The following is a 246472-nucleotide window of genomic DNA, read 5'->3' as shown; positions in this document are numbered from 1 at the left end:
TGACTTTGTGGATGGAATGCATTCTTCACTCAGGCAATAACATAAATTCACCTAATTTAAGTATTTTTCATTTAAATAAACACTGTAGAACAAGCGCAAAGAAGTGGCTTTCTTCTGTGCAGTCGTAAGCACCCACACATGCAAGTGGCAGGGTCTTAGATGAGCCCCAAAGTCTCACATGGAAATTGTCACACTGGGTAGCACAGGAATAAAGCTTGGGATAAAGCAAGGAGGTGTTTTACAAAAGATGCAGGACTGCAGATGCAGGTCGGTGCCTGTGGCCGTCACACGTTTCACAAATGCATTCACAGTCACTCCAGGGGCAGCACTGTCCACATGGATATAGAAGCCATTAGGTGCAGAATGGCAAAAAGAGTAGACACAATGAGCTGAAAGACTTTGTCAGAAAATGGTTTTTCTAAACTTTAAAGCAACTATTTTCTGCAGCTATCCATACTTGTAAGCAGACTCAGCATAGAAAAAACCCCAACTTTTAATGCTGTGATTATTGGTGCTTGATTGAGCAAGGAATTCAGTTTCTTTGCTATGCAGCACACAGGTGAGTGTGGGTGTTCAGGTCATGTCCTTTTCTCCGTGGAACACAGATGGAGAAGTTATATCACTTATTTTGTTTTGTGAAAATATCCTGTTGGAGATGTTTCTATCTTCTAGCTGAATCAGTATCATTAAAAAACCTTGTTATTAGACACAGATTAGATTTGAGTACAGCATGGAATGTAGATGTGGATATTAAATATAGCCACTCTCAAGGTTTTTAATCAGGAAAATCTGTTCTCTTTACAGAATGATTTTAAATTAGAAATATACTGTGAGTTCCAGTCATCCAGATCCATGTTCTGCAACCAGTTATTGCCTGAAATGGTTTACCCTTACAACTTAGCACACAACTTTAGCTATTATTTTTTTGCATTCAGCTTGTCCACAGACAGGAAATTAAAAAAAAAATTCTCAACACTATTTGTGCACAATCCATAGAAACAATGTTTTGCCTGCCACGTTAATAAAGTAGAACTGTTCCTGGAACAGTGGTGAGACAGCTGACATTGATCTGACCTTTTGCAAATACCCAACAAATTAAATTATGGGATTTAATTCATAACAATGAAATGAAAATTTTACTTCACTTAAGGATGCAAGTTGAGCCCCTCTACAAACCTGTCCTGTGTTGAAACTGAAAGGACAAACTTAGCTGCTTTGGGATTTATGTGGAACAGTAACTGCAGAAAACATATTTTTGAAGTATCTTATGCCATTTGAAAGTTTGAATCTATTACAGGTCATAGTTTAAAAATTGTTGTTTAAGTAAAAAACCTTCACAATTTAATAATATACTGGATGTGACTGTTACTGGTTATGTGCTGTATAGCAAGACAACTGCCTTCACAGCTTTGTGTGCACTTTCAAAAGCAAATTCCTTTTTGTAGATGGAGTTTCTTTGATACCTTTAGAGTGACGTAACAGGACATGCATCGTTCACCTGCTCCCACTGGTTTAACCCAAGGATAGTGGTTTCAGTGAAAGGCAATAGCTATTTTCAACAATGCCTTAATCAGATCTCAGCCCCCTGTGGCCTCCAGTACCTGGGGCTGAAAGGAGCAGACTTTCTGATTGATTCCCCACTTCTAACTATCAGGGAGCACAATTTGGAGGTGATGAAATGAGGGAGGCAGGAGAAGATCCTGATGGAGTGGTGGTTGGGAGACAATTAGGGAAGGGATGAAATGTGTCAGAGCAGACACGTTTCTTTTTGTCCAAGGCCTGTCTGTGTGTGAGTCACTTTTCCCCTCCATTGCCCCCTATGTACCTATTTTCTTTTTAAACCACCAAAATAACTCTTCTGATCAAGCTCCCAAAGCCATAAGCTTTAGGCCAAAGTCCAGCAAGAAGTGGGAATTAAGATTTTAAAAAGCAATATTGCAATCCAGTCATTTTGTCTTCTTCTGCCCTGGTCTCCTACCACAGGAAATTTCAGTCTTTCTGCATCCTAATGCCATTTTCCCTGATCTGTGCATTGCAGAAGTCATTCCTGGGTCCAAATGTTGCCCTTTCATTGCTAAAGAGGCATGTCATCCTCCCAACACCTTTAATTAAGATGCTGATGTCAGTGAAAATGTATCTTCAGCAACAAGTGTGGGTGGAATAAACATATCAAAATAAAATGAGACCACGAAATCTCCTTATTTTAACAGTAGTTTACAGGGGATGTGGGGGAAAATCCTATCCTGAAAGTTTAATTCTACAATGAGCAGTTCCTAAAAGCAAACTGTTTCCCAGATGTAGCAGAACCAATAAATTTCAGGTGTACACTGCCCATAAATCTCTGAAGCTTTTATCTTCTTTCCCTTTCTCCTGACTCCCACTTTTTTTCCTCCCTTTGTCTTTCTCTTATCTCTTTCAGCTGCATGACACCATCTGTTTTTTCTCCTGTATGCTTCCCAGTCTCTAGGTTACTAGATGACTTTTTCCTCTTTGACAGGTTTATTTTCCTTCACAAATTTACTTTCCCAGAAAGCACTCTTGTCTTCATTTCTCCCTATCATCTCTGGCTGACAGACTCCTGAAATACATTGCTCCAAGCAATATATCCTGCCCACAACACAACAGTTCTGCAATTGCTCCTTACAACCCTGAGTTCACACGTCATCCCTTTTGAACACCAGCTCCTGGCACGCTTGGGCAGGAAATATGCACTAGTTCAGAAAACAAAAACATAGCATTAAATAGCATCCAAACCCTCCTTTGCTGCTTCTGTCACTATTACTTACAACCTCTATTTTTAGGGCATGCTTTAAGACTAATGCCTTAAAATACTGCTAAATACAAGACTTAGTGATGGGTCAAAGTAAAGATATTTCACTGTTGTCAAGGCAAAATACCAGTGCCCTTGAAGAAAAGCTGCATGTGGACTTGGAACTAGAGTCACTAAAGGTTTGCACCTTCTTACATGATCCATGGCCTCTTTTCTGATGCTACCCAGCCCTTCTTGGTAAGGTGGTGAGGCTGTCCAGGGTCCTACCTGCTCCTCCATCCCCTTCTGCTCCTCCTGCCTCCGAGCCCAGGGATGGTGCAACCTCCCTGCACACATCATGGCTAATCAGGATGCTTTCCTGGCTTGGAATAGATGATTTTAGGATCAGTCAATACTGAAATAGTACAATAAATTACAGAAATATTGCAGCCAAACCATAGCAAATAAACACACACACACCCCACACACCTTTTTTAACAGCATTTAGCAGGATTTCCCTTAAAAGCAGGCACTTGCTCAGAGCACGTGCACAGCCATAGGGCAGAAGGTAGATCTGGAGGGAGCTGCCTTTTGTGGGACCTCATGGATAGAGGCTGCCATCAAAATCTGGAAGAAGAGTCATGTTAGCACATGGTATAACCTTGATAGTGTTTCTGAATCAAAGCTAATCTATGGTCAGATAAACAGACACTATGTCCAGGCCAGAATGTGGGATGCATTTACTGTCTGCAGTCGAACCACCTTGCAACCTTACAATCACTGTGGTGAATGCAGTTTATAAAATGTTCTTTTCCTCATGAAGCAGTAATCTTGGAAGTATTCAGTTAGATGCTAAGAGGATTTGAACAGTTACTCATCTTTAGTTTTTCAGATACCCATTTTTCCACAACTGATGCTTTTTTATACAAATCAAAACACACAAACATAAAATGGTTTCAGATTCAAGGACTACACTTCTGTTTATCAGGACTTTGGTAAACATGCCTCTTTTTTTTGCTCAGTCTAAATTGAATGGGTATTGAGCTAAACTGAAAGTTTCTAGTGGCAAAAGATGCCTATTCACAGAAGGAAAGTGAAGAAAGATAAAACAATGGTTTTGATTTTGAGTAAGGATTATGTGAAAGCAGAGGCTGTAGTCTTTTTATTACAGCATCAGAGACAGAATGGTAGAGTACGAAATGAAAGTTGAGATTTCTGGGTTTTGTTTGTTTTTTGTTTGGTTGGGTTTTGTTTGGTTTTTGTTTGGTGATTTTTTGTGGGGTTTTTTGTGTTTTGTTTTTTTTGGTTGTTTAATAAAATATCTTGCTCTTTCACTTCAAATATAACATGGATCAACCAAATCACACTTCACTCAGGTGTGCATGTAGATCAGCAGTTTGCTTCCTGTCTGACCAGTTTTCCTGTTCACTTTTCTATATGAATTATTAATTTTCAGTTAAACAGCTTCAGCTTTTTATTCACAATCCATCCCTGGCTCTTCTCTCATAGGTTACATCCAGCATAGTAATGTATACCTTTAACATGCCAGATTTTCTAAGTGGTGTATAAAATCTCCCATTTCTAGCATCACATTTTTATTTTTTCCTTCTGCAGTGCTTGTTAGGCTGCCTTGGGCACCTCCCAAGGGAAAAAAAAAATGCAAAGGAAATGTTCATGAATTGAAAGTCTCCTGCTTTGCTTGCCTAATGACAAATCATCCCTGCTAGGAACTATTTTTCTGCATCTTCACAGATAACCATGTCATCAAGAGTTTTCTTGGCTTCCACTCCCCGTTGTGTCCAAAAAGCACTGATTTTGAGATAGTGAGATGTCAGTTGTCCCACTGTATGGTGAGATGGGAACAAAACATACTCATTAGCATGAGCTGGTAGTAAACATCAAGCAGGAATCATTTCCTATGTGGTAAACACCAGTTAACCAATGTCCTGCTATTTCGACAGTTATTAAAATTTAAAAAAAAATTTCCTAATAGAATTTAAAAAAATATTTCCTGATAGAATGAAGAAATGCAACTTATATACCAAGTTTGATTTAAAACAATGGACAAATCACTGCATAGCTCCCATGAAAGTCATACAAATACCAGTGTTAAAAAACAGGGATGAAGAAGAAAAGTCACACATACAGAACCTAAATCCATAGGAAAGATGCTCATGCTCTTTGCTTGCTGTCAGAGACAATTTTTTTATTACTATTATTAAAAGGACATTGGCTAAGGGCCTTGATCTGACAATATTTAGCAACTGCTAAGAGGCCTCACTCATGGCCAAGTGAGGAATGACACACAAAGGTGAAACCGCTAAACAGATGACAATACCCAAGAGAGAACTGCCCAGCCAGCTGGGAACTCTGCATTGACTCCTACAAACCTGCTATGGGTTTTCTATCACTTGAGATCTTCAGGACTTCATAGCTAAACTGCAGGTAGATGTGGAGCAACCAGAGCTGCTCCTTGCTCTGAAACTGCTTCACATTCTCATGGGGACATCTGGCAGCGTTGCTGTGACTGGCTTGCTATTATTGTAAAGGAATGTAAGGACAGTAGTGTCATCTAAGACACTCTGTCTTTGGAGTTGCTTTTTCTGTTGGCATCCCAAAAGATGTTCCTGCCACAGTCCATGCGCAAATAGTAAAAAGAACACTACAGTTATGGCACTGAAATTAATTCATCATATCAGAGAGGGCACAGCTCTTGCTTCTTTGGAAAACCCAGCATGATGTCCCTTCTAGCTTCCCAGAGTGCTATGATTGATTTAAAGTAGCTCTGACCATCTCAGGGGGAAGGACAGATGTTGTTTTAGGATAAGGAGTCTGCTGCATCTTGAAGACAAAGAGTTTTTTGTTTGCTGTCCAGTCAGTGCTCATGAGAGTTACAAGAAAATCAGCAGTGACTAAAGCAAATTTTCAGCTATAAGACAGGTTCTCACAGTGCATTTTTAACAAGAAGAAAGTTTTCCTAATATCAAAGCACTTACTTCACTGAGATTGCAGATCTAGGAGAAGGATCCAGAAAACATATCTCAGGGCCCTTGTGTTTCTTAAATAGGAAACCTGTTTAAATACTGTCAACTGACTGAAGCAAAACAATACAGTCCAGAAGAGCCTGTCAGGCATAGCTCTGCGTTCCCTGATATTTTTCAAGCTTTTTTTTTCCTTTTGCATTTATTTACTTCCTTTTCATGCAGGGAAAAGTAAAAGCTGGTGGAAATTCAAAGAATGTTTATTGAAAGGCAGGGTTTTCCACAAGACATCAAATGTTTGTCAACATTCAACATGACTGCTCTACTGTGCTTTGTCCAATATTTATTAAAGCCAGGATAGATTTTCTTTGCTACACAGCGAAGCCAAGACTGAGAAGCCTCCAAGGACAGAGGCTGCGTAGAGATGGAAAGGAAGAGAGAGCAAGCTGCAGGTGAACAGCTTTGTCCAATGCTGCTTCTGTGGGATCTGTAAGAGATTGATAACTGGCAGAAGAGAGAATATCTAGGAAGATGGCAATTGAAGACAAAGTTGACTCTGATGAACTTGCAGCTGGAAACATGGTTCTGCAGAGCCCAAACATAGGGCTGGGGTAGGAATGGAAAGGAAGGTGAACAGGAAGCATTTTGGCCTTGTAGAGTGGGGCAGGGCTGGGGAAGTTATAGTGAGGAGGAAGGGACACTGTGATCTTGGTCTGTGGAGGGTGAAAATCATTGCAAATGCTTTTTAAGACTGGATTGGGCTCTTGATCCTCTCAGGAGTAAAGAAAAGGCAGATGTGCCATGTATGGGAAAGAGGCACATAGTGGGGAAAGGGTAGAGAAAAGTTTCTTCAGGCAGTAAGATAGAAGGCAAAAGCAAACCTCATTTTGGGTAGAAAAGCACTCCTTTTAGGAAAGGTGGAAAGTGAAGATTTGCAGAGAAAGCAACTGTTCTGGAATTAATTTCTTTTCTACAGGCTTTGCGAAGGATTTTGCTGCTGAAGGGATTCTGGCAGCAGGACAGGCCAGGCAAGCAGAGCTGGGTGTCTCTGCAGTGTGCCCCAAGCAGAGGAGCCAGATGGAGAAGAGCTCTCAGGGCCATGGAGAACCTGCAGCGTGCACAGCACTGCTGGCAGCAGAGGTGCTGCATTACACCTGTACAAGCTGGGCAGCTCTCACGTGTGGAGTTCAAACCACACTGCCATGGGAACATTATGTTCTAGTGTAGTTGACGGGCTAAGACAATATAACCTGTGTTCCTCTGTCCCAAAGCCTAATACCCAGAACACTGCACATCCATGGGACCTGCTGAGAGCTGAACCTCCACGTCTTGTCCACCAGCCAACACAAATCTTACCTCTAGTACCACCGGCATGGTGGGAGGCAGCCTAAATGGACCAGACAGAGTTAGAAGTGACAAAGGTTTCAGAAAACGTAAACCCCAGCTGCAGTCAGGTAAGTAGAAAAACAACTACCTAATGAAACAAGGGATTATTTAAAAGAGAAACCAAAAAACCCTCACTACCAACCCCCTTTCCAAACTGGTATTTGCATTTAATAGTTACCAGTAACTGAAACAACTACTCTGCACTAGCACCCTATAAATGAAGTTAAAAAGTAATCTCTGCTATGAGGAAACAGGTATTGCCTCTCCTGCCCCACCTTTTCTAAAGCTGCTTCACCACAGAGCTCCTGTCCTCACTCTGACAACTGACAGCAGCAGCCTGCTCTGCATCTTGGTGCTACCAGTTGGCTTCACTAGATAATAATTTTCAAACCTATGTGTCTGCTTAGGGTACAATGCCTTGTGGGTTCAATCATTCTCCTACCTCTACCAAGAGCAAAATGTTTCTAAATTAATATAAACTTACCAAAATATAATTTTAGAACTGATTCATATTGTGTCTGCACTTCCTCCAAATTTAGTTTGAATAATGTTTTCTAATCTACTATTGCATGCAACAAACTGAAGAACTTTGATATTATTTCTCTGTGCCTGTGGGCTCAAAAGTAGCCATCTGTACAACTTCAGGCTCTGCTTCTGTGCCAAGAATTGTTATTTACTTATATTTGTCCTTGGTCCTCTCTAGAGGAACATATTTGTGCAAGTGCTTTTAAGTACTTTGTTGTGTCTGTGAGACTCTCTCCACCTGTGTGATCAGTTATCACAGATAGCAGGGGGGAGGGCTTTTGAAAGAGGGACACTTGGAAACACCTGCTTTTTAGTTACACAATCAAGTAACTTTACATCCACTTTTTTTTTTCTTTTATTAATAATGCAAAATTTCACATCTGGCTTCAGTTCCATCTACGTCATTTCATAGCTTTAATATGAATCTTCCTCTTTCACCTCCTGTGACTGATGTCTAATTCTGCCAATCGCCCTTTTCCTTGGGGAGTATCTCACACACAGGTCACCAACAACACAACTGGTTTTTTGTATCTAGGAAACTAAAGCAATTTTTGATTGCTTCTCCTGATGAATTGTGTTTGGCTTCATCAAATTTAAAAGGTTAATTTTATTAATATTTCAGGATTTTCATGTCTGCACTGACAAACCACCCTTCCAAATTGTTGGACCATCTTGTGCATTTTGGTTTCTTGCATTTGGGCCCTTCAGCTCTTTCCACGGAGTGAAGCGAGATGTGACGACTAATTACGTGTTATGGAGTGGCCCAGCAGGGGTACTGAAAATAAGGGGAGACACAGATGTATTTTCTATATTTCATTCTCTGCAATACATTTTAAGGAGTGACAGCACATACACACACCCTGTTAAGGAGGGCAGAGGTTTGGGCAGCAAGGCAAAAGTAGATTAAAGTTTTTGGCACCTGGTGAAGCAGGAGAGCATTTTCAGGCTACTGAGTGAGTACATAGATTGTGTCTGTATTGGAGAGGAAATTATTTTAAAAAGCAGACATTTAAGGTCTTTAGGCATGGGTGAATGGATGAGGTAGTTTACACCTGCAACAGAAATATTCAAAAAGGAACAGACAGATCTTGGAAGAAATGGTGTATATAAAGATGCAGAATACCTGAGGTGCTGCGATGATGACCCAGAAACCTTGTATACCTTATTAGCTACTTAGCTAGTTCTGCTTCAAACGCAGTCTGGGTCAGTCCCATCCAATTCTTGTTTGTTCCCAAACAGTAGCTGCTGCAAACAGCTTTGGGCTTACATTTGCAGATTCTGTTGCAGGTTTAAACTACTCCATTCATAAAGCACAACCTCACTTTTCTCTGGGTATGGAAGAGGAAACTGTATGTTTGTCCACACTGATCCCAAATACCGCTGCCCAAAATCCTACTCTGGGTGGGCCCATCAGGCCCATTCTGACCCCAAACATACATCTAAGGACGATGGTATGAGGCTGGGGCTCGGGAGGCCACAGAAGCCGAGAGTCCATCAGACCAGTCGAAGTGCAGGCTTCATTTATTATTTTTCATATTATTTAGAGCAGAACAGTTTTAGTGCTGTTATGGTGCTGGAGGGTTTGTATCATTTACAAGAAAACAGTTCTTCCTTCATCTTCCTAATGAACTGAAATTTTAGCTCTGCCTCTGAGATTCCTGCATCTCTCCATTCAAAAGCTCAGCTGATTACAAGGCTGACTTATTTAGGTGGCTTAGCAAGTAGAAACCCAGCATATTATTGGCATATTCCACATCAAGCAACTGCCAGAGCAGAGGTTTTCTGGGCAGCAGCTGCAGCTTCAAGTCCAGTAGCCCCCAGTTTTCTTTATAAACAAATCCATTCTTATTCCTTGTGTTTTTGCTTAAGGTCTGCCATGTCCAGATCCTTATCGAGGACCTGAAAGTATTGAAGGCGATGGTTTTTCAGCATCCTCAGTTAACAAGACTTTGATTTGATGTGCACAAATGAATTCACATTTCTCCATCTCAGGAATATAATTCACTCCTTGAAGAACTTTACAGTTCAACTTTAGCTGGGAAGTTTGGTGAAGTGAGAGTTTGTCAGGAGCTTTCCTATTAACTATATAAAAGTTTTAGGGAGATAAGCCAGTCAGACTTAATATTTTTCTTTTTGACAGGGAGAAACCCCATGTTATCCAAGAGAGTAATTCTGATTTGAGAGAGTTAGGATTTAGTTCTTCCTGCTTCAGAAAAGGGATTTAAACCGCAGTTTGCTCCATTTGCTCCAGGCAAGATGGACTCTCTAAATGGTTATGTGGAAGACACACTTTAGAGCCTCTCTGGTCTGGGGTTTATCAATGCCAATGCACTAGTCGTTACTGGAAAAACAAGGAAAACATATTATAAATCTCTAGAGAAATTATTATTTTAGTGAGATGCAAGAGAGCTACTCACACCCCAACTTTGCATCCAAGTTATCTTGACCAGACTTGTTCCTTTACCATTTTCTCTTTTTTTTTTTTTAAAAAAACTTGCTCTCTGTGACTCTGGCAAAGTACATCAAATTGGTTAAGATTAGGTAAATTCAAGATGATTTCAACTTGGATGGCACACATGCCTGAGCTTTTCTAGTAGAAATCTTGTATATAGTTTGGGATTTTTTATCTGAGTTCTTGACTATTTACCAATGACAACTGGTAAATAAAAATTGTTAAATAAAAAAAAAAAATCACTAGACAACAACAGGTTTTAACTCAGTTCTCGTAGAGTCCAACAGCTTATTGAATTGTAATTATCATTCATCTGTTATTTAATTTTTCCCATTTTACATCACCAGGTTTTAGAACAAAATGACTCATAAATTCTGGCCATCAAGGCAACATCTGGTACTCAACAGAGGAGTTTCATGTGTGATTTTCTCCACTAACAGCATATTCTCTTGTCCTATATGACTATTATATTATATATGTATATATGACTACATGATTGGAAAGTTTTCATAGGTACATAAATACTGAATTAACTGAAAAGCAAGATAATTATCAACATTGTTAGTATTTAGTTTAATATGACCAGCTGCAAAGAATGTACTTGTTAAAACAGGATGAAAGTACAGGTGAAAGATGTTAGATTGTAATATAATGTGCAACTGGTTAATAAAGGTTTTTCAGATCCCAGCAGATGAATGGCAAAACTCTACTGTATTTCATAATTGTATCCCTCAAGGTGGCTGACATAACAGGCTACTGAGATCTACGTATGATTTTTAAAAGCTATGACTGCATGACATAATTAAATTTTGTCCTTGCTGTGAAGACAATTCCCTGTAGGTAGTAAGCCTAGTTTAGTGTTTCACCATCCTAACATCCAGTGAGAGGAGATGGATTTTTTTGTTTTCTAATTTAACACATTTACATTGGTAGCCAATATCTATTTTCTACAAATTCACCTGTAAGCTGACAGTAAAAAGTTGTGCAAAAGGAGAATTTTATAAAAATTTATCACTTCAAGCTCTGGATTTTGAAGATGTCCAGGATATAAAGACACTCAGATCATAAGTTTTAGGAAGAAACACATTTGGCTCATGACAGCTCAAGAGCCAAGGTATTTGAAGGTAGAAATACAAAACAACAATAAAAATCACATTATATTTTTTCTTTGAATAATAGCATAAAATTGTCATTAACTTGAAAAATGAACCACTTGGCCAAAACTGCAGTTGTATTTAGAAGTCTAAACACTCACCAATCACATTTATCCTCTGAAAATAGGTAATTTTCCTTATCAACATTATTTCTAAATTAAATGAAGAATAAACCATTTTTTCAGACCGTCATTTGATTTGTGTGTCTATTAAATCTCCAAGGTAAAAAACTGTTTACCAAAAATTGATTTAGAAGTCCAAGGCTTTCTGAATGCGTGAGACTGGGAAGATGACATAAACATCAGTCTCACACCTGAGGTCACCACATCAAGCACAGCCCAAAACCCAGATGACTCCTTAAGCCCTGGCATGCTGTAAAAAGCAGTATGGGGCAGCACAAGGATTTTCAAAACAGATACAAAAGCCCACACAAAGACTAATCCACATCAGGCCCTTCAGAAATAATTTAATTTGCTTGGAACTCTCTTCTGAAATTTGTAGTAACTGATCAGTAACATGCAGAGCACTGTCACAAGACATTTTCATTTGGAACAAAACTAAACCAAACTCCTCCTTTATTGAGGATGTTGTGTTAGTTGTCTACTTGGTCAATACAAGATTTAACACCTTTTTATTTTTTATGGTTTTGTATGGCATTCTGCTTTGTATTCCTGCAGACTGCCAGACTGTGCCACCTTAACAAGGATATCTAATCACAATGCTTGAATGACTTTAAGAAATCAGGCTGCAACTCCTATAAAAGCTGAGCAGGATAAAGGAACAATGGGACCACTCTCTTTCTTTCCTCAGAAGAAGTAACCAGATGCTGTGTTCGAAGCTGCATTGACATCAAGACTCAAATCTGCAGTTGCCTTGTCTGGATGCTGAGGCGCTTGTTTTCTCAATTTCGCAAACACGGAATTCCACAGAACTATGTTAAAAAATGTGAGAAATTTGAAATTCTTGCCTTCAAAGGCGAAGTACAGAAACACCATTAAGACCAACATACAAGCACATTAAAAATCAGACATACCATTTCCTAACCTAATGATTTCTTTCATGTTAAAAATCTAAAAACGTCGCTGAATCTCTCACATTTTGGGGGAATTTCCAATTATATTTTTTAAGGCAGTAAATTCAATCACCATGAATCCTCTGCTGCCCTTTCCCAATTTCCACAAAGTAGAATTGTTGGCAGTGAGAGAACTAAAACAGAATTTGAAGCATATCCAACAGAGAACAACAAGCAGAAAAAAGTACAAGAATAGGAAAAGGACATAATTTTAGTAATAGATTGGTTGAGACAAAAGGGAACAATGGAAGCTAACAAGATACAAACCAACTATTTGTGTTCTTTGGTTTTGTTTTGTATGTATGGATATCTAAGCAGTGCTGCACAAGACATGCTTATGCAGGTAAAGAAGTATTTATAATTAGCACCAAACTAAACTCTGCAACTATATTGCATGTGCAGAAATATCATGCCAAGTTGTCTTGGACAGAAATCAAGTTTGAAGGCACTGGTGTCACGTTTGCCACGTGCGATGAACACTCCAACGCGGATCTGAGGATCACAACCCATTTAACAGCACAGATACCTTGGCTGGATTAGCTCTAAACAAACCAGGTACAATTTTATTAGAATTATCAAAATCAAAAAGAAACACTAGAACAAACTGTCTCAAGGAAAAAAAAAAAAGGCACTGGTCTCAGATCAGAATTAAACTCACTTGGAGATTTAAGAACTAATTCTACTTTTGTGACCAGTTGACAATTAAAACAGACAATTTCAAGATAGAAAACACAGTATGTAGAGATCTGTGCTTCTGTTATACAACTGTTGAAGTTATTCTTCAAACAGAACTAGGGAGCTCTTAGACGGATTCTGATGATACGCTCCACAAGGCTGCAGCTTCTGTAACAAAATCCTTCTGTAAAAGATGGCCAATGAATAGCAATTTATTTAAATGTCAAAGGTATAGCAACCAACAAATGAATGCAGTTGCTACTGGTTATTTGTATGTCAAAGGCCTCAAAGTCAAGTCTCTCAGGAGAAGCTAGAGCAGCAAGATGAGATGGAGGAAGAGCATGAAGAAGGAGGGCCCCATCTTGCCTGTGAACACACCCATGGGGATTCACAGAGGCGGAAACAGACAAATTTCCCAGTGAACAAATCAGCAAATAGAGCAAAAAAGACTTGACGGTTTCAATGAACATAGATGATGGAGCAACACAACAGGAAATATAATTAAAAGATAAATAATAAGCAAAGAATTTCTAAATTCAGACAGATTCCCAGGCAGCTTTACGTTGTTCTAAATTACATGCATCATCCTCAAAGACAGACCTGCAGATCATTAAGGCTAGGTCTGTAGAACCTTCCATTCCATGTACCTACAAGCAGCTTAAAAAACTATCAACTAACATTGCTTTCTCCCCACTCCACAGCACAACAGCACCGATGGCAGCACGCAGTCTCAAAAGTTAGAATTCACCTTACTTAACACTCCTTGCCTAAATTATGCAGCAAAATTTACACATTCTGAGAAAAACTGCAAACTAATTAGGATCTTGAGAAGTACATATGAAAGTAAGGGAACTGAGACTAGAATACAAAGGCAATAGCACACAGAAAAGACAACATCAAACTTCTAACCCATCCATTTCCATACTTGAAGGAGATGCAGAACCTGAAAGATGTCAAATTCAAAAGACTTTATCAGATCTCCTCAGACAGCAGTTAGCAAGCTTGCTTCTACAGAGAATCAAGATTGCCTGAACTTCTCTTTAGCATACATAATTAATGTTGATATTCAATACAAAAGTATTTTGAAACAATATGGGCTAAAACTCCTCATGCTTTTGGCCTTACACTAAGCTTGTGCTACTGGATATCAGAAATATATATCCTTTACAGAGACATGAACTGAGCACACACAGTTTTTTCTATCCTGTTCAGAAGCAACTCCAGTCTAAACAGGGCACTGTGAAAGGTAAACAACTTCACCCCGTTCTGTAGTTCCGAATGTTCTGAAATGGCATGTATTAAATGTAAACACCAAATGAATCCTTTCCTCTAGCTCAGTTATTTCCCACCATTCTTCTTTTAATTTTCTACTCTGGATCTTAACAGGACTTACTATTGAGACTATCAATGTAGCTAATTGCCAAGGTTTAGATGAAACAATTTTATTAATATCTGTAGTTCTTTGTCTAAGACCAGTGCCATCCCATGTTTATTCCAGTGATACCAATGCTGAAGTTCAGCAAGTGACCGTTCTCTTTGCCAAAACCTCAGATCTAATTTCTATTCTATTCCAGAAGAATCAGTTTATCATTCCAGAAAACAACTGTGAGAGTCCTTAAAATAATTTTGCGATGTAATCTGTCTATACTGTCCCTGTTTCAAACAGCAGAAGCACAACTGTTGAGTTTCTGACTATTTTAAGGGTTTAGTAACACTGGCAATCACCTTTGCAGATGTTTAAAAAAAAATATAAAAATCTGTAATCCTTCCTTAAAGTCAAATGATTTATTTTTCTCTTGCTCTTGCCACTCCTTTTTAACAACCCCTTTTGGACCCTTCACAGTCTTATGGATAAACTAGAAGTTCTTGTATTAATTTAATACAAAACCAGTACTAGTAGGTTTCTACTATTCTATATTCTCTCTCTGCCATGTTGGCTCCGACCTCAGAAACTTTTTTCAAGTGATTGTGTCATTTGTGCTTGCAAACTGAGAGTACATAATTTCTAGCTGTTCCTTACAGCCCTACAATTCCGCCAAAACAAGAAATAAACTTATTTGCTAAACTTCTGGCTCTAGTTATCAACCAACTGAAAGAAATGTCAGACAGTCTGCAATTAAGAATAGGATGAAAAGAAGTCAGGTATACTAGATGCAATAATAAAGTTGCTAAAGTTAAACAACTAAACACAGTTCATTTTTTCTTATTTAATAAATTATATAAAAAAGTGAAACTTTTTTTTTTACACATTATTAAAAAACAGTTTCTTATCTAACTTCAGCAATAATACAAGCAATAATGAAACCAATTTAAATTTTTGGGTGGACATTCCATATCCCGTTTAAGTGGAGTCCAGTGCACACAGCCTCACAACTACTGATGACGTTTCATTCCCAGGGTTGGTCTTCTTTTCTGTTGTTCTGGTTCCACAGATGACCTCACTGTTCATTTGGGGGGAAAAAAAAAATCAAACCAAGCAAACAAAACCCAAAACCATACTCCTTGGTTAACATTGAAAAAAATCCACAAAAACATGGCAAGTTTCAACACCTGCTCAAATTGTAAGTACTTTTGTATCATCATACAGATGTTCAATTATGGTTGTCACATCAAAAGTAACATGACATTTTATCTTTAGCCTTGTAGGAAAAAAATCCGATAGCATATGCACATGCACACACAGAGTACACTTGACAAGAACACTTTTACGTGGTTTACATTTCACTTTTATTTAATCCTCAAAACTGCCCATATTGCAGGGTTTTTCTTGATGAAATATGGAACTGAGCAATTAATTCTACAAAATTATGGTAAAAACTTGCTCATTTTTCTACCTTTATTGCTAAGAAACTTTACAGGTGCACAGTTTGTAAAAATAACCCTTTTAAGACTGAATGTATACACATGCTACAGGATTTAAAAAAACCCGACATTAGCATAGCACCTCCAGATGGGGCAAATGCAGTGCTGAACACAGACAGAATGTTCACGAAGTTAGAACTAATCATTTATTTTACAGCTTCTAAAGGGAAGAAATTGTTCAGTCCTAAAAGGGTTAAGTAGAAACCCTAATATACTTCTTTTTCTAACAAAGCTGCCACTCAATCCCACAGTACAGTGCTTGAAAACAAAGTCAAAAGTCTGGCACAGGAAAGTATACACATTTGTTCAGTACTCATAAACACAGCTGCTTTTGAAAGAAAGTAAATAATATGGTTAATAATTGAAGAGCATCTTAGTTTCAAGATGGACACCTCTATGGAGTCATTTAATCTACAAGTGGGTAGCTTACTTCCAATAGGTAATTTGTTTCACTTGGCATTAATATTTTGTATGTGGGGAATCCACCAATTTACGTCTTGAGTTCATGTCTTTTCAGGAAACCATTCTGATCTTTTAAGTCTGTGCAATGAAAAGAAGTACAGAATACCATTATTAATACAGTTGTGGGATGCCCTCAAGGCAAATAATTAGGGAAAACATCAGCAGCAGATTATTAAAGACTATGCTAGTGTTGAATTCTGAAATGCAGTTCCAAACAACAGAAAATAAGAAAAGGCATAGCTAAATTAGAGCACTCACTTTGCTTTGTCTCCCTAAAGTTGGAACTATAACAACATTCTGAACACAATTTCTATGTATACAGAATTAACAGCAGACTTAACAGCTAGATTTGAACAATTATAAGAGTTTCATACTGAAACATTCTATAAGTAGTTTTATCAAAATCTTGAGATATCGTTAATATAATGAAAATTGATTAACAGCTCACAAGGCCAATATATGTAACAATATCACCCCACAGAAAAAGGTTCAGGAAGATAATATATCTGAACAACTGGACGTATTAACAACAGTAAGGACCTGGAAGACGATTTCTGTACTACAGGATAACTACTGGCAACAACAGAGCCACAAGCCCAACAGAAAAATGGGGTTTAAAATGGTCTTGTAAGCAGAACTTAATAGGCTCTTTTTTGACCCACTTGGCTGTAGTGTGTAGAACAGCAAAAATTAGGCTAAGTCTTTACAAGTCAAGGAATATTATATCTATTGGGCAAAATTACTGCACGTAAAGAAACTGAATATAAAAAGTATTGCATTTATATGTAAAAAATTTAAAATAATGAGTATAAAAGCACGTGTCAAGTTCTGAAAAGATATTTTAAATAGTCTTTGAAGGTTAAAAGGCTTGTTACGGTTTGCCTGCTGTGTGTGTATCACGGTGTCTTCAATACCCTCTAAATCTGATATATATATCTTGTCTAATTCTCAGTCTAATTAGTGATGAAAATCTGTGGCTCTTGAACTAAGCCATATTGTAAATACTTATGTCCTTCTAACAAAAACACTGTGAAATGATTCCTTTCACAACACAATAAAACAAAATTTTATAGCACATACAAAGGTAAACAGATTTGCAAGTAAATGCCAGTAAACAGTTTAAAACAGAGATAAGGCCACAATGAATTCTGCCCTTGGTCACTGGAACGGAGATGAGGTGAGGCAGCATTCACTAGTGCTCGGAACCAGCATCACGACTGTCACGGGAACAAGTTTGTAATACAGAATAGCAAACATGAAGGCCTGTGGTAGAATACAAGCACATTTTAGGAGGACAGTGGCACTGATTTTACTATTTGCTAAATATGCTTTATAACTGATCTCTTCCTTTGAACACATCCTTCTCATACACAACGGAGCACCAAAGCAAGCAAGTAGAATGGAGCGTCAGAGTATGCAAATATGGTGCAGAGTCGATGCCTTAAACGGTGGTGGGTGTTGAAACTGGAATAAGTGGTCAGAAATAAAAACCCTATGAAAATGGTCAACAGGTAAGCTGGTAAGCAATGAACTGCTGTAGGAAGCCACAGGTTCACATTTACACAGCAGTGGTGACTTGCTTCAGAGTACAGAAAAGGCTGAACATGTAATGAAATTTGTATTTTGGTTTTTAAAGAGATCACACTATCAGAACTTGCCCTACAAGTCTATGCCTAGCTCTGTGACTACAAATGAACTACTGGGGTATACTTTCAAATACAAATGAAGCAGGCAGGTCTACAAAGAGGGACAAAACATGGCAAAGTCAAAAAGAAAAAAAATGCAACAACCAACAAAGTCAAAGTGCAAATGAGCCTTGAATTGATGATGGAGAGAAGACTTGAATGTTGCACAAGCTGTTGGCAGGGAAAGGGAAACCCACAGGAAACAAAGATGGGAGGAGTTGACATTTTCATAGTGCTTTTATGATTTTCTATTTGCCCATTCTAAGTAATAAAATTTACTTCTAGTTATTATGGTATGATCACTTCACAATGAAAGCACGTTCTCAATACAAGTGTTACATGAAAGTCTGGCCTAATTTACTGAACAGTATGAAGAAAAACATGCTTGTTGTGATTCTCAAGTGATGGAGGGCATCACCTACCAATCCCATTTGTAGCACATACTTCTCGTGGTACTTTAGTTACATGCCAACAAGACAGAAGACATGCTGCCAAATGAAGTTATTGGGAACATTCCACTTTTGAAATAAAACATTTAACTTACATTTAATACAAATTATATACAAGATTAGAAAAACCTGAACAGATCCTGAAACATTTTCAGATGTAATATGACTGAGCAAGGAAGAGGGGGAGTAACCCAGTAACAACCCTTCAAAAACACCAACATATGCCTGTGACATGAACAATCATTAATATGACTGCTTGAGATGCCACTTTAGGAAAAAAACTCATGTAATGTTAGAACCTCATGAATTATCACTATAAATACGTATTTAAAAAAAGAAAAACAGAAATAACTATTAACAATGACTGAAAACAGAGCACTAAAGTTAACATACATTGCATGTATTGCAGGCAAGGCAGAGGCATTTTTTAAAGCTTTTGCACAGACTTCATATAATCTTAAAAAAAATATGCTGGCCTTTACAAGGTTCTACTTGCTGAAATAAAAACAATTTCAGTCCATAAAAAGTCACAAGACTTCAGTTTAAAAAAAGGAACAGTTCCAGCCACAGACCAAAAATATATATTTTTTTTTTTAAAACTGGAAGAGTATGGTAATTAGATTATACAAGCATGGTCAGGCTTTGGAACCTGAATATACTTCAGAGCAAAAGCTCAGAGAAAAAAAAATATAAACTATTTGGTAACAAAAGTGTACTATATGTTGTGATACAAAAAAGGTATGGTGAAAATGTACCTTTTATACTAAAGCTTATACAAGTTCCTTGGTCCATAAAAACTATGTTGTGTTCATGTTTTCTAGTTTGCTCAACATGTATCCCAGCCACATTTTTGTTTCTTGCCCACTAAAAAAACCAGCTGAAAAATAGATTTTCAATAAAGTTCTTATGTTTCGGCTGTTGGTTTGTTTTGTTTGTTTTTTTTTTTTTATCGTGGCTTCTGTTTTTAAGATCTCACTTGCAGGTAACAAGGTTCAACTCATATCACCTAAAATGGAAAGGTGTTTTCCCATGAAACCACAAAAATTGTTCAGTTCTCTTGAATGTAGCACATGACAGTCAGTTAAAGTCCAGACAAACAACAGTAGTTAGGAAACTACAGTTGCTGTAGATGATGTGACGTTGGTTGGGTTTGTGCTGACACTTGTGTAACTCCCCTCGCTGTTTGTGTTTGTTTCACTGGAAGCCATGAGGCTCGAGTTGGCTCGGAGGATTGCTCCAGCAGCACTGCAGTGTGGCCGTGGCCCTGGTTCCGGTGTGTATGTAAAGGTAAGGCTGGTGGAGTAAATTATGCCATCGTTACGGACCAAAGTTACTGGAACCTGGACTGGCTGTCGGACCCATCTCCAACCCTCTCGAAACGCAGAAATGTCTGGAACAACACACAGCATGCTCTCCGCGCATCTGGAAAACAGGAGAGTCCAATGAGCACAATATACTTAAGTTTAAAGAACAGAACAGAGTAGCTCAACAATCATCTAGTCCACACTGTGACCACTGCAGGGCTGACCAAAAATTAAAGCATATTATTAAGGTCCAATAACCTTAATCTGCCTAAATACTGACAGGCCTGGGGCACTGACTACCTCTCTAGGAAGTCTGTTCCAGTCTGATCACCCTTTTGGTAAAGAAATGTTGCTTCATGTCCCATCTAAGTCTTCCCTGGTGCAGCTTTGAACCATTCTCATGCATCCTGGCACATGACAGCAGGAAGCAGAGCACAGCACCTCCCTCTCTCCTTTCCCTCTTTAGGAAGCTGCAGAGAGCAATGGGGCCCCCCTCAGCCTCCTTTTCTCCAAACTGGACAAGCCCAAAGTCCTCACCCATAACACGTAGGACATGCCTTCCATCCCTTCACCAACTTTGCTGCTCTTCTCTGGACACATTCCAGTATCTGGACATCCTTAAACCGTCAGGCCCACAACTGCACACAGTGCTCATGGTGAGGCTGCACCAATGCTGAATACAGCGGGACAATCACCTCTTTTGACCAGTTATAGATGTGGTTTGCCCACCCTTCCCTCTGTTGGGGCACACTGCTAACTCATACTGAGCCTGCTGGCAACCAGATCTCTTTCTGCAGGATGGAAAATATACACTTAAGTGTGTACACATGAGTATACACTCTTCACAGCACCCAGGAGAATGTAATCACCATGAAAGTAAGAGAAAATACTGTACCTGTACATGGTTTCAGCTTCCACATCCCCAAACCAGACACGTAAATTTGGAGTGAAGTTCTGTCCTGTAAGTTCCAACATTGCTACATCCCCACCACCATTCAACTGGAAAAAAAAAAAAAAGAAGAAAATTCCCCCCGAAATATATATTAATAAAAATAAACACTCCTCCATTAGGAAAAAAAGACCCAAAACAAACAAAAAACTCCACAACCCACCAAACCAAACCAAACAAAAACCCCCAAACAAACCAACCAAACAAAAACCCCCAAACAAACCAACCAACCAAAAACCCCCAAACAAACCAACCAAACAAAAACCCCCAAACAAACCAAACAAACAAAAACCCCCAAACAAACCAACCAAACAAAAACCCCCAAAAAAACCCAAACAAACAAAAACCCTCAAACAAACCAAACAAACAAAAACCCCCAAACAAAACAAACTAACAAAACCCCCCAAAACAAAACAAATGAACAAAAACCCCCAAAACAAAACAAACAACTCCTCCCCCCCAAAACAACAAAGAAATCCCAAAATCTTCATATGCAAACAAGAACTGTAATCAGTGCTGTTTCTATTCAGTTGGACAAAACCGAAACACACACAACCTACACAACTGAACTGTAAAGAAGTAACACATCCAAAAGGTACTGCCAATTAACCTGATAACATGAGGGAATTTCCAAGTTTTGATAGTGGCCACTTAAGAAACAGATGTCAACAACGCTTTGAAAACAGAGAACAAAATCTTCCAGAGAACATGTTAGGAGAGCTTCAAGTTTTTCTGGGATGAATGCTGATTGTTTTTTAATAAGCTCTCTTTGATTTGTAATTGTCTAAGAGTCAAAAACAATTTCTAAATAATCAAAACAGAAGTAGAAGTCCTAAGGATATCACTACCACAGTATTTTAAGAAACAAAAGTTTTATTGTATAGAGCAATATTAATATATCCTGTGATGGATAGGCTCATGTATTCTGAAATGTAGGTAAGAAAAATTATTACAACATAAAGTAATTTTACTACTTATAAAGCAATTAAGACTGTTTTTCTACAGTATTCCAAAAAGGTACCATGATGGATAAAACAGTATGACAAAAACAATCTAACATAAAAGAGCTGATTAAAACCAACAACAAACTTACTTGAAGACTTTCTACAACAGGCACAGGCGTCACTGGAGCATGGACCGGTCCCATCCCCTCATAAAACGTATACTCGGCTTTGTCTGTGCTAATGATTGTCCAAGAGGCTCCATCATTAATCATTTCTTTATTTGGTTCTTTTGGGCATGGAGTGGCCTTAGAAAGAAAGAAAAGTTTTAGATCTGATCTGTAGACACGTCTATCAAATCACAGACCCAAAAACCAACTCAGCCAGTAATAATGCCTATTATTGCAAAAACATGTTTCCTTATGTTTTCCTCTAACAAAGTGACTGAGAGAAACAGTTACATACATTTCAGAAAAACTAACAGAAAACTAATATTTGTGAGAACACCATAACTATCACTTATGACACTGTCACCTCGCCTTATATCTGAGTTTTATTTTAGTTCAACCTTTTAGGTTTTAATGTTATTCAATAGCCATTATCTAAAAAACTATGGTAATGAGAAGTAGCTGCTTTAAAATTGATTCTATTAATGCAAAGTGACTAAAACAGCTACAGACTGAAGTGGAATACTTTCCATTAGTTATGATTTACACCTGGTCAAGATTCTTTTTTTTTCAGAGATCTTCACCATCCACAAAATGATGAAAACACAAGTTTATATTTCAGTGTTTGCTCAAAGACACAGGAGAGAAGCTGAAACAACAACCTTGCAAATTAGAATAAAAGAATCATAAAATGGCTTGGGTTGGAAGACCCCTTAAAGATCATCTACTGTCTCCCTCTAAGTACTACTAAATTAGTACACATATATATATCTATCTACATAGATAGAAAATACACTGAACTTTTTTTTTATGGCAACAGAAGCCTCTCTGAACAATAGCAACAACACCGAGCAATCAATAAGGAAATTGTGTATAGGTTAAACACTGGCACAGAAAAAAAGTGGGACTCAAAAATTCTAATACCTAAATTCTGTTTTCCTCCATTACACTTTAAGAATGTCCAAGTATGTAACCGTAACCTTCACTCTTCAAAATATCAGATAAACTTCAATTACTGTGAATTGACCAGTTCAGATGTTAAAATCTAAGCCTAATTTTCACGTGGAGTCTTCACTCTGGTATGATCATGTAAAAAAGCATTGAAAACAGCTTGCAAGGGAAGTGTGCAACATGGATAGTAACTACAGATCTTTCCAAGCTCAAGACCGAAATGATACTTCCATTAGAAACATATGGAGCTTCTAAATTACTAGTCCAACATCAAAAGAGGAGCTGTTGTATATGTTGTATAGGAACTGTTGTGTACTATTTTGAAGCATGACATTTTTCCTACAGGTTGATCACAATTCCTCTTGGCATGGACTGATGCACTTCGAGCCATGACAAATAAAACTATGGATATAAAAAAATGAATGAACCTGTAAAAGACCCCTTGAGTGACTTTTTTCAGACCTCCTAAACCCACAAAATGGAAGGCAAATGCCACAGAATTTGTTCTCAAAGTCCTGCTACATCAAGAATCATTTCAAGAACACATTAATTACTTCTTCTGTCACAGAACTCCTTGAAAGATTATGAGTCCTATTCTAGAGAAACATTCCTCCTTACCACTTCCAAATACAGCAGTTTACCTCCAGGGACACTTCCTTCCCTTTCTTTCCTTTCATAACTAAAGTTTCTCAATAGATGGCTCTGGAAGATTGAAATGCCTTAACATCATGGTCTGGCTCCACATGGAGACAGAAGTTACAACTCCTAATGTTGCCACTGACAGTTTTCTGAAAAGGCCACCTCAATGTGCAGTGGCAGCAGTGAGTGACAACACAATGTTGCACACTATCAGAAAAAAATACTGAGAACAAGCTATCAGGTGTTATTTTGCCAGTATAGATGCTTTGTTCACCTAACTCTGGAATATTGTGTGCAGTTACAGCCTCCTTGTCTAAGAAAGCCATGGAGAAAAAAAGAGAAGGGACAGAAAGGGTAACTGAAGTCACCAACGAGTACTGACCTTATGAGAAGAAAGTGAGAAGACTGACTGTACAACTAGGAGAGAAGAAACTAAGATGTTGACGGCTAAAGTGAATGCAGAACTGCTGCTCACTAAATCCTGCAACACTGGAAGTAGGAATCACTCACAGAAATTGTTACATCATTCAAAACAAATACAGCAAAAGTTTACTACACAAAGGACAGGAAACCTCTTGAACTTTCTGCCACAGCTCACTGCAGAAAAAGAACATCAGCACATTCAAAAGTAATCAAACTGATGTACACATCTACAAAATGATACTAAAAGATAGAATCAGGGAGGCAGCCTCTAACAACACTTAGTACAAGCAGTGTGGATGCTGGTAGAGTATAACTGCACTGGAGTGCATAAAGCAACCACATCCACCTGCTTCCCATGAGCACCAACTCCTATTGCTGCTGTTAGACAGAGACACGGAATGTGCTCTGATCCTGTAAGGCATTATTTATATTCTTTCTCTATGCTCCAGAACACATGGGTGTCTTGAAAGAGAGATCTGGCTGGTACTTCAGCTACTGAATTTCAAGGTTCATGCTCACTCGTTAACTTTTTACAGCCTCTCTGCTTTAAGCCTCTAAGGTCTCTATATAGTGCTATTTCCATTCACCCAAGGGAGATTTGTCACCCTAAAGAAAAGTTCAGGGGTTTTGTAGGTTTTTGTTCTGTTTTGTTTTTCGGGGGTTTTTTGGTTTTTTTACAGTGACCATAGTTGCCTAGATTCCTACTACAGCAACAGTATTCAAAAACAAATGCTTAAGAGCAGGCAGGTGGAAGATACTAAACGTGCTGTTTCCCTGGTCTTTGTCTTCTAATCCAAATAAAACCCAGATAAAATAGGATTTCTCTCCTGACATTGATAGAAAGAGTTTATTGTTCACAGTAATTTCACTTACCAAAGCATGATAACAGCCCAATGTGCAAGACAAAAGATTTTAGCCAGCAAGTAGAAGCAGCAGGTACCAATTCCACTAAAAGAATTCAGAATAGGGGGTTGTCCTTTTATCTAACTCCTACCCACGTGGAAAGTTCAGAGCTCTTATCAGCACTCCATGAGTGCTGCAGAAACTGAAGAGTGGTAGGATGTACTGATAGTCCCACAGACAATTCCAGGATGCTAAACTAAGGCAGCTGTCAGAGAAGCAGGAGTTGCTTCTTCATTCAGCACTTCCCATAAAGTACTCTGAGAAAGATTAAACAGTAAGGCTGATCTCCTGAGTTATTGTAATTTCCATTTCACAGTCTTCTTCTTGATGATGGTCCATTCTCCTATACCATACTATATACTATCATATAGTATATTAATAGATATATCTCTGCTGTGTGCTGTGGGTAGAAACAATAGATCAAATCACCTTCTGAACCACAGGACATGAATATGTCTATTGAAATAAGAACAAAGCTTTTCATATTCTAGTTCCATTGTCTCAATTCAGGACAGAAGTCAAGTGAACCTTTACCAAGCCTTCCACTTTCCTACCTCTACTTTTCTTACCCAAGAAGCTACAGCTGTTCTGAGGAAGTCTTGAGTCTTTCCAATCTTCCTGAAGCACAGCATTATCTCTCAACACCCTTTGCTATTTGAGCTGCCCTAACATATTTAAAGAAAATTGCAATAGTTAGTCCTGAATTTGGACACAGTCTTGTTAGTCTGGCAGGAATTATCATGCTGAAAGTCCGCTAAAAGCATGCTAACATACACATGAGACTAAAACCCAGTATTTTTCCCCATCTGCTGGAGAAAAAAAAAAAAATACTTCTGAGACAGTTATATTCTTTACAGACAAACCAAGTTTCTGTGGCTTTATAAGTTACTGTGGTCAACTGCCACAGTTGTCTACGTTTACACTGTCATCCAAGAGTAAGACATGGCAACTGCTGAGTTCACCATGAAACAAGACTATTGTTGACTGTATCATTTCCTATTTGCTGTAAACTAGAAATGGACACACAAGTAAGTGGTGCAACTCCACTGGCATATGCTGCCAACATGTTAAGCCACAATATCATGATTGCATACACAAGTTCCTACTGTGTTTCCATTTTTTTCTATTGGAGAAACTAGAATTCATTGTCTAGACAGACATGGAAGAAGGTTTTGAGGAAAGACAGACAGATCTGGAAAGGGACAGATGAAGTTTGTAGCTTTCCATCCTCTCTTTTCAATACAAAGTATCAGACTTGCATTTAAAACCTACTGGAAAAATAGTATTCATACATATTTTGGGAATATCTGGGAAAACTTTGCAACCACGTTTCTCATCTATTGAAAGAGTTTTAAAGAACTTACTTGAAACTGAATTATTCTCTCCTGGGAAAGGCACAAATACATTCTCTCAGTGTCTTTAAGGTAAAATGCACATTTATGGAGCTGTGATACTGGATCATCTGCATCCAATAACGCCGTTTGTTTATCTACTTTTCGAATTATCTGTGAATGAAAATAGTACATATATATATTTAGGACAATTTCTGTATTTTATTACATATGTACTGACAATAAAGGAAGTGAAAGGTAATTTTTTTTTACATTTACATGCCTCCTGTTTTAATATCAATATTAGATTCCTAATTCTCAATGCTTTTGAAACAAGAACACAACATTGAAGTAATACTCAGTACTACTTCAATGTGCTACTTCAATGTGCTACTACTTCAATGCATATATATTTTATCTTTGTTATAGGAGTGGGGAAAAAAGTTGAAGCTTCAGTAAAATCTAATTTTGTTCCATTTGCCAGTGCAGAAAAGGAACTATTAATTATCTTACTATTTTTATTATTAATTACAATTTTTAATAATTAATACAGTTCTACAGAAGCTTCCAACACTGACAGGATCAACAACATTCTGTGGCAAACCAGGTGCCAAAGGCGAATAGTTAAAAATAAGGATTAACTTAAGCACATCTCAATACCTTTAGAGTTTTGGAAACACAACAATTATAGTGTATCTTAACAGTAGTTGGTCATAAAATATTACTTAAAGACAACTGCAAGGAATAATTGTTCCTTACATCTGGCAGTTCAGTGAAAAACAAAATCTGCTGACTTAATTCAGATCTGTTTTACCAATTTATTTTTAAAAATCAAAAAAGTTACTCCCTTACAGTCAGGGAAAATCTGTAGCTCATAATTTTAATCAACTTCCAGAAAAAAGTTTAATACTTAATTTTATGCAATATCAGTAGCAGTAGCAGCTATGTGCTTGCAGATTTTTAAGCTGACAATCAGAAAGCCAACTATGTCCTCTAGGATTTCTAATGACAGTAAAAGGTATTATATCGATGATGATGATGATAATAATAATAATTATGTTTCAAGGTTAACTTTTTCCTTCAAAGTTCTTTGCATTACCCTATAAAACATCTGCAATTTACCTTTTAATCACATCACCTCCAATCAGTCCTGTAAGGCATACGACAAATGTTCCCAATGGCAAACAAACAGGAACCTTTAGCCTAATTTGTTTTAATCTATTTCTACCTGCAAATAAGGCTTCTGGAATAATAAATGATGGCATCTCCTTTAAGCAATAAGAAAATATTAACAGGAAGCCCACAAATAAAGTGACATTATGTTAATGAATTTCATTTGCTTGCACCAGATCAGTAGTAACCAGGTCTGGATTTCACTGTCAAACAATGTGATTTAAGAAAAAAAAAAAAATCTATTGAAATTATCATTTTGTCCCATTTACATTGAGCAGGCTATTATCTTCTGTTTTATCTAAGTTTGACATTGAGAGAGAATTTCTCATTACAGTCCTAGTAAAATGTAGGGAAGGCTGGTTTTACATTGGCGCATTCTACAGATTGTTTCTAGCTAAAAATGGAATTGAGAAAGCCTTGTACGTAATTCATAATGGGTTGACAAACCACAATTTCACAGAAGATCTCATAAGAAGCATTATTTATTATCAGTCACATAAAATTCCACTTAGGTTGGCATTAAGCACATAGAAAAGGAGAAAAAAAAAGTGTAATTAACCTAACTTTATTTATAAAAACTGCTACTGTGTATCCAGAAGTAATTCTTTTTTTTTTGGTTCACAAACCTTAACTGGTCATCCCAAAGGTACTTCCCATGTTTCATATTAAAACACATAGTATTAATAAATTTTAAAAAAAAAAAACCACAAACATTTTTGGAAGTTGATATTGGTCTAATGTATCCTCAGAAGCACACAGAATTCCTTTTAGATTCAAATCAGTAGAGCATTTTTGAAGCTGTGCTGAACTCAACACATGGAATAGTCCTACTGGTTGCAAATATTTTACTCATCCATTCAATAACAATATTTAAAGTACTTCGGTACAGGGGATATACTGTTTTTAAAATAGACAGTATATCAACCTACTTTGACAGGTCTGAATTCTGAAAAATATCCTATTTTACAAGTTGATCTTTGTTTACAGAATTAATCTGCAGATATAAAAATATGTTTTCATTAAAGTGAATGCCATTTTCCATATAAAACATGGATTAACAAAGGGAAACATAAAAAGTCAAAAATTGTAAACAATATGAACCCAACTATGGAATTACATTAAGTAGCCATCTATAAAATAATTACAGCATTGGAGAAATTAAACTGTACCAGTCTTGGGAGTGCCATGCCAGTAACTGAGCACACAAGTTTGACAGTCTGCCCATAATGAATGTAGCCATCTCTCACTGTGAATTCTTCTCCTTCTGATTCATCATCATCCACTGCATGAAACAGGAATTTTCAGAATTATTTGTTTTGATAAGAACAACAATTAACATCACACTATTACATCGAATATATATTCAGTAACAAAACAAATCTGCATATTAATATGCAGGATTTTTTTTGTGAGGATGGAGGGAGGGAAGTGAAAAGATATATTGCTTTGTTTTTACTTACAGAGGTGAATGTAAAACGCTCCCCACTGTTGTGAACTGGCATGGAAATTACCACCTTCTACGTGCAAATATCTGGTGCTAACTGTTTGGGATCGAAGTCTGTTAAATAGTGCCACTTTTGTCCCTGATGCAATACATACTGCAAGGAACATATACAGACTTGAGATTATAAAATTACTTCATTATTACATAGAAAAGTAACAGAAAGTCACAAATACTGTAAAATAAACCGAAGCATACGTGAAATCAAGAAATAATTTTCTAATATTGGTACTTTAGGAAATATTTATATTTGTGACAGACCAAAAATACTCAAAATACAAGGGGGATAACAAACATAGTGTCTGTTCTCCAAAGGCATGCTAGCTCATAGGATTTTGCCACTTAGCCAAATGGGCCAGTGCTTGCCAGCTGAAGACTCCTTCTCCAACAACTGATTATTTGAGCAGAAGCTTTAGACTGCCCTTGCGAAGTACTTAGACAACTTTCAGCAATCATTTGAAGTATATTTGAAGTATAAAGAAAAATTATTCTTACAAATCACAAGTAATTGAAAGAAAGACGGATGTAACTATGTCAAATTATAACCATGCAATTTGAAATGTTCTTGGATCTGAACTTACTGATCATTCAAGAGAGGGAAACGCAAAGTTTGCTCCCCTAAAAAAAAAAATCAGCAACTAACATTTTGCCATCAAAATGGGCTTGTTGTTCTACTTGGTTCATATTCACTGTCCATCAAAACTATCTGTCTGAATACAAATTCAACAGTGCATACTCTGAGCCCACGGGTGTGAACTGCACAGCAACAGATTGCCTTTAGTCATGTGCCAAGCTAGCGGCCCCGAGATCCACATTCCATAGGTGAATGGGTTCCAGCCCAACACAGATGGAAGAGCCTTTTAAAGCACTAGTGAAGAGAAAGAGAAAAACAAACAAAAAAAAAAAAGGGTATCTCTTGAGGTGCTCCAGTAGTATGCAGGCAAAAAACGTTGGAGGAGAAGCAAAAATGTTCCAAATCATACATTAGCACCAGAGATACCGTTAGTTGAAAAACACAGTAAGCAAATATCTGGGTGAAACATCACCATACAGATTTCTTAACCAACTTCTTAAAAGGAACCATGCAAAACAAAACCAAAAACATGAAAATGGCATGAAGGAATAAGAAGGTGGCTGTGATGTGACGAAGTGCAGTTTGGGTAACGTGACGCTACTCATTTATCACTATCTCTTTGATACTGATCAAAATATCCTAAGCACCAGATCACAGCAGCTTAACAGATCCAAAAGCTTGGAAAGTTGAGGTAGAACAGTCTTTATACACTTGTCTACAAGGATTCACTTCTCAGAATACAGCCTTTTTGGTGGACCTTCTATATTTACTAAATAATTAGCTGTGACTGCATAAAACTCAAGAGTGTAACCTATCTGTATTGGAATATATTAACATATGCTGATGTGTACAGTTCTGAAATGCAACAAAAAAACGGAAGTTGAAAATTTCCTTGTATTTACTTTGTAATCAGACATCAGAATACAGAAAAATTTAGTAGGAGTCAAAATTAATTGCTACATATAGAAAAAACCAGTAAAATACTTACAGTCTGCATTTTTGAGTGACTGTTTCTTTTTAGATGGTTTGGAGATGACTTTGATCCGTTTACTGAGGAACACACCGATGTCATCACTATTGCCATAGAACATTTTTACTGATAACATGAAGTGCTTTCTCTTGTCTGAGTCTGATATGTATAATGTTTTGGCAGTGCAATAATTCTGTAGGTGAAAACACACTGTTGTTTCTTCTTTCAAGTCAACCCAGTTCCAGAAACTATGTATATTTAATTATGAACAAATAGGAAATATGATGCAATAATTTCTAAAACAGATCAGAAACTGCTTTTTTCATCTCTTCCCTATGGATTTCTTTTATGACTACTGTTTAACTTTGTGAAGTTTAGCACCCAACCTCATTACTTTACAGTTTTCCAGGACTGGAAAACATGATTGGAGACCATAACTGTGTCAAAGCCATCTCTGAGGGGTTAAGACCACTGCTAAAAATTACATTTGAGTATAGCCATACAGACACTACACTGGGCATGCACAAGAGGCTACCTGTGCAGAAAATGTGTTGAGACAAACTTTTATTGAAAGGATGGGAAAGATTGGGTTTTGAAACATGAGAAAGTTACTTTTGGCTAAGTGTTTATGCTAGGTGACAACAGAAGCTCAAAAAATATCAAAAAGAACTTTTATTATTCTTTCCTACTCAGCAATATATGAAGCATTTCTGGTAGACAGTGCTGGAAATACTAGGTGGCTATAAAATACAGCTTAATAAAACAACCAGCTAAAATGAACACTTGTGCTGCTAGTTTCCAACTGTTTAATTCATCACAAACACCTTTAAAAAAAAAATCTTGGAAGCAATTTACACCACTGTAAAAAACGATCTACCAAATTTTTAAGACGGCATTTTAATAGTATTTTTATGCAAAGGGACTTAAAGACCACTTCTAGCAGCAGATGTTCAGACACTTCTATTCATGCAAGTCAAGGAAAGGGACACAGAGTTTGGGCCAGAAACCAGATTTCAGTTAGCCACTGATGCCTACCAAACACCTAACAGTTTATTGACTCTGCATCAAGAACCTACAAATTAAAGGTTACTACCTTGTTATGACCTTATGAACTAAATCCACCTATTCAACCATCCTACATATTTTCAAGGGATTTTTTTTAAATCACTTATGTAGTATCTGCTATAGTGTAAGAAAAGTTACCAAAAATAAGCAAGGGCATTCCTTGAAATATGCACCATGTAACTATAATATCCTTTCAGGAATCTGAGTGGTTTACTACAGTTCTTCTACCTTTCCTTCCAAGTTCAGCTGCTGCATTTCTTGGTCGCTGTTTCCTATCCCAATAAAGGCGCAAGGTTGTGATTCTTGCTCAGTGCAACCATCCCGTTCCATTTGCTCTTTTTTTTTCTTCCATCCACTGCCCATAAGATACACACACGGAGGAGGACAAAAGAACCTGAAAATGAGGAACAAATGATAGCATTACACACAGCTTTCAAGAAAAACAAACTGATGTGTACCCAAAGCTTTCTTAGCCCATTCACACATATGAAGGCTCTAGAATCTTTTTCTTCCAACTGAAAATGCAGGACACAGAGAAACAAGGTGACAAGCAGAAACTCGCCAATTTGCAGAGCAGGTGTTTCCTGATGACCTGTCAAGAAACTATGCAATAAACCAACACAAAAATAACACTTCCACAGTAGCAGCACACGAGAATACTTCCACTAGCCCAGTCACGATTCATAAAGCTAAAATTTGTAGTTATCTAACATTAGAATGGGTTATTGTAATATTACTGCTCTAAGAATAGAGATTCTGGAATTTGAAAATCACCATGAATAGAGTGAGCAGCAGTAAATATTAAACAGCACACACTGTGCATCCCTTTTAGATTGCAATTATGCCTTTTGCTTCTTATCTTCTGCTATCTGACCTCTGTTGCAGCTTCCCTCATCAAGACGTTGAATGATGCGGTAGGGGTATATTTAAGCACACCATGAGTTTCTGTTATATGCTGATTAAATCTTCCCCTTACTACTACAAATTTTTGATTTGAAAACCAGGAATGCATTTTCTACTTTTCAATGGCATTTATTTCAAACACAACAGATGACTTAATTTCCTCAAATGCTTTTCTACCCGAAAGAAAAAATTATCTTAAGATGACTTATGTCTGTCAGGGAGACAGTGCAATTACAATGGTCAAGATCATAAAGTTCATATTAAAAGTACAACACGTATATTTACTTTCTACATATCACCCCACAACTAGATGTAAATACCCTAACTGTTGTTAGAAACCTACTCGGAAGCACACCTACTGGTTGCTGCAACATTCAGTATTTTTTAGGGAAACAGAAAACCAAAGAAAGAAAGAAGTTTTAGCACTACACTGAGAAAATTTCTAGTTAGACAATTGTGGTAACATTAAAAAAAGAACCAAAACATTGGGGGAGGTGTGAGGAAGAAACAGGATAAGCAGGAGTCACATTCTTATTAGATCAAGGGGTCGAGTGAGGGCAATGACCATGCCCAAGTACGGCAGAGAGCAAAGCAGAGGCCTAAACTACTCTGCCATCCCAGATTAGGGAAATGTGACCATGGTCCTCTAAGAACAATACTTTTAGAATGCAGGTTAGGAACTAAGTCCAAGGTTAAGATATGCAATTTGGGGGGGAAGAAGCTTTCAAGTAACACACCACAGAGTTTCTGAATTTTCAAACCAAAATGACAATACAAGACCTTTTCAGTGTTAACAGACATATCCCACTTATTTTCTTCTGACAACCTATTTCTGATGAAGAAGTTATACACAGACTAAAAATTAATACCAACCTTTATTAACATAGCAGTGCTTTGAAAAAAGAAACCCCCTTGTATTCCAAGTATTATAACACCATAAAGCACATGTGACATATTTACCTTTCTTCCTCATGTACTCTTTCATATTTATCTTACTGGTTAGAACACAAGAAAAATAAAACCCCAAACTTTTTTCACATCCTTTCTCATTTCAGCTTTATTCTAAACCAAGTCCTCTGAAAATCTACAGCCACTAGATGGCAATGAAGACCTTTAAGAAACAAGTTGTAACCCACTGAAGAAGAGGAAACAAACCACAATAATTAAAGCACTCTTTTAAAATTAGACCACAGAGAAAACCCCTCAAAAACTATGACTTACTGAACAAAGAAACAAACTTCTGGAGCTGAGAAAATTTTAAATTGGGTTAAAACTACAAAAAAAAAGAGTGTGGACATTCACAATTTGAATGGATTTTCTTATGTAACAGGGTCTTATTCACCTTCAGGCACAGACAAGTACAGTCCAAAGTAAAGTCCCAAGGCCTTTTACTTCATATTTACAGTTCCAGGAAGTAGGAACTGTATAGGAGAGATTAATTAAAAATTTTCTATCCAATATAAGGTGAGTAAACTATCACTTGCTTTATATTTTTAATTTTCACAGAGAATTAAAGAAAGTCTCTTTGATATGTATAAAATAACTGCTGGAAACAGGTTCTCTCATTAATAAAATATTTCCAATGTAAATAGGAATGTAAATGTTCATGTGAGAGGCTGGCTTTCAGATAACTATAAAGAGGAAAAGAGAAAAATCACCTCCCCAAAATAAGTAAGGTAATTTATGTAAAGTAAATTCCAGTACTACTGATGGAAATAAAGTAGGATGATGTTTGGTGGAACAAATGAAAATACTCTTCCTTCAACTTTTGATTTACAAGCCCTACCTCTCTTTAACCACGAAACTAAAGTGAGATCGAGTAGGAGGTAAAAATTCTTCTGAAGTATTAATCTGAGTAAAAAATAATAAAAAAAATTATGTTGCAGGGACAGGTAGCTGTGTCTGGTTCTTCTGAACTTCTTCAGAATTTTCAGTACAAGAAGTAACAGTAGAAAATCATATAGGATATAATTTCTCACTGCATTTGTAGTATGTTCTCGTAATACCTCTTCTCTATGCCATGAGCAGGCTGGCATTTTCTTGCTGAATGTGCAGTAAAACAACACAAGGTATTTCTCTGTGAGGTAAACACCTAACAACTTGATCTAAAAAACACATGATATCTGTTAGGGATTCCTTCTGTGAGCTATTTCATTACTGGAAGTATAACAACCTGGAATGTCATTCCTGAACAAAACCTATTCCACATTTGTTAGAGCCGCATGACAAGATGCAGGTTCAGTGTTTCCTACTTGCTGATATAAAGCAGAGTGACTGAACCAGGGTAACAGTTTGGGATACCAGGTCTCTGCAAATACTTCATGTATTTAACATATCCCTCCAACATTTTGTTATGGACTCCTGGTTCCTCAGAAGAGGCTCTCTGTGATGCTCCTCCTATGCATCTTTAAGTATGTGTGATCAGTGTAATTAAAACCCCGGGCAGTTTTAAATGAAGCTAACATGGGAACTGATACTATCTAGAAAAGGTCAGAGGATCAACCTCCAAAACCTAAAGGGCACCCCCATAGTATCTTCTTACACTATAATTTCATAGGTCGTTCAAGTGAGGAAAGACCAACCTCCTGTTAGACTCCAGGTTTAGTAACTCAGAACAGCAAACAGAAACAAGCTGTTACTCATCTGTTCTGACAGATCTGTTCCATCAGACTAACCGGAAACCAACCATTCTTCCACGGCAAGAAAACCAAGCTGAGATTTGTCTAAGGATGCTCCCCTTTATTCCAAATGAGTTGAAGGGAAGAATAGAATAATTTCTAGTGGTTTCCAAATCTTGACTGCAATAACACAAAGAGAACCAGCTTTGAACTTTGGCAGTGCCTGGAATACTGTGTTAAATCAGACAATCACCAAAAGAGAAAACAATACTCCTTCAGGTCAATTGATACAGAGAAAATATGGTACTTCAACTACAGAAGCTACCCTAACTTGCCAGGAAGCAAGGGGTAGAAAGTCAAATAAAATCAGCTCATGTTACTGCTACCTAGTTGTGATGCACTCGATGCTCTCCTCAAACCACGGGCTTCTGTTCACAAAGGTTTGCTTTCTCAAATCCTCCAAGTCATCCGTGTTCATCTTACAGAAGTATTTGCCTTCAGGAGAATTCAGGTTTCCACCAGCTAGGGTTTTTTTATATTCAGAGTGACACTGGAAGGCAAGTTTTTCCTTTACCTGTCAATTCCAAGTCAGTCAAGCAGGAGATGTGTTTGTCAATTACCCACATTGTTCTGAGACTCCCTTTCCTTAGGAGCTAAAGAGCTAACAACATCCACTAAGGAATTCATTACAACAACAAACAAATGAAAAATCATTAGGTCCAAGAGTGCAAAGGATGAAGCAGCGAAAACCATGGGGTAAGCCCTGGGAAAGGCTATGCTCTCAATAACAAGAGCATTATTCAGAGAGCAGGCACACTTAGTTCAGGGAAGGGAAGTATTTGAACAGAAATTACAGGAGCTCCTTCACTAACAGCCATAAACCAAGATGCAGCCAGAGCATTCTCATGCTAATGAGCAGTGATAACGTTTAAACTCAACAGCATGTAATACAAATACACCAGTTGGGCTCACAGTCTTTAGATGAACTATGTCTTGGAATCCAAAACACTTCAGTTCTTTAAACTGCTATATGATCACACTGTTCAGACTCTGAAGAGAGGTCTCAGTTAATGGTAAATATGGAAAAAAATACAAGCACAGACCAAACACTCACTCATCAGGAGTAAATATCACCTGAGTCTCTATCAGTTGAATGTCTCTGAAAGATGACAGTCATCCAACAGGAAACATGAGGTATGAAGTCTTAAATTCAGCTAAAGCCCATCCCTGAGCTTCTTACCTCCTGGCTTCTTTGTTTAACTAAAAAGCATTAACTTTGGGAAGTGCAAGGCTAATATGAAGAGTCAACTCAAAAAGGAAAAAAAGTCTCCTTTCATTACTGTTACTTACAGACAAGTATGAAGAATTCTCAAGCTAACCTAGAAAGTCTCCATCCACGTGACAACAACCTGGAATTGTGTTTCTGTGATGCCTATTTAAACCAGGCCACACTACGTGACATCTGCGCCGTCTACAGCACAGTGTTTTCAACAGAGTATTTCACCATCTACTAAGCCTCATCAAAACACTGAAAGGTAGTTATTATGCCATGCAAAGTTTATTAATGGTATTTTCCGTGGCCTTGCAACAAATAAGATTTAAAGACTGGAACAAGAGGTGGAAGCTTGTTTAGGTGGTTTTTTTTAGGTTCTATATTTATTTGAAAGAGATGTCAAATTTAAGAAATAATTCCTTTTGTAACTGGAATTCTTAATTACAAAAATACTACAAACTAACTGACTCTTTAAAGATCAAAAGTTAACCAGATTATATACAAGTCATAATGAAGTCCCATGGAAAACACAAAATTTCTCCATTAAAAAAAGCTATGAAATAGGTTTCTTCCCATAAAGAAGATGTATGCAAAACAACTCACTTCAGAAATGGTACTGAATGTAAAAATGGTAAAAACTTTACTGGTCAGTTGCATAAAGCAACGTTAAACCTTTACTAATTTTGCTCAGTCCAGAAATATGAAGAAATAAAGGGCACATTCTGCTATAGATAAAACAGAAGCAATTAAAAAAACCTCAAGAAAAGAAAAAAGGAATACTTTAATTCATCATTAAGTTTCGCTAAGTACCTTAGGGCACACGTGGATCCAAGGATTTAATAATGGGCACTTTTCTTTACGCTGATAACAACAGGACATCATGACTGATCCTGACAGTCTGGGAACTAGCAGAACAGTATGACAGACTGTGTATATGGTATGCTAAAACCTAAGAAAACTTAAAATACTCAAACAGAAAAAATGAAACCCTAGTATGTATGGCAAGAGGCAACGAGCAGAAACTGATGCACTACACCTGAACATTAGGAAGAACTTCTTTACTGTGCAGGTGACTGAGCACTGAACAGACTGCCCTGAGAGGTTGTGGAGTCTCCTTCACTGGAGATATTCAAGAACCATCTGGATTCAATCCTGTGCCATGTGCTCTGGGATGACTCTGCTTGAGCAGGGAGGTTAGACCAGATGACCCACTGTGGCCCCTTCCAACCTGTACCATTCTGTGACTCTGATTTCACACTATCATTTCATACCCACACCAGGACAGCAATCATTTCACCATCGTACTACTTGATAACCAACATCCAAGCATTCTGGTCATCTTTTGCCAAGGTCTGAAATTCTTGTTTGACACGTTTCCATTTTTATAGAGGGAAATCTGAGATACCTTTCTTAAACAAATGCAGTTGTGCCGAGATAGGACACTGAACTGCACCTCAAAAAAAATGGTGAAAGAATGCCTAGTTTCAGTTAGCAGTTGTTTCAAGCAGTGAGAAACCAATGACCAGTTTGCTAAACATTATTAGTACTCAGGTAATGTATGTGCCACAGTGACTTTACAACACCAAGTGAAGTATACACATATATTCATGGCAACAGGGATCTATGCCAACACTATGAAATGCACGTAGGCACTTTCACAAACTGTTACCGAATAACAATTTGAATCTTTGCCCTGGATACTTCAGAACACTTATGTACATTTTCCAAACAGTAATGAAACTTTTAATAATCAAAATTACATACTTTATCTTTTTATTTTCATCCCACTTTTGGTGTAATTTGTTCTCCAGAATAATGACACACAGGACAGCTTTGAAAAATGTTCCTACCCTTATGAACTGCTCTGGTCTCAAGAGAACAAAGTTACAGATACACTGTTTAGAGAATCACTGTCTTATCTGCAAGCACATCCCTCATTTTTGGGGAGTAATATGCTTAACTCATCTGCAGTGATAAGTTAACTATGCAACTCTTGAATGATAATACAATCTGAGAAGATAACCAGAGGTCCCTATACTGTCAGGATAAATCTTTCTGGCTGTTGAGTTTGCTGCTAAGGGTCAAAGTTATCATCTACTGATAGTACAGCCCAGCATTGCAACCCCTTTGCATTTAAGCACGGCAGAGAGCAAGAGGGTTGTACAGCTATACAGCAGGTACACAGCACACTTGTCGGCTTTCGTGCGCTTCCTCCTTTTTCACTGACTTCCTACTTGATTTGCATCAAGAATTTCACAAAGATCCAAAAAGCACTTTGAGCAAACAATTCCATGGAGTTGGTCACTGCTCAAAAGAAAGGACTGCAGACACTGGCTAACAGAAAAGACAGCACATACTGAAGGACAAGTACTCAGGCACAGAATACTGAAGAACAGTTGAAAACACAGTCTGTATCTCTGTGATTCAGAAAGTCATCAGAAAGTGTGACTTAGGTAAGTAGCAATACACTGAGAAATCTGCAGATTTAATTCTAACATTCCTGCTTTCTTAACACTGTCATATATAAATATCTTAAACCTTTAATGTCAGAAATTTGTAAAAACATACTGATGTAACAGGACTTTCACAACAGTGGCAAAAGAAAGGTTAAAACTTCAAAACCATTAGTGTGTTGAATATGTGGTCTTTTGTGTGGTGAACAAATAATAATAATACAAAGTATCTGAAAAATAGCCAAATACTGCACTACTTCAGTGAACTGTAAGGTAGAAAGGCATCAGTCATAATTAAATAATGTTCTATTTCATCAAAAGAGGGCTAGAAACCTGCACATGAAGGACCATCCTATTTGCTTGTACTAGTAATGCAATAAAAACCATCACACAGACTACAAGAGAAGACCGCACAAAAAGCACCTTTGAAATTCTTCAGGAAAACACTCCTCTACAAATAGTCACTGTGGATCACCTTATTTATACCAGACTTAAAATGCAATGTTTAAAATGAAAGCCATTTTACTTCAATGGAAGAAAAGCTTCACCCACAGACAGGGAACCTTTTGGTATAAACAGGTATTGCCCCCTTGAATGCCACAGGTTTGCAGCACTTGTTACATAATTAAATGATTTATGAGAAAGCATTTGGTTTCGTGTGTCTTCAGACTACACTGCATTCTTAGGAATTCTGCAAATTATGCACGAGATTCCAAACTATAGTTTCCCTGGCTGGCAGCTGTAAAGGCAATTCAGGAAAGCATAAAGACTTACCTTTTTTCATTTCCATATGATTTCTGCGCAACTTTTGCATGAAGTATTAGTACTGTTTGGTCACCTCGCTCCTTCAGGTAGTTTCGCATTGCTTCCCTAAAAATTAAAAGACAATATAAGCTTTGAAAGTTCTTCTGGTTTTGTTTATAATTAGAAGAATTGAAAGACTGTTTTAGGAGAAAAACCCCAAACCCAAACACCTGAAAAAACAAGAAGGCAATCATTAACAGGGTCAAGATGTGTTTGCTTACTGTTTAAGACAATTACACAGGAAAAAGAAGCAACTATCTTGCATGAAACTAGCAATAAGGGTCGGTGGTCATTTTCAATTACTACATTTTCCAGATATAAAAGATGCTTGTGTCAAATCGTACCAATGCCAATCACTACACCATGTTCAAAGTCCTACTTCAGAAAGTACGATGCTACAAATATTTGATTAGAGCAGACTTCATTAATTCAATATTTTCTTCATGAACAACTTAATATCTCATGATATTGACAAATTGTTTAAATTTTTTAACTAAATCAGTGCAATGTTTATACACAAGCTTTCTTTTGGTTGTGAAGATACTAAGGAAAAGTTAAATTCTTCGGCTTATTGTTTCATCTAGTTTTCTAGAGAAAACCTCTACTTCCTGCATACAATGAGGTTGAAAAAATTAATTTTTAAAACTTTTCTATTGTTCATCATCCCTGTAATGACAGACATCATCTAAGTGCTGTAATTACCTCAAACACACCAACAGCAATTCCTCGAGAGAACTGAGAGAACAATACACCCTATCATTCTTCTGCATAATATTCTAACTGTTCATTAAGTAGCATGCCAAATTCAACACCCTAGGGATTAGCTGTGTTGGAGTGCTGGCAGGAACACTTTTAAGTTCCTGAAGGAGTTTCTGCGGGTTGAATGCCCACCAACGCACTCATTTTCAAAGTCATCAACTAGAGAAACAAATTATGAATTTATCAGGAAGTTACATGAAGAGATTAAACCCTAAATAAAGCGAATGTTTTGCTTGGTTGGTTAAATTTTTCTATTTTTATTTTTTTTGTGAATGACACCAACTGTTGAATTCCCTTCGGAAAGATCTAGAGAAGCAAACATTTCTAGTGGAAAAAAATGATGGAAGATAAAAGGCAATATTTTATCGACAAGACCTTTTCCAAAAGAAATCTCCTCATATAGTTTCATAGAGCAAAGCAAGTATATTGAGCAGGGGTCGGGTTGGACAATAACAATCCAGCTTTGCTAAGGATGTTTTGCAAATCTTGTGTTTGTCATGGCTGAATGAAACATGATTAACGTCTAGTGGTTAGTGTGCAGATTTTCTGTCTAAACAGCAGGATATAAAAGCAGACAAAAGACTTCAGTTACTGTTTTAAATTTGCACTAACTTGATCTACTTACATTAAAACTGATTTTACATTTGATAAAACTGATGTTTATCCATGAAAGCACAGCTGGAAGAACCGTGTTAAAGCAGACAGACTTACTTATTTACAACTATTGTTTAAGAATATATTTTAAAACACAAAACATAATTCACTGTGAAATTATTATTACACACTTCATTATGATATATATTAGCTGCATTTGTTTAAAAACTTTTAACCTGACAATTTGAAATACTCTATCAATAGTACTGTCATACTAAATTAAGAACATCTGTCATACTAAAAACTTTTGACTTGACTACTACTAAAAAAAAAAAACCAAACACTCAAACCCAGCAACCCATGCAGAAAACCACTAGGTGCTATCTTTATTTAGCATTTTATGAAGAAGAAATTTTGTCTTTTCTGCTGGTCTGTTGCTACAGTGGACTTGAACAATCCAAGCTCCTGGGAGAACTAGGGATGTTCCCTTCCAACCCCTCACACTGATAAAGACTGATAACCACTGCAATTCTTACACATCATTTTTCATTATTAAATCTTAAAACTCTTCATGAAGGTAGTATTTTTACAGCTTACATCTAAAACCAACTAGTACAGTATGAACAAAGTGTTGTTCTAGTGGAGCTTGCACAACAATGAATGGATTATTAGCCAAACCAGACTACCTTTACACAGAAAAACCCACAATAATTTTCCAATAATTGGACTAATGCTCTAAACTAAGGGTTTAGAGACACATTTTACAGCATTACACAAATCAGTCTTAAAAATCTGTGTGACAGTTGTTTCACTTCAGCAAGAAAAAAGTTAGGTTGCTTGTTTCCAGCCTCTATCAGCACAGAAAGGCTTTACAAGCTGCTGCTTTGAAGGATGGTGAGTACTTCCCAGATGCCTACTCTGCACTCACAGGAAAGAGTACCTAGCACACCTAGTACTTAAAATCCTGCACATGGAATTTACAGTAAAAAGTATAGTAAATAGTTAAAAGACCTTTTACTCATTAGTCACTATTTTTGTTGCTTTTTTGAAATCACAGAATATAAACCTATGAGCAACTTCAGGGTGATACTAACAAATGTTACCACTCAAGATAGAAAGCAGTTCATTCCTTAAAACACAGTATCTTCAAATATCCCTGAAGACTGGCAGGCAAACAGGAAACAGCCATGTTTGTTCAATTACCTCTAAGTCAGTCCAGATCAATATTTCATTAAAATGAAGTTTAATGATGACATAAGCTAACCTGAAACTTATCCAGAAATGCAATGAGACAGATATTCGTAAAACAAAATGTAAATGCTCCCTGCCCCAAGTGCTAACATGAGGCAGCATTTCATTCAAAACAGAGGTTAAGTCAGAGTGACAAGGGGCTTCCTCTATTACCACAAAAAACTATAAAACAAACGGTACATCTTTTTTGCTTTCAAGCAAACTGTGGGTTTTAAAGCCTGTAGCTATTTATAATGGGCACAGTTTGTGGCATGAAATAATAAATATTTGCATAGACTGTGTTACAGCAGTTTGAAAAGAAAGGTGACTACTTAACAGCTTCTGGTGTAAATACTTCCAAGGCAGATTAGGAGCAAATCAGGCACTAAGTTCCAGTCACTCTAAGCAGTTTTCAGAATGGATTGACTAGATAGTACTATTTGATACTCTCTCTGACTGTTTGGGTTTCACCAAAAATTGGTTAAGATCACTCCTTGACAGCACTGTGTTCAGTTTTGGAAGCAAGAAGTGTTACTTTACACGACCTCAGAAGGCACTTTTAACCAAGAAACAAAATCAGCTCACTCCTGGTGATTTAAAACTAAGCAGATTCACATGCTACTGAATAATCTACTATAACTGATGTAAAGCCAACGTCATTTCTAAAAATGTCATTTTGAGTTTCATATTAAAAACAAGCCACTCTGAAATTATATTTCTGGTTAATGATTGCATATATAATAGAAAAGCTTTGATATTTACAATTCTAGGATTAGCAAGCCCCAAATTTTTAACTTAGAAATTCTTCTGCGAATGAAAAGGATAACTTCAGAAAATTGTTAAATACAGAGTTTCTTTAACGCTTACCTGGTGAGCCGTTTCGGTTGAGGTCGCTCTCCGAATTTCCTGAAAAAAGAAGAAATTACTAATTTAAAACAAAAAGATTTAGTCATAATTTTACAGTGAGATACAATCCCAATTTTACAATTTTTGAAATTGTATTGGAATTTGGTGTCTTTTCTTTGTAATTTCCTAGATAGATCACTATCAAAATATCAACCACCTCCTCACAACAGCTTTTCCTACAACAGCAGAGGATTTTATTTGGAACAGTACATAATTTTCTTTGTTAATTCACAGTTTCCTTCACAATTGCTTTTGAAAAGTTCAGATACCACAGGAATGAAAAAACCCAGGAGATCTTTGCCATAGAATTGACCAGAAGTGCCAACAACAAGCAGTTATTATCAACAGACAAAAATTAACAGACATATCTCTGAGTTGACAAATCACAGTGAATGCTTCCGATCAGGACAATTTCACAAAAATCTGTTTTTCCTTCATGACTTCTTACAAAAAGGATGACAATGTATTTCATAAATGCCAGTACAGAATTATAGGAAAAATCTATTTCCTACAGAATCCATTCCTATGGAATGCAGCTAAGCTTGATCCATAAATAGCCTGCTATACACTCAATGTTTTTTAGCCGTAAAGTGTTGTGAGATGGCTGTTCTTCCTTCAGTGCTTTAACACCATTCTTGAGAGAGAAAACACTCTTTATAGCAAGGTAAGACTTTCCACAAAAGTCTTTATTTATATAGGACACCAAATTTACACACTGCAGAAACATTTTTATTATCAAAAACATCCTCAGATTAAGCCAAAATGTTTAGGTAAAAGATTGAGAAAAGGAAGACTGTACCCAGCAATGTACATCTGCTCAACCTGGTAAGGAAGTATAACCACAAGCTAAATGATGACAAAGAGAGGAAAAAGAAGAGAATACAAAAACCCACAAAGCAAAACAAAAAGGCAGGCTTATCTTAACACCTTTCTACCTAAAAATAAACTGAGACCTAAGAGGCTGTGCTTTTGGTGCCAGTGTTCATAAATACCTCTATGATTTGCCAAAACGTTTTTTAAGTGGGCATATCTTTCTCTTTGTGCTCCCTGGATAGGGAAAAGAACCATCTCCTACTATTTCCCTACAACAGTGTTGGAGGCTCCGTAGGACAAGAACTTGATCACTAAGTAATGTGAAAGGAAATTCCCCTGTCCGTGCAGTGGATCTGTCCTGGACTCTACAGCAACTGGTGGTGGAATGATTTCATACATTCCAATTTAATTTCAGTAATTCTAGAAACATACAAATGTATAATTACATAACTATTACCACATATAGTTGAGCAAAATAGCACTCTCCTGAAAAGACAGTGGTAACATTCAGAAAATTTTAAAGTTATTTTTCAAGACTTGAGAAATTAGTCTTCTAAAGTACTGGCAGTCCACTCGACACACAGGAATTGAATAAACAACATGAAGTCAATTTATTTTTTTTCAGCTTAAACAATGAAATAAAAATTTATTTTTCCAGCTACAGAAGTTCGTTTCATGTTTTACTTTGTTGTCGTTAGTATACTGTTCACTTCTCTGGCTTTATTTTACCTTTAAATGAAAAAATGAAACCAAAATTCTTGCTGCAAGATTTGTTTTTATGTATTTTAAATTTTGAGGTGTACTGGATACAAACTTCATTTATCTTTTTCTCTGTAGTATGTATCACTGCATTGTCATATTTGTAATGCAGAAAGGTAACTACAAACGCCAAAAAGCTTTGCAGTTTGGCAGTGGGGAAGTTACATCCAAAGCCTTTCTGCTTCTAACACTTATCTTTTCAGGATATGCCTTGCTTCATCTCCTGAGCACACCCTGTGCCTCAGATTTTCCCTGGATAACAGTGTGAGTAGGTGTGTGTATCCCACCTCCCCAGTACCATCTGCGTAGTTGCAGTTTTCCCCTGAAGACCCAGGATCATTCTGTCTGGCAGAGGTTCCACTGTCTGTGACTCACTGACTAGACAACAGATTACCTTTAAGCAATACTCTACAGACAAACAACATCCCTATGGATTAGCTCCCTGCTTTTGAGCAGAACTACAGTCTTTGTTTCAATCCCTCTGTGCACCTCGATTCACCATGAAAAAACATTAAGAGTTACTTATTTTGAAGCAAAGAGGGCACTATGCACACCACACTTCCCTGTACTGTGACCAAACAGATCCAACCCAAGATGAGGACCCAAGTACATCAGAAATTGCATTAACACCAAAAAAACCCTTACAGACGAAAACCTTACACTGCCCTAATGCAACACGTACCTTTGCAGAACTCCTGAGAGCGGGAGATACGTTCCCCTCGCACAAATGCTTATTGTTAAAAAGAGTTTAATTAACAAAGCATCTACACAACACAGTTGCAATTACTTAAAGAAATAAACTTCATCTTCTTCCTTAGTCAAATTCTGAATATACAGCACAGGAGAGAAGTACCAAAATCCCCATTCTTCAGAGACAGAGCTAAAGCACTGAGTCACCCTTGAGATGCACAGGGTAAACTCTGATCTGATGCTCAGTGTAGTACCTTTCTAAATCACACACCAGCTTTCCCTAGCCTCCTCCATCTGAAATAAAGTTAATAATGTCACTGCAATCAACTTGTGAACACATATAACGCTACCCTTAGCAATACGAACCTTCCAAAGAGATGATGTAAAGTAAATTTTGTAGATCTTTCATTATTCTTTCAATATACATTAGAGGGAGAGGTAGAACAGGAGGACACTGCATCTTGATATTCACTTTGTCCTATTTTTAGCTGTTTCTAATTAAATTCAGCTATTTTTCCTCAGTAATGTTATCGCGACAGATGACTGATGGTTACGCATCCTAGCTATGGTGTCAATGATCAGCACTTTCTCTACCATCTCAAAATCATTTCAAAGATCCCATAAATATTCACCTCCCTAGTTAAACAGCAACAGCCAAAGAAGTTAGAAATTAAAAATGATTAGGAATAGAATAGGAAATGGAAACATCACCATGTCATGGCATTATTCTGCCACACCCCCACAATTCAGAAAACTTGAAGCAGTGGAAAAAAGTTATCTCAAGATAAAAAACATACCACAATAGTCAGTATGGATAATCAATAGTTTTCATATGCAATTGGATAAAACCTCAGCCTTCAGTAAGAGTGAGAGCATGAGAGAAAAGTGACAAACTGATGCAATGACATAAGAGACTAATAAAAGGTATGCAAAATGTGAAAAGGAGATGGTTATTCTCTCTGTCTCATAAACACAGGAAATGGGAAATATTTCTACTATCTGAAAATTTAATTTTAGAATTTTTTTTTCTCCTTGCTCTAAAAGTACTGTTAAAACTAAGCTGTGAAACATATTGCTAGAGTATATTGTGGAGGCTGAAAGCAGAAGTGGACTTAAAAGATTAAACAGAAGTCTGCTACAAAACTCCATTAAGTATAATGACCTATTTTACAACCTTGTTCTCAGGAAAACCTAAACCATGTTCTACCAGCAGCAAAAATATATCAGGAGGAAAAAACCCCAAACCAGTCTATATTTACCCTGCCTTGCATATTCTTTCCTTATTCACCCATTACTGATGACTAGCAGGTACAGTCCAGCATGTATACTGCTATGAACCAAAGCAGCAACTGTATCCAGGATGTCAGATTTTCAGTCACACTACAAAACTCAGATATACAAACTAGACACAAAAATTGAAAAAAAAAAAAAAAAAGTATCACATGCATTTTATTTAATGGTTTATCTGGTTCACTCTTCCCATATGTTCATAAACTGATGTAGAGATGTGTACTGACAACACAACCTGAAGGACAGAAACTATCCTCAACTGCTACAGAGAATAAAAGACTAAGAGGTTTTTTAATTTTTCTGATGTTAAGACAGATGAAAGTGCAAGAAACACATTACATGTATGGTTTTGTACTAAATGACAGACATTGCACAAGCTGTGATTGCTGCTATTTCAAACTTTCATATTTGACTGGCATATTGAAAAAAGAGCCAGTTCAGACATCACAAGGTTACCTGTCAGAGATGACACAGACCGCAACACTTTTCTTGCGTAGGTTTTCACTGGCTTTCACTGTTATGGAATTTCTTTTTACACTGAGTATTTCTGTTTCTCCTTTCTTTACATCTTGAAAAATATGCAGATTGATGGATAACAAAAATGTACACGGGAGGAAATTAAAAATGTATCATAGTTCTATTCCTACAGTGGTTATTAGACAAGATAAATATACATCATATGAAATCCTAATTACAAGTTATGTACCATTATACCTGAATGCTCACCAAGTTTCTTTCCTTTCCTGGTTTGCTTTTTTTTTTATTTTTTTTATTTTACTATCCAAGACTAACTGCTGTTTCAGGTGTCCTCTATGGGGATTCTGGACATACAGTCAAGTTGCTGTTTCATTCACATCAGTTCAAACTGTATTCTGTAAGTATTCTCTAAGACCCTGCACTGGAAATACGAGTGCAAGCATTAGTCACACTGTAACCACTTGCTGTTGGAGTAAGTTATACTTGTCCTAATAATTCTTTTCCCAGTCCCATATTTTCTCCAACCACTAGTTAGTATTCTATTATTTCATGTATTTTGTCTTCTGATGCTTTGCATCAATTAATTTCACTTCCACATTTTGCACTGTAGGCATAGCTTTTTTCCCACATCACATTCCAAATAATTCCTCTTTTCAATTCCATACTTTTCATTTAGCAAGTCCCAGTTTGACATTTAAATCTCCTTTCCCCATTCACAGAAATGGAAGTGAACATACTCTTTTTCTTTTTACCTCTTTGTTGTCCTTTCAAGTAACTACAGAAGCGAGTAAGTGCACTAACATTAATCTTGTAAGTACGGCAGCTAGTTTTACTCAAACTTTTAATATTTTCAGGTTGGGTAAACACATGGCAAAATGTAAATTTCAAATGTTTTCGGACAATAACAATGTCAAATCCTATTTGGAATTCCTATCTCAGATACAACATGTACTACAATATAATTTTCTATGGCTGCAGGAGGATGAATTTTCACTGTTTCCATCATCTACAAAGGAGCACAGAGAAATCTAGCAGTAGTTATATGCCTCTACTAAAAATACCAAACTTATTTTCCAGAGATAACTATTTTGGCTGATTTTTTTTGTTGAATAGTTCTATGTGTCAAGTCAGCTTTGAATGGAAAAATGAGTAAATGAAAATTAAGCAAAACAGTTTTGTTATCTGCAAGAAAAAAAAATTATGGAAAAAAAACCCTCTATAAAAATCACATGCTATCCCACCCTCAACTCTGACTGCAGATCTGTGGTCACTGAACAGCTCTAGCATCCTCCTGCCTGGAATATGAACTTTAGATTTTCCAGTACTGGTCTTCAGCCAACAACATCCTTCTTACAGTCCCTGAAAAAAGTCCATTCACCTTTACTTACCGAGCAGAGAAGCCTTGAAAAAATATTTCCACAACATTCAAACAGAGACAAACTTCAGCAATTAGAAATTCTACTTGGCTTACAGACTGACACGTTTTGGCATCTAGTAGGAATAGCATGGATCTTTTTTGTAAATAATGCTCTCCAGAGAAGCAAAAGGCAAAAGGGAGTTGTCAAATTTGACTACAGCGGGAACAACAGCTGAGCAGAAAGTGAGTGTATTGGAGAGGCCAACATGGGGGGAGTAGCAGAAACAGTGAGGACTAAGAATGGGAAGACATAAGTGAAATAAATGGACCTGAGAACTCTACGGGCAACGGGGTACCAGAAAAGCCTGTGGCAAGGCAAAACATTCAGCTTTAACACCAGAATATACAAAGACTGGTAAAAATACACTACAGTTACTGTTTTCTGTGTCGACTTTTTCATGACAGAAGTTTTCCTGGTGTCTTAACATTGAAAAGTAAAGCAAATACTTGCCTTACCCTGAAGAATGCAAAAATATATTATACAAAAACAGGCTGCCCAGAGAGCTGGTAGATGCCCCATCCCTCGAAACATTCAAGGTCCAGTTCGACAGGCCTCTGAGCAACCTGATCTAACTGAAGATGTCCTTGTTCACCACGGGGAATTTGGACTAGATGACCTTTAAAGGTTCCATTCAAAACAAACTATGCTATGATTCTATTTTACAGTTATAGCAGATATCCATGTGTTGAGATCTATTTTCTTTCTACTCATACTTTCATGAGTATGAAGAGATCAAGTGGTGCTTAACTGCCCAGTAGGCAACTAAACACCACTCAGATGCTTATCTCCCCCTGCCATCACAGAAGTGAAGAGAAAAGCATGAATAAAGAACAAGAAAAGTTGTAGGTTGAGATAATAAAATTGTTTAACAAACAGAAGAGAAGTGGAAGAAGAGAGAAACAATAAGCTAAACACTCGCCACGTCCCATGAACAGACTGATAACTAGCCAGTTCCCAAGCAAAAGCTGGGTAACCTCTCTTAAACCTCCCTCCTCTCCAGTTTATTGCTGAGCATGACATTATAAGGCAAGGAATATCTCTTAGTTATTATGGATCATCTGCCTGGTTGTGTCCCCTCCCAATATCTTGTACACCCCTCAGTCACTGTGGGGGGAAGGACACCGGGCGGAATGAGAAAGAGAAAAGGCCTTGACGCTGTGCAAACACATTCAGCAAGAGCTAAAATATCAGTGTGTTATCAACACTGTTCTGGTCACAAAGAACACAGCATCATAACAGCTGCTATGAAGAAAATTAACTCTATCCCAGCCAAACCCAGTAGAATGAGAAAAAAACATGGATGCTTTCTGCATGGGCAGAAAGTTTCCTGTTCATTGGAAAAGTTTCACCCCCAAACATCTGACTGCCAGATCATTTCCAACTGGACATACACACTTGCTGGTGCTTTTAACTATCTACCAAAGGCCTAACATCATTCCCGAACAGCAAAATCAATTCTCTATTAGTCCTGTTATATCATAGCATGCCACAGTATTTGCTGCAGAACATATTAGAAGAACTCTTTAATAAGCTACAAGAGACGACTGTAATACCTCAGTATGGATTTTGGAAACCATCTCCAGACAAGTGTCACAAGGAAACTTCCCTGGAAGGAAGTTACCCCATAGTGCTCAGTTCAATGGTTTCAGTTCCGTCTCCTGTAGCGCAGATGTCTCAACACTGTCACAAATAAGATAGGGCAATCACTAAACTAGGGCAGTATAAGACCCAGAGACTCACTGAGTAGTAAGTCCCACTTGCCTTAAACAAAGCTGTTGAATAAACAGATTTTGAGTCAAACACAGAGTGCTGTGCGCAGGCTTGCCAGGGGCTTGAGATGATTAGGATTAAATTAAATACAGAATAGTGACTAAGGGAAGTTTTTACTTCCCCGGAGGAAATCTGAGGGAAACAATGCTTCAAACAGGAGTTTAATGAAAAGAATTTCAGACTTTTACATAGTTTCTAGAGACATTTCAGAATACACTATGCAATTCAGAAAGAATGATCGTAAGAAAATACGACCTCTGCTCTCCAGCAACATGAAGTGACAATGAAGTTTGGTGGGAGGTTCAAGTTAAGTTCCAACCCTCATTATAACAGGGCCTATTACTTTTTACTGTAAGAAACAAAAATACTTTTCAAAGAATTAATTTCGAGTTGTTTTGTGATCAGTTACCAGAAACCTACTAAACTACAAACTCACCAGTATGAGATCTCAATGTTTACTTGGTCTACTGAAGTTATCTAAGATCTAGGAAAGTGAAATACTGAGATTTTCATTTAAAGTTTGAGGATTAATATACAAGTATTCCTTTTCAGTTGCTAACAGAGATGTCTTCTGAGAAAAGCTGAAAGAGACAGATGCAAGTAGCACTCTGGGACTCTGTTTTCTCTTTTTCTTTTAATTCTCTATCCTCTGCCCATTTCCAGCTTCAGTTTGCTTACCAAAGACAAATCAGTGAAGCACTGAAGAAGCACTGAAGGAAGTTCATACTCATGGACATAAAATACGCTTAAAATTATCCAAGCCAACATATGCAACAGTGCCCATGTACAAGACACACTGAATAGTTCTCAGGAGCAATCCCTTAATTTACCATTTGTTAGGAATGCTTCATTCAGATTAAACAGCACACTACAACTGACATGGTAAGACTCAGCTACCCCACATCAGACTTGATTTAGTTCTGCAGATTTCTACATTTAGGATAACGTGTTACACTAACAAAAGCAAAGCAGCAGATGTACATCTTAAAATACAGGATTTTTCTGTTAATGAAAGTATATTTTCTGGTGCACAGATTTCGGCGAAGACAAAATGCAAATACTGAAAATATTTCTGTGCATTCACCTAAAACCATAGTCTATTACAAACATTTTAGAGCACAACTCCCAAGGGAAAAGATCATCTGTCAGTAGGAAACATTATCCCATGTGGTGGTTTCATGGACCCAAAGAGAATTCCTATATATTCAAAAAATTGACCATATATGATCCAGCATGAGCTGGCACATAAGACCACCATAAAATTTCGTACAGTGGTTTTGATTTACATTGCTTTTAATATGTTTGCTGTTGGAAATAACTGATGCATTTGATTTCTATAAGTGCACCCTATTCCGCAGCAATATCCCTTAGCTTTTAAATGAAGCTGAAAATAGTGCACTGCTATGAATTGCCAATGGTAAAAATGTACAGCTTAAAAAAAATGATGTCCTACAGATTTAACATGATTAAAAAAAAAATCAAAGCACCTAAAGGAAACAATTTCTAAGAGATTAATGCAAAAGACATATAATTGTATATATGAATTCAGTCAACATGGAAGTAAACACAAGCAATTACTTACGCTCAAACAGAACATTTCACATTTATCTTTTCCATGGATGAAGATATTAAATAAATGAACCATACAATGGCTAAAACAAAGCCTTCAGAAGGAAAATTTTATCTTCTCCAAACCAAAAATGCGTTCAATATCCACAAGTCTGATCATTATGGGAAACAGAAGCAGTTTTACTACCAGTAACATTCAGCGCTAAACAAACACCACTCTGGAAACACAAACCAAAAGAACTAAAATAAACAAGTTTATATTGCCAAAAGAAAGGACAGGTGATGAAGTAGTTCTTCTCTCAGCCACTTTATACTCCATAGCCTACAATTCCACACAACCTTCATTCTTCTCAAAGTTCTGAGCACATTTACTTTTCTCAGGCTACCCCCACTCCATATCCCACAAGATTTTGGGGTTTTTTGCCCTCCACTGATTTTTGTAGGTTGTTGTAACTTAATACCATATGTAACGACCCAGTCTACCCTCTGTCCCTAATTACTGTGGCTTTATCTGTGTAGTATCATAGAGTAAGCTGTTTTTAAATCCCTAGACTACTCATATCCTAAACATTTTATGGTCTTGTTCTTTCTACGTGATCACACACCTGAGCTACAGAAACTGCTGAAGAAATGACACCTGTCTCCTCTGTTGTTCCCTGGAGACACAACTGTGTTCATAAGCACGGTCCTTCGATGCTGATGAAGTCACCAAACAGACTGACAGTTTCCAGCTCACCCATCACCCGCAGGCTGGTTCATCCCTCAGGACAAACACAACCACTGAGTCACGTGCAGCCACCAAATCGCTCTCACTTTTGCCTGCCAGCAGCACTTAGGCCCTGATTCTCATTAGGGTGCCTATCGTAATAAATATCGCCATAAAGACTTCATCCTGAAGATTAGGAGTTGAACTAAAAGTTAACTCATTTTTAAAAATAAATACAGTTTTCGTATTCACATACAAAGAACCAACCTCAACCAATCTGCTTTGAAATATACTGACCCAATGTACCCTCTTTCTTATTCATCCTACAAAAGGAGATAAAATTCATTAAAATCTCACCGATCAAGAATGTCTAAGGGATATGAACAATGTTAGCATTTCTCCTACTCCTAAAGTCCCTTCCTCCTCTGTAAAGAGCAAATGATGGGTGGTCCAACTGCACTGTGACTCTTTGGAAGTAGGGGGCACAGCAGCCCCTGAAATCACAAAACCAGAAAGTTTTTGATCAATACACAAAACATTTTCCCTCTTCAACGAAAAGAAACACCAAAAAAGACCCACCTGCTCCAGGGTGAATGCCAGCAACCATGCACTATGATATCTTTGTACTGCATTATCCTGTACTGCTCCCGACTACACCTAAAGAATTTAAGTCCTCCAACACAGGGAACATATTATGTGTTTGAAACAAGTCTTCTGCTCTACAGCACTGTATACAATTTTGGCACTATATCAAAAAATACTGACAAAAATACAACAGAAAAAGCTCTGCTTCATTTAGTCACGCCCTCTCACTGCAAGTCACTGGTTCATTTAGAAACTCCCTCTCCCTTTTCTGATCCGCTTTTATCCTCCCACGTTGCTTTCATTACTGTCCTCTCTCTTTTCCAATCCCCATAAAAATCAGAGAACCATAACTGAAATTTAAATACAGCTTGCTCCATATCAGTAAACAGGCTCACTTCCAAAAAAACTTAGAGAAAGTAAAAAAAATTCACTTCTTCATAGCAGTCTGCCTACATTTGGAAAAAAACTTCATGCAGTCATCACTATGCCTGTATAAGACTCTAAACGTCAAGTCTGGTCCAAACAGGACATAATTTTAATCCAGACAGAATTCACACAGCTCTGCCACACTGAGGCAAGAAAGTCAGTAATGACAGCTTATTTAATGAGGAAGTACCTAAACATACATCTGGAGGCGTGTTTTCCCTGCCTTTGCTTTCAGTTGTAGGCACCTGCAGCAAGATGCTAGTAGTCCTATCAACTCAAAGGATACCATTAAAGTGTTGGAATGGTATAGAATGTGAGAAACAACAACAACAAAAAAGATTACTCCATTTATAAATATTCTTTCATATACACATGCTATTATTTCTTTTTTATTAACTTCCCAATAACATTGGCTCAAATGTTCAGTGGAAACTGCAGATTTACACACACTTACCTTAGCAACTGAAAGAGTTATCAGCTTGAAAAGTCAGCATACCAACAGAATCTCAGTCCCTAAAACACAATATAATTTGGCTCAGCTATTGCAACTACATAGGGAATGCACTCATTAGTTTTACCTTCATCCCCTCCCCCAAAAAATGAGGGGATAATTGGAAAAAGGAAAGCACCTGCACACAGTTCACAAAATTGACTACTAAAGTAATGGTGATACATAAAACCCGCCTCAAGCATGCTGTGCTTGCACTCCCAACATCTCACAGTCACAGCTTTCACTGACAACTACTTTGCTCAGCTTAGGATTATTGGGATTCTTCTTGTCCATCTAATACAGCAAATTTTCCCCTGGATCTCATCTTGCACATCACCTTTGAATACATATTTCTCAAGCAAACGTGACTTTTACTTCCTAAGAAAGTGATTCTATATCCGCTACTAACCCATAATTCCAGCATCAGTGAGCCCTTAAAAAAAAAGCGGCTGCCTTTTAAAATATTAAATATCTAAACATGGTAAGAACAGAGCTATTGAGTACTAAAGCAGTGCTGTTTACAGTTACTATCTGCCCATAATTACAAGTAAGATTTAGTCTGAAGAAATATTTTTTTTAGATGCACGAGGAAACAACTTTAATAAATGTATCAACTATCATCCCTGTTGCCCGATTACTTGAAAAAAGTCACAAATTAGATACAAGAGAAGATTTTTTCAACCACTTTCTTACTGACACAGGAGCCCTGCACTATACTATCGTACCTAAGGATTTGCTCAACCTTCATTTCAATGACTAAATGTCCACAGTGTTCAAAGAACAGTCTCCCCTCTGTATAGTGAATTAACTGAAAAATAAGTATTCATCTTCTGTGCAGAAGGCAACTTAAAAAATGAATAAAAAACAAGCTCAAAATCTTCAGGCTCATGGTTTTCTCTGAATTGCCATCATTCACTGTAATGCCAAAAATACATAACAGAAGGAGAAATTGTGAATGATTTTGCAAGGAAGTGGTGAAGAACCATACCGAACTTGCCAAGGCAGAAGATTCCAAAAAAGCCAGGCTAACCTCACTAACCATAAAGGTAAATATGTATTTCTTTGGAACACCTCTTAAAGTGATAACAGGTTCTTGACAGGGACAGTCTTTGGTCAGCTTCAAGATTTCTAACCACTGCTCTATTAAAGTAATAGGATAATCACTTTTCCATGTGCTTTCTCTTACTCCATACATTCATAAACAAAGGAGGTTCACCACCATAGTATCTGCTTTCTCTGAGCAGAAAAACAAGGAGAATAGACTAATCTGTCTCTAAGGGGCTTACTGTCCCTGCTGCAAGCTCCTCAACCAGCTTCCCCTGCATCACCCGCAGAGCTCAGACCTTCAGAGGGAGCTAATTCAGCCCATCAATCTGTCACACCACTAATAAACTGGGAAGCAGGAGACAGAGTGGTGTTGGTTGCAGAAAGCCGTTTGTTCACCTAAGCAAATTCAACTTTAACAGAAGTCAAAACAGACTACACAGAAAGAGCAGCTAAGCAAGCTGTAATTCTCACAGGAAAATAACTATAATGTAAGACAATATACAGAAGAATTCTGTAAGGAAAATGACTTGCAAAAACCAAGTCTTAGGCATAATTAAGAGATCCAGAAGACTAACATCCTTAGTCAAAGTTTAGCTTAGGAGAGTCATAAGACTCTCACTCCAAACGCAGTCAGAACAATGTAAAATGACAGTTAAATAAACTAACTTCTCTAAGGTTTAAGCAGACCAACTCTGACAAGTCTTGATGCGACACTTTAAGTCCCCACTGTCTCAAATGCCTTTCCCACCTCTTTGCTAGGTCTAGGCAAGCAAGTCGGACTGTGGCTTCACCGGCAACCACCAAGACAGGTCTTGCCTGCCACCCTCCCCCGGCAACACTGACCTACCCTCACACACCAAAATTCAGCACTTATCAGACCTTTCTACAGACAAATTCGAATTGTAAACCCACTGGGGGCCAGCACCACCAGAGTGCAAACAAAAGGCACACTCAGAGGAGATTGTGACCTCCCACTTCAGTAGCAGGGCACTATTAGAAACCTGGTGGACCCATAGCTTCAATTTAGACCCACTTCATTGTATTTTAAATAATGTAAATAAATAAATAAATGTCAACATTCCTTTCACTGGTCTTGTTTTAGGAACTATAAGATCTGTATTCTGAACACTAGTACATGCAGTGCTTAGTCCTCCAAAGCAAAAGTTTCAGGAGCCATTTTTAAGTATCTTTATTTTTACACTTCTAAAAAACACCTTTAAGAAATGGAGACAATTCCCTATCATCTCCTTCCTTCAGCAACTCAGTCATTTTGGTCAACTTTTTTTACAGAATTTTATTTATTTTTTTTTAACACAGTATTATGACAGACTGTACCTCTCCTTTAATTCCCCTTCTTCCTCCAACTTCTATACTGCGAGCCTTCAAAGCACAATATGGAAGCAGCTCCTTATATTCATCAAAAGGAAACTGCCAGAGTTCTATAAGCTTACTTCTATGAACTACTTCTCATCCACTGATTCTAGACTTGTAAAACAACTCAAAAATTGTATCAGTAGATAAGCAGAGAATAGGTTATCAGGTCCCAAGCAGGTTTCCATGCAAACAGTAATTTCCAAACAGGCAAATAAAATTAATCTCTTCAGTAGGTTAAAATGATGACCTAAAACCTGTGCATACATATACTTTTTAACAAAGCTCTGTGTGGCACCAACCTGTTTTACAAAATTATAGGGCTTCCTAGATATCAGATGTTTTCTTACTTCATCACTCAGGAATTATGTGGTTACACCAACATTAACTGGGCATAGTTGCAAAATGAGCTGCCAGTATCCTAGAATTAATCAATCTCAAGTATATTGTTTCGTAATTAAGCTTATGAATACATCATCCCATGAATATAAAAACAGCAGCAATAAACACGTCCCAGAAAAGAAGGAGAATTAGAAGGCTCTTTTTCAGCTTTCTAGGACAGCTAAATCAGTTCGAGGCCATTCTTCACTATTAATCTTTTCCAGTGTGGTTGTGCTGAAGGTCTCTAACTGGGAAGCATTTTATAAAAGCAAATTGTTCTTAAACTTCTACAGTCACATAACTAGACAGCAAAATTAGATGCTATTGGATCTGCAGTTTACAAAACTGTGTTTTAATAAAAACATAATAGTTTTGAAAGATTTAAAAGCTGTGGGGTTTTTGTCATTGTGGTTGAATTAATTCACAGTTCTTTCTATATTTCTAAGATACTAATTTATACTGCAGCTACAGCTCCTGTAATAATTAATAGAGCATTCCAACATAGGAAAGACAAATTCAGGTTCCCATTTAACAAATACTTGAAGGAGAAAGAAAAAAATAGGGTAAGTACAACAAGTATATTTCTGTTTAAATAATATAAGCTAGTAGTTTCTTTTAATTATTGCTATTTTCAATTCCAAAACTTAAATATTTAGAAACAATTTGTTAGAGAAATATAATCTCCACAATGCTTATCATCAAATATGATAATACTTTCAATAACTGTTATGGTAAGTAGGTCAATGATCCCTGAACAAGATAACTAAATGGACACTCCAAAATTAAACTTTTACTCCTCCTTATCACAGTACATTTACAATAACCATATGAAAAGATTAGATTACATGGCTGGAATGTTAGCAGGCTAACACCTTATCATCCTTTCTTCTGGTATTATAATATTACAGTTCTCTTACATAGTTACACATGCTCCTGTTGTGCCCCAACGGCTTTTATGCAGCATTTTTCATAAGAAAAAATCTGAAAAGCACAAATGCAAAGCAGTTATTATTGTCCATTTTTCTAAATGGGAATTGTGTGAATCATACTTAATTCAAGTAGGCTTGCTTTTCAGGTTTGTCAAGTTTGAACTCCACACAGATGCAAATTACTGGTAAAACTTCTCCCTGCATCTTAATGAGGTACACTCTAAACCATGAAGCCAACTTGAAAACAAGAATGTTTTTGAGACAAATTTTACTTGACTTAGGTGTTCTAAGTGTTCAAGGAACTAGCATTTTAAGAGAAAATTTGACCCAACAGCACTTAACTTCTGCACAATCTTGAACCTGTGACTGCTACCACTCCAGCTTCCCAGAATAACGCCTGTGCTGGCACAAATTTTTTGCAAGGATTTTGCAGCACGAGAAGCTGCCTAAGCAGTGCTGCGAAGGCTCCCAACTGCTGAGCTCTGAACCCAACCTCTTTTCAAAACATTGCCTCATCCTTCCAAGAACGGTCAGGCCAGAAGGGAAAGCAAATTGTCAAAACTGTTGTGAAGTATTAAACAACCAAATCTGTCACTTCAGTTAGCAGATACCACCATTTCAAGTGTATCTTTACCGGCTTAAAAATGATTGCCAACACAGGACTACCAAGTATGCTGCAGTATGTGGAACACGCTGATCAGCAGGGAGATTTCTTTCACAGAATTCCTGCCTATTGCTGCTTCAAATAGGGCAGACTGAGCTCTCAAAAAAAAAAAAAAGGGGGGAAAAAATTATTGACAAATGCGATCATTAAGGTTCAACAATCAGATGGATAACCTGAAGTATGGAATGAACATATGCAGATGCCCATGCAGCCAAGATAAATGAACAAAAAAAGTCTCATCCTGAAGAAAATCAGGAGATGACTTATATTAGAAGTTACTGGTTAAAATTCAGCATTTTAGAGAGATGGTATCTTTTCTTCCAAGGCATTAATGCATTCTGGAAAATATGGCACATTAATGTGTCCACAGAGCAGCTTAGTGCTGTAACAACTAATATTCCTTCATTGCTTTAATTTTGCCATTCACTAAAAAATGAAGCTTATACCAGAAGACTGATTAGCCATCCTTGAAAAATCTTTGGAACCCATAAATCAGTTCTAACTAAGTTTAAAAAGAAGAAAAGAGCTTTTAAAGATAATTAAGTTGCTATGAGTTTTATGAAAACTGGAAGCTGGATAAACATTTCCAAAATACCAATGTCATCAAAAAAGACAAGCAGAACTTGGAAATCATATACTGTTTCACAGTTGGTCACTTTGCATATGCCATTTGGATAGACAGTAAGCACATGCCTTAGCTCTACTACAGCTACACTTTGCCCACTAGGGATGAAGGAGCTTGTGGTATTGTCCTGTAAACTCTCCTCCCCATACAAGGCTCAAATGCACAGGAAACACAAGTTCTTTAGTCCTGCTGTTTACAGAACAACGTAGAGGCCAAAAAACCCCAACCCTGTTACATGACAATAACATATATAAAATGCAGTCTAAACAAATGAAGAAAGTTCAGGATGCCAATTTTAAACTGCCTCAATTATCTTATATGGTTATGGGAAAGATTGGTTATTGTCAAGACAGTATTTATATCGAACACAATACCAGCATTTCACCTTACAAGTTTTTGAACTTGTTATTTACATGCTGCTCACCCAGGTATAAGAAATAGAGAAATCAACTGTTTGCTCTACAGTCGGATTGTAAGCAGAGGGGCTCCAGAATCTCTAGTGGCAATAATACATTATGAAATGCAACTTAACTGTTGAGTTATGCACAATTTTAGGGCCCCTGCCTTAAATGGACTTTTAAACAAAAAAAAGCCCATGAGTTGCATACTGAATTTATTTATAACTATAACTCTCTTGGAACAGGTATCAAGTTATATTATATTTACTAGCCTGAAGAAAGCCTAATAAAACATTCTGGCAATTTAAAGATAAATACCAGAAAAGTATAACACTGGGTAAATTTTTTTTAATTTAGTTAGCTACCCTACTTGCTATGATGGTGTCTAGCTTTTTAAAAAGATGGTATTGTTATGGGGCAGAGGAAGAACTGCTAGACCATCTGTATGACAAGAAGGGTAGTGGGAGAAGGGAAATGTGAGCAGTAGGTTTGGAAGCCTGAGGTATTTTTCACTTCTGTTTTGTATTTTTCCATATACACAGGAAACTCCCTTGGGGGGAGAAAGAACAACTTCCCTACAGCTAAATACAAGAACACGTGTAAAACAGAAAAGCCACTCAATGTTTCCATACCTCAACAAATAAGAATGTAAAGAATCAGACAAAAACATCAACACTGAGAGAGTAAAATGTATTTTTCCCATCTCCAAAATTTCTTTCAGACAATGTCTTTGCAGTAGTAGTAAATTCAAGAGAAGAATCCCTCTACACACATATACAGAGACTGTCATGTACCTTCACATTTAGAGAGTCCATTCTGTTCCCTAACCCCAGAGTACCATCCATCCGTTCCTCTCCACTCCCTTTTGCTGTTCCAAAGTGAAGCAAAGATGAAGAAGGAGAGAGTTAAGACAGTCCACCCAGAGGTGCAGGGCCTTCCACTCCCACTGCTACTGGATGCAAGAGTTATTCTTTTTCAGGCCAAGACTCCAGCAATTCATTTCTCCAAGAGCAGCATTAAGAAGAGTAAGAGCTGAAGAAGAGTAAGACCCATACAAGCCTAAATGGTACTTCCCCTGAACATTCTCCTGTCTGTGACTATTTTCAGTTCAAAGGACTTTTGAGCCCAATGTTGATATCAGGAATGAACACAACTTTTATTAATAACTGGACCTCAGATGGTCCAAGCTCACTGTAGACAGTACAGGACACATACTAAGTGCTTTGGGCCCCAGTGGGGCAGAGAAGAGACCAAAGGAGAGCTCTGTTACACAACAGGACAACACCAGATGTGCAAGGAAACCTCAAGGCAACTTGGCATCATCAATCATTATGGCATCATCGATCAGCCTCAAAAGGTCACCCAACCCCAGAACTAAAATTCAGTTTTGACACATCAGCAAACCCAGTTTCATACTGGAGTGGTACTGGAAAAGCCTGCAAATCACAAGGCTCAGGAGTCACAGAGGCTCAGAGCACTGCGAAAGAACACCGCAGCTGTCTGAAAGGATGCACAGAAACCAGCTGTCAAGTGTGACATGATAAAACAAATGCTTATTAATAAAGTTAACCACAAACATTAAGAGAAAGCATAATGAATCTCTACTAGTAATTCTTTTTTTTTGGGGGGGGGAGGAGCAGGAAGAGGGCAGTGCTGTTGAGTTTATCTGGTTCGAGTTTTTTTTTTTTTTAAGAAGGAAAGGATTTTCCAGTTTTCCCCCAGAGACTGGCAACTACAAAGCACAATGTCCTCCAGGAAATAAATCTTTGTTAACTACACAAACAATGCTGTGATAGATATCCAACAACTTTTCAACTGTGCTACTTTCAGCAGTTACAAGACCTAGTCAACCATGCCAGCAAACGTGTAGTATAGTCAACATCAGCCCAGCACTCTTCCCAAAACACAAGGAGCATAGAGAAGTCCTCAGAGCTCCAGTTCCCCTGACTGGTTTTGTAACGAAGCCTAACAGAGCCCATCTTTTCAGGTATACTAGAGCCCTGTTAAAAGGGCTCCCTGGGCCTGCATGTCACCCAGCAGTTTGCAAGCAGTATGAGCGACAGGTGAATACAGGTTACTTACAAGAACGACACTGTGCCAAGACCTAGGGCACTTTGAACTCAGAGTCCTCAAGAAGATGCTTCTAACAGCTACAATTAGCTACAGACACTGCAGAAAACAGACAGAATAAGCAATGAAAAGGAATGAGACAAACTCAACAAGTGGGCAATGCAATAAACGGCCTCAGGCAGAAGAAAACGTAGTGGATTCCATTACAGATTATTTGGCAAAGGAGAAGCTGATAAATGACTCAACTCTTAGGAGAACAGCATGAAGCTGCTTTTGGCTTCCAAGAAAGAAATTAAGAAAGCAGCTGAAAAAAAGGAAGAGGCCACAGACTGAAGGAGCAATGATGATCTAGGACAATCCTTAAGTGTTTGCTTCCTGTTTCTCCCAACTATGGTCCAGTGTTGCAAGACTGATAGCTTGAAGGTTCCTTTTACCAAAGGAGAAAGGTTGGACACATCAGCTTCACAGGTTGGAACCATTATTCAACTCTGATATGTCCAAAGGACATGTCTATTTGACTTTTTAAATTTTGTTGCTAAAAGAAGTGGGGAGGATGCTTTAGACAAAGGGCTGCATGTGCAGTTTAATCAGCAAGAGCAAACTGAGGCTCACTGTTGAAAAAAAAGTGCGCTATTGTTACACATAAAATTCCCAAATATCTTAATATTAAGCTTTCAAATACACATTTTTTGTGAAGCAACAGAAGCAGGCAAGATCATGATGTGTATCACAAAACCTACAAACTAATAAAGATGCCTTTATGATGAGAATAAAAAATGTAGAAGAGAACTATTTCAATCAAAGTGGTATTTTTTAACCTATATTAAAACACCCCGGGTACAATACTATTTCTCCAAGGTTCTGAAAAGGTATTAAGACAAGCAAATCTAATACTTACATTCAACCACTGAACCAGGCAAAAAGAAAAGTTACAATTTTATGCAGAAAGTCACACATATTCTTTTAACCCATCTTATGTCAGGAGAAACTTTCGTATAGTAAATATTAATCCAAGTTGTCTATCAAAGCAGTATAACAAATAATCCAAAGTGTATCTGTATACACAGACACACACCCACCACTATTTGGGCAATGCTTATTTACAGAATTCAGCTTTCAAAACCTGGTCTCAGCTTTACTCTGTTTGCTTTCATCACTTCAAAAACAATCCTTTCTCGTAGTTCTGTTGCTTTAGAAATACACTATGTTAGTAAGAACAAAGTGTCCTGCTTCTTCACAGCTTTCAATATACACTCTACAAAGCCACTAGGAACAGACTGCAGTCTGAATTCAAAGATCTATTTTATCCATCCTCTTTGGAGTAGCAAAAGGATAAAAAAAATAGTAATAGCTTCCCACACATGAAGGGGACTGAAACATTTCAGTAAAAAGAAACAACAAAACTCCTCCAAAATAAAGTGATCCTCCACTATGTCTTCTTTCCTCTCCCAAAACACATTTCCTGCCTTCACAATATTAACAGTTAGGATCTTCCTTTGGCTTTTCCCATTTCAATTAAGTTTTCCTCCTCTCTCTGTGTCAATGTTTTGGTTTTTGTTACAAGAGGTATCTGGGATTCTTGAATTCTTTAGATCATGATCAAAGGCACTGCGAGAGTCAAGTTCCAAGTTCCAAAAAGTAAAGAGTAGGGCTTGGACTTGATTTAAAACATACAGTTGTTAGATTATCTCATTGACTGAGTAGCAACAGCAACTTTGCCGTTCTGTAAATAATGGTGGCGGTGATGTTCTAAACACACCACAAGCCTTACAGAGCTAGTAAAAGCAAAAATTCAGGGGAAAAAAGGAGCAACACTGTTGTGAAGTAGTCTGAAAATACTGCTCTGGACAAAGGTAAGTGAACATGGACTGGTCAGGAACAAAGAGAATAGGGCTTACACAGAACCTTTATGGAAAAAAACAGGGAAAGTATTCCAGTGTACTACTCCATGAAAATAATTAAAGAAAAAAACAAAAAAATACGTAGAAGCACAACTAATTGAGGGCTGCTCACAAAATTCAGGAGAGAACAAGACTGAAAACAAGTAAGTAAAACACAAAACTGTACATTATTTCAATATACTTTATATGTAACAAAGGAAGCAAAATTGACCAGATCTACACTGGAATCAGAGGAATGTCAGGCAGTGGCTATACACATTTTTCAACTAATATCAAAACAAAATAGCAAAAATATTAACTGGGAATGAAATTTGGACAATGGTAGAATAGTACTTTTTGTCTTATAAAAAACTAATATCATTACTGAAGGAAATCTTCTACAACTAAGGCATTAGGTAGAAGAATACTGAACACAACAGAGAAAATATCTGAAGTGCCACCAGTAAAATCTGTTAAGAAAGTACTTCCTACAACCACATCCACAATTTAATCCTATGCAGCAGAAACACAGAGGAAAACTTCCAGCAAGTGAAGAAGTCTCTTATCTCTACAGATATAATACTCATCACTGCCTAGTAACTTCTGGCAAACATTAATTTGTTGCTTTCGGAGATTTTTTATTTTTTATAAGAACTGTTCAAACTGAAAAAGATTAACTTTCAAATCTAAATTGATGCAATACTACTTCCATGACTATGCAAACTGACAAGTCTAACCAGTCCACTGCTAACTCTAAGTGCCATACAGCAATATGGTGAGACAGTAAGGCAGTAAGTAAATAATTAGAGAAAAATCAACTCACCTAAGTATTTAACAATTAAAAAAGTTAAGATTTTGTCCAAAAAAACTACTTGAATGAAACACTGGAAGGTCATGGGACATATGTCAAAGGGTTTTTTTCTTATGTATTTTATTTCCATATGAAAATTCAGCCTAGATTCAACAAGCACTCACATAAGGACTGGCTTAAAACTCTGCCTTGAACGGTACCTTCAGCATATCTTCTGAGGTCACCTTTTGTTTACTGCAAACTCAAAAGCCACGTGCAGATGCAGCTAGTCAAAAAGAACAACTTTTATCCTTACAGCACAAGGGATCCAATAAAAAGAGTTGCTCTATACTTTCTAGTAGCCTTTAACAATTGTAAACGACTGCAAAGGTCTGGTCTACTTTTCCGTTGCTACTTTCTGAAGATTTATCATTTCAACAAGCTAATTGTGAGTAAAACTTCTCAGTAAGACCTTTTTTAAATATTGTTTCATATTGTTTTGCCTGCTAACTGCTGTGAAATACAGGTATTTTGCCCACTGCAAATAAAAATGCAAAAAGTTTTGACATTCGTTTTGGTGCAGTTCTCACATCTGTTTTAACACAGTTCTTGGTACTTTGAGAGTACTATCTAAACGTAGGCACTGCGAACACTAATCTTATTTACTATATTATCAAAACCAAACATGAACATGGCCAACATCTATATTATTAATTAAAATAGATATCAGGACAAGTTTCCATGCCTTTCTGTTTCAGATGACCTTTAGAGCAAAACAAATTACTTCAGCTGCAGAGAACTCCGTTTTCTATTGCTACATAACACATTCTTCTGTCTCTCTTGAAGACAAACTAAGAGGCACATTTACCTCCACAATCAGCAGCAAAACAATTAATACAGGTAGCCACTCCTGTAAATTCAGTGCTTACACAAAGATCTGTCTTTTACATCATGATTAGAATTTCATGTTAGTATCATCTGTGCTGACTGAAACACTGTCAGAGTGCATCAAGCGTACTACAATCCTCTTTCACAGAGGAAGTCTGATCCCAAATACTTACTTTTATTAACTGCTCTGTATGACTTAATTAATGAGAGATTTGTAACGCACACATAAACAAAACAAAACAAAATTAACACCAGCCATGCAATACTAAATTAAAAAAAAATGGAATGCGTAAGGAGAATTAAAAAAAAAAAAAATCAAAACCAACACCCCAGGACTCAGTGCTGGCAAAGAAGTGCTGAACAGCAGAAGAAAAGAATTTGGCCAGAGAAATACTTGGACAGAAAGGACAAGTCCAAAATAGTTTTGCTATATCCCCATAACTTCTGGAAGATATTACATTATTAAGGATTTTACTAGTCATCACTATATATCTACTACAAAACTAAGAGAGCGTGAAAAGAAACACACACATGCAGAATAACAGCAGTCTTTCAATGAAGCTTTTTCTTTTCTGAATTCTTGCACTCACTGCTGAAGCCAGAGCTCGCTGACAGATTCGGAAAGTGGTGGCACTTTTTCAATTTTGAAAATAAGTACCTATGCAGAATAATTCCTCTGCAGTATAAAGACATGGCTACAACACACTGCAGTACCACCTCATTTTATTACATCCCACGTTTATCCACTGGTCATGCCCTAGTCATTGTATTTGTCTCAATTATGTAAGAGCAGCATCTCTCTAGCACCTATTCTAATACCCCTCACTATAACCAAAACAATGATGAGCACAGTCACTCTTGAGTCTTCCTTACCATACCTTTAACCTACAGAAGTTTGGTGTCTTCTGACCACCTTCCACAGCCAGAGTTGGGAGAGAAGACATGGTGTCACCTGTCAAAACCCAGGGAACAGCCTGGAACTACACCAAGCAACAAGAAGAGAGTCAGGAGACAGTCACTCTATTTCCACCTCTCCACGGACTTTCTGTTTGACCTTGGCAAGTTACTGATTTTTTGTGCTTGTGTTTTCATGTTCAGGACATGAAGAGCTTTTACGCAGACAGCTGGAACAACAACAATAACTAAGTCTAATTATTAGTTATTCTATTATGCCTGGCCTTAGAACTCTTCCACAGTGGCATAAATTCAGAGTGAGCACAAGAACCTCCAACTCTCTAGACTCTAATTTTGAAGCTCCCTTTATGTAAGATCATCAGTGAAAGCAGTAACAGCCCTTATCAAGACACTCTCCCCTGTATTAATAACAGATAAAAGCTTAGTTTCACAAATTCTTGTGCTGAGCAAACAAGTTTAACCTTATTTTCTACACTGGCAGTTCCTAATCCACAATTTGCAAAAGAAACACTACCAGCAAGATCCTTTGCCACTGCTTCTAGACAAAATTTAATTATGGAGTTAAAATAAGAGCTGCCAGGAAAAGGAAAGTAGGATATTGTTTAAAGAGTATCTTTTATTCCGTGAAGTTTCTATGGTCCGGGAAAAATTAGGGACCGGTATTTTGTACAATTCAATTCCCTCTTTCGGGCTTGGAAAATTCTGAATTTCATGGCAGCCTGATCGAGTTTCATTCTGATACCAAGTTTCCTGGTAATCTCCCAAAGCACCACAGACTGGAAATACGCCATAAGTATGGCTTTAAAAAAAACAACAAATTGCAGATGAAATGTTCTACCAAGCAATCTTACCAAGAATACAAGCAGAAAGGTTTTTTTTCTGGTACATTTAGAAAAATGTCTACATTACTCTGCACTCATAAACGGAAAATTTTAAGTGTTCATTCTGTTACTCAAGTAACTATAAGAAATTAGATTAACAACTGAAAGACTGACTAGGACTGACTATACAGCAGTATATACTGTTTAATCTAACCTACCAGAAGTAGAAAAATTAAATGAAGAACCGAGTGCAATCTCACACAGAGAAGTTAAAAATGACCAGTTGCCAAAACAGCTCGTTGCGTATTAGAGAAAGTGTTCTGGATTTTCACTACAGTGATTACATGGCACTGCATACAAGTTAGTCATGCGATTACAATGAAGTGGAGACACCCCTTGCTCCTGAATAAGAAACAAATGAGGAAAAGTTATACCATAGCACAACCACCTAAGGTCTTCATGTCTTCCAGTGAAGCAATGTAAACAACTTTAGAATCATAGACTCAGAATATCCTGAACTGGAAGGGACCCAACAGGATCAGTAAGTCCAACTGCTGGCCCTGCACAGGACACTCCCAAGAATCACACCATGTGCCTGAGAGCATTGTCCAAATGCTTCTCGAACTCTGTCAGATTTGGTGCTGTGACCACTTCCCTGGAGAGCCTGTTCCAGTGCCCAAACATCCGCTGGGTGAAGAACCTTTTTCTGATATCCCACCTAAACCTCCCCTGACACAACTTTAGGCCATTCCCTTGGGTCCTGTCACTGGTCATCACAGAGAAGAGATCAGTGCCTGTCCCTCCTCTTCCCCTCATGAGGAAGTTGTAACTGCAATGAGGTCTCCCCTCAGTCTCCTCTTCTCCAGGCTGAACAGACAAAGTGACCTCAGCCCCCACTCCTACAGCTTCCCCTCAAGGCCCTTTGCCATCTTTGCTGCCCTCCTTTGGATGCTTTCTGATAGTTCAATATCTTTCTTATATTGTGGCACCCAAAACTGCACACAATATTCAAGGTGAGGCCTCCCCAGAGCAGAGCAGAGCGGGACAATCCCCTCCCTCGACTGGCTGGCGATGCTTTGCCTGATGCCTCCCTGGACATGGTTGGCCCTCCTGGCTACCAGGGCACTGCTGACTGAGATTCAATTTGCCCTTGACCAGGACTCCCAGATCTCTTTTTGGGGTGCCGCTCCCCAGCCTCTTGTTCCTCTCTTTGTACATACATATAGGGCTGCCCTGTCCCAGGTGCAGAACCTGGCACTTGCCCTTGTTAAATTTCACATGGTTGGTGACTGGCCAGCCCTCTAATTAGTCAAGATCTCTCTGCAGGGCCTCTCTTAATTAAAATAACTACGGAAATATGTACTTAAATTCAACAAGCACGCTTTCAAGACTTATCTACATAAGAAGAGCCTCGCAAACCTCCTGAAAATACATGCTGTTGACTGCAGTTTTCACACTGCTTTAGAAAGAAAAAATCATATCCCAGTAGCATTGAACAATCTTATAAATCAAAACAGTAAAATATTATAATGATATTTTATAGTAAAATTTTATACATCAGTAAGCTTTTAAAAAATAAAAATCCTAAATGGAACACAAAACTAGTGTTTATAATTGTCTCCTTTAATATATAATACATATAGAATATTAAAAAATATATATAATAGTCTCCATCTATTGTAAGGATGCAAAACTGCAACCCTAATCAAGAGATTTCTCACATTGTACATACTGAAACCTCTACCTTCTTTCCTTTTTAGGCAAAAAAGTTTACCACTGCAAATATGTAGCTTACACATTTACAAGCAAAAGAGAAGAAGATACGTGGCCATATGTCACCATCTGGCTAACTAAAGTCCATTTGACAAGTAGGAAGAATTTTGCAGAAAGTGAAATTATTTTAAACAGTATAAATAGGCTTTGAAAATGGCTGTTATGTGACACAGCAGAGACAACGAAAGAGAGTTTCTTCAGATTGCAAAGGGTACTTAACTTTCTTTTAATAAAGGTAGCAACCACAAAATACACACATACACTCAAGTATGACTAAAGAGCACCACAGCAGAAGTAGAACCCCAGGAAATGAGATAATGTAAAACTAAGTTTAGCACTTTTCCAAGACTCAGTAAGAATACAGATATGGAAACTGCTATTTTCTGTTAATAATTTTCTCTTCAAAGAAATTTATTGGCTGTTTCCTTTTTTGCATTTTTATATTGGAAAGATATAATGATAATTCTATATTTATATATCTATATTTATAATACAACTATAATATTCTATATTCTTTCACTGCCACTCATAATCATAATTATTAATTAATGCAATTATGTTCCAGACAAGTCTCAAGTGTCTAATAAGCACTATAAGCATTTCCACATAAAATAATTAAAGTTCACTGAGATCGAGAATATTACTGTACACCTGTAAGTATAAAATTGCCTTGAAATACTATAGACTTAAAAGGCATATCCAGTTTTGTCAACAGACAAGATTTAGTCTGACAATACAGTTAGTGACATTTACCTTTTCCCCTTCTTTACCTAAATACACAGGGAAAAGTAAGCAATTCTATAAAAGCAGGCAGACACTACAATTGCTCATTTTTTAAAAATAGTGAAATAACAAATCCACTTAGAAATACACCTTCCCTGTGAAATGCTCTTGGGAGGCAGCGATCCAGCACCTTACAGTGACATATAGGTCAATTAATAATGTGCTTGCAATTAACATCCAAAGAATTTAAGGTGGCAAGTATTACAAACGTAGAAGAGATGCCCTGAAACTTCAAAATTCTGCTGACACGATTTGCTCTCCAGATGTGAAACTAATATTTTGCATAAACCATATTCTTCATTCCCAAGAGAGATTCAAATGTGTTGCATAAGATAGAATACTTGTTTGTATGAAATATCTATTTTACAAACCTAAATTACAATTTGGCTCTTCAAGTTTATCAATAAACAGAATAGGACAGGTTAGAACTGCACCTTAAAGGTACTCTTCACCAAAAATGAGTTACTAAGTATAAAACCTTTTTTCAAAATCCTTGCCACTGAAGGCACTACAAGTCTTTTAGGAAGACTTCTCGTGTATCTACAGGCTATTAACCCTACTTTTCACAATACTTTTAAATATAGAAATATTGCAGTTCAAAATAATGAAAAACAACCCTAAAATGAATTAAAGAAACTCTCTCTCATTTGCAAACCCAGTATAATTATGCAATTCATAGCATGGAACACGATACTTAAAACAGAGTTACTTCTGCAAAAAGGTATCAGCAAGGGACATTGTCTTTTAATTGGCTATAACAAACATACACATACTATGCCAAATAAAATAGTCTACAGATTATTTCTGGAGAAATCAAGCTACAGAAAGATTATTTTCAAAGTTTCTTTGTGCTTTGTATCAACCAGAATAAGTCAAACAACAAAGAGCTACTTAATACAATGAATAAACAATGAAAGCAAATAAAATCCGAATTAAGAGGTTAACTACATAAAACTGCTCCTACTGAAACTACAAAAGGTTAAAAGATTATTTGTCAGCATCGCAGAAGATTCCTTCAAGATTATAGTGCTCACAAGGATTTCCCAATAGCCAGACTTAAGACAAGACATGCTCCTTGATAATGATTTAAATGTTAGTCACACAAAACATCTACTCATTTGATTGTAAACGAGTTTTTCCCAACCTTTAACACTCATCAGGTGCATATACACAATACAACAGCTGTAGTTATGCTATTACTCAAATCTTAATAAGTACTGTTTAAACCTTCAGTGACAGTAAAAATGTAGCCTGAAGATCCCATCCATGAATTCTAGTCCTACAGCCTACATCATCCTCTTTCCACTCAAGCTTCATTTAAACCATTCTCACTGACATCTCTTGCAGCCTAACCCTATGATGAGGCTCAGAATCAACATGCAATTCTTATCTTCCTAGACTTGTCAATCTCCCAAGACTACCAGCAACGCTTCTTTTCTGGAAATACTCTCCCTGACTTCCTTGGCATTGTTGCTCTCATGATTCATCCCTTATCATTCTAATTGTTCTTTCAGTATATCCTCCTGAAGCAACCTCCTCATTCACCTGTACTATTTTATGAATCATTTAATAGGTTTCTGTTGTGCATCCCTTTCCATTCTTCTTCACTCTATCCAAGGCCAGGATTCAAATTCAACTATGAACTCCCTGCCAGTAATCAGAAACATCCTTTCTACTCCCTATCTCCTGTGCTTGTCCAGGTCAACGTCCCAGCTCTTTCCCCATACTGACACCTCACTATCAGCTCAGCCTCAGCACAGACAACACATAGGTCTTATCCCTTTTATCACTGCTTCAGTCTCCTTTCCACTAATGCAACTCATGAACTTTCAGGAATCTTAACCAAGTGTTAGCATTCAAACCATGGTTCTCTATAGGTCCTAGAAATAACCTGGTGTTGCGATCCTGGCGATGCCCATCACAGTATCAAGATAGCCCTTTAGTAGCTTAAGTTTTATCCAGTGACCACAGCAGTTCACATCTGAACTAGTGAAGCATCCTTCATCTTCCAAAATCCAGAACTGACCCTCATGAACATTGTTCTCATGAGCTATTGTTCTCTCAATAGCTTTTTTAGCCCAAGGTCAGATCACACAAGTTCTCCCTTCACTCTCTACTTCAAGACCCTCACTGGTCAATGTCTTCATCCAAAAATTACTAATCAGGATGCAGATGAGGTTAAAGTTTCAATGAACTGTTATATTTTCATCTCTGAACTTCTCTTTACTTGGTCTTGTGGCTGGAAGAGCTCCACAGAGCAGCATCTTCTCTCAAAAAACCTCCTACAAGTTTTTTCACCGTTCCATTAAAAACAAACAAAACTACCAGATGGCTGGGACATCTACACCAGTACACTAAAATTCACTGCACTGATGCCAGATATTCTCCTGTGTCATCACAGATTTGATGTGTCTTCCCTTGCCCTTAAACCATTAAGCATTCTGGGTCAGGAAACCCCTCTTAACCACTCAATTCCGGGATGACTAACTCAGACACGGAACTTGAATAGCCTGTTACTTATAAAAGTGTATTAAAACAATTTCTACTTTACAGTGGCTATGGAAAACATCACACCAGTGATAAGCCCACTCAAGTTATTTTTGTCTTTTTCAAGGCTTCTCAACCTGTTTGAAAAATAATCCAAATATTATATCTTATACTCCTATTACAGAGGTTTCCACTGGTAATTGAGTACTCAAGCCAATGCCTATATTTTCCATTTTAACCTAGCATTTCTAAATTTTGTGCACTTGCTGCTGGTATAGGCATCTTTGCAAGGGCTTGATTTTTTTGTTGTTTTGTTGGTTTTGGGGGGGGTTGTTTTGTTTTGGGTTTTTTTGCAATGGTTTCTAGTATTTTAAAGATCTGTTTGTCCCAGGCAATGAGAAGACACCATTCCACACGTTACGTAATTTTAAAATGACACAAAATTAAGTTCATGGCATTGGAGTTTTTCTGTCATATGGCTGTGTCAGACCTAGCACAGCAATTTTCAAACTGACACCTATAGGTACATTTGTAGTACCAGTAATTATTTAAAATCAAGTGTTTTGCACTCAAAATGTGCTTCTCTAATTATATAAGATTTTCATTGATTTTGTCATCTTAAAATTATGTTTCCCTAAATTGTTCACAAGCAAAACCAAAAACACTCCACAAAACCCCAAAACACTATCCTATAATTCCAGTCATAAATTATCCACTTCTTTTAATAATAGTTCAAATTGTAACTCATTTTCAGTTACATACCTCATGTTTCCGTGTACTTTCTCATTATATCTGGTTCTGACACTGTGAAATTTAGGTTCAGTCACATTGTACATACAAGTAAATTTGATCAAAACACCTGAGATGCAACAGCATGAGTGTGCAAACAACAAAGTGGTAACATACCCTGATTGCCCCCCAAAACTACTTCCCTTTCAACACAGCATAAACCTATGTACCGTAATTTAAGCTCAGTCATACAGTTTTCACAGGAAAAAAAGTTTTTACATTCAGCTAACAGTGACTGCAGGAGAGCCATATAAGCTTTACCTCAGGTTTGAGCATCCCTAGGAATTGCAAGCTGCCCTTTCAAACACAATGCAGGATTTGCACACTACATTCTTCACTTAACTGTTTTTTAATTTCAAGCACTTTTGTTCCACCCTGTGTAAGTAAAGAATAGCCCAGAAAGAAAACTGCTTGTACTGACTATTTTGAAAAAAAAAAAAAAAAAATAATCAGATACTGGAGTATCATCAATTTTTAATCCTAATACACACAGAAAACTCAGCAACAGAGATGTACTCTAAAAACAGATCATATAATAAAAAAACCCACAAGCTTCTGAATGCAATCTAAATATAACATTAACCAAAGCTAACAAATTTCATTTTACCAATGCTAAAGCATTTAATAATAAGAAAACAAGACTACTTTTCCAGAGAATTATTCAAATTACAGGTTTTGAACAATAAATTTAGCATTAAAAGACTAACCTGCACACAATTTTTTCATTCCTGTTAAAATGTTATTTTTTCTATGGCTCCAATTATTTGATCATTGATGTTTTTTAAAAAACAAATAATCTACAGTTGGTTTTGTCAACATTTTAACAGATGTCTGAGAAGGATAAAAGTAATGTCACAAACATGACAACGCTTCTGACAAACCTGTAGTAATCAATAAACAAAAGGAAATGGAGCCCAAATATTCAGATGAGTAAACTAACAGAAACGTGGAAAAACTTAATTGCTAACTGGAGCGCAGGCTAATAGTTATAGCAAACTTTAACACCATTTGTTCCCTTTTTTCAGTTCTAACCTCTAAAATAGTACATGCCAGGAATCATAGCAAACAAGGCTAGCTTCCCTAAAGAACATTTAATTGGGAAAACATATATGAGCAGCAAGATGCCTCCATGAGGAGAGAAATATAGCAAAATCTGCAATTTATTTTTTGACAAACAAGAGTGAGGAATTGGAAACACTACTGCAGCCAAACAAAACAACAAAATACCATAATGCTACCTTCTACATGAGAACAAAAGCATCAACCACCAACTCCACCCCACCCCCAAGCAGGCTGTTGCTCTCTAACCACAGAGCCAATGCTGTAGACAATGTAATCCCACAGGGAAGACAGAAGGTCACAGACACACTGTGAAATCTTAAAATAAGGTCCACGTTTCAGAAAGACACAGCAGTACTTTAACCAGTCAGAATTTCATTTGGAACAAACAGGTTTAGTATAGAAACAGCTTGCTGTTCTCCTGACTGTCCCTTCCCTCAACACATAGAGGGAGGTCACATGTGCTCAGTGTAGTCCAAAATTAAGGACACGGCACTTACAACAAGCAGCAGCAGCAATCAAGACGTGGTGACGATGGCAACGTGCAATGCAACACTGCATGTGTGATTGCACACTGTATACCAGCACTGGATCTGTTATTATTCATCAGCTGTAGGTGGCTAAAAGGGTGTCACTTATTACAGTGACACATCCTGCAGCTGGCTAGCCACGATTAAGTATTACCCACTGTGGTTGAAAGGGACGGCGACTACCATTCATTATAACCCAGCGTAGCTTAGTGGGGTAGGGACGCTGCCACTCTTCCCTGCACCGCAGTACTTGGAGAAAAGCAGCTAAAACTCAACAAAGCCCCAGGAATGGTATGCACAGAACCTCGGTCTCCCAGCCCGAGAGAAGGGGTGTCCTGCTAGCAGGGGCAGAGCCCGCCCGCGCTCGGCGCGACCGGGAGCGCTCGGCCGCGGGGTGACAGCGCCGGGCCCGGCCCGTGTGCGAGGGGCGCCGGGGCACCGCGGGGACACCGCGCTCAACTTCCACCATAGCAAGGAAAGCCTTTGTCCGAGTGCTGCCGGTGCGCGGCCGGGGGAGCCGGGGGGACCCCCTCCCGCGGCGGGACGAGCCGGGGCGACCGAGAAGGAGGAACAGCCCATGCCAGCCCCGCGTCCCCTCCCCGCCGGGCTCCGCCGCTCCCCTGGGAGCCCTCAGAGCGGGACCCGCTCCGGAGCAGCCGGGATGAGCACTGACCCTGCACGGAGTCCCGACCGGCGTGTCCACGCCGGGGAGCAGGAGAGCAAAGGGAGCGCCCGGCCCCGCCGTGCCCCCCGCGCTGCGGGGCGGCTGGAGAGCGCGGCCGCTGCCGGCCCGGACCCGGGGCGCCTCCTCCGTGCGCCCACCCGGCGGGACCCCAGCCCCGCGGGGTGGCGCGGCCCGCCCGCGGGCCGTCCAGAGGGCAGCCCGCCGTGCCCGCGGGCGGCAGGCGAGGCGCGGGCGGGCGGGCGCGGCGCAGCCGCGGCGCGGCGGCCCCGGGCGGCGCTGACTCGGGCGGGCGCCGCGAACGCCCCGCACTCACCCTGTCACAACAGGCGCCATCTTCCACAAACTCTCGCCAAAACTCCTACTCTCGCGAGAGCGCCCCCCTCCCCGCGCCAGGGACCGCGCGTGCGCGGGCCCGCGAGACACGCGCGGGGCGGGGGGGGCGGCGCGCACCGCCCACTGAGCGCCTGGGCCGCTCCCTCAGACACAACAGCCCGGGCGTGGGAACTGCGGTGCTCTCGCGAGACTCGCGTGCCGCCGGGCACGGCGCACAGCGGCGACTGATCTCGCGAGAGCGGAGCGCGCGGCCGGGGAAGCCGAGGGATTCCCCCGGCCCCGCTCGCGGGAGGGGCCGGGGGGGGAGGGACCATTCGGGGCACGGAGGGGGGGGCGCGGGGCGGTGCCAGCGCGCGGGGATCGGCACACGGACGCGGCTTCCTCCTCCCCCACCCTCGCGGGACGGTGGCGTGGGAGCGCCCGCCTCGTGGTGCCCGCGGGCCCGGCACGTGCGCGGCCTAGGGACACGAGTAAAGGGATCGGGATCAGGGACCCGGCCACGCGGGGCTGGGAAACCGGGGAGCGGGAAAGGACATCGTTTTCTTCCAAGTGGTGAAAAAGAACTTAGCAGCAGGAGGCCGGGATTTGGAGGCACAGCCGTTAGAAAGGTCTGTCACGTTTCTTATGGAGGAATGTCAACATCACTTGTTTTAGGAGTCGGTTTTACATTGAAAGCCCAGTTTCATAATACTGTTTCTATCTGCAGCCGAAGTGCGTAAGGTGCGTTTGTTCAGCAAACAGGAACAGTGGCGTGTGCCAGAATTCCAGCCAGCACAGTGAGCCCGCGGTGACAGAGGGGACAGGAGTCACCTGGAGCTGCCGGGGTGCGCCGGCGTTTGGACATGGCAGAAAAAGACGACCCTAATTTTACATTCATTTAACATTAGCGCTTCAGGGGGGCAAGGAGAAGGTCTGGTTGTCCATTAAGAGACTATGTTTGAAAATTAATCCTTTTACGTCAAGAATTCCTTCCATTCAACCTCTTCCATGTCTTTAGTACAACATGTCAATGGAACTTCGGGCACAAATGCCACACTGATTTAAAGATTGCTGAGATTACAAAGGCCACACCACTTTTGTTGCTTTAGCTCTGCACCTCTGCTGTCTCCCAGATTGTGGAAAAAGATAATATTTCAGTAATCCCGTAAATATGAGTTTGAGTTTCTCTGCCACATACTCTTTACACTGCTAATACTAATTCAATGAATAATGTCTCAGATGAGTAAAATCATGTTTTAAGAGACTGCTTGGTGACAAAGTTTGCTGTAATTCTACTCACTGTACAAACAGCTATTGTCTCCTGTCATTAAGGGACTTTCCCCATCATGATTTCCCCCTCCCGGTGAGGTGGGAGAGGACTTTGATTGCCTCCCTTGTAGGCACAGTTCTCGGCAAAAGCACAATGCATACTGGAATTCCTCTGTATTGTTTGCAGAGCAACTCATAATCCCTTTGGAAATCTCTTTCTAAAAACATCTCTCTCTTTTTTTTTTTTTTTGTCTCCCAAGGCTAAAGAATGATCTCAGCTCATGCTAACTCCATTCCATTAGGAGTAGTTTCTGGATATTTGCCATGGACTGTCTCTAGATGGTCATTTTATGGGGCCCCTCTTTTAGTGTGTTTTGAATCAAACTGGAAAAACTAAAAATGCAGCACACAATAATCTGCAGTGTCTAAACTCTTTTAATAGTCTACAAAGAAGGCACTTTGATTAATAAACAGATTAACTGGGCACTGGAGCAGGTATATTATTTCAAAGAATTAATAATTATAGAAAACATTTTTATCCTTTCCATCATTGACAGCAGTACATTATGAAACAACCAACCATTGATTTTCTTTTTTTTTTAAATTATTGACAATCTGCATTTCAAAAGGCCAGGAATACTATTCAAATCAAAAACAATGGCCTGAACTTAATGTGAGTAGCTGGTGGAAGAAAAGATAATAAGCCACAGAGGGTTTTTTAATATTGTTTATGCATTGAATTTTCTTCTTGCTGCTAAAAGTTTGTATTTCACATAGAGTGTGAGCAATTCCTATTGACTTTATTGGAAACTGAAAGCATCTAGTACCTCAGGGAACTGGACCTCACTTTCTGGCCTGTAATGAGTACAAGCACTTCCAGAGCTGAGGTAGAAGAACGAATCTAAATATAAGGTTTGCACCAGTTAAAATTTTGTGTTTGCTGTGCAAATGAGAGGTTTGACTTTTTGACTTAAGCCCAGCGGAGGTTGGCAGAAGTGTTCTAAGTCAGGCCCGTCACTTCAGAGACAGTTTGGAGAAGCACAGCTTGGAGGTGCCTTTTAAGGACATGGTTTCCATGCCTCACTTGTCTTCCAAGCAGATGCTCTGCCAGGTGACCCCAGCTAGGTGCTCAGAATCATGAGCCACCTTCAAAAATGGAAGGGTGTTAAAGCAGGAAATTGAGTTTACTCTGTTGAGAGACAGGACAACCTCCAAGTTTGTATTCACCAATGCATGCAGATGTGGACAGAGCCCCTTAGCCAATGCTAAGTGGATGCAGCTTCACCTGGGAATCCATATGGTTCTCCAGTCCTCTCAGAATCTTGCTTCATGTGGAAAGAGGACAAAAGAGAGCCTAGCAAGAACTCACAGAGTCATGAGGGATGAGGCCCTTTATGTGGATGGGGAGGAGGTCTTTTGGCCTGGAGTTTTGTCCCATCAATGGGACAAAACAGAAGCTGCTGACCAGCAGTGCTCAAGCAGCCCAGCTTTGGAGGAGAAGGGCAGGCAGGAGCAGGGAGCGCTGGATGCGGGCTGAAGATTTCAGCAGCTTGTTTGGCCAGTCCAGACCAAACTTTTTTCAGCTCAGCCTTGGCTCTAGGCTTCCACTAAGCTGATTTCTTTGGGCACAGCACTAGCTAATACTCTTCTCATTTGATGACAGTCTCCTGCCTCACTGGCTTGGAGAAGATGAGAAAATAACAGACCTGCATCCTTTATGTAGAAGCAGTCCCATGTCTCTTATGTGCTTAGCAAAAGTATGTAAGAGATGGCCAAGGTTACAAGAATCCCATTCTCAGATCAGCCTGTCTTATAAAAAAAGGTCACAATGTGTCCTATAAAATTTCAGCTATTTTAAAACCCAGCAACCTTAAAAAGCATTGCAGGTAGTAGAACCACAGTTATCTGGATCTTCATTATAAGCAGCAGGTTTATCTTGAGATGTTGCAGTTTGTATCTGGTGGTATAAATCACACATTCTAGTGGCGGGTACTGGGATACAACCCTGGTGGAATTTCATAAGCACAGGATGTACAGTGTGGTTCAACTGCATATCTGGGAAAGAAAATAAACAGGCAGTTGCCCACAGAACATCTCTTAGATCTGAACTTGGGATGCATATGCCAACAAAAGTTATTGCTTAAGCTGTTAGTCGATCAGCTTGATGTCAGAAGTGCCTCTCCTGTTTGAAATTGGTTCAACATAGCTCAGAGAATTTGCAACGTTGTCTTGAGGGTGACAGGGAGAAAGAATAGGCTAGTTAGCAGTCTGGAGCAGGAGTGCTGTTAAATAGTTTTTGCTTGTGTGTCATAATCTCAAAGAGGATGGTAAAGCAAAGAAAAATCTGAATCTGCATCTTAATGTGGGCTCAGGTACAAGTGTGGGAGTACCCAAAGGCTACAGTTGGGTTTGGGGCTCCCTGTGGTATTGCCTTGAAAGCAAGTACAGTACCTTTCCAGAGTGTTCTTATAGTGTAAAGACAAGATGCAAGGAGTATAGCAAACAATAGGAAGGAAGAGGGGGAGGGAAGATGAGGTTAACAGTAATAACATCGTGTGGTTATGTAGGTTAACAGTGTGAACAGCTTGATGACTGCTTTACAGAAGTTTTATTTTAAAATACTCTTATTTTAAAATACTTTTATAGAACACCCTGTTAAGACATTTTGCATTGTATTAAATTTTGCTCCTTACCCTACCCCAGAAAAGGATCCACTTATTTTTCATTGGGTGAAATTTCTTGTCTGTGTACATGTAAACTATCCTGCATTCCTCCTTAGTTTTACTGGGCTTTTCAAAGAGCCCATCTCTGAACTTCTCTTATGCAGCAGTTCTCCTCCACTTGCATACATGAGACCTGTTCTCCAGTTAAGCACGACACTGGGTTATTCCCTTAGCCCTGCTCTCTACACACAGCCCTCTGCCGTGGTGGCTGGTGCCATCAGCCTCCACACTCTCAGGGTGCCTCTCAGGTACCACCAGACTTCACAGAATGATCTGGAGGGTAAAATGTCCTGGGGGCTGGCAGAGCCTGCCCACCACACACCAAGTACTGCCAAGCTCCTGCACCCTGGCATTCACAGCCACAGGCACTGGCAGAGGGGGGTTCCCCAGGCACCTCCTTGGTGCTGCTGGGAGCCTGGCTCCCATGCTGCCTTCACCTTCTGCCATGGCTACTGTGTGCACCCACCAAACCAGTTCTAAGATTAAACCATAGTATGCAGGGTTACAGAGGCATTAATTACAAGGAGTGCAGCAGGATAAACTCTAAAAATCTCCATGCTTCCAGAACATAGAGAAGATACAGTGCCTTTTCAGTCTGTCTGCTCCCTGTAGGACTGATTGTGAGCAGAAGACACCAAAGGAAGTTAGTTGCATCCTGCGGAAATCAAGAAGAGAGGAAAGATTGAACTAGTTGATTAGACTGTGAATTATCACAAATAATTAACAAAGTAAAAGGAAGATTTAAAGATTATGATATGGCTCCAGATGTTTTATTGATTTTATTCATATATAAGTACAAATTGAATTTGCAATGCTACAGTTCTGAATCAGTGTGGAAACAGATGTCTTTGTGGAGAAAAACATTTTAACCAAAGGTACTGTTGCAATTTTGTTGTTTTCCTGATGTATATTAGTTCACCATGTATACTGCCAGAGGCGTGCTCACACCCAAGACTGTAATTTGGTGACTGAGTTACAGCTGATTTTTTCAACTAGCCTGCTCTCCCATTCATGAGGCTCTTTGAGAAAATGTATGCTGACATGCTTCACCTCCACTGTAAGTAAAATGCGTTTTTGGAAAACACAAAGAATGAAAACTCATCTGGTTCAACAAAACACGAGAGAAACCCACACTCTTGATTATATACATTTTTCCTACCTGAGGGAATAGTGTAACAGAATAGTACTTAAGGGAATTTCAGACTAACTATAGTAAGGTATAAAAAGCCAACTCATCAGACTACTCTAAAAGAAAACCACAAACTGCACATAACCTCTTGATAAAACTACCACTAAAAACCCATTTGCCATTATAAACCATCCCATTTTATTGTGTACTACAAAAGTCTTTGGTCCAGTCATAACCACATGTCAAATGGGACAGAATGTGGACAGAAATCCTTAACCTGTAATTCTAAATACAAATACGTGCACACAGGAATTCTCACTATGGCTAGAGAGAGGAGTCAGGAAATTAAATGCTTCACAAGGACTATAAAGTTAGGTAACACATAAATGTGATTTGGAGAATTTAGTGATGGTTAAGCTTCATGCTGGTCCTGCACGATGAAGTTAAACTAATTTTGTGTGTTTAGGGGCTTCAGACTGTCTGTGGCCTCAGGCTATGAAGATAATACTTGTTTTGGGGCTGTTTCTTTATTTAAAACATTGAGGAAGTTATACACTCCTGAAACAGAAATTCTTTAATATAGTCTAAAGGCATGGTCAAGGAACACATAATCCTAAAAAATAATTATCTTGTAATACTGCCATGTTGATATCTATTTGGATTATTTCTTTTGTCAAGAACATTTGCACAAATTCTAGTTGTTGTGGACTTAGTCTAGTTTTCATACTACTCTCATTTTGAACCTCTGTGTTCTGTAGACCGTTTTCCATAATCCTCATCCTGAAAAAAGACACACTATTTCTGGCAGTAATTGTTGAAAATAAATTCCATAAAAATTGCATGAGAATATTCCATTGCTCAGATCTGCAGTCGTTGACACCTTTTGTATTTTTTCTTCTCAGGGGATTACACGTGACCTTTTAATGCTAAAGTTCATTAGTGCTTGGATATCATATTGATGAGCTTCATATAAATGAATGGAAGAACTGATAAGTCATAACTAAGGTAATGAGCTTATAGCTGTTATGGAGGTAACTGAAGACATGTCACGTGTGATAACTAATTAAAGAATTTCTCTGTAATTTCTCTGTAATGTTGTCAGTCTTAATTCAGAATTCACTCTCTCTTCCTTAATCTTAACAAGCAGTATTTCATTTTTAATGTTCCGGACAGCTATATCTTTTTCTAGAAATGCAGATATCCAGACATTCTTATTACTCATGGCTTCATTATCAGTTTGTTTTTCAGCTGATTACTGGCACTGACCTTGCCAAGAGCTAAGCACATGCATAATTTTACTAGTGCGATTAGACTCATTAAAGCTAATGGGATTAGTCAAGAAAGTAAAGCTACTTCTGTTTAAGTGTTTGTTGTTTGAGGTAGTGCAGCCAGAAGCAAGATCATGAAAGTCTGGAAGGAATTCGTACTGAACAATAATTTTCATTAAAAATCATACAAAGAGAAATTCAAACATTTTTCCCTTGACCCAGCCCTGATGAGGGATGAACAGAAGGTAGGTTTACACTGGAGGTGAACAGGGATTTCCTTTCGTTGCTTTTTTCTTTAGGAGATGGGGACTTATCAAAACTTAAGCTGGTCTCAGCAAACTTTACAAGGTCATTTCTTAAGTCTAGGATGAAATTTCTAAACGAAAGATAATGAGACATATGCATCTCAGCCATCAGCCCAGCAATAGAGGCTGACTGTAACCTAATAGCAATGTCGTGATGCTGTGACCTAGGAGATTTCACCCCAGGAAAATTTCTTTAATGTGGGGAGTTTGAGAGGGGCAAACCCAGAACAGGTTTCCCCTGCACAGAAGGAGAGAGACTGCTCTGAATTAAACAACATAACGGTGTCTGCTCTTGCAAAGGAATGGTCTGACAGCTTGGACGTGGACGTAGGTTGGGGGTCTTGTGTGTGAAATCCTCAAGAGGTGCTTATGCTGTTATAGAGTGGGGAAAAAGTCTAAAGCATTTCCTTGCCATTACTCCTACGCTACCTTTGTTCCTCATTTCGAGGACTGCAAGTCTGCCGTTCTTTGACCTGCCAGCTGAAAGCCTGGCAGAAGCATTATAGTAGCAGAAATACAATGTTTAGAGTGCAGCTGGTTTTCAGCCCCTTTCTTTGACAGCCAGGGCTGGGAGGGGAGGGGCAAAGAGCAGTTATTCCATCCATCCCAAGGAACTTCCCTTCTGGACCGTCAGGACAATTTTATGGCGACTGGTAACACAGGCCAGACCCACAGTGGATGATTATTAACTTCAACAAGCTATAATTTGTCATTTTTGACCTCTAATGAGACACCTCATATACAATGAATTATAAAAAAATCTGGCTTCTTACAAAATCAAATGCAAACTGCTCTGCTATCATTCTGAAGCAATAAATCTCCTATGGCCTTGGAGAAAACATCACTTGTGGATTTTCACACATTTTATACCTTCCTTTCAAAACAAACACTCATTTTGGTCTCTGATAAATACTAAAGACAAGTAAAATTTATTAATCCAACAGAACGGCTATTTGTACTCTAAAAGTTAAAATTCTTAGTTAATACCGACTTCTGTACCCTGGCTTTTTCTGTGCAGAGGTTAAAAAACAGCAAATCCACCACTAAGTCTAATATCAGGGTGGTAGGTATTTTTAACTTTTACTCACTTTTCTCTAGGAAAGCAACTGATCTATGCCCCAAGGCCCGCAAATTTATTAACATTGGAAAGAGCCATGTGGTGTTCATATAGTGTTTAATCTCAGTGAAGTCTCAGCGCCCAAGGTTTCCTGATTAATGGCAGGGGAGGAAGACTGGAGTGACAGTTAGGGGTTGGCCAGCCCTACTGTATATACAGCTGTTGCTGTGCAGGGGAGGGAAACGCAGGGTCTGGCTGTCTGTTCCAAACAAAAAGAAATGGCACATGCTATTACTTCCAGATCATTGCAGTCCCTGCACCACCATCTGCTGGGGGTCAGAGCAGTTGTCCGGGTCGGCGTCAGTCATGCACAAACTCAATGCCTTCCACGGAGCTGCTCCCAGCAGTACATATTTACAAGAACAATAAAGCGAACCTGCTCCCTGGACACAGGCACCACAATGCTCCGTCACATTCGGAACAAAGGGGCACAACGAAAGTTGATATGCATTACAAAGGAGGTTCTCGGGGATCACAGCTTTGTGATTTCAGGCTGTAACACAAATTGAGGGGAAGAAAAACTGTCACCAATAAGCCCAGACCTAGTGATCATTGTATTTGTAATTGACGCAGCATCACTGAAAGGGTGCCTGGGTCTCTGTGTTTCCTCTCTTCCTATTGTCAAAGTCCTCTCTAGAAGATAGTTAAATGGGAAGAGCTCAGATGATAAATCTTGAAAACTTGGATATATTATCCCATAACAGCATTTATGATGATCTCTGCCGCTTACCCTAGCTTGTCCATGCAGATCTCTTTTTCTGGGGCTTATGCCATGTGCTGGAGTGAGGTGTGGAGAGCCCTGACTGACGTAAACTGAACAGTTCCTGGAAACCGGATGAGTACAACTGTGTCACTGTGATGTTGAAACCAAATGAGCAGTTTTAGCATTTCTTTGGCCTGAAAAACAGCTAGTGAGTAATTTGTTTCTCCTGCTAAAAAGGGCCGCTTCAACATCAGGTGTTACTGCAGGATGGTGCAAACCTTTCACTTAGTGCTGTCCTGCACCCTTGGCTGAACATACGCAGACAGGCGCGACGTCCTTGGTGCCTAGAACTGGATCTGGGTTTCCTGGTAGTACATTAAGTTGTAGAAGTAAAGCACAATCCTTCTTTTTGATCTGGACTAGCTTGCTTGGTGCAGGGCTAAGTCCAGTGTTTCAGTGCTGCATAAAAATGGAAGCAGGGGAGCAATGGAGCTCAGTGCAGAGGCATCTGCATTGCTTGGGACAAACTCAGCAGTATTCAGCTGAGTTTATCAGTTTGGTCTCAGCATCAGCACTGTTATAACAGGCAGCAGTGCCAGCATGGGGTGAGAGGAATAGGCAGCAGCCCTGGAAAGCTATGAAAAGGGCAGGTGGAGCTGGACCCAGCACACTTCTTAAGTGAGGCTCATTGCCAAATAGTTAGAAACTGTGCTGTACTAGCAAAAACACACAAAGGACTGCTGTAGTCCCTGCCTCACATAGCTATAGTGTCTATCATAGCCCTACCACATACATAATCTTTGACATTTCATCTGATAATTAGTGGTTTTGGTATAAGTAAACACAGTCTTGTTAGGTCCTATGCTCAGTTGCTTTTTACTAAGCGCTACTCATCATTTTTGCATAAAACCTCTCCAGTCTGTGTAACATTTGACAGCCTTCTCGGATGATTTGCCTGAAATATGATATGGAAGAGGAGACCTCCAGGTAGTTGCACGCACATGTCTTCCAGACTCCACCTCCCTGGCCTCACTGGCACCAGGACACCCCAGCTGCTGGAGCCGCAGAGCTGGTTCTGGAGCCTGTGGGGGCATGCAGAGCAGTCTTTGCCTGTTTGCTTGGAAAACCTCACCAGGCTCAGTTACATATTGGTACTTGGAGGACACTTACCCTGAGCCATTCATCATGGAGCTGAACTCTACAGGTTTGTACTGCAACTAGGTAGCCTTTCAGGATCAGGTTAGAACTAAAAGAAGGAATTTTTTTTACAGTCTGGTCCTATGGAACTGAGTTTGAAGCAAAAAGTTCCTGAGTGTTCAGGAGATATTTTACAGGTCTTGTGTTTACTAACAAATGTAAATGCAAGGGTAGATACATTCTGCCTAATAAAATAATTTTCTGATAAAAATAAAGCTTTTAATGAGCAATTGAACAACTGTGTTGGTATTCTCATTCTATGGCATGTTCCCTCTGAACCATGCTCTTGTTGGTGGAATGCTCCCTCTTCTTCAATCGTATTGTGTCACACTTAAATTCTGTCCTGGATAAACCATATTTTTATCTTCCATTTTTAAGTCTGTCATTGCACAAACAAAAGAGTTCAGCTTATTTTTCCTAATTACCTAGATGAAATGAATATATACAGCATCCAGCCCAATGGGTATTCAGTTATGCACACAGCTTAGGAGTATAATTTTGAAACCCCGCAGCATCTAGGGGCTGCACTGGAAGCTTTTTGTGTAAGTACTTCAGTGGCAGATGAGCTGTTGGAAAATCTAGCCCAGAATAAGAGTTTTACTTTTTATATTGCCTCTTTTGTTTCATCAACATCACCCTTTATTTCTGAGGCTGTAGATATGTTTTTATAAAGACCAGTTCTGCAAGTTACCAGATCTCTGGGCAACACAAATTCAGTCCAGATCAGTGTTGTTGAATCACATAGCACACATAATACATACACATAATGGCTGTTTGTGCCAGCTTTATTCTCTATGCTGCATCAATGACAACTATGGGAGAAAAAGTGTTATTTGATCAAACTCAAAAGTGCACAGACAGAAGGTTTGGCCTTTTTGAAAAAAATTAATCTTTTACCTTAAGCTGTACCAGTTGAGCACATTGCATCAAGAGATGGTGACGTTTTTGATCCGGGATTAACTGCTGTAACTTTGGATTTACTGCCTGGTGGAGCCTTGGCCTGATTTTTACCCCCAGACCACTTACATACTGTTTCTTAGCATATATGCCTTGAACTCATTTTCAAATCTACTGACTGTCTTGTTCCAAATCTGTTCTTTGAATTGGATTTGCAGTAACATCTGCCAGTTTCTAATGCCTAATGGCCAAATAAATGACCATTAGGAAATAAAGGATTCATAAAATACAATTATGTATTTTTATGAAAGCAATGTTTTAGTGATTTACAGCTGGCCTAGGGCATACATATGGTTATTGTGGACTTGTGTTGCTTTTGTCCTCCATGCCTTCTTACTGCTTGCTTTATTCATTTACAGCATTGTATTTTAGCCCATTGAATTTGCCTGATCAAAGAAGTCTTTGCAGTGGTATTTCCTAAACATGATACGGGAGGTTCACCAAATATATTGGAGATGCTTAAACCTTCATGAGGGAGTAAAAGCTTTTAATATTTAAATATGTTCCCATTGTTTAAAGTGTTACTTTTTGTTGTTATAGAAATCCTGTTATAGAATTCCTTCAGGAATCCAAAAGGATTATTGAAAGGGTTGTCTCGCTTTAATAAACTCAGGAAACCTTTTTCCCTTATGTTGTTGATATTAGTCTGTCTTACTTGCACATTTTAAGCCATTGCACTGGGTCAGTGACTGAGTAGCATCTCACTGAACAACAGAACTATGCTTGCTCAGGTTAAATACTGATGCAAAAGTAGCACAAGAGAAAAATGTTGTCTTTAAGGTCTGGCTAAGAAACTCTGGCTAAGATGGAGTAGTGGACTGGAAAGAGATGTGACAGAGAGAGAAATCACAGAAGTTAAAAGAAAAATTGGTAGAAAGGCAAAGGGAGAGGCTGTTGCTTCGGAAAATAGAAAGAAGGATGGCTGAGCAGACAGATCAAATTGCTCCCCAACTCTGTTCTGGCACTTGCGGATCTATTGAAAACAGGCCAGAAGGACATGCTGAATTTGTTGCTCCCGTGTGCCAGCCTTTTCTGCAGCAGCAAGAGAAACCAATCAGTGCTGCTTCAAAAGCAGCTGGAAACTGAGAAAACCCTGGTCCCCCGCTGCCTGGCAAGCAGCAGTACAGGGTCTTCTCAGTTTCCAGCCACTACAGAGGCTCCATTGACAAAATGTGTGGAGCATTTGAAGGAGCACAATGTGACAATGAAAGAACCTGAGGAAGACAAAACAAGGGGGGGGGGGGAAGAGGAAGGGAGGAGAATTAAATGGGAATGAGGGAGCAACTGAAAACAGAAAGACAAAAATCAAAAGAAAAATATGCTAATCACTGCAAAGGGGGTGATAAAAATAAATCATCCTTGTCATATTTGACACCTCTGCACTGCTTTATCAAAGAATATAGTTGCAATAGCAAGACTAGAGAAAACAAGGTAAGACTTTACTAATATTTGTTCTCACTGCCTATCTCAGATACAGACATACTGACTTCAGTCCCCTACTTTCCCAAACACTGTGATGAAGTAAAGAGTGACTGGAAGACACCAGGTCCCTCAGTGGGGACAATGTTGTGTTGTGAACAGATGGTTCACGCCCCCATCCTCTGCTTCTGAGAGAAGCAGAAAGAGTTAAGAGCCCCTGGAAGCCAGGAGGATGGTGTGTCTTACTGCTGCTCAGAACAACCAGGAGAGAACACAAATGCTGCCTGAAACAAAGCCATGGAGCTGGCTCATTTTCTCCTTGCCCTTGTATTTCATTGCATCGGCTATGAGAAGGCATAACAGAGTGGAAACCAGGGTATCACTGATGGCTCAGAGCAAAGCAGCATGGCCAGGTTTTATTTCCTTTAGCACTGTCTGCCTGGTCATGTGGTAGGATGTCTGAGAGGGGCACCAAGAGCTCAGGGGATGTGCCTGTGGTATGTTATTCTCCCAGCTGTCCTGCTTGAGGTGCTTGTTCAGGATGAAGAGAGATCTAGGGGTGTGAGAACTGGATTTAGTTGCAAAACAACTAAACTGGAATGGGCTTCCGAAATGTCCTCAACATGGCTCATGGACTTTTAGTCCATAGGTCCAGCTTAAACTCCTTCAGATTAAAATCCCCTGAAACACACATGGGGTGAACACAGTAGGATCTTCTGCACCAACTGTTTCACTCCAGATATCTGCTCTTACTTGGAATAACTCAGCAAAGTAACATGCAAAAGTTAATATTGCTTGAGAGAGAGCACTGGCATCTACAGATTTTCTGGGAATTCTTGGTACATTCTGAAAGGTCAGAGACGTGCACCATAAAAATTGAGATAGAAGAATAGAAATGCTGCTGTTAGTTTCAAGAGGCAATGTCAGCCAGGAATGAGAAGGGGGTAAATTCTGTGTGCCCAAGTTGGAAATGGTTAAGCTCAGTTTATGTGCATTTGCCTTTGAGCACCCCACTGTCATCATCTTAAATGAGTTTTTCTTTTTAAGCAAAGGAAGGCCCCTGTCTTGATGACAGAAGTTTTGCAGTTAATAAGGCCTTCTTAAAAAATTCTCATTTATCATTCAGGTTTAAAATAAAATGCTTCCATTTGCTGTGTTAACTTGACAGTTACTTTCAGTCTTGAGAAATTATTCCTGTAAAGTAGTTACTGCTTAGATCAAAAAAATAATCTGTTTCTCAAAGCAAACTTAATTTGAGCATGATCCATGGAATCTACACAATCCCCAGTTTTTAGATCAGTGATCAATTTGTATTTCTCTGTAGGAATAGTAGGTAATGCAGAATGGAACTGATTTTCTCGTGATATTTTTATTAGTGAGTTCCCATGTGTTATAATTTTGAAAGAACCTACAGAGGCTTTAGCAGTTGTAAAATGAGACCACCATCACGTCTGATCAGAATTCCCCCACTGTGTACTAGTTTGAGATATTGTTTTCTTTATTATTTCATCTGTTCAGTTCACAGATGGAGGATCTAAATTGGTACTGTATTTTCAAATACACTACTATTTCAGAATGTTTTCATCTGACTATAAGTTAATTTAAAGCAAAGATATCTTGCTTCATCTGTAAAATCTTAGCTGTGCATTTTATGTCATAGGAGGAGGTGACAGCAAGGGATGTAGAGGAACTACCGTCATGATAAGCAAACATGTAGAGATACCTCTGAAAATATTGTGCAAAAACCTGATACTTTTTGTGATTTTGTTTTTTCTTTTTTGTACTTGTCTCATGAGCTGGCTACATTAAAGAGTAATTCATCATAACAGAAACAGATCACCATATTGAAGTAGTTAGTGCTCAGAATCAGCTTGTTTGTTATAAACATTTCAAGGATTTGAACTTCAGGCTACCTTTAACTCAGTCCCTTGGATTGGCTCTTCTCACCATGGAGGCTGCCCAAACCCAAAGGCCCACTGATTGGTTTGGACTCTTAATGTCCCTGCTAGAGTGCATTTCATGTGCACTGAGCAGAGCTTCTGGGTTAGTTCCCTGCAAAGGGAATACTTTTTGCACCAAAACTGCTCTGTGAACTGAGCCAACATGCAGTAAATGGAAACAGTCAGGGGGTGGGATTTATGACAAAACTGCATTGGAGCTCTGAACCAAAATGCTGATATACAGGCAACCATATATATTTTTGTGGCTTTGGGAAGGCACTCAATATTTTTCTCTAGTGTGCAAACCCAGCAACCTCTGGTAAGTTCTGAGTGTTTAATGATGCGAAGACCAAAACAAGCTGCACTGAATCGTTATGTAAGCAGAGAAATCCTTATATGTGTACTTTACGTGTCACTCAGAAGAGCAGACTTTATCAAGTGATACCAATTGTGGTCCTCACATAAACAATGTGAAAAACTGTTTTCTAGCTGCCTGATGAAATAGATGCAATATAAATTGAAGAAGTTTTACTTCAATTCTCAAAAAAGAGAAAGTGATGAGTTTGCCAAATCAGGAAAAGAGACTAATTGTCTGTGATCAAAGAAGGCCTTGCTCTACACAGGGTTTCATGAGAATGCATAAGGAGTGAAGGAAAAAAGAGTTGGAATCGTGTAGGCTTCATTTAAAGCAATGGGCTTGAAAATTCATTCATTTAAATGTTGGATATTAAAATAAATTAATAAGTTTCTTCTCTCTTCTCAGCTGAAAAACCCCACAATACTGATCACTTCCCCTAGCTGACAAACTTTGCACAGTCTGCAGGAAAAAGGACACAGATGTGCTAACCTGAAATGCAGATACTTGGGGTCTTTAAGCAACTGATATTTAAAACTTCACCCACATTAAAAGTTTTGTTTTGCTGCTAGAATCAACCCTTCTTTTAAATCTCAGCTTGTATCTTAGACTTCTCTTTTCACTTAAGTTTTATGCAATGAGTACAGCACATAAATGTATTTCAGCATCTGAACAAAAAAGAACATTTTCTTTCCAACTCACTTATTTTGATAGTTTATCTTGAAAAGCAAATTGATACATTCTAAAGCTCCATGAAAAGCCACCTCTGTCTTCTCCTTCCACATTTATCAAGTAAAAAGCTAATCAAAGGCATTCAGTACAAACCTGAAAAAAAGTAGTTAACTTTCATTTGTTCTCACTCTCCTCTACCAGAGACAATACAAATAACATTAGAAATGCAGATATCCTATAGTACATTGATGTATTGATGATGAAATCAGAAGTCAGAAGTTCTGCATGCTAATTTTGATTTTGTCAGTCATTTCAGCTTTATTCAAGTCATTACTATGCGAAGCTTCCTTCCTGAGCAAAGAAATATTAATGCTTTGAAGAGCAGAAGAAAGAGTTCGACACCTAACACTTTGCCTTTCAGATTTATAGTTTATTTGTTTCAGTGAATCATTATTTTGCTCTTAAAATACTGCTCTGAATTTTGTCTACTACTACTGGCTAACTTTTTGCACTGAATGTTTTGATTTTGATTAGTCACATTCATTTTTGTAATTTCAATTCCTTGTCTGCATTGCCAGAGCTCAGGCAAGTTTCTTGTGCAGCTGCTGGTATGAGTACAAAATCTGATTTCCATTAATTCTTGTGTATATGTTTTTTGCATTTGTTCTCAGCAAATGATCAGGCACATTTTGAGTGAATGCATGTTTCCAGTAAGCCAATAGAAGGGAATGTAAAGTGATGGTAAAAAGCATGTGATTGCTAAAAAAGAGAATTCCTTCAGTAGTGTATTCCAGTGGCTTTGTGCTAATGCTCTTGAATTTCTTCCACTGCAGTCTGATCCATAAAGGGATTTGGTTACTTAAAATAGCAATTATGTCTCTTAGTATGTGCTGTTAGAACTTCATCTCAGTTTCTATATAAGTTTAATAGAGAATACCATATTTACACCAGAGATTATACTCACAACCTGCCTTTCAAGCTGTTTTGCTACCTGGAAGGGAGTGGTGGCACCAGAAACCCTGGGCACTGCAAGAAATTCAAGCAAATGCACTCTGCTGCCACGGACATGCCTGAGCTCACTGAAAGCCTCCTTATTCTGACCTGGAGGCTCCCTTGGCACCTGTGGTTGTGCATTTGCCCATATTCAGAGCTGTGTCTGTTGGTTTGCAGGTTACTGCTGTCAAGACCTGATTGATACACTAGCTTTGGTGCAACGACACTGAGGCTCTCCTGAGGACTGTGTTTGCTGTGCGCAGCAGGAGCAGGAAAGATTTCTCTTTGTAAAAGGCTACCATCCACTTTTGTGCAATATCCAGTTTGTTCCAGATCCCTGCCAATAATATTTTGAGGATAGTGTCCGAAGCTGTACTTTTTCTATCACCAGATGAGAGACTAAGTTTGTCCAGAGAGCTGGGAGATGCTGTTTCCCAGGGAGCCATGATGCTGTCAGTCAGCTGTGACTCCAAACTCCTGGTACGTCACATCCTAATTAAAAACAGCTTCAAGAATGTGTTTCTCACTTCTGCCTTGAAATGTTATTTTAGTTTAGGAAACTTTTAGACACAGCCACGTTCAGCTTCTTTCTGATTCTGAGAGGACTCAAACCTACATTCTCCACTTCCTAGACATCCTCTGCTTCTGGGCACCTTATCTACCTTTCTACACCAGAAGTGTATTTGTTTCCTGATAAGAAGATTCTTTTGTAAAGTTTTCCACCTCAGTTTTGCAGAACCAAAATTTTCCCAATAGTCAGACACTACGGATTTCATTAGATTTAGTTTTTAATCTGAACTCAAGATGGTCCATAGGAGTAGATAAGGTCTCAATTCAGTCAGATAAAACACCAGGAGCTTCACCTCCAAGGTGTTTGTTATTTCCTTCTTTTAATGAAACACAAAAAATGTAAAGACTCTCCCGTTCCACCCCAAATTTATGGCAAGTCTAGAGCTGCAGGAATTATTATAACTGCATTTCTCAAACAGACATATTTTTAAAATTTTAGCAGACTTTTAAAATTTTAATGTGGTCAGCTTTTAAAAATTTGGTCTCTAAAGAAAGCTTGCAGGACTCCTGAGTAATTATTAATGGGTCACCTGGTAAATCATGGAGACCAATACTTCTTATCCTCAACCATTACATCCCTACTACAAGTGAGTATACAGAGACAGGCAGCTCAGGCTTTTACTTTAGCACAATCCATACAGATTAATTAAAAAACAGGCCCAACACAAACTATGCCAAAAGAAAAAGTCCAAAGCATGAAAAGAAGCCAGAAAAAGAATTACATCATTTCCTTGTATCTTCCCTAAGGACAAGAAATTGGAGAGTATGAGTCAGTCTAAAGACATTAAATAAAACCAGCCCAGCTTTTAGTGACTTTTCCTTGTTCTTACCTTCTGGAGCAGAGCAGGCCGTCAGGAACAAGCAGGAGAAATCTGACTGCCTAACAGGTTTTAAAATAGGAATGAAGTTGTACTTGTGGATGGCTTGGCTTTATGATTTGTGACAAGATATAGAGACCAGGAAAAGTGGACTTGAATACGGGGCAGCGTGGCCTTGTGGACATCATATCTACTGCTGCCTACAGTCAACTATAAAGTAGATGTGCTCTACAATTAGTGAGTGAAATATTTTCAAAGCTCTCTGTTAATGAGAAAAACACACATTGCATGTCCTTTTGGATGTGCAAACCTCTTCTTTATACCTCTGCTTTCCAGTCTGCAATACAGAGGTGCTGTAAGGATGAAGCAATGGATGACTTATAATTATTTTCTTGGTACAGGGACAGTACATTTTGTCCGTGACTTACCACTTTGGCATATCACTTGACCATCAACTTATTTTGCTCTCTGTCCAACACCACAGTTTCAAATATTCTGGGAAATTACATTTAATAATAAAACATATTTTCCTGCTTAATAGTTCAGTCAGTGAGAATTATCTGGAATTTTAATGAGCTTCCTACTGTGTCAAAATGGTGTTGTTCACTTCTGCTTAAATAATGCTCAAGATAATGAAGGATTGGCTATTTGAGCCACGTGTTCATTTGACATCATCATTTGCATTTCCTTTAAAATCAAGGATATTCATGAAGTCAGTGTCTCTAAAGACTATTCATGAAGTCAGTGTCTCTAAAGACACTCAGACATAATTCTGTGTTGTTTACATTGGTGGAGAAAACAATAAAGGCAGCACAACTCTCTGATACCAGTGGAATCTTTCAGTGATCAAACCTGGTAGGGGCCAGGACTACCCTGGAGCCTCCCAGGTCAGAGTTTACAGGGCAGAAGGCTTAGTTACTCGACTCAAGATTCATTGTCCCCCAATTCCTCAGATTTCATTTCAGAGGAAGAAGACTGAGGGTGTCATTTTGCCCATATTTTTATAACTTTTTTCTTTTCTACTTTTCACCAGTAATTTCTAGTCTTTTCTGTCTTTTTATAACATGTTCTATCCCTACTCCAAATAGCTAGTCTGGCAAGCAAAAAGGTGTTCAAAGGTCTTCGGCCAAGTTAAGAGCGTGTGTAGAACTGATGGAGGACTTGAGAAGAGAAGGTGAGAGAGGCCTACCTAGAGGTATACATAAAAATTTCTTTTAATAGTTTAGAGCCCAAACCCCCTGAGATTCATTGGACTGTATCACAGTCTCAGTTCTCATTTAAAAATAAGTCCCTCTGAAGAAATGCTGATGCCTATACTGGTGCCTGTGTGTACAATCTCAAACAATAGCTGTGAGAAATGCTAATGTGCATCATAAAGTTCAAAAGTGTTCAGTAGCTTCAGAGCTCCCTGACAACTTTATTAAATGACCTCATGTACCAGGACAAGAAAAATGTGAAGACTTTATTAGACCCTCCAAAACACTGGCTTTTGCAATAATGATCTCTTTGCCTCTGTTGGCCTATGAGGGGCAAATGGGAATGAACCGTGGGATGGGTGTAAGAAGCCAGGAGCATGCAATCTCCGTGTCATGCTGTGCCTTGGGCAGAAGCTTGCAGTCATCTGACCCTGTCCTCAGCATCTGTTTCCCCGAATTGCAAATAGTTCCATGCTGTTTTTATGTCCTGCAAATGCAAATTTGCCCTATGACAGAATGAGTCCTACGTCTGATAGAGAAGATTTCGCCATCCCGTATTGTGTGTGTGCTTTATGCTGCAGGTTCTACGTAAGCCTGAGAAAAACCTTCTGATGTGTACTACTGATTGTTTACATATGTTATCAGACGGAAAAAAAACAGGAAAGGAAAGCTGGCAGCTTATGTTGCCAAGAGATCTGGCAGTGGCTAGAATCACATTTCGATCATTTCCAGTCAATAGACTTTGTTTTCATTTAAAAAAAAAAAATCCTTCCTAGAAAGTTGCTGCACTATTCTTTTTACTCTGTTACAATCAGTCCAGAGGAATACTTGCAATGGCTCCTGTCCTTACATCCAAAGCAGGCAACATCAGGAGATGCTTTCAGACAAAAAGAGCAAGGCGTAGTAAGATACTGTGTTTTACCCAAGTTCAAAATATGCAATGCTGTTTGGAGCTGTGAACATGCTTCTGTTTGATAAAGGCCTTTTAATGATAATGAAGTCAGGGAGTTGTGATGCAAATAGAAATCTATGCCAAAAGAAGAAGATAAAGTTTGGGACCTGGGCATATCTTTCAACTTCAGGTCAATCTCTGTGATGGGGATAAAAAGTACAAGCGCTGGAGGGTGGTACTCCAGCTTCCTATATCTAAGAATCACTTGTGGCAGAATGGTTCCTTGGACAGCTAAGTCAGAAGAGCTCATGGGTTCTCTGAAACAAAATGCTAGAGGGAATAGATACCAAAGCAAGTATAATTAGTGTCTAACTAAGTTAGTGTGTTTAATTCTGTTTTGTATCAACTATTCTGTGGCCATTCACATGTCCAGGCAATACTGGAAACTTTGTTAGGGTGAAATAAAAGTTGCAAACTTACATTACCATCTCAAGTACTACAATCCCAGCTAGACCAGGCCCAAGCCTTGGGAGTCCTTAACTATCAATACAAAGCTGCTCTCATGGGGTTAAACATTTGGGGACTGAAAACTGCAGTTTTTGAAAATGCTGACTCATTTTAAAATAACAGCCTTAATGGCCTTTCTGCCTGAAAAGATACAACATAAACAAAACCAAAATGTAAACTTCAATATCAGCATAAATATTAGACATTTATACTAGCATCATCCAGAGAGAAAAAAAAAGAAGTTCAAATGCAAGCAATCACAGTGATAAGTCTAGCACGAATTCTATGTAAGAAGATGCAGTGTTATTGGCATCAGTGTTTTTTCTGACATCTTACTCATCAGAAGCACAAAGATGGCAGAGGCAATGCTACAGAGGAAGTAGGGCAGTGATAAATGCACTTTGCATCCAGCATCAGATTCCAAAACAGAAGGATTATTTTCTGTACACACACAGAAAAGTGACAAAAGCTATTTGCTTTTGACATCTAAATGAGACATTGAGGAGACTAAAGTTAGCATCCTAGTTTTACTGTGGCATCCCTAGAGAAGGGAAGACCAAATAGCATCTCTGACATGCTGAAGTAGCCTATAGGTTACAGCATGCGTTCCTTCCCTTTGCCCTCCATGGTCACTTGGAAGTCACACGACATAAGGGTCATGTCAGAGACTCTGGCTCTTAAGTCACATGCTCCAGTGCACCGATGCAAGGCATAAAAAGTTGTCAATGATACAGGAAAAACAAAGTAATGCTTCTAGGCTGAGATGTCAAGGAAAACCACAGCTGAAAAGGAAACAAAAAAAAATTATGCTATGCAGTCAGAATTTGGTGGAAGCTATCAGCTTCTGCTGTGGTTTTCTTGTGAGAGGGACAAAGATGTTTTCTGCTAAAGGCTGACAATGGTAGGACACTGGCATGCAGAAATTTCATATCTGGAGGTATTCCAGACCAACAGAAGTGGAAAAGAAAACAACCTTGAAATAAATGGACTTCTGTGCCCAAATCCTCATCCAAAAGATCTAATCCTGGTCTGAGCTACTTCAGACAGCAACAGTCCTTGGTGCCAGAGTCCCAAACATACCCCTGTCTGTGAACTTTTTACAGGTTTAGGAGTAAAGGGAAAGGTTGGATGAGCTAGTTCTGGCTGAGGTTATCATGGTTCCCTGATGCAGGCTGACTTGAAATATTTTTGAACCTAGCTCCTCTACAAGAACCGTCTGACTTCTTTCCAGGAGAAGAGTGAAAGTGGACCGGCACTGTTAATAATTTTACAGAAATCCATCATCTACCTTGATTTCACACTCATGACTCCTGCAAATGTCAGACAGGCTGTGGCTCAGCGCCAGCACATGGTAGTGGCAGCAAGAACTCCTTTCCACTAGTTTCTTTAATTCACTATTTCCCTTACAGATCTGAGAAAAGATGAATCAAAACTAATTGCTTGCTTAAAAAGTTATACTGACTTATTCATTGAACCTTGTTGAGGCACTGGGTGCAGGCACTTAAATGATCTGGAAAATATGAAAAGAACTTGGCTGGGGAATCAAAATAGAGCTGATACATGGTAATGGCAAAAACAGAAGTAGAAGCTATATAATAAAGGCAAATTCCTATTGAATGCCTCTTTGTCTTGCTTTAAAGAAATACAGAGAAGCACTCAAGTTGTACAGATAACTAGCCAGTGTTTCTCACTGCCAAGCTCAAGGAAAGAAGGAAATGCTTCAAGGGTTAGTTCCTGACTATATGGAATATTGCTAAACTGAAGGCAGTCAGCTGGAGTTCATCCTGATAGTCCCACAAACCATTTTATCACAAAAATGTACTGTAATCAGTAATAAGCAGTCACAGTATTTTCCCACCACTTTTGTGCTTTATAGGCATGTAGGGAAAGGGGGAGAGAGACTACAGTGTGGGGTTCATGCTGCGTGTGAATAATGTGTCTTGTGGAAAGAGAAAAATAAAGAACTATGGTTGCATGTGAACTTCAGCTCTTCCTCCTGCCTACTGATTATTTGTTCTGTCAGTTAGGGCAGTGTTGTTTGCATAGTTGTTCATATACTGCATTGAATGAATAAAGATGAGTCAATAAACTGATGGATGTTACATTCTGTAATGTCTTTGCATCTGCTTCCACTGCTACACTACCAGTTGGAGAGAGACTCTAGAAGCATCAGTCCTGCTTCACAGGCTGATCACTAGTTTGGTGAGGACAGAATTTCTCCTATTTAGAGTAGGAAGTTAGAACCAGCAGAGTATTATACCTTCAGAGAAACTGGTATTGGCTACTTTCAGAGATAAGAGTATTGACTTGGCCTTCAACTAAGATCTACAAGAATGCAGTTTTAAGGTCTATTTTCTCTTTATGGTAATCTGTATTTCAGTGTGATGTTTTGTCATGTGTTTGATATAGAGATTTCATTGTCTCAGTGTAAGGATACAACCATGTTGTCTTAAAAAACTAGACTTCTTGTGCTTCAACTTCACAGTTTAGATTCAGGAGTACAAACACTCTCAGTTTGTATTCAGTTCCCACAATAAACTGCAGACCTTCTTTATTTGGGTCCTTTGAACAATGACATTGGAAAAAAAATTCATTATAGTTGTAGTAAAGTCAAAGGCAAAATGACCCATTGTGGTTTCTGGTTCAGGCAAGTTCTTACACTGTTGTTCTTCTACTAGTTCACTTCAAGCTGACACATGATATATAAATAGTTGTTAATGTGTTATGAAAGAAAATCCCAGTCTTGCCTACAGCAAGATAATAAGATTAGTATGAAGGGTTTTTATCCCATATTGTAGGGTTACAATCATAGGATTGATGGCATCACGGCAAATTATTTTCCTGGCATTTTAGAGACACATGTACTAACTCTGTGAAGTTGTCATACAGTCTGAGGCATTTATATTTTCCTCTTACGTATCTCATCCCTGTGGCCAGAATGGAAGAATTGGTTCAGAGGTCAGCTAGTCATTTTTCTTTTAAAAAGTTAGAAAATTTTTCTATAAATTTTTCTACTCTGCTCTTGTGAAACCCCACCTGGAGTACTGTGTCCAGTTCTGGGGCCCCAACACAAGAAGGACGTGGACTTGTTGGAGCAAGTCCAGAAGAGGCCATGAAGATTATCAGAGGCCTGGAGCACCCCTCCTATGAAGACAGGCTGAGAGAGTTCAAGCTGTTCAGTCTGGAGAAGAGAAGGCTCTAGGGAGACCTAATAGCACCCTGCAGTACCTAAAGAGGGTTTACAAGAAATCTGGAGAGGGACTCTCTACAAGGACATACAGTGATAGGACAAGGGGCAATGTCTTTATATTGAAAAAGGCACATTTAGATTAGGTATTAGGAAGAAATTCCATATCTTGAGAGTTGAGAGTGAGCACTGGACCAGGCTGCCCAGAGAAGTTGTGAATGCCCCATCCCTGCAAGTGTTCAAGGCTGGGTTGGATGGGGCTTTGAGCAACCCTGGTGTAGTGTCCCTGCCCCTGGCAGGTGCATTGGAACTAGATGATCTCTAAGGTTCCTTCCAATCCAAACCATTTTGTGATTCTATAAAATCAGTCAAACCTGAAGTGCTCTCTCCTGGTCTTGGTGGGCTGCAGTGGCATTGCTGTGAAGTTTCTGACTAGGAGTCCATGGTCCTAGAACCCACAGTTCCACAACAGCCCAGTGCCCAAGCTGTCCTGGGGACAGAGAAGATTTGGGATCCTACTTGAGCCAAGAGCAAGGAAGCCTTGGAAGCTTTGGCTTTTAGCTCTATTTTGGCCTCCATCTTTGTAGCAGTTAGTTTGCAACCCCAGTTCAAGCCAAAATTTACCTGCTTGCCAGACATCCTACCACGGAGGAGGCTATTCAGGTTCATTGCTAATTCAGGTTGACCTGAGCTGAGGCTCTGGGGTTTCCAGGCTCCCAGTCCATCTGGCTTTGGGATTACACCTCCATTTAAGGATACACTTCAATCCAGTTTTAGAAGGCTCCAAAGGCTGACATTTGCTTGAACATCTCGCGTTGCCTTAGTTTCAGTAGTGGTTTTATCTACCTTCTGCCATTAGCAGTGTATATATGGGTTTAGATGATTCTGGGGTGCTATGCTTACCAAACCAGGAAGCCCCTACAGCCATTGTGCTGGGTCAGATGAGTAGGAAAAGTAGAGCACAGCATCACTGCTACCATATCTCTCCACAAGGCTTTTGAAAAAAATTAAGAATAGCTTCCTGCTTCAGCAGGAAAGTTCCTATAATTTATATAGTCCTCTGTCCCCTAACATAAGGTGTTAAGTTTTTAACTGAAGTGTAGTGTGTCAAGTATTATAGCTCCATGAAGTTGAACCAATTCTCATTTCCATTGCTTCATTCTCGTGGGTACTAGGAGTGGCATGAGCAGAAAAGCAAAATGAGGAAGATTTTTGATGACTGTTTTCTGCCGGAAGTTCTTATTTTTCTTATATTAAAATGAATTTTGGAAGGTGAGAGGGGGAGAGAGTCTCTTATGTAATATACCTTCATCACACTGCATGTGCTTTCAACTGTCTATTTTGCCTCCAGCCAAGCCTTCAGAAATAGGGCCTTTAACTTTGCAGATATTTGAAGCTTCAAGGCTGTAAACAAGACATGGGAGAATATTATTTGTTTTGAGTGTTAAGCTAGAAAAGAACAGTGTGGTAAGGCAGAATGGTGTTTGGCGCTGCAACACATTGGGGCTAAAAATTAGGAGACTGTGTTATTTTTTCTTCCTCTTTAATATTTTAATTTTCTTGGCAAATGTGTCCATCCCTGTATCCTCAGTGGGATAAAGGCTATTACAGAGTGTTTGGAGTAGCAGGACAGAAAGTATAGTGTAGGTCCTCTTACTGCAAACCAGTTCTACTGGTACCAACTGCAACTGAATTTGCAAAGGTACCAGCATGAGAGTGGGCAATCTGGCTCCAGAGACAAACTGTTATTTTACTGATGCAGACCCAAGGAATCCAGAACCCCAGAAAACAGCAACCAGCAAGTGTCTGTGCTGTGGCTTTTCTTTAGGGAGTGAAGGTATGAACTCAAACCAAGATATTTTTCTTGGTCTGTATTACCACCATAAGAGACTTGCTCATCAGGAACAGCTGTGTACAGGTTCCTTTCATTTTAAGCAATAAACAAGAAGAAGAGTATCAAAAGTCCTGCATAAGCATGTGTTTCCTGCAAAACTGTGTCCTTTCTTCCCTTCCTTGGCAGCAATAGGTGGAACAAACCTTTCCAACTTATAGAGGTGCAGTAGGTTTTTCTGCAGAACTTTTTCACTGCCTCGCCCCAACTGTTTTGGCTTTTGAGGTAAGAGTGGTTTAATTTTTCAGATCTCCTAGGATTTGGCCTGCATGTTTTGTTTTCCTTTTCCTGTGTTATTGCAGACTTGTGCCCTTCTTGCTTATTTATTCATTGGCAGCCAGATAATGACAGTCAAGAAGATTTTTTCGCCGTGTATTTTTTTAGGAGTGTTTTTTCCATGGCAGAAAAACCAAAGGCAGTGAAATTGAGTTTAAAAGTTTAGTCACAAGCATTGGTTTTGTTCAGAATAACTTTCAATTTTCTCACTTCAAAATACAAACAGCCAGAACTGTTTTAACAACAATAGTGTCATAACGAGTCCCAGATTTGTTCATTGATGTCCAGCCTGCTTTTAATTGTCTGAGTGTTATAAAAGTAAATTCAAAAGTTTTGAATTAGCAGCGTTTAAAAATTTGTGCAAATCTGGAACTAATAAGGCTTGTACTGAATGTTTGTTCCAGAAAGTAAGGCCATTTCAAAATATATTCATTTGTGGCCATTGCAACCTGAAGTTTTGGCCTGAATTGACTTTGTACAGAACTGGGATACATTATGTATGATGTTAAGAGAGAAGCCAAGCCCAGAACTCAAGAGGATAGACAATGCTAGATGTGATCAGGGAAACAGAGATGCCTGATAATGTCAGAGTGGTGAGGAAACTGTAACCATATTGCTATAAAACAACATATAAACAAAGGCACCAAACGGATGGGGTAGATGTAATTTTAAGAATTGTGTGTGAGGAAAGTGTCACTAATTCGGGTTGCAGAAGAGGTGGAAAAAACCCCATATGAATTTGTGCAGCCACCTGTCACTAACTAACCTAAAGTCATGTGAAAGTTATTGTGCGGCTAGATAGACAGAAAGCAGGATTAGTAAAAGTATTAAAATGAGGCAATCCAGCTTTTCTATTACAGCTACAGATATAAGGCATAAAGTGAAAGAATAGTCAGGGAGAATTTGAACCTAGTAATCATTAGATCAATAAAAAAGAATTTGTTTAGGACAACTGGGAAATTAAGAATGTAAAAGCAAGCACAAAAGCGATGTTTTGGCCAGGAGCGTCTGGACAGGAAAAATAATTTTTTTCTAATGTCAGCAGAAAAGTTTGTCTAAATGTCAGCAGCAAGAAGAAAATGTGAAATCATCAGCAAAAAGAAACATTTATCATTCCTGAACTTCCATGTCACCTATGGCAACTTCTGGGAACAAGCTTTTCTGCAGGGAGTATTATGAATATTTACTGGCAATAGATTTCAAATATTTTTAAACATCTCCCTGAAAACAAAATGTATCATTGGATATCCACTTCAGAATGGCCTTCTGTATCTGAGAGAAGAAAAAACTTGAACAGTACACCTACTTTTATGCAAGATCCAGAAAGATTTTCAAAAAAGTAAGGGCTGAGGAGGGTGGGCTTTTCTGGTTTTCCTGTACAGACACAGTTGATCCCACAATGCTGAAAAAAATGAATGCAATGTGGTCTTATAAATCACAGTGAAAACCATCACAGTGAAGGAGATATGTAGGAGCCCTTTAAAAATCGTGAATCAAATAAAAACAGGCAGACAAACTCATAGTAGTTTATTAGCAGATAAATGTGGAACTCCTCCCTTGGTAAGTGTGGTGACACTCTGGTATGTACCCGGTCCACCACTGCTTCCCAAGTCCCACAAGTCCAACTGGCTTATAGCACCGTGCAACTGTAAGGGCTGGAAAATGCCAGCAGCAACTCCTCATCTCCTTGTAGCATGTGAAACTTTCAGATGAGGCCAACACAGTGCAAACCACTCAGTCTGCAAGGCAGCTTATGTAGCCACAGCAGAAGACTGGATTGTCCCCTACCAGCCCATGTGGCCGTAAGAGCCTCTGCTGCTGTGAAATGCCCCTTCTGACCAGTTCAGAGAGGGACCTTGTGCTCCACTCTGCCCCTTCCCCACTGAATGCTTGGTGGTGGTGCTGTATCCAAGGTGCTGCCAGGAGCTCTTCATGGTACTACAACCTGCTCCTCATTTTTTGGGATCAGGCAAATTCTGGGTTGAGGTTGATGGAAAGCTCCTACACTGTTGGACAAAAGTCTAGCTCTGCTAGCAGGATGAAGTATAAGGTCCTTATCCTTACTTGCTCTAAACCCAAAATAAGTTACTCCCTACAAAGAAAAGATGATTGACCTATAGGTAAAGACTAGGGGTAAGTAGGTATTTGTCTGCCTACCAAGGTCTGAGTGGAATGCTTATTTTGGAGCTACACAAAAGAAGTTAGATTGATGAAAGTGCTTCTTTGAGAAAATGTTTTGGGTTTCTTTGTTGTTTTTTTTGTAGATTGTGACACTAGCTGCATGAAACATATATCCTACCACAGAGTCTATGCTAGAGCTCTGATGAAATTGAAAAGCATGGCATAGCTTAAGACCACAATAATTCACAGTGTCTGGAAGAACTAAACCTAGCTTCATTTGAGTGTAAACCAGTAAATTGTATAAATTCATATTTTTTCTGCATAGAAGAAGACCTAAAGGACTCCCAGAATATCTAAAAAAGACAATAGCCTTTTTTGTATTTTTGTACCAAATTCCCACTCTGTAATGTGCTCAGTTTGTCATCTTACAGCCTGATTACCAGATACTGGACTATATCCATCATGTTCTTTTTTAAGAACACTACTTCAAAAAAAGCTAAATGAAACTTGCCTCAGTTTTGTCATGATCAGAGGCATTCCTATTTACGAAAACATACCTCTGAGTTTTAAGACAGTAGCAAATGGCACGATCCCTTGTCACATCCAGGATTACCAGGATTACTCAGTAAAGGGGATTTAAGCCACTGCTCTCTGTTGTGGCACAAGACAGATTAAGTATGTGGAGGCACAAAGAAGAACTGCTTTGGAGCTTTAGAGACTGTATTGGGCCACTGAAATGGTAAAAGTGGGGAGATGGCAGCACAAGCTCCACCCAGTGCAATGAATAACCAGAATTCTTAGCAAATAGCATGTGGTGTTTCTTAGGAGTTAACATTGGAATTATAATCAGCTCCAACCACTTCACCCTCAAGCTAGGAAACCAAAAATCCTGAAGAAAAAACAAGGCAGCAGCCTCAGCATATCATATAAGCCTGTTAAAAATCAGCCTACACAACAGCTCCAGGAATTAAAAGACTATGAAAATAAACCAAATTTTACTATTCAATATCTAAGCAAGAGGCTTCACCATTACCTAGTGGCCGGCCAAAGCTGATAGCACTATGCAGTAATATTTAAAGAACACCTTGAGAGTACTATTTAGAGCATAGATTGTTACTCAAAACTTTGAAATGTGCAAGTTCCACTTACTGAGGTTGCTGAAGATTAGTTGAAAACTTGGCTTTTTGCCATATGGCTTGCCTTTCTACATGTTATCTAAAGTTCCTATAGGGTGTCTTACAAAATGAAGCCCAGATTCTGGAATAGAACCCTTGATTGGAATTGTAAAAATCTCTTCCTAAGGGAGATAAACATTTACATTTCCTCTTCTGGGTTTGTGTATTTTTGGATATATTATTACAATGGAAAATTCAGGAATATTTGACAGGTTCTGTAAAGAAACATCTTAAGGAAAAGGTTAAATAAATCTCATGCCTGTGCAATGATTCAATAGATTTATGATTATAGAACCCACATTCATGAAATTCTGAACCCAACACAGTTTTTATTGTGATGGATTGGAAGACCAGACATTTTATCAACAAACAAGAGATTCTACACATTTCTTTTAATCATACTACATAATTCTCTTTTCTTAGTCTCAAGTTAAATTTCAGTGATCCAGAAAAATCTGAAGTGCCAATTTTTTATGTAATATTGGTCAAGTACCTTTTCGTGTACATTTATCACACACGTATACACATGTGCATACACTCACATTCTCTTCGCTATCATTAGGTTCTATATAAAAGCTGCAGAGGTTCTTCAGATAATTTCTGATGGCTCAGAATACCAACTGAGACTGAAAGCAAGCCAGAGTTTCTGGAAACCTAAATCCTCTCATTTTAATAGTTTTGAAAATCCTTGGCGTTTAGCTTTGAACTTTAACCAAGAAAAGTTACATCTTATAAACAATGGCATTTGTTGATTGGATGAAGAACTAGATCAATATTGATTTTGGCAACTTGTTTTGGCTGGGTTTGCATGAAGAAATATGCTGGTTGTGGTGTTAAAAAGTTATGTCAGTTCCTCAACATGTGCCTCTTTTCCTTGGAGCATTGCCTGAAAATTAGTTTCCAAAGTTACTTCCAGAAGTTAACCTAGGGGCTATCTATTGTTGTGAGCTAACAACAGACTTCTGCTGAGCTATCAGCATGTATGAAATAAAACCATTCAAGAAGGCAGATTACTTAAAGACATATAAAAGAATTGATTTCTGTTTCACAGAAGTGCTAAAGCATAGGACCCAATTTTTATTTCCACTGAGTCTGATTTACACTGTTCTTTCAATTTAAAAGGAGCTGTAAAGTAAATAAGTAGAGTGATAGCAACAAGATTTTAGGCACTATGGGAATTACCTAGTTGACACACAGCAAAATAAGAGCCATAGGATTTACATGAATCAGTTCCTGATTCAAGAGCAACGGCCATGAATGAATTAAAATGTATCTGTTAGAGAAAATGTGCAATTTTCATTACAAAGTTTCCACTGAGACAGAATCTACTGCAAGCTGATAAATAGCTACATCACAACTAAAATTTTCATCTTCTTTTGATTTCAATTTTTCTTGTTTCAGCTTCCAACACTTTCAGCCTCTGATAGAACTGCTACAGGAAGGAGTCACGTTGAAAGTGACTATCTATTTATACATCTATCCATCTACCTACTGATCTTCCATTTCCTGTATATGCTGTTAGTTCACATATCTTTCTCCTCTCTTGGTGCTCAGCCCTCTGATGTATTTCCAGAAAGCAATCATATCACATCCTACCCTTTTTTTTTCCTATGATAAATAAGACAAGCTCCTTCATGCCTGCTCTACCAGAACAATTTTCTTCATTTCATCCAGGAGCCTGCTCTACCCATGCACAAGTTTAACTTCTCAAACATGAGTGAACAAATTCTCCAGATAACATCCTATCAATATTCTTGACAAATTGCATTAATATTTTCTCCTTTTTAAAAAGAACTTCCCTCACATGATTCATTCTGAGATTACTTGTCCCTTTTTACATTCAGGTCACTTTGTTCCTCTGACTGTATCCTGTGGCTGACTAGCCTTTTCATTTGTGGTTTTTTTCATACCATGCCCTGATGAGGAATGCCACTTTACAACAGGAATTCATGTTCTTTGACCCAGAGGATGGAATTAATCTCCTCTGTCTTTAGGGACTTTCAGAGAGTGATTTAGTCTGTTCTGAGAGAGGAGTCTAAGACACCAGAGCTGCTGCTATAGTGTCACTTTAAAGATTTTGTGATAGCATTTTCCTGTAAGTTCTTTCATTATTTCAGAAATCCTTTCCAGTGTACACTCAGTTAAATGTAAGTTATGCATTGCCAAATCTAATAATTTCAAGAAAAGGAGAGAAAATATTCTACAAGTAAGTGGCCCTTTTTTTTTTACTTTACAAGAAAAATTTCAGCCAGTTTTATAAGTCCAGCACTTTTTGCAGTCATTCAGGGTCTGCTGTCTGAGTTTTGATCAGTGCTAGTTTTGATGGCAGGATTTGCTATCAGTTTGAAGTGGTATGTGATAGAATATTCTTTAGCATTTTATTCCAGGTTTGGCTAGAGACATGAAATTCTCCAACCCTCTTTACCTGAAGTGGTGCTTTTAAATTATGAAGAGAGCAGAAATAATTTCCTTATTGCTCCAGAATTTGTCAGACACCTGTAGGAGCAAGCTGTACCATGGGATTTCTGTGTCTCTGCCTCTGACCCTAGGTTGCCAAAGTCAACATTCAGAGCACACAAAAGTAGGGGAAAAAATTCCTTCTCCAAGGGCTAAAATGAAATTTGTTTACTTTTTTAGACCTTACTTCTTTTTCCCCTCTTTACTCAATCCTAATGCATAGTAAAAAAGCCTGGCTTACCAGGCCCAGTCCGTGATACTAAAATCAATCCAGAATTCTTAAGAATCCCTCAGAAATTTGCAGGTGACGTGCCAGCTATGTAGCCATTATCTTGCCTGGCTTCTTCTCTAATGCACAGTGCATTTGATGCAATAGTGTCATTGCCACTGAGGCCAGACCAGGTCCTTGGCCAGAGCTGGTCTTGCTGAAGGCAGTGCCTGCATGGGATTCAGCAGAAGCAACAATCCACAACCATCTCAGTTGGACCAAAGTGGAGCTGTTGGGAAAAGCTGTTGGACTTTCAGGGGAGGCCTCTGATCACATCTTCTAGGTCTTGTACTTGTGTTTATTCAACGAGAAAGCCCTTTATCATCAAATTGTTTCTTCCTCAATGAGCATAACTTGCAGACTCTCCCCTAACTTTATTCCCTACCTAATACATAGGTTGAGCTTCTCTGAGTCTCTGCATATCCTCCAATTCTTTAACTGTTGCTTTGGATCCTCTTTGAGTTCTCTCCAATTTTTTTTTGAGATCATTCTTGAAAGGTAAAAACAAGAACTGCACTGTTGTAGAAGCTGTTGAAGCAATGCCAGCTACAGAAACTCTCAGCCAACTCAATTGCCTGTCTTCTCAGGTTGATGTTTTACATACTGAATTCCACCACTTAACTCCACCCTCCTACTAAGAGGCTGAAATAATCAATGAAATTCTCAGTCATCTTCAAGATCCTCATTAAAGGCCCACAAATATGAGAAATTGGTTCCCCAGCCATGCAAAAGGCATGTCAACCCGCACACCCACATGCCAGGTCACAGTGCAGAGAGTTTTGTATGTTCAGTCTCTCCACAGCTCCTTGGAGGCACTTGTGGGCAGGTGGGAGCCAACACACATTTTAGCTAGTGAAGAACTAGAAAACAGCCACTTTGAGGTGCTTCACAGCATATACCTCCTGTACAATGAAAACATATCCAGAGAGACACTCAGACTCAGTTTAGAGGCCCAAAACTGTAGCCAAATGTCTCACAGAGAGAAAATAGCTAGAAATACAGATTGAATCCACAATCTCTTCACCTTCTTATATGAGGTTTCCCAAAACTAGGTATGAAGGGCTGGTAAAATACAAAATTACTTAATTCTACTTTCTTATAGCACCAGGTAGAGGTTGTTAAATTGACAATTCTTAAAATAAAGTCCACCTCACTAGAAAATGTATTGCTAAAAGAGCTATTAAGTAGGTCAGAAGCAGAGTAAGTGCAAAAAGATTTAAGACTATGTTTAAATAATATGATAAGCGTTGCAAGACTTTTGTCAAGTCTGGTTTACAGTACAAGCATGTGATGATCTTGCAGTGCTTTGACCTCCTGAGGCACAGAATTGACAGCCTCCTACTTTATCCCCATTCCTCTGCATCCTTCTGGCTTCTGGGCTGAACTCTGTTATTTTTAGCTTGAAGCAGAAAAAGGAACTTATTCAGATCTTTCTTCTGAAATTCACTAACTACCTAAAGAGCAGACTTCCTGGTTCATGTATGGAGCAGGTCATATTCCTCTTTCACTATGACTGTCAGGTCTGTCATATAACCTCCAAAAACCCACTGCAGAGAAATTCAGACCGATTTTAGAGAAGTCATTTACTTTTGCTAAATATAAAAGGGCAGGGACTTGCTTTTGAAGACTGAAATTTTGCTTTAAAAGTGATCTTAGTAAGAGAACGAAAATGAGTCAAGAGCATGTGGAACATATATTATGTGTGAGACATCTTGCCCACACAAGAGGAGAGGAGATGCAGAGAGGAGTTTTGCCTGCACTTATAACAACCTTCCAAAGCTTCTTTCTCCTTGCCTTGCAGGACAGCACATTTCTTTGCTCATACTCAAAACCAATCATGTGTATCCAATCTCCTAACTCAACAACATCCTCCTGTCTGGTATGACCACTTTGAGTGGCATTGCCAGTACAATCTACCAATAGAAACATATGAAGTGGTCAACTTCATCTGAGTTTCAAGATAGTTCTTAACACAGGTTGCCTCCCACCTCACACCCTGCTGCAGCAGCAGTAGAAAAAGGAGGTGACTGGAAAGCTTCTGACTCAACCAGCTCTCAGTTGCACTTGAGGCCTTCTGTAACTCATGGAGCCCCGGCATCAGCTCTGTGATCTCTCCTGTTTCTCACCATCCCTCTGGACTGTTGAGCTCTCCAAACAAGGATGTGACTAATAGGAGGGAAACAGGATAAAAGCAGGAACGTGAATGAAATGAAATCACGTGGCCAGTTGACATTGACCAGGTTCAAAAATCACAAAGTTGTCAGAAAGAGAGATCTGAGGTACTAGACAGGTCTAGTAACCTTTACAAGAAACACTCACATGCTCCTCTGTCTTCTAACATTTTCCCCTTTACATGTGTGCATGGCAGGAGGAAGCTATTACTGCTTTCGTTTTACACATGAAGAACTGAGACTAGTGCTTATAACTATGCAGCCTGGTGCAGGGACACATAAATCTACCCAGCTCAACTATGTAGCAGCAAAACAGGCACTGGGAAAAGAACAGCCATGCTTGCTTAGCTAGTCAGCCCTGCTGGAAAGCAACCTGTGCCTTGCTAATGAGATTATCCTGCTTCCAGAAACCAGCATTTCTCATTCAGGGACTATCCTTTAGTATTTGAAATTTGGCTTTAGAAATTGTCTTGGTATGGAAAGGTTTAGAGCTGGCTTGGTCATCTCTGCATGGAAAGGTACCCAAAGGAACTGGACGGATCATCCAAAAAGTACTGAAGACTTTCAGAGGAAGTCAGGGCAAAAGAAAGCAACTGTAGCCACATCTGTTTGCCAAACTAACCCCCAAACCAATGAAACGTGTGCTGCTCTGCCAATGGAGACTCTCACTCACACGAAAAAGCTTTGACTTGGGCTCCTGGGTATGTCAATGGCTCCACTGAAATTATACTACTGTTTTCATAAGCTATTTATTTCCTGTTAATACCTTGGAAAAATTCTTAGAAGAGACTTAAATGAAGACAGTATTGCAACTTGGCAAGTTCACTTCAAAATTCATTAGTGCTAGTTTTCTATTTTCCTTTCCAGAACTCTGGTGCCTGTCATCAATAGTCAAGGGGAGAGATGGGGGCTGGTTTTTTTTGATTCTGATTCCACAGAGGAAAATCCTATTGGCTTCAATGTTTGGCCCTAAAAAATTATTGAATTTCCCCTAGGAAGCTGTAACTTTAAAATATTCTGTGCTGATACATTTTTAAGTCTGCCCAGATGTAAAATGTTTAAATGAATTAACTTCACTTTTTGAGTACCTGAGACAGAAAGATTTCCTAATTAAAGGAGATATATTCTGCATTATTCTTTCCTATCTATTGTGATTCAATAGATATAATCAATCTATTTTCCTTCTGTCATGGATTGCAGAGATCATTCAACCGTGGTGATTTAACATAGTGCCGTGCTGTGTTTGTACAGAAACACTGCACAAGGGAGATTCCAAAGGGGTTTTAGCAACTCTCATCTAACAGAGGATTTTTTGAATAACATTACTTGGCCATGGGCAAAAGAATTTCCTTTTGGCAGTTTTTTTCTCCAAAGAAAACACAAAAAGTGGAAGTTAGATAGTACTGTTATTAGAGCTTTGTTGCAGTGAGGGACGAAGTGGTGTTCACAACATCATGGATACAGCAGCAGCTAGGACACAGCTCCTCTGCTGGACCTTCATTTGTTCAGCCTCTTTCCTAGATTCAGGTTTTCAAGGAGCTGATCCCTCTCTTGGACCATGCCTAACATATCCCACTTCCTTTTCTTAGAATCCTCTATATCATTGGGATTTTGGGAGGGTAGAGAGTAAGCAATGAGTTCAGTGTTGAGGTTTTTGTGTTTTGTTAGTTACTAAAGAGATGTTTGGAAATGTTAAGGTTTGCTCTGTGTGAAATTCTAATGGAAATAAAAAGATGAGGACTGAACAATCCTGTCAAAAAATCCACAAGCAAAAAAACCCACCCATACTTGTCCTTGGCTGCAACCTGAATGGAGTAGGAAGCACCAGAACACAGCATGTCTGTTTCATGCACTCACTAGAGCCAGGGAAAAATGTTAATATTTTCAGAGAAAACATTTCAAAATAATCCCCCTTCTGCAACAGCTTTTGGATTCTCAGGGTTTTTTGGTTTTGTTTTTTTTTTTTATTTGTGTTTTTTTCCCTTCCTCTCCTTTCATTTCACCTTTAGTGGTGCAAGAGAAGAGAGCAGGAAGGTGGCAAGTGATCTAGCTAGTTAGATACATGGGTAGGTATCTTGCACTAACAGGACAGTAAACATACCTTAAGGTAATCAGGCCTGTTGAACTGAAACTTAGTTTTCAAAGATTTCCTCCCATAAACCCAGCACAAGTCAGACTCATGCTTCAGTTCCAGTGAGTGACGTGTTGAGCTGGGGGCATTCATACAGCTAATGGTACACTGTGACACTATTTGCTGTCAAGTTGAGAGAATGTGTGTTCCAACTCCATTGCAAACACAAGACAGATTTGTCCTTAAACAGTCTGTTTATTCTTTTGACTTGCATTTGTCACCTGTGTATGTTGAATTGTAACTTGGTCTTGTTTCCATTTACTTCTCCTTTATGCTGTGCATGGACAAAGCAGCAGTAGGTCCTTGAACAGTTCCCAATTTCATTAACAGTTCTCATGTTAAGTTTCTGTTCCTACATAACTATATCTAGAACTGCTTTAGGCTTTAGAGAACTGGTTCACTCTTTTTCTTTAATCATTTCATGCAGTATTCTGATTGCATAAGGTAACAAAGCCATAGAGCACTTCTCTTCCTCTATTAGACCTAAAATAGAGCTCCTGTTATAAGTCACCCCTCCTGGGTGCAAGGCTTTCTGTTTTTAAAAGTTGGTTCTTACTTTTAGATTCTCTTTTAGAGTTCAGCATTAGACACCTAGCAAATCTAAACTGAAGTCGCACAAGATTTTTTTTCTTCTTCTTAATACTACTAAATAGATGTCCCAGGCAGTTGCATTAAATGACCAGTTGTTCTGTAAAAGGTAATCTCTGGTTCCTCTTTCTGACTTTTGCAGCTATAAGCCGCATGTGTAGGTGAGGCTCAGTGCTCACCAGACCTGTTTGGCACCAGCAGACATGTGAAGCACCTTCTCACCCCGCTCCACCTGCCCAGACCTCACTACTGCCACAGACACTCATGTTCCAGTCACAAAACCCACCTCATGGCATTGCAGCCATACTGATTGGGGTTTTAGTGGTAAACAAGGCAGGGCTCAGTAGAGGAAGAAAGAAGGGTTTTGAAATGTGATTTAAAATGTGTAACTGAACTGGAGAATGATGTAGAGAAGTGGAGCTGGAAAAGACACCAATATATCTTGGAGAACTCAGGCATGACTCAGTCATGGGATAGTGAATGCTTGAAGTTCTAGCATGTAAAACCAAACATGAAAGGACTGTCAGCTTTTCCTTCCCTCTCCGTATTTTGTTTGTCTTTGGGCCTTTTTTGTGGTAGCTTCTCCGTCAGCTACATGGAATACCAGAGGAACTAAAACACCCAAGGCTTGCAAAAAATACTAGGTTTTGCCTCTTAGAATGAAACAGTTTTTGCAACAGGCTAGTACTTTGCGCCATGAAGGAGTAATATGCACTAGAGGCTAAGTGTTTTCATTTCAGATTTGTGTAACTGAGGCAAACAGTGCAATAAAACCAGCACTAAACTTTGAGGAACTTTGAAAAAGAAAAATTTCTTTACAGAAGACTTCCCAGTTTATGTTTGGACTACTGTTTAAATGGCCAATAAAATTTTGGCCATAAGCCTGCTTCCCTCCTTTTCCCTCCCCTTCTTCTCCTATTGCTGCAATTTACAGAAGCAAAAAGAGGAAATCTGCTGATGACATTTTTCCAACTGTAGAACAATTTTTGCTTAGTGTTCCCTGCAGTGTTCTTTGCATAATGTGCTCATTTCTTACACCCTTTTTACGTGATAGGAGGAAGAACTGGTTGCTGCAAGACTTGGTATGCCCATGCTAGACTTTCTGCAGATAGCAAGGCTAATGTGGAGACTCGGGACACAACTGCACAGGTTGCATCTAGGAACCCAGGTAGTTCCCAGCTGTACCCTGTTGTACTGCACATTCGTTTTTGTGAGTACTGAATACACTGCCAAGGGCATAGGTAGCATCTTATAACTGACTCTGTTGACACTACTGTCTGAATGTATCCTGAACTTATTTCTACTTATCATAAATCTTTGAGACAGGCACATAGCACAGTGACACTTCCACAGTGATTTCCATCAGATTGTATCAAGACATTTTGCAAGGCATGTTTGAGACAGGAATACATCTTTAGAAACTGGCAGCCCACTATCCCAGAAGCCATAGGAATTCTGGCATATTAGGGTTCAGTGGCCCTTTCTGATAATAGACAACATTAGATGTTTTAAAAAACAGTGAAGAACTCCTTGTAAAATAATGGTTTATTTTTTTAAGGGAAACTAACTGACTAAGTCACTGGACTAAAACCACTAATCCAAAACTGACAAGATATATTTCATGGGCACATCAATGTCCAAATAACAAAAGTCTCCCTTGCCTGTTATATAAAAGACTTTAAGAGTCAGGAAAGATTATAGACAAAAGGACTTAACAAGTTCAGAGAACAATGCTTGCTGAATGAAGCACTGGGTGAGATTACATTTAAAAACATGAGAGGAATGGTTCAAAACTGATGAGCAGGAAATTTGGCTTACTTGACAAACAACAAAACAATAATCCTATTTTGCTTATTGCACTTTTGTGTCCATAATTTGATGCTAAGAAGGCTGAAAGGAGTGAGATTTACCTTTGTGCCACAAAATGCCCACCATATGCTGGGACTTGAGGGTTTTTTATGGCATTATTCTCCTATTGCTAAGAGATGATGTGGGCAGAAAGAGTCAGTGGGAAGAATCCAAAAGAACTACTAGTTTCTGTTCAATTCTGAATGATATCCAGCACGTCAGGCTCAGGTTACTGTTCTCAGCTTCTCACTGCTATCTCCTTTTCCTTCTTCAGTTCAGTGAATTTTTCTCTATTCTTGCCATCTGTTTAATTAGTCTGTCCTAAACTGTTTCTTTTGCAATACTGCTGCAACCCTGCAACCAGCAAGGTAACCGAGAGTGTAGCTCAACACTAGTGTAGATTTGCCAGGTCTCAGAGTGGCTGATCAGGCTTTCTGCTACTTTTTTCTTTGTCTACCAGCAAAGCTTGGAGGACTTGGAATAAAAAAAGTACTCTGATGCTGTTTTGCTGTCCTATTTCTCCTCTCTTAAGTTCTTTTGTCTTGTGTTGTCCTCAAGAAACTAGGAGTCAGTTTCAAGAGTAACAAAATTACCTCTTTTTTATTCTACCAAAGGGACAGTTAACACCATAAAAGATTCAGGACAAGGGATAAAGGTATCTTCACAAGAACTTGCTGCAGCTAAATGGAAAGGAAGAAAGAAAGAGGGTTAACTCCCTTTCCTTTTTCACCTAGGTCTCCAAAAATGTCCAAGCAATAATCGAGAATAGAGAATAGACTGTTTGTCAGCATGTCATAAAAGAGAAGATCTTGTTAACACCTGTGAATCTCTATGCCCAATTGCTTCATTGAAGACAACTCAGAGCAAATGGGCCTCCTCTGCTTCTGCCTTCTTTACTAACTGCCTGTTATTGCTGCAATCAGTGTGTATGGCAGAATGCACTCTCTGCCCCAATATGATATTTAAAAAGGCAGTTAAATGCTCTGGCATCCTCATAAGAAAATTTCCCACCTTCAGATTGTCCATGATGAAAGGGACAGAACTTCTAAGCCACTAAGTTCTTCTACTTAATCATTTTATGGCAATGGAAATTTGGCATTTATACCTGTTTCAAATATGTTCCCTTGAGTCTGTTTCTTTTTAGCAAACTTTTTACTTCCTTTTGCATTGAGTTCAGCTGATGACAAAGCTTAGCAAGGAAGGCTGACTGGAAAATTGGAATTCTGTTTCATTAAACTGTGTCTAGTTTCAAAATTTGTTTCTGTATGCATGCAAATGTAATCTGCGACCTTTCCACTGAAAACAAAGCACAACTGTGTGACAAAGCTCTCAGAGAAGGTTCTCAGTGGCTGCACTCCCCAGGAAAGGACGAGAGGCCTCTGGAGAGCTTTCACTAACCAGACTGGAGGTGGAAACTTGGTTTTCCATACCTGGGAGAAAGCCAAGGCCTTTCTCTTAGCTTGTCTCTCCTTCCCTCCATATATCATCTGGAGAAGGTATTTTGCCAAATTTTGGTGAACTGACATTTCAGTGTTTGACTGCTGCAACAAAATGACATTTTCTGACAAAAAAAGAACTGTCAAAAGACTCCTAATGTTTTATAGTTGAGTGCCCAAAAAACTTTTTCTGTATAATTCATTACCGTATAATCTTTTGTGAAAAGAAGCAGCCCTCTAAATTTTTCTCTCATCAATTGCACTGAAAGTAGCACTTCAGTCTTGACACTTAAAAATCAAGTCTTTTATGCTACAAATTTGATGACAACACAAATGTAGAAAAATAAATTGTTGGTACAACATTTAAGAAAACGGAACTGTACAACGAACCCAACTCATAAACAAAAATTAGACTCACTTTTTTACTGCATCCTTGTATTTTTCTGCAGTATTACTTGCAGAATTTCATATGCATAACTTAGCATGGAAAACAGAAAAAATATTGCAAACTCTGAGCTACAGATGAAGTTTGGGTCAGAGATAGTAAAATGAGTTGATATTGTAGATAAACAGGCAATAGGGCCCATTCACCTCTGAGAGCTGAAAACGTACCCTCAAGTGTACTGTGACATGTTTTAATCAGCATAAAATGGAACAGTCACTAAAAACATGGATCTCACTCTACATGGAGTTTGTACTTCTCTTTCCCATTTTCTCCCTTCTATATAGTCTTTTCCCACACAAAGAACAGGATAGCTTTAGCTGCTTTTCTCTCTTCATCTTGCTCACGTGAGGCTTCCCGAGCATATGTGACAGGATAAAAGGATGAAGCAGAACTGGGAATGAGTGAGTAGCTGGAGATGGACAGAACAATATTTTTTATTGCAACAGTGATGCCAGTTTAAGCAGGACTACAGAATATCCTGCTATCTGGTAGTTTCTCCAGATAAGGTCACCAGAAAACCATGAATTTCTCTATGAAAGTTGGGTTATGGGGAGACCTGTTTTTTGTGTCAATTGCCCCTCTGTCTTTTCAGTACAACAGAAAGGAAGCAAATTTGGACCATCCTGAAAACAGCCATTTTCCTGAATCGTAGCAGATGGCCATGAACTCTTTAATAGGTGCTTGGCACCCTCCAGGCCTAGGCTGTGTTATATCAAAAGTAACCTGTCTGGCACACACAGTGCAGTGTGTGATGTGCAACATAACACTGGATTTCACTCTCCCATCAAATTTGGAAGATTCCTGTACCTATTGTTTTGTCAGCTATTGGGAGGGGGAGTTACGTGCCTAAATTCCTCAGTTAAAAAAAATAGACTATTTTATTGACTAAACAGTATTGTTCCCCTAAAAAACACACACAAGACATAAATGCAGATGAACTGTTAAGTAATTTGAATAGTTCGAAATACTTATATTCATATCATGCTTGTAGACTTTTTTTCATAGGAATTCATTTTGCACTCATTAACAAAGATGCTATTCCACTTAAGTCAATTGGGGCTTCTCTGGTGTATCTTAGAACAGAACTGGAGCCAAGATATGTATCTTACTCAGTTCATTAGACTCTCCAAAGCTGTAGATTAAATAAGCAAGTATGTCACTAAATCTGTTCAGCATTAAAATGATACAAAATGTATTTTTCTTCTTCCAACTAAATAGTTTTCTTCAAATTTGAACCAGATGGAAACACAGTGAGTTATCTGAGATGAGCTCATCTAGACTTCTGAGTGGAATGTCCGACATTTGGTCACACATCTTGACATGTGAGTTAGGGTCTGAAGGGGAAATTTTTATCATCTTATATGTACTCTTGTGGATAGGCTCATTAGCTTCAATGGGCAACAAGAAAAACAAGTAACACATGCACAGACAGAGTAAGACCATGAGGATATGTTTCTGTATAAAATCCCTCAAATGTAGTTTGCATTCCCAAAGACAACTTGCCCAAACTTCCAGCAAACATGATAAATGAAAACTTAGCATCAAAATTAATTAAGAAATGCAGAGCAGCTCTTTTTTTCCTATGTTTTCCGTTAAACCAGCTTTTGCTTTGTTTTTCTGAGAGATTAATATTTTTGGGGGCACACTGACTTATGGAACCAGGCATACTGTTACCATTTGATTAATTAAAAAAAAAGCAGGCATCTATGTTACTCCTTTTAATAGTTATGGAAAAAATGATGAGGGGAGTTTATAAATGTAAAGTAGCAGATATTAAATCCCCTTGCTTGCAGGATTAAAAACAAATGGTTCCAATGAGAACTCACTCCCACATGGCAATGCTACCAGAACTACGTATGTTTCAGCTGTAGAGTCACTTTCTGTTGTCAGGTACACTGAGTACTACAGTGAAATTCTCTTGTGTTGAAGAAGTACCTGTCCTTTATTAGCCACGTGAGGCTAATCTTGCCTCACTGAACTCAGGGGAGCTTTGCTGTTGCCTTCGTGAAGCTGGAATTTTACCTTTAGTCAAGAGCCTGAATATGAAATGCGTTGAGCTCCCGCATCTTCAGCCAAGAAAATGAGACCTGAAAGTACTTAGTACCTTCTCTACATTATGCACACCTGACTTTTAGACAGTCTGGTGATGGCTGCTTCAGGCTAATTTACTGGGCTTCCTCGTGAGATACATTAGCATAGGTGGAACTCCTCTCTGTGAGAATTAAGCTGCTTCTAATATTTAGACTGAACAGGTTTGGTTCTTTACACTGCATTGAACTGGGGCCAGCATACTTTTAACGTGCAACTCTCCTAACTCCCATGAGCACGCTGGAAGAGTCTGTTCTGTGGCAATGAAGAACAGAAAATACGTATATCTGAGAGAGATTTCAGCCATCTGCCTGAAAGTTTCTCCAGACTCTACTATGGATTTTTGCTGTTGGGGTTTATTTTGGGTTTGAGTTTTTTGGGTTTGTTCTTTATTATTTTTTAAACACTTCTTATCACAGTCCTAATTAGAATGGCCTGAATTTATTCCTTCTATGACTCCACCGCAGTTCAATAATAATTTTGTATTTATTCTTTCCCTCTTTTGGAAGGAAGACAGTGAAAATGTCTGCATTTAAACAAATTTCAGGCTCATAAGAGAGCTTTCTATCCTGAAGAATTCAGAGGTTTGGTTTTTTAATCAAAGTCAGATACATAAGATCTGATTTGTATTGGCTAAATTCCTGTTTATTCCTCTTGCCTAATGTTTCCTCCTGGCTGGCCCTACATCTTCAGCCACGTAGCCAAGAGGAATTACCAGGCATGGGGATGTTGGAGGAATTTAAACTGAATAAATCTGGGCCTTGGTGCCTTCATTTTGTGACCTTCTTTTTTGATATCTCTGAAATGTTTGAAAGGGACTTAAGAGTTTGTGGGCCAATATTTAGATTGTTACTTGAACAGCAAAAGATGAAACAGAATATTCTGAACCATAAATGAGTTTGTCCATGAACTCAAAGATGAATTTATCCAGCAGAAATATCTCTGTAGGACTTAACGGACACCAGAAGGAATGAAAAATTGCAGGATTAAAAAAAAATAAAAATCATACTTACTGGAGCTGTGGACATTTTCAGGATAATTAGTTACATATGTTTTGGTTGTGCCCTAGGGTAAAATAAATTCTGGGATGAGGTAATAAATAAATTAAATGTGGTTTTGGAAATAGTTATCCCTCACTACCCAAAATGTCCAGTGCTAGAAGAACTTGGATGCAGCCGACTTTGGAAATTTGAAAGGACCACAGAAACAATTTTTATAAGGGCAACAATACTGCAAAGAAGACACCACAAAAACTGAAGTCAGCACAATTTTGAATGCTGCTGATTGATGCACTGAGCTAATCTAATTGACACATTTTAGAAGATTTGTTTGAATAACCTAGGTAATTTGGGAATGAGGTATATAATAATGTACCCCCACTTAAAGTCATCAATTATTGTAGCATCAGCTGAAATACTAGCTACATTAGCTACATATTTTGTTCACATGGATGAATTCTATAAATACTGAATTGCTTTCCCTCACCACCATCCTTTTTCCCCCCTTCCATTTTTTAGAATGGAAAATGTAAATACAGCTTAGTTTCACTTATCATGTCCTACGTTCACTTGCTAGTGTTATTCAGTCTTGCTTGCAGTACCTCGAGAGCAAACTTTTTTTGTGTCCTACCCCTATGATGACATAGAGAACCTGCTTGACCCAGCCAGTCTGAGAAGATTTCCTTGACTAATCACTAGGCTTGTATTTAGGGCTAATTTCCATTTTCAGTGGAAAAGACAGATTTTAAAGATTTGACAACATGCTGGAGCTTTATTTGGTCTTGTAGAGGCAAGGAACAAGTAAATTTGCCCAACTTTCCTGAGGTTTTAGTAAACTGAGGAATTTCCTTCTCACAACAAGTCTGATTAGCCCCACAAGTTTTTCTTCAATTTTCCATTCAACTTTCATAGAGTTCTCACCATTTTAAATGTATTCTTGTGTTGGACAAAAAATACTTAGTCTGCAGTATCAAACTCATTGCTATGTGTCTTTGCTTCAGTTGTCCATTTTAACTCTTCTCATTCCTCCTCCCTTAGATGCAGGATGATTCTGGAGAAGCAACTCCATGAGAAAAGCCTCCAAACTAGGGACTCTCCCAGTGGAAAATAGGAATCAGCAAGTCCTGGATCTGATGCATGTTTCCGATACCTATTTAGCATTTTATTAAACAAAAGGACAAATCGAAACCAGGTCAGTTTATCACTCAGATCCAGTGATTCTGTGATTCTGCCCCTTTGTGCCAGTTTAAGCCTCAGCCAGTTTACTTCAGCCCAGTAGAGGTAATGAAAAATTCAGATTATTCCGTTACCCAAAGGACTGTAGTCAGGGACTAGACTTTGGTATCTCTCTTCTTAGTCAGGAGTTCCTTAGTTTTTAGATTCTTTCATCTGTAAATTTAAAAAACTTAGCAAAAAGATAACAAAAATTAAGTTTGTTATGTCTTTGCCATTCTTCCACTTTTTCCGTTTAGAATACAGGTGTAGATTTTCTCATTTCTCTTTTTAACTTTGAAAAAAATAAAGGGATGCTAGTATTCCATGGCTTTAAACAATTGTCAAGTGCTAAAGAATAAAGGGACAACCCAGAAATCTGTTGTTCAAACAAACAAACAAAAGCTGGAATGTTATAAAATGCATTTTCTCATCCTGAAAAAATCAAAACCACCACAAGACTGACCCACACACACACAAAGAAATCCCACAAACACACACAACTACCCCCACACACCATTTTCTTAAGGGAATTATTTCCAGAAATGTATTGGAATCTTCCAGGTAGCCCTGTTAAGGACATAAATCTTTAGATTTCCACTGCCCTATCTCCTACATCTAAGTGTTCCTTCTTTCCTCATTATGCCAGTTGAATAATCTGCTCCATCCCAGCTCTCCAAGACACAGCCATGCCTCCTGTTCTTGCAAATCCACATATGCAATGAGGCATGACTGCCCATCACAAGAGATCATAGAACAACATCAGTTCCATTTCTGCTAACTGGCATATATTCATTTTTAAAGAAGAACATTAAGAAAAAGCTAAATTCACCAAGTTTCCATACCTGACAAACACCTGAAAACACAGTTTCATCACTGGTCAGCAATGGAGCTAGTCTTTTAATTTATGCCTTAGGTGATTATCAGCAGAATTTTTGGATGGACAATGGCCAGCTTTCAGTCCCCTGACATTAACACAGTCACCTGCATTAGAGAAGAAGCTCTGAACACCCACTCAGTGAAGTGAGCAGAAATTTACTCTGATTTCAGCATCTGTATATACCTTTCTGTAAATACCTAGAGGCCGCTAACAGAATCCACGTGAAGTATTTTACTCCAGAGTCAGGTCCTCACTCATCTGAGTTACTCATATGAAAGCTGGAACCTCTCTTTAAGTAAGCAGAGCTGTCTAAGAAATAAAGGAGGTGCCTAAGCAACATAAGAAATTAGACATTTAACTGAAATCTTGAAGACAAGAAGTGATCTACAAGCAAAAGAAATAATGGAAATGCTCAAAACAAATCCAAGCCCATGAAAACAACAAAAGAATAGCTGGTTATTGCTGTACAAGACAAGCAGAGGTGGACTGATCAGAGACAAGAGACCTGTGTTTCAAATAAGGAGATTAATCAGTCTTTGTCTACTTACCTCATCTGAAAATTGTTTCAGTTGTAGTAGGGTTTCACTTCATACTGACTAACTCTAACCATAGCCTCTCCCCTCTTGTCATTATTTACCAAGGTTAGTCAAACCTCCCAAAAGAGGAGAAAGAGAAGCTGGGATTTGTGCTACCTGATAACATCTTTCTGATGCTAATTATCACCAACTGATAGGAACACTCTCGCAGATTAGGAATCCAGTGTTGAATCATTTCTTATCAACATGTTTTTCTAGAACCTCCTCAGAATACAGGTTACAGCTGGGAAATACTGTTCAATTTATTAAAATTATTATTATTACAAAAGTTTCCAATGCAAATCCAATAGTTTGCAAGTTCTAGTTTCATTTCCCTTGTGCCTGCGTAGCAAACACAATTAGTCAACTCTCTAGCAGAGCTTGGAAGGAACAGGGACTCCTCCAGCACTGTGTTTGAGCAACAACAGCATGAAAAAGTTGATCCCAATCTTGCTTAACTATGCTGGATGCCCAATGGACAGTCATGTGGCCAACACTTGAAGCACTGACCATTATTGCTTATTTGGTATTTGCTCCATGTATCTCCTGATTATGTCTCTTGCAATGTCTCTTTGCTGACAGCCTCACTTTTTAAGCTTCTCAAGCTTCTAGTCACTTTTCCTTTTTTCACTAGTCCCATGGTAAGAATTGTGCAAGTAGGTAACTAGCGAATCAAAGAGGAAGAAATCATCCACTTAACTTCACTCAGACTGGATGCCTTACTGTTGAGTTCCTCAGCTTTTTAACTCAACATGAAATTATTTGAGGTGATTAATGGATTTTAAAAATTAGTGTGAATATTCACATTGGGCATGAAAGCTAATAGAGGATACTTCTGCAAGCACCCTAAACCTAATTTACATGGACCATGATCTTACTGCAGAGAATAGAGAATACCAGGTGAGCATTTATTAACACAGATAGAACTTCTGAAGAAAAAGTTGTATTTGTTTTCTATTAGAAAGGTTCCTTTCAGAAGATATTCTGATGGGTTTTTTCCCAGAATCGGGCTTACAGTAATACCCATACCTAAATCTACATCCCCCTAAATACCTTCAGAATGACTTTTACCTGAAAGCAGTATGAAGAAAATTCATCTTATTCAAAGGATGACAAGAACTTCACCTACTTCAGGAAGCTACAGATCATTGGGTGTGCATGAAAATAATCTGGGAAACACCACTGGTTGCCTGTCCTGTTCCTATACTCTTCCCAAAGTGCCTGAATTTGATCCTAGTGGATTTTCCTCCAAAAGTAATGGGTCTTTGCCAGTCCCTAACAAATCTGAACACCCTCTGCCCACAACCTCCCACCAAAATATGTGAGCAAAAGAAAAACTAGGGAGAAAACAAAAAATAACGGGTGGCAACAATGAAAGACAGGGAGAGACTTCACGATCATAGGTAAAAAATGAAAAAACACTATTTGAAGATGGAAGGAGACAATAGAGGCTCCTTCCAAGGGTCCCTAGAACCCACCAAGAGCTGGTGGATGCTGTGCAGCAGCACTCTGCCCACAGACATGACCGATTAAAGGATGAAAACAGGCTCAGGTCCATGACATCCCCATCAGGCATCCCCTCCTGAGGCTGTGACAGAGCAGCTGAAACACAACAGATGAAATGGATGACAAGGTATCCTACAACCTGATGGATCTTGGGATGAGGCATATAAATAAAAAGGCAAAAGGAAAACTGAAACCAAAACCTGATTAAGAAGTTTTGAAGGGGCCTTAGGAGGGACTGCCACTTGGCAAACTGAATATGCTTGTACATTGTGGTCATACAGCTGCCACAGAAAAGACATATCAAGGGACCCACATAAATTGCAAGCACTCATACAAGCACTTCCATATAATATCAAAGATACATATAATATCAAAGATGCTAAATCTAAAAAAGATGTATGAGTAACTATATTTTCTTGACTGAATTTAGCAACACAATCTGTCTAAATCCACTGAAAATTATCTTTTAATAGCAATCACTGTCTATGTTCTATCAGAGTATTTTTGAAACATATTCAAGGGTGTTACAGAAACATGAGGTATAGTGGGTAGAGATAATCTGGAGTCTGTGCATCAGTGGGCGGTCACAAAACACACATTAACCACAGCTAGTGACTAGTTAAGTTAGAGTTAAGTAATTTTCTACAGATTGCATTTTACAATGGTAGGAGGGAAATAATCACATGAGTAGAACAAGTATAAATCATTCACTTCTTGCCATAATGATCTGTCAGTGTTTGTAGACCTTGCTCTAAAATCCTCTGTTCTGAGCAGCAGCAAGTTGTGGTAACATAACTGGCAGAATGTAAGTAAATCAGAATTCATAACTACTAGATAAAGGGCTATGCATTGCATCATTAATAATATATTAAAAGTTAATAATCATCTTGAACTTATAAAATCTTGAATGTAAGGCTTTAGCACAACTCATACTGACTACTGACTTTTTTTGGGGTCTGCTGCTGTAGTTGCACCACCAGACTGGCATTCAAGAGATGTAGAGAGAGCCACGTGTTTCTTGTGTGACTTTGTATAAATCTCTTAATCTGTTTCTCAACTCTTCATCTACGAAACAGAGTTATTTCCTTGTGCCAAGGAATGTCTATTAAAACACATGTATTAATGAACAGGTACAATGGCAAAACAAACTATGTAAAATGCCTAATACCTCACTGATAAACTTTTTCATTTTCTGCTCTAGTTCCCTAGAGAACATTGCAAAAATACTGTGTTTATCTAGATAGCATTCTATGAGAATAACGTTTCTGCTATTTCTTTCAACACATTGTGGATAAAATATGTGAAAAATTAGATCAAAGTAGAAATCATCGAAGAGTATTTACATAAGAAATGAAGTATCATATGAGGAACTAATCCCACAAAACTTTGTATGCTTCAGCAATCTTTGCCAGTGATAAAAGTATTGTTGAAAATTTGTCCAATGTGGAATTCAGATATGTTGGAGATGAAACCATAGGTCATTTGATAGGTTGAAAACAGGTAAATGGGTTATAGCAATGCCTTCTTTAGGACCTTTCGTTAAAAAAACTGCTCTGGTTATGTCTATTGGAGCAACTCTTTTTATGGCGGGTAAGGGAAATGGGGAGGCAAAGAGTGAGGGATGATGTAAGATTGCACAATTGCTCCACGTGGAGTGAATCTGCTCTAGCACTGAGGAGCTGTTTGAGGAAGCTGGGAAATGGAGAAGGGTGTGGCTGGTGAAACCCTGTCTCTCAGAACCTAACCACATGTTTAAAATAGCCTTGAAAAAATACACTCTGGCCCATCTTTGTTGGTTTTGAGTGCAGTGAGCTTCCTACACAAGTTCTTTAAAACAAGCACGCATACACAAGGAAAAATAGGAACCATGAGTGGCATAAAGCATGTCCTTAATTTCCGCACTCCCCTCAGTTCTAGGTAAGAAGGAGCTCCCAAAGGCAAGACTCTATGTAGTTATTGTCTAGCTGAAGTATCCTCTTTAGCGATACAGTAACAGAAAATATTTATTATTGATTCCACAGAAAATGAAAGAACAGAAAACTGGCAAAATACTCATAATAAAAAGAAATGTGGGCTTATGCATCATGAGTATAGATAGGTCACAGTCAGGAAGAACATAGTATTCTGGTAAAATAAGTTTTTACTTAAGAAAATATTTCATTTAAGTAGGGCAGGAGATTTTTCAATGGCAAATAACAAAAAAACCCATGCAACTAAAAGCAGTAACTTCTCTAAAAGTATCTTTCTAACCAGTTATTCAATGAGGGAAGAGGTAGACATGGAACTATCACAATCACAGCTACCATTCACTTTTGACAAAATGCTTCAGGAGACATTAAAACGACAGAATGAAAACAAAAGAGATCCTCAGAGTGATCCATCTCAATCTGCCTTCCAGATTTGCACACTGTGGGATCTTTTGTAGAGGAAAATTGAGATAATTTCAGAGCTGAATGGGCTTCATCATAATCAAATAAGCTTGTCTGAACTTTCAAATATTTTGGAAAACTTAATCTGGGTGATTGACCTTGCTTTCATCTGAGGCACTGGTATCCTGCACAGTAGAAAGAGTAGATCCCAGTTTTGCCCTCCTGTGCAGGGTTGGTTAGTGCTGTGTGCCTGCTGCACCATGCCAGGGCACATTCACGGAGAGGTACCTTCCCACCCTGCCCTTTCCGCCTCCTGTAAAAACCCCTGCAGTTCTGCAACTCACTGCCCAGCATTCACAGGCACCGTTAAGTGTGCAGCTGTTTGAGATCTACTCTGTCAGATATCCACTCCATTTTACCTCTGGGGGAAAGGCAGCAGGTCAGGTCCAACCTCTTCCTCTGCCTGTCCTGGGCCACATCCCTACAACACCATACAACAGTGCAGCATGGACCAGGGGAGAGTAGAGCTAGTGGGACCAGGTTGGGTCAGTTACTACTTTGGACCCCCAAAGCAATTCTGCTGCATTTGCACACTTCTTTGGGGTTGAAGCTGTTAAGCACAGGTTTCAATTGAAGATGTGAAAGACTGCAGTAAGATCCTGGAAAAAATGTAAAATATTCTTCACATTAGGTTTATGATGACAAATTCAAGATAACCTGTCAGGAACATGTACAGATATCTGATCCTGGATCAGTGCTGGCCAGTTTCAGGTCCAAGTTTTTTCCTCCCTGCCATTTCTACAATACCTAGTTAAGAGCTTCCTTTTTCCATTGGGAATCAGTTCTTATGTTGAAATACTCCAGCCACAGCTTCCTTTGTTGCATAGCCATGCATAGGCCAGTTGAACCTGAATAAAACCTCTTCCAGCACTAGTGCTTCTAGTTACTTCTGACTTGTTCCATATGGGCAAACGCATCACATGCCCCCAGGCTCACACAAGCCCAGCAATCCCAGCCCTCCAACACCACCTCACCGATGTGGCTTGAGCCTGCATTCTCCTTCTTATACAGAGAATCATGTTGAAGAGACCATCTCACCCCTCTTGCACCTGTTTCACATTTGCCTTGATTTATTGATCACATATCAAAGTTCAGGAAGGAAATATTTCATACTACTTTGCAATCTTTTCATGTCACCTTGTAAGCTTCTATGCATATTGATGTGTCATTACAGAAAACACAGTTCATGCTGGGGAGCTACAACTAATTCTGGCCTCCTAATCAGATATGAATATTGCAGAAAGGAGGGTCCACCAGATGCTCCAGAATACTTTGAAGACTGATTGCGAATAAATTTTTTTGTTTAGATTGGTCTGACTTTAGATTAATTAGAATTGCTGTTAATAAACAGTGAATGAGTTTATGCTGAATGTTGCTGCCAGTTACTTCATTTAACAGTGCTCACAGCAAGAGTATTTAAAAAAGATCTTATGGGAATCATTACATTCCCTCACTGTAAAAGGATTTCTTCTTGTTTATCTTATGTACTCCTACTGCCAGTTCAGGCATTCAGCTTTTAAAACTTTCTTGGCCTGACTCTGCCAGTTCTCAACCACTGTCACCCACAAAGACTGCCATTCACATTTCTAGAATGCTGCCTTTTTAATTAATTAACTGTAATATTATAGTTACTACCACATTTGTATTATGATAGTAGCATTTCTGATATGCAAATATAAATAAATTAATATCACAGCATTTCCCTATGATCCCCTGGTTAGGACCAAACCCCGGGGAAATTACATCTGTATTCTCATACTCATGCCCACTCTGCTGTCTTGGACCAGTTTTTAAACATCTGCATCCTTCAGTTTCATCATTTCTGAAACAGAAACAATAACACCTTTGTAGATCTTCATAATGTTTGTGAAAAGCTTTGAAATACTGGGTTTAAAAAACACTAGCAAAACCCAAAGTAAAGACCTTCATTTGTTTGATTGTGTCTTACCTAGGATTTATGTGACCAGAAGATCCAACTTTAAGGACTTGTCTGGTGACAGGGAAAGGAAAAACCAGACTTGTAGGCATGACAAAAGATGAGAAAAAAAGATGCCTACAACAGGCTTGCCAGCTGGTATTCACCACCAGCTATTTTGTTTAGCTGTCTCAGAGACCTGATAGACTCACACCCCGGGCAGGTGGGTTCAGAGAAACCTGAGCCTGTCCTGCTCATACTCCAACCTGGCCAGCTGTGGGGCAGCTGTGGTCTGCAAGCCAGGCAACTATGTCCAAGCTGGGTTATTCTGTGCTAGCATGGGCCAGGGCTTTCAGGCAGGAGCTTGGCTGTATTCAGTTACATCAAAGGACTCTTGGGCTGTCTACACCAGCACAAATATACCTGGACATATTCATAGAATCATAGAATATTCTGAGCTGGAAGGAACCCACAAGGATCATCAAGTCCAACTCCTGGCCCTGCACAGGACCATCCCCAAGAGTCACACCATCTGCCCGAGAGCATTGTCCAAACACTTCTTGAACTCTGTCAGGTTTGTTGCTGTGACCACTTCCCTGGGGAAACTGTTCCAGCACCCAATCACCCTCTGGGTGAAAAACCTTTTCCTAATATCCAATCTAAACCTCCCTTGACACAACTTCAGATCATTCCCTTGGGTCCTATCACTGATCACCAGAGAAAAGGGAATAGTGCGCTCCCCTATACTTCCTCTCGTGAGGAAGTTGTACACTTCTATGAGGTCTCCCCTCAGTCTCCTCCAGGCTGAACAGAGCAAGTGACCTCAGCCACTGCTCATATATTCACTGTATTCCCTATCTCCAGAGAGGTATGATTATTGCATAGCACTCACTGTAATAATTTCACATCTCACAAATGCTAGGTCCCTATTTTCCTCTGTTCCCAAACTCACTTCCTCACAGTCCTTGTTCTTTAGGAAAAGGAACTGTAGGTCACTGCATCAGAGGGGACTCACAGATTCTCAACAAAGAAGACAAAAATGCATTTTGCCTCCCTCTGGATGAGAGGTCAGACTCTTTATCCTCGGAGGGGAGGGCAAAAGGCAGAGGTATGACAAAGACTGAGGGTAGAGCCCTCATTACTCATCCTGACATTGGAAGAGGCCCCAAGCTCAACAACTCCTGCCCTCCTGCTCATCCCTGCCAAAGACCACAGTGACAAGCCAAGGAGCAGGACCTCCAACAGACTGAGGAAGCTGCAGAGCCTTTTTTGCTGCCACCAGACATCTGCCACCCTTGACAACACTCTGCTTTGCCTGTGCTGGCAGCTGGCCCCGACTGAAGCCCTCCGCAAACAGTGCTGTCTGTCTCCAGTGCCTCTCAGCTCTGGAGCACTGGAGGGGCCCTGGAGCACTGGGAGCTCCTGTACTCTGGGAGTACAGGAGCTGCTGCTGTCCTTGTGGTCTAAACCTTTGGCTCTGACAAGACTTAATGCCAGCTTCATCTGAGAAGGGCTTTAGAAAATCTGTGCAAGCAATTAGGGGATGAACCGCCTCCAAGGAAACTTTCTCTCTAACCCTTGTTAGTAGTTAGGGGTTGGCAGCAAAGCAAGAGCTTTACATTCTCAGACTTACAGACACCATTATGATGGATGTCCCAACAGGAGCCAATTCAAAACAGATACATGGCCTTCGTTTGGTAACATGGGTGCACTGGTTTGCGTGAGGGACTAGAGCTGCAACTCTGTACTGGATTGACGTGGCTTTATCTTTTCTAAGCACTGGCCTTTAGGAGATTAAAAAAGAATTTTTTTTTTTAATCTGAAGCCAAAATAACTTGATTTTGACAAGACTTTAAGTTGACCTGAAACCAAATCCAGACAACCTATAAACATTTGAAAATTAAATCTGTTATGAAAAGTGATTTATTTTTAGGGGATTTAAACATGTTGTTATTGACATCTCAAGCAGTAGTGTAGCAATGCTGTCTCACAGGACATGTAATGCTGTACAATGCTGACAATATTCTATGAGATGATTCTCATAGACAGCTGTGTCTAAGTCAAGGCAGAAACTCTTTATTTTATGGACTGGGAGGTCTTCTGTTTGTACTGTGACACATTTTTTACAGAATATTTCAACAGAATTTCCATCCCACAGGAAGTTTCAGGCTGTTTTCATTCTGAAGGAGAACAATTTTCAAAGTGGCAATATTTTCCATGACAGGAAAATCTCAACTTTTAACTCATTCCTGTCCCAAAGCAAGGAACTGTGTGGATGACTCCTTCCATCTCACTCACAACTCCAATGCCAACTCTTGGCATTACTTACTGTTGCTTTTCAACTCAGTATTTATATTCCTGAAGTTAGCAAGTATGATTCTGAGTACAGGACTAGGAATATTTCATAAAATGAGTATGCCATTTTTTTGGAAGTGTCTCTCTTCAGATCAGAATCACACTCTAAAGCCAAAGTCACAGTCCCAGATTTAATATATATTGTGTGTGACCAAGCCCTGCATTTTCCAAGTCATAAGAGTTATTATGACCTGGTCTTGAAGAGAGTTGGGTCCTGAGTTGTGCAACTATTTTGCACCTCCTTTTATTTGCATGAATAGCTTCATCTGTAATAATACTCTCACCATATGCAAACTCTTGTTTGCAAGTCACATAAATTATTAATACATAGCTTAAGCTGCACATTTCCTCTATTAGTCACATTTCTTGGAGGCTTCTCATTACTGCAGCATATGGAAGTCCTCTTTCCCTGTGCTGTGCAGGGCTTAATTGTGGGAATCAAAAGGTATGTAAAAGGCATAATTTAGGACCAAACTCAACATAGAAATTTCCCTAGCACAAAACTCAACCAAGCAGTAGAGTTACTGAAAGTTTACATGGCTGCAAGCTTTTTCAGTGTTTGAAGGCAACGTATTTTCATCTTGTCCAATACCAAATGGACAACAGGAGTTTGAGAACTGTATGTAGGGACTAATGACTAGCTGGGAGGACCTGATGGCTCAAATGCAGTTGAGGGCCATTAATTGTGGGCAGTCATTAATTCTCAGGCAACACCCAGTGTCAGAGTTGTTACTCTTATGAATAGTTGTTTAAAATCTTGTCTATGAATGTTTTTAGGGTTAGGTAGTTATAGTCAGCATGTATGGGGCATTTCTGGAAAATTAACCCTTTGTAATGTTAGGCAGACTGCTTATGTCAGCTCTCCCCATGACTCTCATTTGCTAATATAATTTATTTCAGATGATGAATTGTGCCTTATGTTATTAGACACTCCCAGTATAGGACATTTAAGTCACATCTATTTATTTTCAACAGCCTCTCTGTCTGTTTGTGTGTGTGTGTGTGCACCTTTTAAGAGAGTGTATTGCAGAAGAGACTCTATGTTGATCCATCTGACACAACTTGTAGAAACCAAAGGAAAGAATTTTAGGAAAATCAGAAATGAGGGGGAAACCTCCCAGGATGTTTCCGGTTATGTGAATATACAAGAAAAGGACAAAGGAAAGTAGAGCAAACTGCTGCTGACAGCCATACCAGCAAGGTATTTTTAAGTCAATTGCAAACAGGGAGACACATTCCTGTTGGACACACCACAGACTGCTCCAGGATGCGTATAGGGCTGGTAAAAAGTGCAAGTTCAAATAACTATGGGGAGCTCAGAAAAATAATGCTGGCACATGAACAGGTTTTCCTTTTAGACCTCCAACTAAAACCTTGCCAATGATGCCCTATATCTGTTTTTATGGCTTGTATGAAATGAAAATGTAGTTTCAGTTCCATTCTCACCAAAGGCCTATTTGCATCATATAAGTCATCATCAGAGAAGATGTTAACATGACTTCCTTGTTGAGGAAGCCAAGACCTAAAGGACTATGGAAAATTAAGCCTCCTTTTCCTTTTAGACTTGTTTGCTCCAGGTTGAGTTGGAAAGATATTGGTAGCGAAACACAAAAATTGTTCCTGTCCTGTGTATATCTCCCAGCATGCCTAGTTAACAACTTTCATGACTGCAATATCCATTTCTAAATGGTCATTTTAAAGAAAGAAAAATCTACCATTTTTTTGTTGAATATGACTACTAAAGCCAGCAAGCAGACATATAAGAAAGAGAGCACATGAACAGCTGCAGATGTAATCCAGGCAGCCAAAAGACTAGTGTAAGCTTATTCTTCTAGCCCTCAAACCTGCCAGAGGACAACCTCTCCCTCTCCCTCTCCCTCTCCCTCTCCCTCTCCCTCTCCCTCTCCCTCTCCCTCTCCCTCTCCCTCTCCCTCTCCCTCTCCCTCTCCCTCTCCTGTGGGAGGACTTAGGAGTCCTACTGAGATTAAGGTTCTGTAAGAAAATATCAGTCTCCAACATGAACTTATTACTAATCTTGCTTCATATACTGCTTTCTCTGAGGGCTGAGCATTTTTGAAACATTAAGATTGCTCTGTAGGGGGAAAATTCTATCTTCTGCACATGGAAAACAGAAGGGTCAAGGAAAGAGATAAGGAAAGAGTTCCATTGTCAAATGAAATTGGGTACTTAATTCATCCTTATAAAACACAGAGACATCCATGCAAATTTGAGAGTTGTATATTTCCATGACAGGGAAACTGCCTCATCCGCAGATGCAGCCGTGTATTTTATGCACACCTGTTTGACTGCACAACAGCTCAGATTCTTGATCTTGCAATGAACTCTTCACAAGCAGGTCCCTGTGCGTAGGTACATTTTTTGATAGTGTAGTCTCTAAGTCTTTCTTCAGAATAGTTTTATGGTTTCCATGAACTTTGCTCAAAAATGTGCCAAAAGACTTCCAAGTAACAAACATGCTTTTGCAATTTACTGAAACTTTCCCCTTGTGTTCCAGAGAAGCAACCTCCCCATTACTCACCAGAGAGACACACGAGCCAAGGAGGAAGGAAAGGGAATCAGCTAGTAAAAACAGGCAATTCCCTTCTTTAGTGTCTACACTTAGTCATTAAATAAAAAATAGAAGTGAAATCCAAACTTTTTTTTTTTCTTCCAAATGGGTCATTGCTTCAGTGGAAATTGAATAGATGAGGACTATTTGTATCTTGGTTTTGATCAGGACATTTTGTAATCAGTTGCTTTTTTGCTGCACTTCATACCATAGCAGGAGCTATTGTGCATTTGAGGTACTCTGCATCCTTCCAAAGGAATGCAGTCTCCCAAGTATATCTTTTTACACTTCTTTAAATGACCGGTGAACTATATTACCCAATAAGCAAGGGGGTTGGAGTATTTTTGCCAGATACTAATTTTACTTAGAAAAAAACTGAGTCAAGGCCAAGGCACAAAGTTCATATCTAAATCAAATTCACTTCCCTCTAAACATAGAGTGTGTTGCTCTCTGAGGTTTCCAGCTGACTCTTCTTAAAAATGGACATTTACAAACTTGCTGTGTTGAGCCTGCTTGAGTTCTAGGCTCGGTTCAGTTGGGAATTGTAAAAGTAGTTTTTGCAAGGTATGTTGGATGGAAGGACAGGCCCAGAAGATTATAATGTCCCTTCCAGCCTTAAGAATATGGCAATCAAGATCACTGGAAGATTGGGCGGTGGAGGGGGGAAAGTAGCTCCTATATGCTTGCTATATCTAAGTGTAGAAATACATTAAATAATCAGTGTTGCATTGTCAGAGACACCTACTTTCCATGCATCCTGTCCAGAGCAAATTCTGAAAAACTTTCTGATGCCAAAGCAGTTGAATTAAACTAAAAAATGGCTAAATTTAGCTATGCCTCCAGATCAGCTCCAGATGAAGGTGCAGAAGGACTCACAATCATGGGTCAAGTTATTGTAAATCAGCTGAGTCCCAGAAAATACCTGGCCGCACAGTCTTAATTTGGCCAAACACAGGGTAGTATGGCTTAATTTAGCCATCTTTCCCTACAGGCAAAGCTACATCAAATTGTCTTACATTTTCCACGGGCTAAAAGCATTCGCACTGGATTTACCACATCTCAGCTGAGAGATGGCAACTTATTAAACATCAGTCTGCTGATGAATATTTTTAGCCTAAAAGATTTCCAAGACTTTGAAAAGAAGTAATTCCTAAAGTATGCTGCACAGTTTCCACCTACACTTCTAGCTATACATTTGCAAATGCTTTGCAGGTATAAGGTGCCATATTTGCAAAGCCAAGCAGACGTGGCACTTCAATCCCTCTCTCTCCTTCCTCCTGCTTTAACAAGTTATCATCCTATTAAAACAAGCAGGCTATTTGGCACAGTTGTAAGTGTGGTTATATAACAAAGCCAAAAAAAGCAGCTCCCACAAATCTAAACCACAGATTAAGTCCAGTTTTAGAAGATAATATGTACAGTAGTGACAATGAGAATTAACGACATAAGGAGAAACAGCTCTCTGGCTCCATTGCTCACAGTAATTATGTTTAAAGGCTCATATGTAAATATTCTAAAATATTATAAAAATTGAGTATAATAGTCAGGATGGCATTTTCCATTCGTATCTTTTTCCCACACCTACAAGTTCACACTGGACGTAAGCAAACTAGTTTGTACCAGGCATTCCTTCACTACTTAAGAGCTGTCTCTGGAAGTAGTACTTGACAGCATTTTGTGTTTATATACACAAAAAGGTGATGGAAGAAGGAAAAGGAAGAAAAGCTGTAGGCTTCAGAATGAGTAGGCTTAAACTTCTTCTGGAAGGGTCAAAAAAGTGCACCTATAGAGTCCTAAGAAGTCTTTGCTGGCTCAGAATACCACTGGACTCCTTTCTGAGGCGTGCACATTTTAGAGGCAGATGCACAGCCACATTTCTCTGCTTGTGGGTACCGAGTAACAAGTGTTTGGAGATCTTTGGTAGGTGAAACATTATTTTTCTCACATGATTTGGGAAATGCTTCTCATTGCTACCTTATCCAGCAGCTTGAAATGAGACATGAAAGAACTGGTTGGTTGTAAGATAAGCTGCATACACGGGTCTCCCAAAGTATGTATCCTCCAGTGTAACTTGACAATCACCTAAAGGTTATTTGCTGTTTATATTTGTTTGTAATTTTGCATTATCATCATTAATGAGGCCAAGAATGAAAACTAAAAGCTATGTGCTTTGTTAATAGGAACTAGAACAAGAACGACATAGCTTTGGCTGCACTTGAATGGAACAGTTGAGAATACACTCAGAGAAAAGAACAAGAATTTTCAGAAGCTGTAAATTGGATATTCACAGGCTTAACAAAGTGTCACACGTGTCTTGAGATTCTGGCCCCATTATGTGCATTTATTTTTTAGTCCTGGTGGTTGATGTAGGAAAAAATCAGCAGCTACCATTTTATAAAATACTTGATAGATCTGGAATTGATTATGAATGACGACAAACAGAAATGAGTTTCAGACATTCCAGAAATAGAGTCAGAGTTCTCATTTAAAGCAAAGCAAAACAAAACAAAACAAAAAACCCACCACTCAACACAATTCCCCCAACTTTGAAGCTAAATTGTAGCATATGAAACACAAGAACTAATTCCTTACTATTACACTAACAGTCTTAGATATGTAGGAAGGTTGAGTATTGGGTAAGGACTAGCCAGCCTTGTCCAGGACACAATTTCTGATGTTTTTTTGAATCTACACAAGTCTTTGCCTCTAACAATTCACAGAATGAACAAATAGAGAATAGAGCATGGTTGCATAGTCATTTTAGACCAGAATCTTCTACTGGACTGGAGACCAATAGGGAAGTAATATCTGTAAGACTTTCCCTGAAAGTGGTCAAACAGAGAAAGCACACTGGCTGAACAAGGTACGTGCCTTACAGATCTTATGCATAGGATTGAACACCTAGAAGTGGCTGACAGGAGTGAAACCAACATACCACTTTTATGGTTTGATCAGGACACTATCAAGTCCAAGTTTCACCACTGCTCTCAGTGCTTTGGAGCTTTCTCATCAAACAGTCTGCTTCTAAAAAGAATCTCCTTTCTGGAAAGTTCACTCATCTCAGAAGAATACAAATATTCATAATGCCTTAACCAGCAGCCCAACTACCTGATGTTAATTGTCATCAACATGTAAATTCTAACCTGTGCACACTGATAGGAAGTTCATCGTGGTTCAGAGATGGCCAGAGAAGACCAAGGAATCAGACAGACACGAATCAGTCTTTTAAAGTGTAGCACAGTTACAACCAGAATAGTTAGTTCACTACACAAAACAGCTCATCAAGCCAGGAACTTTAATTACAGTGTTAGAATGAAGCCCTGGAATCTGCCAAGAATCATCAAGATACAGGTAAGATCAAATAAACCCACACAGGAAAAATTGCTCCATCTTTCAACAGATATCATTACCTGTTTCATCCCATCCCATATCCATATGGAAAAGATTAAGAAAAGTGATAAAAAATTAGAAGCATAAAATATGAAACAGTTTTGTGGCTTTCTGTATTGGTAACACTGCAGAACAAGTCTGCCTACCAAATATGGAAATAGTCAGTGCCTCGGTCAGAGAGATCCACCTATCAAGCTCCTTGAAAAGTAAGTAGTTTTTCCACTCCTCAGGAAGGAAACATTATCCCCTGAAGATGTCTGCAATTGTCATCTCATTTCTGGGCAGAACTATTAAAAACACAGTAATCAGAAAGTGCCAAGAGTATACAAATACCATCTTTCTGGAGGCCTCATAGTGAGGGTTCACATCAGGACACAGAATTGAGACTAATAATGCCACCATTAATACAGAGAAAACCCTGATATTCCCATATAGAGACATATGCAAGTGTGAAATAAGCCATGAAATGCTAGATTCAGAAAGAGGTGGCCCTGCTTGTGATACCTGCAATGTCTTGTTTGAAGCAGTGCTCAGAACAGTATGTAGTTGTATCTTCTGTCCAAGCCTTCACCTGCAGGGTCACACATATTATCCCTTCTCTTTAATCGCCGGTGGATACTCCAAGGTGCTAGAGGCATAACTGATAACACTGCAAGGACACTTATTCTCAACAGTTACAGGTACTACTATTATTGAAAAGACAAAACACTGGCAGGAATTCACCTCACTGATAAAGCATGGCTGGCTCACTCAAGATGAACTCAGACAAGATTGCGTCACTGTTGGTCAGACTAGGGAAAATGCTTCAACTGCCTGAAAATACTCCTGAAACCTGAAGAGTTATCACAATCATATGGTAAAACAGAGTACTGACTGATGGCCTGACAGGTGTGGATGGCTAGAAAGCATCTCTTCCCTCCTTTGGTATGCAGGAAAACTTGTTCCTTACTCCTTAGTGCAGATCAATCGATCAACCTCAGTCAATTCCAAATTCAGGCAGCTCCATTTGCTGTAGCTAAACAACTACAACTTTAAGTACTAACACACTTCCTCTGCCCTCTTTCTCATGGACTGAAACCCTGGTGTCAAGATGCCCTTCTAGAAGCTTTGGAAGCTGGTTTGAAAACTGGAAGCTGTTTCGAAAACTTGCTCCTAATTTCTAAAGCAGTTGATGGACTAAACTCCAGAAAGTAAAATGAATTCTATCAACAAGCCTCTGCAGCTGCTTTATCCTCTGGGACAATGCAGTCAATGCATCAAAACCTTCCAACACATCACCAAATCATTGACCTTTTCTCAAATAAAACCCAAACAACTTTCCTGCCCTGCAAAGAACTCTACCCTGAGCACTTTTTGGGTTTTTTTATGACTGTGGCAATGTACCAGAAACAAGATGAAATCTACTGGGCACTTCGCTAATTTTTAGAGATAGCATTTGCACATTGTGGTGATAGACAGTGATACTGATCCCATAAATACCAAAGCTCAATACTGAGGAGGAATAAAAACAGGGATATAGGCAATCAGGCAAAAGAGTGATGGTAACTAGAAGATGAACATGGGAGAAGTTGAAGGAAAAGGAAAGCTTTTTTTACTGTTGTGGAAAGAAGGTGGTTAAGAACAGAAAGGTAGAAGTGCAAGCTTAAGAAGATATGTTTCTTAGTTGAGTGTCCTAAATACTGCCCAGTTTTATGGAGGATATAATGAAATTTAATGTTTCCACTAGGAAACTTGGATAGTACCCTATCACTTTTAACATCGAGCATCCTAAGAATAAAAATACAAGAGCAACAGCCTGTGTATCTGGGCTGGAGTGAATTTGGAGGGACATTTTTGTGCCATTCTGGTGATACAGAACAGCTGGAATGGACCTTGAATATGTCTCTGTGATTTGACAACCTGGAATCTAAACTATTTTTCCCCTTTTCCTTCTACTTTCTTTTAAACAGACCCCCAGCAGTTTTCAAGAGGTATTCGTTCTGCATACTGTATACTAATCACTATTTGTGTGCTCTTCAGAATTAAGCACTGACTCCATTGTGTGGAAAGTCTTCTAAAAAATGTGGAGGTGTGGGGGGGGGAAGTAATTTCAAGTAATATTCCAAGCTCCTCCTTCTCCCTGGCTCTGAGGAGCAATTACTCATCTGGAAAAAGAAACAACATTGCTATTTTAGTGTGGTTTAGGACCTTGGGCCTGGTTTCATGTTTCTGATTAATGCTTTTTGTGCCTTTTGGAAATTCAGAATAGCAAAAAGCCACCCTTCAGAAAGAGTTGCATCCTATAGATGCAAGGCATTCTGGAGACATGTATGACTTGCTGCCCCTTTCCTATTTTCCTGCATCCTATTGAGACACATAGCTCTTTTCCCTCCCATGAACTTCTAACCAGCATCTACAAAGCCACATCTGTTCCTCCTGACCCTCTGTCCAGGTCTCTGGTTGCACTGTGGTGAACATTTAGTTTACTTTGTTGCAATATAACTAATAAAGCAAAACGCACTCAAGCTACCAGTTTTGAAATGAAGTGCCAACATGAGCCATATCCAGTCAAGTGAAAAATATATTCTTATGCTATCTTATGATCCTACCTAATTCTAGTCCCAGAGGGGCATGGCTGGCTAGAATCCCAGATCTTTAAAGAAGGAGCCAAAATGCTTTCTTCAGCTTATTATTTAGTGTATCAATTAGCAACACAGAAGTGCTTAAGTTGTGGTTCTACCATTTCGTGCATTCCAGTGTGGTGGTCCAAGAATACGGATACACCAGGGCAGTGGTGAGATGCCACACAAGGAGAATTTCAATGTAATCTATCATTCCAAGGAACAAATCCAAGCAAGGTACCACTTTACAGAGACAAGACGGCCTAGGATCAAAGTTTGGAACATGAGAAACATTCCCAGATTGTGAGAATAAGTTAAAGAATAAAACTTCCAAAAGCAGCATGATTAAGGAACTATCAGCCACTAAGGAAAAAAATTTTTACAACAGTGACTCGGTAACTTGTCTTCACAATATAATAAAAATCACAATGAGATTAGTTTAGTTGGTTAATGGTGCTAGTAATGCCAAGGTTGTGGGCTCAATTCCTGTATGGGCCATTCATTTAAGAGTTGGACTTGACGATCCTTGTGGCTCCTTTCCAACTTGGCATATTCTGTGATTCTGTTAAATAAACTATGAACTCTGTGAATACCTATATCCTCTTTTGCACACCTTTAGAGAATTACAGAAAGAAATAGATATAATTTAGGTAGCATTCTATAATGTCTGCTCCTTTGTTTGTATATTCTAGAAATGGTTTAACATTTAACATAGGAATTGCCAGACCCACTTAGACACAATGTCCATTTAGGCCAGAACACTTTCATTTAAGTGTATGGCAGGAAATGTTTCAGTAAAGGGCACAAGAAGCCTCACAGAAAAAAAAATCAGATGTGGTATAATTTTAGCCTCACTTTCCACCCCAGCTCTCCATACACTCTCTTCTTTATCACTTAATAAAATACGTGAGTGCTTTTCAAAAGTCTGAGTGCTCTTCAATATACCAACAATAAGAATATATACTGCTATAATTTTTCTCAGCAAAAGTAAGACAGTTTATTAAAAAAAGCATGAGAAGAATTGATTCCCAAAGCTTGGGTAGGACATTCACCTATAAATCCCACAAATATAGTTGCCAGCAGTAACAGATCATAGCAACCAGACTGTGCAGCATCAAATCCCACCGTCTGCCCTCTGCTGAGAATATTATAGACCAGGTGATTGTTTCTGTGAAGTCTGGGAATGTTTTCAATAGTGCAAAATCAGACACACAGGCACACCTCAGGTCTACCATATGTGTAGAACAAATACCTGGTTCATTCTGAAAAGTTCAGAGCTCTTAAAAATTCTGGCAATGTGCATTTCACTTCTGCTTTACTAAGGTAAGCCTACAAAATGCAAAAGTGAAATATCACTACTTCAAATAATTCCTTCATACTTGAATAATTCAAATAATTCAAAGTATTTCATTGATCTCTAACAGGCTGCCTAGAGACAATCACAGAGACTCCTACAAAACTTTGCATATTGTCACATTCTTTGTTCAGGTGCTAAGATATCCAGAGGTGAAAGCTGCCATCTCTTACCTCCTTAAGAGTGAAAAAGAAACCAGTTTCAAAAAAATCCAAATTATCACTCTCTTTTCTTCATGAAAAGTGAGATAGCTCACTCACAGCAATAACAAGACCAGTTTGCCATGCAAGTATATAAACACCTCCTCATTCTTTTTGATGTCTTGCATCCAAGTTACTCTTTCAAATCCCCAAAACAATTCATCCCTATCTGATGGCAGCCATAAAAGAAAGTCAAAAGCTGTTCCTCAGGTGAGCTTTAATTTTCATTCCACAGGTGCCACAAGGGTCTTCTTGTTCTTTGAATGATGTAGTACACCAGTGCCACCAAGGAGATGTCATCACTTTCTCCTATGTATTGCTGAGTCTCTACAGGTACTGAACAAAAACTTGCTTCAATCACAGCTATCCTGCAAGAAATTCAGCAGGAACTTCTTCTGTCAACACTGAACTTGAGGTTTAGCCTTTGTTTAGTGGAAAAAATCTGAAAATATTATTACACTCTCCCTACCTCCAGAAGATGGTGGGACTTTGAGCTTATTTCTATTTCCTGAAATCTTCCAGGACGTACTATAAATTGCAGTTTCAGGGAGCTGTTTGTTCTAAAAACTATGAACAGGCTTATAGAGAATAATGCAATGCAGTGGTAAACTGACTGGTACAGGGACATAAAATACAGGGACAACTGAATAAAGATGGCTCTTGTTCCTTGCACTAATAGTATGAGTTCACATCTCTAGCCAAAGCCACAACAGTTAACAGGTTTCTTTTTCAATAAAAATAAGTTCACTTAAAGAGAGAATATATAAATATTTTCTATCAAGCATGGAACTTTACCTCAGAAAAAAATTACTTTCTTTCTTGAAGCCACAAGAGTTTTCGTGGGATTTTCCAATCCCATGCCCTTGCATGCTAAGAAACACACAAATACTCAGAACAAATAAAATAAGAGGCATCAAGTAACATAATTATTTAATAAAATACTTAAATAAAGTTGAGAGTATTAATGACAGGTTTATAATAACTTCGTCAGTTAACTATACCTTTTGACTCAACGCCTTTTATTTCACAATTTCTCTGCATTCCAGATTGTGTCAGCAAAATTATTTTTATTCAAGATCACCGAAATTGAAGAAAATTTCTTCTGCAGCGGGTGAAAAAGAATGAAATATACCCTGATCTCCAATTTCTGAATGATGGGGCAACGTTTTAAACACTTCCCATTTCAGTCCTGCATGCCCAAATTGATTGTCTGGCATTTTGGCTGACATAGGTAAATTAAATAATCTGAGGAATCCAAGTCTGAAGTTTTCTAACACCAACCAAACAGTACTGCCAGTAAAAGGTCTGGATCCTAAAAACTGAGGCTCATCCAAAACAAGTTTAAGGATTGAATGAAAATATCTACTGAATCTTTTCACAGAAAGTTTTAAGACAAAATCCAACGAAAGATTTCAAATTTAATTTCATTTGGGTTTTTGTTCATTTTACCCTGCTATGGAATGTAAGAAGTTTAGTAGAGCTATGGGGATATTCCTTCCTTTATTATTTTCATATCTTTTGTTTAACTTACTCAACAAACTTCCTTTCAATTGGGAAACCTGGGGACCAACAAAGCATCATGACTGTGATGCCCTTAATAGTCATGAAGTTACAGAGCAGGAAATAAGCTCTTTGTATGCGATGATAGCTAGACATTACAAAATTTCATGATATCTTTTCTTAAAAGGAGGAATGAAATAAGAACACAAAGGCAAATATTTGCCCCTTATTTTTATATGGAAATTCGTTTCATGTCATGCCCCATGATGGAATTGCAACAGGATTCTAACATTTAGTTTTAATTAGCTTTCTATTTTTTCACCTTTTGTATTCACTGCTCTGTCAAACCTGGTGTGCACAAGTTTTTCTTACACAGTACTTGCAAGAATTTGGACATAGTTGCTGAAGACATTTGAGGATCAGGACAGATGTTACCTTTTAAAAGTGAAGTGGTAGCAGCTAGGACAGTATAATTTACCAGACCAGGGCCCACAGATTCCCAGTGTGTTGGACTAATTCTTAGATTAATTTCCTAACAATTGCTTTGTCTGCCTTTCTCCATGTTTGTGTCATTTTTTTCTTCTGTCACCTCTATGTCTTTCTCCTTTTTGCTGCTTATTCTTTGCCCACCTCCTTGGTCTCAGATGGGCATTCCTTACACTTTATCAGTGTACTCCCTTCAGTACAAGTAACTTGACTGGTGCCAGCATTAGTTAACTATGTTTAAAACATCTACAGAAAAAAAATAAATTGATAGTTTCTCCCTTTGTGCCTATTGTGAAATACAAAGTATTCCTCCCAAGCAACACAGTCTAAGGTCTCAGTACTCCCACTTTTTCATAACCATCACAATTCCTTGCTGCAGGAATTCTACCTAAAAATTTATTAATCCCTTGCTTTTGCCTCTTATTTCTCTCCAAAAAAGGAAATAACCTATTTCAAGAGGCCAAAGATTCCTCGCTGCCCAGGATTCATGACAAATTCAGCCCTGGGGAGAAGCAATGGCTCCGCATTAGCCAAAATATACACTGAAATGCTGTTTTGGTGCTCATGTTGTCCAAAGAAGTGTCATGCGGCAAAGCTGTCACTTGGTACTTGATAGTTTAATCAAACCCTCAGGGGTAGCAGATATTAATTATCTTGTAGTAAAAAAACATTATTCCCTTCACAAAGTGACATCATTTCAGTACGACAAAAGCATCGCCCTTTCACTTTTCTGACTGGAAGGCTAACACCAAATAGTTAATCAGTGGTATCATTTTATCTTTAACAGCATTGTTTCTCGGGGGAAAAATATGGCACAAATGAAGGATAGTGCCATGAGCACAGAGGCAAAAGTCAGGCCTCTAAAATAGATTAAAGTCTCTCCCATCATGCCATCTTTTCCTCAGCAGTTGTTAAGCAGCAGGTTACTACTTATCTAACCTTGGCACTGTGATCCTTGTACCTGTCCGAAGAGATGTTTAGCTCTCTGTAAGATGACTTTTCAGATGCAGAGTGCTGGACATTCTCCATGGTTTTTCATTTAAATGTGCTCTGCTGAGGTGCAAACTCACTCCAGTTTGCAGGGAGACTTTAATTCAAAGAGCACAAGCATTTTGATGATAGCCAGAAGGCTGGGCTGATGCTGAGGGTTTGCACCCACCTTTAACAAATGGCTCTGTTTACTGCCTGGCCTGATGATAATTTTGTCTGGCTACACCCAGGAGACATCAGCGTTCCTGAAGCATCTCTAGCTATCCAGGAACACAGCCAGACTCCAGCAGCCACCCTCTTCTGGTAGAAGCATTACAATCTACTATTTGAATAAATTCCAGCTTTATGACCCAGAGAAAGCCCTTAGGGAGGCCTCGGTGTGGAACAGGCAGGTGCATCTCTCCCCAGGTCCATGGCTGGACAGCAGCTGCCGGTGAGGCCCCTGCACAGGCTGGAGCTGTGCTGGAGAGCCAAGGTGGCCCCGAGGGCACTGCCACCCAATTTCATCCTGTCCAGGACCCCATTTCATTATCCCCTGAGACCATTGGTTCCTGCCCAGCTGGCGCTGCAGCGGAGCCAGTCTGCAGCTCCCCACAGCCCTGCCCTGTCGGTCACAGGCACCATGTTCTGGCCCAGCCTCAGCCTGTCCCCAGGAGGATGTGTGACACCCAGGGCTGGGGCTGGCCTGGTGCCCCCTGGTGCTCCTGGCAGAGGAAGTGGGACTGAGCCCAGCTGCCAGACTCGGCAGCATTAAGCACTACCACAATCGGCAATATCCAAAAGGGAGGCCTTTGCCAGCAGCCCATCAGGCAACAAAAGCATCCTGGCACCATTTTAGCTGAGGAAAACAGAAAGAGCTCTTGGAGCTGCTGTAAAGCGCTGACAGCTACCAGCATGGCTTTCATTTATTTCTGTGAATGTCCTTACATCCCGCAATTACTATGCAAGGGGTACATTTCATTGCAGACAGCTCAGTTTTTGCTTTTAGCCGGAAATTTATTGGATGGTAAGGGTGATTTCAGAGTGGTTGACTGGTGAACTATGGTTTGCTGGAAACGGCTGTTCCAGTGGTCATGGTCCATGGTGCCTGGGCCAGCAACCCTGCATGAAATCAGCAGGTGCCATCTCAGTGGAAATCTTGCAGTAAAGGGTCAGTTTGGGAATAACACTTCTTGGGATGACTGTCCCCTTGACATGTAGTGAGAGAATGTCTGACATTTGCAAGAGCAATGCAAAGCTGTCACACATGGGCCTCTGGAAAACGGGGCCCTTAGCAAGAACACAGCCATTTAAACAGGTGCAAGAGTGAGCTTAGATGATATTTACAGCTGGCTGTGCATAGAGCAAGCGGGCAAGAGACATAGCACCCAATCCCAAGGAGCACTGCATCTTCTGGCAGCAGTGAGCAGACTCCGCGTGGTTCCTCAGTGGAGTGCTTGGGAAGAAGAAACAAAGTATGAAACAAAGGAAGTAGGAGAAACAACAGACTCTTAAGCCATAAAACATAGCAAGAGGTGAATGAAATAAGGGTGGAAAAAATGCATTTTTGTCTTGACGTACAAACACAGAGATTTCCCCCTTTCATGTGAAGCATTCATGGTCAGATACTGTCATAGAGTCTCATATCCCCCAGATTCACTCATAGAAGCATGTTTTGTACCACAGACCTGCGTTGCTCTCTGGCACATTGGCTTTTCTCCACATGGCTGAGAGATAACATAATACCATGAGTACTTTCATTGTATTTTAGTCTCCTACCCCCACTTTTCTGAGTGATAGTAGAGAGACGTGGAGAGAAGAAAGGGCAAATAACATGAATAAGAGCCTTCTCCAGCAATTCTGCTTTGTATGCAAGTTCAGAAGAGTTAGAAAAGGATTTCCCCTCCTACACAGTGCCATCTTCTCCTCATCCTTATCTGCAGGTTTGTCTCAAGCTGCAATCCTATGATCTCACAACCTGCAGTTTTACCTTCACTTGTGCTGTATTGTTTACTACTGCATATACTGTCTTGTACACTTGACCTACATACATGATGTTTAGCTCTGCTTGTGTTCTAAATCAAGCCTGTGCCATCTTGGCATAAGCAGGCTACTTCCATGTGCTACTTAACTGGAAACTAGTACTTCTCCCTCTAGGAAGCCACTGCACTAACTCACGGGGTTTATTACAAAGTCCACTGCAGACAGATGTTTCAGCACTCAGGGCCAACTGGAAGCTGCGTAGCCATTTTAGAGAAGTGTTAAGCCACAGCCACAAGTTTATGAATTGGGCTTTACCTGCTAATTAGTCACCACTCAGAGCACATGTAGAGGGAGCTTGTATCTGCTGGTGAGTGACCACACAGGTATAGGAATAAGGAAGTGAGTAACAATAGGAAAAGCAACATAGAAAAATTTGCTGGAATAAAGATGCCTGGTGTATTTTACTTTGATGAAGAGTATAAAGTTCAAAGATGGGAAATGCAACTTTATAAAGTACAGCAATGAGGAAGTAAGCATGTATCACCATAATAAGTTTATTAATCATACCTGGATCAAATTAACTGGACAAGGTAATAAAGATTATCAGTGGAAAGTGAAACATCACCAAAAAGTAATCATATGGGTTATCAAAATAATTGATTTTTGAATGACAGCTTGATCTGCATTAGTGGGGGAGAAAACCTTTTTTAACAAGTAGTACCTGTAGCAGTCTGCAGTTTATCCTCTCTTTTATGAGACTGAATGAGACTACATGTACCAAGCCTCAGATACGATGAAAAAAATCCAGTTTCAGAGGGTACCATGCAAAGCATCCTCAGAGTCTTCTTGGCTACTGCCATGCTCAGATCTCAAAGCTTCATTGGTGGTTCATCTTCCTCCACTGTTTTTTCCCCTCATGCTTCCCAGCATTTGATGATGTCATTAGCGATTAGGATATATTTAATGTTCGGGTGACTTAAATTACTCCTGCATAGCTGACAGCCATCTCCTCCCCACCCTCAGCTAAGATGTAACACTTTACAACAGATGAAAAGCATGTATGTCTTGTCCAGACTATGATTTACTTACACCCCCTAGAGATGTTTCAGGGCGAGGTATTTTACTTTACTCTGAAGTCAAAGAGGAGCATGCATTTAGATACAGACTTACTTAATTCTGTATTAGAGAAAATAAGAAAGAAATAGGATAACAGAAGACTAAAATGAGCATTATTTTACTTGTGCTTGGCATTCTTGTAAGTTTTAACTAGTCCTAAACTGTTCGGGTCCCTCATCACCTGGAAAAGGAAGTGCAGTCAGCCTTCTGTGATTCCTTCTATTTCTTGACTCTGCTTTGTAGCTTCAAGGCTGATGCTTTTGAAGCTTTAAGTTCTTTTTTCCTAATTTTCCTCCTCAGAGTCTCTTTCCTCTTGCAGACTTACCTGTAAAGCACATCAGGAAGTGGTGGTAAGCCCACATGTCTCAATACTTGAATTACTAGCCAGGCATCAGCAAGTATCTGCCTACACACAACTACACATCTGCAGGAAGGAAGGGGTAAAACCATCTTAGACTGAAATCACAACCTGCCCAGCTGCAGCTCACAGTGTGTTATAAGCAAAAAGGCAAAAGGTACATATAACTTGCCAAAAAAAGTCTCTGTCTTACCACTTAGTTGCACATGGCAACTAAAGGAGCCCAACTACGGTAAAAATCAGTTTAATATAGGAAGTCTCTTACGTGATGAGGGAGCTATAATACAGTAAAATGTCTTTATATTTTCCTGTGTACTTGGAAGCCTATGCATCTGGGATTGTTGTACATTTTCAGTGTACAGAAACTCATATTTACTAGTCAACAGAAGTAAAATTAATTCAGTGTCCTGCATCAACAAGGACACAAATCAATTTGATTTGATAATCAAATTACATATTTAACAGTAGCCCATAGAATATAAGCTCTGATAGGTCCTGAGCCAGCCTTCTCTCTCAGCTCCCAGTGAAGTCCACAGTCTCATTCCATCTTGCATTAGACTTGAAGAACTTCGCACAACAAAATGGTGAGTGTAGGGAAAGGGCAGGAGAGCTGCAGCCAGCACACCGGACTGTGCTGTGAGAATAGCTGAAAGCTTTCCAGGCACAATGTTGAAATGCCCTGAAGGTGTTATAAAGCGATACTGTGTTAAGTAAGGCCACTAAATGGGTTTGATCTATTCTGACAGTCTCAGTTTCCACAGCTAGAGGGAGGGAAACAAAGCGTCATATGGAACAGGTCTCCAGGCACCATCCAATTTGCACACCTTATTATTTTTTTCTGGGGTTTATTTGTCATTTGTTTGGGTTCTTTGGGGTTCTTTTGTTTGTTTGTTTTTAATACAGGCTTGGAAATTTATATTATTTCTTTCTTCTTTATTGTATTTGAAGATTTACATTCCTTCTCAATTTGATCATTTGTCACAGATATATTTTGGGTTCCTATCCTCTAAAAAGCAAAATAAAACAACAAATCACATATCCTAAGCATTGTTCAATCCCTCCCGAGGTCAAGCAGTCTCGCAGAGCAAGCTATTGCACAGGGAGGACTACGTGATGTGCAGACTCCATCTGCCCCTGGAGTGTGTGTGCAGCACCGGGCCAGCAGCGTGCTGAGCCACGGCTCCACTCCACCAAGACACTCTCCACGTTTATTGTTCTTGATTAGAAAAACATTCCAAATTTTAGAATTGACATTTAAGACTGAATAAAGTTCCAGTTTGCTTTTATCAGGGCAAACTTTAAAATAGGTTGTCTATTAGCCTTTGGTACTATATTTCTTTTATGAGTATGAGTGGGAAGAGCATTAAGGAAGGCTATAAATCAAATGCATATTTCTGATGAGTGCAGGAAATCCTTTAACCTTTATGTTTCATAGAAATAGGATTAAATGCAGATCTATTCACTTCGTCTACATTTTCTGAAATATTTCCATAAGCAAAATTATCAGAAGACGACTAAGGAAAAAAAATCCTCCAAAAATACAGTGGTGCCTAAAGCACCAGTTAAAAGCCATTGCCTCCTACTCACATAAGACAGAGACAAAAACCACTGCACTTTTGTTTTCTTTTGGTTTTTTGGGGGGGTTGGGGCTGGGGATATAAGAAACACTATGGTATTGAGAGTTAAGACAATTCTCTTAACACGGATAGCGTGCAAGCATGTCCACTGGAAAATAATCTGCCCTTAGTGACTAGCTCCAGGCAGAAAACTTGGCTACTTGCCAAAGTGTACATATCCCTTCATGTATGCAGGAAATCATTTCCAGCAAACCCAGAGCTGGTCTAGCAGGATGGGAGATTCTGAGCAGGGCACCATCCATATATTCTTATTGGAATGGGTTAAAAGGTACTCACAGCAGCATGTTATGGATGACACCAGCGAGAATTTAAATATGCAGCATAATGGTAAAGCAATTAATAAGAGCAGTTGCTAACAGTTGCACAACAGAGGAGTGTTTTAAAATTCCTGTGCTCCTTAACAATAATGTGGAGAGACGCTGTGAAAGGGAAGAGGGGGAAAGCCTGGCATGGCAGGGACATTCCTTCAGTTCCTCTCAAAAGTTTGAAAAAACCTCTGGATAGGAAAATACTATTGAGCAGCCAATTCTTTCCACATTTGGCTAAGCCCAATGCCCAAAATACACAGAACACTACTTCACTTTGAAAGGATTGCAATACTCCTATCTGAGTCATCTGAAAGCAAATAAAAATGAGACCTAAACAAATAAACCTAATTGTGCATGGAAACAAATCCAGCTCTCCAGCTTGGCCATGGCTTTGTTTTTGTTAGTTTAAAGCCTGCATATGCAGTTTTAGTGGCATCAGGAGTTATATAAATATTGACAACAAATTGCCAAATGTTGGTTTTTTTCCCCTCAGTGCACAGTGTGAAGAAGCTGGGGGAATGCTTCTAGGAACCTTCCCCAGTGTACTGAACCAAATCACAGCTTGATGGGATCCACTCCAGCCTCTTCTCTGAATGGTAGACACTAATGAGATTGAGGTTGTCGATTGTTATCGTCAAAGACTTTTATTTTTCACTCATGAACTCTGCTGAACACAAACTCAGGCTTTCGAAACGTAGCTCAAATGTTTGCACCATAGCCAGGGCATTGTCACATGCTCTGTCCTCCACCCCCTGATTTGTTGCTAGTTTGTGTCATCCTTAACCTGCTTCTGGTGGTTTGGCCAGGAGAGAAACAAATAACGATGACAACTGAGAAAACCAAGCTGCTCTCTGACATCCTTCTTTTAAAATGCTATTGCTACTTGCTGGCTGTGGAGAAGGGGCAGTTGCCTTGAGATAGAAATCACTCATGAAATCCTGCTGTCATCTGTCAAAGGTAGATTTCCATCAAATTCATCTGAATCCTTAGCAGCTTGCAAGGAAAAATGAGAATATGTCAGATCTTGATCTGTCACAAGTCAAAGTTAGAAAAAATATATTTACATTTGACTTTTAAATTAAGCCCAGACCTTCCTCTCACACAGAGCCAATAAACTAACACATTTTCTTCTTCTTTGCCTCACGTTCACAAGATACCTAAAACTTTTATTATTCTAGCTGGCTGGATACCAAGGTTTCCATTTTTCAAAAACACAAACTTTTAATCACAGTAAAAAAAAAAGATTAAAAAAGGAGGAATTTTAGAATTGGATGAAGACTCTGAGAGTTTTCACTCAAAGAAGCCACAGAAATCAGACTCATGCATCCTTCTCAAAAGCCCAACAGTTAAGACACTTATCTACAATACTGGGGAGATTAGTTTATATTTCTATTTCTTCTAATTTATCCCTAGAACTTGGAAATTGGTCTTGTACATCTCAGGGATCATCCAATGACCAGGTTATTGAACACCCTACAATATACTTCTCTTTCTCTCTTTTTTATCAGAAATTGCATTCTACATGTAAGAAACTCCCCTAAAAGTTTCATCACAAATACTGAATTTCCATGAAAAGTTCTAGGGTTTAGTTTTAACATCCCCAGCAAAAAAAAGTTCTTGACTAATTGCAAATCTCTTAGCTCTATTATAACATCCACTCTTCAGTTATTATAGTGTTACATGCTCACTGTATCCAGGAAGACATGAGTATATTCAGTAAGACACATGCAGAAGCATCTACAAAGGCTTTCTGTATTGCCTTGCTTATCACGGTGCAAGTGACCCTAAGCACTTGCATAGTAAGGGGTGAATCACTAAATTGGTGGAAAGGATAGTGGAAAGGCATGAGAACTTGGGGGTTTGTGAGAAAGTGGAGGAAAAAAGATCCTCTCTATTTCCCCGACTCTGGTCCTTCATAAAAAACCAACACAATGCTTGGGACTGTTCGCGCTGTGAGCAAACACTGAAATATGACAAGGCATCAAGGCATGTTGCGTTACATGATATTCAGGCAGCTGCTGTGATGGCAGTTTCAATCCACCAACTGGTGCGACGAAACAAATCTGAAATGTAAAAGCTAGATTTCCACCAAAATATTTCATTAATATTACATGCATGTAAGTCAGGAAACTCAAAATACTAATCCCCACAACTACCCTAAGTCAGCCCTGGAGGACAAAGTGACAACGCAGCTGCACAGACGGGCTCAGAAGGTATTCTAGGTTTCAGTTTGCTGACAGGAGCATGCAAAATTTCTCTAACCAAGTTTTGTTGGCGTATTTTCTTTGAAATTTGTTGAAGGGGGAAAATACCCGTTGTTTTTCAGTGGAATGCAAGTATGAAATGACTGCACACCAGTACATGAAGATAGCCAGAAATAGCCAAATTTGTGTGAACACCTACTAGTGGAAAGTTTAGCCCTGTGCAACAGACCTCAGCAAAATGCTTTAGGTCACAGGAGGAGAAAAGAGCTGAATCTTCTTCTATCTTTGACTGCAAATTGAGAACCAAGGAGCTTCCACAGTATATGTCACCCTTGAAACCTGGCCTGCACTTAAAACAGTCCCATCCCTCTCACTCGGAAGCCCCACAAGCCAGTCTGTCAGCACAGAGTTGGGTTGCCATAAGCCCTCACAAGAGGGACAGACCTATTGTACACAGTGGTGCTTGCTCAGCTGAAATACTCTCAGGGTATTTTAGAATACCTGCAGTTCTAACACCATGGGGCAGGGAGAATGACCTATGACCAAAAGTCACCACCAAAGCAGAAGAATTACATACTTCCTAGCAAAATAAGAGAGGAAGCAGGTGGGCAGGTTTTGTCTGATTTAGCAAAACACCTTCTCTTCATGGAGATCTCCGTTCAATCCACTTTCAAATTTCCACAGATTAAAGCAACAGGGAATGATGATAAGTAGAAGGAAGGCAGCATCTGAAGCTGTCTGTAAAACAGGGCAATATATGTGTGGACAACAAATTACTGGATGTGAAGGGCACCTCACCAGTACTCTCTCCCCTCCTCTTTCTCTCTCTCTTTTTCTCATGCACTCACCCACTCTTACTGGGGCTGTGCACCTTCTTGAGCACTGAGGCAAGTCCATTAAAACCAAATAAAAACTATAAATGTCACACATAGGAAGGAGGCTGCCCTCCTAACACTGACAGCTGCTACCGCCAGCCGGAACTGCACAGAGGGGCACCGAGTGTTTGTCCCTCCCGGCCCTCCCTCCCCTGGCTCCTGCACCCGCTGGGTCCCATGATGGGGAGATGTAAGTCTCCCACTGCAGCATACAAACTCCCCACCAGTATGACAAGGCAAACTATCATTTTCCACCCTGACTGCCATTGTGGGTGGTCATGTTGGTGTCTGCTTGCATTTGCACAGTACTGGATGCTGTGGAGTGTACAAACTATTCCATATGGCACATGGAGGGAGAAAGCCATGCTAGCAGTACATTACAAAGCTGCATTTATGTTATTGTATAGAGCCTCTGGTCTGTGTTTATCTTAGAATGTCTATTATAAGGATAAATGATAAAAATCATACTTCTTAGTTCATGAAAATGCAGGAAGAGTGGCTACTAGCAAGACTGTGCAGTTTATCTTGGAATTTCTACCTGTCACCCTTCTGCTTGGTATTTGCCACGTGCTTAACTCTTTTAAGGTCTTCACTGTTCTTTCAAATAGCTTTTACTCCTTACTCTTAACTTTCTGGGCCACCTACTTGTCTAATATCTGATCTTCTCAAGCTAATTATTTGACTGCTATTTCTGAGACACTGTCAAGTTATTTACCTTGCTGAAGTGACATAAGTTCCTCCCCCCACCCTCCCATCCACCCCCTGTCTGTCTGGTTTCCCCCCTCTAGTCTAGCTGAAGTGACAAACTCTCTCCCCTAGCCAAACATTTGTTTTTACAAGGTATTTTTATACCATCACCTCTTCCCTGCATCTCCCCGCCTACCCACCACAAACATATGCTGTGGTGGGAGGACACACTGGTTTCACATAATTTGCAATGTTAAGGTGGCAAATTTCCCCTCCTTCAAGCAATTTTTTTTGAAGATCTGGTTTGTAAAATGCAAATGGCAAAGGGTTAGTTTCTCTTTGCCTTTTTTACCCTGTGAGTGGAAATGTCCTCCTTTGCTTAGAAGTCAGTGAAGAGAAAGTAAAAAACACTTGATTTATATCATTCGAAACCTGCTTATGGTATAAAGAGATCCAAAAATAAACAGAAATAATATTGTCTAGATGGATAGATTTCTTCTATTCATCCCAGGGAAGACAGGAACGATGACAATTTCCGAGAAAGTAGACAAATGTAACCACTCTACTGACTTCATTAGCTGGTCACAGTATGTTTTTCTGTGTATTAAAATCCACATGCAGTCACATTCACACAGTAAAAACAACCTTAAGTGTTCTAAGCATCAGGCTTGGAACCATTGAAAACATGACTGTGGCCTTCATCATACCCAATTAGGGGTACGTGTACTCCCCAGAGATTCGGGTATAGTGGATAAATGCCTAAGCTGGCTTTAAAGTAGGCAGGAACAATCTGGTTAAAACAACACAGAGCCTAGATTGGGCTCAGCCACTCTAAATATTTACCCTGCTTTGAGCTAGAGGCTGCAGGGGCATGCATACTACTATGACTGGAGAACTTCCAGTACCTACATTCACCACTGTAAAGCTAGGTCTGACATGCTAAACATCCTGGTCGCTCTAGCAGCATACATGTAGGGAATGGGCCAAATGAAAACTGTTTATAAAAAGACTGAGTTTACATTGCCAGATGGCTGAAAAAGGCTTTTTATATGGAGACTATATCTACTCAGCACACACCATTAGACTTTTTCAAGTGAGATAGTCTTCTTCCTCATCCTAAGACCAAACGGAATATTGTTCCAGAATGTAATCTGCATTTTATCTCCCATTTTATGCAGAACTTTTAGTGCAACACAAGACAACCAAAAAAAGTACACATCAATAATGCATCCTTGTTAATTTAATCTGATGATTTTGTCTCATGTCAGAAGGGCAAAGAAAGATAAATTTGAAAACCAAAACAGGGTAGGTCAACTCACTGCCAGCAGCAGGGGAAGAACAAAACAGGAAAGTACTAAACAGTGAAATTTATTTATACTGTGTGGTAACAGGCTCCAGAGAACAAATTGCTAGCAGAAGGAGCCACTCATTGCACATGCAAAGCTTCCCTCAAAATCAAGCGGTTACGGCTGTCACTGTGGGCAGCCAAGGAGCAGAGAGAATGAAAGAGAGAGGAAAAAGCCCTCTCCACAGACTGAAAACATTTTCTAGTTGAGGGACTCAGAGCAGAACACAGGTAGTGCCTTCTGTTTCACTTTGGTTCTAGCAAGGTCATTTCAGGGAAATGTCCAAAGAAAACCACCAGGAGTGAGCTGAGCAAAGGACAAGAGAACAGCAAGAGTTTCTCAGTAAAATGTGAGCAAGTTGGAAGGACATGAATTGTTTGTCCATTTCAAGAATTTTCAGAGATTGTCCCCTTTCGTTTGTTGAGAAAAAATAAGTAGAGGACCATCAGACCTTTGGGGAGGAATCATCCATCACAATTGCCAGGGATAGTTTGGTGGGGAAGAGCCATTCTCCAATCATCCTGGAGCTATCAGTCTCCAGGGCTCTGCTGGAAAGTGTTCAGGGCCGTGCAGTTCTATGGGCGCTTAACTCATCGCCAAACCCCTGGCACGTCCTCTGAACCAGGTGATATTTATTTGGCAGCATGTTCTCTACTAGAAAAAGAACATGAAAACCTTGCATTGACATCCTCCTATTGGCTAAAGATGTATGCCACTGCAGATTAACAAGTGGCCTCTGGATCTCAAAATAAGCATCCAAAGATGTATCTGCTGGTCCAAGAGGAAAGTACGCACACACATGAAAAGTCTACTTCTCTCTCTTCTGTGTCACTGGACATTTCCCTGCATCAGACATCACTGAACATTCACTCAGCCGGTAGACATGGCACAAGCTAGCCTGAACCTATTTTCACTAGTGATAATCTACTCGATATTTCACTTTTCCCCTTTCTTCCCCCTCAGAAGCAGCAGTACAAAGGAGAAATGTGTCTTTGGGACTTGTCTTTTGTCTTCAGTCCAGGTCACAGATTTTTTTTTCCCTCCTAAAAATAGGACAAATTTATTTTTACACTAATGTGACCACAGCTCATGTGTATCTACCTGAGCTAGCCTGCTCAAGTCCTGTCACCAACGTAGCCACATCAGCACAAGTTCAACACCAGCTGCAGAAAACATCTATGCAGCTAAGGAAATGCACAGCCAAGTAGCCACAGCAGTACTAAACTCAGTGTATGCTATGTGGATGGCAGCATGCAACAGAGGCAGTAAAAACCTGGCTCAAATAGATCTGTAAACACTGACATTAGCCTGCTTTTGTTAACACTTTCAAAATGTTCAGAGATTTTGGGTGAAAGATGCTGCATCAGCGCAAAAGCATTTTCACAGCAGTAAACACACTTGGCTGGACCACTGCCTTTGCTTGAGCTCTGATTTGCTTCAAGTAAATGCAGTCATTTATTGCATGTTTCACCTTCTCGTGGAACATCTGCTGTCTGAGAGGAGCCAAATAGCAGACAGGCTCCTAGTCCTCCTGAGATACCTTTGGCGAAGAGCATGCATAGCTTTCCTCAGAGGCCAGCATGTCACTGAACAGTTGGCTTACTCTAAACCACCGCATGATGTGGGTGTTTCCAGCTGCCTCATGAGGCATTTGTGTCAGAACCCATGTTCCTGAGAAGCCTGTGCAGTCTCAGCCATGTTTTATACCTACCCCAGGAGCAGTATGCTTCTTATAAAGCAGCTCTTTCCATACACAAAGCAGAAAATTGAGAGAAAAATGGCCAGCTCTTCATGGAAGGTCAGGAGTAATGTGAAAGTAGGGGCTTTAAGAGCTCATAACACTGCTCAGCTTATGACAAGAATGTCTCTTTGGGAACAGGGAAGGATATGAAGAAAATTATAAATAGAGGAAGACCACGAGGACAGAGGTGAAGTCAGAGGATGCCGGACAGTCAAGACACACACAATGAACAAAATGCAAACACTAGCTGAAAATGCACTGAGGAATTTACATTTCACTCAAAACACAGTGAGCCAATAAAAACATTAAAGGCAAAGGTAGATATGGCAGGAGCCAAAGGAATTTTTGCTGTAGGACTGTCAGCAGACTGAATGGAAAGTAAAAAAAAAAGCAGACTGAGGCAGGCTGTAGGAATCTGGCTGCAAGAAGTATGGTCTGAATCATGCTGCTCACCACGTAGGAGGCAGTGTTAGACTGGAGGTCTGAGGGCATCACGAAGCTGCAAAAGACAGAGAAGCTGAAGCAACCTTTGAGATAGATAGCACACATTGCTCCTCCAAAATATGGAATAGGTTAAGGTAGTGCCTAGATTCTGTATAATGTACTCTTGGAGAAGGTGAGCCAGACTTACCAGTTTTGACACCTGCGGAGTCTGATTACTTTCATTGCCTGCAAAGGAGCTGCTCTCAGTTTACACCAGCTTAAACCTAGTAACCCCCTCTGCACTCAGTATTACCCATCTTAGTTTTAACCATGTAACAGCTTCAAGAAAGAGCACAAAGTCATGCTAATCCAGCCAGGAATTCCTCTGTGCTCCCTCCCACCCAGAGAAGTTTTGGATATCACAAACAAATAATGACAGATGGTGACACACACAGATGCCTGTGTTAAAGTCCAGCAGCTGAGGCACTCTCTACATATCTGAGGAGGTAGTCTCACATCTATTCCCCCATTTCAGTTCTTGAAAGTTTGAGGAGAAAGAGGTGGGTTTTGTTGGGTTTTGGGGGTTGGGGTTTTTTTTTAATCTTTAGCCAAGCTGGTTTCTTTTATGTTAACCTGTTGTATTTGCTTGGGCAGTTTAGTATAGATACAGGTTTCTTCATCCATCCACCCAGCTATCTCAGGAAGCTTGCCCCACTCTAAAATAAAACAGGATAGATAAATTGTTACTTTTTATTGAAGGCTGAACAATGGAAGCTGTTTCCACGAGGGTAAGATACACCCAACTAGACAAACCATTAGATCTGGTCTATATGAAAACCAGAAGCTCTCCATCGTCACTGGGCTTTGCACCTGAGGAGTTGTTTGCCTCGGTGTAAGACAGAAAATGGGTCTTGCACCTGCACCACATTGCCTGTAAGAACACAGCCAGCTCCAGGATTCACACTACCAAGCTGAGCTCCAAGGAGTGAGGACAAAGCAGGTCACACTTAAGGAGCTGATGTGATGAACAACATACAGAAGTGTGATTGTGGCTAAAGAGAAACTGAGGTCTCTATGTTCCTATGTGTTCAAGAAAAAGCTTTTACTCCTTATAAAGGGCAGTATTCAGTGACTGACTTATTTTGAAGATCACTCTCTCTTTTGATAAGTACATCATATTAAGTGTTAACAGGAAGCAAAAAGTGTGGGCAAAAAGCAAATGTGGCCAGTAACAATGGCCACTCACGTAGTCTGTACAAGTCTGGTGCATCAATAAGTGTATGAAAGTGACAACAGCTTTTGCAGGAGAGAATTGGAGAAGATGACCCAAAGGCAAGTAAGGTGATCTTGTTGTTGGTACACTCTACAGGCACATGGAAGACCACCAGGGACTAAAACTTGGATCCTTTGCATCCCTGTGAGTGTTGTAAACACCTAACTATTGGCTAGTTTTGGGGAGGGAACATGGATTTCCATATCTTTGCACAACAAAACCTTCAAAAGATTTGTTTTCATCCCTGTGTAAAGAAAGAAACATCATTTTAAATCTCAGGATTTCAAGGAACTAGACGATTGTTTACGACACATGTTTGTAAAGAAAATAGTCCAGTTACGTCAAAGTACGTAATTCACCCTTACAGTACAAAGGTAAAGAGCCTTCAAACTAGACTGTTGAACTAAGAGCCAAAGACAGCTACATTTTAACTTTGCATTAAAAAAAAAAAAATCTTGACCATAACTATAAGGAGGCCTACTTGCCCCATCTGCTGGTCAATGGGAAGACTTGGATTTACACTGCAATTAAAAGCATTACCACCGGGGCTCCAATTCAGTCAAATTCTCGGGTTCTCGTTTCTAGCTTTAAACATGCATAAGTGCCACTGACAATAGCATTTCAGTAAGCACATAAGTACTCTACCAAACTGAAGCCTGAAGCTTATTATTTAGCATGGCAGAAATAGGGTTATGACTTATTTATGACCAAAGAGAAAAATGTATTATTTTCAAAGGAAATACTAGGGCAGTCTGTTCAGTAACACTGGCTTGTTAATCATGAAAAATTAAATAAATATGCCTTATTTTGTTCTGAAGTGAGCTGAGGTAAATTAATGCTATAAAATAGCAGCCTGCTGAACCCTTGTCACAAAGCAGCCATATGTATTGCAGCTCAGCAAGGTCATCAAAAGGTTACCATGCCATCTTAGGGCTTTTTAAAATAAGTATTTGTTTACTAAATATCAAGTCAGATACCCTAAAGGCCTGTTGACATTACACTTTCCTTCACTGCATGCAGTGCATCCATCCTTACGAAGTGGGTCTATTCCTTCAGGGAACAGGCTAATGTCTAGAGTGAAAATGTAAAGTTTGGGCTGACTTGAAGAGACCTTTTATTCTACCCCATGTAGAGTTGGATTTCTTGCTTTTAGCATATGCCTCACTCTCATCATGTTCTCTGAGGGTACCACCTGTGCTTGTACTGTAACATCCCTCTGCTCCACAGCCTCCCATCCTGGTTGCAAGTTCGTCAGATATGTCAAGAGAAAAGCTGCAGCCAAGAGAAAGGCCATCAAATATCCTGGCAGCAAGCTGCCCACCAGGTAACCCAATATACCTGCAAGCTGACCCACCACGAGATCTTACGATCTTACACCCAGCCATGCTCTCTCCACATGACCCCACAAGGCATGTGGAGACCTGACAGTTTGCTTAGGTAGATACTCAATATGCATCTGTATTTCCTGCAAGACACAGAAGCCTCCTGCTCAAAGGACTTCTGGGTCTTGTAGATTCCAGGCAGAGACAGGACTATCAGCATGTCTATCTAGGCCCAGGCATGAAAGTTCAGAGAGGGGTTATTGTCATAGCACAAGAGAGAACGATGAACCATCCTCCTCAGCAAGCAGAGCCAAATATTATCTTTAGGAAGTAGAGGTGCAACCATCTGTTTTGAGGAGATGACTATCAAAGGTAACTATGACCCTAGTTACCCAGGAAACTCTGTGAGAATAAACCAGACACAGCAGGGAATGGACTGTAAAGGAAAATAAGGAACAGCATCCCCACTGAGGATCATTCAACTCAGGTAATAAATCTGAGAAGCAATTATGACTACATTTAAATATATCATTTCTATAGCAGACAGGGAAAGAAATCATCAGCAGCAGATCTAGACCTCCTGGTATACCAAGTCATACACGAAATTTCATAAAGCACACGCACTACTCTGAAAATCATCATAGAAGTTTTGCTTAGCCTCCTCCCAGAACTATATTTTAGAATTAGTTATTTGTCTTAAGGGTGTGGTCAAAAGTTTCTAAAATTGCTCTAGTCCAAACTCTATAATGTAATAAACAATGGACAACAGTGTCTTGAAGTAAATACTTGCACAACCCCCCACAACTGCAGTGTAAGCTGGGATCCAACATTTCTAGTTGACATCCCTAGAGCTCATAAAAATGACCAAGAGATTTCTCAGCTGAATATCCAGCACCTCAGTTACCTAGGGACTGGGATAGAAGAAATACTGTCAGAGTCCAGAAGTGCTGGTAAGGAAAGCCCACTGAGGCCCTGAGGGCTGTCCTGTCCTGAACCTCCTCAAGTTCCCTGAGCATCACAAGGCTGCTGAGAGACTCCTTGCAGGCCCACAACCACTTGGCATTCTTGTACTAGATACCAGGGGAAGCAAACAGCTGACAGCTCAGTTGTCACCTGGGACACTGCACAGAGTTGTGGACTACAGACAGTGCCCAGAACAGCTTGCAGTGCAAGCTAGTTTCCTCAAGGGCAGGTGTTTTGGGAGTCCTGTAGCTAAGTATACCTGACTTCCTCAGCAATTCAGCTACATGGGACAAGTAGCACAACTTAAGATGACTTCAGTTCTTCAGTCTGTAAAATACTGGGTAATGGAAGAGGGGTCAGAATTTACACCTGAGAAAACAGGTGTCACCTCTGCCTGGCTTGTGAATTCATGCACAACCCTCCATGCATGAAGACCCACCCAAAGAAATGTAACTCCCATAGCTCAAGATTCCTCTCTCCTGTGAGGATGCACAGCATTTAGCTCCCCAAGCAGCCACCCCCACAGCAAAACTTCAACCCTCTTGTGCTGAGAGGATGCACCACAAGCATCTGGTCACTAGGAAGCTTCAAGAAACGGAGCCATAACAGATAGTTGAGAAAGAGACAACCCTGATGAAGAAAGACACTGAAAGGATGCTGGCCCATTTTAGTAGCCACAGAGTAGTATCACTCTCAAAAGCAGCCTCCACAGATAAGAGTCAGACTTCATTCTAGTCCCTCATGACAGACACCTTTGACAGGCTGATTTCTGGCTTATTTGGCTAGGAAAACTCTATGCGACATCTGACTTACATCATGGACCCAAAGCTTATTATGTCAATTCAAACTGATAAATAATCCAGAAACTGGCAAAAGCAAATGTTTGGCAAGAGTTTTGAATATAGACCAGACTTTAACAGAAAGCTATGACCACAACTGCAAATAAGCCATTCAGTCTTTCTTTTACTTGTTGCCATTGCTGTGTGTGAGACAATCCTACTTATCCCATAACTCTCCCCTCTCTCCCCCACTATCAGTATTCAGAAACTATCTTCAAATGTTATTTACATTGCATTTGACAGATTAAGGACCCTTTTTTTTCCTTTCGCAAAACAAGGTGAAACAACCATCCTTGTTCCTGGATGTGAATAATTCCATAACTAATTATGTTAGTTACATACAATATTTTTGAGGAGGAAAAGGTAGCACTGTTCTTCTCTAGAAGAATTTTTTTGGTTACATAACAGAACGAAACACAACTTGTCTTCCCTTTTACCTTCTTCCTGAGAACTGCATTCTTCAGTTGCAATCACTCAGGCTACTAGTTGGTTTGGGACTTTTGTTTGTTTGTTTTTGTTTAATAATAATGCACAAGAAGAATACAAAGACAGGGTTCCCCAGAGACTGAATCAGGTATTTTATATCAAAAGGAAATTTGTTTCACCGGAAAATAAGCAGCACAGAATATACCAAATGAGAAGTTTTGTTCTACATTCAGACACTTAGGAGTAGGAAATTATCCAGCTGATTAGTCTCTGTTTTGAGGGTTCTTCTGAGGTGCAGGAGTAACTATATCTTTAGTCACAGATATTCTAAAATTCTAGACAAAAGAAATAGGCAAAGCAGCTAGTACATCACTTCTTGCTACCACCATTTAAAAATATTCTTAAACATGCCACTCACTCACCAGGAAATAAACATCAGGAACTGGAAATCACTGCTTTGCCACCGCTCAGCTTTGCCACTGTCGCTTTCCACCTCCCTGCAGAAATCCGGCAGCACCTTTCCAAGCACCACCTGCATCAGGGCACACTGTAACGTCCCACGGGATCAGCCAGCTCACTTTGACATAAAACTAGGCAGAGGTGCTGGAATCAGCCCAGGGGCCAAGTCCCAGCTGGCACATCTGAAATGATTTCTGGCCCAAGGGAAATGAGAGAGGACTGTTTGGAAAGACCTTGTGTAGAGACATTTAAAACAGTAGCAGCCCTCCTTTAGAGAAATAGAAATACTACCTAGACTGAAGACCAATAGATGGCACAGACTGTTTAAGGTGTATTGGAGGGATGGTTCTCTTCTTGTCCTGGGCTGGGCTGGGCTGAGCAGCCCCCATTCCTTTGCTGGTGAGCTTGTACAAATGTGACTGTGGCTCTTGCTTTTCTGGGTGGAGAGAGGTGTGGCTATCACTCATGCCCCACTGCATGGCTGCCTTCCAGCTGCAAAAGCCCTCCCACCAAGGAGGCTTCAAAAGGGAGCATGGCTGACCAGTTCACCCAGAAATATCTCCGCACCTCCCCTCTGCAAACACCTCTTCGAAAGCCTGTTCCATCCATACTCTCATTAGGAGACCACTCCCTCGTCTGTGGTGAGAAAAGCAAACAGAGCTCTCTAGGAGCCTTCATTGACCAGGTCCTGCTCAGGTAAAGGTTGAGACTTCACCACGACCTTCTACTTCCTTAAAAATACTGCAGGCTGAATAGAGCCTCCTGGCAAGACAGATGAATTCAGTCACTCGCATGTAGATCCCAGTGTTGGTGCCCTCAAGAGAGAAAAGAAGCTTATTCTAGCATTCTTTGATTATGTCATCTAACTAACACACAGCAAAGGGACAAAGGTGAACCCTTTAATCACTGTAAGGATGTTTTTTCTCCAGGGCACAGGTGTTAAATCCAGAGATTATCAATACCACAGGCCATGGTACAGTCTAATGAGCTTTGCACCAAAACACATGATGATATTACCACCTACACTTCAGACAAGTAGGTACTGATTCTGCAGTGCTCCCAGAGGTGATGATCTTCTGCACTGACTCATCCAAGCTTGAGGGACTAGCTACAAGACAGCACATATTTCTGAGACACCTTCACATCACATAATCCTTAAAACCTAAAGAGGAGACAAAATTGCTGAATTCTGAAAGAATTAAGTGGTAAGACCCTCATATTTTTTGTAGACATTTTCCCCAAGAGCCATGTTCCTAAACAAGGCAGTCCTAAATGCTTCTGTGGAATGAAACTGAATTTGTGTTTATGCACTTCTGTACTACCAGCAGAACACTTAACATGGACACTTCTGGTACTAGAGCTGTCTGCCTGCAAATACAGATAGCAGAAATAATCTAGATGAGAAACTTTCCATAGATTTAGGGCTAGAATTAGAACCTGGTTGTGAAGACTCATGATAGTTTCAACAGAGAGTCGCGCATACTTGTGACTTATTTTATCTTGGAAGAGAGAAAGTAACAGGAACAAAGTATCTTTCGCTCTTCTGAGACTTAGAGATGATCAGAACTTTAGCTAGACCATGACATCATGGGAAGATTACTGAAAAAGGGTGGGGCAAAGTGACTGACTGTAAATAGGGAATGAAATGGGATAAAATAAGACAGGTTTAGAATTTCTAGGATCCAACAGAGTATACAGATCATAATCCAAGTAGTTCCCAAAGGATGCAGCAGTTCACAAATGAATCACAAAGGGCTATCAGTGTTATTCAACTAAAACCATTGGCACAATTGAAATACTGTATTTTTACCTTTACCTGTATCTCTTCTGTGATTCTTAAGGATTGAGGCAAAAGGAAACTTATGTTCTTCAAAGCAGTCATTATCTGGCTGTCATGCCTGTCTTGTCAGGAGCCTTTCTAAGCAACAGGCAACCAATGACCCATGGAAACCAGAATCAGGTGTAAATTCTTTTGCATCCTCCTAAATAATTTTGCTAATGAATGCATATGTAACAATTCATTTAATCCCATTTTGTCAATCAGGCTTGCTCATTGCCTTTCCTCTTCTCCAAGTTTGATGAGTAATGTTTTTTCTGACTAAATAAAACCAGCCTTATGTTCTCGTACTGTTTATGACAATCTTCTATTTGCCAAGACTAGTTCTTTTGGGTCAATAATCAATGACAAAAGACAAGATGAATATGAACTTCTGAGCTTTTGAAAGAAACTGCTGGCAGCAAACATCTCTCCTTCCTGCCTGGGCTGGAGAGGCAGGTCACTCTCGCAACACTTAGGTACTTCTAACAGACAGTCTTTAATTTCATATGCGTCATGATTTATCCAGGCAGACGGAGTATAAGAATGTCCAGGCACTTCTTTGGAAAATATCTGCCTACCTGTTCTTCTTTCCACAAAAGCACACAAAAATCATGGCAAACTGTGACATAATGAAAAGTGGGGACAGAAATGAAAATTCCCAAAGTATTAATTCCCATAGTATTAATCGTGCTACCTAATCAGGGAACCAGATTATCAACGTGACAAAAAATCCAGGGGATATATTCTCTCTGGACTTTAGCAAAGCATTTGGAACAATGTCACACGGGAAACAATTAGTAGCTGCAAGAAGTGTAAGCCAAGCATGGAAGTAGCTAAAGCGGAAATGACAAACGGGAACTCATTGGCCTGGAGGGATTTTACCGGTGGCATTCCTCAAAGAACTGTCCCAGGACAAATTTAACACAATTGTTTGGCACAAAAATTGCAGTATACTAATTAAATGTTCTGATTAATAAACTTGGGAGGCAATATCAGAGCAAAAGAACAGCTGGAATGGTAGCTATGGGACAAAATTTAACTGCTAAATACAATAAGTAATAATAACGAGAGTTTTTGCAATGAACCAAAAGCTTGTCAGCTGAAAGCAACCAGGAGAAATTCTGAGACATATTAGTAGGATTGCCAGACTTCATGTATGGGAATGCCTCCCTCATATCCTCACAGTTCCTTACAGGCTGCTTCCTCTAGGGGTGCTGCTGGCATTGTTTCTTTGATCCAGAGTGACAAGAGAGCAGCAGAGGCTAAAAAATCACACAAGTGATGTTAAAAACATACAGAAAATGCAGGGGGAAGAAATATCCAAACATTCTTATGTGGGACATGGGACTGTGGACTGAACTATGAGAAATTCTTCGTTATATGGAACATCCAGCAAGCCTGTGTTAGCCACTCACAGGATGACCACAAGAAGAACCAGGGTAATAAGAGATTTCAGCAGAAGCTACAAGCAGAGAGAGAAGATTCTTTTACAAAGATTACCTGCTTTTCAGGCTTCAGAGGACTCCTAATGGTGCTGTTCAGCCAGAAATGGCACAACCTTCCTCATATCTGTAGATGGGAGGAGTTATGGATCTAATGCTGGCCTGCTACAATTGCTGGCACCTCAGAAGTCATATGTAATAGACAGGGAAGCAAATACTTCTGGTTAATATCCACAGTGGTTTCTCCTCATTCACAGTGGAATACATTCCTAAACTGTGCCTGAGCCATCCAGTTGTGGGAGTAAATGGGTTGCTGAGAACTCCTCCTACAGGAATTTCTGCTGAAGCAACAGGAATTCCTTCCTCCCCTACCCTGACCGGTATTGCTGATACTCACCTTTCTAAACTATGGGAAGAAGCTGATAGCAAAGGAGACACCTTTGCCTGTGACCTGGGGCCTGACAGTTACTTTTCAGCACGAGGTCCCTTCCAATACAAGTTATTCTGTGATATCTGGCCTCTCAAGGTAGGCTAGAGAAAAGGAAAGGTACATAATTCCTCCTTAGATCTCTCTGCTCATGATAACCTTTGTCTTGCCTAGGAACTTTCTTTAGAAAGCGTAACCCCCAATCTGCTGGGGAGGAAACAGAAAAGAGGGAAAGAGGTATCCTAATTTGCTCTGTGAGCAGCAGAGCCTATGAAGGCTGTAATCCAATGGAATTATGTGCTATGTCCCTCATGCTCCCATTCAGCTGACCAGTATGCTGTCTCCTCTTCATATCCAGCATTCTACTTCCAAGTGTTTCTCCAGTACTACAGGAAGAACATTCTTCCCTGCAGTATCTCCAGTTCTTCCTCACCTCCTTTAACTGCCCCCCCCACCTCTCATGCTCAGTACCTGTAGCTCTCAAAGAAGGCTTTCAGTTATTTTTTTGGTATGCCAAGCTCAGAAGGGAGGACCCATTGCTACAGAAGATAAGGGAAATAGTAAGTCTAAATAATGGAAATTGCTGAGGCACCTGGTCCAGCAACAAAAGCTGATCGATTTTCTGCTTTTTTGTATAGCTGTAGTAACATTCATGTTGGGTTGAATTTCAACTTACATGTAGAAGTTTATACTCAAATCTGGAGATCTTCTTAAAAAACATTAGTATTGTGAAAAGCAGGTGAGTTTTCTTTTTGACTCCCAGGATATAAAATTTCCATACTCAGAACATATTTCAGCAGTATAAACTGCTGAGAAACTTCAGTAGTTGTTTTCTTTTGGAAAAGATTCTTCAAAACATTTTAAGTTCTTGGAACCAAAATATCTGATTCCCACACAAATCCAAACCAATTTTTCCTAACCATGAATAAAACTTCCCAGACAAGAACCAAAAACGTTTTATAGAGGATCAAAAAAACCCCACACTCCTGTATTTACCTTCAATATATGCACTGCAAAGAAGGGGAGTACTATCGTGGCTATTTTACAGATGGAACTGAAGCTCAAAGGCTAAATTACTTACCTGCTGCCAGACAAAAGCGTGGTGGAATATGGAACTGACTACAACAGTCCTAATTTTCAAGACAGTATCTTAAACACTGCATCATTTTTCTTGCAAGGCCCACACAGTCTGCACTACGCACAAATAGACCTCGGATCTTGGGTACTACGCTTTGACCTGAACTTTGTTTTTTGCTCTCTCCTGTTAATACATTGTGCACATAGAAACGGTGTATATTCTGCAGCACTTTCTCAGAAGCTGGAAAATAATTTCCTTTCACTAGCAAACATACTTTTTATGTTGAAAAAGCCAATACAGCTTTTTATTTACTGCTGTGTCTGCATATTAGCATGAAGGTCAGTAGGAGGGTACACAGTACTGAGAAAATGAGTAGTTAATTATTGCTAGACTGTAAAAAGTGAAAATACTTTATTTTGGTTTAGCAAACAGCAAATCACAAGAACCGCTTCTTTTTCTGGACTATTTTTCGTAGAAGGGCATACGTAGAGTAAGATTTATGATGATAACTGGAGGCTATTTGATGTGCTCTGAGTATTACTGATAAAAAAATCCACTCTCATCATTTGGAATAATCTCAATAAATAAGTACAGTACTCAGCAAGAAAAACCCCATTTGATTTTTCACAATCCCATGGGATTTGTCAAAATCCCATGAGATTTTTCTTGCCGAATATTATACTTATTTATTGAGATTACTCCTTCATGCTCGTGTATAATCTGGCAATTTGACAGTATCTTTTGCTGTATTTACTCCTTCTGAAGTGTTTGTACTTGAGAGTTTCATTACATCATTAACAGTCTATAAAGCTTCACAACTAAGGTCTGTTGAGACCAAAATGCCAGATTTTCTCTTTATGGAACAAGTTTTAATAATTTCAAAACATCAACATACAACAGCAGGCCTAAATTTAGTAAAACCAGTTTCTGTTCAGATGTCAAAGCACAGTTTAAAACTTTTCTTCAGTCCTTCAAAGGCTGAACTTATATTTGTTGTTCATGATCCAGCTAGAATAAGTAAGCAAAATGCATTCATTACAGAATAGATATGACTGCTTTAAAAATATTCTAAGAAGGCATTTTTATCAAATGTTTTGTCCCAACCTTGCTATCAGAAAAATCAGAACAGGTTGATCAAAATTAGCAAACCTAATTCCTCTGCAAAAGGCAGGCCCAGGCCCTCCCACTTACTAATAATTACATAAAATTACATATAATTATAAATACATCTAACATCATTGTGTGATTGTGTGGAAAAATAATAATTGTTGAAGTTTACAAAAGTAGCAAAAAATTCTTTCTTCCAGAGCAAGAGAGCGCAATTCACTGTACTGAACTTCCCCTGGCATTGGGTAGCTGGGAGGAGAGGCTTATGTCCAGCATCCATGAGCAGAACAAAGCCTTGTCTCAAAGCCAGCTGCAGGACTAGGACTTACCACACGAGAATTGGGTCTAAAGTCTGGCAAATGCCAGAGCAATCAGAAAATTTCAGTGTAAATTCTGGACAATTATTGCAGTACATTCCTTGTTGACTTAACAGCTTTATCCAGACAGAGTATCAAAGCTTTGAAAAGGATATTCACTATCCTAACACTTTAAAGCCATGGCCGATCAGCCCGCTCTATTAGGTGGAACACAGTGAGTGGGAAGTGATGATCATCAAAACCAATGTGCACCATTTTCAGAGTTTAGATTCACTTCAGTAGTACCCAACAGATACAAACTGCTGTAAATTCTGTACAGGCAACTACAAAACTTACCAAGCTTTTCTGGACCAGAATGAACTAGAGATCACGACCAACAGACATGTACAGTTCTATAAATGCTAAGTAAAGGAGTTCAGGTACTCAAATGTTTTGCAACATTTAAGTAACTTGAAGACAAAAGGCTCAGCACCTGTCACCAACAGCCATTGTTCTGAAACCATCTAACATTTTTCTAGGCAAGATTCAGACTCACAAAGTAAACGAGTAGCAGAGACTGTCTTATCTCGTAACTCCAAAATAAGTAATTTCAGATCCTCTGTCACGTCTTTTATCCTGAGTGATTTAGTAACTGTTCCACAGTAGCACGATGTATGTTTTTTAAGCATTTATGTCACCAAGTGACAGATGCAGCACTATTGAATAATTCCCACAGTCTCCTAAAACTCTTCATTTTGCAGCTCATTGGTTACAGATGGAGTATGTGCATTTAAGCAACGCCTTATTTTCATTAGGATATATTTTGGGTTAAACAACTTTGCTACAACTGACTGTTAATGCCAAGTTGGATGGGGCTTCGAGCAACCTGGTCTAGTAGAAGGTGTCCCAGCTAATAGCTTGGGGTTGGAACTAGATCATCTTTAAGGTGCCTTCCAACCCAAACCAATCTATGATCCCTTCAGTGAATGTGTGCACTCACTCTGGCTCCAACCATCATGCCAAAATCACCTAGGAACTCAAAGGAATCAAATATGGCCACATTCTCCCAGCAAGCAAACTCAAAATATCCTAATGCTTAGTGATAATAGAAGACTAAATAAAAACATAAACTCAGAGCAAGAAAAGTTTGTCTGAGTGGGAGGGTAATGACAAGGACATGTAGAAATGGAATAGCAAGTAACAGAATGCCAGTTTGGGAATGGATGCTGTAAACATTGAGTTGCTCATCTGTTGTCCCAATAAAACTGTGGTGTCCAAAAAACCATTACAAACTAACATCTGCTAACTTTAGAAATAACACTCACTGTGCATACATTCTTCAAAACATGGGATCCTGCTATGGTCTTTAAAATGTTGTGTATCATAATAAAGTGCTAAAATTAATTCAGAAAAAAATGGCATATTCAAGCTAAATGTACATGCTACCTGACCTGTACTCAAGAACAATATTTGTTCCGTTATTCTGTAACCACAGAATCATAGCATATCCTGAGGTGGGAGGGACCCACAAGGATCACTGAGTCCAACTCCTGGTCCAGCACAGGACGCCCAGAGTCACACCATGTGCCTGAGTATCATCCAAATGCTTCCTGAACTCTGTCAGGTTTGGTGTTGTGACCATTCCCTGGGGAGCTTGTTCCAGTGCCCATATATAGGTTATATAGGTTATAGACTATTTCTTTCTGAAATCTGAAAACACATAGTTTATTCAGAACCTATTATTAGACAGACATCCAAGTTGGGTGAAGATTTTCAATAAAGGCAATCCTTTACTCTTTTCTTCTAATGAACATTATACTCACCATGAAAAAGCCCTTTTTAAAAAAGATTCTTTAAAGAATCTGCTTTTCAACCCCAACATTTAGTGTTAATCTCCTGTATCACGTGTACTGGACCAGATTTCAGCAGCACGGAACGTGGGCTACAGGAATTGCCCCCTGCTGGCCACAGCCAGTTCCAGTTGGATCTGCCAGGGGTCCCACACTGCAAGATGTGGGCTGAGCCCAGCAGCCAAGCGAGTGGCCCTTTTTTGAAAATATCTGACAACCAGAGGAATGAGGGAGGGGAAATAAGTGAGGAACAGCAGGTGAACACCAGAATCAGAAAAGAGTGCAGCGGAGGAGGTGCTCTAGGCACTGGAGAAATTAGACCCTTGCAGCCCATGGGGAAGACCATGTTGGAGGAGATATCCACACCACAGCAGCTGGGTATTTCCTGGAGGAATTTCAGCTCATGAAAAGTCCACACAGGAGTTGGAGAAAAAGGAGAGGAGTAAGGAGCAGAATTGTTAAGAACTGACTGTAACACCCCCATCCACTACTCAGGAGACTCAGAAGAGGAAACAGTAATCAGAAATGAAGTTGATCCTGGAAAAAGGGAGGCAGTGGGAAGATGTTGGTTTAATTTTTGTTTCTCACTATCCAAATATATTTTAATTGGCAATAAACTACATTAATTTTCTCCATGTTGAGTCTGTTTTGCCTGCAAAAGTAATGGTAAGCAATGTCCTTGTGTTTATCCGGTCTCACGACTTTTGTCATCCTGTTTACTCCTCCTGTCCTTTTGAGGAGCGGGGGCAAGAAGAATGTCCAGAGGGACACCTGCCAGGTGGCCAAGGTACCTCCCACACCCACTTGCAAAACAAACAAAGAAAGTACTCATTGGTTTAAAAATTTTAATGTATAAATTTACACTAACCATGTTGCATTTTCTGCACTGATCCCTCCCATTATATACTTCTACCGTGCTTTCAAAATAAAACCACAGAAAGCAAATCTCAAACTAGGGAGGAAACTGCAGCATGATTTACTCTATTCATAATTTATTCTACAAGTGTCTACAGATTCAAAAAAAATCCTTTTCCCTTTTCTCAAGGAAATAAATATTTCACTTCTATATTCAATAATCATTCAGCTCTCTAAGAGTCTGTGAGCTATGCACCAGCATCCTCTGTCAAAACTAGCATGTTTTTATCTCTTGGGACTCCAACCAGCAGCCTTTGTTGCTCCTCACGTGCCCACACAGCATATTCAGAATTCTTCTCCAGCAACACCCAAAGGCACACTTCAGTGAAAGAAGAAACAGCTGAAGATGTCCATCTTCAGTTCTGTAATATGCACAGCCGCCAACATTACTTTCTTCCAAATGGATCAGACCACACTTTTAACCCTACAAATCAATCAGGAGTTCATAATTAGACTGTTGGAGAGAAAAAAAATACTCCACCCTTGTGTATTAAACAATAAAAGAATCCAACAATTTCTGCACTTAACTCGCAACTCTGCTTAAGCTTGCAAAAATACGTAAAAGACAACCTCATCTTGATCTTAAGCTTCAGATAATGGAAAAATCTATCACACTTATAGGTAAGGTATTCTAATACTGTTGGATCAATCATCTAGAATTACACCTTGCACTTAAATTTTTCTAGATTTAATTTTCCACTAATGGATCTTGTAACTTCTCATCCTCATCAAGTACTTGCATCTTGGATAAATGAGCCAGTCCAGTGCACTTGAATGCTCAGTAAAATAGACAGGTTTACCAGACTTCTATTTCACAACACCCTTCCTACTACTCTTCAGCATTTCACCACTTCCCTGGAAAGTAAGTCCTGCACTAATGATTTAACTGATATGTGTAATAAGGACATGGCTTTAACCCTATTTGATTTTCCCCTGCTGCTGGTGTTAGGCTTTTTCAAAAATAGGAATAAATCATCCTTTAACATACTCTGTTTCATCAAGACAAGCTCTCTTGTGTCTTTAATTGAGAAGTGCCAACCTTGCATAATGAACAGCCCTTCCACTTACCATTATGAAGCAATGAACTATCAAGGATAGTCTGCCTACTTGAATTTTATCTCCCTCATATGCTTTTCTATGCCTTCCACTGGCAACAGCAGAGATCAAAAAGCTATTACCATGGCATTCCAAATTTTCCATTACATGTAGTGGATTTCTGCATGGCCTGTCCACCCATGAGGCTGGCAGGCACTGCTAAAGTGCTCATAAACTGTGTTTCAGCTGAGTTGTAAAGCAGCATTCCACAAAACTAGGGTGCAATACTGTTCTTACAGCTGCAGCTCAGGCCACCCATGGTTCTGGTTTGCTCTGAGCAGGTTCAGAAGTGGAAACTGGCATCTATTTAAGAAAGTGTGAAGATAACAGATTTTCTGCAACTTATTTGGCCAGTTACGTCAATTTAAAACAAGTTTCATTAAAACCATAATTTTCCAGTGAAGAATTACACTTCAATTTCATGGCAAGTTTATGATTTATGTTTTCTCTGAAGGTGTTCTTCACTATATTACTTAAATCCATATAAATATTCAGGACTCACTTCACGAGGGTCTTTAAAACAATAAATGTAAACACATGAATCAAGTATACCTGCAGGCTGAATATCCTCTTGAACAATACCAGCTCGGTTTATTGATTGTTCTTTCTCTGGAAAACAAAACAGAAAGGACACTACTAAAAAAAAGAAAATATCAGATATCTTGATTGCACCCAATAAAAGAATCTTGAAAATTTTCTTAATTCTAGATGCTACACAGTAAAATTCTGCTGAGTATCCACCTACACAATGCAAATGTATTCCCACTTCACTGAGAAACTAACAGCTAGTCTGTTTTGAAAGACTACAAACAATAGATAATCATCTTAAAACAACGACTACTGTTAAATAAAAAATGCAAAAATACCTGCCACAATCCAAACACTTCAGGAATGACCAGTAATTTTAGAATCTATCATTCACATGCTCAACATGAAACTATTCAAAATATTTTTTTCTTTCCAGAATGACCTTTTTCAAGTCCTGAAAGATCTTTCAAGTAGATTTCATGACAGCACCTATGAAAGTACTGCTTGTAAACTTTGTGAATTTCAGTATCAGAGGGATACTTTTTCCATACATGGGGCCTGTCTCAGGCTCTTCTTTTTTCTTTGAAAGATTAAACCATTTCCAAGAAGAGAAATGGAGAAAACTATACTATTTCCATTATTAAATGTCCCTCCTTTTCCTTCACTTCCATTTAAGCTCTTCACCACTGTGGTAATCTGAAGCAGTAAGTCAAAGCTCAACTGGATTAGCCTTTTGCCCACACCACGGAACTTCTGAAGCCTTTAAAAAATTGTAGGGTGCACATTCTCAGAGGAAGCTCAGAACTAAGCTCACCTTAAAACTGAAATTTTTCATCCTATCCCACTGGGAATGCACTGGCACTACATATTATCAGGCTGTCTAGGTACAAGCCTAATGCTACTAGAGACTAGCAGGAATATCACAGTAATTGATTCTCTTTGCAAGGGGCCAGGCACTAGAAGCAGATCCAGCTTCTCCAACTCTGTTCACTGAGATAGTAATTCCATTCCATCCTTTTCAGCAGACAAAGGAACTGCCTAATTTCAAAGGAAATGGTACAAAACCCAAACAGGAAGAACAGAACAGATATGGGCAAGGAATGAGACTTACTGTAGGACATAGAGGAGAAAGATATTTAAGTGGAAGCTAAGATCAGAAGAGAGGCAGGGATCAAAACAGGAATCAATCTGAGAGGTCCAGGAACACACTTGGGTTGAACAGAAAGAGCTGTCAATTGGTCAGGCAAGAAAACCAGTGCAAAGAAGTAATAGATGAGAAATACACACATAAGACATGAAACCCTCAATAGGGAGACTGGTGTGGGGCCTGTAAACAACTTGGAAAACAGGTAAGCCACAAAAAGGATAACTAGGAAGACACAGTCTTGAGGAGAGGGGTCTTCCCCACAGGGTGGGGAAGGAGCCAAGTCTCACAATTCAGATAATCACAAAACCTGTGAAAATGCCCCAAGCAGCAGCTGTCAAACCACTGTTTTAATGAATTCACAAGGAAAAGGTCTGTGCTCAAGGCCTCAAAGTTTCATCATTGCCACTAAACTACATGTTTCATATGAGAAAACAGTCTTTCTTAAAGCTAGATACAGACAGGAAAATATTAGAAACATCAAGGCCACAAAATGAGGTGCTAAAACCCTACAAAATCATAACATTTCTGTATGAAATTAGGTCAAACTTCTTTGTGCACAATTTAAGGTTCATATTAACAATTTGATTACATACAGTTTTTCCAAGTACTTTCCATTTCATTTGTTAAATGGCTAGGAACAACTCCAAAGATGTGTGAGAGCTGTGCAGAAAAGTCTTCTTCCTGAACATTAATGTACCTCCTTTGTGTAGAATTCGGAAAATACACAAGAAAAACAAGATTGAAGAAAGAAAAGATAGCATTTTGTGTTTACACAGTTGAATGTCCTCCAGATAACTAAAATCCATTCTTGCCTTTTGCAGGATTACCCTGTGATGCTAAGGAAAATGTCCAACTTTTGAGACCCCGCATGCCAAAACACAGAAATATTGAGTATTCACCCACAGATCAAGCCAATAGAGGGTGGGAGCTTCTATAGAAGTCATCATACGGCTTACCAGACTGTACTCTGAAAAATCCTTTGTACCCCAAAGATTAAATACTTCCACTCAAGCGCAAAATTCCACGTTCTTGCCTAAAGCATTATGGTAATGAATGCATGTGCCTCTCTCATATTGCAGCAATGACCATCAAGAGAAGAACACAGCGAATGAATAAAGGTGAGCAGCATGCAATAGTTCAGCATCAGGTACCAAACTGCAAGTTTACACACTTGCTAACTGTGCATCACTCATTTTATTTCCTAAATAGAGATTTAAAAATCCCTAACCTGTTTGGGAACATCTGCTCATGTAATTCACAAATGCAAAGGAGAAAGTGGTCCATTAATTCTGTCCTTTCCTTAATGCCGAGCCACACTTCTAATATAATATTTTTGGAAAGTATAGCATAAGCAAAAATGAATTAATAATAAGGTTTTTTAAGGACATAGCTTCCCTAAATAAAAACTTGTTTGCAAGTTAAATTTTATTTCAGCTTTGATGCAAGGCCAAAGCCCCTCTAATAAGATCAATAAGTTTGTTATCCTTTTCCTTTTTTTTTTTCTTCCTAGGAATCTTCTGTTGTCTTGGTAGATTAATCATGTACATCTTCAAGTTATCACCAACATCTTGCTTAGTTTTATAAAAGTTAAAGCAAGGAGGCAAGGCTGGTTCCACCAGAACTTTCACGTTTCCTTGGGCAGTATTTCACATGAGTTGAGGAGTAACAGGTGCTACCCCTATCACTCCTGCAGGATGGAGTGCCTGCCTGGAGCTGCTGAGGCTTTGCAGCTGGACCTGCAGGTGCCTTTGAGAGCTCCCTGGATAGAGCCGGCTGTGGGCTTTGGCAGGTTTTCCGTGTTTCTGGTAGGAGAGGGGGGTTTTCCTCTGGAGTCTGTTTTATAGACGGAGATCAGCTTTAGCGAATCATCACAACCAGTAAAAAACCTGTTACCACGTTTTAACTCGAACAGCTTATAGAATCACTGTATAGTTTGAATTGGAAGGGACCTGTAAAGATCACCTGGTTTAACCTCCCTGCAATGATCAGAGGCACCTTCAACGAGATCAGATTGCTCAGAGCCCTGTCCAACCTGACGCTGAATGTCTCCAGGGATGGGGCATTTACTACCATCTCTTTTGGCAACCTATTCCAGTGTTTCACCACCCTCACAATAAAAAACGTCTTCCGTTTATCTGCTCTCAATTTATTCTCTTTTCGTTTAAAACCATCACCCCTCGTCCTACTGCAACAGGCCCTACTCAAAACTCTGCCCCCACCTTTCTTATAAGCAAGTGTTGAAATGCTGCTATAAGGTCTCCCCGGAGCCTTCTTTTCTCCAACAACCCCAAATCTCTCAGCCTTTCCTCGTAGGAGAAGTGCTCCAGCCCTCGGATCTCAACTTCTTTAGGTGCACCTCAACCCTCTAAAGAAGAGCTGAAGGGTGTTCTTAATCACGCGCTGCCCAATAACTCGAGGGTTATTATTTCGTTTTTAGGTACATCCTAGGCGAGCAGAAAGCCCTCGGGAGTCACTCCCCGAGCGGCAGCCCCAGCACTCCCCCAGCCGCGGCTGGGCCGGGCCTGGCCCGCTCCCGCCGCGCAGAACTCACTGTACTCCTCCGGCAGCAGCAGAGGCCGGAAGTAAATGGGGTAGAAGGCGGCTCCCACCACGGCGGCGAAGGCGCCGAAGATGCCGAGGGTTCGGGACAACCCCGCCATGGCCCGGCGGTCACGGCCCGGGGCCCTTCCGGAACACGCGGGACGGGACGGGGCGGGGCCGGGACGGGGCGGCGGCAGCGCCCCCGCGCGGCTGGAGGGGCGCAGTGCGGGGATGGTGCCGGTGCCGCTCCCGCCGCGCTGTCACCGCGGCCCGGGCCGCCCGGCGCGATGAGCCCCGGTCCCGCCGCCCCGCCCTAAAGCCGCCCCGCCCGCCGGCGGGACAGCGGAGCTGCCCCGGGCCGCGGCCGCGCTGGCAGCGCAGCGCCGAGGCGCCAGGGAGGGGAGGAGCGCGGGGGCCGCCGCGGAGCCGCCGGGCGGGCGGGCGCGGCCCTGCGCGGGGTTCTCCCCGGGCGCGGCGCTCCCGAGACACCGCCCGACGCCTGCTGGACGGAGCTGCGCGGCGGCAGCGGGGAGCCGCGCAGCACCGCAGGGGCTGGGCCCGTCCTGCCGCTCCGCACCTGCGGCGCGGGGCCCTGCCCTGCCCTGCCCGGGCGGCTGCCCCTCCTCCAGGAAGCCGGATCTGCCGCATCCTTGTCGTCGGTCCGATCGCGCACTCCCGAACGCGCTGGGCACGGCAGCGGCAGCAACAGCGGCAGCAGCAGCAGCATGCAGCCCCCGACCCAGCCCCGCCGCCCCCCTGCGCTGCTGCTCCTCCTCCTCACGGTGAGTTCCGCCGGCCCCGCACCTGCCCCGCGCCCGGCGCAGCGCGGGGATCGCAGCGGGGCCGGGCCGGGCGGGGCCGCGGGTTGTTCGCGCAGAGGGAGCCGGGGCCCCTGTCCCGAGTGCGCGGCCGCCCGGCCTGGCCCCCAGGGCCCCCTGCCTTATCCAGCTGGAGAGTGCCGAGTCGTCACATCCAGGTGTTAAAAAGCTTTCTGTCCTGGGTGACGTTACATTTCTAGTGTGGAAAGAAGGAGGATGTGTTTGACAGCTACTTACAGGTGAACGGCTGAGCATGCTACTGCACTGGCTTACGGAAACAGCCGCGTTTTAGAGGCATATACTGAGCTGCTTTTTTGTATTTTATGCTGCTAAACACAGGCTCCGGTTACAGTCTTTGTATTCTTGTACCATATTGGTACTGATCAACACCCCTTTTTGTCTTGTCTTTTCACGTATCTTAAAATGTAGCATGACGTGTCAGGCGTTCACAGGTGAAGGACTGCGATTATCTTCAACTTGTGCAAACGTGCAGTTTGATAGGGTTATGTGGAATCTCTGTAGGGGTGAACTCATGGAAGGTCCTGCTGAGATCTGACTCCAGAGAGTGAAAAAATGGTTTCTCGATCATTTCTGTTATTCTATTATTACACTACTGAAGATGTTCAGTTTCCTAACACTTGTTGTGATTGCCTCCCACAGTGATTTTTATCCCAAGATCTGATGGGACGACTTGGACTGATTCATTCAGATTCAGCAGGGTTTAAGTAGAGAACAAACCTTTTACAGCTTTTGTGGCTAAGTTGCCCCATGCAACACAGAGTTTATGCCTGTCTTGTTGAACTCTGCCTAGTTCATGGTAACATTTTGAATCAGTGTAGCTGGACTCTTTAGTGTGCTGGGAAACTTTTATATTTAAGTCTCCTAATCATACTCAACATTTAATGTAATTTTACATCCTTGCTTGATGTAGTCAGAGGTGATGCACAATTAAGTCTGCCTTGTGTGATATAGCAGGGAGGGAAATGCTGGGATTCCTCACCCAGGAGGAACATTTAGGTGATGAGCACACTATGCATTTCACCAGGGAGCAGTGTGTAGAGGTGACCAAATGGTAACAGAGACTCAGCCGTGGTCTAGGAGTTTATGGTCTACAGTCTCCGCCACAGTTCCAGTGGTGTGGAGTTGCTCAGGGTCCTTTGCACCCTGCTCTTTACTGGATGAGCCTCCTGAAGGGTTTGTTAGGGGAGTGTAACAGTGGACCCGAATATGCTTCGTGCCTTTTGGCAGCATATTCCTCAGATAATACCCAGGGACCAAAGAATACAAAGTAAAGTCTCTTGAGTAACTCTTTGGGAGTCATTTGTCAGAATAGGCACTAAGGGAAAGGCACTAAGACCAGAAGGGCTGAAGATCCCCACCACAAAATTTCTACCATTCACTGAAAATCAGATGGACACATTTGTACACTGCTGCATCTTTGTCAGTGAACTGTGCCAGACTCAAGCTGTCTTTGCTGGCAGCCAGTTCCCATATCTCTGTATTGGATAAACCTGAGCTGCTCCGTGTATTTTGACAGTAAACGTGTGTGTGTGGTAAGCACACAGTGGTACCACAATGCTTTGTAGTGTCTTCCTGGTAGACTTTTACATTTTGTGATAACCACATGGCATTGCTTTCATAATATATTACCATCTTCCTCATGACACAGCCCCCATATCACAAGGATTAAGCTGTTTACAAGTACTCTTTACTGTAAGGTCAAGAAATGTGAATTATAACCATTGACTAAAAGAGGTTTAGGATAATTTGTTGTTGCTGCTATATGCTTTTAATGCTTTTAAAGGTATCTATAACCAAAGAAAAATTATGTAGGCGATGTAAGAGAACAGTATCTTTGTAAAGTCAAGCTCTGAAAGATACTCAAATTAGTATTAAAATCAAGGTTCTCTCATCAACTTTTATCTCAGTATTTGTGCGTGTGTTATTCCATGTGTTTCAATGTACACCCACCTCCTATGGCTATTCCTTTTTTAGCCCCTTCTGTACACATTGTTTTTACAATGTCCATTCTATAGAGTGGGAAATGAGGCACAGAGGAAGGCTGTCACTCTGACAAGAGTACTTATTGTAGAAAGTCTAGATATTGACATTGTGGAGTGTTTTGCATTTTTATAGCATTTTATTTGTTCGCAGTGTATGTCTTGGTGCTTACATATCAGTGTTCAACATCACTGCACATCTCACTTCAGGTGTCTTGTCAGGCACAAGAAGATAAAGAGCATTTGGTTGCACTTATGGAAAGTGATTTAAGTGACAAGTTCAGAAATACCTCGGATCACTAAATAAATCTAGTGATCTAGATCATCCATCTGCCAGCAATGGTATCTAGCTTTCTCACCTGAAAGTTCCCCCATTCAGTTATGTCTTCCAGTGTCTGCCCTAAAAAAAATCAAGGTCTTGAAGTAAAAACTCTGCTCTATGCACAGTTGTGTTCCACTGGCAATCCTGGAGCTGTTTTATGCCTTTAAGAAGACAGGGAACTGGGGGGAAAACAGCATTTGATCACATTGTTAAATCCAAAATCCTCATCTGTAGGAACAAGGAAGTAGTACAGGTAAACTTAGTTCTGACTTTTCCTAGTATTTACACCTTTCCAGATCTTACTGACTTGATATTTTTTCAGTGTAGCTCTCAAGGAGTGTCAACTGAGAGCTTTATTTCTATTTAAGAAATAAAAAGCAAAACAGCTTATCATTAGGGACTTTTACTGATCCCCACATTGGATCATGGGCAAAGTCTTGACTTTCAGGTGCACAGCACAGAATTTCTATGATTAGAAGTGTGCTAATTACTAGTCCAAAGCTTTTAAATATTTTGAAAATCACAGTGAAAAAGCTATCAGTCCAAGTTATGTATCCAAGATAAATTTCAATTTGATTTGTTTGAGCTTAACACAGTTAAAAGTTACCCGAGACAGATCTCATGTTAAGCAATCTTGACAACCAGCTTCCTTGGTAATTCTAAGTGGCAATTCTGAATATTTTAGACAGACCAAGGGACCTGGCAGAAGTGCCATGCTGGTGGCTGGCCTTCTGAGCTGAGTAATCCTGCTATCCTTGGCAGTGCATCAAACCGGATGCCGACTGCAGGGCAGAAAGAAAAGAAGCTGTTTGAAGTCTTAGAGACAAGAACTTCAGCACGGAGGATAATCCTGGTGTGTGTCCAAGCACTCACTCTCAAAGTGTATTAGAGTGTACATAGCTGTGGAGAGCAAAAGCTGAGCAAATGCAGCCTGCTGGTCTTGTTGCTCAGATTTCCAAGTCCATCTTCAGGATAGGAAGACGTTCAAAAATAAGCCCCTAAACACTTCATGAATATTAATTCTTTCTCAGGAAACCATTGAGAGCTGCCTTAGTTGTTATTCTGCCCTTCAGGTACCTGCATGACAGGTAGCAAAATTAATTACTCTTTAAGAAGATACAGAAACGTCAAGAAATGGCAATACTAGTGAACAATGATGGAATGAATATATGCCAGTACATTTTAGGGTACACTCTTTAGGCCTGATCCTAGGAGCATGTGTAAATAGCATGATGTGTAAGTTGCTATCTTAGACCGGATTCCACTTGCGTAAGGGCTGAAGGATACACCCTGTAAATACAGTTTGTTTGTAGAGGCATGTGTAACTTTGAGAACTTGATGTAGGGAAGCTGTTACCATTAAAATCTTGATGGTAGCTCTCCAGTAATCCACGTCTACTTGCTGTGTGAAAGAAACCTCATATTTTGGAGTTAAAATATGGTATATAAACCTTCTGCTTGTGCAATGTTCTGTTATTACTCTGAGTATATGAGTAATGATGTAAACTTAGATACTCTGGATAACATGATTCTCTGGCTAACATGCTTGTGTTTTGGGGTTTTTTTCCAGAATTTTGTGCCGTCCTTTGGAAAGGAGACATTACAGACAACAGCAGTTACTCCACAGTTTGAGAAAAACATGGATTATGCGGACTTTATCCATTTAAACATTTTAGAAAAGAAAGTTCTTAACAATTCCGAGGTGTCAGTTCAGTATTTATGTTCTAAGCCTTGTATTGTCAATTTGGAAGCTGTAGCCTCCTCTGAGTTCAGGACTGGCGTACCAGTGTACAGAAGGAGATGGAAGGATGAGAAGAACCTTTATGTTAGCAGAACACGACAAGTACGTTTGAAATTTCCGAGCATCATGGTTTACAGAGATGATTATATCATCAGAAACTCAATAATAGTGCATAGTGTGATATTGTATGCATGGATTAGTCACAAATCAACTAGTAACTATGATGATGAACAGAATGAAGACTACCAGGCTGCAGTTGCCAAGAATTACACATTTTTAGAGGCAGTTCCACCTTTTGAACGGCCATACAAGGACCACAAAGTTTGTCTTCAGTGGGGTGTTGACTATTTGTGGATGCTCCGAGCAAACAGGATACCTCAGTGCCCTCATGAAAGTGGTAGGTGTAATGTCACTTTTTTTTCCCAAGGAAACAAGTGGGACACAAATAACACAAATAAGCTGTTAAAAAGTGACTACCGGTAGTAAGTAGTAAATGTTACCTAGGATGGTTTACTTGGGAAACATTGTTGAACATATAAACTTCATAACTGTGAGATTACCCTTGCAAATGACTGAAGGCATCAAGCCCTTCAGCTTGTTTCATCATAGCAAGCCTGGAGATTTGTAGCATCATGGCCTTTTATTTTCTAAGTGTATTCAAGCAACTTCAGTCAAAACCCACTGATATCAGTGGACATCATTCCTTTGTGTTCAGAGAATTGTTCAGTCCCTTACTGCATTATTTCAGAGTCAGTTCTGCAGTTCGTGCATCTACTTCTGCTTAACGTGATGGCCACACACCAGAAATACATTTTAAAGCATTGTAGTGCACTAAACTTCATAGTACCACTTCCCCCACTCCCTGGCAAACCACTATGGACAAGCATTTTAAAAGACAAAGTAATAGTTTTAAATAAAAAATTGTGTCATGCCAACTGTATAGACTATTGAAGCTCACAACTCTGCTTTCTAGACTTTTTGAGTTCTGACTTCTTTTTCTGCCTGCCTATCTCTAGCTTTACACCTGCTGACAATTGTTTTTGCCATCAATGCATACTCAAAGCAGAACCTAAAAGGAAAAAGATTATTTGTTGCTACATAGTTCTCTCCTAGAAAATCCCACAATGGTATTTGTGTCACTTATTTTCACTACACTGACTTGTAAATACTCTGAAGAAGAACAAGAAAGCAATGATGCTGGTTCCTTCGGAGGCTTTCTAAAATGCTTGTTGGAGACAGCATATGACACCTGACAACACTGTGAAACATCTTATGTATTATCTAATTCTAATCTAAATCAGTATAACACAAAATAGGAGGAAATAACATTTTATTCAATTTAGTTTCTTAAAATAAACTTGTAACAAATTCCTCAGGGTTTGGTTTATTTTGTTGTTTTGTTGGTGGCTTTTGTTTGGGGTTTTTTGTTGATTTTGGAGTTTTTCTAAACAATCTGATAGTAGATATATCATGGCCTTGAAGATTTTTCTCCTGTTTCTTAGGAGGGTCAGCTTTATCAGTTTTATTACAGGCTTATCTATACAGTTAAGAACAAAATCGGTATCTATCCATACCTACAATATAGAGAGGTGCAAGTAGAGAACAAGTCCAAGAGCCGTGGAGTAATGTCACATAGGCATAATTGAAGATAAAATGAGATTTAAGCAAATGAGATAAATGAAGGTTTCTTCCTTACTAAGTGGTTCTTTAAGTATCTAGTTTTGTTCCTTACTAAGTGGTTCTTTAAGTATCTAGTTTTAAATTAGTCTATTCTTTCTGTGCTTCTAATATCAGCTGGAAATGGACTCCATTTCCCTTTCCATGGGTTATTTGGTCCAAGACATGTATTTAATAACAGCATGTATTTAATAACAGCAAGTGAATTTGTGTTTAAGGACTTATTGAGGGTTTGTATTAATTTTTAATCTGTTTTAATCTGTGATTTAAATGTTTGATTGTAGGAGTGTGAGCTAATTAATTGGTTATCAATGCTTTTTGTCTGACAGATTAAGAAAGATTTTATTTTACAGATGGGGTCCAGATTCTTGAATTTATATATGCTTCCAGTGGGGAAAAAACAGGAATTGTGAAGAAATTTGAACAATTTGAAAATAGAGAACTTGAGACAGCCAGACAACATCAGATTGATTACCCCATGTAAGTATAGGCAAATAATTGAACTGGGCTGTACTTGATTATTGAAGGCTATAGAACGTACTTAAACTCTTGGGCTACACCACACGTTAAAGGAATACTGCCTAGTAATTTGAGAAAAGGTGCAAAAGTAATCTAGGTAGCAGTTCTTTGTGATCTCAGTTTTGGACTGGATTAAGCTGAACCTCAGAAAGATACTTAGAGTAGGTGTCAGTGCGGTGCTATGCAAGAGAAGCCAATAGTGGGTGTAACTGAGTGGGTTAGGTACAGTTAGGAGGGTGAGTTAGCTGTCATGATCAGGCTGCTTCCTCAGGACTAGCTAGCCTGGGGTTTTCTGCATTACAAACAGATCTGCATTTATAACATTATTTGCAGACCAAGTGCAGAGTAAGGTTTCTTGCAAGGGCAAGCAGCGTGGAGCAGCTTTATCCCTATGAATTCACACTGATTTATTTTGCAGCTGACAAGCCCTTAGTGATAGGATCCTCTGCCTAAATAAGTCTTCCAGCTTGACCTTATTCTATTTCCTTTCACTGTTGCTGTGTAAACTCTTCTACTTAGACAGGAGTAAAACTCCTTAGCCCCTGCACACTATTCAGTTAGAGAGGAATTGCTCTTAAAAGATCATCTTGCTCTGCTCTTCTTCCCCTTCCCAAAACTGCCACAACTCGTCAGTCATATTTTGCAACTTTGGAGGACAAGACATACATAAATATACCTCTCTTCCACCAGATGCTCTTACCCTGACAACATTATTACAGAAGTAGGAAATGATTGCAGGAACTGGAACTTGCTTGCTGGTTTGCATTTGGCCTGTGAGCACAGGAAGAGTGCTGAAAATGACTTGCCAGAGAGCACAGGTTGCATGCAAATTACTAGCCCTCAGACTATAGCTCTGAAGCCATAACTACAGAGCAATTTTTAGCTCCTAGTTTCTTCAGAATGGGTGACAGCCTGCTGCCCTTTGCTCACCAACACAGTTGCATTCTGCTTCTGGCACTGAGGCGCTAAAGCTCTGGTTGAGAATACATGGCATGAATTTATGAAGCTCTTTACCTGATCCACACAGTGTTTTCCTTCAAGTGATGTCTCCAGTACATGTTGTGGTTGTGTGACAGCCTGAGGTAGCTCTGTCAAGGAAGAGGAAGAGAGGTTTTCTTCAGTTCTCTGTATGTGAGCAGTGGTTCTCCACTGCACCAAAAGGTCAATAGAAGCAGATGAATCTAACTGAAGTTACTTGTTTGGATTCAGTCAGGCATTTGTAGAGAAAGAGAGCTGGAGATAGACAACTGTCATTTGAGGTGGCTACCAGTGGACAGCTGCAGCAAGGATAGGCTGGGACTGTAAGGGACTACTCATGCTGTTCGTCATTCTGCAGCAATGGGGGATGTGAAATGAGTCAGCATTGTTCCAAATTCTGTCCCAGGAAATGTGTCCAGAACAGATATGGTCTCAGCCTGGCAATCAAGGATTAAATGGAGACTGCGGCATTTGAGTTTGCTATATTGGCAGAGATGGAAGGTAAAAAGAGCGATGTATAAGCATGAGCAGTATTTCTGGGAGCACAGTGTTTGCCTGTCGGTCATAACAATCAATATACAAGTGGTTGTGATTTACAAACCTTTCTACCTCACCTGTGTACCATCTCTGGTGGAAATGGTGATACTAGCTATTTAAAGTGTAGTTTCTGTTAGGGAAAACTTAATCACCCTTGCATTTGTTTAAAGCAAGAGAACAAGTGCTAGCCTTTCAGATCAACATTGCTTTAGTTTAGGAAAACATACAAAGTACTTGTGTTAAGCAATTTCTTAAGAGAGAAGCAATGCAAGCTGACCCAATGCTGAAGTCTTATAAACAAATATTGACCTTTATTAATTAATTAAGAAATGCAAAAGCTGAATATCTTTTTCTAAAAGTCACTAAGAAAAGTGAACTATTTCATCAGATATGATATAATTATAGTGCTTTGCTGAGTTGTACATTGGAGGTACAGTTTTTAAAGGCATTCAGGATTGGCCTAACTGCTATGGCAATGTTAGAGAAATAAGTGATCTAATTGCTGTTAAAAGCATGGAAGCAGATTTTGTCTGGCACAGAGGAACTCCTTAAAATTAGATACTGTGGTACAAGTTCAGCTTTTAGTACCTCAACCAGCTTTGTACAGACATTTATAAGTCTTTGGTTTTTTATTTTGCACTGCTCTGTAGTTTGCAGAGGCTCCACCTTTATTTATCCTGTGATATCTCTGTGATGGTTATTCATAGCTATCTGTACTATCCAGAGATTGGATTAATTTTTAGCTGCTACTCCCAAGCACATTTTCACAGTTTGCTTTTAGTGTAGAAGACACAAAAGTTTTTACTGGCTTCAACAATCAAGATGACAAGACCATGCATCTAGAGATTTTGTAGTGTAGCCTGCATGTGGGAGCTTGGCTCCAAGTTTTCTCTGTTGTGTTTTCAGTTCCTCGTTGATGTGGGATCTGGAAGTAGCTCTGACCCGGTATTCTGGAATTGGTTCAGATAATGCTTCCTTACTCTCTTCTGTCATGACCACAAAAGTCTGCGGTTAAAAGATCAGAGTCTTAAGTGTGGTTATTCTGGAGGTTTTCACTGCAGAGGATGTGTTCTGTTCTGAAGATTATATGTGTGAGGAAGTTTTGCTAAATTAAACTATATAGAGAGTTTTCATCAGGAGTGGATTTTTTGTTTGCTTTTGCTCATGCAGGTTCACCGTTTCAATCTGGCTATATCTACTCCACCACTGTGAAAAGGATCTCTGTGGTATAATCTATTTTATTGATTCAAAAGAAATGTATGGTACTCCTGCCGTGTTTCTAAACGAGGAAGGTAAGGGATATTATTAATGGCTTTCAGAAGGGATCTAATACAGTCTTTATAGATCAGTGTCTACGAATAACATTTATAAAAATATGTTATCAAACCTATTTTGTGAAACTGATTCCTTGAAAAATGCTTCTTTTTGACTATAGTGTCTCAATAGGAGAGTAGCTACTAAATTATTAGGGGAAAACTGAGAAATAGTTGCACAGCATCTATTCGTGGCTCACTTCAGGAAATATCTGCTTTGTGAGGAGAATGGGCTAAATCTTACAGGCCAGGAACACACACTGGGATTAAACAGTTTTACCTCAATGAACAACTTTTGTTCTTATTATTGAAGTGTTGTTTTAAATTGTTCTTAATTCCTATATACACACTACATGAATTTTTTTTATAATTTGAAGTAGCCTTAGAAAAAGACAAAATTATTCAAGGTCTTGTCTGCATTTCAGTGTTCAAGAATCTCAGTCTGTTTCCCTGATCAAGAAAAAAGTTAAGAGGTAGTAGGACCATCTTAGTCTCTCAATGCTTGCAGTAAAGGACTATTCCTGCCAGAAGACAGCTGGGAGCTGGCTGGCAGGCTCACAAAGGAAATAAGCATGCAGAGTTTTAAAAGTGTATACCTGGCTTTCTCGTAATACATTTTTCCTCCCTTCTTTGCAAGTTTCACAACTGATCTTTTCCTCTCTCTTATTTTTGCTATTTTCATTTTCTCTGTCTTGTAACCAATCTAGATAATTAGTTTGTCCGTTATAAACTGGACGCTTTTCTTTGAAGAACAAACAAAAATGGAAGTTATCAGCTTTATTATGAGATTTGCTTGGAGAAGTTTTAAAGCCAGTTTTGTTCTCAGTGCTAGACTAGACTAGCATAATAGCCTGTTCTGGTCTTAAGAGCTCAGACAAGGAGTCTAGCTTCTGTAGGTCCGAATAGGGGAGGGTAGAGTCATATGGTACTTGATCATGCCCCCAGTTAGTGTTGAGTGGATACCATTGTCTACTGTTCCTTTCTGCTTTTTACTGGAAGTCACATCTGCTTTCTGATGTTTGAGCCTCCCTGTTTGCCTTACATTTAGTCTGTTTATCCCTCGGACAGTTGGCTTTCATTTTGTGGTTTCGTATGGGAGGCTGAGAATTAGCATCTGAGATGTGTAACTGAAATGTGGAGCGTGTGTCTGTGGGATTCTGTGAGAGCTGATGTATGGCTTGGTGCGTGCCCAGATTTCTGTTGGGGATGGAGAGGATGAAGAGGACAGAATCACTGTGAATGATACCTTAGGAAACCCATTCTTGCTGTTAATGTTTCTTGTGTGTTTGTGGTGTTTATTTCCTTTTTCTTCCTTTGTTGCTGTCAGGTTATGTGCATATTCAGATGCATCTCGTGAGGGGTGATGACCTTGCAGTGAAAACTAGCTTCAGCCTTCCTCTGAAGCAATGGTTTCGACTGGATCTCTCTTTTAAGGGTGGGCAGGTATGCTTGCTACAGAATTATAGGATCAAGGCTGAGATGTGTCTTATTTCGTTATGCTTCTGACAAACTCGTTAATAGCTGAGACTGAGAGAAATACTGTAAATTGTACATGCTCACATACTAAAAGAATGAAAAATCTAAAACTAGAAGTTATCCAGGGACGTTCAGACATCTAGCTTTGGGAAATTAACTTTGATTGACTGAGTTGAATTGAGTGCATTCTTAGCAAGTATTCTAATGACAACAAGCTTTGTGGTGTGGTTGACACACTGGAGGACAGAGATGCCATCCAAAGGGATCTGGACAGGCTTGAGAGGTGGGCCCATGGGAACCTCATGACATTCAACAAGTCCAAGTGCAAGATGCTGCACCTGGGTCAGGGGAATCCCAAGCACAAATACGGGCTGGGCAGAGAGTGGATTGAAAACAGCCCTGAGGTGAAGGTCTTGCATCTATTGAGTGACAAGAATCATAGAATCATTAAGGCTGGAAAAGAGCTCCAAGATCATCGAGTCCAACCCTTGACTTTGTCAACCAAACCATATCACCAAGTGCCATATCCAGTCATTTCTTGAACACTTCCAGGGGCAGCCTGTTCCAGTGCTTGACAACCCTTTCAGTGAGAAAATTTTTCCTAGTATCCAATCTAAATCTCCCCTGGAGCAACTTAAGACTGTAATAAATGTACCCTGTAACATTTCTGCTATTATAATTAATATTCTGTGTTCTTTTAGATAGAAGTAAGCAGTGTTGGGAAGAATTTGAAAAGACATCATCATCAATCTTTTACGTAAGCAGCATTTTCCCCTTTGTGGAGGAGTATGTTTGTATGTGTTCAGATACAGAAAATAGGAGAAGGAGAGCACAAGTTTGTAACTGATATTCTAATTGATTTTCAAAATGTCTGTGGTCTTCTTCCACACTATGCTTTCAAAACCAGTTTGCATTACTGTGATTACACTGGACATGAGCTGAATGTTTTTGTTAATGCCATGAGCTGGTTAACACAGTGCATGATCCAGTACTAGAGTCTGAAAGCCCTCACTAAAAACTGATTGCCAGGTCGGTGTCGTTAGGATCAGTCTTCGAATGAAGTTTTGGCCATACTGAAATCAAGTTTTGCTGTTGCTGTGAGAGAGCTAGGATTTCACCAGTGAAATTGTTACCTACTTTGCTTAGTTAGAGAGCAAAATTGCTACCAAAAGTGTTCTTGCTCTATACTTTATTCTAAGCAACTGAATAATTTTTTTAAATGAATCTTTAATTATTCCCTTTCACTATAATTTAAGATTGACTCTTTCTTGTGTAAATAATTTAAAAAAAACACAGTTAATAAGAAAACTACATAACAGTGAACTGCATGGCAGACTTCAGTATTGTTCCTTCTCTGCTATGCTTAACAAACCAGAAGTTGAAAATTTGTAAATAATAAATGTAGGATATAACTTAAATTTTCATACGCCAATTTTAGAAAAGTGCAAGGGAGAAGTGAAACTGAAATCTTTGAGGTTGGGTAATGATGCATAAAACATCAGAAGATACTTACAGGTCAGAAAAATAAAACACCCTGCTGGTTTGATATGTTTGTAGACAAGGGATTTGTTAAATTTACTCCAAAATTTATCATACTAAATGGTAGAGTAGATTTTGAGAATAAACAAATGAACAAAGAAAAACACACTTGCAATGAGTTTAAGACTGTCAGTTACAGAAATTCTGAGATACTAATTTCTTTTTTTCTTTCACAATGCCTCTAGATAGTCAGTTTACTTCTCTTTTATGTTCTCAAGTTTTAGGGAAGATTTCTATTATGATGACACTGCTGGATACTTTGTTCTTGGAGGCAGTGGATATGTAAGTGGTATTGAAGCATTCTTTGGACCTGTGAAATACTATCGTCTCAATGTGTTGGAAACAGAACAGGTAAGCAAAAGCACTGTTTGGAAATGTTTAAATATTAGCAGCCAACTATGGCTGTATTTTATTTTTTTTAACTGGAGTTCTTACCAAGTGATAAACTTGCTATGAAGCATAATAATATCTAGGAACACATTAGCTTTATTAGCAATATTAGTTGCCACTTCAAACAATAAAAGATAATGCTTTGGGCAGTGAATGTGTAAAGCAATGTTCATAAATCTATATTTAATAAGGACTTCTTTTCACTAGTGCTTTGTTCCCAGTTTCTGATGATACAGTATTGGACATATTTGATTAATCTACAGTTTTGTTAAAATTGGTGGTAAAAGTCACGTGGGATTGGTTGCTTTTGAAAGTTCATCCATGATTTTTGGATTGTGCTGACTGTTTAAAGTCATAGTCTGTTGTGGCCACCATCAGGTTGTCTAACACATGATGTGCCAGATAAACTGATTGTAGTGAATAATCTGTTTCCTTTTGTTATTTACCCACAACGCTTCTTTCTAGCTGAGCGTAGACAACAACAGATACTAGGGATGACATTTATCCATCATTTGCCTTTTTATAGATTTCTAATCCTCTTCTTGACAAAGACACGGTGGAACAAATTGAACTCTACTACGAGAGATGTATGGACATTCAAGAGATAGTTCATGAGTACAGATATATTGTAAGGCAAGGCGAAAAAGCTCACAGAAGTTGTAAGTGTTGATCTATGACACAGGAATTTTAAACTGTCATCCTTGGAGACCTGTTTGCTTTCCTTTTAAAAGAATCTGGATATCAATCATCAAAAGTAAACTTAATTCAGCCATAACAAGAAAAAAATGCAATTTCAAGAGTTTAGTTTGTTACTGCTAGCTAAAACTGTGGTTTTGTCCCTGCAAATACTTTTGTACCATGAAATACAAACTTTAATCATCTTGATATGTCTTCTCTAATAAAACAGGTGCATAAAGGGACAAAGAAATACTTTCAAGCTTACATGTAGTCTATACAATTGCCTTTCTTCCATTTCTTTTTCAAAATTACCCTAAAGGCAAATGTATTTTAAGCCCTTTCCCAAAAATAGATCAGTTTTGCAGGAATGTTTCTGCCACAAGTTGCCTAACGGTCAGTAATTAACAGGTTTATATCAAAGTATCCGCTTTAGTGAAATAAAAGTAACGTGTCTTAAATGTGTGCTGAAAACAAGCTTATGTTTCTAATTAGCAGTCGATTGCATGCATTGTGACCAGAGTATGGAAGAAGAAATCTTAATGTATTTTTAAGTGGTGCTAGCTGTAGGAGTTTTTAGTACTGCTGTGTGTCAAGAAGGTGCCCATCTTGTCCATGACTTTTTAGTTTACCCTAGAAACATCTTTTTTCCTACCAGAAGCTTGTTTTCAAGGCCGGCAAAGTCAACTTTCATATCTTAAATATATTGTTTTCTCTAGGTTACTATGAAAACTATTATTTGGAGCTGATTCACAAATATGGAGAAATATCCAAATGCGATGCCTTCATGTGGGGAAAAGAGCTCAGGGAAAAGTACCACACTTTGTTCAAACTGTTACAAGAGATGGACTTCAGTAGTCCAGATGGTAATCATGGGGGTTTTTTTATTGTTCTTAAATAACTCCACCATATATGTCATGTAAGTTAGTATCCTTTGACTTCAGTTCATGTGTTATACTTTTTTTTTTCACATCAGCTAACTTAGCAAAGGAATATCATGTTACAATATGCTGCAGATGAAAGTATGGCTTTTTAGGTAGGAGGAATCATAGAAATATCCTTATGTTTTTCGTGGTTAGTTACTTTGAGGCGGTCTTTTGGATTTTTATTCACCCTTCGTATTTAATAATACCTTGTATTTTGGTTGAATTTTGGTTGTCTGCGTTGAGAATACCATTCAGCATGAGAAATAAGAGAATCTGTCTCAGTCCCATTAACTTAAGGAGGGGAAATCCATTCCTAATTTTAACTCTTGCAATAACTGTGCATCCTATATTTTATTTTTAGTGTTAGAAGATGGAAGTGATACAGTTGTAGAAGTTGGCCGGAGGATATTTGAGAAGGTTGTGAAAGGTCTGTCCAGTGCCAATGGCCTCAGCAATATGGGCTCCTCTGTCCCTCTCTTGATGGATTCCAGTTGTTGTGGATACCATAAGGCTTCCTATTTCCTTGCAGTTATATTTGAAACGGGGCTCGGTGTGTCCGTGGATCATATAAAGGTAGTATATTTAGAATGTGTGGTTATATCTGTGAAACTAATTACCTTTAAGGGCAATTTAGAAATGGGATGAATTTATGATCAATTGAATTAAAAAAAATTGAAATGGCCTCCAGACCCAGTCAATGGTTTAAGGGTTTTCCCAGTAAAGCTACTTGTAAATAACTTAATGGCAGTGATGTCTTTATGAAGTCTTGGTGGTCGGAATCTTTGTCCTGCTCATCCAGAACAAGGAAAGCAATGATTTAGTAAGACCTGAAAATGGTGGTAAAGTGAACCATAAAGCATAGAATGTACAGCTTTTCCTAGTCATTGTGGAGCTAGGATGAGGTAATAGCCCTTGAGACACCCACAGTCATCTGGATGGGTAAGAAAATAGTCTTACATCAGGCAAATCTCATAAGTTGGAAAAGGTGCATAGTACAGTCAGGAAAGAAGTCCCTTTTTACAGTGTGCAAAAATGTGGCGCTAGGTATATTATGGTCAAATGATTAAGGGTAACAAAAGTAGAACAGTTTACTTTTGGAAAAAAGTGACTGTGCTTCAGCTGAGCAACTGCAGAGTATGTGAACTTCTGACCTTTTAGGCAGGTTGCAAATAACTGAAATGTTTCCATGTGATTCAGTTTCAAGGTCAAATAAAGGGAAGGTGTTTATATGTCATGGGAAGAAGGCAACACTAAAATTGCCAACAGATATTTCATTGTGATATAATAGTATAATATAAAACACTCATTAAAAAATAGCAGATCTGCCTGTTATGGTTAAAGGACACTAAATCAGAAGAACCTCTGAGAGGCCGATCAGAGACCTCAAGCTCACCTGCAATTCTTCAAACACAAGAAACCTTAGACAGAAACCGTTTTTATACCCTAATTAGGGAATATACCTAGTGGTAATTATGGAGACTGAGTCATTTCATCATTGGATCTGCTTCAGATAGTGTAGGAAATAATTTAATATCCAGCACAAATAGAACACTGTTGTTTTTAAATCTATACAGGTGAAAAATAATAGTAGTGCTAAAAATGGTTTTGGGCAAATGTGTGGTACATAGACTAATTAACATGTTTCTCAAGGGAGATTTGTGCTGAAACCTTATCAGCCACAGGTCCTGTCCTACTAGTTCTGTCAGATCCCTAGGGTAAAATTCTTAGGTGCTGTTCTTTAACTTCCATATGTTTCCACTGAATTCACTGTGAAAACTCCACTTGGCATCAGTGGGACTAGTTAAGTCACTGCTGGGTATAAAAAGTGTCAGAGGACAAACAACACTGTAATAAAATGACATTTAAAAATTGCTGCACACTTAGTGGTGGCAGAATAAGTGCAATACTTGCAAAGTATTTAGAGTCTAGTTTTTCTTTCAAGTCTTTCTATACATAGATAAGACACTTTAACTACTTTAGAGCTGTTCTTGCTGTAACTGTGTTTACATGGTATAACTAGTATATCAGCTACCACTATGAACACTCTGTTCCCTGTAAATCTCCTGGAAAGTGCTAAACTTGTGAGATGTGCAGTGAATTCACTCTTGTTTATGTCTGTTGATTTTTTTTCAGGGACTGCTGTATAGTTTGGTTGGAGCTCAGGGGAATGAGAGACTTGCTATGATGAATCTTGGTTATAAACATTATCAAGGCATTAATAACTATCCACTTGATTTGGAGCTGTCATATGCTTATTACAGTAATATTGCAATAAAGACATCGCTGGATCAACACAATATTAAAGGGGAACAGGTAAAAGAGTTATAACTGCATCTGAATTTGTTTTCTGTGCAAATTATTTTTCACATATTAATTGTGTGGCCAGAACATTTTGGTCTTGATTTACAAATATTAGCTCATCTGATCCATGTCCCTGCCAATGGCAGAGCCGTGGGACTAAATGATCTTTAAAAGTCCCTTCCAACCCAAATCATTCTATGATTTGATGATTGTTACAAAATCCCCCAAATTATATGTACGTATCATTACTTTGTTTCTTAGCAAGGGGGAATCAAAATCAAAATTAGGCTCAAATCCTCAGAATTGTCCACATGCCTATCTTTCATTAAAGTCCAATTGTTTTTCTTGGGCCCTAATTCCTCACTCAGATTTTTAATTATGAATATAATTGGATGTGTTTATTAAGCAACTGATCTGCCATTTTAATAGGCAAACATAATGACGTTCATGCAAGAGATAAATTGTCCTCTCCATATTTATACATTTTCTATAATCAAATGTAGTTGCTTGGTTGTTAAATAGTTACCTTGTAAAGTTACAATAAAATGATTTTAGAATGAGCTACTAAACAAGCGGTAACACAACTGTATCTGTAAAGAATGTTCAAGGTAGATTAGTGCTAGAATCCTGGCTTATCAGAAAGAATGATTATTGTACAGAAAATAGAGAGATTTTGATTGCTGAAAATCTAAAAATCAGCCGATGTACCATGGAGTTCTGTGGGCCAGGTCTTCATCAGACTTTCTGCCAGCCTTTTTTTATCTTTTGAAAGAGATTTTTATAAAAAGTAGAAAGTCTCAAAAGGCTTAAAAGCACTTCTTTGTCATTGTTACTTGGATGTAAAACTAAAAGATGGATTGGGATTTCTTTTCAGTTGTTGATGTCTTGGTGTACCTTTCCAGTGTAGAGTGGACTTATAGTTTTGTACTGTAACAAAGTAGTAAGTGTTTTTTACATTGAATGTAAGAATAGTTAATGGTCTGGTCATCAGAGGAGTGATGAAAATTTTAAATCATGAATTTTTAGGGCTAAGCAGGAAATGGAAAGCATTTTCATTTTGGTAGCAGATCTGTAAATTCATTGTGTAATAATTTTTTTTCTGTTCACCTACTCTTCAGGCATTCGTTGAAACTATAAGACTGATGGATGATGAACTGCTAAAAGCTCAAACAAAAGAAAATGGTGATGTCTTTATGTGGTTAAAGCACGAAGCAACAAGAGGAAATGCGGCTGCACAGGTATAAAGTAATAAATTTCCTCTTTCTTGGTTTTAGACACACATCAGGTATGTACATCTCTAGGATTAGTAGAAAAGTGCTGGAGGAGAGTGAAGCAGACAGATGTTTTCTCTTTCTACCCAGAGTTGCTTCTTTTTTATGAGCTTGAACTATTTCCCATGTTTCTGTCTGATAGTATCCAGTAACCATGAAAAGCTAGAACGATGATGCAAGGCAAAAGGGAAGAGTCGTCAAGTCTTGGCAACCTCCTTCTCTGATCCTTTTCCCTGAGTTTTATTTGATACAGTGCAATTACTGTTGCTGATCTGAGACCAGCAGCAATATGTGTAATTCTGAGCCATTTACATGCATCAAATCTGTCTTTATCACTTATCTCTGCACTTAATTCAATCCAGGCTTCTGTGATACTGACAGCTATAAAAATATCCCTGCTGTAGATTTAATATCAGTACATTCCACCTCTGGGAAGCCCTCTGAATATTCCTGACAATCAATCATTTTCAAACTGTTGAGGATGTATAACTACTTATTGTAAATACATTTGAAATGCATCTAAGCTGAAAAAGTCTGCTCCTGCAATTCCAGTTTCAATACTAGCATTTATAACATTACTGCTTATGCTGTTTTCTTTTAGCAACGGTTGGCTCAGATGCTGTTTTGGGGCCAACAAGGAGTGGCAAAAAATCCTGAAGCTGCAATAGAATGGTATGCAAAGGGTGCAATAGAAACAGAAGATCCAGTGTTAATATATGATTATGCCATTGTGTTATTTAAGGTAAGTCAAGTTTCATGTTTTCACTTCAAAATAATCATTCCTATGACATGATGTTTCTAAGTTGTCTGCAGTGAAGACTGTATACAAGTGCTTTTAGATTTACTCTGAAAATCAATCACTAGACATGAAGCTAATGTTGATTTTTTATCAGAAAGGCACAACAATTTTAAGAAGAGCCAGTTAAAAGCAGTTTAGTCACTTTGTTCTGAGCCAGATTCAGGATCAAATACCCAATACCACCCAATTAGTGAGTCTTAATTTTTCCTAATGTCTTGTCACCTCAAAAATCCAACTAGCTAGTAGGCATAGGCCTTGGTGTAGAGATGTAGGTAAAAATTTGATCCTTTCTTAGAATGCCCTTCATTAGATCTCTGGGATTTTTTTTTTAAGTTGGAATTAAATTGTCTCTGCATGCAGTTAGTTTTTCCCTGCTAGAAGCACTAGACAGCAGAGGCTAAACTGAAGCATAACCAACCCCACCTGAGTCAGATAAGGTATATCAGCTGAGCAGTGTCACCCATAAAAAGAGTCATGAGCACTAAAGGTTAGAGATATTAGTGAGTCTTCATCCCGTTTCTTTGACAATGCAGGGTTGTTCTCTACAAAATTCTTGCTTTAGTTTTGCTTGTGTTAATTTTGAGCACCCATAATCTGTTTGACCTGTGTTTGGAATTAATTTATATCATAAGCATGATATCTGTGTATTTCCTCTGGAGACACTTTGACATCATTTTTCAGGAAAGCTGAGAGCTCTTACTGTGAGCAACCTATGCCCCTTTGAATGCTATTCATTCTTGCTTAGGTGCCAAAAATTAAAGATCTGTGATATTATTTACCCATAAAAATCACTTGAATATGCTGGTGAAGTAATTGTTCCTAGACTGAATCACTGCGATTTTGTAAAGCTGTGAAGGAGGGATGACACAAAGCTACTTGTTTTGTTGTAACTGTTTAAAGCCAAGTGACACCTGGTAAATAATAGTATCAGTGTTAAAAGACATTTTGAATGTGCAGAAGTGAATTTTTATCAGCCTACATTTGATTGTTTCACATATGCATTTCCTAGGGCCAAGGTGTGAAAAAGAATATGAAACTTGCATTGGAATTGATGAAGAAAGCAGCGGCCAAGGTAAAATGCAATAAATATTGTATTTTAGAAGTCCTATGCCAGGTGCTAATAATATTGAACTCTGATTTATATAAAATGCCTGTTATCATAATTCTGTGTAAATACTAGTTGCTTCTTCAGTGTCTTCACCATGAATGGCGAAAGCCTTATTTTCCCAAATTGGGAGACTAGCTCTGTACCTGTTCTATGATTTCTTTGAAACAGGAGAGACTACCTGTTCCACTGCCTGTTTGGGAAAGGCTTGAATAAACTGGGTGGCTTTCATGCTGTGATCAAAATTCCCTTGGCTCAGGATCTGAGGAACAGATTCCTGAAAGAATCTTAGAGATATCAACTTCCTTACTCTCCTTGAACTCAGATACTTAGGGTTTTATGCTCCAGAGCACATTTTCTATATAAAAACAACACCATAATTATTGAAAATTTTAACTGCTTTTACCTTCAAATGGGTAAGTTAATAACAGGCTGTCATACTTCCAGCCCCATATGATCCACCAGTTTGTGCAAGGAGGTGGTGACTCATTGCAACAAAAATAAAAACTGTCCCAAAAAGATTTTCTCCTCTTGATCGGTAATTATTGTTGCAAAAATGCAACTTGGTAATAGCAAGTAGCAATATCTTAAGCAGATCTGTATGATATTGGTCAAATGCAATTTGAAAGCAGCATTAAAAAGTTCTGTGTTCATTGCTTTCTATTTATTCTTAAGGAAATGTTCTAGCTTAAAAGAAGTGAGTTTTTTGATTGCTAATCCTGCCAGCTGGGTTCTGGGAGTTCACAAGAATAAGTGTCCTGTGTTGTCCTTGCAGAGGAAACGGGTGAAAAATTTGTCAGAATTTATTCTTGTCAACAAGTGAAAAATCTGAATGCAGACACAGCTGAGACGAATATGATGACACTGTAGCCTTATTCCTCACTCTAAATATGAGGCCACAAGGAAGTGTAGTGGGGGAAAAAAGTCAGCAAACCTTTATAACCCTTAGTTTCAGAATGACCCAAAGCAGAATCAACTGTGTGACCTGAGGGTGCTCTTCTTTTTCCATCAGGGCTTGCCCCAGGCAGTGAATGGATTGGGATGGTATTACCACAATTTTAAAAGAGACTACAGAAAAGCAGCTAAACACTGGTTAATTGCTGAAGAATTGGGAAATCCAGATGCATCATACAACCTTGGTGTCCTATATTTAGATGGGATTTACCCTGGAGTACCTGGTAGAAATCAAGTGAGTAAATATTGAACAGTACTATGTCTTACAATAGGACCCAGTTTAAAAGGTTTTGCTTCATTCTTGAGATTGCTGTGTTCACTCTGCGTTGCATTTTGATACCTTTTATCACAAAGGAAGGTTTTACTGGGGGATTCAGTCAGATTGCTTAGAGATGTTACTCAAATAGTCAAAATTATGTGCATGTGTTTGTACTCTCTTAATTTAGAAACAAAACAGGTTCAGGTTTTACTCCGGTAGCTGCCTTTGTTTTCCTCCTTCTAGTGACAGCAGCCAGGAAAGATAGTGTGTGCTCTCGCTTCATGTGATCTTTTGGTTTCTCTCAGTTTTAGATTGGAAAGTATATAGGGAAAGGATTCCACAGTAACTGAAAGCAGCACAACCTTGTCCCTGAACTCATGAACAGATATACTACATTCACATAGCTTCTGCGAACCTCAGAACTGCAGTGAAAGGCCTTCAATCCAGACTTGAAAATGTAACTATTTATTACAGTTCTGGTAGACTGCAGCATTTTATTTTGTCTTTTTGTGAAACAAACCATTAACTTTTCAACATGTGCAAAATAATTTTTCCCCTAATGGGAAGGGTCTATTTTAGTTATATTTCTTTTAATTTATTTATTAATTTTAATTATTTCTTTTAATTAGTTTATGACCAACAGCACAAATACAGTGAGGTAGGCTGTAATAAACACAGGCAGACCTCATACTTGGAGCTAAAAGATGTTTCCAGTGTGGCCTGTGAGTTCTGAGATCTGGATAAACTCCAGACAGTGAGCATTTTTGCTTCCAACAGCAGTGGTGCTCAACAACATGTGCATCTGGCAAACACATTTTCCTTTCCCGGGGACCAAAAACACATTTCAAAGTGAACTGATTATAAGAGTACACCTAAAAGTGCCCAGGTTTCTTTAATCACCAAAGCCAAGGGCAAGGAGAAGTTATGGCTATGATGGATACTCTGAAGTCTATGCTCAATCACAGAAAACATATATTGATGGTTAATAATTCCCTGAAATAAATTATTTCAGGCTGTATGCTGTTTTGTTTTACTTCATAGATTACAGTTTCTGAGGGTAAAACATAGAGAGCCACACAACCCTCCCACTTCTGCAGTTCTTACTTACTCAATCTGTGTTATCTTTTATAAGCCAGTTTTAAAGATTTGAGCACAGTGATTGTGCGCTACTGGACGTACTGATCATTGCTGCTGCTCCACAGCCATCGCTTGGCATCACCAGAGCAAAAGTCCTGTTCTCCAGGATCCCTTGTTAATCTTCCTACTAGTGAATAACTAATTTTACTTCTGTCAGTGCATACAAAACTTTTATGCCACTGGGTATTAGTTGTGCATTTAGACACTTTTCTATTTGGCATTCCCTATATTACCAGAATATATGTTTTTCAAAACTTTTTCCAGCCTAAACTATTAAATAGTTAGAAGAAAGTGGTTAATTTCATCTAAGTACATTAAAAGTAGCTAAACTGTCTTGCCTTCATTAGCCAATTGCCTGTTTTAATTCATCTGATTAAACAAGTCCTGAGGAAAAAAAATCTCAATAAACATTAGTAGTGCAGAGTTGCTAATTGTCTCTTGTTTCTTCACAGACAGTTGCTGCACACTATTTCTATAAAGCTGCCCAAGGAGGACATATAGAAGGGACTTTACGGTGCTCTCTGTACTACATCACAGGAAATATGGAAGACTTCCCTAGAGATCCAGAAAAAGCTGTAATGTAAGGAATGAGACCATTTACTAAATGACAATATAATTCTGATGTGACTATTGTCATTGCTGGTGATTTTTAAGTCCATATTTAAGTCCATAGTCTAAATAAAGTCTTGTACTTCCCGGTGCTTACCTCCTTGACAGAAGGTTCTTCTACAGTAATGTTTGATCTGCATGAGTACGTGTATTATTTAAATGACCAGTAGATTTTGAGAGATATTGAATACTTCTAGTACTTTTTATGTTTTGCAGAGCAACTTGTAGAGATTGTATCAAACAACTTGGAAATTTTGTATCTAACAAAGCCTTGCTTTTTTGGATTTTCGAGAAATGTCAGACTCCTGATGTGGTAGAACTGGTATTTTGCATGGGAAAAAGAGGCAGATAACTACTGATAGCACTTTTTAACTTATGTTTGTTTTCTCCAAAAAAAATTGCCAAGAAAAACCAGGATGTCTGTAATATGCTCATAGAGGTGAACAGACATCATGTTCTCATTGTCAGTTGTTACAAGACTTATGCAGCAATTACAATTAAATCCCATAGTTTGTTTTACAGAAGAAGTCAGAAGGTGATCCCATATCCTTTTGTATTCTTTGAATCTACTTGAGTTGGGATTACATTACTGGAGCTCAACTGTTGATTTTTGTTTGATCATTTCCACAGATGGGCAAAACACATTGCAGAGAAGAATGGCTACTTAGGTCATGTAATCAGAAGAGCCCTCAATGCTTATCTGGAACTTTCATGGTATGTTTCTCCTGTTCCCTTTTAGTTTATTTTCTATTTTTCATTTACTTATAGCATGATAAAATAATTAATATTCAGGATCACCTCAAAGAAAAAAAGAAATAGTAACACCACTGAAATCCATAGCTAAACATCCATGGACATAAAGGGAAGGAGGAGTTGACCCAAAGCGTAATTCAACAGTTCTGACAGAATCAAGGGAAAAATAAGGAGTTTGTAAAGTGAAATAGTTGAATCAGCTGATCGTGGTTTTCAACCCATAATATTGTGGCTTGTGAGGTGCACTGGATTAACCAGAGGAGCACCTTTCACTTTTAATGTTCTCTTTATTCCAAACCCCATATTTTGCTTTCTCGTTTCTGTATAATTCCATGTCATGAAAACTCAGCCTGCTGGATTAGATTTGTTAATTTTTTTGTATATAGTTAATATTATCTTTTCTGTAAGTAAAATAGGAGGCTCCAATATCCAATAAGCCGGTCAAGAGGTTTCAAAATAGCCTCCAGGTTAATGCTGGAGGCATGAGCATCAGATACTGTATGTACAGGCATCAGACTGTCATACGTGATTAAAACAATGGCTCATTAGTCCTACAGTGTCCCACTGCGAGTACCTAATTAATGCTTCAGGCTTAGGAGATCTACAAGGAACTGTCAGTGGACTGTTCTGGAGTAACCAATTCCTAGAAGTGTCTTTTTACTCAGTCCATCACAGACATTTCTCCTGAGGCTTGAGCTCAGTTTTCAACTCTGAAAAACTCTGTTAATATTTCTGTAGTATGTTCTGTTGTACGAGCCTGTGACTCTGCCCGGCTCACTTTGCAGCAGCATGAGCATCCACAGGTAGATTACAGGTAGAGCATTAAGATTCCAGAAAGTCAGGGCTCAACAGCTAGGATGAAAAATCTGCTGGAGCACCACTTAAGATGCCAATGATTGGGAGTGTTTGGGTAGTTACTTATAAATACTGATCCTACTCATCTCTGGGTTTAGGAGTATGTTCATGTTGAAATGTTTGCTTCTGAACAATTCTTCATGTACCTTGCATGGGTGTAAATTGTTACGCTGCCAACCAGACCAAGTAATATGTGTTCTTCAGTCATTGGTGTTTGCAGACATGTTCTGCACATCTGTCAGTACATGGTACTGGCAGTTTGATCTTCCCAGGCCAATTTAAAGGCTTTAAATGTAATTTCTTTTCTGAATTACCCTTTAAAACCTAAGAATCAGATGAATCAATTTCCCAGTTTAGGAATCCCAAATTCTTTCTGTAGTCTCAGGTCTCCCTTGTCCTAGATGTTTTTGTAGGGCAAGTACAAGGAGTAATTTGTAATCTTGCAGAAATAGTTGGGAAACAGGAGATTACACCTGCTAATTCTGCAGGAGTGAACTGCAGGAAAACTGCTTTCACAATTTCATTTGAAGTTTCTTTGCTTAAGTATCTACTCTTGAAGTCAAATGTGTATTTGACCATATTCGCTTCCAGTATAACAAGCCACTGAAACCTGAAACTTGCCATGGTATTAGCTTTGTGTTGTGGGGAAAATCATTGGAAGCATGACGCTTTAATAGGAAACTTTAGTAGGAAAAAACTACACCAAGTGGGTTTTTTGTTTATCTTGTAATTTTGAAAGTACACATGTTATTTTAAAGACTTCCTCTTAATTTTAAATGTGTAGTCTTCATAATATTGTATAGATGAGTGACAGAGAATATGAGAGCTTCTTCCCCTCTAGCATCACAATACCGAATTACTATAGTGCAAATGCAGTATTAGCTTTTATTACTTGTTTTGCAGTCAGTGAGGTGCCGAGAGTCCTTAAAGAGACTGAGATTTGTTTAATTCACACATTCAAATATAATGAGAGACAAATCCTGTTTCAAAAAGCCCATAGTCTAAAAAGACAAGACAAAATAAGTCATATAAATAACACAGTAAAGCATACCAAAGAAGTATTCAGATGAATGTTAGATAGATACATACACAGCTAAGTTAATTATGGATTTTTTTTTTTGAGTCTTTTAAGAATGTTTTATCTGAAACATTTAGATAGATAATTTGGCTTAGTATCAATTCTCCTTTATCATCAGTCTGGCACTTGGGGTAAATGCACACTTGAGTTATTCTAGCTGCAATGCAAGAGGGAAAGACTGCAAATTCTTGAGGTCCAGCATGGCTGGTTATGCCGAGCACTGCCAGTACATGTCGCTGTTGCCTGGGTTTCCCAGACTCTTGCTCTTAAACTTTGTACCAAAAGTTTGCTCATAGGTGATTTTATAAATTTATTTAGTGCTTTCAGGGTTTTTTTAACTGTAACTAAAATGCATGTTATTTTTGCTAGGTTTTTCATTGATTTATTTTATCTAACATTAGGCATGAAGCTCTGCTGCATTACGTTTTAGCAGCTGAAACTGGGATTGAAGTGTCACAGTCAAATTTAGCACACATCTGTGAAGAAAGACCAGTGAGTAAATGTATTCACAACTTATTATCCCAAAAGGAACACGTGTTAATAATAATGTGATCCTACTCTCTTACCTGTGATGTTAAAGAATCAATTATTTTCTTTAAAGGACCTAGCAAGGAAATACCTAGCAACTGATTGTGTTTGGAGATACTACAATTTCTCTGTTTCTCAAGTCAATGCCCCATCATTTGGTATGTATAAGGAATTCTTTCTCAATTTTAATTTTGCTTCTTTTTAAATTTCAAAAACTGTGTTTGTCACAACTTCTTTGTGAGTGAGCAAGTTAAGGGAAGATTAATCCCTGTTAATCGTACATTTCCTTTTTTAATGTTTTGATAGGAATTTCAGGGGAGGAAAGGTAATTTACGTGTTGTGTTTCAGCACATCTTTTCTGAAAATTTCCTTCTTATGGTATTAAATGTATAAAATTTGAATAAAATAAAATAAAATAGCTAAGCCCTGAGGAGGAGCTAGATATTCAGGAGTTTGAGCAGTTGACTCAGTTTAAGAAGTTTAAAGTTTAAGAAAAAAAGATAGCAGTAGACTTTAGGAGTTCCCGCTGTTTAGTTTATCGAAGGGAAAATCCAAGAGCAAATATACTTCTGTATCATAATTGAGTCATGAGAAACTAATAAAGGCTAAAGGATTCCTTATCTAATTTATTACTGGTTTTTCTGTTAGGGTACAGAGTTTATCAGTGTTGGCAGAGCTTACCTCGGGGAACTAAAGGATTCTCTGTTAAAAAAAAAGATCTATTTACATATAAGTTACATTCCTCAGGCCTTAAACTTTACTACATCTGTGACTTTAGTCACTGAGCCGTTTTGTTGCCTTTGAAAGCATTACTGAACATTTGAAAACACTGATCTGATTGTCTCACAAGAGCATTTAAGTGGTTTTTAATAAGCATGTGAAAAAGTGGAGTGTAAAAATAATTCAAGCTATTCATTTAAATACACTGTGGAAAATTTAAATGTGTGGAAATTTAACATTGATATAGCCTGAGGCCACAGGAGCTGACAAGCCCTCTTAGCTTTCCTGAGGAGCTTGTAGGCACCCTTTAGCTCCTTAGCACCTGACTCTTCGGTAGATCCACTGGTACAGTCTTACATTAGAGAAACTTCTGAAGGTCAGACTCATGGGGTGGGACTGTGATTCCATTCAAATAAAGGAGAAAAGACTTGCTGGGTTCAACAGAGGTAGAATTTTATTGCTCTATCTCTTCCTTACATCAGTAACAGAAGGGGAGTTTTATCTCAGACCCTTCTCTGCGGTAGTGGAGGATCAAATCCCCAGTGTAGGGCCTGAGATGAAGAGTCTAACCCTGGCAGTGGGGATTTCCAGGGCTACCTTATCAGTGCAATGCAGGGTGACCTCAAATTCACTGCCTGTTGCAGAGTGCACTCCAGGCCAGGGCTGGAATGATGCCATTGATATAGTTGAGGGGATCCCTCTTCTTGATGATTCACTACAGCATTCTTGGCCTTCCACTCTGCATCTGTGCCAACCTGTCCATGTAGCCTTTCTGTCTTTGCTCTTGGGTTGGTAACTACCTTGCTTCCTGGAAGAGCTCTGCTATAGTCCACTGCAAAAAAGCAGGTGAGATTTCTAGGCAGCTGCTACAGACGCACAATGCAAGGTGTAGAAATGTTTGAACCCATCTGAGGAAAGTTTAGGTCAGATAAGTGTAGACACAGTCCTGGGAGTTCTGGGAGTTTTTAAACTCCTTACCATAGCTTAGTGCAATGTCATGCTTGCTCCTGTCTGGGTAAGTGCCTTCTCTTTCGATGCATTTCATTACTGTGCAATATCACAGAAAGATATTTGTCAGGTATTTTCTGGACATTGATTCCTTCTAGATCATGAGAAATTTCATCCAGGATAAATATTTTCAGTGAGAGGCTGATGTAAAGTATCCACAGAGACAACCAGAGGGAAAGAGTACCTTTGGTTTTTAGTATTGTCCTTTAAATATAATTACTATTAACTTCTCCATCACATTAATAGTTGGTTAATTCTATTCCTACAAATATTCTAAATTATCTTCTACTGGTTTCTTGCACAGCTTATTTGAAGATGGGCGATTTCTACTACTATGGTTACCAGAACCAGTCTAAAGACCTGGAGCTCTCAATGCGGATGTACGCACAAGCTGCATTGGAGGGAGATTCACAGGTGGGTCTGCAGTTGTGGAGTGTTTATAAAACATTGGACTTTAGAACAATCTGAGAATTTAGCTGAGACTGGTTCTTCTGCTTGGCTACATCTGCAGTGAAGAAACCTGCTAGAATAAGTTACAATTATTTCAGAATACCTTGTGAGTCAGTAGCTGCTGATTCATGATAATAGGGGGTAAACTTAGCATAGATGGTAAGTCCTAGAATTAGGCTGTTTTATCAGCTAAAGGTGAAGGGCCTAATTCAGTGCTACCTGCCTTGGCACAATTGACCCAGTTGTGACCTTGGCATTTTTGCTATTACAAGGGGGTGAATTAATAGACTGCTGAATTCTATCCCAATCCTATCCCCGCCATTTTAGGATATAAAAAAAAAGACTGGCCTATTTCCCTTGGTATGTTGAGTAAATCCTAGGGTGAATTTTATTTGCCACAAAGGTTTCATCTTAAAATGCTTTATAATTAAAAGATTCACCATATCACATTACCAAAGATATGCAGTGTTTCAACACTGAGTTTCCTGTCTTCAGACCCTCCTAAACTGTCCTAGTTGTAGTATTCTGTTCTCCCTGTCCCTATGCCAGTCTCTCCAGACAGTATCCTGTATGTGAAATTATTAGAGGTAGCATAGTTGGGTTCTGTTTTGAGGATACTGGGACAAGACATTACTGCTAAACTACCAAAGGAGAGAAGAGATGCATGAACAGTTACTATAAAGTATGAAAGCCAAACTGATGGGGAATCCTGTAGTATGTCTCATGTGTGTTCATTTTCACGGCTCTGAAGAGACATAGGGATGCATAAGACTTGTCCAGGTAGGCAAAACTGTAAGATTAAGGACTTAAATTGTCTGGAGGAAATTTCCACTCTCACTTTCACTGTTCAAATGCTGTTGATCTGTGGAGCTAGCTGGAGAGGAATTGAACAGAACAAAAATCCATTTCTGCTTTCAGTCTGTATTTCTATAGTAGATAAAAGATGACAGTTTGATATAGTGACTGTGTTTAAAGAGCAACTAAAAATTATAAAGCTTATGTCTTTTTCCAGATGGTTTCTATGAAAATAGTGTCACAACATATAAATGCTTCTTTTGCATTTTCAGTATTTACTTGCGTATATGGTTAGGAGAAAAGGGTCTCATAATTATTCAGTGAATATCACATTATATTCAATTAATTTATAGAAGACAGTTATAATTATTTAGAGTCTTGATGTTTAGATATACACATGAAAATTTGATGGTTAAAAAGCATGCATGCTTTTTTTCTGTTAGGGTTTCTTTAATTTGGCCCTTGTCGTAGAAGAGGGCAACTCCATACCTTCCTACATTCTGGATCACTTGGAAATTGATCAAGCATTGCGTTCTAGTAATACATCACTTCTTCAGGAACTTTATTACAGGTGAGTCTTTTTCCCCCTTAATCAGCATCTTCTGATTTTCCACATAAGTAACATTTACTCTGGAGAACAGCAACTCCTGTAATTATTGACTTTGTTCATTTGTGTGATTTAAGGCAGGTTAAGGTCAACATACTCAAAATGCTTAAATTCCCTAAATATGTTTCAGTTTATGCCTGTTAAAGAGACCTGATTATATGTGGTTACCTGGAATAGCAGGGACTGGATTTAATGATCCAGGAGGTCTTTTCCAGTTCAATATATTTAAGTTCCTAAGTTAGGCACTGGTGGTTTGTGTGCAGTTCAAACCAACATTTCAATGATAAATATAGCGTAATTTAATACAGAACTTTAAAATGTGTAAGGAAGGAAGCACTCCTTCCTTAATGATTCTGCAAAGATGTTCCAGCCTGTTACAGAGCACAGAGCACTAGATTTCTGAGAGGGGTACAGGTCTGCTGCCTGAACTGCCTGTGCCAGCACTATTCATGCACAAACCACCTAGTGAGCTCTGGTTCAGGTACAGAACTTGAGTTTCCTTTATCCAGGTAAAGCAACATGTGTTGGAAAGCACAGTGGGAATGGGAAGCTTATACTTTGGTGGATTTGCCTATCAAATATTTAAAGAAGGAGAAGCTAATGTTTAATACATGACACTGTGAACCAAGAATGAGTGGTTTGTCATCTGTTTTTCTACTGAGTGTTGTGTGACCCCAAAAAAGTGGAGATGATACCAACATTAAAACCTCATTTGTCTATTCACCAAAATCTGCTGAAATTGTTCTGCACTGCAGTTAGCCTGAACTTACGAGACTGCTGGTTAGATAAACAAGGGTTCTGGACCATCTGGGATTGTAAGCTTGAGTCTGAATTCTGCCTTCACTTGAGCTGAATCCGTCTGCTTTTTTGAGAGAATAATTCCAGAGTTGACAGTGCTGAAGGGTTTTTCCATCATCATACACTTTCATCCAGAAGGGCATGTACTTTTATATATTTATATTTTTAAATATATATAATATACATATATCATTTATAACTTTATAACTAATTTATATGTATATTTATAATAAAATGTATAGAGAAAATGTATATTTCTATATATACACACCCCACCCCTCCTTCCTCAGCTTGGTAAAAAGAGTCAATTGAAGTTTAAAATAGGTGCCTGTGATTTAGCTTTCTTAACTCCCCTAGTAGGTAAAGTCTTAATTGAGAGAGCTGCTCAGCTCACCCCACAGGAGGTACCTTGTGCTAGTCAGCTAAAGCACTCTTCAAGCTCTAACTGCTTGTACTGTCGTACTCCGTTGTCTCTAAAGGAGGTTTAGGCACCAGCATCCTGCTTAGGGAACTAAATTTTGTACATATAGTCTTAAATCAAGTCCTGCTGCTGTTGACTCACAGTAGTAGAACTTGTACTCTGACCGCTTGGCAAGCACAGCTTGGATGCTTAGACCCATTGCTGACTAATAAGACTATAAAAAATACAGTCTTAGGGTAAGGTATTCTATGCTTAATAAATTTAATCTGGAATTTCTCTGAATTTTTCTTCACCATCTGTGAAGTAGTGATGATGATATTTATTTGTTTTTCTGGGTTACTGAGGTTTTCTGCAAACCCATTGAGATTCCCAGATGACTGATACCACAAAATTGTAGAGGAGGACTAATGAGTTGTTTTAATCTTCTTCTTGTAGGTGTTGGAATAGTAGTAACCAAGAATCAATTAGTCCATGCTCATTAGCATTGCTTTATTTTTACATGAGAGTTGTCTGGAACAATATTTTACAGTCTACTCTGGTATGTATTGCTCTTTTAATACATGTACAGTTCATTTAGAACACTGCCTTGGCTTTGCACTGCTCTAATTATGTTTTTAAAATTACTGTCACAGATATACTTCATGGGAACCTTTCTTTTGTCGATTCTTGTTGCATTTGCAGTGCAGTCTTTTCAGTCATTGTCTGGTAAGTATGTGTCACAGCAAAACTGAAGAAAGAGGAGTGAACTTTTTATTTTGGAAAAAACTTCAAAAATAAAAGCAGGAATTCTAGATTTGAGAGAGGTACCTCTGAACAGTAGCTTCTTTGACATGCAAGTCATTTTTTTATTGTTGAAAAGGGTGGGTGAAGCAAAGCTTAGCTCTAAGGTTTCTGGAGAATTTCCCTTGATAGAGAAGGTGGTTAATAAAAACATTAAGTGCATGAGATTATTTCCCATCTCTCAACATGCAGTATTGTTAGAGTAATTGTATGACTTTGATTTCCTCCGTTTGGAGAAAAAGTATGGTTCCAAGAGCTCTGGTACTTTGGAGTAACTTAGGAAGAGTCAGTTCAGCCTTTTCCTGGCCAGTAACAGAATCAGTAAATGCATTTAATCAGGAGTTGCAAACTTCTCCTGTCCTAAATTAGAAAGTTTTGCTCTATGTTGTCTTTTCTGGTGAGATGGAGAATACTAAGGGACAGAAAATCAAATGCCAGACTTCAGTCTGTTGACACTCACATCACTTTTTTTACCACATTGAAAGAGATCAGAGACAAAACAGCATTGCTGAGGAACGGGCAGAAAACCCCTACCATCACATACAAAAATGATGAGGAATCATCTAAAAAGCACTTTCAGCTTCAATCAAGTGTTTCAATTCAAATCACAAGACTTGTTCTCGATAAGGAAATTGTGAAATGAATATGACCAGTTATGAAAGTAATTTCTTCCATTAAATAAATTTTCTTACATTGTGTTTTAACCCCAGTAGGCAGCTTAATCCTATGTCAGAAAATAATGTTTTCTGACATATTTCTGTAATAAAATACAGAAAAAATTGCTTTCACATTGACAATCTAAACCTATAGGAAATAGTATTAAAAAACCCAACACCATTAAATCAAAAGATTATTTGAATTAAGACATGTAGCTGTGAGTAATATGCTGAATATGGATGTAATTCTGAAATCCTGCTTTCTTTTCTTACTAGCTATAATTTATGTAAGTTGGGAATCATGCAACATATGTATAAAGTATATAGTTAGATATTCTTCTTTCAATATTTACTAACCTTTGAATATTATCTTTATATGTAACTTTATATCCACATAATATTTAAATATTGATTAATAGACTTCCTAGGCACAGTGGGGTATTTTTTAATAATTTCTTTTGACATTTTTCTGAAGCCCGTAATTCTCCTGGAAGAAGATCAGAACCGTTGTCGGATGATGCCCCTTCTTCCTCAGGGAATAGCAACGAGGATGCTGCCAGACTTGTACAGCAAGATGAAACTACTTTTTCAAATGATTTAGTACAGCAGGAGTCAAACCCTCAGAATCCTCTTGTTACAAGCTGAAGCATAGTTTTCTTAAGGTTGACATCCATTGGGAAGATGGGATATGAACAACTACAAATCTAAGAACTGGCAACCAACCCTGTACGTGACATTAATAATGCAATCCAACAGCTGAACTTGTAGGGAAATTCACTGATCTGATTTCTCTGTTATAGAGGAAAACCATCCCTATAATTTATTTAACACTCCAAACAGATAATGCAGAGTATCTCACTATACCAAACACATGATCATACTGTATGTCATTGAAGGACCTGGAAGGAAATATGCAGAGTCTTTGCCTAATTGAAGAATGAGCAAACATCCCACAGGTTTTGATGAAGAAGTTTTACTTACACATCTAATCTCTTATGAAACTGCCTTTACTGCATTTGAGCTTATTTATTGGTCAAGTTACCAAAGTTTTCCAAGTTGGAATCATGGAAATTACATAAAAGTGAAACCCAGTGACCAGCACTTTCCAAGTTCTGTGGCACACCAGCCAGGACTTTAATACATGCAATGGTAACATTTAGGGGTTTTGTATTTTATATTGCATCCTATTTTTTTTATGCGAAAAGTGTTTTATTTTGAAAGAAAACACACCAGGAATATTTGCAATATGGTCATAACATAGTAGTTCTGCTGGCTAAGCCCTAGTCAAAGTTTTACAAGCATCAGCAATTCCCTGGTGGACACAACAGAATATTTCCTTCCCTGCCAAGAGCAACTGATTAGAGCAAGTAGCTCCCCTAATGAATAAATAAAAGAACATTTAAGTGTGATCAGGTGATGCAAATTGGACAAACATTTTGGATTTGGATTCTTCCATAGATAACACTGGAAAGGATTTATTTTATGTTTTATAGTAACTCTTAAAGGCACCTATTTAATTTTATAAATGTTGGATGGGATAGATGGATAACATGTATGGAGTGCAAATACCTTCTGTCTGATTTAAAGCTATCTGTAAAGTGGCTACAGGAAAGGTCTAACCTTTATAGCAGGTGTGCAATCACCTCTGCAAAATGATGTAGATCACAGACTAAATTGCATCAATCTATGCATTATTGAGGGTTAAATCCACTCGCCTTGCACTACATTATTTACTCTTGTAAATAAAAATATTTTTCTAATTCAGCCTGTATGTGGAAGAATTTCTTTTAAAGCACCAGTCGGATGAAATAGTTGCCAATTCTCCAGGTCATTATTTACGTGTCTGTTTTCTTAGCTGCAAATGGGACAATCAGCTGCACTTTATTTGAGGAATGCAGTGTTCTCACAGACCAGACCTGGAAGAGTTTTTGTTTTGTTTTTCAAGCGAGACATAGGAGGTTTCAGTCAAAAAGGATTGATTGAAAAGGAAAAAAAGCTCTGACCTTCAAGAGAGATTCATATACATACATACATACATACATATATATATATAAGTGTCTGTACACACATATCATCAGGGCATGTTTCACTTGCTGAAAACTGAAAATTCAAAAATGTTGAGAGAAGACTTGATGCTTTGAGGCAGAAGTTCTGTTGACAAATCATGGGAAAAAAATTAAGATATTGAAGCTCCCTCCTTCCTCCAGCTCAGAAAGTAAATTATGGGCCATGGTACTGAGTTTTTCATTTATTTGATCAAGAACTGTGCAAAGAGTACTTTTTGTTCTTAGTAAAGTTGTAGATACATCTTTTGTTCTTTTTATGTATAGCTGGGTATTTTGATGTGTTACAAAGGAGCTCGACTTTTACATACTAAGTTGTTGACTTGCTGGGGTTAGATGCTGTGCTTTTGATATCCATTGCAAATGGATTCCCATTATTTTTGAGTCTGTTTTGAGTTGCAAAATTTGATCAATTTAATTACTTCAAATTCCTTAACACAAATGTGTGGATATTTCAAGAGCTCTTTCAACTTTACTTTTATCACCTAATAAAGAAAAGCAGTATGCATCTGTGTTAAAACTGGGACAGGTTTAGATGGTAAACCCTGAAGTATTGCAGAAAGTCAAGCGTAGCCCTTGAAGGCAAGTAGACAATTGTCAAAACATAGTCATGGTATTAGATACCAAATGGCAAGTAGAGCTAAACGGTCACAAAAAATTATTTGGACATGCATATGGCAAATCTTGCTTGTAGTTAGCTACATATGCAAGGTGTATTTTACTACAAATGTCACATGTAGCAAAATTGAAGCCCCTGGTGAAATATTAATCCCATGGGAGTTTGTCAGTGGTGGTGGTGTTATTGCAACTCATGTGTTGCAATCCAGGAGTTTAGATTGTGTACATACAGGTTAGAGTTAAGTGTTAGCAGTCAAGCTGACTCCATTTTCCTCTCCAAAGCCAATGTTCTCTAGTAATTAACTAATTTGGGGACGTCTGCCAGAAACATGATTTCACATCTGTATTTCAGGAGGCAGTTGCCGAAGCTGCAATATATTTCTTGACGCCAGCAGTTAATAGTTCAGTCTTTGTTTATTGTTACCTATAACATCAGAAGTTCTACCAAAGCATACTTAAAGTATGTTAAGATAAGCAGCTCTTCACAATAAACTGGCAATCCTTAAGGCTAAAATAATAATTTACAAGAGGTGAAGGATAATAATGTAAGATCTAGGGGGCTATTATTTGACAACCTGGAGAATCAACCAATTCTCAGAGAAAAAGAGAGAATGATTAGTTAAGCAAAGCAGCTATGTAGTTCTGGTATATCCACAAGGAATGGGGGGGAGAGGGGGAGGGGGAAGAGCTGCTGTATCAAGAACTATTTTTCTTAAATTGAAACAGATCACTGAAGTTTATAGATTCTGCAGCTGGTGCTGGGTGGTTAGGATGGGGATGAGGAAATAATAAATCACCCTTATAGAGCTAAAATGCTCTATATAACTGGCTTATACACATTTGATAGCAGTCCAGTCTTCTGAACAACACAGGTCATGTGTAAGGCAGTTCAAGTAATGCCCATTTTTCTCTTTCTCTCTTGTTTGAGCCCAGAATCATCTTCAGCAAATGAATTAGAGACAACAGAGAATTTCAGAGTTATTTACAAAATAGGTGCCTAATTATCTGAAATTAATGCAGTTTACACCAAGTAAACGAATTTGCATGTTACAGCAAGTGACAAGGGAGAGAATTTGTTACATGCAACGTATCAAAGCACTATGGGAAGAAGGGAGGATTAGATACGTGAAGATAAGCTTAAAAAAATAAATCAATGTTGATTAGTTCTGACTAGTTAACAACTACAAGTTTATGAAGGAGGCAGTTCAAACCAGTTATGAAAGATTTGAAACTATGCTGAAAAGTTTGTTCGTCTTAGAATTGCACAGTATGGTAGTAGCAGGACAGCCTCAAATGTAGGGGGCATCCTTATGGGCGTGTCTGCAACCACTAACTGCATGGTGCTGCTTCCCAGTCCATGCAGTGATGAGCATTACATCCCAATAAATAGGCATGAGGATGGATTCAAAGTTCTATATTAATATCTTGCAATAGAAATTTTATTCAGTGATAAAGGGGACAATACATGGGAATTAGTCCTGGTGTACTGATTACCTACGATAAGTATACCCTTCATTGGTATAGCTCCCATTTGATCTACTGGAAAAGATTAGATGGTCTTTAAAAACCACGTGTGAAACATGGATTATCTGTGAAGAGAATTGATTTGTAGCAGATTCTTGTCTATATAAGCTGTCCCCATTGACTAATGGACTATGACATTTAACACTGGCTGTTGACCCTTATCCTGGATGAGTGACAGCACAAAGGTACAAAACAAGTTGAATAAGCTTTGCCTGGAAAATTCCACCCACATACCCTCTCCTTCTTTCCATAAATGAATGAACTGCATTAGAAGACTGGAATGTAGGAAGAGAACAAAAGTAAAAGAAAAGTTTGGAATTTTTTTAGAACAAGCCCAAGGGTAAGGAAACTAAAGAATATCAAGGGGAATCCAAGCATGGAGCAATTTCCTATGCTATCTTCTAAGATGTAGGTGGCAGGAGCAATTCCTGAATAATCAACAGAACATTGTAAATGAAGAAAAAAGAAAAAATACATCACAGCTTCAATGTTTATTTAAATACCTAATTCCTATGCCAAAAGACCAAAATATTATTTGGAATAAGAAAAGTAGCAGTGAGTCTATGCCTAAATAGAAGGTGTCTGTGTAAAAGCAGCCACATACAGATAATTGAACATGAAAAGTAGGCAAGATCAGGAGTAATGAGTAACCAAAATGGAAAGGAGACGATCACTTGCATAATTGCAGTTACAGTTACAGTAAGCATTAAATATGTATTAAAAAACCAAAACAAAAACCAAGAAAAAACCCAACCACCTGCAACAGATTAGATATTCTGAAGCACTGTTGTTCCAAACTTAAATTGCACCAGGAGTGTTGTGTGCCCATTGACTTAAGGGACTTGGGTTGTTTGGCAAGTGCTATCAGATACCCATCCACCTTTGGGCATCTTAATAACCCCTTAGAAGAAAACTGGCTGCAACAGGTTTGTTTATAACTGTGCTCAGTGATCTTTCTGCTAACGTATTCCTTGACCTTACTTCCCTTCCCAGCTTGCGTTTTCTGATTCCTGTTGTTTCTTTCATTTGTCCCTAGTGACCTCTCATTAATCACTTATCAACCTCCTAGATAGCTCCTAATACTCAGCATTGCTATTTGCTCTGATCAGTTCTGCCAGGTGAGCAGGAAAAGGCACAAGTCTGTTAGCAGAACCCAGAATCCTTTTATGACAGTCTGCCAAAGCAGGAACCAAGATACAAACAGACAGAAAATGCCAAGCAGGTTACAGCACAGCCTGAGTAATGGATTTACACAGCAAGTACCTGTGCAAGTTAGAAGCAAATCTCCCTGGCTAGATATGTATTAATGAACTAATCAAGGTCAGGTTCTGCTGTCTGGCTCAAGGAGTTGAATTCTTCCTGGAAATTCATTTAACTCCTCTGCTGCTCGTTGGAATTAGTTCTGGTCCATAAACCTTCCCTAATGGTGCCTGGCCATTTTTTGTCTAGGAGGATTCTTCTCAAATGGGCCAGCTCCAGCTGTGCTTGGACAGCTCTTCTGATTTCATTTCTGAGTCAACCACAGCATGCTAGTCCCAGGAAAGAAGTTAACCAGTGCAGTTTAGTTGGTTAAAATACCAAGAGGGGAAACCTAGATATACCTGCTGTAATGTAGAAAATTCTAGACTATTTTTGTTACACAAATACGAGAATTTTTGGAGGATCAGGCAGCCTGATCAGGAGGAGCAAGTCGATGAAGATGCATGCAGTCAGATAGAAGCAGCCTCGAAGTCACAGGCACTGGTTCTTATGGGGCAGTTGAACTACCCTGACATCAGCTGGAGAAGCAGCACAGCAAAGCACTAACAGTCCAGGTTATGCAAAGACGACAGATTCTGGCAGAGGTAGTGGAGTATCCCAGAAGGAATAGCATGCTTGCCGACCTCATACTAACGAAGAGGAATGGCCTCCAATGTTGGAGGTGTGAAGGTGGGAAGGGGACAGCCTTGGCTGCAGTGACCATGAAATTGTGGAGTTCAGTATCAGGTAAGGAGGAAGCACAGCTGCAAGTAAGATTGCAACCACAGACTTCAGGCGGGCTAATTTTAGCCTGTTCAGGGATCTTGGAAGAACCACAAGGAAACAAGCTCTGGAGGGAAGAAGGGTTCAAGAAAGTTGGTTGGTATTTAAGGATCACTTCCTCCAGACTCAAGAACAGTACATCCCAATGAGCAAGAAGTCAGTCAAATGAGGCAAGAGATTTGTGTGAATGAATAAAGAACTCCTGTCATTACTCCAGTGTAAGCAGGAAACACATAGGAGATGGAAGCAGGGTCAGGGCACTTCAAATTAATATTGTCAGAGTAAATACAAATGAGACAAGGAAGGTCAAAGCCCATCTGGAATTAAATCTGGCCAAGGATGTCAAGGACAACATGAAGGGCTTCTTCAAATACAAAAGGAAAACAAAGGATAACGTCGACCTGTTACAAAATGGAGGGGGAACCTGGTAACAGAGGATGCAGAGAGGGCAGAGTTACTGGATGCCTTCTTTGAGTCGGCCTTCACTGACAAGAGCAGACCTCAGGAATCTCTAACCAGGAGACCAGGGTAAGGAAATGTAGGAAGGAAGAATTTCCCTAGGTCAAGGAGGATTGGGTTCAAGAATCCCTAGGCAAACTTGACATCCACAAGTCCATGAGCCTGATGGGATGCTTTCATGAGTGCTGAGAGCTGGCAGACACCACAGTTAGGCCCCTCATGATCATCTTTGAAAGGCTGTGGCAATCAGAAAAGATACCTGAAGACTGGAAGAAAGCAAATGTCACCCTAGTCTTCAAAAAGGGCAAGGAGGAGAATCCAGGGAATGGCTGGCCAGTCAGCCTCACCTCAAACCCTGGAAAGGTGTTGCAGTGCCTCATTCTGGAGGCCATCTCTATCCACACAGATGACAAGAAGGTGATCAGAAGTAGTCAGCATGGATTCACTAAAGGTAAATCATGCTTGACTAACCTAATGGCCTTTTATTATGAAACAACTACCTGGATGGATGAGGGGAGAGCAGTGGATGTTGCCTACCTTGACTTCAGGAAGGTTTTTGACACTGTCTCTCACAATATCCGTATAGGCAAACTCAGGCAGTGTGGACTGAATGAGTGAACAGTGGGATGGATTGAGAACTGGCTGAACAGTGATCCCAGAGGGACATATTCAGTGGCACAGGGTCTAAGTGGAGGCCTTTCACTAGCACTGTTCCTCAAGATTCAATATCGGGCCCAGTACTGTCTAACTTATTCATCAGTTGATAAAGGGACAGATACCTCCTCAGCAAGTTCACTGACCACACAAAACTGGGAGGAGTGACAGATACCCCAGAGGGCTGTGCAGCCCTTCAGAAGGACCTCCAGAGGTTGGAGAGATGGGCAGAGAAGAACTGTCTGAAATTCAACAAAGGCAAGTGCACCTGGGGAAGAGTAACCCCATGCACCGGGACAGGCTGGGGGCCAACCTGCTGAAAAGCAGCTCTGGAGAGAAGGACATGGGGATACTGCTGGACAACAAGCTGTTCATGAGCCAGCTGTGTGCCCTTGTGGCTAATAAGGCCAATGGTATCCTGGGGTGCATTAGGAAGAGCACTGCCAGCAGGTGGAGGGAGGTGATCCTGTCCCTCTGCTCAGCCCTAGTGAGGTGCATCTGTGGTGCTGTGTCCAGTTCTGAGCTCCTCAGTACAGGAGAGACATGGAGATCCTGGAGCAAGTCCAGTAGAGGGCAACAAAGATGATTAAAGGACTGAGCATCTCTCTTATGAGAAAAAGCTGAGGAAGTTGAGACTGTTCAGCCTCACGAAGAGATAACAAGAGGGGACCTCATCGATGCCTATCAGTATCTGAAGGGAAGGCGTCAAGAGGATGGAGCCAGGCTCTTCTTGGTGGTGTCAAGCAATAGGGCAAGAGATAAAGAGAAGAAACTGATGCACAGGAAATTCCACCTGAATATGAGGAAGAACTTTATCATATGGATGACAGCACACTGGACAGACTGCCCAAAGAGGTTGTGGAGTCTCCCCCACTGGAGATATTCAAGAACCATCTGGACACGATCATGTGCCATGTGCTCTGGGGTGAGCAGGGAGGTTGGAGCACATGATGCACTCTGGTCCCTTCCAACCTGACCCATTCTGTGACTTTGTGATCGGAAATTTTCCCCCTAGATCTTTTTAAGATTTTACTGCTCAGCTGTGTCTGATCCCAAGCAATAAGTTATACATAAAATCACCAGCAGCCTTCAGAAGCACCAATAGGCTAATATTTAATAGTTAATTTACTGACCTGAGAAGCTGCCACAAATTAGAGACATTAATCCAAATATTCCATATTCCATAGCCTAGAGTAATTCTGGCCACATTCTTTGGATACCCAATTTGGACTAACAGAATTAAAAGTGGTTATCTATGCTAATTGAAAGCAAGTCCTTACAGAGGCTGAAATCCACAACAGGAGTGATAGCCATGCAGAGATAACCTTGGCAAGTGCAGGTGCGAACTCAGTGGCTCTTGGGGCCAGAGGCTGTCTGGCAGCTGTGTGGCTGCCCAGGCAGTTTTTCAGGCTCTCCTAGGGCAAATTCTTCTGTCCCACGTGTTATTAGTGTGCTCTGCAAACATAACCTCTGTGCCTTTCCAATGTTAAAAGGAGATAAAAATTTAATTTCCATATCTTGAATATCAGGTGAGAATACCAGGATACCCTTGGCACTTGCATACTATCAGCCTTGCATAGGTTTGTGTGGAGAAATAGTGTGACACACTGTTGGTGATATCAGGGATAAAAACCACCTTGTTCAGCATTTTGATTAATAGAACATCCATGCACCTTATAATACCTATGGACCTTCCCAAGAAAGCTTTGTTACCCAACATGATAATTCAGTTAGCAAGAGAGAGCAAATAAAAACAACAAGAAAAAAGAAATAATCAGAAAGAATAAGAATCCAGCAAAAGGATTTTCTTTGAAACATTTAAATGGTTGCACTAGTGTTAACAACTACATGCCTAGGACAAAAAAGTTCAGTTTAAAATATGCAGCTTTTGAAGATACACAACATCAATGCTCCTTAACTAAAGAATAATTCATCTGAAATGTCTCAGATATTTGTTTCACCCTTGATCTCTTTGACACACGTTGCAGTTTAACCCCAATGGGCAACTAAAGCCCACACAGCCACTCATTCACACATTCCTCCCAGGATGAGAGAAAGAATTGGAAGAATAAAAGTGAGGAAACTTGTGTGCTGAGATAAAGACAGTTTAACATGTAAAGCAAAAGCTGTGCACACAGGCAAAGCAAAACAAGGAATTAATTCACCACTTCTCATGGGCGGGGAGGTGTTCAGCCATCCCCAGGAAAGCAGGGCTCATCACACGTAAGGGCGACTTGGGAAGAAAAACATCATCACTCCAAAGGTCTCCCCTTCCTTCTTCTTCTCCCAGCTGTATATTCTGAGTATGATGTCATATGGTGTGCGACACCCCTTGAGTCAGCTGGGGTCAGCTGTCCTGCTGTGTCCCTTCCCAAGTCCTTATGCACCCCTAGCCTCCTTGCTGGTGGGATGGGGTGTGGAGCAAAAAAGGCCTTGAAGCTGTATAGGCACTGCTCGGCAATAATGCAAATGTTTCCATATTATGCAAAAATCCAGAACATGTGCCCATACCAGCTACAATGAAGAAACTAACTCTACCCCAGCCAAGACCAGCACAACATACAAAACTATTACACCAGTGTCTGGTGTTTTAAATTGAGGCTAGCTGTAAAGGAAAGCCTCAAGGCAAAGAAAAACAAGTGGGATTTTTTCTATATTAAACACTGTATTGCTTGACAAACTCGAGTTAACCGTAATGCAGTGTCTCACAGCTTCTTTTTGTTTCTGTAAGTCAGAATATTGCATAGGTTTTTAGTGAAAAATCTTTCAGGAAAAACATAACATGGTATGCCATATTTTGTAGTGATTGTTAGACTCATTCTATGCCATTTCCCACATAACACAATGTGCAAGCTTTCTTCAGAAAGACAGGAATTCTACCCTGTATTTAGTAGCACCCGAAGCACAAAAATCTGATCCATGTCCCTAAAGCATTATAGTGACAATAAGCAATAAGTATGTGTAGATATCTCTTGCCATACTCCTTTTTTTGCTCTCCTACAGACGCGATAAATCTTAACTGGTGTTTTCCCATCACATCCACTACACATCTAGCAGTGCTAGTTTTGACTGTACTTAAAACTTCCACAGAAACTAACTCATGACTAGGAAAGAGAAAAAAACCACTCCAGGAACAAAAATCAACAAAAAGATCCTTCAGAACATCACTGCTATACCCAAGAAACAAAAAAAATCCTTCCTTTCTCACATATCTCCCCGGGTTCAAGAAAATGCTCTGAATAGAAACCTCATTCCTTCCTGCTACAATACAATGGGATTAGACCACCTTAATAGGTACCAAATTATAAAAGAGTTAAACACTTACCTCACATTAAATGTCCACAGTCTTAGACAATGTGCCTCCAAGAGCATCCTTGCCTACCATGAGCTAACCTTCAGACTCAGAAATACAGAGCTGTTTCTGACTTATACCAGTAAGCCAGAAGCTGACTGCTCATAGCAAGGGATTTTTTTTCAGTCATTTTTCAGCTGTTTTCAATCATTTTATTTTACTTTTAATCTTCACCAACTGTGCCCCAAAAGCCCTGACTCAGCTATTTGAGATACTTTTTCTCTCATCCTTTTTAAGCTGAAATTTTCTCATCCTTTTTAAGCTGAAAAACTACTTGAAGCTTTTAGTGAGAAAAGAAGTTTTCCAGTCCATCTTGAATGGTATTCAGTTGTAATCCAATAGATATTAAGTAATATTTTGAGAGCTATTTAGTTATTTTTCATTTCTACTTCATTTTCTTATTTGCATGTGTGGAAATACATATGGTTACTTACATATAAACAACAATTTTGATTGCTCTGGTATCTTACACAGCACCAGTTATCTTACAGACCTAAGACTAAGAACTGCTTGTCATATACTGCGCACATTCAGGCATAGGCACACTTTGAAAATTGTGCCCTACAGAGGCCAATGTTGATGCCTACTCCTGAGGTGACTGAGGCACCTGGCCCAGGTGAGGCAATTTTAAATTCCTCTAGGATTTCCATCTAGGAGAATAGTCAGGACGTGTCAATAGATGGTGTTGAAATGGCCCTATCTACCAGACAGATGCAAAATCTGTTCTCAGCATTGTGATATTCTCCATTAACCATACTTTGCTTCACTGAAGATGCCATAGGTATGTATGCTGTAGGTATTCTGCCATCCAGTCTTCCTTGTCAATTTTTAAAAGGTTGGTAAACCTTTTAAATGTTAAATTTAATAAAAAAGCACTGAGTGTCATAAAACTGATCTATCTGACATTTTGGCTTAAATCTATGACAGAACAAACGAAGGAGGAACCCCCGCTGATCTCCCTCTCCATGCTGCCCTGTGCCTGAGCCAGCCCCAACCCCTGAGTCCTGATGTTTGAGCTCCCAGGAACCAGGGTGTCTTTGAGACCTGACAGCTCCACCATGCTGATGGGGCAAGTATGGGGATTGCCTCAGGAGAACATATCTGGCTGTTGCATCCTGCCACATCTGCCGGGTCTTCACTGCCCTACAAATGCCCTAACACATCCAGGGGTTGTGTCTTGCATTTGTGGATCCTACAGCTGAGTGGTGTCAGGAGATATCCATATCCATCACAGCACAGCTCATTGCAACAGTGGAAGACCATTTAACAATCAGAATCTCCAAATTCGCCAAGAACCAGACCGCTCATTCTCTGGAGGGGTTAATGGTGACCTTGAATGACCCACACAAACTCTCTGACTATTTTTCAGTTACTAGTTTCAACAATGTTGTTTTCCTAGCTGTAATATTTCAGCTTTATAGCCACTGGTATATGGCTACTTTCTCACTTAGGTCAATATTCCAGCTGCAGACAAATGTCCCAAATGTACCCACATGAAGTGCTTGCACTCAACATATCAGCACCTCTCCATGTGTGTGCATACCCAAGGAGAGGTGGCCTGCCTGCTGTCCTGCTGAGGGAGAGAGGTCTCCTCTACCCCTCCCCAAGATGAACTGCTGGGATGGGGTGCCCTGAACACTGAGTTTCTTGCTCTGAGCAACGTCAGTGAATGCTCTGAGCCCATCTTACTGAGGGGTTTTTTGAGATTGTGAATGCATGGGTGGTGGTCTCCTACCTGACTGAGAGGTGTGGACAGGAGGTGCTCCATCACATCCATGACCGTGGGGTACCTAGAGAAGGACCACCAGCTCCATGCGTCTGGGCTTAGGATGCCTTGCTAGGCTCACCAGGCATTTCGTTTTATTCCAAAGGAAGTAAAAGGTATTCCTTTCCCTGTGATTCAAGGTAGTGTTGAAATTGCTAACGATGAATACCAAGTGATCTCTGCCTGCTGAGATGTGCATGAAGTCATTTAACCACCAGGTCCAACTAGCCAGTCAGCTCCAGTATCAATTCCAACTCATCCCACTCCCGGAAGTTGTGGCCTATTTTGGATCTCTGTTCTTCCAGCCCCATTCCTGCTCTGCCTATGGTTCCTCAAGCCCCGGCATCCCAGGCTTGCAATGGGAGGGAGGAAGGGAGGGGACAAAATAAAATGTCATTCCCTGTCCTTATTTTTCCCAAGCTGGGTGAACCTCAGCTGGGGGGTTCCTTGTTTCAGCAGCATTGGCATATTTGAGGGGAGGGAAGAAGAGCTGTCACAGGTGCAAAGGACTGTCTCACCTGAGACACAATGAGTTGCTTGGGATTTTTCCTTCTCCTTTCTTCTTTCCTCTTTCCATACAGAAGTGTCAGCTCTGAGGGCAGTGAGGACATTCCCAGCCTGGCCAAAGGCAGCAACCAGGCTAAGCAGATTTCCCCAGGACATACTCTGACTCAATTTCTTTCCACTTCCAGCATAAGAGCCCACAATCTGAGCCACTGTGCTGCCAATTTCTTCAGAAATGCTCCTTATGTCACACCTGTCCTCAAGCACAGGCCAAAGGATGCTCTGCACCTAGTGGGTAGGAGCAGCCATGTGCTTCCCACTCTGCTGGGGAGTATTTCAGACTGTTCCAGTATGGTCTTTGAGGAAGACAGAAAAATTGCGCTGGTAGGTATTTTTAGGAATATATTTTCAAGTAATATAACAGCTGGAAGCTGGAAGCAAGAAGCAGGAATCAATACCATATGTTTGTACTACACAGCAACAGCAGAGCCAGCTTTCAGCTGGCAACCATTTGAGACCCAGTGCTTGAGGCCATTGCATTAGTCAGCTCACACACGCACCAATTTTTCTAATGTCAATTCTGACCACATATTGCCTCACCAAGGGCAGCCAACATTTGGTCCATAAGTTGTTTGCATGTCCTGTAATTTATGCATTTTACATTGTGTAAAAAACCCCAGTCTACCATCTGTGATGCTGGTTGCAAAATATCTGCTCCTGTAATTACCCTGACTGTTTATGCCGTGGTAATGAGTCCTTATATGTTGAGCCATGTAAAAATATTGATACACCCCCAAAGTGTAAATGGCAATTAGGGAATTTCGTCAGGTGCTGAGTAAGACACAATGTTTGTGACACTTTAATTCTAGCCTTTGCTCTGCTTCTCTGTCTTGTTGAAACATTTGGATCCCAATTTTTAGGGCAAACCTGCTTAGGAACAGCTCCATGAAAATCAGTGTGACTACTACCCAATACTCAAAGTGAACACTCAGTTCTCTCATGGGGATCATGTGTTTTCTTTGCAGCAGAATCGTCAAAAAGATAGTGAGATTACAGACTGTTCGCTGTAAAAGTATCATGAGTGGGTTTACACATACAGTCTCATGCCTCTGGCATGTGGCAACACCAGGAGTGCCCATTAGATAGTGAAAAAACATCCAAATGCAGATAAAGCATTTGCATGGAAGCACAGCCCATTGAGATTATGCAACTGAAACATGGCCTGGCATTCCCTGGTATGTGAGTGGTATCTTCCCTTATGCAGCTCTCAAAATAGTTGAATTTTGCTCTGCACTGCTCACTATTTTTAACAGACCTGATTAGGTGCTGTGCTATTGTGTGTTGGTTCAGCTGCTGCCAATGGTACCACACCAGCCTGCACCCTGAAATAATTCACTGTAAATCAGAGAATAGTCTTTCTCAATGGCACAGCCAGCAGATGTCCTAAGGACCTGACTGGGTGCCCACCACTATATGGTGAGATAAAGAAAGAGACAATGAAGCATTTAACCAGCATTTCTGACTAGCAAGAACACTTCAGTGGTAGCCCTGGTGCAGTTCAATGCAGTCTTATCAAGAGTTTGAAACAGGGGAAGCAAATGTGGCACTGCAGAGGATAAAAAAGCACAGGAGCACCAGCAGGGGCTACGGACAGCATGGTTAAGTTTGCAAGCAGAGGGGAAGAACAGTGTGGAGAACAGAGTGGAGAACAGTGCCATGAGCAACTATGCAATCAGCTGAAGCATTGTTTGAACATTTTGAAGGCTTCTGATGAGTACAGCGCTCCATGACTTGACTGCTGGTGGTTAAATAGTGACAGGCATTGCTGAACTTTGCCCCAGGTAGCTCCGCAAAGGGTTTGGAAATGGAAAGGTGGGTGACACAACCTGTGCGTGTTTCCTGAATGCGCTTTGATTCCCAACGGACAGTGAGTCATGGAGGGTGATAAATTACAGTATTTCTGCATGGGTGTAAGAAGCTGTAAGTTTTAAATCATGGGCCTAAGGTGCTTACTGCTTGCCGCATTTTCAAAAGAAGACAGTTTACACCATAGTGCATAAATATTGGTGTTACAAGACATACTTCTGCTACCTTCATTTCACTAAAGCATGGTATAATTTGGAATGAGAGCTGGTTTTGGGGCTTGTTCCTCAGCTACCATTGAGCTCATAGTTAGGAAGTCTAACGTCATTTTTAATAATCTCTAAAGCATTTAAGGAGTACTTTTATTTCTCTCTGTCTGCTTAATTTTAAGCTCCATAGGTCATCTGTGACTGAAAAAAAGAGTAAGATAGATTGTTTTTTCCCAGTTATAAGTCAGACATCACAGGCTATAAGGAGCATTTTGGAAACACTCTGTTTACCAGAGAAAACAGGGAGAACCTGAGTTTAGTGCAGTGATAGAGATCATTTGTTATAACTCATCATGCACCCTGTTGCCATAATAGCACTGGCTTTGCTCTCCCATGCTTGCCTTCACCGAGGACAGTCTGCAGCAACCTGCCAGAAAATATCTTGACACACACAATTGCACTGAGCAATTCTGTTTATTATTCTTCATATGAAAATCTCTCATTCATATGAAAATTTGGACACATAGGTGCTTTTCTTCAGTGCTCGATGATAATCTCATTTCTTGTACATTGCATCAGCTCAGGCTAGAACTTGCCTGCATACTTATTTTTCTGTAAGCTTCCATGATATGTATATAAACAGATATTATGAAAAGATCTTATTTTTTTAAAACTTCTCTTTATTTTTACATTTAATGAGGACAGACAAGATGAATATTCATGACAAAGTATAAAGTCATATCTTGTCCTCAAAACAAATAAAAGATAGTGTTTAAGAGTTTAAAAAAAGTATTTTAGAAACACTGTATTTCCAAAATTTCTCATTACAGAAAATTCACATCTTTTAGAAAAGTAGAGTTCAATATCCTTGTGTATTAAGCCACATTACGAAAGTATGTTGGTTTTTTACACCTTTACTTCAAGAAATCTGTCTCTGCATTGCTCGCTATCTTTAAGTAACCTGCTGATGGAGCCAACAGCCTCCATAATATGCAGTATACACAGTTACAAACAATTTGAAGTTATATTACAAAATATACAGTAGTTCCTTTTTACATTTTTATAGATAAACATTGCATAGTTTTCAAATATGTAATATATAACACCACGAGCCTTTTTCTCTATAACTTATGAAAAATTCTGTACACTCCAACAATTATAAATAAAGTGTAAATATCTTTTAGTAAGAGTAAGGGAGGAAATATAGCAAGACATATTGTGCTGTCAAGTGAAAACCAGAAATATTTGTTGGAATCTGCTTAACACAATGGAACAACATGGCTTGGAGCAAGAAGAGATTATAGGGGAAATGCTACAATGAGGAACCTTAAGTACTGATATGTCTAACAATTATTATCCCGATTCTTTTGTAAGAATCACTTTCTCACAGTTATTATCACTGTTCTTGATGGCTATGCTTCAAGATGCAAAATAAGGTGCATGTTGTTTAAGAAATTAGTAAAAGTAGACTAAAATGTTTCCTCTTTCAATGAGTGGTCAATGGAAACTTGAGATAACTTGGAAAGAATTCTGACTATTTTTCTCATATTTTTCCTAAAGAAACAAGGCGTGGGAAATGCACACAGGAATTTAAAGAAACAGACTCTAAAAGCATCCAAAATTGTGAGAATAAAATTAAGAAGAATTATTGAAGATATCAAAATTCAACTTTAAAAATAAGATGTTGACAAAATTCTTTTCAACTCCGTGAAGAACAAGGAAAATAACTTTTGAAAGAATAGTTTGACATAGCTCTGCTGTTTGCTACTACACTCCAAAAGAGCAGAACTGTACCAAAAGTATATATTTTTAAAATTCACTCAGATTCTAAGCATTTTGTCACTGGTTCACAGTTACAGAAACAATTGGAATCTCAGTGTGCATGCAGTTTGCAAACACATTTTCAGCAACATAGTTTGCCAGTTTGAATGTCAGTTTAATAAAGTAAATGAAAACAATTTCCACTTCTAAAATGTATGTATTTACCTAATAGCCAAATTCAACCTACTGTATTCCAAGCTCTGCAGAAAACAGCTATTCAGAAGTAAATGTGTTCTAGCAGCACTGAGTGGCTACGACACACTAAGGGTCTTCTCAGTGTTTCCATTACAGATTTAATTTAAAACTCAGCCACTTAAACTGGCTCTAAATGACTCTTGGCCTACACTGAATCACCTATTTTTTTAACATTACTGATTGGACTTAAGGTATTATCCCATACTCACTAATATCTGAGCAATTGAAGGCCAGTAGAAGTACTCAGTGCATCTTTGAAATGCTCTTTTCCTGATACTGAAATTATGCCTTGTCAGCCCATGATTCAGAACAACCTCATAAACATTACTAAAACATCAGTAACGGTAAAATTTGAGTATAAGCAGCTTCCCACCAAGTATTACTCTACCTATGGATTTGCTACACATGATAGTGACTAGATTAGTTATGGATTTTATGTGGGATTTGGATTGCTACATACAATTGTCAGTAAAATTCACATTATTTCCAAGGAGGGTGGTTCAGAGCACAAAGGGATGGTGAACATCCCTTTCTCTTCAGTAAACATTACCATACGTCCCGTGCTAGCCATAATCTGCTCTGTAGGTTCCCTCTTTTGTAGCTCTAAAACCAGTCTTCACCACTACTCTGAAAACTCATTTTGTGGCTCAGGCAAACGGAGCCACAGCTGAACACAGATCTGTCATCAGCCCAGCTTGGGGCAGCTGTCTCCTCCCCTACACTGGTCACTTGTTCTTCCTTCTGCACCGTTCCTCTGGTTGTGGAATTACATGGTGAACAGGATTGAAGAGGACCATCTAGAGGGAGGAATGGCAACACAACCACATCCTGAGTCAATCAAGACCTTTGGTAGCCACTCGATGCCTCTAAACACAGTACAGAGGGAGCAGCAATTACTTTCATGGCCTTTAGCTTGAAATAACAAAAGATCATAACTTCTGTTCCCAGTGTTAAAGGAGACAGAGAGGACTTCAAATGGGCTTATGTACACCCTTACGCCAGAGCAGGATTCCAAGAGCTTCTGAACGATATCCCAGCATTTCATTTTCCTTCACGCATATAGAATAGATTTTGTCCACTCTAGGAAAACTGTTTTCCATTTTGACCACTGCAAATAGACCAATGAAAACATTAGGATTCCCCTTTTTTTATTTATCTTTTTCCTTTTTTTTTTTTTAAATTTCCAGAGTTTTTTAGGTATTATAAAGTAACTTCTGCTGAATAAGTCGGTACATTAGATAGGCTGTTCTACAAGTGCATTGTTTGTTTGTTTGTTAAGTTTGAATTGATCACCACTCCTTTCATCTCTCTCTTCATGGGACTACAGCAAGATTTCTTTTGTTTGCTACTGATAGCATTGGAGGAAGGTACCACATAGTAGATCCTCTGTGAGCAAATCTGTCATTAGCTTTGCAACCGAGCACAGATTTTCTAGGGACTCTGTCAAGCTTGTTTGACTCCATTCCTTGATGAGTGATGTATCACTGATTTCAGAAACCTAACAAAATGTTCACTGTCCTCAGTGCATAGTCCAAGGTAGTTTTGAAGAACCTGACTGTCCTATGCTGTATTTAGGCTAATATGGGTTGATCCGCTACTATAAGGCTGTGTTGTTTGTGACTGTTTTGTCAACAGAAGCTGCAGCTGGTGCTCTTCTTCCACCTCTTTCTTCATCAGCCATTGCCATGGTGTTTTCATAAACCTCTGTAGTTTTTAGTTGCTTGTCTTTGGCACCTTCCTGTTCAGCATTGACTTTGCAACACTTGCAGAAGCCACAGCAGTGTTTCCCACAAAAGGCAATTGAAGCCATAATTATGTTGTCCCAGGGCTCTAGGGAGTGCATCCAGATGGGTAGGAAATCCCAGTTTTGGAGCTTTTCAGGCAGCGAATGTGGTCGCCTTTTCTGCATGACATTAATTACAACCGCAGCAATAAAAAGAGCGAATAGGGGAAGGCAAACACCCAAAAGGACTGGCCACCCTGCCAGTGACAGACCAAATACAAACAAAGGCAAAAGAAAGAAGCAGACTAGAAGATAAAATATAGCAAACCATCTGTACTGGGCTGTTATGTTTCCCAAGGTCTTGGCCATACGTACTGGCAGCCGGGTATAAGGTATTGGGTAAAACAGAATAATCCCAGAGACATTGAAGAAAAAGTGGCACAAGGCAATCTGAAAGCAAAAATATTTGAGAAGTTCATTAGCCAAAAGGCCTTTAAAATGCTTCTACTGACATTTTAATAACTTCCAGTGGCACTCAGACTCCATAGTTTCCCTTTCCTTACTCCCTACTCTTGTTTCTTGTCTTTCATGCTATTTCACTGCAGAGCCTTTCCTAGAACAGAACAAGGACTCGGTAATGCCTCACACATTGCAAAGATCACTGCCTACAAACACAAGCCAGGCCTAGAGCGGATGTCAGATCCCCCTGCAGATGAAGTCTTAAAATGCAGCTTCCAAGTGCAAGAAATGGAGTCCATCAGAAACAAAGCTGAAACACCAAACAGGTCTCAGCAAACAGTTCTGGTGTTAGTAAGTCATGGGAACTATGTGAGAATTGTTCATTGTTGGGTTCTGCATCCATAATTTTTAGTGAAAATAAGGGAAATGTAAATTAGATATTTCACAGAGGCTATTTAAAATTTTTAATGATACAGATCCGGATTTTACAAAATTTAGCTATAAGTTTATAGGGCACTGAGGAGGTTCCTGGAATAGGACTTTGTCTGGGTTATTCAATTCACACATTTCAATTTTTTTTTTTTTAAAATAAGCATCAAGAGACATCCTCTTGCTAAAGCTTTCAGAAATTGCTTAGACGGAATAAGGATATACTGAACAAAACAGTACATTCCTTTCTCACCTTATCTTCACTCTGTAACTGTTATCAGACCAAAGTAAATATGAAAGTACAGAAGTTTATTTTTAAAGTGCATTATAAAACCAGCATGTTATCATGAAATCTGAGCTTTATCAAGATAGCATCTTCTCATGATTACATCTGTTCTATCATGCCTCAGGACAATAAAATGGCTTCACTAATTTTCTTGATTTATTTGGGCTAGTAAAAAACATTTGTCTTATTCACAAAGGAAACGTCATTATCTTTTCCCTCTTTGATGTAGAATGTTCATTCAAATGTGATCTGCTGCCAGTTTCTTTACCAGGTGGAAAATGGGAGGCCAAAGCCAAGCTGCCTATTTTTGAAACAGTTTGAGGCAACAAGAAATTTAATAAAATCCACTGAGATTGCATTTACAATGAGAAAAATACATGATGCTCACTGTAACCTTGGATAGACAGAGAGCTTGCCAGCTTAAGGGTTGTGCAGCCTTCAGTTAGGTTACAGGAGTCCCTGTACACTGCATGAACTGAGTCGGGGTCCTGAGAAGAGACCTTACAGAAATCAGTAACCCTAAGAGGGCTGTCAGATATATGGGCACTGAATTCCAAGCTGCAGAGACCCCACGCTCAGGGGTCAAGTGGCCCACCCTGCCTCAGTTCTGAATTAATTCACTCAGATCAAGCCAATTTATGAAAGCAAGATTTAACTGTATATTGACATTCTGGGAATGTTTAACAACCTTTTTACTCTAGCAGTTGGAATGAATGAGCTGTCAATAACAGTACACACAAAATCAGGCATGACATCCATGGCATAATTGCATCAGATCAAATTTTGCCAGGTTTTTCTTCAGAAAGATTGCAACTTCTAAATGAAGTCAAGGAAGCATTGGCTTATACTGACCTGTAGTGAATATTTTAATGTACTCCCTGGACTTGCTAAAGCCGCAAGTATAGCTGTCGTGGTTGTGCCAATGTTAGCTCCTAAGGTAAGGGGATAAGAGCGCTCAATGCTTATAACGCCAATGCCTGTGAGAAAAGAAGCAGGATTGAGTTGGCTTCAGGAAAACAGAGAAGATAAAACATGGGGATATAGAACACAGTATGGACAACTTACCAACAAGGGGTGTAATAGCAGATGTGAAAACAGAACTACTTTGGACAACGAAGGTCATACCAGCCCCTGCAAGCATAGCCAGGTATCCAGCTAACCAAGTAAAAGGAAATGGGAAATCTAAAAGAATAGAGGGAGAACACTGTTGTTAGTATAACAGAATGCTCTGTGTAACAGTAACACACTAGTGAAGACTATTAAGCATTCAAAATATAGATATATTTTTTGCCTATTTTTAATTAAATGGCAATTTGGGGTCAGAGTCAGTCCTACTACTCTGATTTATTCTGTTAGCTGCACTCCTTCTCCAGCCTTCCACCACTGGATGCACTTTGAGATGTGTACTAGACTAGGTAGACATTCGTCCTAACCAAGGGTAGCATGCATGTTATAATGCAATGAGGTATCAGAAACGTTTTCACAGAGGTCAACACAAAACCCTGTAAGTGTCTTGAGAGCCTTGGTTTCAGCAACCAGGCACCTTCTGCATGAGTCAGATCTTCAGAAAGCTCTGAGGAGCATCCTTAGAAAATCAGGTGGTTTGTTCTAACTAGTTTCAAGCAGATCATCTCCTAAAAATTTACTTGTTAACTCTTGCGAAGAAAACTAAACACGCTGATTAGAAAAACTAGGCACAATGGTCCCCTGTAGTCTGCAGATGTATGAGTGGCAGCTGTTTACTTTCTCCCCCTTGTTTTTAATTCAGACCATATTCTTTGTCCAGGAGAAGAGAGCTTGGGGACCACTTTGTTGCCTTCCCCATTTCTGTGAACCTTCTCCTCAATCATAGCCTAGGATCTATGCCAGGACTGCTTTTCTCTGCTACAGGTTCCAATCTCTGTGTTCAAGAGAGTATGCAGGAAAAGCAGCCAAGCAAAAAAAACTCCAACATTTGCACTCAGTGGATCCAAGCTGAAAAAAACCCTGGAGAGCACAGGGCAAGACAGAAAATACCACTATTGAAAGCTGCCTTATCCTACTGAAGAGAGGGTTAGGCAGTGGAACAGGACAAGATCATTAATTACTACAAACTTTTGTCAACTTACTTTAGAAGGAACATGGAGGCTCTGTGCCAGAACTGGCAATCACGGTCTCAGCACTTCAGTGCTATCTTTTGAGGATGGGAACATTACATTTCTAACAGCTAATGATTATACATCAAGAAACAGAGCCTGGACTTTGGTCTCTGATGCTGTTAATCTGCTGCATTTCTCAATCAAGCCACTCACTGTTAGATTTTTAAAAGAAAGAAAAAAATATTCTTGGGAGAAAAAATGTGGGGGTGGTGGGTGATTTTCATTCAATACTATTTTCTTTAAACTATTTTATGTTATCTGCCAGAATGGGAAATATCAATAAATGTGTTCAGTGTCCTTGTCATTCCCGAAAACAATCCTCAGGAAAAGCAGATAATTACCAGTGTTGATTGTCTTCTTGATAACACTTGCCACTTGTCCTTTAAGCACAGAGTTTAATAGCTTAACGATCATTATCAAACAGGAGCACAGAACAAGCAGGGACAAAGCCAGAAGGATAAGACCGATGGCAAGATCAGGCAGGTCTGAGTTTACAAAGAGATGCTGGCCTGAAAAAGAAATGGAAAATTAATTAGCCTAGCCACATTTTTCTTGTGATCCTAACTAAGCCCAGCCCTGGTTTTTGTACATGTCACTTAGAAAATGGGACCAAAGCACACACAGCTTGAGGGGTTGATGCAAAGAGGGAAAATGCCACCTCCCTTGCTTCACAAAAGCTATGTCTGAGTGGGGCAGGAGAAGCTCTTGTATGGACGTGCTTATAAAACACACAGCAGGCACCCCGACAGAGCAGGCAGGAGCTGGGTGACCATGTACAAGGCAGAGAAGTACAGTGGCAGGAGGAAGTTTTGGAGTGCTCCAAGCTGGACGGTGGGTCAGGTTTTCCCAGAGGTGGCTGCGTGCCTGAGAAGGGCCATTGAAACTCCTGCAGGGCATGCATAGGGATGGAGATATCCAAGAAACCATTACAGCAAAGTAACCATAGCTCCAAGCCATCTGAACAGCGAGGGTGACATGATACTGAAGACCTCAATTACTGATATCAAGGAGCATGGAAAGAGATCCATCTGCAGCCAGATACCATGATGATGCTGGTAACTCCAGCTGCATAGCTATAGCAGAGCACAAGCTCCTCAGACAACACCTGCACCAGTACCATGTGTCCGTACGCAGGCAAGGGCTTCCTGATACACCTCTGAAGTGGTTTGTTAACACCATCAAAAAGCTATATACATATGTAAAGATATTGCTATAGAAGAAAGAATTCTACTACTTACATTTAGTGATATAGTCTGTTTCAGTTACATTCTTGAGAGTCCATGTCATGTTTCCATCAGTCCAGCAAAAGTCAGGAGATGTGCAGTTTTCTGGAAATGGAACTGTGACATTCTGCAGTGTCTAAAGATGGCCAGACAGAGCAGATAGTTCAGTCATTTACAACCTTTTATTAAGAGCTCATGTAAAGTGTTAGGTTTTTACTACAACCAAGGATTCATCAACTGAGGGCAGATTTGTAAGCTGGCACCACATTAATGTCAAGGTGAAACTTCTGCATTCTTCAAATAAATCATTGTGCTGTTACCCAAGCCAATTAGTACAACATTTAAAGATTAAAATATCCCCAAAATCTTCTACATTGTAATAACCATAGCACCAAGTCATTAATAGTTAAGAACCTAAACTGCTGATGACAGTTAGTGGAGTGAGGCTCATATAAGGCTGCAGTTGCAAGACAGTGACATTCTTTTTCCAGGCAGCACCACGGCTTCCTTGGTCAAAGAAAGACCTCTTTACTGTCATCTCAACAGCAGTTAATGGTCTGGTGAGTACTACACCAGGGCTGTGATTCAGAATGCTACAATAGTAGTGCAGCCTTTGTTGCTGGATGAGCACAAGCTGCTTGTGCTGCCTTCCTGTGCCTCAGTTTCCCTGTCTGTAGAAACAGAAGTGCTGCTACTACTTTCCTTTTAATGTTCAAACGCTATCTAAGAGCTAATTACAAGAACTATGAATTGCATTATTATTATGGAGCTGAACCTAAATTTCTACTTATATTACATTAAAACCTTCCTTATAAGGACTCCTAGCCCAGACATACTGCATTCTGACACCAAGACCATAAGTCCTTATGCAGACTAAGGAAGAGTTCGTTGACTGAGCTGTACTTCCACACGAGAGCAACTAACAGCCAAACGGACTCTGAACCATGCTGTTGAACAGTAGGTATCTTTTAAACATGTTTGAGCGATTGTCTTTTGTAGAAATGGAGAACAAGAAATCAGGGTACTGCCTGCAGACACCTGCATTCTCAACACCTTCCAGCTGATGCACGTGGGCAAGGGTGGGAGTGGATCTAGTGCCCCCACACCCGGGCTCCAGCCTCCCCATCATGTCAGCCTTTACAAACACAGCACAATCTTTTTTCGCACCTTCCTGAATTTTTTTCAAACATCTGAGTTTCAAAGCAGCTGCATTAGATCAAAATGCTTATGTTTTGCTTTAAACATATTTCCCCCACCAAGTTAAAGTCAAACTGTTATGGGGTTCATATGTTTTTGTAGTTTGACTATATCCTTGAGCATTAGGTACACAGCCAAAATATAGACAAGCACAATATAAAACCATGTATATAGAAATATTCATTTCCTTCAGCCTACACTTTCCACATAGAGTAGTTTCCTGTCCTCTGTAGAACTTGGGGGCTCAGCACGGGCTGGGGTCTGACAGCAGGGCAGCTGCCCAAGCCCCCTGCCCCCCCGAGGTGAAACAGCCAGATACTCAGCAGTGTAACCCGAGCAGAGTTTCAGATGAGCACAGCTCTGCTCCTGGCACTATCTCCCTAGCTAGCATTTCACTGGCCATCCAGACTATCATTCAATAGGAGTTAGGCACTTCATTTCAACCTCCACTCTGTGTTCTTAAGTGTCTCCTGCCTCAGCACTTCAGGAGTTACTTTTCTATACATGACAACAAGTACAACTAATAACTTTAATTAGAGAATCAAAGGATATTTTATGCTCTAATTACTAGTTAGCTGAACAATGCAAACCAAACACTTAGCTCCACAGTTTATCAAAATACTCATAGGTGTCAATCTGGGCAAGAGATTCCTCCAAGCTGCAGTGCTGTTTGGGTGAAGAACAACGGGGCACAGCCCCGCAGAGGCTTTCTCCAAGGGCAGTTTTCCAAGAAAGCTGCAAATAACCAGCTACCACCAGATCACCCTAACATATGTAAAACTAAAACTTATTAGATCAGTAGATAAACGATGTTCGGAAAGATCTTTTCTTTGGCCTATGTTGTAGATTTTTTTCCACTTTCAAGGAGTCAGTAGTATCACAGTTTAAAGACATTTGTGTGTGTGAAAGGAATGAAAGACTTGGCTCCAAACCAGCAGTACTGATAAGTGAGGGCCTGTATGGTACCGAAAGTAGCCAGGTCATGGTCACCACTGGTGACCATCCTTTGTTTAAGTGGAGGAAAAACTACCTTAAATTGTTTTCATTCTTTTTCTGCTGAAAAAAACCCCATCATTTAAAAATCTAAGTTCACAATATTATGATAAGGATTGTCAGCTACAGATCAGTAATACACTTCCTGAGGTACCTGACAATTAATTTAGCATAATACTCACCACATTGGTTTCAGTTACACACCAGACCTTGACCAGGCTTTTGTTTTTTGCTGATTCATCATTAGTAGCAATTGCATTTATTACTGATTTATCAAGCTTAAAAAAAAAAAAAAAAGAAGAAGAAGAAGAAGAAAAATTTAAAAAATGCATTATTCCAACTTGCATCACAAACTTCTGTTCAGCTCTACTCAAACAACCCCCTTTGGAATCCCAACCATGATAAGCCTGCATGATCATCTCTAGTGCTGGAGCTGCCCAATGTGTAGGAGGGGGTTTACTCTGACAAAAAGGCACAACTCCACACACACAAATACTGTGTCTCATTCTCCCCAAATCATCCACCACTTCATCTCTCCCTTTCTGTTTAATCAACTGCCTGACTGTATTTACCTGCCATTTTAGAACATGTGTTCTTTCCCCCCTGGCCTCTAGATGCATTCAATTATGTCAGGTCCTACACTGATTCTCTGGCTGTGCCAGGTTGTCTCAGCTAGTACTGTCTGCCAAAGTCTAGGCAACAGGCTGCCTTCCCATCCATCTCACATGGCTGTATTTGTCCTCACCTGCCTTCTCCTTCCTCCTAGCTAGATTTGTCATCATTAAGGTGAAATGCAGGGGAAATAGAAACAGGAACTATAGAGATGGGGTTTTATGAAATGTGAATAAAAAGAAGAATTCATCTGCTAATGAGCTTTAAGCCAAGGACATAGAGAAATAAGTGGGAACCCTTCTCATATTCAGAGCATTTTGATTAGCTGTGACTGAACCAAGTAAGCAGCTTGCTTGAAGTAAGAAAGAGCTTACCTCAATGATGAGCTTTGTAAAGGGGTCTGTGATAACTTTTAGTAGCTCAGGGGCATCTTCACCACTTTCAAGATGAAAGGACTCAACTATAACATTGGTGAGATGGTAAAGATAGCCAGAAATAACTTCAATGGGCAACAGTGCAAACACAGCAAGCCAGTTAAAGAAATCATGGATTGTTGCCCCAGCAAAGGCCCTGCAAAAAGAAATTAAAAAACAGGATTGCTTTTAATTAGACAAAATATGTACAACATCAGTTAGATATGAAATCATAGCAGTGGGGATGAAGCCCATTTCAAGGTGGGAATCATTTCATTTCCAGGGTCACAGGAGATGGCTACTTGGCTATGGAGCATTAAGTTGTTTCCACACTGTTGACCAATTAAAGAGCCAGCCAGGTGAGTAAAACAAGAAAAACTAGAAAAGGCAAAAGAGATCCTTAACACAAGGCTGCCAAGAGTACTCATCTGAAAAAAGAAGTGGCTGTAGAACCTACATTTGTTTTGTCTCTCACCCATTTTTGGCACATTTTTATTCCTCAGCCAGTCATTTCCTCTGGGACCTGTTCTCCCTGAATCCTGGGGCAGGAGAGCTTTGCGGTCCTCTCACGTGTTCCTGCAAGCCATTGGTGTACAGCTCCCTTCCATCTTCTCCTCTAAAGCCTGAGGAGCCACAGCTCTCCCCTCAGAGACTTTGGCAAAGAGCATTTCATATGTCCAGTACGGTACAGATGACAAGGTACCAAAGTCTCCTATCTCTACCAAGTTTACTGCCCATCTCCAGCAAGCCGAAAGCTCTCTCAGTGGCAATGTCAAGTGGCGGTCTAAAAGCTGTCACTTTATGTGTTTGACAGCCAGAACACATTATTTCTCTACAATTACCAGGTCTTGCTTACTGTAGACTTAAAAAACCTTCAGTATCAAAATCTTGTTTAAAGAGACTAGACAAAAATAATGTAATATTAACTTCTTATACAGCCCTCCAATAACTAAGACATAATAAAATGTGGGTAGCATAGTGGGAGCAGCTGAAAATTTATCCTTGTGTAAGATCATTAAAAATGGTGGATCCTTACAAAACCACAAAACTTTTAAAGGAACCCAATATACTTTTCTTCAAGTATATGAAGCCATATATATAGGCAGCATCGTACCTTTGCCATGGCCATGCTTGTGACTTTCCTAACTAGAAAGGTTGAATGGCTGTAGTAGTGATAGGGAAAATGGAAGAAAACCTACAAAGAAGGAACAAACAACTTTTCAGGTGTAGTGTTTAAGTACAATACCTTCTAAATTCATTCCTGTCCCCAGCTTGCATGAGTGCCACAATCGTGTTTGTAACTGAGGTGCCAATGTTTGCTCCCATGATGATCGGAATAGCTGATTGAACAGTTAGCACTGGAAAGCAGAAAAGGAAGTACTGAATGAGAAAATCAGATCATCAGCAAGCTCTATGCTTCAATGAAGATTTCTATTAATGTCACTGAATCCGTGACTTCCCTTGATGTCACTGGGATTAGGTACTGTGATCCAAATATTTGCTTTAATCAAATCCCATGGGAACATGACACTCCCATAGTCCTGACTGAAACTGCAGCCCATGGTTATCCCTTTTCACCACATATTGGAGTGCCAGAGTAAGATAAAGTCTCTTCTTTCCCAGGCATTTGCCTACTTACTGCAGAATTTAGAAATGAAGCCGCAGAAACAGGTGAAGTTTAGTAACTGCCTAACATTAGAAAATTATGCAGATAATTTCAAAATTAAGGCATTCAGTGCCAAGGCTTCCAATGATTTTCATGGCAGTTGTGGTCTTACTATTATTACTAGTACTACTAGTATTGCTACTACTATTTTTACTATCATTATTAATTCTTAAAATTTTATTTTATATCAAGGCAACAGCTGTGGAAAGCTCTTCCTGCAGTCTCTATTCTTACACCCAAAGCTTCTACAACTTGAACGCAGGTGGGAATGTTTGCACCCCAGACAAGATTTATGAGTAATCAGTAGGAAGATACTATAAGCAGACTTACATGTGGAAGACACCATGCTGACTATGATGGATGAGGAAGTACTGGAGCTCTGGACCATAACAGTCACCAGAACTCCAATCACCAATCCCGCGACAGGATTAGACAGCACTGAATCATCTTTAAATATGTCCCCTGCTGCTTTACCTACAAAAAATATATTCTCGGAGTGAGGGAAGTGCAAGGTAAAGTCTACAGAAATTATCAGTGTTTAATTAAAGATCATTCAACCCATTCAATTGATACATATATAGCCATGCTTGCTGGTCAAAAAAAGTACAAGGTGATGCAGCCCAGGGATCCAAATTTAGGTCCTGAACTCTCGGCTTCTCAGTTGTTAGAGAATACTTTATATTCTCTTATTTCAGTGACTAAACAAGCTTTACTGAACTCTGCAGAGAAGCATATAAAACCATTACCAACAGAGGAAAGACTGACGCTCAAAATCCACATATGCATAGATTTAAATGCTATTACTTGGTATTTTTGATTACTGCCTCAAGGAAAACTATTTTAATAATACTGATTAATTCTGTCCCTGTAGCTTTCTGTGTTTCCAAAAATCCAAAATACTTCCACAGAAATTCATATGATAACCACTCCTGAACCCCTCATTTGAATTCAACCCTTGAAGACTGGCAATGTAAAAAAAACCATTTCAATAGTTTTCATCTTTGATAGTTTTGGGGGATATTTCAGTGCTGGATGCTTTGGTCAAGAGCACAGTTTTCATACTTCAACTTGTTGAAATGTCTTTCACATGTGACATTTATGCACAGATGTATCCATGTAAACTGTCACTAAAGTAACAGGAAACCACTAAGAAATCAGGGCCAATAACCACCACATCAACAGCTCTTTGGAATTTGAAGAAGAAAGGCCCTTCCAAACAAATGAAGGTCAGTCTTCGGTCAGAGCTACTCCTGAATCTCTATCTCAACACATATATGAAGAATGAAGAGTGAGAGTTGTAACTAAGTCGCTCAGATGAAATTTCCCGTCTTATTCAGTTTATTCTTAATATTTTAAACATTTTCATACCTCCTACCAGTTGGAAAGCAGAGCTCAGAACATCCAGAGAACACACAAACATGTAGAGCAATCCAAGCAGCATAATGAACTTCCCTATCCCATAGAGTACACGAATGATTTTTCCTTTTCTATCCAATTCTGCAAAACAAATACATTATGCATAAAGGACTTGCTTGAACTGTTCTCTGGAACACTCTAGCACACAAACAGAGACTATAGAGGCAAAAACAGTGCTGTGAATTCAATGTGTGATTAAATCCAAAAGAATGTTCTTAATCACATTTTAACTGCAGAAGCAGGTATTTTGTTTACTTAATTTTACCACCAAAAAAAAGTTTTTTGGTATGTGACAAAAGCCTCATAAAATATGAGATTGACCCTTCATTTTATAGTGACCCTGCTGAGTAAAGAAAGACAGGAGCCTGGATATAAAACCATATTAGTGTTGGACTGTTTTCCATATATCTCTTTGTGTTTTAAGGAAGGTAAGCAGCATGATTTCCAGATCCTTCTTAGCTGACTAAGTATAAGACCCCCATTAACTTCTAGAGAAGGTGAGAGAAGTGGTGGGAAAAAAAATGCAGGTATTTGTGGAGAAATGGCTACCTGACCACTTGACCCCAGTGTCCTGCAGTTCTGGCAGAGCCCATGGGTCCTCTTCCTCTGGCCTTGTCTCATCTATCAAGGCTATTGTGGAAAATGCAGGTTGAATTTCCCCTTTATTTCCAAGTGAAGCCACATTGCCTGCTGAAAAAGAAAGTGTAAAAAATTGTTTAATTACTTTCCATCCTTTCCAAGGATCCCCAAAACTTATATACCTCTATAACTCACTGGTGAGCACGTTACCTTTGTGATTTTCTCCTTCTTTCCCAGCCATGTTCTGGTTTTGTTTGGAAGAGTCCCCAATATAGTTATTGGTTTCAGGCTTTTCTACCTCAGGCCAGGGAGCCATGATCTGTGACTAATAAAGTAGTGTTGATTAAAATGCTCGTGCAGTCTATATTCAACTTACAACAGGGTATGTGGGAGATATGATTAAGATTAAGAACAAAGGAGATGGAAATGGAATATAAGCAATTTGCCTTTGAACACAACTTTTTACTAATCTTTATGAATTATTCCTTAATTTCTGAAATTGATTTCTCGGTTATTTTTTAAATCACTGTTTATTTGTGTACGAAACTAAAAAATTCTTTCCATCTCACATCTGTATATTCATACACTTTTAACTGTCATGAAAGCAAAGATTCCTCTGCTTTCCAAACAGTAGGCATTTCTTCTCTTTAATTAATTTCAGCTCCTTTCAGGAAGAAGTCAGAGAACTGTTTTATTTTCTTCCACCATCTAGATTTAAGAAACTGCCTTTACCAAACTGGTAATTCAATCCATCGACCTTAGCAAAAAAGTTCTTCCCTAAATGCTGCTTAGTTTGGGTCATGCAAGCTGAACACAATGTTCGTATTGCCTTTACTGCTTCATTCCCATGGAAGCATGGAGAGGAGAACCCTGGACAAGGCGGAGGAAGAGCTCAGGGTTTCAAGTTCCAGAAGGATGCTTGCTGAATGCCTGGACAAGAGCACAGTTTGAGACCAGTGACCATTTGCAGGTCTATATTTGCCTGTAACTCACAGCTGATGCTGCAAATGAAGATGAGCTAGTGATAGCAAAGTCCATCTCACCCACATCGTGTAGGATCTCCCTCTGATCCTCATCCTTCCTGACCCCTTTTGAATATATTTGACATGCACCTCAACATTAATAAATAATAACTTAAAAAAATAAGACATTACATGGCCAAATCCTGCCAGCACCAGTGCAAGTACCCTTAATAGATCCTAGCCCAGGCACAAAAGAAGGCAAAGCCTAGAAGAGTCCTACATATTTACTTCAATATTGGAAGCCAGAGGGAAGGACATGAAAGAGGGGGAATGTGATCATGGAGAAACAAGCCAATATACACAATACTTCTATCTTTCTAGGCTTGTTGGTGAGCTCAGCCAGCACATCCAAAACTCAGTGGAAAGGATTGGAGAAGTGAACCCTACCCAGGAAAGCCTCACCTTCAGATCTGTTTCTTCTACCCTCTCTGCCACACGAGTCGATCAGTGCTGCTGGCAAAGCTGCCCCACAACCACCACGTCTGGCACCCTGTCACACTTCTGAAAAACCAGTGAGCAAATTTGCTTCCTATGCTCCCCATAAACAAAGCCCCTGTGCCCAGCCTCCAAAAGTCAGAGTTGGTATCATGCTCCTGTAAACAAGGTTCAGCTACAAGCAGCAGCCACTCTAAGGGAGTATAATTAATCATTCATTTAAGCATAATCCTTTATGTAGCTGGTGGTGAAAATGTTTTGTCCCTGCCCACATCAGTAAGCCATACATCCTCTTCCTTTTCCTGGGAAAGAAAAGGTCACAGACAAAATCACTCATGTCTTACTGTAACAGAGGAGGGTATTGTTTGCTGACACTCCACAAAGAAAAGAGTATCTCTCCTTCCTCATTAGCAGGAAAAGTTATTCTACAATTTCATTTGCAATATCTATGCTTTTATATGTTCTTTATCTGTGGTGTAAGAACCATAGCAGCTCCCAAGATACACAAAGATCTTAAAATAGATGGAAGTCACTCTTGCTTGTTTCAACAAGGGTTTCCATTTGCTTGAAGCAAATTCTTGCATTTTCACCCAGGCCAAAACAACCACCAACCCCACCTACGTCAGAACATCCCCATCTTGTTAAACGAGTTTCATTTATACATGTTCAGCATTTAAAGAGCTATTAAAAAAATAACTGCTCTGCACAAGTTCTTCTTAAGTGAAATGCAATCATGAAAATGCACTGGGAAGTCAAATGGTGAAATTGTATTGACAATGTATTCCAACCATGAAGACACAGAATATACTGGACACCACTACTCCTAGAGATGCCATCAGTACTTCTACAGTTCTTCTCTTACACTCAGTATGGAAATGAAGGATTCAGCCTGCATGATTATTGTATGGAAACTGAACTGATGCATTCACTAAAGAAACAGGAGCTCGAAAACTTTGCCAGAAAAACAGTCCTGTGTCTCCTCAACAAACTCGTTCAAGAATTCAGCAGAGCATTTTTTCATAAGCATGTCCCATATTCCTGAGGTGCTCAGGATCCCACAGGTATGTCACGTACTATTATGGGTTTTGCTTTATGTGATCAAATGCCATAGAATGAGAGTTGATCACCTCTGTGGAGGAAGTTTTTGTATAGGTATGTATGTAAAGTTATTTATATGAGCCCTAGTCAACCTCTGATTTGAGGGCAGATTTGAATACTGGAGGTCTTTACAGCGTTTCTTCAAGCATTGGATTTACAGAGGTTTAACTAGAACAGCCTGTTTCATCAAGGAGTGATGAAAGCAAAACCATCTAGATCCTTGAAGCACTACCAAAGCTGTCATCTTTTTCCAGATCCTGACTCTTGTTAAAAGGAACAGCTGAGAAGTTTAGAGACACCTGATACTATTTGCTGGAGTCCTGCTCACAGCTACTTACTGTTAATTAATCGCTGTGCTACAAGGATAATCTACGTTCTACAGTTTTCCCTTCAAAGAATTCTTCCTTGGCCCAAATACAAGCATTAGCATCTTGATAAAACACTCAGCAGAAGATGTGTGTGCTGCAGAGCAGTGGGGTGACAAAGATGACTGCATTGCTCCCTGGCAGCTCACATGTGCCTTTGGAAAGGCTGACGTCAGGCGCTGGGTTAAAGACCAACATCCTTGATGCAAGATATAAATGACAAAGAAAACCCTATTAGTGGTTTACTTTTGAACACTGAAGACAACTATGCTGCAAAGGAACACATTAGAGAATGGGCCAATGACAGCACGCACTGCAAAAACTTGCTGCATTCAGCTGGACGCACAGGTCCAGGTCCAGAGGCGGGACAGCCACGATTGCTGGATGAGGTGCTGGAGTGACGAGCTCTGCTCACCCCTGTGCCAGCCCAGGTGTCTCAGAGATGTGCATCTGGTTCCCTCCTTGGCTGGCAGGACACCAGCCAGGGTGCCTGCACCCAGGGTGAAGTCATGGAGCTCACATCCGGATTCACATCGGCACTTTGGATATCCTCCTCTTCGGAGCTGTGCTGAAATGGGAGCTAATTTCCTCCCGAAAGTGGTAGGTCACAATATGCTATGCATATTGCAAAGGTCTGAAAACTAATGCCTGCACAAACTGTAATCCAGTCCGTTTTGGTGAACCTTGTGGCAAATCCTCTCACACCATCATGTGTGCTTCTTTTGTTGTAAGTATAGTCTTTCCTTGTCTTTGGGAAATGCTAACTATGTGTGACATCCTTTCTAACTTCAAAAGAAACTGAAACCTCTCCCTCTTAAGAGGGAGATAGATGGAAATAATCAGTGGCATTCAAATTTTAAAATAAACTGTGAGGGAGGAAAAAGTCAGAGCCAAGTGGTCTCCCGTGGTTTTTATATCCATACTGACTCTCTCACTGCAGCATTTCAAAGAGTTAAAGTCCCTGGGGAATTATCTGAGCAACACTAGGTGTCACACAGTTGCCCTATATTGCATTCCTCAGTGACTCACTGGGCTGTAACAGCTTTGCCTCTGTTGCAGGGCTGCACTCTTGGTGCTTTGCAGATTTGTATTTGTTTAGCTGGATTTAACACAGAGAAAATGAACTACCACTTGCATGTGCCCAGGTGGTATTGTTCGTACCTCTCCACCCATGACAGCTCACCAAAAGGCCACCTTGTGCCTGAAATAAGAGCTACGAACCAGTAAGCCTTAAAGAAATCTCAATCCTGGGGAATAGAATCAGTCAAACCAACATGAAATAAAAAGTGCTGAAGAAAATAGCAGTATTTTCAAAATTAACTGGTAATAACTGCAGCAACTGCCAACGTGACCATACATATTGCTTAAGCTATCTACAGATTGCTTAAGCAGCTCCACATAAGGCTGTGGGTTCAGCCAAGCTTTCTCCATTTTCTCTCTCTCCCTCTCCTCCTTCTGTCTCAGTTTTCTACAAAAATACATCACTTCCTTATCATTCACCATAGAGCTACAGTTTTTATGTTAAAAAGGGATTTATCAGCTAATCTGATATCTGACTATATGGCAGTAAATATGAATATTTACCACACATACTTCATAAGGATAAATACCAAGCTACATGGCAACCTTTCTCGTATAAAGTTTGAAAAAATATTGTCTTTTTCCCCTCAAAATATATAATTTGCAACATAGAAGCACATCATGTAGAGACAGAAAAAGAAAGATCCTTAGCCAGCACAAATTCATTCGGTAGTTTTACATCAGCTGATAGTTTTGCCCCAGAACCTGTTCCATGGCAGCCACAAAGCCCCAGGTGCAACAGAACCAGTAACAACTTAAATAAACACCCTCAATGATTCAGCCTTACTAGGAGCAAGTCTTTTCTCTGGCACCAGCCACTTCCCTGGGGCTTTTTCTTTGAATAAGTCAGCAGACTTAACCAGGATATAAACTTTCAACTCATGTAGTAGAAAAGGAAAAAAAAGATATTTGAAAACTACAAAAAAAAGAGCATTGTACTCGCTGTTTATCCCTATGGATTCCTGAAATTCGTTGCTCACAAGCCTGAATCTAACACATAGCAAAACTAAAAAAAATCACATGAAACAAAATAGCAAAAAGAACTAATTTCTAAGGAAGTACAGAGAGAGATGAATTCCAAACATTAATTTTTGAGTTCACAACTAAGAAAAGCACTGGAAACTACCACTGAGGAGCCAGATCCAGGAAATATCAGTGAACTACTTGAAATACCTAGTAGGTGTTTAAATAAAACAGTTGCTTTTTCAGAATAAAGCAACAAGAAAATTAAAAACCCCACCAGCAAGGAAATAGAACAGATCTACCCCTTCCCAAAGACAAAACATGCAATAAAGAATAGAGAGAGGAAAAAGTAATGACATTAAAAAGACTTACTGATCTAATGGAAGAGCTGATAATAAAAGTTACTGAGAAACCAGCTGATTGCCTACTGCCACATTAGTTGAGCAAACTACATTAGACTAATGTATTCCTTCTACCTCCGTGTATCAAACCAAATTAGCATAAGAAAATGTTTCCATCAAGAATAGCCTGACACGGCCGTGGTGAGGAACACAGACTTTACACAAGATCTATGCTAACACACGAACTGACCGTATTCCCTTCCAATGTTTCATTAATAATATCCTATACATTTTCCAGTATCCAATACCACTGATTACTGTGACTTAAAATCTCACTTCTTTTCAATCCAAATAATAGTTAAAATAATACTTTCTTTTGCTATAGGCAGTTATTTCTGGCTGGGTTTTTGGTTGATTTTTTTGGGGGGCAGCTGCTAACAAAATGCTTTTTTTCTTTATTATATTCCATAAAAAAACCCCTAGCTGTTCACAGGAAAAAACCCACAGTTTGATTTCAGAACTATTTTTTTGTCACTTCCTTAAAACATAAATGCAGTTGAAAGAAAACAAGGTGAAAATGCTAGCAATGGAATGACATTTCATATACCACTACAGTTCCCTGTGTTAGCTCTCTGTTGTCATTCCTTAAGTTGCAAAAGCAGAACTTCAGATTTGCAAGCTAAACAAGCTCAAAGAAGAAGAAAACTCAGTCTTAGTTGTTCTTACTTACCACGTCTTTATTCCCAGACAACAGAGTGAACGGATCAACTGGGCAGCCACTGAAACCTGCAATATATATAGACAGGTGTTGAGCAAAGTTTGCTTTCATCACTGCACACTAACATTCCTATTTTACAGTCCAGAGGCACTGCCTACCTGCAACTTAATGATCACAATAAAACTTTTTTTAACAGGAGTGGGCAGCAACCAGGACTGATAAAACTACAGGCTATTTCACACTTATCACATTCTAAAAAATGTCCCATCAGCATTTAAGTACAAGTTACAAATGTGTTCATGTGAGTGCTGAGGAACGGTTTGTTCCAGCATGAAAAATTGCTGTCCACCTGATCATTCAGTAATCTTTTTTCCAATAATAATTTTCCAAAAATATTTTGCAATCTCAAAAGTCTGTCAAAAGGGTGTGAAGGAGATGTAGTACTGTTATTTGTCTGTTCAGGTGCCTATTAATCTGCCTTAGAACAGAAGTGAAGGAGAATCAGATAAAAAGCAATGTAAGTAGGAAACACGTAAGAACTTCTTAGAACAGAGGATGGAGTTTCATTCTTATCGGTGCTCAATGTTTGCAATTAAGGCAAGCTCATTAGCATTTTGGCTGTGGCTCTCCTTCCAAATGAGATTTAAAGATGTAAGGACACTTTTAATAATCAAATTCAAAATGCCAGTGATGAAGACCACTGAATGATAAATACATATGTTATTCAATAAATACCATGTGGCATTATAGATTAGACAAAGCAGTCACCAGCATTGCTACCTGTTCTACTGATGAACTTAATGAGGAGCTGGGGGGGAGGCTGCATTAGGCACTGTACTTTATTATTTTTTGAATTTTTTCTGTTTCAACAGGCAACTTATACTGAGCAAATAAGCTGTAAACTATCTGCCTAATCAGCAGATCTGCTTTGTCTGCTTGTACGCAGTCATATCTCCCAGCAGCTTAGTGACTTAGTAACACAGTAAAATAAAACTCTTGCTTTTGCACGTTTCAGTCCCATGGAGATGCTCAGCCTTTGGAGCAGTGAGTCAGAACTCACCCTTCTCCTGCGTCGGCATCAGAAATGTTTAATAAGGGGTGACCATGAAAGCTTCCAAAGCCCCTCATGCAGCATCACATCCTGGCAGTGGAACCACCAAGCACCTCCTCTGTCTGCAGCGACTCTGCTGGTGTCGACCCCACTGCCCACACCATACTGGGCAGGGCTCCTGTTGTAGCCCAAGGATGGAACCACCAGCCCTGCCTCGTCCTCCCCACCTGCAGTTTACACAGAGGTGGAAAGGATGGAAAGGAAACTGATTTTTCTTCTGTGCAAAGTGGAGAACTGTCCAAAAGTGGAAATTAGCAATAGAAAATGGATCCAGTGTCTACTTTGGTGGTTCACAAGAGAAGGTTTCTTAACAGAACTGTACTTTAACTTTGCACCTAAAAATAGTAGGTTTTAATTGATGCCCTACATGTAGGAAATCAAGTGGATCTTTTAATTGGGAATCCTTGTATTTCCCTGAGCTGTGGCTTATTCTCTACGGAGTCACTGTGAAACCCAGCTCTGACAGTGGGAAGGTATGAGATGTGTACACTTCAAGTACCCCATGGTGGCTCAACCGAAGTACGATGACGTCTTCCACAGCATTTTTATTCCAACACTGCTCATTCCATTTGCTAAGCACAATCCTATGCACTGACCAAGTAAACACATTAGAAAGGGAACAATTCTATATCAGACCCATTGAACTCCCAAAAAGAGCTTTAGGAAAATAAAACCAGCTACTTATACAAAGGCAGGCAACCTACAGTCTGTCTTTGGCAGTCCAAGGTGGACCTTCTACAGAGTCACTCTGGAAGAACCTCCGTAAGGACCTAGCAATGAGGGATGAAAGTGGGTGTTATTTGTCCCAGAAACCTTCCCTTCATTCAGAATCAGAGGAGAAGAGGCTGAAATCCTTCCCAGGACAGCAGGGCAGTCAGAGTGATAGTCCAGAGTGCTTTTCTTGCATCTGGCACTGATTCAAAAGATGCTGCTTCTGCTAAGGAAGAATAACCAAATGCTCTATCTTCCCCCTTTAGAGATTACTTAGAAGCAACTGAAGTAATTTAAAAAAATATTCTTGGATAGGAAACATTTAGTAAAATAAGGCAAGCAAGCAAATTTCAAGGCTCCTGATTTCATCTAATAAGGTGCTGGATTGCTCTGCAAGCTATTTGTAACACTACCTGTCAGAGTCTAGCACTTAACAGGAAGTACAAACACAGAAAATGTTTCAAACACAGAATAAGAAAAAAATTCCAAGCATGTGCAAATTTTGTGAGAGGTGAACTCTGTCCTGTCACTGTTATATGTTGCAAGAAGTTATAGCACAGGCAACAAACACGTCTACATAGCAGAGAGCTGGGCTACAAGCTCCCTTGTGGATCTGCCCCACAAAAAGGATGCTTAGTGTAAGTATCAACCCCATCCATGTCTAAGACCCAGGCCCTAGTACAATAAATCAAGTGCATCTTTGTCTCAACCAAAACAAAAATAATTAAAGGAAAGTAAAAGAACGACCATCCATCCTGCAAAGGTGTCAGAGCAGCGCAAGATACATATTTACTAACAATAATACATTATGAGATTTGCTCTTTTAGTAGACACAGCTTCAAAAGACAGCATGCATGAGCATGGCTCTCAGCTAACATCAGAGAGAAACTCTCTCTCATAAAATTTAATTTAATTTTCAATATTCCACAAAGCCAAAGAAAGCACTAAGTAAGTGCTAAACACTTACTGTGCATTTAAGATGGTGGGAATCTAGAAAACAGCTACGTGGCTCTTTACCAAAGAGAATTGGTATTGTTTCCATCATTTAGAAACACCATTGTCTATATTATCTTGTTCAGAAACCTTGAACAAGTCTAGTTGTCTACATTTGGGAACAACATGAGTATAAATCAGCCTTCCCTCTTATGGATATGTAAAACACAAAGCCCTGATCATTAAAGAGAGAGGCCAGTGCTGATTTCAGTGGGAATTACAGCCAGAACAGTTATATGTATTACTATACTGTGCATTTTATCTCACATAAACGATATGCAAAGAAATTAATGGAGTTACAGTAGTCAATGTATTTCTAAAGCTGAGTAA

At 39.4% G+C, this 246472-nt stretch overlaps 4 protein-coding genes and 1 long non-coding RNA gene across 13 annotated transcripts in view; 2 read left to right on the top strand and 3 right to left on the bottom strand.

Moving 5' to 3' along the window:
* Positions 1–15702: 15702 nt before the first annotated feature.
* RBPJ (recombination signal binding protein for immunoglobulin kappa J region) lies at positions 15703–164988 on the bottom strand. Of its 5 annotated transcripts, XR_004356870.1 has the most exons (13): positions 164853–164988; positions 160047–160171; positions 42845–42883; positions 39365–39460; positions 31572–31737; positions 30297–30471; positions 28694–28831; positions 28403–28515; positions 26094–26234; positions 21799–21954; positions 20652–20755; positions 19208–19874; positions 15703–17581 (listed from the first exon to the last, which is right to left on the bottom strand). XR_004356870.1 is itself a non-coding variant. In XM_032686788.1 (12 exons), exons 2-12 carry the CDS (start codon positions 160160–160162, stop codon positions 19559–19561), a joined length of 1560 nt encoding a protein of 519 aa, XP_032542679.1. In that variant the 5' UTR covers positions 160163–160171; positions 164853–164988; the 3' UTR covers positions 15703–19558. The 5 variants fall into 5 exon arrangements, 4 of the variants coding, with proteins under 4 accessions (XP_032542679.1, XP_032542681.1, XP_032542680.1 ...); XM_032686788.1 differs by having other exon boundaries at positions 15703–19874; XM_032686790.1 differs by lacking the exons at positions 15703–17581; positions 160047–160171 and having other exon boundaries at positions 19314–19874.
* On the top strand, positions 75462–76340 carry LOC116786303. The gene is made up of 2 exons (XR_004356871.1): positions 75462–75702; positions 75801–76340. It is a non-coding gene; the product is annotated as an uncharacterized LOC116786303 (long non-coding RNA).
* A 3945-nt stretch (positions 164989–168933) lies between the features above and the next one.
* On the bottom strand, positions 168934–174527 carry SMIM20 (small integral membrane protein 20). The gene is made up of 3 exons (XM_032686792.1): positions 174339–174527; positions 170665–170721; positions 168934–169441 (listed from the first exon to the last, which is right to left on the bottom strand). The coding sequence occupies exons 1-3, from the start codon at positions 174445–174447 to the stop codon at positions 169404–169406; spliced, it is 204 nt and encodes a 67-aa protein (XP_032542683.1). The 5' UTR covers positions 174448–174527; the 3' UTR covers positions 168934–169403.
* A 391-nt stretch (positions 174528–174918) lies between these two features.
* On the top strand, positions 174919–208321 carry SEL1L3 (SEL1L family member 3). Its single transcript, XM_032686437.1, has 24 exons — positions 174919–175110; positions 179038–179605; positions 181239–181365; positions 184090–184211; positions 185560–185675; positions 186410–186465; positions 187466–187598; positions 188164–188296; positions 189032–189178; positions 189600–189811; positions 191372–191551; positions 192658–192777; positions 193412–193552; positions 194619–194681; positions 195727–195903; positions 197517–197644; positions 198304–198387; positions 200761–200851; positions 200961–201045; positions 202920–203029; positions 204304–204431; positions 206122–206224; positions 206319–206391; positions 207598–208321. The coding sequence occupies exons 1-24, from the start codon at positions 175054–175056 to the stop codon at positions 207765–207767; spliced, it is 3324 nt and encodes a 1107-aa protein (XP_032542328.1). The 5' UTR covers positions 174919–175053; the 3' UTR covers positions 207768–208321.
* A 14497-nt stretch (positions 208322–222818) lies between these two features.
* Positions 222819–246472, bottom strand: part of SLC34A2 (solute carrier family 34 member 2) — a 25140-nt gene continuing 1486 nt past the window's right edge. Inside the window, exons 1-14 of one of the 5 annotated variants that reach the window (XM_032686896.1) lie at positions 243486–243569; positions 243340–243395; positions 237516–237630; positions 237276–237416; positions 236679–236807; positions 235641–235784; positions 234891–235002; positions 233606–233801; positions 232802–232897; positions 230445–230565; positions 229548–229715; positions 228134–228250; positions 227921–228045; positions 222819–226344 (exon numbers count right to left, since the gene is read on the bottom strand). In XM_032686896.1, the coding sequence (XP_032542787.1) occupies positions 225769–226344; positions 227921–228045; positions 228134–228250; positions 229548–229715; positions 230445–230565; positions 232802–232897; positions 233606–233801; positions 234891–235002; positions 235641–235784; positions 236679–236807; positions 237276–237416; positions 237516–237621 (2031 nt within the window). In that variant the 5' untranslated portion in view covers positions 237622–237630; positions 243340–243395; positions 243486–243569 and the 3' untranslated portion in view covers positions 222819–225768. The other 4 variants (XM_032686897.1, XM_032686894.1, XM_032686898.1 and 1 more) reach the window with 4 other exon arrangements.

This window comes from Chiroxiphia lanceolata, chromosome 4 (assembly GCF_009829145.1).
Source record: "Chiroxiphia lanceolata isolate bChiLan1 chromosome 4, bChiLan1.pri, whole genome shotgun sequence".
Classification (NCBI taxonomy): domain Eukaryota; kingdom Metazoa; phylum Chordata; class Aves; order Passeriformes; family Pipridae; genus Chiroxiphia; species Chiroxiphia lanceolata.
Note: the sequence above shows the minus strand (reverse complement) of the source record. Positions and strands in the feature narration are given on the sequence as shown.

Bases quoted from the DNA above. Each gene is read 5' to 3' on its own strand.
- RBPJ (XM_032686788.1), bottom strand. From the start codon at position 160,162: ATGCAGGTGGTGCTTGGAAAGGTGCTGCCGGATTTCTGCAGGGAGGTG. The intron at 28,832-30,296 runs GTAAGTATTTTA...TGTTCCTTGCAG, and splicing joins GTCACTCAAAAATGCAGACT to TATGTATTGCATCAGGGACA. The intron at 21,955-26,093 runs GTAAGTTCTTTA...TTTCTTTCTAAG, and splicing joins AGAGAATAATTCAGTTTCAA to GCCACTCCATGCCCAAAAGA.
- SMIM20 (XM_032686792.1), bottom strand. From the start codon at position 174,447: ATGGCGGGGTTGTCCCGAACCCTCGGCATCTTCGGCGCCTTCGCCGCC. The intron at 170,722-174,338 runs GTGAGTTCTGCG...TTTGTTTTCCAG, and splicing joins GCTGCTGCCGGAGGAGTACA to AGAAAGAACAATCAATAAAC. The intron at 169,442-170,664 runs GTATACTTGATT...ATTGATTTGTAG, and splicing joins AGAGGATATTCAGCCTGCAG to GGTTAAAAGTGTGGTCTGAT.
- SEL1L3 (XM_032686437.1), top strand. From the start codon at position 175,054: ATGCAGCCCCCGACCCAGCCCCGCCGCCCCCCTGCGCTGCTGCTCCTC. The intron at 184,212-185,559 runs GTAAGGGATATT...TGTTGCTGTCAG, and splicing joins CGTGTTTCTAAACGAGGAAG to GTTATGTGCATATTCAGATG. The intron at 185,676-186,409 runs GTATGCTTGCTA...GTGTTCTTTTAG, and splicing joins TCTCTTTTAAGGGTGGGCAG to ATAGAAGTAAGCAGTGTTGG.